Source organism: Aythya ferina, assembly GCF_964211825.1.
Source record: "Aythya ferina genome assembly, chromosome: W".
NCBI lineage: Eukaryota > Metazoa > Chordata > Aves > Anseriformes > Anatidae > Aythya > Aythya ferina.
This window is the reverse complement of record NC_140313.1, coordinates 1,247,670-1,531,892: the sequence shown is the minus strand read 5'-3', so window position 1 is coordinate 1,531,892 and position 284,223 is coordinate 1,247,670. Positions and strand designations below refer to the sequence as shown.

Here is a 284,223-nt window from a genome sequence, read left to right as displayed (position 1 = left end):
AAAAGGAAAGGAAAGCAACTAAGCGCCACACAGACACGACGCAATGTCCCTTCCCATTCCTGCTTTCTGCATCTCTTCAGAAAGGGCTTCAGAAGTCCGTATCCGGGATTCTGCTCCTGGATCCAGACTCATAGACTCATCAGACTCTGTCCCAGCAGGGTCCCCATAGCAGGGTGTCCAGCCCCAGGACCAGCCTGGAGATGTCCCCAAGGAGCCCCTAACCCCTCTCTGGGCAGCCTGGGCTGCCCCACACAGGAACGCGGCCTGGCAGGCAAGGGGAGCATGATAGTGCAGTATGCTGAGGGGATGAAGCTAAACTTCTTTCCCTGCAGCTCCTATTTATGTCACAGCTTATCTGTAACCTGGTTTTAAACGAGTGAACGAGGTGTGCTCTGGATCCTGAAGGGCACTACTAATGTTTGAGGTGCTCCCGTGCGGAGCAGGCCGCAGCCAGGGAGGTGGCAGGGGCAGCTGAAACAGGCGGTTTCTGAGAGGTAAGGACTAGAGAAAAGGAATATTTGTCATGAATGTGAAGAAAAATAACTTGCAAAGCAGTGAGGATCTTTCCCACCATCCTCTGCCCAAGTCACACATGAGAAAGAGGAAACAACACAGAAGTGAAGATGAGGTTTGGTTATAGCCCATTGCTCAAGCCCTGCTTTCTCTGACCTCTGTCACCCTTTACTACATCTATAATTCCCGTGAAAACCAACTGGAAGCAGCAATGTTCTTCAAGGAAAGAGGAGAAGGAGACTTGGGAAGTCTCACGGTAACCTTAATTAGGAATCAATCCACTTGGGTGCTGGTTATGTAATGTGCAATCCACGCTATTACTCTTCAGACACAAAAATTGCCAACCCCAGCAATATCTGGCATTCTTTCTTTCCTTTTGCGGACATTTCCATATCTTATTGTTTCCCCGGTCTTTTAAAAGGGATTATTTGGCATCGTCTTCCATCTTCGAGTGGTTCAACAGGAGCTTTGTGGCCATTTGTTTGCTTTCCAGCCCTCTCTCAGTGCTCTTACTTGGGCTTGAGGAGCTGTTCCAGTGCACCAGGCACGCTGAGGAGCACCAGGTGGGTCTTTTTAGCAACTCACTCAGCTCTATACCCAAAATAGTGTATTTTATCTGACCGACTTAGCCCTTTAAATCTGAGCATTTCTGCTGGGGAAGGATCTGTATGATTTTTACCTAAGGGGCCCGAGAGACACCCTCCAGGTTAATAGTACATTAAGAGAAGCAGGTACAGCCTGCACTCCCATGCCACCTTACTGCAGTAACCTGCATTCACACTGAGACTCGTGCACCTCTACTGCAGTTATAATTTTAGTATTATTATTATGAAAACGTTGGAACTGCAAAAAGGAGAGTATAAGAGGCTTCATAAAAAAAATATACAGAAAATCAGAGTTAAAGCTTAGAGAGGATCTGGTGCTCCAGTCATGGGCACAGGACCTCTGCCGGGCATTTTAACTCCCAATTGTGCACGCATGAAGCCAGCTGCACTTTTGGTGCCTTTTCAACCCTGAGATCACCTCCAGGAAGGTATTTTCCTCGGAGTAAGAGGGAGCTGGCTGCATTTGAGTGATTTGCAGGCACAGATCTCTCAGCACAAGGCAGCAAGGGAGCAGGAATTAACATTATTTAAAGTGGAATTTTTTAAAATATTCTGGAGATTTTGATTTTAATCTGAATCTTAATAGCCTAATTAATTTGAAATTATTGTGCCCTTTGCTTTATAAACTCTTAATCATGAGGCTCTCAGGCTGATATCGTCTAAGTAATCAGCATCAGTATACTCAGTAATTAAAGTGATAGCCAACTACAGGTGCTGCTAAGTGCTAATCAATTAAAGGCATTTGTAATTGAAAACCTGATTGAAGTATTGATAGTTGCTTTGATCCCTGGACCTGTAAAGTTCCAGTTGGTTTTCTTGCAGCTGACTGCAACCCTTTGCAAGTTTATGATGTTTAGCAGGTGTTGGGATGGAGGAAGATGAATTTACTGCAATATTCGCCATTCCTTGTGCTTAGCTGAAAAAAAATGCAACAGCTCCAAAGTGGTTTTATCAGCTGAGCCAATGTATGACAGCTTCTTGTAAATAACCGTGTCATCAGCACAAGAATGAGTTAAAAGAAATGTATTGCTACAGCTCTGAAAATATGCTAGATGGATTTTCCTATTGCAGTTTTTTTTTTTTTCTTCCTTAATGAAAGCCTAGCATTCTGACTCTGAATGAGAAGCCAAAGCTTTGAAAATCTTCACGAGTATAATGTTCTTTACAAATAAAGAGCATTTCAAGTAAGTGGCATCTCTTAGTGACTTCAGAGGGTTTTGTTTTCAAACAGAGGTACAAAGTTCTTACAAGCTGGTTTGAATTTTCAAATGAAATGTCTAAGAAGGCCTACAATGTCTAACAATGCCTTAAATAGGAAAAGTTATCACCCTTTACTGCTTAGTTAATGCAAGGAGAAACTGAAAGCCAGATTCGCCTGTCCTAATTTTGACTTCTAGAAGTGAGATGCTCACAGTTAGGCCAGCTCTCCTGTGCCATGGGGAGAAAATGAGCAATCCCCTGGCCAGGTACTGGTGTTGTTTGCTTTGGATGTTCCTTTTTCACCATCAACTGGTGGGTTAAGTCAATTAATTCTGCTACCTGAGAGGAATCTCACATTTTTTAAATACTGAAATTGTTTTAAAAGGGAAAGGTATTGGTCTCAGCACTTCCCATTAATGCAAAGAAAAATGCTGCCCTGTTTAGTGTTTAGAATCATGGAATGGGGTGGGTTGGAAGGGATCTTCAAGATCATGTAATTCTTCTCCCTGCCATGGTCAGGGACACATCCCACTAAACCAGGCTGCCCAAAGCCCCATCCAGCCTGGCCTTGAACACCTCCAGGGATGGGGCATCCACAACTTCTCTGGACAACCTGCTCCAGTGCTGCACAGCCCTCAGAGTAAAGAATTTCTTCCTAATATCTAACCTAAACCTCCCCTCTTTTAGTTTAAGCCCATTCCCCCTTGCCTTATCACTGCATCCCCTAACAAAAAGTCCCTCCCCAGCTTTCCTGCAGCCCCCTTGAGGTACTGGCAGGCTGCTGTAGGGTCTCTCCAGAGCCTTCTCCAGCCTGAACAACCCCATTTGGAACCCAAACCCAATTTGGCATTCCACATCACTCACATAAAAAGCACACGTTTGCACTGTACATGATTATTTTTAAATATATAGAACAAAATCTCAGAAGCCGCTTTGCCTTAGAAGTTTTCTACATTTGAAGAGAGAAAATTCTGATTTTTTTTTCCATTATTTGTTGTCAAAGCTCACCATTTTCTGTTTGTTTTGTTCCTTTGCCATCATAAGCCTCTGCCCAAGGTGTCTGATTTGTCTAAGCCTTGTATTTGGTTGTGTTTCATCCTCTTTTTCTTTTCAAGTTAGCGAAGACACCCAGAGGCATTTTTTATCCTTAATTTTCTTTCACCGGGATATCTTCTTTGCTATCACCTTTTTTCTTTCTTTCTTTTTTTTTTTTCTTTTTTTTTTTTTTTTTTTAAGAATGTGGCAATCAAGTGGTTTTAAGTATTTGATCATGCAGTTTTAATAAAATATCTGTTTGGAGACGTAGCTCAGAAGAGAAATACCTGGAGAAGACGATACTGGCTGGAAAGGTCTTCATACCTTAGCAGTCCTCCCATATTTTTTTTTCTCATTATCTTCTCTTGGGAATGAGAGTGGTTTTATGAAACACCATGGTTGGGAACTTTACAACTGCTCGTAGCCAAGGCAACCACCACCAGCTTCAGGGAGTATTTGTAAATTAATTTGCAGCTCCTGGCTTGGTTGAACGGTGAGAGCCCTCACCTGCGGGAGGTGGAGGAGCGAGGATGCCCAGGGTGCTGGGATGGATGCGGTGGGGTGGGAGAAACACAGCTCTCACCTTCAGCCCCTTCTCCTTCAGGGGAAGGGGATGTGTTGGAGACGGGGTCATTTCCAATCTCCTACCTACTCCCAGCAGCTCTTTCTGAGCCTGGCCAAGTCCAGGGCTGCACCCGAAGGCGTGGGATCAAAGGCGAGGATTCACGCTGCTGGGAAGTGGTGCAGCAAAGGACTTAAAAGAGCCGAACTGGTTGGAAATAAAAAAAAGGATCCAAGCCTCATCCTTTCTGCTCCTCGGCTTGCAAACCATCACGTGAAAAACCCTGTTGTCTTTGCCCACTGGTGCCTTCAGATGTTTCTAGCAGGACTTTGGGAGGTCACAGTGCATGCTGTGAAGGGCTCTCCTTCTTCTTTCCTTGCCCGCTGCCTCCTGTACGAATAAAAATAATGCCTTTCAAATCAAGACACCCTCATTTCATCATCATCATCTGGGATCTCCGTAGGCTCCATAGGTCTGACTCGTAAATGCTTTTGACTGTCCAGATAAAGATAATCAGCTCCTGTGCCGCGTGTGTGGTATATAACAAGCATTTCCCAGGAATTCGCCTGCTCTTTGAAGAGAGAGCTCACACCTAGCAAAGTGGCAGTACATTAAGCACCCTTTACTTCACCTCAGGATGCTTCGTTTCTTGCTGAAATCTATTATTTTGCAGTTATGCCAGGCTTAGCTTGTCTTATTGCACAAATGAGACATCGATTTCCATGTTTGCTCAAAGCCTGAAGCGCTAGCCTCGCTCGAAAGCACACCTGAGGATTTGCTGTGTGTTTTTTTTTTTTAAATCCAGTCTTTTTTTAAGTCCCTTCGTGAGACCTGTCTGTCTTTCAAAACATACCCGATTTGGGAGATAATGCTTGGTTTCCAAGCTCTCCAAAAAGAGGACACAACTGGCTCCCAACTCTGCCGCCTTGCTCAGGAAATTCATTTCAAATCCCAGCTCACGCATGGGTCACGTTTGGACTGAAAAATTTCTTGCTGCTAGCCATACGTGGAGACTAATAACCCGTTCTGTTGTTGCATGAAGTCATCGAGTTATTCCTTTTTGAACTTTTTCCAGCTTTTCACAGCAAGGTAAGTGTGTTCTGGATGCTTAATCCGCCTACGTTCACAGCAGCCCCTCTAATTCTTAACGAGCATTTACGTCCAGAGGTTCACGGACCAAGATAGACAAATGGTCTTTGCACATCCAGAAACGTTGATTTGATAAGATTAATGACGCTCCACATTTCTGATCGAGGTAGAGATAATTCTTCATTTTTTTTTTTATACTGGTTTGGCGTAAATAATCATGAAAACATGGCAAAAACGTGAAAACGTGGAAAAACGTTGCGCCAATATCTATTCTCTCTGAAAAGGTTCATCAGATACAGTTGATCGGGGAGGGATCGACCAAAAGCTGTGTGGTCTGCAGCCTGCAAAGCACCGCCTGCAAGGGGATCCCGATGGAATAGGAAGGAAATATTTCCTTTCTGTGAGTCGCCCCTTGGCTAAAGTGGGAAGGATTAGAGCTCTCGCCATTCCTGCTCTTTCCGAAGCAGAAGAAAGAACAAGGAGCCCGGCAGCACGTTACTCATCGATTTTCCCGGATCAAAGGGGCACGTGTTAAGCACTATTGATAAAAAGCATCGCCGTGGTGGCCATGGAGACCAAGTTGAGGTGAAGTGAACTGTTGCTGTTGCAGTGACAGCTTTGGGTGGGTCTGGAAAGAACCCCCCTTTTCCCCTAATCAGAAGAAAGATTTATTTTTCAATCTACAAATCCTTCCTGCAACCTGCGTGAGCCGTGTGGAAGGTCCCTGAAAGCATTTCTGCCCCTCCTCTTCTTGTTTCTTCTCCATACATACTTCTTATCATCTCCAGCTTTTCAGGATGCCCCAGGTCCAAGGGGAAATAACTTTAGGGTGGTTCTGCTTTCACTCTTCCACGCATTGCCGGTAGCAAACGAGTTACCCAACGGCGTCCTCGGAGCTGTCAGCAGAAATGTTTTAAAGGCGCTCTTGGCATGCTCGCATTCCCCCATAAACGTTTTATATGGGGGCAATTTCAATATGCAAAGCGACCAGATCTGTTTTTAAAACAATCACTCTCGCAATTGAAAAACGGAGTTTGCTCTGCCCTAATGGAAGAACCCCCGCGTTATTTCACTCGGCGCTGAAAACCCGAGGTATTGATTTTGAAATGTATAATTGATTGTAACCATAAATCACGGGGCAATATATGGGCAACATTGATTTTTTTCTATTGCAATAATTAATTCGGTATGTGCTATAACGTATTTATGCAGGGCCTAAGCAACTCAATAATGGTAATAAATTGTGTTTGGTCAAAAACTATCCACTGTGATGTGGTCAGCTTTTCTCTTTGTCTAAAAATGCATAATGAGGTGCTGTAAGAGCCCGTGCAGAGATAATTTCGAGGCCTTGCTCCATCAGAAACCCTTCACACCGTGAAGACCTTATATCCTGGTGGGTGAAACCCTCAAAGGACCGGAGACTTGCAGGGAAGTGCTGGTGCCCAGATTGTTTTAGGAGAAAAAAAGGTTGATGTACAATATCAGCTCTCTTATCAGTCCGGCCCGGTAAATCGAGTGCTTTTCCTGAGCAAACTGATAGAAGCTCTAATAAAGAAGAGAATGAAGAGACACACGGATGGACGTGATATGATGGAGAGGAATCAATACGGCTTTTGTGAAGTTAAGTCCTGCTTCGCTTCCCCATTAAAGTCCTTGAAGGAATCACGGAGCGCGTGGGCAGGGAGATCCGGTTGATATCATTCTCTGGGGTTTCCTAAAGGCTTTCGATAAGGTCCCTCAGCAAAGGCTCCTGAAGAAATGAAGTTGTTAGAGTAGGAGAAAGGCACCTTTGTGATGAGCAACTGATGCGGTAGAGGGTGAAGGGAAGAGAGGCGTTGGCATTCCTGAGCTGGTGCACGGCGTGTTGAGGAATGATCCCCCGTACAATCAAGACAAGCAAAGTTAGAACAAAATTAGTGATTGATCCTGATTAAAAGCTCTGATTCGGAGAAAATTCTCATACGAGTTGGGATCGGCGATAAGTTTTTGCCTAGGAGGTTTAACTGGCTTTACACGGATGTGGCGAGGGGGCAGTCGCATCTCCGTGGCCATCGGAGGGACTGAAATGGCACAAAACTCTTAGAAATGCTCAGGGTGATGAGTGCTACGGGCAAAAAGATGAGATTTTGGCACTTTGGGCTGGAAAGTGAAACGAGTCGCAGTGTCTGCTCGACCTTTATAGTACCATGGGTATTCTAGTGGCCTGTTGAAATGAAAATTTCCCAGAAAAGAAGAAAATGTAGCATATAAATCCATTATCTCTATAGCCATCCACTGCGGGCGAATGCATAGTTTTCTTCATGCCATCACTTGAATCTTTTCCGATTTGATTTTGTCTCCTCAAAAATAAAAACTTGAATGAAAGTCGATTTAAAAAAAAAAAAAAAAGCCATTTTCATTTCTTTTTCCTTACTTCATTCATTTCATCTGCTTTACTTTTGTCATTTCCTTGAAGAAAAAAAAAAAAATAAAATAAAATTCAGCAGTAATATCTCTTCTTTTTTACAGAGTATCAAAGTTAGCTGGTTGCCTCCACCACCAGGCACTCAAAATGGATTTATTACGGGCTATAAAATCCGACACAGAAAGACTACCCGCAGGGGTGAGATTGAAACACTGGAGCCAAACAACCTCTGGTACTTGTTCACAGGTCAGTGTTCACATGGTACAACCTTGCAAGGTTTTGATGAATTAAATGCTTTGGGAATAAAATATACTTTCACTTCAAGGGAACATTGATTTCTTTGCTGGCAGGTAGCATTTATTGTGTTGTACAAAGACAGTCTTTATATTATGTGTTTTTTTTTTACCCAATTTTTTCCTTATTTTTATTTTTTTTTTCATATATTTGTCTCCTGGATTTTATTATTATCATCAGTGAATTTGAGGCCAAATTCCTCGTGTCCAATAGCTTCAACCTCAGATATTTTTTTTACACCACTCCGTAAACATCCCCAATTTTCCTACGGGTGCAAAAATATCGATTTCCTCGGTTTCTATTTGAAGATTTTAGAGGGCAAATGCCTCCTCACAGAATAAAAAGTGCAACGGTGGATCATAACAAAACTGTAATTGCGATGAATGGAAGTAGCCAGGTGAGTGCTGTAGGGGTAACAGTCAATTCCAGGAGCTGAAAATGAATTTCACTTGCGTTCTTGCATTATGCCCAGACGTAAAAAGCAGCAAGGGAGAAAAATTAAACTTTGTCAAAGTCCGTGGCATCTTTATAACCGTGCCTTCACCTCAAATCACCTGTTTTATGTTTACTTTCACATATAAAGTGCAATCGGTGAGAATGAGAATTATTTCTGGATCGCATACTTCAGAATGGAAATGTTCACTTACCATTTTGGAAGGAAAAGCAGGATTTCATTTCAAGATCAAATAAAAAGCAAAAGCCGAACTTTTTATTTATTTATTTTGAATGAGGGAGACATTAAATATTGAACCCTCAACGTGGTTGTGTTACCTACGCTGCTGGCCCCGGTGCCTGCGGGATGATTTGTGGAGGCTGGTGACTAACAGCTGAACGAGAAACTCGTAGTTTCTGGGGAGAGATCGCATACCGAGGTCTTTAGCCAAGCTGGCAAGGAAAAATTTCCTGGCTAATAAAGCAGAAATAAAGTCCAAGTCCCAGAGCAAAGGCACAGACCTCTGACATTCTCCATCCCCAGGGCTGGCGAGGTGGAAAGGCAGCGGGAGGTCACGGCCGTTGTCTGCTGGGCTGGGAGCACAGCACATTAATCTCTGTTGTGGTAGATCCCCACACCTTGACCTCTTTCACATGAATTATTTTGGGTCTGGAGAGCTGCAGAGTCCCGTGGGACCACAGCCCCCAGCCCTCCCACCTACCCCATCCACCACTCACCTCTATGCAGTGGAAAACAAAGTGCTTTGCTTCCCAAAACGTGGCAATTTGGGCTTGGGAAGGCAGTTCAGAAATACATCCCGGCCTCATTATTACCTTCTGCATGCATATACTGTGATTGCCAGAGACGCGTGCCTCTTCTAAATGGGCCTTTTAAATATTAACACGGCCACGCTTTAGATCTTCGCTGCCATCCTGCTTGGTAGGCAGGTGCTTTGCGGGATAATAAGAACATCTGCAACAGCACAGGAGTTTCGAGTCACAATGCAGCCTCTCAAATAGCTGCTAGCAATTTCAGAGTCACGTCAGCTAAATGTTAAAGCGCTCGTTTTAATTACAAGCGTTCTTCTCTGGAGAACGTCTGCAATTAAATGGGGTGTTTCTTTTTTTTTTTTCCTGTGCATTTTTGTGGTCAGTATAGGCAAGGCAGAAAGGTAAACGTATATCCCCACCGTAGGGCCTTGGAGGTCCTGTGGCGCATCGAACCGTGCTGCAGCGATTGTTTTCTGATGGCTTTAACCACAAAGGAAAACATCTGTTTGGGAATTCATCCTTATTTCATAATATTGGAAAGATTTAGGGTTGTATTGTGTTTTTTTTTCCTGGACTGCATGCTCTGAAGTTAATCAGGAGCACCGGCAAGCAAAACGCTGTTCGGTTGCTAACCTAGCTCCTAGCCTGCAGATTTTATGCGTAAGGAGAGAGTTAGCTGGAGTTTTGTGCATTTGGGAAGCAGGGAGAGCTGTTTTTGTGAAATGTGCAATTAGTGGCTTCGCTGTGTAAAACAGTTCTTCAGTTTCCCACTAATTGGACTTTGTTCATTTTGTACCCATGAGCTCAATGGATGGGAATTAGAGCCCTGCCTAGTCACGGGCCAGTGCAGCTCGCATTTATTTTTTAAAACCTCTCCTTTTGGTCAAAATCCCTTTTTTTTCCTCAGCACCTTGCAGCGCCATCCCCAACCAGGCTGTCCCTGCATTGGCTAAAGTCACAAATGGTTTGGTTTTCATCTTCTTTCCTTACAATTTCATTTGTTTTGTTTGTTTGTTTGCCAGGACTGGAGAAAGGAAGCCAGTACAGTTTCCAGGTTGCTGCCATGACAGTGAACGGGACCGGGCCGCCCTCGGACTGGTACACGGCAGAAACACCCGAGAATGATCTCGATGGTAAATGCATCTCTTAAAAGCTCTTGTCTCCAAAAGCTTTCCAGCTGAGGGGTTTCACAGCCCTTGTCTTCTAGCACGAGGTTGGGGTGGCATTCCAGGGCCTCACCTGGAAGCATCCGCCCATAAATGTTTTCTTCTGCTCTCGGATCTCTCATGTCTTGTGCTGTGTTTCTCTGTTACCACCACGACCAAGGAGTCAGCAGCCTTTGGGATCGCAGTTCTGTGCCAGAATGTAGCTCCCGAGCATCGTGGCCACTTAAAATAACGCTGTGAAGTGGATCTGGAACTTCATAAACCATAAACGTAATCAAAGGACTGACGAAAACGATGCCAGCAATCCTAATAATTCTCCAAGCAAATATTGAGATATGTCGAATACTCTTTCTTAGCCTTTATCTGCAGATTTTAGAAACGCAGGCTGGCAGCAAAGCTGAATAATTAGTGAAAGCTGATGAGATGCAGATACCTGAAAACCGTGGGCTTTGTAAATCAGCGCAGATGCTGACACAAAAGGGAAGGAAAACACAGAAATGAAAGGGGTAGATAAAAATGATGGGGATATTTGAAGAAGTGGAGGAATAAAAGGAGAGTAATGAGAAAGTCTTACCTGAAAAATTAAGCAAAGTGCAAGACAAAATGGAACAAAGAAGCTGACAGATGGAAATCATGGCAAAACTACAATCCGCAAGAAGCAGAGATGCAGTAGAAAGGAGATGAAGAGAAAATGAAACTGGTGCAAATTGCTATGATTTTTAAAACAAAATAAGTCGCCTCGAAAGGATCAAAGGCAAGCAGGATGAAAGAATAAATAAATAATTAGTTTAAATGCACCGTTGCGCTCGATATCAGCTTTCTTTTGACTCGATGGGTTTCCTTACGATCTCAAAATCAACTCGAAGGATTCCTGCTTCGTGTCCTTTCCCCATGTCCAAATGCAAAAAAGTGCTAAACCTTGGAGATAAATCCACTTTTTGCAGGAGTTACGCAGAGTCCTGCAAGTGGCAGCTAAGAAGGGAAGTGCTGGAGCCCAGCTTGCTGTCTGCAAGTCCTTCTCAGCTGCTGTGGCTCCTGCAAGCTTCTCCTGCTTTCTCTGGAAGCCTGCTTGGCGTCAGCAGCACGAAGACGAGCAGCATCCTGGCGAACGGCGCCAGCTCCCGATGGATATTCGTTTTAATTAGTGTGTTTTGTTCAAGTGATTAGAAATCCAAACATCGCCGCTTCTTCAAGGTTCCCTAGAAAGCTCGCGTGCCTTTGCTGACAGCTGGGATGGTTTTAAATATTTATTTTCAGCCTCGCATTTCGTACTTTAAAAAGAAATAGGAGAAAGAAAAAAAAAAAAAATAGAAATTGAAAGCAATGTGTTCCCCAAAGGGTCGGATTTAAATAGCTGGAGCAAGGATGCAAGAGAATCTCTGATCAACTTTGTGAAGGTATCCTCCAGGAAAATGGGTTTATGATGCTTGGTTTCTGATTACTGCACCGAACAGATGGAAGCTGTTACACATATTAGATAAGCGATATAGTTTAGCTTCAGCTCTAAATTAGTGCTTTAAGAGCATGACAAGCCAGACTGCTCTCAGGCTGCAATTTGTACTGAAAAGGGATTGGGGAAACATCTGAACGAAACGGGACGGGGGAAAACTACCCGGACTCGGTAAAATACACATCCACGAAAGTCTGAGAAAATTTAGCTCCTTTGTGATTTAGGATGAAGAGCTCATTCGGCACTTGAAGGAGGAGAATGGGAGCTGAAAAACACTTCTCAGAAGTATTTCTTGAAGCCCAGAAGAACCAAAAGTAACTGCATTGACCTAGAACTGCAAGGAAATAGCCTCAAAAAGAAAGCAGGAATATAAAACGTGTTTCTATAGGATTTTTAATCCTGGGTATCCGAGTGCTGGTACACTGGATCAGCAGAGCACGCAGAGGCCGGGTGGTCCAGTTCCTGATGAACTGATGGATTAAGGTGCTTCCTGCATGTTATGTCTAACATAAGCCCTGATTATGGGGAAAAAAAAAGTTAATTCTGAATCAACTTTGGGTTGTTCTAAAGTTTGGAACTGTTTCAGAATGAGAAAATCGCCTCTTTTCCAGAAAAAAAGTTTAAAATAAAATTATTTAAAGTGTATTTAAAAGGATTTATGCAGAAATATTAAGCAAAGAAAAAAAAAAAGTGTTTTCAAAAAGTAGCTCTGTGTTTATGAAGCTTTAGTATTTGAAAAATGGTTCCAAAATGTTCGCTCCAGCTTCATTTCAGAGGCTTACGTCCCAAGAAGGGGATGAGAAGTGAAATGGCCTTTTGCTTTTGGAAAGCAGAGGTCGTGATTTTGCTCTGAAAAGCACAAATCGTGTATTTGAATCGCTTGAAATGAATAACATGGAATGTTTGAATGATGTGGTTTTAACCCCGTGGTTAGGTGGTGGTGTCTGTGCTGCGGTGAAAATCTCTGCACCGCGTCCGATGGAAAAAATATCATTTGTAGGTCCTTTGAATAATTTGATGTCCTTTGTTGCCTGGGAATTCGTACTTTCAGGATGCTTAAGGAATTGCAGTATTGCTACTTTATCTTAACTTTTCATTTCAAGAAAATTTTAATTCCTTAAATTAATATTTTTATCCTCGGGGCTCGTTTCCGTCGCTTGCTTTGCAACCAGCTCTGTTCAGTAACTTTTGGTTCTGCGCTGAAACAAAGTTTGGGAACGGACTTGGGGGGTAAATGGCATCTCTACCCGGCTCACAGGGACACTCTGGGCGCAGGCTGTTTCTTCTTTTTGTGAGTAGCTACGTTGCAGTGAGCTTTTCGTCAACCTTTAACCGAGATCCGTGCTTTGCAATGTTAAGAAGTTGAAGGCAAAGGCTTTCGAAAGGGACTGGGTTTTTCAGACTGGTAACGTACTAAAGGAGACCTCCTGAAGATCCACCAGGTTTTCAGGCTCCCCTAAAGCCTTCATCAGCAGTCATCTGAAGGCACATAAAGCGCCAAGGACGCACACACGTTATTGCAAAGTGTTAATTCTTCCTTTTTATTGCCTTTTCCAAGGTTTACAGTGGGAATGCTTCACAATCGGGAGGTGTCTTTTGTTGGAGTTTACGTCGTTTGATGGTTTTTGCTGTTTCCTCACCCCGTCCTTGTTGCCTACGAGCTTTTTGCTATTATATTGCAAGCCTTTTTATTGGGGGGAAAATAGTAACTTGTCTCTTTTCTGCTCTCAAAAAGACAAGCTACTGTGCAGCTCCTCTGAGGAGACTTGTGATATGGTAGCTGGGAGTAAACTCAAACAAAAGGCATTCACCTCACCTTTAATGTAAAATCAGGCTCAAAGAAGGCAACAGGCTGCCAAATAGGCTCCAAGTGATTAATTGCTACTTAAAGTAATGAATTTTACCCGAGAATACCTGCAAATAAAACATCTCAGTCCATTATTTCATGTCGGGAATGTCGATGTGTTGTTTAAAGTGGCTTCAAAGTAAGAGAGGCATGTCCAGGAGTTCAAATTCCCTGCTTGTTTTCATGGCAAAGAGATAGATTATTGCCAGAATATCCTAGCACGTCGCTAACAAAGTCAACCTTTTTGTTAAATGATGAGTGAGCACAGGAGGACTCGTGCAATGAGCTGTCAGGATCCTGCAAATAGACCAGGGAAGATAAAAGTTGTCCTATAGGAAGTTCTTGTGCAGGTCATCTTTTTTTTATCCTGTGTGCGTAGTTCCAAATCTCTCTTGTACATGTACATTTATATTAAAAGTGGAAAGCTCTAGGAGATTCTCTTAAAAATGGGCTCTTGGAAGGGAGGGATGTAGCTCAGAAATGAAGTTGCATGTAAGCTCTGCATGTAACCGAGGCATCTGGTCGTTTTGTGTGTGTGCGTGTGCCTGTTGTTTTCATTTCAATTACCATTTTGATTCATATTTTAACGTTTTAAACTCAACCCGCATGAATAGTAAAACTTGCTTAGAATGTTAATTCATTTCTTTGTGTTTGAATCCCAGAATCTCAGGTTCCTGACCAGCCAAGCTCTCTCCACGTCAGACCTTTGACCACGAGCATCGTCATGAGCTGGACTCCGCCGCTCAACCCCAACATTGTCGTCCGCGGGTACATCATCGGCTACGGCGTGGGCAGCCCATACGCTGAGACCGTGCGGGTGGACAATAAACAACGTTACTATTCCATTGAAAATTTGGGTAAGTAATCGTTTTCGTTCGTAGTAGCAGAAAAAAAAGAGCTTCCTCTGAGATTATGCTAGCTGGTAAGTTTATTTTCAGGCTGTCACTGGTGCTTCCTCCATATGGTGTTTTCTTAGGCTGGCTGTGCTCTGCAATTCGGGTTTGGTTTCGCCTTTAAACCGCTGGACACTCTCAAACATATCAAATTTCCTTGATCAAATGCTAACTTTATTCAAGTAGGTCGTGTCTCGTGCTCCTAATGCCGACTCCCACTCGCGCGGAGAGCTGGATCTGAAGATGTTTCTCCCCAGGCTGGTCCCCCATGTTTGAGTTGAATGGCAATCAGAAAACTCCTATTTTGTGTCTGTCAAAACGGTGGCAGGAGAGGGGCTTGTTCATTATTCATGGCACAGCCTCTGTGACAGCTCATCTGAATTCTGAGCGTGATACACAGGGACCTGGATCCTTCCACTGGTGATGGACCGTTCTCCTAGCGATGGAAAACAGTTCAAAGTTTAAAGGAAGGCTGAAAGTTTAATCGTTTCCTCGTTGTTGCTTCTTTAGCATTTTTATTTCAGGGAGAAGCGGTAAGTTTTCTGCTCCGTAATCCTGGGATGATCAGGTATTATGGGAATATTCATTAACTTGGTGCATTAGGGGTGCACAGTTATGTTTTTTATCTTAATTCTATAAGGCCAAAACTCTGGGGTCACTTCCCTTTGCTATTTGTACTTTATAGCACCATGAAACTGCATCAGCCAATGCTTCTGCTGTTTCCTTGGGGGAACTCGAGAAATAGACTGGAATAAAATGTTTTAATTGTTCCCCCGTGAAACACTTCCTCTATGTTCAGTGGTGTATTTTATGGTTAATGTATTTGCGGAGAGCCATAAACTGCCCCAAATATTCATCTACAGAAAAAAAAAAAAAAGAAAGAAATTATATGGAGAGAGCTACCCAGACCAATGTGCTTTGGCAAAGGTTGAGGAGATACCAACAGAGCCCAGCCTGCTGGAGCTCCTGATGGTCAACTCTCCCTGAAAGTATCCTGATTAACAGCTGGAGAAATGCCACGGGTTTTATGAAGCTTTGGAGTTTGGTTTTCTATACACAAATCTATTTGTGAATTTGTTTACTTCTTAGACCTCTGATAGCCGCTGCCATCAAGTGGAAGGTCTGCTAAGAAGCACTTGCAGATACAAGAGCCTTCTACTAGGCTAACAATACTCGGCACTGTGGAAAGCTCGTGGTATATTTCACTTATTAAAACTGTTTCTGTGGATTAAAAGTTTTCCAATATTCTTGGCTGCGCTGGCAGACAGAAGTACATAGAAAACCCAGCAGGGCAGGGAGGATATTTCAGTAATACACTTAGAGAAGTTGCACTCAGAGATCTAGCAAGTGTCAAGGAACTGTGTTGAGTGTAACAAACATTTACTTATAAATAATTTGGTTACCAAAATCGAGGTATTTTTTTCTTGTTGCTGTTGTTTTTGCCTTTTTTTTTTTTTGGCCAAAAATCTTCCAGCAGCCTGAAGTTTTACAAAAGGTATTCAAGTGGCAAGTACCTTTTCACTGTAGATTTTTTGGGGGTTGATTTAAATATTCAGCCTGTGAGCAGTGGAACTTGATTGCCATTGTCCAGACAAGTCACAGGCATCTGGTCCCTGACTGGCTGCGGACGCGAGCACTTTGGTCGCAAATCCCGACGTGCAAATTTTAAATTCAACTTCTCGGAGCGTTCACATGTACAACTTTGAAAATCAATTTCCATGAATAATTGCACTAATTAAATTCCATCATTTCAATATCCACAGAAAACGAACCCCAGAGGGATGTGACCAAGGGCCCAGAGAAAGCTTTTAAAAAATCAGAGCAGTTGCCAACACTTCCTGCATTATTCACCGGCTTTATTAGAAACCATTACAAAAAATTACATGAAATGATGAGAAGGGATTATTTTCCTAATAAAAATACTGTTTTCAATAAGGTTATGAATTAAGATGTTCTGCTGGCAGGTGGGGAGGAAAAATACTCCCTGGAGGTTTTGTTGGCTCCTCTCCCCAGTTACAGCTGTGACACCTATGCAGGAGAGGTAGGCGTTATCTTAAAAGTGATATGCAAAAGCAACAACAGAGTTAGATACCTAAATAAATGATGAACTTCATTGCGTTTTTCTCTCTCCACTGAAGACTTTTGATCCTCGTGGCTTTTAGTGTTTGCTTCCTCTTGGCTCTCCTTGGTCTTGTTAGACAGAGATGGGGGAGAGGATGCTCCACTTCAGCCGAATGATGCACGTCGCTGAAAAAACTGGGCCTTTGCATCTTCCCAAAGTTCACTGCAGCCCTTTTTATTTTTCTTCGGTATGCAATTTTGAAACGCTCTGCAAACTTATGTATCATTCATATGTTAGACTGGCAGGTACCTGCATTAAGGAGCAATCAGGTTTGTCTGCCATCAGCTCCCTTTCAGAAAGCCTGGCCGACTCGCATTCACAGTCACCGTTTTCACACACACATGCATAAACCAAATACCCCGTGTCCGTGCCAGGCATTAATTTCCTTCCATAAGCATCTCCCGTAGACCTGAGAGAAATGATGGGGAAGAACTCCCTGGTTAAAACTCACGCAGGGATGCAAAATGCCTCGCACCACGATATGGGCTCGTACATGTATCCCCGCTCTTTTTCCTGGCAACAGGCTTTGTGTGGGGTTTTGTTTGGTTTCCTCAGTGTTCAGCACTGCACAAAAGCACCACCTGGATATCTTCCTGAAGATCTTGCAGTTGAGAGATTGGCAAGTAGGATGTACACGGGTGCTGAAAGCTGAAGTTAGCAGCCCCCGTGGCACTGCCTCGTTGGCCCTATTCCCCTTCCAGCATTTGCAATGTGGTTGCCCTGGAAATTCTTGCCTTAGTGATCCCTCTTTGTCTGCCTCTTCCTGCCCTAGATTTGCGATATGGTTGCTGTAGCAATCCCTGCTCGTTCAATATATAATGCTGATATTTGTATGGGTTTTGTTCCCCCCTTCCCTAACTTGTTTGTGCAGCCGCGGGGCATTGTTGGCCACCTGCTTTTAGCAGTACAATTGCTAGAAATTTCTGGAAATACAGTAATTTGCTATAGTATGTATTCTTGTGCTAAATTCTGCGGTTATTTCCAATCCAAAATCACTTCCTAGTATCATACAGAGAGGTTGGGGCAGAATCAGAAACAAAATGTAGCCCATGCTTTAAGCCAAGGACTTATCATCTTCTCTGCAGTCAGCTGGTGGCTTTCCTTGTGGCCATGGCATGTCCACGTTCACTCCTGAGACCTTTGTGATCAAAGAGGACTAATGATAAACTCTCTGGCCTGCACTCTGAGTATTTATTTTACTCTACTTCAGGTGAGCCACATCATCCATGTTGCATCTCTAGTCCAGCAAGCATGAAAAGACGACACCAGGGGTGGTTCAGTCCACCCAAGAGCTCCATCTTCTCATCCTTTCTTCTCCCTGTTGGCAACTGCAGACGCCCATAGCTGTAACTTGGCCGTGGTGTGCGTGGTTATGCATCCATCCTGGAGCTAATTATGAAATGCCAAATATATTTGCACCTTCAATCTGCTGCTAATGATTGACAAAGAACGCTTAGTACTAGTTACGCCTAGTGCTCAGAGCTGTTGGATGGAAGACAGATATCAGTTCCTTTAGAAATCCTATTAGATACTTCACTGCACCTCCGTAATCCTAAATTTCAATTTTCATTTTAAATCTCTGCATGAAAGTACAGGGCTTGGATGCAACGGGAGACCTGCTTAAGTAGATCCCTCGTTAGGGAAGGATGGAGACCTACTCGCTTACAGAGTGGCCTGCTTCTTAATTCCTTCCCTCTTGATAATCATACTGATACGCACACTTCGTGTGGCAGCTTTGCATCATATTTGGGGTACTTAATTGATTACTTCCATCATGCAAAACTTTTCTAAGAACCGGCTCAGCCTGCACCCGGGCTGTTAGAGCAGTTGTCTGAGTAGCACACTTGAGCTGCTGAATAAATCACTTGAAAAACATGAAGAAAAGTGCTCAGCCTTTCATAATAGTGATTGAGAACTTTATTCTGTCTGATGATCATCTTGAATACGAGTATGTAGAGGTTACACTTTCTCCCTGGAATGAATTAAATAGGGTGATTTTCTCATGACTGAGTGGTCAGATTGCCTGGGAGACACACTCACCGCGGGCACAGAAGAATCGAAGAATACACAGAGACTTCGGCTTTGTCAGTGAAGGATTTGTTGTGTTTTCTTTCTGCAGCGTATGAAAGATATTTGATGTCGGTCTCATAAATTTCAGCAGCAAGCGTCCCCTGCTCTTACTCAACCTTTTCTGTGACAGAAAAATCAGTGCCCGACTGACTTTCAAATGAATAATTCTAACGAGGAGACGCATTTCTGGAGAACCACTTCATCCATTTATTTATTTATTACTTTTTTTTTTTGTTATTTGTTGCTTGCGATTTTAAATGGAAAGGTTATTGGCTGATTAATGGTTGTGTTTTAACGATATTGAAGAAGTCACGGGTGCCAATTCTGATCTTTTACACGGAAGAAGTAACGATTTCTGTGCTGATCCAACTCAGAAGACGGTACATGTAGCAATGAACCGGCAGGGCTCATCTCCATGGAGCTTTGTATTAAAGCTTGCACATGAAATAAATGCTTAAATGAAAAGGGAAGAGGCACGCCAAGGAGATTTCCATTTACCGATTCTGCAAACATAAAGCCCGGAGTATCTGAAACAAAACACCAGCTGTAATAATTTACATAAACCTTTTAGTAGGTCGTAAAGCTCTATTTTTAATTAATATATTGAAAAAATAAAGCACGGTAACTTTAGAATAGCATATTCCGATAGGCTGACAACGTTATTATATCATTCTGGGATGTTTTGATAACTCACTGTGGAATATTTTAATAAATGACAGCGATAATGGATAGAAGTAAGCAACCCTGGACCTCCTTGCACTGGGTGGCCTCTGCTTGTGCTGCCATCGCCGTGTTGTCCCAAGAGTAAAAATGCTTTGAAAAACCTTTGGATGGAAACAGGAGAGTTATCCTCTAGTTAGTAGCATCCTACTACTAACAGTAGGGTATCCATATGGCATCCATAACATTAGTCCATCTGTAAAATGCCCTAAACCTTTCCAAGAACAAGTGTACAAAAATGACTGTTTTACAGCTATTCCGATAAAATATGATGAGAAAGGAGCAAATTCACAAGTTTTCCAGAAACGTAGACTTTCCACCTTAGAGCACATCCCGTCCTTCCCCCCTTCAGTATGTGAGAATCATTTTATAAAGGGTTTTTAAGCACGGCTGCCTTTCTGTGACCTAAGAAAAAGTGCCATTGATCTCCCCGAGTGTGCAGGAATTCATATGCACCCTCTTGAAAGAGTTTGATTGGGAAGCTGGAGCGCGCGCATCTTGAAGTCTTATTTTCAGGGCCCTTTTAAACTTGAACCTTTGATCCTCCCGGCCCAGCAATGAAAGCAAAGTGCAGAATGTACAGCACGTCTAGCAAAGACTTTTTAAAAGTTCCTCCCTCTCCTCCCATAAAGCCCGGAGCTACGCACATCTGAAATTTTTAAGCTCCGAAGAGCAAATTTAATGGATGGGAGCAATTTCTGCTTAATTAGTAGTTTGGAGAATTAGAGCTGCCGTATAAATAATATGAACTTAATAAAAACTCATGCAGAGAAGTCGTTTTATAGTGCATTTTCCTATCTCTCATAGGCGTCGTTTCCCAGCCTGTGCCGGCACACTGGCTCCCAGCAGCTCCCCGATGATGGGATGTCCTCGTCACCCCATGTCCCATGGTGGTGGCAGCACGCAGGGACAAGGGTGGACATGCTGATATGCCCTTGTCCTCCAAGCCTAGGTCACATCGGATGCTGAGAATAAAACCATCACAATCCCTTCAGCCTGCCACATTCATCTAAACTACAAAAAAACCCAAACCCCACAACCCAACAATGACAAAGTACAAGAAATGAAAGCAAAGCTCTTAGATCTAAATTTTCTATTTTAACAAACGTATTGGTAGGGATACTAAGGATTCCGTCAAATCCACCTTCATTTTAAGTGCAGATCAGATTAAATTTGACCCTCATGCATAGGCAAGGCAACAAAAAAAAAGCAATTGGGTTTATTGGAAAGGGAAAGAAAGAAGGTTCTTCATTTTCTTTAATCTTTGCAGATGACAGTTGCAGATTATAACAAAGACATGAAAGGGAACAAAAAAGCTTTTTAATGTAGTTTGGGGTTGTTTTCTTCCCTTCGCATTTTTTAATACAAAATGGAGTGGTGAAAATCAAACAAAAATCTGTTAAATTTTGTGCATCTCACAGTTTCCCTCATAGCTTGCATTAAAACACAACACTAACAAGGAAAGGCACTTTGAGACTCCGGGGACTGTTCATTTTCTTTCTTGCCTTTCAAAACCGACTGTCATTTAAGGAATCCTGCCATTTGCCCAAATACTTCATGCATCAATTTTCTCTCATTCCTCCCTGACTTTGTTTTGCTTCGCCAGAAATTACTGGCGAGCAAAAGGGTCGCTTTGAGATCCATGCTCTATTTACATTACACGCAGATCTGACATAACTCCCCCAAATCACAAATTGTGTAGATTTTAAGAGCATCCTCAAGTTAATCCTCTGGGCACAAGTGAATTGCAGCCGTATATCTCCGTGTAGGAATCCACTCCTCTGCTTCGGCTGACTTTCCTCAAGGTATTTTGGTTTATTTACGCCGTCATCCTCCACTTATAATAAATAGCTAAACTGGCTTCCCTGACAAAATGTTTAGGGCCCATTAACAGTAGATGGGATGGAATATTCTGTATATAATAACGCTGGAATAAGCTCTCTATTTCTACTTATGGTAAAGAACGCAAAGCTTAAGAACAATTCTTCGTGCCAAATTGGAATAGAAATTATGCAAATAGCCAAAAATAACTTTTTGTTTATATTCATTTATCAACAGAAAAGAAAATAAAAAACCAAAATCTTTGTTACAATCTCAGTTTTCACGAACAAGGACAGATACAACGCTGAGCCTTGTCTTCTTGAGCATTACTGGTATCATCAGGGGATGCCAAGGAGAAGAAACCAGCCAAGTGACCCAGATTCATAGATCCACGTTTGCTTGGACTAAAGACTCATTTGTTGCAAGGGAAACAAACCTCTCCTCCCAGTACAACTTTCATTGTTATTTTTTTGTGTCTGGGTGCCTGAAGAAATCTTGCCCACCCTCTGGTTAACCCGACTGGTGCATTAATGGCATTTCTTCTGGTGTCAGAAGGCATCTGGAGTCATGGCCGTTCATTTTTTATTCATTTCTCCATATGTCTTACACTTCATTTTCTGCTACACTACTTCACTTTCCCCGAGTCCGCCTGCATTTGTAACGTCAATAACAAATGTCTGGGATACGCATTGGGATTTTTTTTGTTGTTCAGCATCCGCACCGACACTGAATGCACTGAGCTTGCAACGCACCGTGGGGGCTGTAAAGGTTCACATCTCCACAGGAGACAAGACCTATTTCTAAGCATGCTCAAATTACAGCCTTTGCTTTGAAAAACACCCTGCACACTTTGTTATAATGCACACAGGACAGCGCTCACAAGCGAAATCAGGAAGCGGGCATAATGTATGACTAGGTGACTTCTTAAAAACAACCATAAATATGGATTTGAGGCGCGTCTCCTGAACTGCATTCAAATAAAAGCACTTAACAGATTCTCATTATAAATTCTCCTTGCTCCATTAAACACTTTCCCTGGTGTTTTCGAAGTTAAATGTTTCCCGAATGAGCCCGAGCAATCTGTAAATGCCCAGGCTCCCCCAAAATAGTGGGGCTGCAGAAGGCTGGTGGGATGCTGTGGAGGTCGGTGCTCCCCAGGTCATCGTGGCACGGTGAGCTCCCACAGCTCTGCCTGGACTTGGGGTAGGTACACGTTGGCTTTGGGGACTGATTTATCGAGAATTGTTTGAAATTGAGATGTGTAAGACCCCCTCTGTCCCTCATCCCTCATCTCTGTGAAGCAGACGGGCAGAGCTCTGCTCCTCGGGGACAATTCCAAATTAACTCGATTTGATATTTTAACCATGTCAGAGTATTAATAGGTCTTCGTTATTTGTGCTACGGAAGTGCCCACAAGTTCAAGATGAGATCAGGGTTTAATTGTCTGCTTAATGTAGAAACATACTGCGAGCCTCTGCTTCATATAGCTCATAGGCAAAAGACTAAAGGAAATGTGCCAAATTTAAAAACTTATATTTTGTGCTTTCTATTCATAAAGAAGTTACAAGCCCCATTCTCTATCACCGTGGGAAGTGCATACTTGAATTTGACAGCATTTGGTGAATTTACTTGAAATGAACAAAGTTTTTTGCTATTTTTATGGATTGCTCAGTTTACCAGAAGACGAAAATCCAGGCCAATTCTGTTGTGCTATAAAGGAGATAACTCACTGGTAGGGCTCTTGTTTTATTGAAGGCAATACACAAGCTCTTTATTATCCATTTTAGCCTTTCTGATGGTAACTCCTTTCCAAATGACCTGACACAGTCCTCAAAGTAATATCGGAGGGGTAGCTCCTCATCCACCACTGAAATGAAGCTGATGCTGTCCTACAGAGTGCCTAGAAGGAATAAAACCAAACTATTTTGCTCTAGCAGACGACATAGAAGAGAGTCCTTTGGAGATCGTCACCATGAGAGTCTATTCTAGTGGAATACTTAAATTTATTAATACCATTAAAGACTGCTAAGATGATTTAAAGATTTCTTTTTTTTTAAAGGATGGATGTAATTTTCCTAGCTTGTGCTAAAATCTGCTCCCAAGCGTTGCTCTCAAGGGGAATTGTGTGTTGTCCAAGAAGTGGAATACATCTTCCTGACGGTTTCTTTTAATGGGATTTAATCTACTGGCCATTGGGTGCGTTAGAAACCCACGGATATTTGCAAAATGAGACTCAAGGCACCTCTCTCTTTTTCTGGAAGATGGTGTAATGCATTGCTTGAGGGTAGTTTCTGCACAGAAGAGGCCAAATATCTTTTGGGTTGAGGTTAGAGAAAAACAGCACTATCTCTGGCTGTGATGTTGGCAGCACTTTTCCCTCTCGGTTTCCTGGAATCCAATAGCCCCGGTGTGCAGAGTTTATACTTCAATTTGACATTTGTCCTATTGACAGATTACCTTTTCCTGGCAATAAGCGAGTGTTACCAGGTCTTGGAGCTGATACTGGTACTATTGATTACCGAGCGCGATGTTTTTGCAAACCCAGACAGGAGTAAATTAGGCTGATCTTCGCTTGCTTCTCGAGATAATTTGCAATGACTGCCCCTTAGAGGGTTGCTCAGCACCAGCGGCAGTGACATGACATGCAGGGCATAGATGTAATTCTCTTGAAGACCTTTTCTCTTTCAGAAGGGCAATTCCTGCAGGAGTTACTCTGCTTTCAACCTCATCTAGACCACCGCCTCACTTCTCAACAACCCTTATGTATATATATATATTTTCCCAATAACCTACAGGAATTCCTCTTGGTACAACCCCCTCCAAGTCCCTGTACTACAGGGTATTGTCAGACCCCCTCTGTTTGGACAAGATATCTTTGTTTCCACTTTGTCTACGGGGAGCCTACAGCTGTTTCTCATGAAGGATCCCTTCCTACTGGCTCAGCCATCTCAAGGGTAGCTTCCTATAGCCTACAGTTGAAACCAGCTTAGTAATGGAAGGAAAAAAAATAAAATAAAAAAGCAGAAGGTGGCGGTTTTCTTCTTAAGCAAGCTCTGGCACCATAAGGATGCTATTCTACTATATTCGTGGGTTCATCCTGATGCTCAAGCGGAGTAAAAGGGAGCAGATCTAAATGAATTGCTACTTCCCTTTGTGCCTCCCTCTCTGTATGGATCACGAAAGACGCTGACAAAGGTGTTGGGAGAAGATTATTGAACATCTAAGTAACCTTTATTGTTCTTTTATCGGCTCCATTAAATGAGAAGGACTTCAGCTGTTGTTCAGCGCAAGGCAGCAGCTCTAAGTGGTGTGATGGGATGAGCAACGTCTTCACGACGATCAGGAGACTCTGCCTGAGCTTCAGCTCTCCCAGGATACTAATCTGCAGAGCACTCTGCCGGTCCCTTGTGTCAGGTAATTGTTATAATAGGGAATGAGCAGAACCGAGAATGAATTTTTATTTGAGAGATAAAGGAGCCGATCTGGAAAAGCAGCCAAGTGCACTGCCCTCTTCACAACACCGTAGTTCAAGGCATGGTGTTTTCCTGGCAAAGAGTTCACGTCTGGTTATCAAACATTCACTTTATATTTGTAGTTTAAAGAGAAAATTAAATTCCACGTGAAAACATTTGTCAAAAGACCCCGTGTAATGGATGCAGAGATTTCGCGATTTTCTGTTCTTTAAGAAGAAAATAACGGCGGTATCTTCAGCAGGTTGCTATTCGTTGATTATGTTCTTTCCACTAGCAACATCCATCAGAAGAAATTGATTTTGTTCATGCTTAGTTTGGACTTCTTTTGCCTTTTTCTTTTTAAAGTTGAACTGCACAACGCAGCTTTATTTGCAGAGCATGTTCCGCACCAACATTGACATGATGGATCCTTTCCTGATGCTCTGATTAAAGCTGAATTCTTCGCTCTGTTCCTTCAAAGGCAAGAAGAGATTTCATGTGCTAGGAAAAAAAAAAATAAAAATGCATATAATTCTCTCTGTCTCCTGCTCCAGAATAGCTAATACAAATGGTAGTAGCATTGTTACTCGGTTGCATTCCCCACTGCAATGAATAAGAACCAGTTGAGAAAAAAATGCGAATTTATTCTGAGATTCGTGCAATTATCATCTCTAGAGCCCTTCTCTGTCATCGTTTCTTTGGTGTTGTAGCTGCCAGGAGTGCCAGCAGCCTTTCTGTTCCATTAGCTGCTGCTCTTGTTAGTAGGTTTATACTAAAAACCTTTCCTCATTTGAACTCCCATTCCAGTCAGGGGCACTTTTCCAGAGAGCATCAGAATGACCCCGTAAGTATGACAAATATATAATGCTGTTCAAAAAGCAACTTTCTATGTGATAATACTAATGCTTTTTCACTTTTTTTGTGGTTGTATTGGATTAAACAACAAACTCTAATACTGTGTTCAAACCCTGTGCCATAGCAAATTGCCTTTTTTTCCCTCTTATCTAAGAAGAGACTCGTGCAATTATTTATTGCTCCAGTTAACAGCAGCTCAAATTAGCCACCTGAATTTTTCATGTTTTTTAACAGAAAGCTGCAGATTGCATCCTCGTCCCAATCTGAGCTCATTTTTGCAGATGTAACCTTAGCCAACCTAGTTATAAACATATATCAAATGTCAGTCTGTTCCACTGATAACGTTTGATGGACTATATATTGTGCTGTTCAGGTAATTGTAATGAAGGATGTGCTATATGGTCTTTATTTTAAAATTTTCCAGGAATTTATCACAGTTTTCCACCCAGTTTGTCAATTTGCGTGAGTACATCTTTCATCATCAAATTAGCCATAAGTCACTCCTTTGGCTTCTTCATTATCGGGAATTCACGACGGATTTTGATTAAATGTGACAGTTACATGTTTTGGGGCTTTTGACAGTAATTTCTCGAATCAGGTTTCACGAGCAATTTTTCACGTTTAAACTATCGATGTTCAAGGTGACACGCTTTTCCGACTAATGGCTCATTATTTAAAATTTAAGCCAAATGAAGTCCAGATGTCTGTGCTCTCAACATAATCAGTGGAGATGTAAACCAACCCGTAGAGGCTGATTCATCCGATCTTACTGAAATTCTTGTCTTAGCGTTGTCCTTCAGAGGTGCTTGCCTCTTTGATTCCTATAGGAACAGCCCTAACGTGCCAAACTTGGAGAAAGCTGCAAAAAATAAGACTAATTCCATTGTCTTTTGTCATATGTACTCTTCAGAGAGCTGACGGCTTCCATAAAATTGGTATGAAAATAGGAAATGGATAGGACCGTGGTGAGGCACATTTATTATAAAGGTTACCAAGTATTTAGAAAAAAAAACTACGGTGCAAAATTTGCCTCGCTGTAGCAACTGTCAGCAAATACCTGGTACATCTCCAAATCCTAAAGCTTCATCTTTTGGCGTCCTTCCCTACATTCACCAAAGTATATGATAGTGAATGGTCCGTACGAACCACTTGTGAAACTCTGCCTGACAGCATTCAAAACTCCTAAAAAGCCACAGAAGTTGGGTCAGGGACAGAAGGAAGACTGGTAGTGACCACATCTGTCTAGACTGACCACGTGAAATGCTTTTTCTTAAGCAGAAACAACTGAATGTAACGTTATTAAACGCTCAGATAAATAATCTCGGCATGTCACAATAAATAAATCTGTGTGTGGAGCCTGGAGAGTTGCACCACTTAAATCAGAAATTAAAAGCAGGATGCTAATATGGAGTAGAAACCGTATGAAAATATATATACTCCGTCTCCGTGAATGCAAAATAATTTCCTCGTGACTAATGATATTGCAGGGGATACGAACTGAATTCATACCCATACGATACTTAGCGCAAGGATTTATTAATGCACCCGTCATTTGTTTGGCATTTTTTAAAGTTTAGCTCTTTCGTGACAGAAGCAAAGAAGCCGCCTGAATACTAAGTGAGTATGTCACTGTTTCTGCTGGCCATTAAATTAAGTACAAAATACGTGGGTGGGAAAGACATTAGTAACAATATGCAGTAAGTACTTAAAGATTATTTACTCATTTCAGGTGCGCTGTAATAATATTAATCACGCTGGGCTCGTTTGGCATTAATGCAGATGAAATATGTAATTCTGCAGCAGGGCTTTTGCAATGTCACATTAATAAATGCCTCCTCACGTAACAAACATTTCTTCTTTTCCAGTAGAGGACTTGGTGAAGGCAGGTGCCGTGTTTGGCAGGTGTTGGAGAGCCCGATGTGTTCAGGCTGATATCTTCCGTAATTGTCTTTTGCACAGCTAGAATTAACTTCTCTAGGAAAAAAAATAGAAAGGGGGATGAAGCAATTTGCATGGAAAAAGTCAGGAAAATAGATAGTCTCATTTTCCTTAGGAAATTGTATCCAGAAGCAACGCAGACCTGAGCTGCTCATTTCACAGCGCGCCCCAAAATTGATCCGTGTGTTAAACCCCTCCCGTCCACAGCATAGACTGGGGGGTTCCCAGTGAGATAAAAAGTGGTAAAATGGCAATTTCTGAGCTGTTTCTGACCGGCACACTCACTGCGGATCCCATCTTTCTCTTGCACAGACGTTGGCTTAACTTTGTTGTCTTTTTTTCTTCTTTTTCAGGAAAGCGCTCGTCCGTCCTGCCTGCCAGGCCTGACTTTAACAGCGTGTGTTTTGTTTTGCCTTATCTGTTTTCTCCTGCAGAGCCGAGCTCCCACTACGTGATTTCCTTGAAGGCCTTTAACAACGCCGGCGAAGGAGTGCCTCTGTACGAAAGTGCCACCACCAGGTCGATGACAGGTGAGTCGGGAAATGCTCTCGATCTCCTCCGCAGCAAATTCCGCCATAGGCAAAACGATTTGGGGCAAGGCAACGGGAAAAAAAAAGAGCTCTGCGACCTCCAAATCCCTGCTAGAATAAATCAGCTTCGTTTTCTTCTTTATCGTAATGACACGGACAGAATGAATAATTTACCCTTCCCAGAAATTGGCTTTATATTTTTAATGGGATGCTCACAAGTGTTTGCTCTTTGGTACGGTTTGGCCTGGGAGAAGCATGACTCCCAAAGCTTTTGGAAATGGAGAGATAGGGGTTGCTGTGCTGAATTCAGCCCAGATGGAATTGCTTTTGTTTCCTTTCTCCTTAAAGTAGTTCAAGTGAAAATGAATTAGTTAAAAAATAACGCAAAACAAGCACATTCCTATCATGCACGTTTACAGAAGCAGACAAAGGGGTTAGAAAAGGTGAAGATGCTGATTTACAGGACAGGACAAGGCTCACAGAAGGAATTTCCCAGCAGTAGCTGAGCAGAGTGCTTTTAGGCAGCTCTATTCACAATTATGATGTTGGGACAATAACAAAATTACAGGAGCAGAACTGTTTTGTACAACTTCTGGACTGCCTCGTGGGTTTTATCCACAGGGAAAAAAAAAATAATAATAATTAAAAGAACAGAATCGAGGAAAAAAAAAAAAAAGTGTTTTTCCTCTGGATTGACACCGTCATTTGGTGATTTTTTTTTTTTCTCGTGGCCCACCCACGGTGTTCAGAGCTGCCTGGAAGGGGAGCTGTGTCACTGAGAGCAACCCGGTCACTGACGTTGGCGTGGGTGTGCCGCGAGGAAGAAAGAACCCAAATGGCTGCTCGGTGGCTCTGCAAGGAAAAACAGCTTCCAGCATGCAGTTTTGTGAAGTATTCCCATAAGAAATCTTGGAAAGTCAGCAAGGAAAAAAAAAAAAAAAAGAGATTCATTATAAAATCGAGGGTAACCATAAAAATGACTTTGATATAGTAAGTGTCAGGGAGCTTCTGGCTCAAAATTATTAATTTCACTTCTTGTCTGGAATCTACAGAGGTCATTCTTGCTGAGCATGCCAACAACATGTGTCTTGTAACATCTTCTTTCCAGTGAGTTTGCCTCGGGGTCCACGGAGACTTTAATTTTTAAGTTTTCTCATTCCTTGTCTGACTCCATTTACAAACAACCCATCTGGCCTGTGGGGCTTGATTTCATGCGTGTGTGTAACTTCTTGTAAATTCAACGATATCCAGGTGTAAAAAAGGTAATTCAGGCTTGGGTTATCTGCGATGATCCTCTTTGAGGAGCTTTTCTCATCACTGGGCACATATCTGAGCCTCCTGCTGGGCAGATAAAACCCCTGGGAGCCTGGGCGACTTGTGGAAGAGCATCTCAAAAAGTTTTGCTTCCAGCAAAGCAGGAAAGCACAGGAGGGTGCAAGCAAGAACCAAGACCCCGTGTGTTTGCGTGGCCACTTAGCATGCGTGCACATACCTCGGGGTCTGCCCGACTTACGTAACGTGTAATATTCACAAATCAAATCTCCAAAGAGAGGGAGAAAAACTATTTTCCGTCCAGAGATTGCAATTTCCAAATGACAGATGTCCGTGCGTAAATACAAGCGAATGAAACTTCGGTGGAAAAGGGGGGAAGTATTTAGGGACCTATTTTCAGCCACCAGTGGATTACAGATATTTCCCTCCTCCTCAGGTCAGTGATGACATGTTTCAACAACCAAATTATTTTGATTGAGTCTGACCATTTATTTTGCTAAAGCCAGCCTCTTTTCATAATCTCCTCTACAACAGCCCTTAAGTTTTCAGTAGAGTGGAGAAAGGCAGTGCAGTATTTGCTAAAATAGGAACTCGGCACCAGTCACGTTAACTTCCATCATGAAAAAAAAAAAAAAAAAAAAAACACAACATGGGAACAAAAACTGCTCACCTTACAAAATTTACAGGCACTTCCTTTTGGAAAACTTCACTTCAGACAAAGAAACTCTTCACTTTCAACCTTAGAGAAGCTCAATTCACTGAGACTGGACCAAAAAATAATAAAATTTCTTTTAAAAAAAAGGTTCAGCTGCCCATTTCTGCCCTCGTGGAACATGGGCTTGGGGTTTGGATCACACAACACCAGATTGTTTCATTTCCTTCAGTGCCTGCTTCTTATCAAGAAGCTTTTGATGAAAGAAGCTACAAAAGCAGCAGGTTGAACTAATGGCTTATCATACATTTTAAACATCCTTGTCTCCTCTGTTTTTCCTTCCAAAGGCTGTGGCATCCCGAAGTTGTGAATAATAAATTACAAAATCATAAAACACAAGTGATCAAAGGGTGTCAGGAGCTGGAAACGCACATGGAGCAGACAAACTGTAGCAATTGTCAGGGAGGAAATACTAAGAGTCACTTATACTTTGATTAATTAATTAGCACATTATTTTTAGGGGAAAAAAAAAATACAGCCTTTTTTTTTTTTCTGTGTGCTGTGTTTTACCCACTGCCATTTGAAATGATATTTAGAAAAATCACGGCTGTTAAATAATGAAGCATACAGTTGAAAAAGAAAGGCCTGAAGTTGTCCACAGGTGCTTAAACCTGGCACTTGGACAAGGATGAACATGTTTAGGCTGAGGAGATGTGGTCTGTAGCTCCTGTGGGAGCCCCAAAAGAAAGATGTTGGCATTTTTACAGCGGTGACACTTGTTTGCATCAAGGGGCGATGCCATAAGCACAAGGAGGGAGGGTGCTGAGCTGCTGCTGTCTGTCCTCAATGGCTGGAGTATGGAGACAGCAGCTGAGGTGGATAAATAAATATTTTTCAAAGAAGACTCGTACTCACGTGTCTCATTGCTGAGATGAATTCTTCCTTCCTCCTGAAATGGAGCCCAGGTGAAGCCAGGAGCAGGAGCATCACTAGAGCCAAACCGAGGGCTGAACTTTTGGAAAGGAAATATGCAACAGCCTCTCTAATTTAATCATCCAGAATATGATAATCCATGTCACACTGTTAGGTCATGCCCAGGATGCTCACTCTCTTGCTCCTCAAAGGCCACCCAATCACAGATACAGGGAAGAAGAAGTCTACTTGAAGATAACCCACATACCCATACCTGGAAGCACACATTTTTATGCTGGCGGTATTAAACCAACAACTCCAAGCTCTTCGCTTCAGCAGTGGAATTAGGATGGTCCGTTTTGCCTAAGAAACGTTGAACCAACATAGACCACGTTCCCTTCCAGAGCCTAACACAACAAAAGAGCCTGAAAGAGGCAGCCAAGGAAGAAAAGCGTAGGTAACTCCTACGCACGTGAGATGAAGTCGTGTCTATAAATCAGGTTTGTAGACGACACTCCACTTTGGAGGTGTTTCCAAGAACGTATCGTAACATGATTCAATTTTTTAAGAAAAATGTAAATCAGTGGGCAAAAAAGAGGCTGCTCGTTGTCTTAATCTCATGTGAAGAAAACACAGCGTGCGTGGAAGTACTTAAACAAATGGTGAAAAATTGCTGTTGCCGCTGGTTTTGTGAGAGTAATGAAACTGAAACGTTGCTGCTGCGTTTTCATTTTGCTTTAATGCTTCTCTTTCTGTTCCCCTCATGTTCCTCCTCCTCATTAATGCCATGCATTTAACCCATTGTGCTGTGTGCCCCTTGGTGGCTTGTTCGTGTTTTGTTTCATTTTATTTTATTTTATTTTCCGTTTGACTTACCTATCCATTTATTTTGGAATGCTCATTTGGTGATGTATGGACCCAGACCCCATCGATCCATTAGAAGTTGATTTTTATCCTTTGCTTGATGATTTCCCCACGTCAGTCCCAGATATCTCCACCCCCATGCTCCCACCAGTAGGTGTGCAGGCTGTTGCGCTGACCCACGACGCGGTGAGGGTCATCTGGGCAGACAACTCTGTCCCGAAGAACCAAAAGACGACGGAGGTCCGCTTCTACACGGTCCGATGGAGAACCAGCTACTCTACAAATGCTAAATACAAGGTGAAGTTTCAGCACATTACGAATTCGGGAACTGTTTCATCCGTTCGCATTTTATTTGCAGAGCCTTGGAATTGGTTTTTTACGAGCTTTCCTCAACCAAGATTCCCCTTTCAATCAGCAGGAGATTTGCATGAGTAACTACTGCTTGCTCAAAACCCGCGGATTTAGGTGGATGAAAATAGCATACATTAATTCTACGTGCTAATTGATGAGAGTTATGATCTTGAATCTTTACCAACCAGGTATAAATTAGCCGTAGGTGTGATAGCACGGTGAATATGAAAAAATACCAATTGCGATACCTCCCACCCTGTATGGCAATTCCACCCATATCCCCAAACACCAAAACTGGAGATTTCTTTACAGGAAAACTTCTCAGTCTGAACGGATACGGCAGCAGCAGAGGTATGCTACTTTCTGTACGAGGATTTATTTCCCAGTCCTAATGAAAACACTACCAAAAGGGGTGCAGTTTAGCAAAGAGATACAGAGACACCGGGAATGGAAAGCAATAAGCACAGACTTTAGGTTGTTCTGTTTGCTCGCTTTTCCTTTCCACACACTATTGTCAGCTCATATATTGCACCTCGTATAACATCCACCTTCCCCATAACAAGCACGTCCTTCCTCCCATGCCCTACCGCAACGGTTATCTCCTCTTGCTTAGAGGATCATTTTGATCCATAGCGAGTTTACTACGAATATATTTTCATACTGCAAGTGGATGCCCCATTTTTTACTGCTGTGTCCTACCAAAAGCAACCACACGTAAGTTGTTTTTATTAGGACTGTAGAACGGGTGATGTTCTGTACAGCTCTGAGGCTCCTCCGATTATTGCCTGAATTATTTGTCCAAATACAGGCTGGCTTTTCCAAAATCCCAAGGATGGCTCTCTGCGTTGGTTCAGGGTACATACACAACTCGTGGACTCCAATCTCAAGATCTCTCTCGGATAACTTTTAGAAAAAGTAGGAATGATAGTAAAAAATAAAAATAAAAATACCTTCATACCTTCATACCTTCAATCCCTTTTCTGAGTGGGATTTCTGTTGGCTGAGGGAAAACTCAGGGCAGCTGTTTTCTCGCTGCAGGGACTGGCCTATGCAAAGCTTTTAAATCTTTGCAAGGCTTTTAAATCTTTGCAAGGCAAAGCTTTGTAAAATCTTTGCCCATCTTTGCAAGGATCTGCCCGTGCCATCGTGGTACATCTACTGCCATACTTCTGGCAACCTCAGATGCTGGCATAATGATGAGACCCGCTTATAACCATCATTTTGTGGTCGTAACAAATGATAAATTCAGGGCCAGGCTGACTCCCTTTTTCCAGTTCAATCACCCCCAAGCATAAACAATAAAAAATCTTGCAGAAGGTCTGCTCGCTCAGAAATAGCCACGTTTTTCAAGGAAACGAGATAAAGCCCATTATGTTCTTTGAAAACAGTGGGGAAACCTTCCATTTTTTTTTCAAAGGGCTTCAGATCAGGCTCACAAAAAGATCCCATTTGCCGATGTGTTGCTACTGAATATGCAATTCTTTTCAAACTTGCCCATTAAAAGCTTCCATCGCTTCAGAAATGTGTACCAAATGTAGTGTAAAGAAGGTTTTAACCTTTTCCATTGAAATTTATAAATTGTAACTTTGCCCCGCCAACTTTACTTTGTACAAACCATCCCAAAAAGGCAGAGCATGGAATTGCTAAGGCACTTTTTCCAGTTATGCTGCCTTCATCTCAATATGATATTAAGTTCAGAGGAGTACCGAAATGCTAATAGTTAGCACCGAGTGAAATATCCAAAGAAAAACTCTCAGCTGGAGACAAATAACTTTCTTTTCCCAAAAAAAGAACCCAACATGGCTGTGTTCCAGTAAAGATTATTTTGTCCAGCAATGGGTTCAACTCCTACAGTTTCCTCTGTGTGATTTTTTTCCTGGTCGTGTTTACTGTTAGAGCACTTTTATAGTGTTAGTTATCAGAATTAGTTACCCTCAGTGATGCTGAACAGCATTTTATGTCATAAATCGTTTCTTCCAAAATCTTCCCTGGAGGGGGAAATTATTCTTCCCTTTATTGCAATCCAGCTTTTAGTTGAAGAATAATTTTTGTAAAGTCTAGCAGCTCAATTTTGCCATCTTTGGCAAGTAGCTGAGTAGTTTGGCTAAGTAGTTTTTGATTGTATTAGTACAGTCTTTGCTTCAGCAGGTCTTGTAGAAGGGGATTCTCTGCTGGATTAAGCCCTTCCTCCGAAGAAGTTGCAAAACTGCTGATTTCCAAGGACTGGGGATTTTAATTGAGTATGACGATGATAAAATCTGGTATTGCAATTAGTCTTCCTATTAAGTAGCATACAAAACATCTGGCAGAGCACATGTGCTAAAACAGCCTGCCATGCAGGCATACGTAGGGCGTTCCTCAATGTCTCTGCAAAGTAAATTTTTTCCCTCTTTCCCCTTAAATATTAGTACTTTATTCTGCAGCACGCTGGAAACTCGACGCAGCATCGTTAGCGAAGGTCAATTTATTTTGGAAACATCCCATTTGGTGATTAGCAGCAGAATGCTGTTGCTGAGGTCTGCCAGCAAGATCAGCTGCTGCTCAGATGTGAGCAGCAAGGCGGTTTTCTGATGCAAAGGCATTCCTAGGTTGTCTTAATCAGTAAACTTGAGGTCCATAGGTGTATAAACATCTAAAAGCATGCACCTGTAACTCACTGTACTGTAAATTGTTGACGCTCGAGGACTGCACACCAGGCTCTGGAGCTTGAAAGACGTGGGAATTGATTTTCTTCAGTTGCCACCGTATGTCCTATAATATTCTCCTCACTTGTCTCCTTTGATACCGGTGCAGTTTGGCTCAAATTGGTCCTTACTGCATGCTGAGGGATAAAGCTAAATCGATCAGGTATAAATGAACAATATAATATTCACATCAACATCAATGTTTAGTTGTTCAGAACATATCACAGTGAGGCAGGCCAGACATATCTTTCAAATACAATCTAATGCATGAAAATACCATATCTAACCAAACAAAAGTGTGTTTTCTGAATGTAAAAATTAATCTTTATGCAAGGGTCCTCTTGATATTATAAATATGCGTTCCCCACGGTACCTGGGAACCCTTAGTCAAGTCCACTCAAGTGGTAAAAATGCTTTCTCAGCCTCCACTACAAATCAGCAGATATTAAAAAACTTTTTTTTCTTCTTTCTTTTTCGGAAGGAACACATCAAAGAGGCTGGAAACGAATGTTTAAGTCGTGGAAATGTTCCTATTTTTTTCCTCATATGGGCATAGATGAAGGACACTGCGTTAGCTTTCAATTTGCATTTGAAAAAAATAATGCATTGCAAATTGCTTTGTCTGGGAAAAGAAAGGGAGAAAGCATCACAATAATTTATTTAACTGCTTAAATTATAGGCAGAAAGTTTAGTATCATATTTATGGTCCTAAAAATACTCCCATTAAGGTATGCAGCAGCAACAGAGCTATTTTGCTTGGAAAAAAAAAAAAAATCCATTGTAATTTGTGTTTTGCTTAGCTACCAGCAATGAGAGTTGCTTTAAAGACGTCGTTTGCTCCGTCTCTTTGCAGTCAGCAGATACGACAGCCCTGAGTCACACCGTCATCGGCCTGAAGCCTAACACCATGTATGAGTTCTCTGTCATGGTCACCAAAGGGCGGCGGTCCAGCACCTGGAGCATGACTGCCCACGCCACCACCTATGAAGCAGGTATGGCAGGAGCTCCTGAAAGGGGTTTCAATTTTTTCCTTTCATTTATACGCCCTCAAAAGCCCTGTCCAAGTTCAGTGTACCTACAAAATTCACTGCATTTCCTCATTTTTTTTTTTCATGGGTAGCAAAGCAGAGCAGCCATTCCACTGCGTGACTCGGTGTCATTGCAAGAAGTTCAGATGATAGTACCTGTGTCTAATATTTTTCCCCATAATACAAAGATTATCTGTGACTTTTATGATTTAAAATAGTTTCCACTTTTCAAAGAAACCTAAGATCAGGTGAGAACAAGTTTGGAGCACTCTGTTATTCTTAGATAATAATTTTACCCCTTTAAAATTTTAATTTAGGAAGTTCTTCGTGACTTTGTCTCAAGTTTACGAGTTCCCACCTTGTCCTTTTAGTAAAAAGGGCTCAAAGACGGCTTCTATCTAACACAGGACCTTCTTGATTCAAGATCTAAATGGCTGTGTTATAACTAAGCAACCAGAGGGCCATTCAGAATGCAATTTTTTCCTTAGGTTGAGTAGTTGTCTTCAACAGACTCTAGGTACCCATATAAACCAGCTTCTACCAGCAGCCACCAAATGAAGTCTGCTGGTAAATATTGATCTGGTTTTTGGTTTTTGTTGGTTTTTTTTTTGTGTGTGTGTGTTTTCTTTTTTTTTAATGAAAACCACAGTACACGCCAGTTAATTAACAAAGGGAAAATCAGAGGGAATATATGTGTCCTTAGATTTTCCCATGTGATCGCAATGCAATTATCTGAGCTTGATGGAGCGGCTCTGTTAATTAAGGGCATCCTGCACTGCTGATCTTTATTGCCTATTTTGTACCCATGCCGCATGTTGAATTTCCTGTAATGATATTAAAGAATGTACATATCAGCATCGATACAGAATCCACTAGAGATTACTACCACAGGCTATAGAGAATTGCTATGCCCATAATTCAAAAGCAACTCTCAGAGCCAAGATCCATCCCCAGCTCTGCCTACACAAGTCTTGCTGATGCGAGGGGTGTTAATGAGTGCTAAGGGAAACATCTAAAGCTTTGATTTTTCTCATGATATCTTCTGTTCACAATCTGCTGAAAGCAGAGCTCAGCTTCAGCCACTCAAAGGGACTCACGTGGTGAAAACCAGAATGGAAAACCTATGCTACAGGAGGAGGCTTTAAGAACAAGCTTTACTAGTTTAACCTCCTAAATGACAAAAAGCCTGAAAAGGGAAAGAATTAGTCCATGAAAGCATGTCAAGGAAGTTAATATCAGAGAAAGGAAAACAGTATTTAAGAGAAAGACGTTGTTTCCACACAGGTTGATGGATGCATTTAGGGAGAAATAGAATCATTTATATGGAGAATATTGCAGAACAAACATAGCAAAAGTAAAGAGAAGGAAAATTTTGCTTTGAAAATCAAATGAGGCTAGTTTACAGAAAAGGTTGTTTCTTGCAAATTCCCTGGCATAGCGAGGTGGTCCAAGATGTTTCTTCTAGTCCTCTGTTTTTAAATTGCAGACCCCGTGTCCCTGTCTGCGAGCCAAATTCCCTTTAAATACAACACAACTCTCCTAGAACATAATAGTATTAATGATAGAAATCATAATATTAATAATAATTAATATTAGTAATAATAATCATGGTGACAATAATAATGCAGTCTTCTTTAGTGATGAGGGAGCTTGCATCATGCTGGGCATTGCATCGGTTTAAGAGACCTCTCTAAGAGCTGTGATCCAGATCTAAGATCTGTGGCTTGTCTACTTCATGGTGAGAAAGACTCTTCCAGCAAACAACAGGTGATCAGTCACCTGCTTAATAATTTATCAATGACAACATTTTTTTTTTCCAATGGATGTATTTCTTAGTTGTTTTTGGATCTCGTTTTTGAAAAAATCGACCGATGCAAACGTTGTGAGACCATCTGCTCAGTGTTCATTATTTTCATTCCATTGCTTTCATTTTTTTTTCATTCTTTTCAGCTCCAACCTCTGCACCCAAGGACTTGACAGTCATTACACGGGAAGGGAAGCCCCGAGCCGTCATTGTCAGCTGGCAGCCACCATTAGAAGCCAACGGGAAAATTACTGGTACACATTTGCATTACCCTCTACTCTCCTTTTTCTTTTACTGTTCTGATTGTATGTTGCTTTCACTCCCCTATTTTTAGTAGAAACATCTGTTTTTTTCCCAGAATCCTATCTGATCTGATATTATTTTCTCTTACTTTTATCAGCCAACTTGGTCTAGGAGTCGAGGCAAAGTTAGAGACACTGAAAGATCACTTGCAGGATGTAAATATTCATTTAAATGCTAAGAACAGTGATTTAAGTTAAAAATGCAGCCCTCTCAGCAAAGGTTTTGTGGTACATGCTGCTCAGTGATAATTAGAAATGACTAATAATAAGTACTTTGTTTGGCAATAATGTGATACATAATATACCTAATGGTAGGTTGCTTGTTTCAGCACACAATGGGAGAATTTATTGGTAGATATTTCACTTTACAATAACAATTTAAGGCGATGATGATCAGGAAAAAAAAAATTACTTAATATTGACTGACAAGAACTGAACTTAATGGATGCTTCGCAGTGACAGATTTTATTTTCCAAAATGTTGCGTATAACCTTAGTGCCTAATTAAGACATCCATTAGAAGCCTTTAACGTTCATTTAGGGTGAAAAATACAGTAGAGTTCTATCTGAGATTTTGCATTTAAATGATCACTTTAGGCTGTTAATAGACATCTCAGAGGCATATAATTATTGGGAGAAATATTGTTCAACTACAAAAATGTGCACATTATGGCCTCATTACCACAAACAATTGGTTTACACCAGCTCTAGAACGTATTTTCACGTGGAGGAAAGTGTGCGTTACTACCAATAACCCAGCTACACACTCCTGAAGCACTAAGAAATATAAATGTAAGAGCAAGAAGGCTTCGGCACGATGCCCTGTGCGAGCAATTAGATGTGAGGAGCACTGGGTCAGATTTTCACCAGTTGTAACTCAGCAGGGCTTCCTTGGCATCAGAGGAGGGTGAGTTACACCAGGGAAGCATCCCACTTTATATTACCAATAAAATCAGGATCTATTTCTCTTCGGACGTTGCCAAGCAATACGGATTCTCAGGTTAGACTCGCGTAGCTGTGTATAATTTCAGCCTCCATATTATGATTATTATCTTATAATTTCAGCCTCCATTATCCGAAGTTTATCGGCTGTGACCGTGTCTGAAGGGAGGATGTTTTGAGGAAATGGCTCTGTTTACATTAACCCAGTTCGGTCCTTAGAGAGGATAACTGATGATTCTGCTGGACAACACGCGAGTGCTAACGGTCCTGAATCCCCACTGGCTAAAAGACAAAGATAATAAATAAAGAAAAAGCTTTCCTGACTTTTAAATTGTGAAATGGTTTGGTGGTAGCAACTTTTGTGGAGTTTTTCCATCAAAAGCAGCGTTCAGACCTGAGAGTAGCTGGGGTCCCTCGACATCCAAGCACAAGTTTCTTTCTTGTAGTGTTTGGTTGAAGAACGACTCTCATAAAGATTTTTTACAGCATCTGTGCCTAAGTTTTTCGTAGACTTTTCAAGGAGAGGAAACAACTCCTTGCAGAGAGTAGAAATGTCTAACAGCCATGCCTTCATCCCTAGAAATGTTTGAGCTATATTTTTGCGTTAATTTGAGAAACTTGGCTATTATATCAAAGCAAATACCATGATCAGTGAAACTGCTTAGTAACCACAAACTACAAGTCTATAAATAATACCCCATGATGTAAACAAGCAAAGAAAAAAAATAGAAAAAAAAAAAAAACACAAAATATTATTGTTTCCATCCTGGTGCCATTTGTCCCTGACCAGCATAACCATTGCTGTGGGATGAGAGCTTCGAAAAGCATCTTTATTTCAGAAAAAATAAAATAGAGGAGTAGTGATGATAAACTTTACACCGTTTTTTAAGTAACTTTGGATCCCAAGCAACAAAATGAAGTCCAGAAGTCTCATCTGGGCTCTCTGCCTTCCAGAAGCTCACTCCTGTGGTGCTGATATATAAGACCAAAATCGGATCGTACCTTTTTGCATGCTACTAGAGTGCCATGGACAAAAGAGGGGAAAAGAAGGAAAAAAGAAAGAAAACAAAGATATTTATCTCCAGAATATCATTTGCCAAGAAGGTTCTTCCTACAAACTTCCGTTGTTTCCTAACACTGCTATTTCTACTCCCTAAATCCTAAAAATTTTAAGTTTTATTCAGTCCTAAGCAGTAATTGCAATGCCCCAGTTACCCAAAGTCTGAGATTGAGTTCTTCATTCTTTTCCCAAAAATACTTCCCCTAGATGTGCCAGGAAATATTACATGGCTTCCCGTGAGCACCCAGTACTTGATGTGCATCATTAAAGCCATTTCATTTTATTTCAGCACTGAAACCCTAAAGACTTACATTGTATGGTTTATGGCATTTATCAGACTGAATGGTGCACCTGTATTTGAGAAATGTGCTCATAACAGAGCCGTTTAGTGTGTGCTACCTATTTTTATATTTGTTCAACCCGTATCTCTTGCAGAGAATGCCGTAATTGTTGTTTTGGAGTAAAAATAGACAAATACGAATTAATTGTCACAGCCTCCTTTGAAGCTATTTTGATCAGACACCCACTGTTGCTGCTTTTAAAGAGAAAATAGTAGTTTTTAATCAATCTACATTTTCCACGGACGTTGCAGAGGAAGCACGTCGCTTGAAGCACTAACCAAGAGGCTGTTTTTTTTCAGCTTACATCCTCTTCTACACCCTGGACAAGAATGCTCCCATCGACGACTGGGTGATGGAGTCCATCAGCGGTGATCGGCTCACCCACCAGATCCTGGATCTCAGCCTGGACACCGTCTACTACTTCCGAATCCAAGCCCGCAACGCCAAGGGAGTGGGGCCCCTCTCTGATCCCGTTTTCTTCCGGACGCTGAAAGGTTTGGATCTATCTCATCCTGATATTAATGATAGCTCCAGTGTTCTTCTAGCTCCGTGGGAGCTTTGCAATTAATTCCACGGCAGCCAGAAGAACTCCTACTACTTGAAACTATTATTGAGAGATGAAAGCCAACCACTGCATATGGTAGTTGACAAGAGTAAACCACATAATGAGTCAGTAACTGTAGTTTTAAATTCAATCAGCTTGGGGAGAGCGCTCTGACACCACCTAACTTCCAGCCATCAGTGGTAGAGCTAATTGGATGTGCCTGGATTTCTCCAGAGACCTACCTTTTCTTTTGGGATCCTCAGGTGACTGTAGGAGCTGGCAATGACTCACTCCTATCAACAGAGCAGTCTCACACACAATTATAATTAAAAAATCTCAGCAAACTGAGATGCAATCTGACTTCACATGGGGAAAATTGTCCCAGATATTTTTCAGTGCCTGCTATTAACAACAGAAATTACTGCTGGATCTCTCCCCGTTAGTGACCGGCAAAGCAGGGGCACCCATTTTTTTGGCTGGTGCATGTTTTAACCAGGCCACTGTGTATATGAGAGCAAAGGACTCGTACCCAGCTCAATTTTTAATTAGCACAGTGAGATATTCCTCTTCTGTCCTCCCTGCTGCCTAGCTGTGAAGGCCTGACATCATCTCCCCAGAAATGATTCGATATGAAGGTGTAAGCAACATTGCTGTGAGGGGGGAGCGGGATGTTTGCAGCAGCTCTGCTCCTTCTATTTTAACTGTCACTCACTGATTTGCACAAAGGTATGAAATTACTGCTGAAAAGAGGTATAATTAATGAAAAAGTCGAATGGCATAAACAGCAAACCTGTTCCAGGAAAGAAGCGTGGCGTGTGAGAGAGCACTTCAGCGATCTATCTGCGGGAGGAAATCCAGGGGTTTGCACATAAAAATAACATCTTGGCAGAAGGGAATTGGAAGTGGATTTAGGCTGGACCTGCAAAGTCAGGGTTAGAGGGAAATTCAGAATGAAAGCTGTACACAAAAGCCTGGGAATTAGCATTCAAGTTCAAACCTCTTTTTAATCAGTTATAAGTGACTTCATTTAACGCAGACTGTATAAAAGCTAAGCGAAATGACCGAACAAAAGGGGTGACGTGCAATCCCTCCATCGCTCCTTTTATTTTTATTTTTATTTTCCTGTTGGGCAAGAGCTCATATTCGAGTTCATCTTTCAGCAGCCCTTTACGTGAACAGCAAACTGCCTTTTCCTGCCGCCCCTGATGGAAGGAGGAGGGGAACCTCCGTGTCCAGTGGGTGCCTGGCACTTCCCATGAAGGAGGGATTTGGATGAATGAGGCAGTGTCCTCGGCAGCCCTGGCAGAGAGCTTGCCCTTTCTGCTTCGCTGCTATCAGTGTCTATGAAGCGTGCTGCCGACCATTCAGGCCGGGAGTGAAAAGGCTCATACAACAGTTTTCATGAATTAGCACAAGTCAGAAAGAAGGAAAAAAAAAAAAAAAGAAAAAGAAAAAATTGTACCAATTTGTTCGGAGCTTATCGCAGCCAGCCCAGGTTTGCAGGACTTCCTTGTCCAAGTCGTGTTTCCCTTTGAATGAATTACGGGTAAGATCGTGATTATTCATTCTCCACTGCCATGAAATGTGAAGAGATAGCACTTTGTGGGTGCTTCATCTCCATCAGGCGGATGGTGCCAACTTAATTTCATGCTCACGATTTGTGCCAAGCAGAAGGCTGTTAGGCTGAGTCGAGGCATCAAAATATAATAACCACAGACTAATGAGATATCAAAAGATATAGAGACTCGGATATCTAAGTAAACTGAAAGATTAATGTACTAGATAGCCCCTACTTTGTAATGTTTACACAAAGTACCATAAAACTCATTTGGGAAATGAATTCTGGATCAGACAGCATCAACAGATACCAAAAAGATGAATTTATACATTTGTTACATCTCGTAATTGCCTACAAGGACTATGTCTAATACCCTGCCATGAATATTTAATGATAACCACCCTAAACATGTCATGTTCAATAATATTCAGCTGTTTATTTTTTTTTGACAAATATATCTCTGCACTTGAGGTGAAAAGACTTTCTGAAGTCTTGAGTGCGTTCTGATTTATGCAGAAACGTTGGTTTCCTGCCCTTAATGATTATTAACAGCAGAGGTGTAGGCGCCATATGGTAATGTGTGCTCTGATGGCAAATATATGTCCTGATCAGAGAAAGTTTTAAGCCGTGAAGAACGAAAAAAGCATCAAAGAGCCACTAAGTCACCCACCGTCTGATTTCCTGTATTATAACGTTCCTCCAAGGAAACCAGGCCATTGCCATGTAAGTATTTGTAGTGACTTCCCTTTACTAATGAAAACGTAGTGGGCTGTGAGAAATAGGTATGTTTAGTAGTAAATAACGCTCCCATGGAGCAATGAGTTTATGTTCTTCCACCTCGGCTCCACTGATGATAATACACAGGCAAATGGCAAATCCTTAGCATATGGAAATCGTCGTTACACCGTGAACTTCAATCAATCTGTGACAGTTTACATCACTCGAGGATCTGCTTTTTTATGCTCTGGCTGGCTAAATTTATCACTGCATGCATGAAGAGTCTGATGCAAACATTATAAGGAGCCTGGAAGATGGATAAAATGTGATGAAACACCCCACAGCTTTCTGACTAGGTGACTTGGGCCCAAACTTGAAGTCATTACTGGGATTTTTCTTACTCCTTTGTGAGAAAATACCTGGATAATTTCAATAAATATTATCCGCACATACACACGTCTGTGGCAGAGAACAGAGACTGTCTCGGTGTTACATTGCTTGATGGTGCATAAACGAATCATTTTCAGAAATTCACTAAGTAGAAATAAGCAAACACAACCCGAAATTTCTTTGCCACTGCCCAATGAGATGTGATAGCTGCAGGGGGAATGAATGAACCCGTGGCAGGCAGAGAGGAGGGAGGATTTCTTCGGTCTTTCAACTAATTTGTCAGTTGAGTGTTCTCCTCTGTTGCAGAAACAAGGAAATCTTAGAGGCGCGCTTGCTGAGTGTAGGTGTGCTTTCTTCTGCTGAGCTGCACCTCTTCTGGATTCCGGCCAGCATTTACAAACAGGCTGAGCTGCTTTAATTAAAGAAAATGAAACAGCATTCTGCTTATCGGAATCACACGCAGCGTTGCTCCGATCCGCGTCCGCTGGCCAAGCTGCCTGTCAGTGCACCAATAAAATAAAATAAAATAAAAGTGAATAAAAACCTCGGTCGGATGTGAAGGGACAAATGGAAAGGGGGAGAGAGGGAGAAGGGCACAGCCTGAACTTCAAACTCTCAGGCGATCCCTTCATGCTAAGGTCAGGCAGGAAAATTTGATTCTTCTGCAAGGCACCAGGTTAAGCCTTGCTGCTGTACCATGTGTGCCGGAGCCCCAAAACCTCAGGGGCTGCCCATGGGCCTGTGGGGCACCATTCCCAGCCCTGCAGTGCCCTCTAACGGGTTTGGGGGTCATTGAAGGAGCTCTTCCCCCTTCCATAGGCCTGGAGAATATGGATGTGGCCGTCTGGGGGACAGGTTGGGTGTAAACTGCTGCTAGTTCAGCACCTTCATCGTTCCCTAGCACAAAACCACGATCTAGCAGAGGTTTCATAGACATTTTTAGCAGCGAGGGGTTCAGCATGCCCTGCACCTGCAGGTGGTCATGATCAAACTTGCAGCTTCATGCACCAAATGACATTTTTTCCCCCAATTTCCTGCATTTCATCCTCGCATATTCATTAAGCAGAGGACCGGTTAATGCTTGCAGCTCTTCATGTATCCAAGGGAAGCTGAAACAGGAAGGCTTTTAATGTATCTATTGAAATGTGAAGTCTTGTCGAGCACACTTCAGATCACGCTATCTTTTATGGTTATTATGCAAAAACATGTAAATACTTTTAAAGTCTTTTGTAGAAGGCTGAAACAATGATAATATGCGTCAAGCTGAGCGTTCAGCTTGCAGGTGATTTGGCCATAATTATTCAAAGAACCAGAGTTTCTCTTCTCTGCCTTTTTCTCTCTCTCTTTCCCTTCTTGCTTAATTAAACTTCCCAGATCATGGTGGCATATCAAAGAACGAGAGAACGAGAAAATACCGGGGGCAACTTTTCACCTTTGTGAAAACTTTGTGCAAATATTTGACGTGGAGCATGGTGCGACCTGCGTTTGTCCGCTTTAGTTCCCCAGGGGCTCTTTGAGAAAAGGGAAGGCTAAAAAAACCTCCTTCCCCCCCTGCGCTGCCTGCTTGGGGATGCTTTACTCTGGGGTTTTCCCTTCGCCAGCGGCCCAGCTCTAACGACGTTGTCTCTTTCTTGCAGTTGAGCACCCCGACAAAATGGCCAATGACCAAGGTACGGTGCCCTCAATCTGTCGCCTTCATTCCCGGCATCCCCGCCGCGCCGCCGCCTTTCACCTGGGCTGCACACCTGAGGAGGCAGGCGCCGGCGCGCTAATTAATCTTGTTAATGAAGTTCTGCTCGGCTGAGGCTGCTGCTTTGATGGGGAAGATGTAAATTTTCGGGAGAGGAAATTGTTTTGTCTCTTTTCTGAAGGACCAATTAAAATGTCAAGCTGCTTTGTATGAAATAAATTTTTAGTCTCTCTGCTGCACTTCTGAATAATTCACGTTAAATATAATTAAGCTCGGCATAATTCCCCGGCTCTTCCTGCACCCTTTTGTGGGTTATAGATTAAAGTTCAGAAGGCTCACAGTGAGAAATCATAAATCATCTTTACCCTCAAAACAGCAGCTCTCGTTTAATAATCGCAAAGTTTAGTCAACTTTTCAAGGCATTATCATTATGTTTGCCAAATATGAATGTGTCTGATTAGTCACAGCTCCTCTGCTCCTATCCCCTTTTCAGTACTTGGAAAGTGTGTTGCTGGGATATTTTTCATTTTTTACTCTAGACCTGTTTATTCGTAAGTATTTATTTCAATTATACCCAGAAGATCATACGTTTCTGTGACATCTGCCCAAGGAAATGGTCACAGGGACTTTGGGAGAACTTGGAGGTGATGCTGGGAGGTGCGTTTGGTTTGAACTCTCACTTTAGGTTTGTGTCGAAGGCAAAGTGAGAGGTCAACCTCAAATCCTAGCTTTACTTACCAGCTGCCATCATACCCCGATTTAATGAATTACATTAATTTGAAACATGGAAATTCCTGGTGGAAACAAGAGCATTATTTAGGGCTTCAAGCAGAAACACCCATGGGAGTTACCCTATTTCTTCACGAGGGTTTCACCATGTACCAGGTACCACCTGCAGTACAAGAAGGCAGCACATCCCCGCAGGCGAGACCCACTCTCAGCCAATTTGGGAAATTTGATGTCTAATTTCAGCACATAATCTTCTCCGTAAAGGCAGAAAGAAGTATCTAAATTATAAAATTAAAAGCTGGTTTTGCTCGGTATGATTTATTGCACCACAGCACACACAAATTGAAAATGTCAGCTTTGAATAGATAAAAACTGCTTTTAAAAGGTAAATGTGTTAGGTTGCAAAGAAGCCTGAAAGTAAATTATCAATATATTTTTCTTGAATTTGCATTTAAAATATATTCAGGCAGGCTCAGAAAACTTAGGAGAGGCTTCAGCACAAAGTATCACCTGGTAAAGCAGGATTGAAAGAGCATCACGTTTTTATAAAATGGGGGAAAAAGGAAGGCTAGATGGAAAATTGAGTTTGTTGTGTTTGTTTTAGTTTTTCCCTCTTTCATCATATCTGTACTGCTGCTTGAGTGCTATTTAATGACCTTGTGGCACAACACATGGAGCATCTCCCATCGCAGCTGGTTGTGATTTCAAGAGGCAAAGCCTCGAAAAAGAGCCTCTGGCAGGCAGCCTCTGAGCTCCCAGCTCTGCCCTCGCTGTCACAGCACCATAGCTTTGTGCAGCTATTGTAGCACAGCCACTCTTATATCCATCTTCCATTATTTCTCTATACTTGCCCCAAATCCCATGAAACTGGTGTCAGTAGAAGCAGTGCCTCGCTTCTGACTTTCTGCTTGCTTCATTCCCTGTAATGCTGCAGAAAAGTCAGAGGTTTTCGGATGCTCAGCGTTCTGCTTGTGGGTAGAAAAATACAGAAAATGTGGCAAAGCATTTTTCTGTTCCACAGAAGTGTGATCTTACCTCCGCCATGGGGATTAACGAAATCAGATTCTCTGCAGAGACACCTGCCTGTCCCTTCGTGTGCTGCAGTGTAATTAATGGGGAGAAGTGAATAAGCATGACAGGTTAACTCTGCATATGGCAAGTGAGCACAAATTCCTCGAGTGACTGCAGAGAAGGAGTTCTGGGCCATTTCCCTTTTGTGCATCCTGCTCCTCTGGGGAAGCTGTGACCCTTGCTAAAGTCTCAAAGCCTGCAGAAGGGTGCAGCCTGCAGAAGCTCCAGTTCATTGCTTTAAACATTTGGGGGGAGCTCTTCCTCTCCCAGCCAGCTGCTCAGAGTCTCAGCCTGCATCGTGCTTAAAATACAACCGTGATTTGTTATTCACTTGAAAATAATAAATTACATGGTGTCACGGTGGTTAGATAAAGTAATGTTAAGACCTGTTTCTGCATTTTTTAAAGATCATTTCGAGATACAAAATGATACACAGCCTTCAGCGTGTAGGGTGGTTACTAAATGCATGCTGGATAGCTCATGGTTGATTACAATAGCAGAATAGCTGTTATCGTGCTTCTTATAGATACTGCACTTATAGATACCTATAGGTATGAAAGCTACAATGGCTTTCTATAATTGGGAAAGCAGTAGGATTAGTGGGGAGCAAAATTAAGGTGATAGAAACTGTGCCCTGGGTGCTCAACCCCATCTACCTCCAGTCACCCTGCCCTCTCCCTGCAGGAAAACCGCCTCCTGGCCATTTAAGTGACAAAAATTAAACCTTCTTGCTGGGTTTAGCAGATAGCAAGCATGCACAACATGAGTTAAACATGATCAGTCCCTCTTGGTGTTACCTGTACATAAATACTGCCTTTTGTCTGGGTAGGTGAAATAAACTTCATTGCAGTTCTTTAGGGCTGTAGTATAGAAGAAGGAATTCTCAGCCTTTTGTGGTTTGCTTCCTAGGCTTGTTGAAATCTAAATTCAGCTTCCACTTTTAAATGACCTCCGTGATGAATTCTTATAAGAGAAAGTCCGAGGCCCTCACTCGATCTGCAGGCAACTCTATTAAAGACGAGTCACCGGGGCCAGGTTTCACTGTAACTGTACTGCGAGCAGCGAGATAAACAAAGTCAAATTTCCTAAAAGCTCGTTTGCCTCAGAAATAATCAAAGCTAATTCTTTAATCATCCAGGGTCTGAAGCGACGCTCACTGAAGTCAGCGATAGCCTTTTAAATTACTCCATGCTTTGGACAAGGCCCTTGGGGGCCGTCTCTGCCACAAATGCAATTCGTATTGAGTGACACGAATTAACTCTGGTAGGTCATCCATCTCCGACACTGGCACGTGGCTGTGAAGTTCAGGGAGAAAAAGGCACTTCTGTGGCAGCAGAGCAGAGTTGGAGGCTGTGGGACAAGTGAGGGGTTTTGGGCAAAAACCCCGGGGTTTCAGGACATGAGGCAGTGCAGCCTTGAGGGGCTTGCATGAGGTAAAGGAGATGGGGCAGAGAGCACAATCTGGCGAGAACTTCAACAGTTTTTGGCCATCGTAAAGGCAGCAGAAGTGGTAATATGAAAGCAAGCATAAAATTACAGTTTCAGATGCTCAAGAGAGAATTTTTATCACAAATTTTATGTATGTAGGAGAAGGCCAGCTGCTTTCTTAGGAGCTATTGTCGAGGCTTCCTTAAGTCTTACAAACTCTGTTTATGATTTTGATCTGGAATTTAGAGGCAAACTGGGTGAAGAAGAGATTAATTCACTCTGTTTTATCTTGCCCCAGTTTTCATTTGATAAACCCATATTAAATTTAGTCCCAATTTTGTCAATATAGGACTTGTAAACAGTAATGTGTGGCCATCGGAATTAGATCTGTGAAAGAGCAAAAAGCTGATTTCTGCCTTTGGACTACAGCTGCTTCATAGCATCCCCTGGAAATTCTGATAAAAGGAAACATACCCAATTTCGAACAAATATTTTTTATTATCTTAGGAAATTTCAGTACATTTTGATTGTTCTATTGTTTTCCCAAAAAGCTATTTTCCATGAAATGGACCGTTATAAACTATCCAGATGAATTGTGTATGGAATGGAATGTATGTATGGAATATAGACATGAGTTTTTTATATATATGACGTTCCTCTTTATAACCATAAACTGGAGATTTAAGATTGAGCTTCAACACTTGCCGCCATGGTGAGGCCTACAGGAGGTCTCCAGCTCCCCATGCCTGGAGCAGGGCCTGTGACGATACCAAGCTCCACAAAAAGTCCACGGAGAAGATCATGACAGTCAGTTGTGTTTCCAAATCCCAAGAAAATCTACAAATCTACAGCTGTGTTTCCATATCCCAAGGAAAATGGAGGCCTGCATTGTCCTGCACCTGGCCTGAAGGCCCGTTGCAGGGTTCCCAGGCGGTGCGAGGACTTTGGGGGATTTGGCTCTCCCGAAGAGGGACCGAAGGCCAGTTGTGTGGTGGCACACCTGCAGTTTTACACCTCGGTGCTCTTCATCTCATGAGTAAACAGCACACTAATTGTTTCAGCTCTCAGAGCAAGGCAGTTTGAAGCGCAGTCCAGTCAAGCGTGGAATTTGGCTGTCTGTAGTTCAGTCTCCACCGTGCTGGACTTGGGCAGCCGTGTTGCTCTTCACCTGCTTGAAACCTTCCTGTGCTCGGTGGTGGTGGGCTGGAAACTCTTAATGTGCATTTTTCATGTGTCTTCCTGTGTGAAAACAGCTGCCAGTACATTTATAGCCTGATACCAGCCACCGAAAAGCCACGTTGTCTCACGCAGTGACAGCAGAAGGTGTTCAGTTTGCCTCTTTATTTCCTTTGACGGCCTCGGGCTTTTGGCTCTGAAGCTATTTTGCAAACTCTGGGAGTAGCATCAGTGAAAGGATGAGCTATTCAGATCTTTTTTCAAAGAGCTGCTTCCTAAACAAATAATGCAGCAGTCTGCAATGCTCTTTGCTACTAGGAGAAGCAATAAAAAGTATCCCATTTATCAGAAGAACCTCTTCTGAGGAAAGAAAGAAAGAAAAACAAAGCCAAAAACTTTCTTAAGGTCAAAAACATGGAAAGCATCTGCAAGGAGGGATCTCAGAAGACATGCTTGAAATTACAAGGAGGGTTATTCCTGCATAATGGTTGCGTTTCCTGCTATGCTGAGACATCGCTGAGACAGCTACCTCAGGAGGCAACTTGAAAAAGCAGAACTAGAAATTCAAGAGGAAATGTGGTATCTGTTCATCTAATCGTGCCTTTCTGCCCAAACCCCAGGGTCCTTCCCAGAAGTCTGCCAGCTTATACACACTGAAAAGCAAACTTAAAAATATTTCTGCCTTCTTCGAGCTTTTCAGCTCTCTCTAGCACAATGTGTTGTCTCCTTCATTACCTGGTGCTGGCTGTGGATGGGAAGACAAGAAGACACAAATCCTCGTGCTCTGAGTTGTTTAAATGATGACGGATGCAGAACTTCAGTGCTCAAAGCTGAATGTCTCGAGGTCTGCCACATAGTGTCATCAACGGGGGGAGACAGGGGCCTTCAAAAACAGGTTTTCCCAATGCCCACGCAGCATTGCACATCCCAGGCTGGCCTGATATCCTTCTTCAGGAATAAATTCTTCAAGGGATACCTGGGGAGGCAGGAAACATTGATTAGTCTCTGCTTTCTCATACGAGAACATTGCTCAGCTTATTTTCTCAGTATTTTTGGACTGTTTATGGCAAAATGCAAGAGGAAAAAGATTTATGCTATTATCCCAAAAGAATTTCTGACCCCTTTCCAGGTGCTGGAGACCTGGGAGGATGAAGATCTGTTGTGGTCACAGACGTCTTGATTTATTTTTTTTTTGCCTTGACATGATCAAGTTGAAATGGTTATTGAATATAATGGTAATGGAAAAAGCACTTGTTTTTTCAGAAGAAAAAACTCGAGTCACTGAAACATTTGAAAGACAGAAGTGAAATGGAGGAGTGAGAGATGAGAAAGAATATGTAGGATCAAATGGATTTAGGTTTTAGTACCTCAGAAAGCATGCTAAAACTCATTTAAAAAAAGTAGGAAAAGCAAGTTTGAAGATTGTTTAACCTCCAGTGAAAAGGCAGTTCTGGAAAAAGCAGCTCATTAGTTGAGATTTTAAATGTTTTTTTCCAAAAACCTGGAGTAACATGAAGGAAAAAAGCTCCACTGGAAAATGGTGGAAGTCAAAGAGTTAGTCCATGGTCTGACCAAAAAAAGAGAGATCTAGACATACCTGTTGATTTATTTTGACCTTATAAGTGTCTTTCTGGTTGGCATGGAGGGTTTACATCCGAATTCAGTGGAGCAGGAGTTTTGGACTTGTCTTCCAGCAGATGGGAAGCCCACTGGTGCCATGGAGAGTGACATCAACTCTAAGCACAGGGCATGTTATTCCAAAGCATGTTATTCCAAATAATGTCTTAGTAGCAGAACAAAGCTGAAATAACCTAAATTCAATCTTTAAAGAATTTTGGAAATGTTTCTAGCCCCCAAGCCCTCCTGGATATGCTCAGTGTAGCCTAGTTGAGAGGTTGCTGTGTCTCCATTGCTGGTCCCTTCACAGGGCAGGGTCTCGGACAGGGTGAGCTCTCCAGGACACCCATCACACCGAGTGCTGCTTTTCCCCAGGAACACAGTCCTTAAATTCAGAAAAAAACAGGAAAACTGATACGGGCAGCTGTTCACGCAAATATTTATACAATAAAAATGTGATGCATAATGCCTTGAAAAGTGCTCTTCTACTAATTCAAAAAGTACTGAACTTGGAGTCAGGCGTGCAGGTTAGTTGTTTTTTTTTTGAAGTTCCCAATATCCAGATTGAATTTTTGAATGTGTTAAGCTCCCTCTAAGATCTGTCAGTGTGGGCTAAGTAGCAAAAATAGCAATGTTTAGCAGCCTCCCGTTGAGATACCCAGGTTCCTAAGCACAATATAACCCCGGTGTCACAACGTATTCACAGGTAGCAGTGTACTACGGTGACTATGACTGCTGTAGAGTGTCATCGTGGTAAACAGAATTACTATATATCTTACATTTATCTCTATTTTGCCTGCTTTTACAGCTAAACATTTTGCAACCTTGTTTTCTCGGGATCAAGTTGTTGTAGCTGTGCAATTACGCTGATTGAAAAGATGATTACGCTGAAGTCTCTTCTGATGATAATCATCTTACATTTATTTAGGGCCATTCATCACAAAATACTTGCCAAATTGGTAGACAAAGTTATGCACATCAATTCCTTCACAGCCCACAGAAACACGAGTACCTCTGGAGGGGAATTATGGCAGTTGTTTAACGGTTCGCAGCAGCAACAAACAACTGCAGGAAAGTGAGAAAAAGTTGGTTTTTTGGGGGCTGAATGTCCCAAGAGATCGGATGGAGATGGTGGTCATTGGAAGGAGAAGGGACAAAATTAAGGAGGTGAAAAGACGAACACCTGAAATTTTACTCCGTTAATTTGGAGTGCAACTATTCCCTCAGCAGCCAAACCATTTTTAGAATAATAAACATATTCCTTCTTCTTCTTCTTTTTTTTTTTTTTTTTTTAATCTTAGGAGTTAGAAAATAGGCAATTTTGAGAAGCGGAAACAGTGCAACAGTTGTGGAGTTACATTTCCATCATTTTTTCCATCAACAGGTCGTCACGGCGATGGCTCCTACTGGTCGGTGGACACCAACCTGATTGACAGAAGCAGCCTGAACGGTAAATGCAGGCTCCCTCCGATGACATTTTACATTCTCACATTTCCATTTCATCTTTCTCTGGAAAACAGCATTTCTTTATTAATTAGTTCTGCCCTAAGATGGGAAGAAACAAGGGTAAACCCCGTGGATTAAGGCTAATTAACTGGACCTAATCATTGCCAGCTGGGGTGGAGGTGCACAATCAATGACTTTATATTCCCGAGCCCACCTCCAGTACCTAACAAAGCCTTGTCACCTCCCGTTATTGAATGAAACAACAGGCACAGTTCCCTGAAATGCGGTACCAAGTGAGGTTCCAAATACAAAATAATTACAAGGCACATAGCTGATTAACTCAGACTGATTATTTTCTTCAGCCAAGACAAGGAAGGAATGCTAAGTGTCCTTACCTTCTCCTGTCCTAGTTTGCTGTGGGTTTAGCTCCTGCTGTTCCTAATGTATATAAAATACAAAATACTTCATCATAATTACAGGAAAAATGACTTTTGAGATGTAAAGAGAACTTCCAGGACCTGCAGTAAAGGGTAGGGAAAGAAGATTTGTTGTTTTCCTTGATATTCACTGTACTGTTTTATGTGATGTCTTTTTTCAGTGCCTTTTAGTCAGCATGGAAATGAAAAAGAAAGCCAAATCTTTGGGATTTCTGTACTAGGCCATTGTAAAGCCAAAAAGATGCCACTTGCAGCTGCTTGTCATATTCAGTTGCCTGAAAAAAAGCCAGGAGAAAAGGCAAATTATTTCAATAACTTAACTGAAATAACTTAACGTAACTAAAGAAAGGACATTAGGGCAGAAAACAAACGACATTAGGGCAGAATATTGCAATTAAATTACATCTATCAATATCTAAAGCTGTTACTTGGAAAGATTTGCCTTTTTTTTTCCTGTCTCATTCAGTTGTGCTAAAGGCAAAATGAACCCCCCCACACACACATTGTTTGGTTCATACGTGGGAGGCTGCGGGGATGACGCCATCAGACAACTCCCGAGCTACTTTTCTTGTGAAATCCTTGACGTGCAGTGGCACGGCTCTTCTCTTTGCATCCCCTTGCACCGATCCTGGTGAAGATTTAGATTCTTTCAGCTGAAGTGGAGAGGGTTTGGGGGATTTGTGAGTTTGTAGGCTTATAGAGTGCCCATAATACCCCCTTAGCAGACAGAGCAAACGCATCCCTCGCTGTTCTGTGTGGGTGTCCGTAACAGATGACCCTGTCAATAGATACACAAAAATCCAAAATTATTATAAAAGCATAAAATGGGCTATTCCCTACGTAATGGGGAAAAATAGAAGTGAGGGAGCTGTGCTTGAAGTCAGTTTGACCGGGACTTGATGCTAGAAGTGGTGGCATCTTCAATCCCGGTCTTGCAGCTGCATTGAAACCAAAGGTTTTAAGACGACGTGGTGCCACCCAAAAGGCTTTCCATCTTGTTGTGTTTTACGGGCGGCTCCTAAAGAGGGAGAGGGATAAATCCACCGCTAACCAGCCGCCGTTGTCCTTGTTGTCCTTGCAGAGCCCCCCATCGGGCAGATGCACCCTCCCCACGGCAGCGTCACGCCCCAGAAGAACAGCAACCTCCTCGTCATCATCGTTGTCACCGTCGGCGTCATCACCGTGGTGGTGGTGGTGGTGGTGGCCGTCATCTGCACCAGGCGCTCCTCGGCACAGCAGAGAAAGTACGTTTGCAAATCTCAGGGCAGAAGGAGAAGGGAATTACACCCGTTATGCTTCGAAGTAGATGCAGGCAACGACCTTCGTATAGGAGAGAGGGGGATTTGGGGACCAAAGTGCATTTTGGGGATGGGTCTTTTGTAGTTTTTGGAGGTATGGGCTTGGGAAAGCTGGAGATCACTCAAGAGTGGTGAATATTCCCTGCCCCCAGCTTGCATGGTGAAAGAATAAGCACCCCTGCTGCGGTCAGCCTGGAGAAATCAGCCTGTCAGGCACATCTCTCTGTTGTTTACATTGCCAAGTATAATTCAGACACAGGAAAGAATCAATCCCATTGATTTAAAGGGGGAAAAAAAAGTGTTTGTCTGTGCCTGGCGATGCTATCAGACTTTCTGGCTCCGCAGCTCTGCACCTGCATGGCTGAGGACCACAGAGAGTCCTGCTCACTCGGTAACCTTTGGGAGGATGCTCTCCTCCCCAGACGGGCTGTCGCCAGAAGTCTTCCAGGAAAATGCAGTAACAATTCTTTCTCGAGATAATTCTTAAATACTTGGGAAAAAAAAAAAATAGAAAATTACAGAGAAAAATCTTTAGGATTCTTCTAAAATGTTAAAAAAGGGCAGCAGCGTAAAGCACAATAGTGTCTTTTTTTAGGTTTCCTGAGAAATTGGAGGTGGGGTGAGTGGCTTCGAAACAGAGCTGGGTTTGATACATTGAATTTATTGAAAAATACTCAGCAAAAAGGTTCATTATTCTACTCTCGTGAGATACTGGCAATGAGAAAGTGAAGTTTAAACATAGTTTAGCCACAAGAATGGTGTGTTGTTGTGTTTTTTCTCAAGAGCAAGACCAAATTTATGACATTGATTTGCGTGGATGCTTAAAGAAGGGTGATGCTATGAAAGGAGGGGGGGACAGGAGGGCTCCCACATATGCCAAAATTAGCCTCAAGCTGGCTGAGCACAGGCAGACGGCAGCTGGAGGTGTTTGACAGTCACTGGGCAAAGTGTTTTCTGTGAAGATGGATACTTGAGCATCGACTTTTTAACTAAGAAAACTCTCATGGAGGCAGAAAAATAAGGGCCCTTGCTTCTAGGAGGGCTCGGGTAGCTGAATGCTGAGCTGATTTTACAATTGGCTTCTGTTGTGAATTTTAACACCTGGAAATCAGGCCATCATTCGAAGGCAATGGAAATGCGTCCGTTGAGTGGTGTTCGCCGAATCCAGGCCAAAGCTCTCCTGGGTTTCTTAAAAGGAGGAGGGAATTGGCAAGAGGGACAAACAAATAGAGAGGTTCATCTGTCCAGCATCAAAACTTACGTACCCAGGTCTGAATTAATCAGCCTCGACCTCCTTGGTAGCTCCATGGGAGGAACAGGAGTGTTCAGAGATTTATCTTCTCCAAAGATATCAGAAGACTTCCAATTTGAAGGCATTTATTCCTCTCTTTTTAATTAAAAAATATGAAGGTGGCAAACTTGCATTTGCTGTGTAACTTCTGAGCATCTCCAGGGGTGGATCTGCCCCAAGTGACCCTACGCCAGCCATTCCTGACCCGAAAATGAGGAAAAAGGAGTGCAATAAACGTGAAACGACAGATCCGAACTTTCGAGCAGCAGGAAGAAAAAAAGAAAAAAAAAAAAAACAAGAAAAAAAAAAACTGAGCTTCTTCGGAACAGAGTTTGTTGGCGTGAATTTGTTTCTGACCTGCCTGGAGAGCTGCATCCTGTGACACCCAGAGTTTAGGCAGCAGCTTTTCTTGGCAGCTGGTTCTTATTATAAAATCACCGCTGAACAAAAGGAGTGCCGTGAGGGGAAAGGCCAAGTCCTGTTGGATAATGCAGTGCTTCCCCAGAGCGAAAACTTGCAGGTGATGGAATAATCTCCCGTAAGCCTTCGGTGGAAGAAAGTCGTATTTCTGCAGTTAATTAAAAGTTGGCTGAACAAAGCAAAATAAAGCATATTATAGAGAACAACTTGCGAACTGCCCTAGGTGGCTTAGCGTGTATTTTCTGTCTCTGGCACCGAGGGAAGAATGAAATATGCACAAACCCTGCGGCAGTTTGACACGGGGAAAAAAAACAAGGGCGGAAAAACCGGGTAAAGATCCAGGTGCAATAATTTAGTCGTGAGTAAGGGCTCCTGCAGTAACTGAGATTCATCCCTTCACCGTAATTACATCCTCCCCAGCACGTGTGTCTGCTGATGTGGTTATTTGGAGGGTGGGCAATGGGGTCACCCATCAGCCTGTCCCCAAATCCCCTCCTGGCCTGGGCAGGGCAGGTCACAGCTCGTGAATCCAGGTTGAATCTTAAAGGATGAAATCGCTTCATGCAATATGCTCTCAAACTGCAGTACCTGCTTCTCCCAGGAACATTTTCAAGGCTTTATGAGATGGGAAACTTGTCAAACACGTCACAACAATTAGCCCACGGACCGGTGCCATTAGGGTACGGCGTAGGAGAAAAGATGAGGGTGGACATCTTGTCTGAGCCTGGGCTGTAGGTTGTGGAGATTTAAACAATTAAACGTGAAATGCAGTCTTGAACAAGTGCCCAGCCAATTAGTATGGTGGGCAGGGAGCAACATAAAAAGAGATGACAAAAAACAAGCTAAGACTGCTTTGAGTCCCGTAGAATTATGCGTACAGGGTTGGGAGGACATTAAACAAAGTGTCACCACCCTGAAGTTAAATGGGATTGAGCTGGCAGCCCCTGTAGAGCCTCGGTTTGTTCCCCTGGGATGTGGGTCCTGCTCACAGCGGTGGCACGGGGTGGGATTTTAATGGGGACAGAGGGTGATGGAGCCGGGTGATGGGAGAGACTGGTCTGAGGTTTTCAGGCCACCTAGCAGGAAATAAAGAGGCCAAAATGAAATGATGTTCCACTCGAAGCAGCGAAAGAACAGTTTTGTATTCCCAATTTGTTGATGCGTTGTTTTTTTCTTTCTTTTTTTTAATAGGATTTTTACACCGGTTGACTTTCCTTCAATACGGCCCGAAAGGCAAAAGGCAGCCTTAGACTTAGAGCAGTTACAGCGCTAGCAGGGCAAACGAGGTGAATTGGAAAAGGCCTTGCTGGGCATCCTTTAGATGCATTTGTCTCTAGCTGCAGGGGGATGGAAACCCTGCCTACCACACGGCTCAGCACCCGGTCCTATAATTGGCCCGAATCAGACACTAAAAGCTGTTCGCCTGCAGGGGTCCAAACATCACATCCCATCCGAAGGGCTGATGCTAATGAGTTAGCGGCCGTGCTGCTGCTGCTGCTGGCTGGCCTCATCGGTTAAGCTTGGGTTTGGTTTGAGAACGGTTAATTTCAGCTTATTTCTGGATTTATTTTTTTCGGTTTATTTCTAAATAACAGTTTATTCCCGAGATATTCCCAGAGGGAAGGTCCTAAACCGTTAAAAAATTAAACTAAATGGAGTTGTTGTAAACTTAACTTCTTTCTCTGACATTAATCACAAAATGAAGAGCAATCTCACTCGGTATTACTGGCAAATCATCTTTTTTAATGTGTGTATTGTCACTTTTTAGCTGTGTGAGTGTGCTGTACGACAACTGAAGTCCCTGCCCAGGCATTGCTGTGCTGGAGCCTATGGAAACAGACAACTAGAAAGAGTTTTCCCTGCCGCGAGTTGATTTCTTTTGAAAGCAGAGCTTAAGTCCTGCTACCATCATTCAAAATTGCACGAGCACGGGCTATATTTTAAGGGCAGAACCGATCTCTATTTTTACATTTATCCTTAGGAGAGAAATACGTATCGTGGCATGCGAGCTGGGTGCGTTTCGCGTTGCGAAATAATTGAACAGCAAGAGAAACGCGGCCACCTGAGATCATGTTTTCGCTTCCAGACTCCTTGAAAATGGGTAACGGGCTAAATTTGAAGCCCGCTCTAAACCTTCAACTTCCAAAGCGCCGGTTTCTGGTGGTTTTCAGCCAGGGTTTGAAGGCGATGTGGATGCTTCCATCACTGCAAGGTTTCTGCCTCCCCCTGGGATCGGGGGGTAGACGCGTTTTCAGAGGAACCTCAACTTTCGCGTTGCACAAACAAAACCTTCCCAGGGATGATTTATTTTCATTTGTTATTGATGACCTTTTCATCTGCCTTCCTGGCTCCGCTTCAATTTGCTGCTCGTGGGCTGTCAGAGCATCAATAATTTGCCAGGAAAGAACAACAAAAAACACAACAAACAATGCAAGCCGAGCTAGATCACTGCATATATTTTTAAATGATATCATTGCCGTAGCAGTTTTGTAGCTATGCTTGGAATGACACATTCATTATAACCCCCCCTATTTACTGTTGTGCACCAAAATTAGTTTGGGGCTGAATTTTCCCTTGTCTAGCTCCAGCCTGGAGAAATGAATTATGTTCAATTGGAAGTGACAAAGAAATGGCTGTATCCCGAAGTGAAGAAAGCAGTTCTGTATATAGAAACAAAATTAAGGGCTTTTTTTCTTTTTTTTTTTTTTTTTCGAATGACATTGAAAGAACAAGTTTACTTTTTAATTTCGAGCTGGACGTACATTAAGCTTTGAGTGAAGACCGTCGTAATTATTCTTGCAGGTGTTTATCAGGATGCCACCGGGATCTGTCCAAGCGGGTATTAACGAGCTGTCCTTCTCCCCCGGGGGGCCAAAGTGCAACGTTCCCTCCTTGTTCGGCCCGACGCTGTCATTTTCAATAATTACCTTTTGGCAATTAGAAAATAGCAGGCCGAGCACGAAAAGCTAATTACGGCCGGAGACCGGGAGTCTGATTTCGTGGGGCTGTAAACAAAAAGCGCCTTGCTCCCAAGGACCCGAGCGAGGTCTGCTCCTCGGGGCGGCTGTTGAGGACTGAGATTTTTCTGCTGAAGCCAAAACATCGTCGCCAGGGGCTTCTGGTGATGGGGCAGGACTGCCCTTGGCCTCATTTACATCACAGGACGTGTTCAGCCCTCGTCTTGAAGGCAAAAACTTTTTTTTTTTAATTTAGGTGGTTGTTCCGCCTACCTTTTGCTTTCCAGATCGGGCTGAGACAGTCAAGCAAAGGATAGAAATTGATTCGTGAAGTCAAAAAGCTCCTCGAGCTTTTGTCCTGGTGGAATAATAGCTAGGGAGCCCAGGCTCTTCCCATGGAGAAAATTCCACTTTTTCCCTCTTTTTCACCCTCTTTCACCCCTCTGCTGAATACGTACTGTCCGTGAGCCCTTGGTGCCTCGTGCAGGGCACTTGGCGAGTGGCCACGTGGGGTCTTCCGTATCACCTACACCTTTGAAGGACACATCTAGAGGGCTTCTCTAGGAGATGCCCACAAGCAGAGGTCACTCAGGACCTGTCCTTGTGGTCTCACAAAGAGGAAACACGTCCTTAACGTGACCCTTTTCATTTTCCTTTGCTGCAGGAAACGTGCGACCCACAGCGCCAGCAAAAGGAAGGGCAGCCAGAAGGACCTGAGGCCCCCGGATCTGTGGATCCACCACGAGGAGATGGAAATGAAGAACATGGAGAAGCCGACGGGCTCCGACCCCGCGGGGAGGGACTCACCCATGCAGAGCTGCCAGGACATCACCCCCGTCAGCCACAGCCAGTCCGAAACGCAGCTGGGCACCAAGAGCACCCCACAGCCCGGTGAGGAGCACCCACACAAATACACTGATTTTCACTCACTTTCTAGATTTGGGGCATTTCTATTCCACATATTCCCATTTTTTTCTCCCTTTCTGGTGCTATAAATCATTTCACTGTTGCTTTAGTAGCTGAGGATGCTTTTGTAAGAAATCAGACAATGAGAAACCTGATAGAGGCTGTGAAAAATTCTTTTCACGGATGATGTTTGCGTAAAACCTGTCTTTTTTATATATTTCTACACATTTTCTTTTTTTTTAAATCCTGAAACTCAACTGGAAGCCAGCTGTAGTTCAGTTCGCATTCCAGGAAACACAGAGGGGGAAAAAAGTGAAGGAGAAAAAGAAATGAAAACTAAAGCAGAGGGAGAACACGATCACGGAGAAGGTCAGCAACAGCCCCAGGAGGAGAGCTTGGGGCAGCAAGGCTGAGAAAGCTTCCAGATGTGAGGAAGGACATTCTCGAAGAAATAAGCGGTTTCGGTGAAGTTTCCCCCTCCTGTTTTTTAACCTCAGCGCACACCCCACATCACAGATTTGGCTTCAGCTAATAACATTTCTTCCGCCGTAATAAATAGGAAGTCTGGGGAGAGGCAGGTGGTGCGTACAGGCAGGGGCGGAGGGCAAAGCACGGTAAGTTGGAAAACATCAACATATTTCTCTTGAGTTCATCGTGAACACATCGCTCGTGGGCGACGGAGCGCAATAATGCCACGGTATCTGTTGGGGCTGTAAATAATGAAGGTGACTTTTTCAGCTACTTCTGATGTTTTTCTCTTTTTTTTCTAGTCTGGAAAGGAAGGAAAAGTTTTAAAAAAAAAAAGAGTTTTCATGTTGCTTAATGGATCTAATTATTATTTTTTTTTTTTTTTTGACATTCTGCTCGGGGCTGATAGCTTTCTGTTTATCAAGATAATTGGGACGATGATTTGTATTGTTTTGAATGTAGAGGGCCTTGTTATGTCAGATGCTGTAAAAACATAACCAGAAGTTTCTCTCTGCCTAGCCAGACACTGCTGTTGATCAGGAGACCTGATCCAAGGCCCAGAAAGATCAATTTGAGAGCGCCGTTGACTTAAAATCGAGTGGTAGGAAGTCAGCACGGCGTATGAGCAAGTTAATGACAAAGGCCAGGCGAGATATTTTACGTGTGAACACCTTGGCCCATAAATAAACGTTTTTATGTCGCTTCCCAAAGTGTACCACACAGCTCAGCAATGCAGTCCCTGGCTTTTCACTAGCAATTAGGTCCCCTAATGGCCATGGAGAGCAGATTCAGCATTGCAGGCCTGAAATTTAGAGAAAAGTCATCAGGGAAAAAAAAAAATAATAATAATAATCTTTTTGTGCAGATCTTTTTTGTGTTTGTTTGTTTCTTTTTAGACGGGATGTGTTTTTACTTGGGAACATCAGCAGCGAGTAGTCGGAGCGGGTATTAAGCTTCCCGGCGTGACAGTAATAAATGGATTTCGCCCATGGTTTATTAAAATTGCAGAAGTGGAATCAGAGAATCACAGAACATTAAGTAACATTAATATGAGGCTCATGTGAGACAAGGTAGGAAGGGAGAAATGCAGCTTTTATTTCGCTGCAAATTACTCCTCTGAACATCCAGCTCCCAGCGCATTTTCCTCCTGACAAGTATATTCTCGAGAATCGTTGGGCGCCTCGAGTAGCCCGTATTAATGGGACTAAATTAGAGCATCCATATTTCAACGCGTAAACAGAGTGTCTGAGTGACACGGGCACGCTGAGCCGCCTCTGAATTAGATGAGACGTAGGCAGAGGTGCCCCACGAGGCAGCGTGTCTCAGCTCGCTGAGCGAGATAGATGCGCTGGCTGCTCCTGGATCACAGGCACAATATTCACCTCGTTTGCCCTGACAGCTCCGTGTCATCATCGCCTGGACTCCAGCAACCATGGCAAGGAAAAACTCTGCCTGGATCTTGCTGTGGGAGGAGAAATCGAGAGGCTGGAAGAGCCACCACACATCCCAGGGTCTGGAGTATGGGCGATCAGCACGTGGGGCTCGGTGGCACGTCACAGCAGACATCGTTTTCATCCTTTAGATGTGTTTCAAGGACCAATTCGTGGCCTCCTGGATTTGTACATCCCTGATTTATCGTATCCTACTTCTCTATTTCAGGTCTTGAGACTTGAATTTGAAGCTAAGTTTGTAACAGGGAAGTTGCAAGAAAAATACCGCGTTTTTTTTTTTTTTTTTTTTTATGAAGTGATCGTGGATAATTTCCAAAGCAAAAGAAAATTAAATCGTGGAGGGGCTGGGAAAGGAGAAACGATATCTTAATTCTTTGACAGCAAACTGCAACCAACAATTTTATTCAGAAAAAGGCAACCCAAATACTCCGCGTGGCTCTTTGCAGGTGGCGATATTTAACGATTGGCTGAAATAACAGAATCCTAAAAAAAAAAACATCCAGTGATCTCACTGCTGGGAAGGAGGTGAAGACATTCGTTTGTCAGATTTTCAACTAAGCTTTTGTGTGTGTGTTTTTTTTTTCTCCCAGCTGCTGAGACAGAAGATGTTGGCAGCAGCATGTCCACCTTAGAGCGCTCGCTCGCCGCCCGCAGAGCCACCCGTGCCAAGCTCATGATCCCGATGGATTCCCAACCCACCAACCCTCGTGAGTACCAGCACCTTCCCCTCACCCCTTTCCGCATGTTTGGGCCCTGCTCACCCATCCGAACATCTCCTGCGAGCTGCTGGCTGTGATCTAGCTACACCTCGCAAGTAAAATGGCAGTAACCACGTTTCCTCCATCCCCAAAAATAAAAATCTTGGCAAAACTCTGGAGGAAAGTCAGAAATCAGGCATCTGCTCGACTCAGCGCTGGCTAAGCCTGAAGAATCCTTGTTTCTATTTTTACCGTGTGGCTAGCGGTGGATAAATCCCTCTGCCTGCCTTGAAAAGAAATAGGAGCAAGAGTTCAAGCTGGCAGAGCAGAAGGCTTTGCAATGCACTGATGCAAAGTGTGATATTATTATCCGTACTTTGAAGCAGCTGGATATTAGCACGGTTGCTCTGATATTTCCTTTTGTCTCTCGGAGCTGGCCACAACACCATATGCTTTTTCTCACTCTCTTATAAAGCAGAATTTTTAATAGGCATTAACTTTTGGTGACCGCAGCATTGAATGAACTTCAGAGATAAAATTAATTTTTTTTTCAAAGCAACAAAGTACATGAGAGAGGCAGGAAGGCTGGAGAGCACCAGAAAGCTTGTCCCATCCTGCAGAACTTATTAAAATTTCCAAAGTGAAGTTTTTGCTTTACTTCTCTGGTGGCCGGTATCTCCCAGGTTTTAGCGAGAAGTTCTACCTTTGACCTCCGAAAAGACATCCAAATAAAAATATCTGGAAATTGGCGTATCTGGGTTAATAACTGGAGCTGGGAAAAATGACAACGTGTTGCCAGAAATCCATTTAATCACAAAATCTCTTTGTAGCTCCGATGGTTATATGTAAATGCCTAGCTGCAGGTGCTCAGGAAGAGCCCATCACAAATTATATGTAAAAAAAAAAATAAAAAACACAACAAGGAACACAATGAAGGAGAGGAGAGGGAATAACTTACAATGGCTTTGCTCAGTAAATTATTCAGGGGGAACTGGTAACAGTTCCTTTAATTTGTGTTCCTTATGGGTGTGATTCGGGTCATGCTGCTAAACCTGGGCCTTGCAGGCATAAATCCTAGGGGTCTGGGGAGAGATTGAATTCACTTCTTCACACCTTGAGCATGACATATTGCCAAATGGCAGCCTCTTTGGGGGGTGGAAGAAGGACTGCTGGGCTGGGGGAGAGAGCTCAGGCCCCCCTGGGAAATATTCCCATCTTGTAACCAGCCTAATTCCACAATTAGGCAATTTTCCCTTTTTTTTCTTCAGTGGGATTCCTCCTAACTTGACCTGGCGAGAAGGAGGTCAGCAGTCCAGGAATATGGGTGGACTTAGAGCAGTGCAAAATAAATCAGAACCACATCAGTCCTAATTACGATGGTCACAGTTAACCAAAAGTCAGGTCAACACCCTCCTACAGCATTCAGATAAAAGTCCTCTTAAATACATTTCCTTATTTTTTTTCACTCAAACGATGTTTTCTGAGGAACGTCAACGACAACGTCAGTCGAATCGGCGGCAACAAAATATTATGATTGTTTGCAAATAATTAAACGCCGCTTTCTGAAAGCCTTACTTGTGCATTTGTGCAGGCTGAGTTGTGCTGAATGTGTCTCCTTCCCCAGAAAACGAAACCGAGGCTTTGTCAGATTAGATGCTTTAATTAATTTCTCGCCGTTTGCCTGCCACTGAAAGAGATTGTCAGCAGCGAGCGATGAAGAAGATTGAGGAAGCGACGGTAAAAAATGGATCCTGTAAAACCTTAAATACCAAATCTGGAAGTATTCACCCTGGTTTTGATAATCACTATTTACAGTCTTTAAAAACAAATATCCTCCACAATGGGCCTTTGCTTACCAAGGTGGAAGGAGCCTAAAGCAGATAAATCTGTTGAGGCTTTGGTGATACCTTTGATGGGTGTAGAGCTGCTGAAATGCAGGCACAAACACCAAAGCTGGCGTGTGGAGAGGAAGAACATCAGGGGTGAGGAGCTCTCCAGGCTTCCCACCATCAGTCCTGCCCTGTTTAATGTTTAATTAAGCCCTGGCCAGCGCCGCATCGCTCTGCCGTGTTTTGGGGAGAGGATTCTCTTTCCCACCCTCCCTAAATCTGAAAAAAAAAACACAGTGATTCTTTTTTTTTTTTCCAAGGAAACATGAAAATGACGACTCCGTTGCTCTGGCAGCTTCTGGAGAGCTTGAGTGCAATTCTGAATTTCCTACTCTGTCGTTTCTGCAAGCTCGTCCTGGGTGCCATGTCTTTACATGACACAGTACACGGTGAATGTAAATGGTGTTGAGGGAGCTCCTTGATTTGGTCAGGGAAATTCTGTTTCTTATGCCCTAGTACAATCGATATGAAGTGTAACTCCAATTGCTGACAGGCTACGGCGGGACAGATTTGTTGTCAGATCGGCTCAAAATCGCACGGATTTATTGAAAATATTTGCTGTTACCTTTCCCCCAGGTTCTTTGCAATGGAGTGCAGCAAGGAATAGTAATCCTCTGTTATTTTAAAAAGGAAAGTCCTGGATGGAGCAAGAAGGAATTGCAATGCTGTTCTGAAAGCACTCATTTCATCTTCTTTCTCTTCTTCCCTTTCAGCTGTGGTCAGTGCCATCCCTGTGCCCACCCTGGAAAGCGCCCAGTACCCCGGGATCCTGCCGTCCCCCACCTGCGGATACCCACACCCCCAGTTCACCCTGCGGCCGGTGCCTTTCCCCACCCTGGCTGTGGACAGGACCTTTGGAGCAGGAAGAAGTGAGTTCATTTTGCTTTGTTATCACACTGCTCGGACATAGTTTCCTCTCTGGGTAGGATGGGTGAGGTCTAGGCAATGCAAATCCCACTGCTTCCCTTTTTGGGTTCATCGTGGGAGCTGGGATAATCTGTGGGCTGCCTCTTGTCCAGCAGCAGCTCCTGTTGCGACTTCAAATCTGTGCTGAACTCCAACTCCCTTTAAAATGAAACATCATTGCATCTCTGATCCGACCCTGTCCTCTCTGCAGGCCTGTTTCACTCTATTTTAATTGCCTTTGCTTTATTCATAACGGTATTCCCAGGCAAACTGAGGCTTCAAGAGCTCTTCTCCAACCCAGGGCAGATCCAGTAGCACCGTGCATTAAAATCATCCTCAGCAGCACTTACACGACCTCTCCACACAGTGTCTTCCCAGGCTTAGCTGCCCTCGCTGCCAGAAACGTTTTCATAATGTCTAACATCCTAAAACGTAAGGCAGCTGGTTCTTGTTTGGATCGTAGCTGGCACAGGGGGAAAAAAAAATAATTTTCTTCCTTTTGCAGCTACCTTTTATGCATTTGAATGCTGTTATCTCGCCTGACATCACTCGTTTCTTCCCGAGACTGAGCTGTATATTCAGATTTGCTCCTGTTTGTTCACATCCTGCCCCCGTGCAGGAATAGATTTGGGGCTTGGGTGTTCCCACATCCCCTTAGCGTGGTCTGGGACCCAGCCTCACCTCCACGAGCTCCTCGCAAGCCTCTCCCGCAGGTGGCAGCCAGCTGGTCTTTGTTCCAACCTCGGCGGCGTGCTCCGGCATACTAATTACAGCTGGAGGGCTCCTGTTCCCTTCTAATTCTCCCTCACCTCGACTGCATACCAAGCCCGAATTATTGACAGATTAATGTCAATCTGCTACGCGTCTTCTTTCGCATCGCAGAGAGTCCGCGCTGCCCGTCCGTGGGGGATTCATTTTGAAAGGACTGATTTCCCCTTCTGCTTGCCTGTTGCTTTCAGTCGGTTCAGACAGGTCCTCAGGGAACCGATGATTGAAATCCTAGGATTGTAGGTAAAAAGTGGGTTCAGGTGTCCTGCTCATCACCCCAACGTCGTTCCCTCTCTCTTCAATGGGCTTGCTGAGATCCCTTCAGAGCCGGTTGGCAATTTCCTCTGGAGGGCCTCACTGCTATAATCAGGTCTTGATTTGCTGCTTAAATCAGCACCAAATCCTCCAGAAATGCAGCGCACAGAAACAAAGGAGATTCAGTTCCTTGCATGATATACATTAGACATTGAAAAAAAAAAAACAAAAAACTACCTGTTGCTTGCCTAATCATGGAGATGGAAGGAAAAAAAAGGAAAAAAAAAATGATTTTTGGGGTCTGTTTCTGAAATGACTTGGAGAAAAATGCTGGAAGTGTGATACACAGCCAGAAAAAGAGCTAGGGAAATCTTACATGTCTCAGGGTAAGAAAACGCTGCCTGGGACGTGGCTGCTCGGGGATCAGCTGAGCACCCACTGTTTTTGCACAGCCCCAAAGCCACACGTGTCTGGTGCAGTCAGCTTCTGCCTGAGCCAGCCAGGAGCTTCACACGTCTAAATGAGGATTTTTCAAACCAGAAATGGACGAAATCCTGCCTGTTCTGCCTGGACACGCATAGGTTTGCCCAAGTCTTTGAGGTGCAGCGTGCCTGGGAGTTGACCAAAAGGTTGCTAATGCACAAAAGTTCAGGCAATTTCCCATTAAATAATTCAAAACTGCTGGACACACATCGCCTTGTTTGTCTAATGGCTGGTTTCAGCTGATCGAGGTCTGGGTAATCAGGCCTGCATGGTATTTTGAACATTATCAAAGCCCATTAAATGTAAAATGACAATCTGTTATAGCTGTTGCGGTCGTCCTGCTAGCAAAGGCCATTGACTTCCAGAGCTCTCCGATCACAGTGAGTGCCCCCAAATGAAATATTCGCTTCCCTCGCTATGCCTTACACCACAGCACAGCCATGAAGCAGAGGCACATGGAAAATCATGTTTGTTTTCCAGTGACACTACATTTTGGTTGTTTTAATATGATCAAGCGGGGTTTGGGGGGAGAAAATAGCAGTGAAAGAGACTTTTCCATATATTTTCAGAGAGCTTTTTCATTTGTTTTACCCCTCGGTGAAAAACTCGCTCGATGGTTGACCAATTGCATCTGTGTCAGAAAAAAAAAAAAAAAACAACAAAAAAACAAACACAAAACACACAAAACCCTCTGCAATAATTCCCTGCCTGTGGTCCTCCATGGCCAAGCACCCTATTGATCAAGACGTAGCACTTGCTGAATAAATCATGTGCAAGGCCATTAGCAGAGGTGTTGCTTTGCATCCTGCCATGCTTGAACACTCTTTTTTGGAAGGCTTTTTTCTGGTTTCGAAGGCTTCATCTCGTTGACCTGAAGATGCAAGTGCCGCAACTTATCTTCAGGATAAATTTTCTGCCGGAGAGGGAAGTAAATAAAACGAAAAGGAGAGTCAGGCCCCAGCCAGAGCCAGCCTTGAGTAATAGCTGGCTTGCCTGCTTGATGACAGCTGATGACAGTGCCAGCCATAACATGCAATTGCTAAATATAACATAAAAAATGGCTGAGCCATAATAAAGTGACTGTTGTCTGTTCAGCAGTCCTTCCCGTGGCTTGTCTTCTCCTCCAGACTCCTCCAGAGTTCTCTGCTTGCAATTTAAATAAATTATATATAAAAAAAAGTCTTCTCAAGCATGAAACACCTTCATTAGACCTCTTACCTTCAGTATTTAAGACCCAGCTCTAGCCTCTACTTTTAATAGAGTCCTCTCACCTTGGTCGTCAGTAATAGCTAGAGAATAGCATGAAATTTTTGTGTAGCAGGTTTTGTAGGTCTCCAGATTTTACAGCTAAATCTGTAGGATAAAATATACCCATCCAGTAAGCGGGATGTATACCAGAATAAATACCCAGGGAGGGTATTTGGTGGTGAGTAGCAGTAAGGATCTATTTTCCCTCGTCTCTTCAAGCAGGTCGAGAGCTTCCCCAAAGATCTGTTCTTAAAGGCTGCAGTGAAAAGTGCTGGGCTCCACGGGGTAGCTCAGACTTTGACAAACATCTGGAAGGACATTTTGAGGCTACGAACAACGACAAAAGGTTTTGTTTTCACTTCAGGCAAAGGATTTGCTCCAGAAAGTGTTGTGAGCTGGGGTGGATACCTCCGTGAGTCTCGCTTGCATCTTCCTTGAGTGGGAGAAGGGAGAGAAGAGCATCACGGCCATGGTAGCCTCAGCACCAGGACGTTTTGACGTCTTCTTGAATGTGTGGGCAGTGAGCAAGGGTGGAACGGGTTAAACCGACATTCCTGCCCTGCCCTGCTGCAAGTTATCCTTAAATCTCTGGCTGCTTTATGGGGAATGTTTGCCCTCCGAGAAGAAAACAGCGAGAGGTCTGCCGGGCAAGGAAGGAAAGCGAAGCAGAGCTAGGTAATGGCTTCATTATGCAAAAAGCCTTGAAGGTGGAAAGAAGGAAAATGAACCACCGTCGGCCAAACTTTCACAAAGTGTAGATGATTTTGACCTTGGTCTGATCCTGCAATCGGTTTGCTTTCTGTGGGGTTCGATATCGCCGGGGCTGTCTGCGCGATTGCCATAGGAACAGGCAGCAGGGCCGTGGAAAAAGAGGAAAAATCCTCATTTTCATTTCTCAAAACTGCTTTGCCACTTAGTAGGTAGTAATTACTTATATACTTTGACATTAATTATTATAAAACTGCCTCGAGATTTGACTTGGCTGTGTAATTGCATGTTATTTACACAACGAGCTCTGGTTGTTGCAGCAGGCTCTGAAAGAACCCCGATCCTCTGGAGTATTTCGGGTCCCGGTGTAATAACTAATTCGGCTATCTGTGAGTCAAGAAGGTTGTTTTCTTCGCAAAAAGGTTGAGCTTTTCTCAGATTCCTGTTTCCTGACACAAGCTGCAGGATTAAGTGGGGTGCTGTGAGCCATCCAGGTACTGTGGAGACGTCGGACAAAGCCACAACACGTTCAGATTAAACACGGTCCTGCTGTGATCGTGCTCTTCACTAAACAATTTGCTCCCTTCCCGTTCTGCTTGTAAATAATGGCAGGGCTTGCAGATGCTCTTGCCAACAGGAAACATTTTTTTCAGTCCTTCTCCTTGGGGTACAAGAAGGAGAGTGGGGTAAGAGCTTGGGAAGGGTCCGAAAAAGAGAAAATGAGAAAAGTTGAGGCTGAAAGCCTCTTTTCAGACACTCTGCAGAAAATCGGGAGGCTGGGCTTGATATTAGAAGGTCGACGTGGCACATTGAAACCTCTGAAGAATTGACTTTGAATCTAGGCTGATAAAACAGCAACCTGGGGCTTTGGCACACTAAACATTACAGCTGTCTCAAGGAAAAACAACGTTGGTTATGTGGAAATTAATTAAGTCCTTTCTTTGAGTCTATCTTCCCTCCACTATGACTGGAGCTGCACTGTCATGCTGAACGTAATGAGTCTCCACAGTCATAGCTTGTTTCCATCTCCACATGATAGATTTACGTTTTTATTGGTTTTTAATACTTAAAAGCGCATGGAGGGGAAAGGGAGAAGGAGATGAAAACACCACGCTTGTTGTTGGTTGTTTTTTTTTTTAAGGAAGATATATTTTGCTTTAAATGGCACCTGGCCGCTCTGAGGAACATCTGGTTTTTTAATTCAGCTGCCAATAACTTGGGATGAAAATGTTTACGCGTTCCTTGCCGCTTGGCGGAGGGCGGAGGGCGACGCCGTACCTTCTGCTGCAAATGACCGTAAAAGTAGGAAACGCTACCTAAAAAATACTTCAATAACCAATAACTGTTGTTTTTTTTTTTTGCTTTTTCTTAACCGATGCAGCTGTAAACGAAGGACCAGCCCCGCAGCAACCCTCCTTGCTACCACCGACGCAGCCTGAGCACTCCAGCAATGAGGACGCCCCGAGCAGGACCATCCCCACCGCCTGCGTGCGCCCCACGCACCCGCTCCGCAGCTTCGCCAACCCCTTGCTACCTCCGCCCATGAGTGCAATAGAACCGAAAGTCCCTTACACGCCGCTTCTGTCTCAAACAGGTAAGGGGCTGGGCTCTGCTCCCACTTGCTTTCAATTCAGGACCGAAAAAAACAAGCAGCACGAAGCTGTCCCATACCTGGAAGAAATGCTTACAGGGTGGAAAATGAATATATACACGTTTTTTATGATAATAATCCAATAACTCATTCTGACGATCTGGAATGAAAATTCAGGACGAGGCAATAGCTCAAAATCAGAGCTAACAAGCAAGTGATAAAAATGAATTAAATGAGATGCCAGATTAATCATTCGGTCTTGTTTCCAGTCTCCTGTTGTGCTACAGTGACTTGAACCAATGCCAACTGCTTGAGTTGTTCCGAGGCTCGCCTTTTTGATAATGAAAGGACTATTTATGTATGCTGGGAAGGGACTGACTGCAATCCTCTCCAGTGTGCAAACCACTCAAAAATTTAAAAAAAGAAAAAAAAAAAAACAAGCATGGAAGGAAGAGAAAGGAAATTATAATTAATAAATAAATAAAAAGCTACTAAAATATTGCCACTTTTGAGTGAAGTTTAGGAAAATAAAAAGGATTTTCAGACTGGCATCTCATTTTAACTGTTTACCCTCCTCCTTTACCTTGGATGATCTCCAGTTTGGCTCAGACGACCTCTGAGATTTCAGCTTCTCTTTTTTTCCATTCTGACAGTGCTTTCTGAGCGTGGCTTTCTTGCCACACAGCATATGGCAGTTCAGTGTTTGCAACAAGCAAGTTACCCCCCAAAAATCCCTACATTTTTACTGGAAGCACCTGCTATCCATCAGCGAGTAATCCAGTTTCTGACAGCAGGCAGAAGGAGATAAATCCTTACGTGTTGGAGAACTGCTTTTGCCAACTAGAACTGGGAATTATTTTTTATATATAATAGAGTCCATTCATTTTTATGTAGCATCTTCTCTACTTGTCTTACCCCAGCAAAGCACAGGTACCTCCAAAGGATCGTGTTGGACTGGGAGTCAACTGGAGTTTACCTTTGAATCCCGGGAGAGGTAAAAAAACAGATAAATGTGGGGCTTGTTGCTAATTTTCACAGAGCCCTGTCATCCTGAAAAAGAAAATTGCCTTGGTTTAGGTCAGTAATCACACGTAAGCAGATGCAGGACTTTGTTATTAGGCAAAATTAAGCGCTGAACGTGGCGACGCTTTGCCAGAAAGCCATGAAAAACAAATAGAGCAAATGCTAAAGCAGTGAAATATTCTGTTGTGCTGGCCTCCGTCATGCAGATGAAAACAAGTGGCTGGGTTATATATGGCATACAGACTATGGTATTCACTGTTAGATTAAAATCACAATTTCTAGCATTTAGATTTGTGTATAACTTTATTTCTGCTCTCCCCCCGGCTATTTTGTGGTGTCGGGGGCTATGTATTTTTCTCTCTGTGTGGCTTTTCTTGCTTTTCCCAATGCACTTGTCCTCATAATCATTAGCCAGACTGATGTTGGCTCCTTTAGCAACTCTTTTTAGAAAAGTTTGCTTGGTGAATGTTGACTTCTGCTGGTGCCCCCGGGCAGTGGGGTGTGCAGAAGTGATGCTGGTCCTCACTCACAACTGGGTACCCACTCCTGAATCCCACTGCTCTCAAACTCTTGCTTCTTTTCGCTTAAATTGGGAGGTCAGCCACCTTTTAAACTCAGCCGGACAACTGAAAGGAAGTGAAGAGAGAAAACATTAAAAAAAAGATGTCAAAAACCAACGTTTCATTTCACATTCTGTGTATTTGATGCTTCCATTAGCCCGATAGCTCGGCCATATAAATACCATGAAAGGGAAATTCTGCAGATGTTTTGTGACTTTCCAAAGCTCGTGATTAAAGGTTCTTAGCAATTTCCATGTTGGAATAACTCTGCCTTTCTCAACCTGATAGATAGAATTAATTACGTTCTCCCTGCGTTTTTCTTGGCCTCGAGACGTTTTAACACGTCCTGTGTAAATGAAGCAGTCGGGCCATAAGGAATGGATTCATCATGACTTAAATCTATTGAACTACTCTTTGCTTTGCTGTCCTATTTTTTAAATAAGTGTCAGTCAGGTGTCGTAGCCCTTCAGACAACACGGAACGAATGGAACAAGCCTGCAGAATTCAGAAGGGGAAACAGCAAGAGAGGGCTGCAGAGATTTCCAGCAAAGACTTCAGAAAGCAGGAACCTGAAGTTAAGCGGACCTTTCTCCATCAGCCATGGTGATCTTGGGTTTTGGAAGTGTGAGGCACGAATTTTTGACAGCTGTTGACTGACAAGGTTGAGGGAGGAATATTCAGACGACAGCCCTAGAGCTGGTATCTCTCACCGATCCTCGGGCAATATTAGAGTTGAAATTAGGTTTTGGATCTGGCCCAGGGAATAGATGAGCTCTTTCTTGGCTTTGATTGACCTGCTGCTAAAAGGGGGTATCGCCTCTGATATTTTATCTGTTCAGTATATCTCTGTATAATTAGCCGTTAAACTATATCATCTGGTTCATAAAAAAAAGACGTGCAGGCATCATTATTCAGTTCTGGGGGATTTGGCCACGAGGGTAGGAATAAATATTAAAAAGGCCGCGCTCCCGGTGTTGGGTCATGGCTTTAGCAAAATCTGAAGCTAAAATTTGCCATTTTTCTTCTTTTTTTCCCCCTAATTTTTTCCTTGATCCCCATCAATCTGAACTCTTTGCATTAAGCCCTTCCTATTGATATTTCATAGGAGATCTCACCTTTTCGTCACGGCTTGGTGAGCAGGCACTTGAGGTTCCTAACACTTATTCGGAAGGCGTGAGACTACGTCCGTGATCTTTCCAATCCCCACTGAGGCTGCTCTCACTCCTCGCTGCTAATCATGTGCACAGCCATCGAAGGGATTTGACTCAGTCCCCTTTCAGGTTAAATAGAAAATGTTTGATGGAGTGTCGAGCTCATTGCATTATAGATACGACATAAATCCCCCAAATGGACGGGAAAGATTTTTATTTTTTTTCCCCACTCACAAATGAAAATTCCTTTTAGGTCTTTCTGATCAGCTGCACTTTAAATGCGCCTGAATGAGGATGTCATTTTTCTTCCCCAGAAGCAAGTGATGGGAAACGCTGCCTCCGAAGTGGTGGTTTTGATATGGTGTCACCGTGCTGTAACTTCAACCTTTTCAAGCTCCTTTGCCTTTTGTGAGACTATAAAAGTGTTTTTTTTTTTTTCTATTGCTACTTCACAAAAAAAAAAATGCGTAGCTGGAAATCCAAATTCTCATCTTATCTCTTTGTCTTTGCTTCCTTGGGAAAAAAAGAATAAAAAATCTTGTGTTCTCAATGTCAGATGTCTGGGGAGGAAAAGTGAAGAGAGGGGGAAAGACGTGGCGGGCAACATGCCTGTGCAAAAAGCAGAAACTAAATATTGCCTGGACGGTCCTACAAATCCTTTCCGTGTGCGGGTGAGCAAACAAGATAAAACTGAAGATTTGCAAAGCCCGTTTGGCTAATATTAGGTAACAGTCAAGTAAGTGATGAAATCAAGAGGGAAAAAGGGTATATTTGTATACGAGCAGTGAATCCTGGGCCATGATAACCTCACAAAGCAAGTGTTTGGGGCCTCACAGATACTGAAGTTACAGTTATCCCTAGAAAAGTGAATATAGGAATAATGCTGATTCAAAATTCCAGATTCAAAAGCAAATCACTCTTTTATTCCTTCAGCCTTTACCTCCCACCCCTTCGATTCTCGAATGCTTTGTCCTCCGTGTTGTTTTCCATGAAAACAAGCTTTCTCCATTCAAGTGACAAAGAAGTGTCATAAAAGGGTCGGCCCTGTCTATTAGAGGAACCTGGCCCCGGTGCAGTGAAGTTTAATTAGCACAGGGATAACTCCAGCCACCTGAGTTGTCTCATTAAAATTGACAGGGCAACTGGAAGGTGTAAAGTGAAGTCAGGATGGAGGTGCTGGTCTGGGTAAGCGAACTGGTTCCCCTTTGGTAGAAATGACCCATTTCAATGGAACACAGCACTGAATTCCCTAAAAAAAAATAAAATAAATAAAAAAAATAATGTAAATCCTAAAAGAATACTTCTTCCAGCCAACAGGTCAGTTTTACCCTAAAAGTTACTTATCCTGTTATTATTTCTAGCAAATAGATTTAAAAAAAAACCACGAAGAGCGTTTGAGAAGACAAAAGAGCGTTATACCAAATCCCTGCCGTGTTTCCACGTATCCGAGCAGCCTGTGTTGGTTTTCTCTTGAAATGCCCTTTCCACAGTCACAGTTTGTGTACCTGTTTTGAAGCCCTGGCACGTAAAAAGGTGTGAAATTCATCAGTGCTACTTCAAAAACCTCCCCAGTAGGCAGTCCCCGTACTTGCTCGGTACTGTATTTTTGCGAGTGATTAAATGACTCCTTTCTCTTTCTGTGTTTTATTTCTCCTTTCGCTTTATTTCTCCGACTCTCAGAGATTCCTAAATTAAACTTTGTCTCTTTTTAGAACAATTTCCCTTGCGGAATGAGCCGAGCCTCTATTGATTATCACCTCAAAAGTCATTTGCCGAAACTCAATTTCACGATGAAAAATATATATTTTTTTTTCCCCAGCTATAATGTAAAACAGCGAAGGCTTCGTATTTTTCATATGGTTACATACTCTGTTCTCCTGAGAGGCGCTGTGTTACTTAAATGGGAGCACTCAGTCACGGAGAAACAAGCAAGCCCCGTTATATATATTGGTCTCATCTTTATGTTTCAACTTCTAAGTCATTTAAACTGACACTTTTTTATAGGTGGAAAGGTGCTGGTTAGAAAAAAAAAGTGGTAAAGGTATGAGACGTGGGAGCAAGAAAAGATTATCCTTATTTAATTACATGTCTGACCTTACCCTCCTGATTTCTGATTTTGGACTTTTATGGTCCCGTTGTACAGGACACGTCTTGGCACTCTTCGTTCTCCAAAAATCCTCAGTTTTTACGAAATTAAAGTTCTATCTGCACCCCAATATATATCCAGGATGGACAACAGCAGGGTAGAAAAAGACTATAACAGGATTTGGAGGTATTTGCAAAAGGTATTTAAGCAATCTGTTGAATAGCCCACTGAAAAGTGGCTCCTCCTTATAAATAAAAACGTGAGCAGGAGCAGAAAGTTTAGGCAGTCTGGAAACCCCTGGCGAAACATCCAGGTGGGGCTGGTGAGGCCAACTGCTAAACTGCAAATCTTATTAAAGAAGCTCAGAAAGCTTTCCGCCTAATAGAAAATTTCCGCTATGCTCAGGAGTCAGTTTTTGCACACACACACAAAATCCACACACTTTGGGATTTCCAGTAAGACTCAGAAACCTCAGCCACCTCTAGGATGCTCAGCCTCGTGGGGCTCCTCTTCTGGAAGATGGAGTTCATGTGTGCTGGCCGAGAGAGAAACAAAGGCTTGCTGTGATCAAGGGCTGAAAAAGAGATTTTCGTCTCTCCTTTCTTTTTGGCCACTTTGAAATCCCTGTTGTTGTGCTGGCGGCAGATAAGAGTTTTGGCATTTGGGATGGAAGACTCACGAGGACAAAGGGCATTAAGGATTGACAGGAGTGCAGAGCCACACAGAAAGGGGTCAGTGCGCAGAGAAAAATTGCCGTGAGATACCAAAAGAAATCTCTGCTACGCTCCATTTTCAGCTGCCTCTGCAGACCGAGTGATCTTCAGCTGCAGATCTCCAGATCTCAGGCAAAGACCTGGCCTGACCCAAAACACTGTTTGCTTTGCTGAAAAACCTAGAGCAATAAAAACAACCAGTTTGACAACACTTTGTAGGATGGCATTGCTATTTACCCTGTTTCTACCCAAATTTTCTTCTCTCACACCTCTGAAGATCACAGTTGGTTTCTCCGAGGCACTTGCAAGCTTGTGTTGAGAGGCGTGCAGGCTTTTCTCTTCCCTCATTTCCTGCGATCAGAGCCAGCAGAATTTGCAGCAAAGCTTCCCCATTCTTCTCTGTCAGAGAGATGACTCATTCTCAGATAATTTTAGGCTCCTAATGAATGGGTGGCTGCTCCGTGCCAGCCTTGGAAGCTCACTGTGCAGCCAAAAAAGAGCGAGAGGATCTTCCGAAAGACAATTCATCCAGGCCCCTTGCTGGGGAAGGTCACCAGAGCAGAAGCTTGGCAGAAAGGTCTGTGCAGTTCTCCTTGTGTTATTACAGCTCCAGCTGTATTTCTGACCTTCTATAGTAATAGATATCATAATCACACGCCCATTTTATGCACCAAAACTAAGTTTTGGTACATAAAATATACATAAAATGCATAAACAAGTTTTGCTCCTAAATGAAGATCTTGAGGAACCTCACCAGAAGTCATTTTGAACTCCATCATCTTGAGGAACTCTACCAGCACTCATCTTTAACTCCAACCCTTTTCCATCATGCCCAATTTCTTGCCATTTCTCCATAAAATAGCTCCTTTCGAGTTCTGCATTCATCTTCATTTTCTTAACCTCTCATTGAGGGAATGCCAAGCAGCCCTCCCAGGGTATCGCTGTCAAGAGGATGGATGCTCTCTTGGGATTATTTCATGTCCGTCATCGTACCCCTTGGCCTGACGTGCACAAATAAATAGGTTTAGCAAACCACCTCTTTTGGGCTGACTCTTCTAATTATGAATTAGAAACACTGCTGTAAAACACTTGCTGGAGAACTTGAACTACCCGGCTCCGCACAAGGCAAATCGTCCCTGCGTCATTTTAGTGACAAACAGCACGATTCACCTGTTGCTTTCGCGAGCTAAAGGGCAAAGAGACGCCCAAACTGAACGTATTCATCATTCTTATGGCTTCTCATTAGCAAGATCCAGGAGAGAACATCTGCCTTTGGTGCAGAAAAAGAGGGTCTTTAAGTCCAATTACTGCAAATAATGAGTCGCGTATGAGAAACGTGGCTTTTACCGCAGGATTTACAGGAGTACGATTGAAAGGCAGGCTGCGTTTCACTTGAGCTCCTCGCCGTCACAGCAAATATTTGCTTCTCCACGAGCCCATGAAAACCAAGCAGGCTGCGATGGGAAGCATCAGGAAAGCCTATTTATTTATTTATATGTATATAAAGATATATATATTGGAGGTAAGAGGGCATTAAGAGGACAAGGACGGGAGATGGATACCATACCTTGGAAATAAGCCTTTTTATTAAGAAATAGAGGTGAGAAACATTCCTTTAAAAAAACTGATTTGAATGTGCATCACTTAGGAGATTGAATCTCTGGGGATAGCTGCTTCTTCCCTGCTTACTCGGAGATAGAGAAGTTTGAAGGGCCAGCTATTACGTGTTTGTTTTTTTTTTTTTAGCGATTAAACTGGAGCTGGAAGAGGTGAGTGTATCTCGGTGGTGATCTCTTTTAGCTCATAATAAACTTTCACACTTCCCTAGCTCCAGCTATGAAATTATCGGAGATTCTCAGCCTGAAAGAAATGGTTTGTGAGTCCCTCCGTGTTCCTGCCCTTGTTTGCTGGGGCTCTCTCTTCATGAACATGCTGCCGGCAGCTCGATTTAGGGAGGCATTTGGCCCTCTCTTCTGCTCCACGGGGCTTTGGCTGCCTTAAACTAATTAAGAAAAGCACAATTATTTGAAACAGAGGCAGATTAATCTACAGCTCTTGTCTCCTGGCTACATACTTGGGCTGGAAGGAGCAGAAGGCTGTCACGGCCGCGGTGATTTGTTGGGATCTGGGGAGCCCAACGCCGCTCCATCCACAGCCTCCACCTGCTGGGGGAATTCTCCAGGTAGCTCCAGTCCTGGCTCAGAAGCTTTGCTTTAATGACCTGTTAACGATCTATAAGAAAACAGAGCTCATCAGGCAGGAGGAAGGGAAAAGGAACGGGTTTTTCAATTTGGGATTGAGGGGAAGGTGGTTCGGTGTTGTAAGGCGGCTGGGTGCTTCCAGAGCCAGCTGAACTGGCCACAGCAAGAGAAAAATGGCAATATTTCATAAATAAATTAAGGAAATATTCATTTACAAACAGAATACAACAGAAAAAGGGCAAAGAAATAGAACACAAGAGAGTTCAATAGAAAAAGGACAGGGAACTGGCTGAAGATCACGGTGGAGGAGATACTAAGAAAAAAGCTGTCCTATTAGGGTTTGTTATTTATGATTTTTTTGTTCCTTCTTTTAAGCCAGAACTTTAGGAGGAGCAGGCATGCTTGAAATGTCCCCGTATTCAGCCTTAAATCCACGATGTGTTGTTTGAATACCCCATCTCACTTGGGTTTTGCAAGGTGACTTGGGGAGTCCCTTCCCGTCAGTAATCTCTTTTGATTTTTCTTTTTCTCCTCCCGAGCTGGAATAAAAAGTCAGTAAAAAACTTTTTTTTTCAGGGAGAGATGAACTACATTTTTTTTCAGGCTTGCTCCGTGACCCGCCTGGAGGCCGGCGCTTGCCCCGAGGGATTTCGAAGCAAAAATTGTCCCCTTTTTCATAGAGATATCTTCTTAACGTGCCTTTTTTTTTTTCCTCCCTGCAGGGCCTAACCTTCCCAAGGCTCAGGTTAAAACAGCATCCCTCGGCTTGGCAGGGAAAGCGAGGTCCCCCCTGCTGCCCGTCTCGGTGCCCACGGCCCCGGAGGTGTCAGAGGAAGGCCACAAGCAGACGGAAGACTCCTCAAACGTAAGCAGCACCTTGGAGAGCCAGCCTGATGGCCAAGCTCATCACCATGTCTTCCCTAATCCCCTATCCACACGTTAATTTTTCACTGATAGTGAAAAATTCACCTCGGGCAGCAGGCTGCAGCGGAGAGCTATTAGGAGGGCTGTAAAAAGTTGTGGCGAGCCAGTAAAACTTTTTTTCGGGGGCTTTAATGGACTTTGGGCATGTGATAAAGGGGAGAAGCGCTTAAATTCCCTGCTAATAGCAGCCACGGGACAGCTCGCACAGCCTCTCCTGAGCTGCTGGAGATAGGAGAGGGAAGGGGGGGGAGAACGGCGATAAGGGGAGGAAATAATTTTGGCAGGAAGAAGGAGGATACAGTAATAGCGATAATGGAGAGAAAAAAATAACCCCGAAGAAGCAGATAAGTGAAACGGAAGAGATGGGGAAATTAGAATAAGCTTTTCGCTCCTATTAGGGCTCTCCGAGAGAAAGGTCTCGCGTGATCCAGGAGACGAAACGGTGCAAAAAAAAAGGAATAAGGGGGAAAAAAACCAACAATATTCTAAATATATGTTGTGTATCACTCCCGCTTATTTTTGTGTGTTTGTGCACCTGCAGGTTTACGAACAGGACGATCTGAGCGAACAGATGGCCAGTTTGGAGGGGCTGATGAAGCAGCTCAACGCTATCACAGGCTCAGCCTTCTAGGAGCTGGCGAGGGGACAGGTAACGATCCAGGAGCACTGCAGCATACCAGGATTTCACGCACACCACCCGCCTACATGACCCCATAACGTCGTCGCCTGCCCGGTTACCACTCCTTCAGCGCCAGGAAGGTTCCTGCAAAGTCCTCGGAGGAAAGATAAAAAGAAGAAGAAGAAGAAAAAATAAAAAATAAAAAAGGATAGTGATGGAAGTGTTACAGAACTGTAGAGCTGGCATCTTGACGTGATGAAAGCGTGGCAAGACGAACGAGGCCATCACCGCTGATGCCGCTGGATCGCTCGTTTTGATCTCCTAGTCTTTGTAGAGCCCAAGTTGTCCTGACTAACTCCTGTTTTACTCCGTAGAGGTCCGTAGCTTTTTCGTATAGCTCTAGTCTTACCTCACGCCAGTCTGGTTTGAAGCGTAGACCGTGCCATTAAGCAGGCAGCGTCGTAGGTCACTCATCTGTTTTTCCTGAGTAATTACTGACTCCAGAAAGACCCGCAGCAAATGACCACGCCACCACGCCAAAACCTCAGAGCTTTTCCCAACAGCACAAACGAGAAGGCAAAACGCTCATTTATTTTGTCACTGCAGCCCCTCGTCTCGCACGAGCTGCTGGAAAAATGCAGCCACTTTAGCAAGCCTTTGGAGATCGCCCGAGGAATTGGGAAGCTTTCCCCAAAACCACCTTTCCTGCTTGAGACGGGCTCCGGGAGCAAAGCAAGCGAGGAGCAGTGAGCAGCAGGCCACGGGGAAGTCTTCGGCGATCCTCTCTCCCTCTGGGCCCCGTGCTTCTCGAGCTGCTTATTGACAACGGGCTGAATGGAGTAAATTTTGTGTGCACACACATTTTCTTGCAAAATTTTCGGCTGCATTCAGAGCTAATCCCTGTTTATGCAGCTGAATCACCAGAAGGGAGCCGATTTGCATATTTATCAGTTAGGAGGCTGCAAAACCCAATAAGAGGGTTTCAGATGAATTATTCCATTCAGCTCTGCCTTTGATTTCAAGCTTGAGTGGGTCATAATTTTAAAAGAGCATGGAAAGGATAGGATCTTTACAACCTAATAGCTCCTTTTATTAGGTGGGTAATTAAATGTGAATCTCCGAATAAAATATTTTGAGTAAAATGGCACTGCAACAGAAGTAATAATTCAGATTATTTTCTACGGCCCCGTGCTGTAAAGGAAAATCAGATGTCAAGGAGGAATTCGAATGCTTCATTAGGAACTCCAGTTGTGTTTGTGACAAAAAGCTCCTTAAAAACGCCTTGTTATTCAATTTGCTAAGATTTTAAGGAAATCTTTCTGGGCAGTAGGGAAATCCCGTCCGTACGGGCAGCTGAGCTTTCCAGCTCTGAGATTTGTTGCCAAAAAGACTGGAGTGAAAAGAAACGGCACATATTTTCAGTGCTGAAAACCCAGCTCAGCTGTTGGGACCTACGAAACCACTACCTCCGTTTTTACTCAGAGAAAAGAGGGCTTCATGCGGCTTTTGAGTAGCTCCCCTTCGATATTTGCAGAGATTGACGTTGTCTGAAGTGGGAAGGTGAGGCCGGATCTGACTCTCCCTGATCCTTTAGAAAATACCTGTTACCCTGGGCTTGCAGCGGGCTATCTGGGAGCAGAAACAGCCCCCGGGACTTAAATTATGGGACATTAATCCCCAAGTTTGGTTGTTTTGGACACAACTCTTGCGGTGTCCAGGCGCTTTCTTTGAACGCTTTGGTATCGATCATCCTTTCTGTTTAGTTCAGGCATCGGCACCAAAGGCCCTCAAAGTCTGCAGGTTGATCTGGAGCTGCTGACGGTTCGAAGCATATCGATTTCCAGACTTGGCCCGTTTAAATCAATAAACTCCGTGCCAAAAGTGGTCTTTGTGTGCGCCGCCCCTGGGAAGGGACAACCCGCTCAGCTCAGCCTGAGCAAGGCTCAACAACTCCTCTCCCCTCATTTTTTTTTGAATAAATGAGCAAGAAATTTCAAATTAAGTTCCGCATATCTCGGTAAAACTAAATTATCGCATATACGAACATCGACTTTCAGAAATTGTGTTTTTCTTTTTCTTTGCCTGTTTCAGCAGAGCCCTTGACCTCCCCTGAGCTCCATGACCCTAAAGGTGGGTGGTAACCATCCCAAGGAGCCTTGGAGATGGTCCCAAGCATTTTTGAAGGTGATTTTTAGGATGATTTTCATAGGATGCCTAAGGGCTGAAAAGCTCATTAGCAAGCACCTCATCCTACATGTGAACTATGTTACTTGCCAGCCCCAAATGAGTGCTTTAACACAAAACTCTTGCGTTGTATTTTGCTGATGCTCTGTTTATTTGCGGTGAGCTCGGCTTTGGCTTTCGACACGTTCCTCAGCTGTCAGAATCCTTACAGCCCGGGACTGTCTCAGCTGTGGCCACTCCCGGAGCAATGCAATGAGAAATCTGGCAAGGCTTGACAGGCTCGTGAAGCTCAACGGGAGCAGGGGAGATCATTAGCTAATTAGTGCAATGGGGCTGCCGTGAACAGGTGAAAAACAAATGAGTTAGCAGGCAAAAATGATTTATTTTTTTTTATTATTTTGGTCCTCCTAGACCTAAAACTTGGAGCAATATCAATGGCTCCAAAGGCTCAGGGCTCCCCAGCTCCGTGTATTTGTCTGCCAACTGCTTCGGTGTTCACTTCTGGTTGAGAAGTTTTATTTTTTATTTTATGAGCTGTTTATTTTTTTGGCAGGGGAAGGCTGATTTCTGGCATGTCACATTGGTTATATCACGATTCGGGGCTGGCCATTGGGTGTCCCTTCTCAGGGACCAAGCGCACGGCTTGGGCTTTACCCCAGGGGCATTTAGAAGCACCCTTGGTACAAAAAGTGCAGGTGTTGGTAGGGTCAAATCCAGCAGCATCACCCAGTTGGGCATTAAATCCAGAAATAGGTGCAGGGAAGGGAAGAGCTCTGCAAGCAGGGCGAACGGCAAGCAGAAGGTGGCCGAGCTGCAACCCCTCGATCTCATTCCTGGAATGGATACCTTGGAAACTGGAGGAACCAAGCTTCTTTATTTATTTTTTCTCATTTTTAAGCAATCAAAGCCACTTCATTGGTGATCAGCGATCGCTTTTCCCTTCAGCTTTTCCCTTCATCTTCGTTTCCCCATTAGCTACTAAGTGTCCTGGTGTCGAACTGGATTCCCGGAGGTTCCACAACCTGTTTTTTTTTCAACTTCTCGGCAAAAAAAAAAAAAAAAAGCATCGAAAGCATCCTCATCCTGATCTTTGTTGGCTGGAGAACACGACACACAGCCCACACGTCGCGAGGTGGCACAAGCCCACGGGCTCCGCCGTATGCTGTAGACGTCCTCGGAGGCGCGAGGAAGCAAGGCCGGCAGAAGGAACAATGCTGTTTTTATTATTGTAAAATAGACCTGGCGATTCCTACATTTGCGAGTTGCCACCACGTTGGGGACGGGGCGGTTTGGGGCGGGGAGGGGGTGGGAGGGAGGGCGGACCTTTTTATAAGTAATATTTAATTTATTATTTCGAATGTTTGCTTTGGGATAATTTATGGGACGAGGGGTACCTGGCTGGAAAACCTAAAGCAGGCTGTTAAAGCTGCAGTGTGCCCACGGCCCCGCGTGCCGGGCTCTGGCACCGCGTCGCTCACCCCGAGCCGGAGCCATCAGGAGGGTTGAGCATCGTCACCGTGGCTGTCATGCACACCCGAACTCCTAAGTTAATTAGCTGGGAAGCCCAGCCTGCTAATTAAATGCTCTGACACTGGTGAAACTCGCCGTTTAAAGGGCTTCGCAAGGTAATTCAAAACTTCTTAGCAAACTAGTGATTTGTTTCTCTGATAGAAATGGGTAATACTACAGCTTTAACTAGCCTTAGTTTAAAAAAAAAAAAAAAAAAAAAAAAGAGAGAAGAAAAACTCTTGTTGTTACAAAAGGCCTAAAGATGGCATTTTGAGCCGATAAACAGTTTCTTTAAATTGTCAGACTCTAGCATTGTTAACCAAATTAGAATAGTGACTGCAATATTTAAGTGTAAATCTTGTTCTATGAGAAAGGGAACTTGCTTACGGTTTAAAAAAAACGACTGTTTCTACACACAATCTTGTATACTACTACATGAAGAAAAAGGGGGTTTTGTAATGCACTGTAGAACAGTCTCATAATTCATTTTTTATAGAAATGTTATTCCAATGGTGCATTTTTTTGTTTAATAAATAAAGTTTTGATACAATTTCCCTCTCTTGGTCTGGTCCATTGCCTAGCAAGCCCCGGGCATCAGTGCCCACACCGCAGGGCAATGCCATAGCCCCCTGCCTCTGCTGGATCCTTTCCTGCTTCATTGCTGCTTCCTGAGCCATGTGTAAATGCAGTTTGGAGCTTGGGGGCAATTTAAAGTGAATATTTGGGTACGTTCTGGATGCCACAGGGGTTGTGTCAGTGTGGGGAAGACACCACCAGAGAGGAAGTCTTCTTGCGCATAGAAAGACGTGGTACCACCATGCAAACAGCTCTGTAGGTAGGCACTTTCTCACTCTTAGGAACTGGCCCCATACTGGCTAGACAAAAAAACCTTCAGGCCTTGGCTTTTTACTGTCACCAGCATGCAGAGTGCTAAAGCAGCTGCAGTGGCAGCTCCGCACGACTGGGTGGGCTGCCCAGTGCTTTCCACGTCCCCGAGCTGCCTGTGATGGGCTTCCAAGACGCCCTTCCAGCTGGGTCATTTCACAAGCTATTTTCCAGCCGTAATGAGCAGCTGGGTTTGGGATTTGTTTCTGCACCCCCATCGCCCATCACACCCAGTTCCTGCTGCTGTTTCCCAGCTGGTTGCTCTACGCCAGAAGTGTCAGCACCAGCTATCCCCCGGTGCCCTGCCCCTCACAGGCATCGTGGCTTAGTATTAAAGTAATCACAGGACACAACCAGCCTTTAAAGCTATCCGAAATGCTGCTAGGTGACACCAAAAGGGACATGAACAACCTCAAAACACATCAGTTCTGAGCCCTAAGTCCTCAACAAGTGGATTTCCATGACTATTCTCACTCTGCTTCATATCCCTCGTGGGCCTGGAAAGATTGCAGCCAGCATCTGGTTGTTCGATGGCATTTAGAAACCTCCCAGCCTGGGCAGCAAGAGGCAGGGAGTGCTTCTCGCAAGCGTTTTGGGCTGGGTTTTATGGATGTGTCATTAGAGGGGCTCCTACTGACAAGTTAGAGTTTTATTACATAAGGTTTGCTGTCAAAGAGGCACCTCGAGAAGCAATTTAATCGCTTCCTGAGCAAGAAGTTAAACCTCGGAGGAAACCCACCACAGTAAACAGGCTTTTGTGTGGCAGGGGCATTGGTCTGCTGCTGCCAGCACAATGAGTTTCCCTGAATGAAAACTGGAAATGGGAAATTGGGTTTTTGTAAGGCAAATCGGACCGGCCCCAGCCAAAAGAGGCGCTGACCCAAAATGCTTCCCCGAGGCTGCGCCGTGAGCAGGCCTCGGTGAGGCCTAGCTGGCAAAGGACATTTTTATGTATTTTGTGCCAACAGCCCTCATTTGGGCACTAACAGGTGGCTTCTCCTTGATTAGTGGAAGCAGGGACAAGTCCCCGTTCTGAGGAAATTTTTTTATTTGCTTTGAACCCGATGCCCACCGCTCGCTGCAGGCCCTGCGTGCATCAGGAGCACTGCTTGTGTTCATGGCAAACTCCCTGGTGCACCCATATTTCTTCCTTCACACAAAGCTTTTCTTTCTAATTCTTTCCTTTCTTTTCTAATTTGCAGAATTAAAGGTAATGTGTGATATTTTGTGTCTGAGTGCCATCATTCTCAACTTTCAGGGCTGTATAACTAAACGAGACTCAGTGAAAGAAATTTCTCTTCTTCCGCTGCTCTTTGCACTTTCAAGGCCTTGTCCAAAGAAAACAAGCACGTTTTCTGGGGACACAGATTTCATGTTTATTTCTAAAATTTAATTCTTCTTTATGAACACTGAAGCCCTTTTTATGTTCTTGGCACAAGTATTTTTAATATGAAACTACATTTTTTTCTCAACTACAAGCAGTGGCAGGTAACAAATCATCACATCAACGAGTGGAGAGATTTTTGTGTCTGAAGACTAAGACATACAGAGAAATAAGAAATTATCCCATGTTATTATTACAAAATGGAGTTAGCTAGCAGTATTAATCCTGCTTTTGAAGCAGGTCAAAACCTGACAGTCTTTTGTATCTGCAAAGGACAGAGTGACAGAGGCGGGTGGGCCAAATTGAAAGCTAAGAAAACTGTTCAAAGGCCCCAGATGTAAACTTTGGGGACTTTTCTCCTTAAGGCACTTCCTAAATGTTCAGTTCTGCTCTGTAGGAAGGGAAAATGCCCCTCAAACACCTCATAAAAGAGACAAAGTTGACCCCTCAGTGGGCCTTGCCTCCTCCTCCCAGGCAAGCATGAGCTCCTGGGGCTCCCACTTGCTGCACCCCAATTTGAGCAAGGTGGGTCCTTGTCCCATGTGAGGATCCGGGAGGAAAATCTGAGGGATTATTTTTGTACCGAAGTCCTTGAGAAACTCTATTTGGGGTTGTCAGTGGGGATTAATGGGAGACCTTCATAGTATACCACGTTTAAGCACAGAGAAATATGGCTGTAGGGTAAACCAACACGTGATGAATTGCGTGCATTGAGGCTTAAGTTTGAATTTAAAATGGTGGCATTCGAATAAATTTATCACGGTTCGGTATTTTATTGGTCAGGTGGGAATATTTTGCTTCGTGCACAAAAAGATGCCAGCCCCTCTTGGGGCCAATAAATTACATCTATTTGAGCTTTTCATTTAACAAAATAATGTTAGCAGGGGGAATATAAATCAGCGGCAGGTTTAGAAGAAAGTGTTGTTAAATGTTTCACTTTAAGTCAAACTGACTGCCGTATCAATGGTGGTTTTGGCCTGAAAGCTGGTGTCTTTAGGGTTTTTCAGGAGTAATTTCCACATAGGGTGTGTGCTCCAGGGCTGTGTGGTCTTACCTGGGGCAGGCAGAGCTTTGTGGCCATGCCAGGCTCCTTTCTGCTAAAACCCTGAGCCACAGCTCGGTTTACAAAGCCCAGCATAAAATCAGTCTTTTATTTTCCTTTCGAACACCAGAAACTGTTGATTTGAGGACATCCCGGTATTTCACTGCAACATAATGCATTTTATGGAATATGGTCAGGAAATTATCACAATGTTTTATTGCAGTCTTGCTTCAATGTGGTGAAGTATTTGCCTGGGCTATAAATATTTTGACTTTTTTTTTGTGTATCCTGCTTTAAAGCTACATATGTTCCAGCTGATATTACAATGCAAAAGCCCAGGCGTAAAACTCAGAAGGAAATGTTCCGACTTTGCTGAAACATAATGTGAGTAAATCAAATACCTTCACAATATTTCCTTTTTGAGAAAGCTATGAATTTTTCATGTTTCACCCCAGCTTGGGAAGAAACCAGGTTTTTGGCTCCGTTGTGGAATTGCAATGCAGCCTGCCAGCAGCCTGAAATCAATATGCTCCGCTACGCCTGCCTGCGCTGCTGCCCCAGGCAGACGCTCCCTATTTAGCAACCGAGCTGAAATAAAGCAAACAGCCCCCGTTTTGTTGGGTTTTACTGCTTCACCTAACACTTCTGCTGATGCCTGGGCTTCGTCCTGAGCTGACCAGCCATCCCTTGGGGTTGAGGTGGTGGGCAGGGCTCAGCAGTGCTCTCCTCAGCATCCAGCTTGGGCCTCCATTGTGCCCCCAGAAGCCCAGGTAAACGGCTGGAGATGATACAGGATCCCTGATATCCCACACCCAAACCTGCTGGGACAGAGTGATCAAAACTATCTATGATTTCTTCATGGTCCTGTGAGGAAAAAAAAAATAATAATAAATAAAAAAATATATATACAATTCAGCTAGTAAATAGAAGCTAATAAAAGTTAAAGAAAATGAAAGAATGATTTAGGATTTTGCCTTACTTTTTCTCTCAGGTCTCCCGTTTCTTTTTCTGTATTTTTCCTTTTTTTCCCACTATTTTCTATAAATCTGGAGCGCGCAAGCGAACCCCCAGCTCCTCGACCTGTGTGCCGAAGCAAGGCCCCGTGTGTTTGCCTGCGCGAGGAAGGATGTTGCCCTACTGCTTTCCTGCCTTCCAGGACTTCGTTAGCGCTGAAAAACCTGGGAACAAGGCAACGGAGACGTCATTAAGCACTGCAGGAAGAAACCACGGCCTGACTTCAAAAATCACGGCACCGTGGGGAGGACCTGGGCGACCCCCAGGGCCAACCCACCCACAGCACAGCAGCTTGGAGGCAGCTTTTATCTCCCAAAAACACAAGGTGTTCTCCTTCACGGAGGCACTCTCCAGTCTTACAAGATATCTAGGGGGAAAAAGTGTACCCGAAAGGACTACATTTCCATGCCCTTTAATTCAAACCAAGTCTGTCTTGGTGCAGCACAACAAAACAAAAGAGGCCCAACACCTTCATTTGTTTTCCTTGCAGGTCATTTTTCAAACGAGAGGCCTAGAGAATGGTGAAGTCATCATCTGTTTCTCCAAAATATCTGCTCCTGAATAGTTTAAAACATGCCAACACTACATCAGCAACCAGCAGCGCAGCGGGAATCGATCACCCTCGTGCCCTGCAGCAGCACCGAGGGATGCTCGAGGTGCTCCATCTTCATCCGCGGGCTGACGTTGACTTTATGGAGACCCCTTTTTTTTTTGTCTCCTTTTGAAGCCTCGCTGCTGGGCATGGGGATGACTCTGCCACTGATTCGTGTGGCACTGGTGTGCCAAAAGCGATTTTCATCAGATAGATGGTGCTGGGGGTGATCGCTGGGCAAGGACAGAGGGCTGAGGTTCAACCTCAGACGTCCCTCGGCAGAGTTAAGGTCTCGAGTAGGGCTGTGCATTATGGTAATGCCTGAAATCCTATTAGCAGATATATTTGTGGAGGTGAGGGGGTAATAAAAGGAATGCAGAGTAGCTGCAGAACTGTCTCAGGTTGATATTAGGTCGAAATTAAGGAAAAATAATAAGCAATTGGAAAGAGCCGGGCTGTTATTTATTGCCCCTGCAGAGTTAAGCGAGGTAATGTCATCGCACTTATCTTAATGCCGCAATAGAGGACGTTTTTATGTTGGAAAAATCAGGAAATAAATATTCCAATGCTGAAATCAAGTAATTTGCGAAATGGCCTTACAAGAGGTGTCATCCACACTCCGACTGCGAGCAGCACCACTCAGACTTGGCAGGGGGCTCCTCGTGAGGAAGGGATGAGGAGAGCTGAGAGAAAAACGAGCAAAAGACTAATTTCATGGATTAAAATAATCAGAGCGGCAGCAGAGGCTTTGTCCTTTTCGACTGTCAGAGAAGCTTTGTGCGTGGAGGTGGCTTGAACCCCCGTCCCAAAGAGCAGTGAGCCCCACAAACCGTGATGCCAGTTAAAAAACTTGTTTTATCCACGGGGTTTCATGCAAAATGCACAAATGGTTCTCAGCTTGGCAAGCAGACTTTCTGCCCGCCGGCTTCAAATCCTGCTCTTTGACATCCTGAGTGAGTGATTTCACCCCCGAGTTTGTTTGTAGCGTCTGAAAAATAAAGATGTGAGCCCTGCTCTGGTTTGCAGAGAAAAGGCTGCCCTCAGGAAAGGGCTTGGAAGAGCTGGATTTGTTTCCCAGCTTCGACAAATGACGTGTCTGAGCTCCCGAAACGGCTGCATTAAAATTTCCCCAACCTTGGCAATGCCCATTAACCACGTCCTCTTTATGCAGGGTGATTTTTGTGGATGCTGCCGGGGTGGATCACGCTACATTTCGTCCTTACCCCGGGCACCAGATCAGCCAAGCAAGCCCCGTTTTCAGCATCGTATTAAATATTGTGACCAGGAGGATGGACTCTGGACTCTGTGCCCTATTTTGGGGCATGGCTGTCAGCAGCTCTGCTGCTTTTCTGGCCCATAGGGACAAAATTGGGGCCAGGGGTGGGCACCCAGGGCATTCACACGAGGCACTGGAGCCCAAGAAGCCAACAGCTCGCAGGGTCGGGGCATGAGACCGTCTCCAAAATTAGGTGCCTTTGATCAGTGTTTGTAAACACGGGCATTTAACTTTCCAGCTCACCAAGTTTCATTAAAAAAAAGAAAGCCTAAGTGGAAACAGCTTTTTGTAGCCACTAATGAAATTGGATGAAGATAATAGGGTCTTGCCTGAATCATTACACTTTTCCTCTGCGATTTTTTTTTTCCCCACAATTTCATTATTCAGAACTGTGCATATTTGCCGCGTTCATTAAAAAAGAGGGCAAGAGACAAAACCTTAGCACTGATGAGAAAAAAAAAAAGATAAAACTTGTTACGGAGAGAGTTATTTTTGCATTGTAAGAGCTTTTTCTCTTTGTCCTTGTTTTGGAGTCTTGAGGTACAGTTGGAAAAATGGATTTACTGGGGCTGGAAACATCGCTGTGTTATCTCTCACCATCCAAAGCAGCCACCAGTGAGACCCACGGTGATGTGAGGCTGCCCAAAACAGCCACCTGGCAATGCCGACAGTGTGCTACAGAGCCAGAAACACTAATTAAAAAGGTATTTCTGTGTATTCCACCGAAAGGTTGATGGAATGATTTATGTGATTTACATACAAGAAAATAAAGGATTTAAACACTGCCCCTCGGGCCGTCGTCCCCTTTCCTGTCAGCTGTCCCCATTTTCCTCAGATATCAAGCCGTTTTTCAATCAGACAAATATTAATATAGCTTTGATTAAATTCCCTTCTTCCAATTTACGACGTTTCATTCCATTTAATTAAATTAAAAAGCTACCAAAAAAAAAAAAAATTAAAATATTTTAAAAGCTTAATTCAATTCATTGCAACTATCGAAAACTTTCTGAAAGTGGGGGGAAAAAACATCAGTTCTTAAAGCCTGGGCTAATATTCAGCATAAGCACGGCAAAGGCTGAGCATGAGGGGCTTCTCTGAAACCACGATGAACTTTTTATTATCAATAACTAGAGTTATTGTGTTTTGTTTTTTTTTTGTGTTCAAAATTGGCTGTAGTAGCTGCAGTACATTAATGTCCGGCTAAAGGAATGCATAATGCAAGGCTGAATCTTGTAAAATATTTATAGCATCCATGTCTCGGCATGTCCTGTATTTATAGGCAAACCATTTAAATGAATATCTGATAAGGAAAAAAACTATTAAGTTGAGAAAAACCTTCCCTTCCCAGCAGGGCTACAACGAGTATTTGAGCAGCTAACTGAATAAATCTGCTTGGCACTAATATATCAATGCTGTATGTTCTATAAACTTTCCATGCAGCAGAATATAAATATCTGACAAAGAAATAATCCTATTAAAGAAGAAAATTGACTGCAACTCGGAGCCATATGGATAACAGGTCTTTGCAGTATTATCTGCTGGGTCTTTGATTCCCTGTCTTTAACTTTTTTCTTTCTTTTTTTTTTCTTTTTTTCCTCCAACCTCAGGGAAGCTTTCCCAAAGACATCTCCATTTAAAATAAAGTAGCCAGAAAATCTTTCACAGTTCTAGAAAGGGCTCTCCAGCCAAGGAGGGATTTGACGCCGCTTTAAGGGCTGAAGGGATTATTTTATACATGTACTTTGACTTTCTATATTGCACCGATCGCTGACTTATGCAGTGGTTCATGCATCACTTTTATTACCTGGCTGCGTTTCGGAGTAGCGAGACTAAATGCCTGCAAAGGGATGGATGTGTGCTTGTCGCCTCCCTCCGGGAGAGCAGCCAGGTCTGGATTTCAGCACAAACCTTGGCCAGGTTTGGGTACAGCCTCAGCGCTTCGGTGCCAATCCAGCACGGTTGTGCCTTTGCATCAAATGCAGGCATCCGCACTGCACCTGGCGCTTCAGATAGCCCAAATTTGCCAGGAACGTGTTTTGGACTAATCCGCTCGGTTTTAGTTACGAGGGGAAGATGAGGCTGTTCATGGTCTTTTGGGTTTTCATTTCATAACTCCCAGCGGGACTCGGGTGTGACGAGACGTGTAACACTTTCATAAGCCCCGTGAAACAAAGCCTTGTCTTCAGGCGAAACCCGATGGTTTCCCCTGCTAGACAAGCAGACAGCCCCTCTCCCTGCCAGGGTGCTAATGCGTGAGGCAGAGCAGGCCGAGGAAATTAGAAAACTCACCACACTGTTAAATAAAACCGGGATTTGCAAAGGCACCTGAGTGTAGTAACCAAATCTTAGAGGATTTAAGCAAGCTCGGTCTTTTCGGAGAAGCTGAGTGGAAAATAATGCCGCGTGCAGGCTCAGAAAGTTCCCTATTAATAAAAAGCCTCTGTTTTGGTGATAACAGACACAAATATTTTCGATTTTTGCTGGTATTTCTACTCCTCTTTTTTTTTTTTTGCATTCATTAGCCTTGCTTGGTATGCAGGGGAGCAGCACAGGACTTCAACAAGACCCGTAACAAGCACTCCAGCTTCTCTCCGGAAACTTTTTTTATTTCCCATCTGGAGTGCCATCCAAAAGAGGCTATCAAACAAGATCTTTTTTTTTTTAAAAAAATCACTCCTCAAAGCCAAAAGTAATAAAGGATATTGTTAATATGGATGCCTTTGTTCGCTCTTTGTTTTCAAACGCTGTACCAGGTTTTCTTCCTTGCCCGGCTCTTTCGTAACAGCCCTGAAAGATGTACGGTAGCAGCTATTTGCCAGAGGCCAAGGCAGACCTCAACTTGTCTTCCAACCCCAAACCACGCTCCCTGCCTCATGCTGTAGGGTCCCAGCAGCAGTTTTGAGCCCAGCTTTGCCATGCGAAGGAAAACGACGACTGCCATTACTCCAAAGACTCCAACACCTGCAGGTGTGTGAATCGAGTCCCTCATTTCTTTCGGTATTTCAGGAGTGCCTCGGATACGAAACAGATGGCTTCCCAGACCGTATTCACATTTTATTGTGATGAAAGCATTTTATTTCCTTTTTTTATTATTTTTTTTTTTAGCCTGTGAGAACTGTATTCATTTTGATCCAAACCCCAAATATTTTTTCCACACTTTCGGCGCCTGAACTGAAAAGCAAAAGAAACAAAGCAAAACAAAACCAAACGAGTGATCAGCTGTCGGCTCTGCTTCGGGGATGCTGAGTTGTCTCTCAGCCCAAGCTGCAAAGCTGTAACCAAGTCCTTGCTGCTCTTCTTTCTTTTATCTCACTGACAGTCCCCCTTCTCTCATCTGTGGCTCTGGCAGCAGCTCTTACAGTTGCTCCCATCACCTCTCTTATCCTGCACCAACTTTTTCCAACATAATTTCTCCTTCTGGCTTCGGATGTTTGCAGGCACGTGCTTTGGGTTACTGAGAGCACAACAACCCCGCTTTCCCATCCGTTTCCTTGCCAGGGCTTTCCCCGGAGGTGCTGGCGTGCCGAACACGCTGTGCCCAGCCACAGGTGTGTCCTTGTGCAGCTGATCGCTGGTAGCAGGCTGAGGAATGAGAATGAAGCAAACTGCACGAGGAGCAGCGCCGCAGCCATCTGTGATCTTCCGCCGAGAGCACGAGCACCTTCAAACGAAACCACAAAGGAATTTGCAAAAAAATCGCGTTTTGGAGCAGTGAGGTGTCAAACAAATGGGTTTGGAGGGGGAACTTTTTCTGCATGTAAATAGAGAAACAGCTGACGTGCGTTATTTTGCCTCCCGAGCACTTAACATCTGAGGCTACATTCATTGCACATGAGATGCTCAGCCTGTAGCTTTTCCCTGTGGTCTGTGTAAAATCAGGTTTTCATGCCCTTCTGTCCATCTGACAGGTCTCTCCCCCTCATTCTTCCACCCCACATCCCACAAGGACATCCCTGCTCCGGCAGAGCCTCCCTGTGCTTTGCCCATCTCCTCCAAGGGCACAGAGGTGACTTGACTGCAGCTTCTGAAGCTCATTCACTAGAAAAAGCAGCCAAATATGTTTGCTGGCAGTGAAAGACTTTGGAATTGCCCCTGGCCAGGGACACCCCGTGTTTCTTTTTGGAAGTGAAGGGGCTGAACGTGGCAGAAAGCTGAGTGAGGTCTGGGCAGGAGCTGGCTGCAGCTTCTTGCCAAGGTCTTCCACGAGGTCCATGCCTGAAATAACTCTCATAAATGCACGTTAAATTTTAATGACCGGTGCTGTGCTCCTAACAACAACTCATCATTTCGAAATGTGCCTTAAAATTAGGAACCGCATGCTTGATTGCACTGTGGATGATGATAAGTGCATGGTGAAAAAAATAAAAAAACACTCTCATAGCTTGACACACCAAAAATTATGACCTGGGTGTAGGTGTTTTGTAGAAGCAAAGAAGAAACTTTAAAGTGTGAGAACTCCACAATCAGACAGCGATTTTTAACTTTTACGTGAGCTGAGCATCTCGGCAGAGACTGAAATCTCCTGAATTCCCACTCCGGGCAGCTGATGGCTGAAGTACACACTTCAAGGAGGAAATCAAGTTCCTGTTTCAAGTCTTGGACCGAAAGTCTTGAGCCTTCTTCTGCTGAAGTTAGGATCGGCTTTGCCATTAACTTTGATTAGGAGAGACTGTGGTTCAGAGATCTTTCATGAGTACTTTGCAAAGGTAAATGAGGAGCGGCAGTAATTGTGAAAACGGGCAGACAGAGCGAGACAAGGTAAATGTAGGCCTTGATCCAGCAAACAGCCTGTTGCTGTGTTTAACTTTGAAGTGAACGGGTTTCTCCGGCATGCAAAATTAAATCTATGTATAAGTCACATCCTAGGATGAAAGCCGAGGTGAGAGACAACCCGGCCCTCAAGCACCAAAAAAAGGAATTTTTAAAATGAGCCGAGAGAAAGAGGCTGAGACAGCCAGGGGAGGAGCGTGACCGACATCGTCAATGCCTCCTTGGCTCCGTTTGAGCTCAGAGATGCACGGAAAGTTCTGCTTTTGTGAAGGTCGAGTAGAAGTTGCTCGTGCTCTGATTTAGTGAGGGGAAAAAAAAAAAAAAAAAAAAAAAAAAAGCCCGAAAGTATCACAAGGATGAAAGATGAAGCTGGTTTGATGTGGGAACGTGTGGGTCCAGCCACACAGAGACCTGACGGAAGGGAAGGGCCAGAAGGGCCTCTGTAAGTTGCAAAAAAAAGCTGTTCCAAGCCCAAAACCTCTGACCTGGCTCACTTTTGACTGCTCCATATGAAGCAGCACACATATGACAGATGAAGATATGACAGCCAGGATTCCCTCGGCCTTTTAGGAGTAGACTTGTGCTAACACTAACAAAGTACTGGGGGCACACAGTGCTCCTTTTCTCACAAATCGCCACAAACAATTAAAAATAACCCCTCTGAAACATATAAAAACAAACAATCTGGTCATGGTTGTAGGAAAAAAGGAAGCCTGGCCTTCTTCTGACGTGCCCCTGAGGCCTCCTGGGTGCCTTCATGGGGCCCTGCAGGCCCAGCTGTGGAGCTTTGAGGTGCTCAGGTGATAAAGGACATCCAGATAAAGATCATACGGTCCAATTTGTATTTCCAGGAAGCACGTGAATGATAGTTTGGTGTAAGTCGCACCAGTAAATACTTCAGGTACGTTTCCAGGATTCACCTTTTCGGCCTTTGCCATCGATGTAAATGTCAGCACCCATTGCTGACAGATAACAGCCAAGTATTCACCTTCCCTCCTCCTATGATTGCTGCTGCACGCATCCTGGAAACGTAAAGGGCATTTCAAGTTGAAGTAAATTATATTGCAAAGACACTACATTTCTTATGGGATAATTGAAGTGATCTAAGAACCCTTGTTTTACTCATTTAAAGCTTTTTTTTTCCCCCCTTACCTCATCTTAAGGAGAGCTTGTTTGTTTTGCTTAGACTATCATTTATTTTTTACTGTGATAGGACTTTAAGTGGTTTCCCTACAGAGACTGCTTAGGAGAAACCGATCTACCTCCATATTTGATGATTCATTTAATTTCATGTTTGCATTAAAGAGAAAAGCTAGAGTGGAGTCTTATCCCAATTCAGCATTTATTTAAACGTTTGTGTTAATGCCTTGCATCTTATTCCACTGCAATACACAAAGCAGCCCCCAAAACTCAATCAAATCTCCCGTTTGGTGGTGATTGATGATGACCTTAATTCCTTAACAGCTAATACAGGAAGAAGGACAGATGGAAGGAAGAGAGGACAAACACAAAACTCTGCAGAAGCAGGGTGAAAAATGGTTATGGCAAGTAGCAAATGCGAGTTTCAGCAAGTCTTTGGGAAGGAAAAGCAAGAGTTGTTAGATCCCACAGCATTACCATAGTAATCTGTATTGTATACGTTATTATTTATCATTTATAATGCAATTTATTCAGTTGCGTGGTACTCGTCACTAGTATTTGAGCCTTTTGCAAATTAATGTACTTATACTCTAAATGCAAATGCACCTAAGTTGGCTGATAACACTACAGCTAACGTTACACAATTTTTAAGCTTTTCTTTCTTTCTTTCTTTACCCAGATTTGCCTAAAACGCTTCCAAGAGTTAAACTCGGGACTGATCACTGAGTAGAAGCTGATTCTTGGGTCAGTTATTGAAAGCTTTTAAATGCTCTGAGAGAACTTCAGATCCCGACATGAGGCAGGTTCCCATGGTTTTAGGGGTGTCTTTTGTGCTGTGCTTACTCCAAAGCTGAGGGCAGCTCCTGAAGACTGCAAAGCTTTTTGGAAATTAATATTAATATATCACGCTATTCATAAATAATATTAATGATTTCACAACACCTGTTTTCCCAAGGACAAAAATGCAATTACACTTTTGAAACAGTCACCGGGGCATTCCTGGCACACACACATAGCCTGAATTGAGCACTCTGACAGGTATGAAGTTCAAGTGAATTAAACTCACACGAGTTTTGGGATAAAACACGAGGATTTAAACCTCATAGCAAAATATGTAGGTGCCTAACAGCCATTAAAATTGGTTCTTCCTTCCACAGGCAAGGTAACCCACGGTGGTAAGGAGTCAAAAATCATTGCTGCCAAATGGTTTTTCAGTAATGAGTATAAAATTAGTCTAAGGAACTAATCTTCATGCCTTTTTTTTTTTTTTTTGCTGGTGTTGCAAAAGGAAAAAGAAAAAAAAATAAAGGAAAAAAAAAGAAAAAAGAAAAAAAAAACAGGAAAAGAAAAGAAAGAAGAAAACAATCCTCAGGAAAAAAAGGGGTTGTGTTTCCACTCATACAAAATGCTTTGTGTTCTATAAATTAATTGTTTATTTGTTCCCTGTGAAATATATTTTTTGCTTGTTCGCTTGGATGTGAAGACAGGGTGGGACTGCAGGCCTCTGAAGGAACTTAGATTTAAATTTGCTCCAAGCCCAAGTAAATGATTAAGACAAGTTGTTGGCAAGCCTTCTGAATCATTTTTTAAACATAAATAAAATGATTTTGAAAACCTTGCAAGAATCATCCATCACGATTAATCTCTGGCACGGTCTTTAGTAAACATTAACATGGAAAAGATAAAACCTTGAAACTGAAAATCTCAATTAAATCAATATCCCTCGCAGCAGTTTTGCATCCTTCTTTCCTGAAGTTACCAGAAGTTGCAGAAGGAAGAAATGAAGGGAAAATAATAATAATAATAATAAAAATCAGACATTTTGTTTCTGGCCCTGTTCGTCAAACACCAGAGGAAAAATTCCTTTAGCATACCGATGGCATGATCTGTGCATTAGCTTTCGTGAAAGAAAAATATGGTTTTACCACATATTTGTCCCAGAATTTGTCCCAATTCTCCTAAGCCTGTTGGAGTAAAATTCTTTTGTAAGCCTTGATGTCATAGCCACTGCAGTCACTTTGTCTCTTTTGAATGACTTGAGAGCTTTCAGACCACGTTGTCAAATCTCTACCATCATGCCTGCAATTGCTTCATTTTTCCATTTCTCCATTTACATTTGATTCTCTGCATTTTCTTTATCTATTCACTGGTAGATTGGTAACAATATTCCCGGGCTGGAGTTTGGAACCAGATGAAGGTCACTTATGAAGTGTAACAACCCATTTCCCTGCCTCTTTTCTCTCTTTATTTTCCATAAATGACTTGACACTTGCAGCAGGAGATCATTACCAGCTACGACATTCATTTCCAATGACATTAGTACTTTGTTATTTCATTTTCATTAAAAAAAAGTTAGCTATTTGTCGTTGCTTGGCTGAAACGAGCCAGTCAATTAACTGATGGAGGACCTACCATCCCTAGAGGACTTTATTTTGCCTCTGCTGTATCCAAACACACCTTGTAAATGCGTAGATTCGCCTGAGTCAGCAGAGATCTGGCCCTACAATGCTTTTACCACTGCACAGCCTGACCACATTAACCCAGAAAATAAGTTTAGACCTTTGGCACGGCAGATTGCTCCTCGGGCATCAGCCCACTGCCACATCTCCCCTCTGTTTGGCCTGCGGGTAGTGCTAATCCTGGGGGAGATGCTCGTAAGCGCAGCACTGCTGGTACCTCTGCAGCTACTCCAAATTTATATATAGCGTTGAAAAGCTAAGTTCATTTATCACCAAGACATATGGAAGAAAAGCAATAATTTTTTTGATTTTTATTTTTTTTGGATCTATTGGAGATCTTTTTAGAGGGCTGGGAGGGCTCAAACCCCTCCTGAAGCCCTGGCTGTGGCAAATGAAGACGTCAAGCCTCTCCTCCCCATCCCAGTCTTTCCCACTCCCAGACAGACTCTTTTTTGTTACTACAGACCTTCTTCTTTTCATCTTCTTTCCCTTTTCTGTCCTCTCTTTCATCTTGAAATACCAATTCAGACGTAGGAAAGCAAGGCAGCCGGCAGCCCATGTGGCTAATACAAACGGGTCTGTGAAGAAATAGAGGTTTTGGTGATATATGGGGAGTCATAAATAAGAGACTATAAAACAGGATAAAATCCACGGAAGCTGTGATTTCTTTTAGCATCTTCCATTTTCCATCGCTCATGAAAGTAACTCAAACACAGCCCGATTTCCAGGGCTGAAACACGGAGGGAAAGTCAGCGGGGGAAGCAGATAAAGACGTAACCATTAATATTAACAGCCCAGAACCATTAACTTTCCCTGCCTCAGACCAGCAGCAGTCCCCAGCGCACAGGCTGGCCTGCCTCCTGCCAAATTGAGCTGGAGATTTATCCTTCGGTGTCCTTTGTGCGTTTTGCATTTTGATGGCAATACGGCGAGCAGGCAGCATTTGACCTGGGGAACGAGGCAAAGGGACAGAAAGCAAAGGTTCCCACGGCAGAGAGCCTTCCACCCCCTGAAATTCAAGCACCCAAATTCATAGCAGCTCGCTCTGCTGGGCCCTTACCTTCCCTTTTAAATCAATAGATAAATACATACAGGTAGCAAAAGCTAGTGTTGTAACTCCCACCCCGGTATCGGGTGTTTTAGTGGTGATATTAGTAACACACGTTATTAAAAATGAAGTCTTTATCATGCTTTTTTTTTTTTTTTTTAACAAGTGGAAACGACGAGGACAGCTGCTGTATGAAAATTAATAAATCCGCTCGCTCTTTAGACGCTAATCCAGCTAAACTGTTAAACTATCAAGTCAGGCAATTAGCTGCGAGCAGAGAAACATGAAATTATAAAAGTAATCTCATTGCCCGGCTACCTCTTCTTTTAGGCAGCTGAACAAGGCTGTCTCTGCCACGTTATTCGAGCTTCATTTTAAAAGCAGCTGAGCGTTTTCCCTCCCATTAATTTTATGGGAAGGCTGTTTGCTTTTTCATAGCTTGCAAAAGAAAGAAAGAAAGGTTTAATTTTGGTCTATAGTCATTCAAGGCCAATTGGCTTTTTACAGGGGACGTGAACTCCCATTTGAGGACAAACCTCTGGGTAGGACAGATACCCCTGTTATGTGGGTTATCCTCCAGCCTTCCTCTTTGCACTTGTTCCTCTTATATTGATCACTGGGGAAAGCAAAGCCCAAGCTGTCTGACTCCTAATCTGAGTCAATAAGAGTGAATAAAAGGCGGGATGGATGCGCCTTTGCCATCCACAGCCTGGGCTTAGGAGTGTAAAACCAAAACTGTGCTTGGCACGACTCAGAATTAGAAGAAGGGTGTTAGTTAGAGCTGTGCTCATTTAACAAATTAATTAAAATTTTAAAAATGCCTACTTAAATTTTCCTCTGAGCTTGCTCGGAGAAGATAGTGTACATGATCAGGCAATTACAACGCTGAGCATGAGAAATTAGAGAAATTAGAAAAAGACATGTGAGGTGCCTAGAACAAAGGGCTCCGAGTCCAACAAGATCCCGAAACCCAGAGGGAAGAAAAGAAATCCCAGGCAAATGAGCTCAGTGAATGAATTTTAATTGGCAAAGAAAGCCACCGAGAATGGTACAGGAAAGAGATTGACCAGGTTTCATAGGCAAGATGTTGGACGTAAGTTTGACATCCTTGGGCTCGACTATGATATCTTTATTCGGGCGATGGGCTCTGTCTGAACTATGGGATAGAAATAACAATAATAAAAGATTTTGATCCACACGTAAAATCAGCTGGGTAGGAAACAACCCTTGGAAAATCCAGATATCTATGTAACTAAAAGAAAACCACCATTTACCCAAATATGCACAACTGAGGAAGAAAACTTTCCTGACGACTGCTCGAGAAAGGCGACGCTTTTCACAGCGTTATCCCCGGAATTAATTTCATTTGCAGCATTCCCCTTATTTCTCCGTTGAAAAGATTTCCAGACGACTTGCAGCGATTTCTCGTTTGTCTGTGTGTCTCGTCAGCATCAGCCTTAATTACCTTCCCTTTCAATGTTTGAGAAACCAACCTGCCCTCCAGTCTCGCATGAAAGTTGTGTTGGCATGGTTACCCAACCCATTCCTTCACCAGTATCGATTGTAGTACTCGGACAGCTCGAAAGTCATCAATCCACTAATACTAGCAGATACATCGAGGGTTGGAATCGTAGCATAAGGAACAGCTTCTGACTCTGAAAATCCTGTCAAAAAATAAGTGGGAATCGGATAATATAATTTTTATAGTGGTTTTTGCAAGCTTTCTGTGTGAGAAAGAGAGGGAGGCGGTGCTGCCGGGCTAGCACGCAGACCTCACTCTTAGATGTCGATTGCTGGGCAATGTGCAAGGAAATCGTTTGAGTGTATTTAGGAAAATGAGAGGAAAGGAGCGGTCCTACAGAACCAGAGGAGAGCTAAAGGGGATGCTGCAGCTTCACGGTGGTGTTTCTTGCAGGGAAGGGCCAACCCTCGAGGCCTTCTGCTAAAAATCTGATCGAACGAGGGGCTTCCAGAAGGCTGATGTTCTCCCTGCACCACCACACGTCGGCTCACAGCAAGGTGCTAGGGCGGAATTAACCCTCTGGTAAGACACGGGAGCCTTCGCTGCATAATCATTCCTGATTGCTAGTTAGTGGCTGGAACAGAGAGCTGGTAATTAGGGCTCCCGGGGCCTATTTTCAGCTCTGTCAGTCACTCCCTCTGTGACCTTGGGCAAGCCGCTTATGCTGACTCTCTCTGTCTAGGCCTCATCTTACCTACCTGGAAGGTGGCAATGGCACATCCAAAAAGTTGGCAGGGACATTGGGAAACAGATCATAAAGGGCTCCCCGGCCCCTCCATCCAAGTATCTGCCACCCACGGCCATCCCCCATTTCCTCCTTCCCCACACCGCTCGCTCCATGCCCCCTGTGAAGTAAATCTATCATATTTTCTACATGTCCTTATATAAAGGCTTAAGCCGTTGAGATGCTGTGTTTTGTGGTGTTTTCTCTGTGGTTGTTTCGAATATTTATCCCTTTGGCAAGATGGAAATGCTGATGGATTGAGCTACATGCCAGAGCTCTTACCCCGTATCAGAAGCAGCCAGAGCACCGGATTCACCGAAATATTTCGATAAGGCGAGAGCTATTGCAGTGAAATTATAATGATTTAATACAAAACACCCAGTATATCGTAGTGACTAAGCTGCGGCAATTTGTTACATTGACAAATAATTTATTTTCCTTTAAAACTGTGAGAGGACTATTTTACAACATACTGCCCTGCTTTGTAGATCCCCCTTGACGTGCACTTTTTATGGGAAGGTTCTTGGGTAAAAATCCCTTAGAGTTTCATGACACAGCAATCTCCTTGGCTCCTCTGGGCTTCATCGAAGCCCATTTGTGGCAATCAGCAGTAAAAAGTTTCACGGGCGATTCCTCAGCCTGACATTCAGTCTCACCATCTGCTGCAACGCCCGGCCTCTGGGAGACGAGCTGATGGTTTGAGGTTTTACAAAGAGGCCATACAGTGATGCAGCAGCCTCTTGCAGTCCAAAGCTGAGGTAAATGTTAATGTATTTTAGATGAATTTTTATCAAGAAGCAGTAATTACACACCGTTCTCCTCATGGGAGTACCTGGGGAGTCTTGCTGATGTCCTGCTGATGGCATTGCCTGTGTCATTGCCTCCCTCACCTTCTCCTCAAGAGGGAATAAAGGGTAAAAAACTTTATTTAATTGAATATTCAGTGTCGGTGAGACTTGGTTTTGAACTGTAGACACCGGCTGGTGTTGGCATTATGGCAGGCAGGTCAAAGGAGTGGACTTGATGCTTGAAAAGAAAGGCCTGAAGAAAGGACAGAAGAAAAGAAAGACCCCAGAAGTTAGCTGATCATTCTCAGTCCTCACCTAGGAACTTCAGCAGATCCTTTAGCATCTTGAACCCAGACCATTATGGAAGTTGAAGATCAAGACTGAGGTCTTGCCCTTGCTTCAGAAGGCTTCAGAGAATTATTGAAGCACCCAGGCTGAGGTATTTTCTTATTGATGTCTAAGCACGTCCTTCTTAATCAGTTTATGAATGACTGGTAGCTCGAATGACGCATGGCTGAGGTTCAGAAAAGGGGTGAGAGGGGTAGGTACAAGGTGAGGTGGCATTTTTTGGCAAACAGAGAGGCCAGAAATTGTTTCAGGTTTTTAGCTGACACCTTGTGATCAGACAGAAAGATCAATTCTTGGGCTGAACTGACCTTTTTGATCAAGCTACCTTTCTACAGACCGGTATTGAACAGGACTGGGGAGAAAGTGACCTTCATGGGCTTCAGGGATGAGAGGCATAACGCCGGAGATATATTTTCCTAGGCCTGTCCTTTGTGGGTGTCCCTCGTGGAGGAACGACGGCCAACCCTAAAGCTTCGCTGGCACTCTTTCAAGTGGGAGGCAATATCTCACGGCTGACAATGTGAAGGGCTGCAGGGAGGTCTGAAATACTGGAAATGTTTACTAACAAGAGGAGACCATCCGTCATCGCCACTCGAGCTGCTCAAGTCTTAATTCCAGCTGGAATCCAGAGTGTGCCAAGTGCTAGACGTCAGGTTTGGGGAGATGAATTTATGATTAATCCTCGGACAGAGTCTGCGTGGACCTTGCACGGAAATGGCAGGTGTGACTCTGCAGAAACTCCAGCAAAGAGCCGATGGATCAAGGTTAATTCCTTCAGCAGCGGCCGTGCAGGAAAAAGGAAATAAAAGGTTATTTTCCTAAATGAGCCACTGCATTTTTTATTTTATTTTATTTTATTTTTGATCAAGAGCAGCAGCTGCTCGTGATTCTCTGCATCAGCTGGGAAAAGCAGGGTATTAATCACACGTGTTGGGTCAGGAATCCTTTGGGATGGCCAGGGCTTTCCGATGCTTTCTGGCCTCAGAAAACCTGGCTGTTTTGTAAGGTGCTGTGGGCACAGTCGGGGCTAAAACATTTTGCCAAACACTTAGGAGAGGAACAAGGAGACAGCTACCGTGTTGTTCTGAGGAACAAATCATGTCAAACAAATCTAATTTCCTTCCCTGACAGGGTCATGGCCCTGGCGGTGAGGAAGAAGCAGAAGATGCCTACCAAAGCACTTCGAAAGGCTTTTAGCACCGTCTCACCTGCCGTTCTTAGGAGAAAGGCGAGCAGGAGAGCATCGCCTGGGCTCTGCCTCATCTCTGCTCCAGACGTGGGCCAGGCTCTCCCGTGTCATGATAGCAGAGATGCATCCCCTTCTAATGTGCTCTTGAGAAGGGTAATAGCAGGCAGAGCACTCCTGCCCTCAGTTGTACTCTCCTGTGTAGTTAACACTTTGGTAAAATACCCCTCACCTGCCTGGAAAGGACCTTATTTTTTCTGGGGCTATAAAGTTGGGTTTATTTCTCGGGCTGGTGGCACGCACAGTTCACAGGGTTTGATGTAGCCCTCTGTTAAGTGTTTTGTGCTCTGAACCAGCTAACGCATTTATTTTTTTTTAGGGGAAAAAGGAAAAGTTAACAGTTCGGAAAGATTCACCTTAGGATGATCTTCTTGTGTAATGACGACTTTGCTTCAAAAATTTCAAATAATCCACGGAAACGTTTGCCTACCAACCCAAGGCCTTCAGCAAGGTGAGTGTCTTTTCCTCAGATATACAAATTTATGCCTCTTTAATGGACACAAGCAATTCCCCTGCTTGAAAATGAAGGGTGTGGGGCAGACAGAGCCCTTCTTTCGTGATGTAACATTCACCAGCCAGCCTCACGTACCCTCAGAGCAGTGAGCCTTCCTAGCTTTCAAGACTGATAACGTTCAAAGCTCCAGCTAGGCAAACACAATCAGCTCGTTAAGCTGATAACAACAACACAAATAACCGCGAGGGCCCTTCCGAGGGACTCGGACTCAAAAACGAGTGCTCCGAGGTGATTATTTCCCACTTGGCTTAATAAACAAGCCAGAAAAAAAGGCTTTTTGATATTTCCAAACGTGATTTTAATAGAAAAAAAATATAAATACACTTGCGTTTGTTTCACCGGGACATCCCAAGTGCAGCACACAAATTGTTTTATTTATGCTCTTGGCCCTGACAAAATCATCTTATTCTGAAGAACAGGAGAGAGATACGTTTATGCTAAACCCATAGGTGAGATAACCAAGCGTGAGCAAAAATAACTCTTCAACTACCTATCACAGCTGACCCTAGACCTGAATTTATTTCCTCTAGGTAAGCAAATAGGCATTTAATGGAGTTAGAAGCTTGTTTGCTCTGTATTACGTGTGTAGTTAAAAGAGATAAAGAGAGATTTTTCTTCCTGGCCATGAGTTTAGAGCTAGCAGTGACTGAAGTTACTGCATAAAGATCTTGTCATTGGCAGCAGTGGATTGGGATGGGTCAGACCCAGGCTTCAGTTCCACCTGGAATTGACAGTATTGACTGAGAATCATCTACGTTGGTCAAAAATCATTTTAGTTATATTTATTTCTTTACATCTCTTTACATCTTTTACATCTTTACATCTAGAATCAAGGATCATTTTAAGAGAAAAAGAAAATTCAAGCTGATAGTCTCAGGCAAACACATGTTTATCTCACGTCCTGCACCAGAGGAAATGTTCAAGAGCAGCTCGTGTTTCTCTCTAGATTGCCTTTTGGAATAACACACCCCCAAGAGAAAACTGCCTGCGGGCAAGCTTCAATGAACTCCTGATTTTTAACTTTTTTTTTTTTTTCCTTCTTAATTTGAATTTCTTTTTCCATTTAATCTTTCAGTAGGCTAATTTGAGACCACTCTCCTCCTTTCCCAAATGCTCCACTCCGTTTAAAAACCTGGGCACATCCTCTGGTAGGGGCTTATATTTCAGTGCCCCCTCAAAAAAAAAAAAAAAACTAGAGGTGATTTGAGTTTGAAATGAGCTCACGGAACTGTTTTCTATCAGTCACCCATTCAAACAAAAGCAAAACTAAATGTGCACGAGAATTAGGCATCACCTCCCTCAAACTGCCTTTATACTTTAATTGGACATTGCAGATAAATCCTTTTAAAAAGCTGGAAAACGACGTTTTCAGCAGCCTGGAGCAGCTCGTGTTTTGTTCCAAGGAGCTGAACAAAATGGGACGGGTTGGGGCGTCTGCTGCCGATCCCGAACCTCTCTTCAGAGCCTCCCTGCTCTCCTGTGCCTCTCCAGGCATTGAGCAGAAGGACTTACCCTCCAGATCTTTTTTTAAAATAATAATGAGTTTTGTTCCTTGTATTTAGCCCTCTTGATTTTTAAGCAGCTACAGCACCTGCATCTGCATTGGTTCTAGGTGTTCTGCAAGGGCACGAAAATCCCAGTGCTAGAAACGCCTGTTTTTCTCAAAATAAGAGGTACTCAGGCTTCCTATATGAATTCCTATATGAATTACATGTCAGCACAAGAGCTACAGACTAACCAGCAAAACGAATAGAAAATCACATCAGTTATTCAGTAGGGAATATCTGCAGCTCCTTACACACGTGAGCTTCTTCTTCAAAATGTTCTTGTGGTTAAAAACCTAGTCTCTCCCATTGGAAAAGGACTTTAAAAAGAGATTAGACGGAGAGTTTTTAAGTGGCCCTGACTAGAAAAATAATAACTCTGTTTTCAGAGAGATGTGCTGCACTTCTGCGCTTTATTTTTTTTTATTTTTTTCCAAAGGTGAAATAAGATTGTCATAATGCAGATTGCAAACCGCCCGAATTCAGAGCACTGCAACGACAGAATGAAAATTAGGTTTTTCTGTGAAATCAACATACTCATTTTTACAAGGTCAGTGTGGTAACAAAACAGAAGTCGGAATGGAAAACAGAACGAGAAAGTCAAATGTAACCATTTCCTTTCAGTTTTGCCTATTTATTTATTTCTTCCTCCAAACATATGTGTTCACATGGAACATTTCAACTTTACAAACAACATTTCTTTACCCTTTTTCTGGACCAGCCATATTTATATATGGGCAGGCAGATTAAATGACCCAGGAAGGGTTTTTTTTGATATCTGACTTTGATAACCCCGTGAGTGATGGCTCCGTCAATTCAGCAGGCAGAGGGTTATCCTTCCACGATGTCAGTCTCTTCAACCCCTCACTTTCCATCAAATGATCAATAACTCATTAGCCGGCACCTATTTAACTCCAGCGCAGCAAGGAATTGATGTCACCCATAAGGAAGCACGTAAGCACGTTCGGTAATGGTTGCAGACCTACAAACAAACAAACAAATAAATGTAAAGACATTGAATTTTAATTTTATATAAAAATTTCTGCTGTTTTGCTGCTGTACCACCTACTTAACAAAGACCAGGCTTTTCTTCAGTGCATTGTAATGCATAAAACACCTCTCTGTGACACCTGAAAGTCTCAAAAGCTGGTGCTAAGATGTCTTCTTACCGGTGACACTTACTTGTTTATCCCATCCAAATCTTTTTATCCCCTTTTTACACCTTTTTTGGGGCATTTCTCATTGATGCACTTAGATTTCTCTTCTCTTTTTGTAACTGCAGAAGTGAACTTGATTTACTTAGAGGACATAGTCTGCTTTTTTCTCTCTTTTTTCTTTTCCTTTTCCTTTTCCTTTTCCTTTTTCTTTTCCTTTTCCTTTTCCTTTTTCTTCTTCTTTTCTTTTTCCTTTTCCTTTTCCTTTTCCTTTTCTTTTCCTCTTCTTTTTCATTTTCCCTCTTTTTCTTTTTCTTTTCCTTTTTCCTCTTTTTCTTTTTCTTTTCCTGGCTATCTCATGGTACTCCATCTGCAAGAAGTCACATTTTCAGGCTACTGCATTACTGTAGTTCAGGATATTGAGCACCACTACCACTGCCTTTAAAGAAATCACTCTAACAACTTCTGTGCTGCTGCACAGATCTACTCTTTAGCTCCAGTGCCGCAAGATGCCTGTCGCTTCTTTCTGAAGAGCTGAGCACACAAGCAGACCTAGTTTCTGAAAAACGGAGCCAGCAATTCCCCAGGCACTCCCAGGCACTGCTCTAGATGGTACGGGATATTTGAGAATTAAATGGACCATTTCAGAATGCCTCCCAGAAGATTTGCTCACATTTCTGATGGCAGTCGCAGCAAACCATCCCCATTCCAGCAGATATCTTAACAATTCAGCTTTGATGCACAGCAGCACCTTTGGTTCAAAGGGTTTGCAGGTTGTTTTACAGGAAAGTATCTAATGAATCTCAGCATGGCCACGCAGAGCTGGTATAGCCACCTCAGGTACTGCCAGGAGATGTTCTCTCTCTCAATGTGTATCATTTCCATCAGCAAATAAAATCTAAAAAATCAAAAATCAAAAAATGTAAAGGCCCAAGCCAACTTTTTCATTCAAGAGCAATCAGGAAGCAAAACTCTGCCTCAATTGCTTCGATCAAAGTCATGAGAATTACGTATTCTTCTCCAGAACTTGAAACTTTCTCTTTGGAGGCTTTCTGCAAGCTCATCCTGTTTAACCCTATGCGTTTCCTGAGCCAAACACCAGCCAAGGTCCTCTTCCTGGGGAGAAACACTTGGCACGGAGCTATTTTTTTTTGCCAGAAGTGCTCCTCCTGACACTCAGCAGCAGTAGTGCCCTTGAATCATCTCGAAGCTGCCTGAGTGCTTGAGAGATGAGGTTTGTGGCTAATTAGATTTTGCTGCCTAAACTGTGAACTTTCTCATCACTTTCCCCTACCAGCTTGGCAAAGTTTGCAAAGATCCTCGTTTCCTTCTCCCTCGGGAGGTGGCAATGCAGAGAGTGCCTTGCTCAGCATTAATCTATGATGGCTTTTCTTCTGACCAAGGGTACAGCCCGTGTTGTGCTACTGAAACTGTACGCTGTTGTAAAAACCCCTGATTAAAGCCTTAATGATCAATTTAATTCGACTTGTAGCTGTCTGTCTTTGGAAGTTGCGATTTTGCTGCTCTGAAAGTATTTCCTTTCAGTGAGCACTATTTCTCTGCAGGTGTGGCAAACCCACAGAAGCACACTTAGCATGAAAAATAGGAATATAACTCTCTGCAACAAACACATGATGTTTTCAAAACCAGATGTTGCATGGCTGGTAAAATGCATGAAGCTTTCTGAAAGGTGAATATAATAATGCCGTATTGTTTGACATTGGTTTTGGGGAGAGAAATAGCTTGCTAAGCCATCCCCATATCTTTTCTGCCCATCAGCTGACCTATCTGATTGTGACAAGAACTCTTTTTTTTCCCATTAATCAACAGGACAGCTTGCTTAATAATTTCCTGGCTCTCGGTCCTGTAATTTAGGTCATTTAAGGGTTTTTTTTTTCCTATCCTAAGCCTAACGGGCGCATTCGGGATCCTGATGAAGAGCGGAGCTCCTGACGAATGGCAGCTCTCTTGTGAACTTTAAAGAGTGAGTTTGCAACAGTGATGAACAACGAGGTGCAGCTCTATTTAAATCAAACGGAGGCAGACAGTTTCCGAAAGAAACTGAGCTTCCAGCAAGTGCTGGAAAATTTGCCAAGGACCGAGCACCAAGTAGAGTGGTAAGATAGAGATAACTACTTCAAAATTACACGGTATGTGTCGAAATGCATTTTTGAGGCTTTTCTTTTGACATTTGCTACATTCATACCCGCTCATTTCTTCTGTGAAGCTCGTAACCCAGAACTTCCAGCACACAACCTGCTGAAAAGGAGCATCCTCCGGTGAAACGTGTGTTAGTACAGGTACAGGTGATGCCAGCAAAACTGCAGCCTGAAATATAGAGAAATGCAGAAGAAAGGCTGAATTTTCCACCTCTCAAGGCTTTAGGAGGCTACGATCCTTAAACACAGCACCCATCCCAACAAAGGCAGCTGGCTGTCAAGAAAACCTGCTTGCATTTGAGTGCCAACAGACACAACTTTTTTCACAACACGTTCCCTAGGCTGGCTGGGAGCAAGCTGGCTCTACTTCTTCCTTCCTCTTTTGTTTGTGGGTTTTCTATTAAAGAAAAAAATAATGACATTCAGGTATTTCTTTATGTTCAAATGAATGAGAACATTCCGTTGAAGTCGCACTTACTAATTTCCTAATTCAAGCTCTAAGTGAATTTTACCATAAATCTCACTGGAGCCCCTTCTTACAAGGTTTGCCATCCCAAGAACCCAGATGATTAATAACCGCAATCAGTATCGGTACTATTGTTATTCCAGTTTTCACACACACACACAAAAAATGAGGGTCAGAGAGGTGAAATTACTTAGCCAATAGCACTTGGCAAAGCAGGGATAGGAGCAGAAATCAAACCCGGATCTCCCGAGAGCAGTGCTTCATCTGGGAAGGGAGCCAACCCCATACCCACTAGTACAGGAGCCCAGAAGAGTCTATATTTCGATTACAAGGTCGCTAAGGAAAAGTCATCTCTTCTGCACTTTCCCAGTCAGCATTTGCAGGAGTTAACCATGAATTTCATGTGCTAAACTCATAATTTCACATCTTTGACAGTTTGGCTATCTTGTTAATTGGCAATTCAATGTAAATGCCTTAAATTATTGACACAATTATAACAATAATCTGGTAATCATGCTGGGTAAGTCCTAGTTAGTTTAGGAAATCAGTAAATTTTTAGTAGGAAAAGATACCTCTGCATAAGAACCGCATTCACTGGGCTGTAATTCAAAGTTTAATGACTTGCCTTCGCGTTTACCTGGCTTTGGATCAAGTGGTACCGATGCAAATTGCTCCTGTAAAGACCTCGCGTCCTTGCATTTCCTCCTGGGTTCACGCAGATCCTATTTCTACCACTGTCCCAGGACGACCTGGAATTATATACGAGTTTAGTCTCAGTTCTAGGATTTATCCTTTGCATTGATTTTGATTTTACGATTGAAATTGAGTAGTAATCTGTTTAAATAATATTAAAGCTTCTCTGCTAAATCTTTTAGACTTAAACTAGGCATAACCATCAAGAATAATATTTGGAGGAATATAAGGGAATGGATAAAAGCCCTTAATGTGTTCTGCTGCAAAATACGATGGGGAACGGAGGGTTTTCATACAATATTAAACACCCTGCAAGAACAGCATCCCCTGGTAACCCTCCTCGCTGTCCTGGTTGTTTGCTGTGCGTGTGTGCAGTGGGACACGAAAGGAAGCAGGAGCTTTACTGCAGAGAACAGTTTGTTCACCTATTATCTCCCCGGATTTTCGGCTGCAAAGCCGTCAGGGCCAGGAACGATCAAAATCTTTTGAATAACTTCCAAAGGCTTGGGCCCCCGGAGTGGAAACCCAAGCTTGCGGCAGGCAGCCGAGCTCCTGCACGATATGCAGGGAAAGATGGAAGCCCCTGAGCTGTAAAGCAGCTCCAGCCTGCTCTGGGAGGCATCTCCTGGATCTCATCTCTAAAGCCAGAACCATAGAAAGGGAAAAAATTAAATTCCCGAGCCTGCCAGAAAGCATGAAGTAAAATACGCTGGGCTTCCAGCCCTGATTTGGCTGAGGTGAGTCCATGCCGTTCTTCAGGGACTGCCCTCCAGCAAACATAAACATGAAGGATGAAGCCAGAAGGCAAGGATGCTTTTTTTTGTGGTGTTTTAACCACGAGGCAATGAGTTATAATCCTTTTGTTACCTCACGCTGGAGCGGACTCCTGCTCTGTGGTGCCTCGCTTCAGCGCAAGAGCAGGGCCTCGAGGCCTACTCCCACCCCCATAGCAACGGGTATGTTCCTGTAGCCTGATGCTCTGAATTCTTCCTATATCTATAAAAAAAGGTGAATTGGGATCTGAATATCTTTCTTCCCCATCTCCTGTGACGGTTTTCGAAGCCTCTATAAAGTGTTTTCACGTGGGGGGTCACGACTGGGCATAATGCGAGGAGCCTAACGCGCTGCAGGCCTCTGGGCACTCAGGATGAAGCCCGTTTATTTTCCAGTTCATCAGATTCAGCCCAATTTTCATTTTGTGCAGAGAGCTTCACCACCAGGCCATCCTTTCACCTGAGAAGAACGGAGAAATTTTCTTTCCAAAAGAAAAGATCCTCTCCATTCATGGCTGTGGTTAGCACCTGAACCAGCTGGGTTTCTATTTACAAAGTCAAAGTTTTGTTTTTTTTTACTAAGCTGGTTTCAAATCAAATCAACCGCAGGCGAATCAAAATTTAATTTTAAACAGAAAATGCATCCGGGATGGAAATAGAATATCAATCTCTAAACCTCCGTACTATGTCAATAATCCTTCTGTTTGCTAAGCTTGTGTTGGTTGTAAGAAATGTGATTTTTACCACATTATTTTTTATTACTTCCTTCCCAGTTCACCTCTTGCAATAACTTTTTTCCCCATATAAATCCTCACTAATTTGAGCCTAAAAAGAGGTCGGTTCTACCAAAATGAGGTTTTAAAGGACACATTCTGCTGTTTTCCTGCAAAAATTAGGTGCCATCCCTTGTAGGAACCTCACAGGTAACTAAGTTGTTGCCATCAAGCACAAACCGAGGCGACAATTTCCTCCTAAGCACTCTCATTCAGCAGTTGTAACTTTCTAAAAATCATCTTTTAGGCCAAAATTCCTCACGTCTTGAAACCTTCAGTCAATAATTTAGAATACCTGAGCAGGACAGCACTCCCAACCAGGTTACGCTCACCAGCATCTTCATGGGGCCATTTTGTGATTATGCTGGTAATGCCCTGGCAAAAATCCCAGTCAGGCACGCTATTTCACATCTTTCTTTCTTTCTTTATCATTTTATTTATTTCTAAGGGCTGTGCAGTGCAACCACACGGCCTGAACCTGAGCAGACACTGCAGTCTGTTGACAGCGGGGCTGCATTACAGTGCAGAGTGCACGCAGCTGTGTGTAAGATCCTCACCTCGTGGCAGCGTTATGTCACTCAGGATGCTTTCTGCAAGAGAATCTGGAGTGAGGGAGAAAAAAAAAAATGATGTAAAAGGAAAAGAAAATAAATCTGTAGCACTCAGCTCTGTGAAAATGTGAATAAAGACTGACTTCATGGCTCTAGAAAAAATAAAATAAAATAATAATAAATAGCCACTGGGTCACTGTGGCTACGGATTAAGCCAGCTGCACAAAAGGGCTTTAAATACCTGCTGTGTGAGCTGCTGAATTTAACAGAGTTCATAGGTAAAGGTGTCCAGTAAGAAGGGTTAATGAGAAAATCTGGCCTGGGTGAGCCATTGCAGGGAAATTCACAGTTTCCTACTCCACCTCCCAGCACCTTGTCGGATGGCACAAGCAGGCCACTTGGCTCTGGTGCGGGACATATTCTGTGCCAACTCCAACAAAGCCACAAAGACAGAAGAGTTCAGGGTTTTTTTTTTCAAGTTTTTGTTCTCTTTTTAAATTCCTGGGCCATCTACAAGCACCTTGTTCATGCCTTCAAGCTGCCACAGGTTTTTCATTAGCAGTCTCGTGATCAAGACCAACCTACTCAGTGGAAAGGAGAGGAGAAAATAAACATTTAGTTAGGAGGCAAGGGCAGTACATATTTTATATAGTGCAAACCACAGTTCTTTGGTTAATCCACGTTTCGGTATTTTGAAAGACAAGTTATCCATGACTTGACTAGCCATGATTTAGCCTTTTAAGTTAATTGTCTTCACATCACCTACCGTAATCCCTGTAAAGTGGCAGAGCCCCAGACATCTCCGATTTGCTCTATCATGGGGGAGGGAAGGGGACACAACCATTTCGTGCTAGTCCATCCCTTCCCGGATCATAAAGGACACAGTGCCACTCAAAGCAGCTACTCCACGCTACTTCATTTCCACTTCCTCGTCACACAGAGCCCAGCACCACATCCATTTATTGTCCCTCTAAACGCTACACCGAAGACAATATCACCTCTTCATTTCCATGCAGCCCCTCCTTCCGGAGATACATCATCCTCCACTTCCACTGTTTAGACACCATTTAATCAAGCTCCCACGCGGATATTTATCTTCTGGTGCACTTGGCTCGTAAATAACCAGCTCATCCATTCATCATTTTTGGTGCCGTCCTGTGGATTTGCTGTAATGGGTTTGCCCAAGAAGCGCAGCCTGACAATCGCACGCATCACTCAAGCACCCAGCTGCATTTTTCGGTGTCCACACAGCTCTGGAAGGTGCGGAACTACTGCGGGTGGCATTTGGAAGGAAAACATGTCATCTCTATCGACATGCTTCGGCGGAGAGTTTCTTCCACATCATAAATTCAGAAGATGCAATCAGAAGATCATTCATCACCCCTATTAACTTTGTTCCTGGCGATGGGCTGTTATTGCTCTTAAATGCCTCTTATTGAGCAGTAACGAAGGGCACAACTGAAAAATGGCTTTAGAGTACAATGCATGCTCAGATGATCCAAACTATAAATTCCTCGTGACAGCACCATCGTTTCCCCGTGTACTCAACGTGATGGAGAATTAATCCACGGTCCCAGTCAAGCTTCGAGACTCGACCAACATAGAAGTTGTTAATAACAAGAAGCAGTTAATTAATTTCCTAAGCGACGGTGGAGTTACTCTAACTTTTTGGTAGGCTCTGGAAATATTGATAGGTGAAGGTGATGGGCAAGGCAAAGAATTTCTGGTGATGCAGGAGGTGAGGCCTTTTTTTGAATAACCACCACCACGATAATCCACACAGTGGAGGGGTAGCCTCAGGGTTGCTATCCGTGTCTCAGAAATAACAAGAAACCCCATCTCCTATAACTTCTTCCAATAGTTTGGGATGGAAATGCTCGTGGACTTCTGAAACACAGCCTGAGCAGGCCAAAGGACAAAGCAAGGACAAAAGCGAGTCACAGGGATGAGCACAGTAAGAAGCAAGAAGTCGCTTTTTCCCTTTCCATCACAGCATGCTCGCCCCTCGAATACAAGATTTTTGGCAAGATGCTTATTAAACAGGGCTCTAAATTATTGCAAAAATTATCTTTCTTGCTCATCCCTGCCTGGAGATTTGCAATTTGTCATTTCTTTGAGGTTTCCAGCCTTGAGACACCAACAGGACCATTTCTGTTACCTAAAAGGAGAAGAATCATCATAATTTCAAGGGGAGGTTCTTGTTAGGCGTCAGATACTACAGCACTTTGTTTCCTATTCTGAACGCCCTTGTTATATCCCTTCTTTTCTTTTTTATAAGTGATTCTTGATTCAGAAATGAATCAGAGAGGCGGTAGATCACTTTTTTGGGCAAGATGAGACGGTGATGAAGCTACGTGGTGAATAATAGCAGACGCATAACCCAAGTAGATACAGAAGTCATTTTTTTTCCCGTTTCAACACTGTGTGGCATCGTTTTTCTTCAGAGCCCTTACGGTTTTCAGAAGAGAAAGGAACATTAAAAGAAACCTCTCACATTAAAATCCATGTTTTTTGGCAAAAAGCTCCCCTGGCACCAGCACCAGCACCTCCCAGCAAAGCAAGACCTTGAGCATCACAGGACACGGGGGACACCAGACAGGAAAGCTCAATCCACAGTCACTAAACGGTGCTGGGATCCTTCTAAAGGAGAGTTTCAGACTGCTATCAGAGGGAAAAAATTTGCTTTCTGAGTTTATCCCACTTCCAGAAGCAGGCTGAAAGGCAGGGCTGAGGATGCTGATTGCATTAGGGATTCCGGACGGTGCCGGCAGGTCTCTCTGGGTAAACCTCTTCTGGAAAGAATGAGCCAGGCTCTTCACACATTGTTCCTCCTCATCCATATGCCGACGAGCAAGCTGTGAAGTATTGCTGTTAAGTTTTCGGCTGATTTTGTATTTTAGCATTTTTTACCTCCCTTTAAGGCCTTTGTATGCGATCGTTTCCAAAGATGTCATTCCTAAGACAAAAATAAGTTTTAAAGTAAAGGTGATCATGCCTCAAAAGTGGCGTGATTTTGCCCGATGCATTTTAATGCTGGAATAACCACCTGGTTTGACATTCTTGCTCCAAATGAATTTTCAGGACCCTGAAATCACGCAAAATTGGGGAAAAAAAAGCACAGCAAGTGTGATCGAACGAAGACGTGGCCGATATTACGGCGACGTGCTGCCAACCCAGACCCTAGGAAATACTTCAGAGAGGTTTGACAGATAGTCAGATATTTCTCCATCCCATTTCACAAGCACCACGCATACTTACAGAGCCCTAAAATCATTCCCAAAAGGCTCAGCCTCTGTAAAAGTTTGTAGCAGCAGCGAAAATGGGGATAAATTAAAGACCCCAGCTGGCATTTAAGATGCTCCTTCTCCTCCTTTGCCTCCACGTCCACGTCTCTGCCAGGGAGAGGAAGAGCAGCCCCTTTATTTATTTATTTTGATAGGCAGCATTTTCCCCTAATCAAGGCTTACATTTGAAGCGGGCGGCTTTCTGAAGCATGAAATGGGTACATAAATACAATTCCATGACCTGTAACATCCAATTTCAGCATCTTTCATCGCGCAGCGGCTATCGAGCAGGAAACTAAAGGTTCTCATTCCTTGGGAAGTTAAACGGAAATATTCAAAAGTATTAATCATGCAAAGTGAATTCCGGAGCCTTACATTTATTTCTGATGTTGTGGTTTATTTGAATAAATCCCAAATGCGATGTGTGTGTTTTTTTTTCAAAGCCTGGGCGTGTGTAGCAAATTGCTTTTTCACCCCTTTTCTCCCGGGCAGATGTTAAGGGATCAAAGACACTGAGGGGAGAGGAACTTAAAATCTTGTTGTTTGAGAAAGGAAGGGAGGGATCCAGGCTAAAATTCAACGTGGTGCTCTAGACCCACACCACATCACACAGCGAGCTCTCTCCACAGATCTCATCTCTTGGTCTTGCAGAAAAAAAAACAAGCAAGGGGCTGGGACCTGTCCTCCCAGGGCTATTTGCAGGGGAAAGAAGTCAGGGAGAGATGGAGCTGCCTGCAATAGCAAAATTATGTCGAAATGACAGGAAAAACATCTTTGGTAATTCAAATTTGACGAATGAACTGAACCTCAGGACTCCGAACAGCAAACGAGGGAGCCCAGAAGTGCTCCTTCCTCGATCAGCTCCACTTGTCCAGACTGGATGGCAAAAACAATTCCTCTGAAGATCCTACCCCTTATCCTGCAGCGCTAATAAAACCATCTCGGCAAAGCAAACAGCACAGTCACCGGGCTCTTTGAAATTCAAGTCACAGCCTAGTCAAGGAGCTGTTGATGGAGAAAAATGTTAGTGCAGGCTAACAGGCTACGAGGAGCCACTCCAGCCCTCGATATTATCCACAAGCCGTCTGATAAAAGCTTCCACCCCAAGAAGGTGGAAGACGGGGTAGCCCGGGATGGACATTTGGTGATGCCAGCAGCTTGTGGAAAAGAGCCAGGCGGCTTTAATTTCAACAGAGATTTTGGAAAAATAGTCAGGAAGGAACAAACACCACCTGGTAGCACCCGGAGTGAAGAGGCGATTCAGATTTCCCTCTCAGATTTGGGCTGAATTCCCTCTGTAATGTTCCAGGAGCTCCTAGGTGATGTTCTGTGGCTCCTTCGGTGACAGCCTGTGAAAGCCAACGCTCTCCCACAACAGCTCTGACCTTTTTTGTGCTCGCTGATTTGATTAGGTGACTGGTCAAGTCCTGCTCTTTGCCAGCCTTGAAGGCCTCTTCGAGAGAGAAAAGGGGAGAGGCAGGAAGGCACAGCACGGACAGGGGTTGATTTCAGACCCAGCTCTTGGCAACTAACTCGCAACTGGTCAATCTTCCTCTAAACCTGCTCTTCCAGCCAAGACTTTTTCCCCTTTTCCAAGGAGTGGCAACAGTAATTGCTGCTTTATTGCACTTTAATCAGGGCAGGGTTCGCCTTCCCTGAATGCATCCAAACGCCTTTAAGATTTCTCATATATTCCATGTGTACGTGGGCATAATTTGGGTCCAGTCTTGCCATTTACTTGGATGGAAAGCACCCTGCACTAAATTCTGCAGACAGCCTGCCATGCGAAATCTCTCCCTGCCGATAAAATATCATTAATACAGTCACCGGTGATGTATCGCTAGGAAAGGTCACACGAGTTACAAGGCGTTTGTTAGAAGAATCCGGGGTGAGACTGTACAGAGAAAGTGTTAAAATAATCATGCAGTAGCCATACGGAGAAAGCTGTTAGCAAAATTAAAGGGTTATCTCAAGGGGCAGTTCCCACTGAAGCTGGTTCGCTCAGGAAGGATCTACCTGCAAGGTGTGGGTGTCTTGGAGTGAGGGAGAGCAGAGCTGCTCTAAAAGCAGCCAGTTCCCCCAGGCTCCTGCCTGGGAATCAGGGAAATTTCCATCGAAACTGCTCTATTTTCAGCAAAACGCTTCAATTTCAATGAATCAGCGTTCGCTGATGAAGTCGGGTCAAGGAAGTCGAGTTCACATCCCGTCTTCACAGTCCCGTTTAAGAGGATTATTTTCAAAGGTCAGATCCACCTCCTTCGTAGGTCTTCTAGATTAGCAAATAATTGAGAGTTGGAGCAACATGTGCACGGAGCCAGGCTAAAAGCTGACAGCTGAGCATGCCTTTTAGCTCTCGAATCTCAGCTCGTGGACGGGTTGCTTGAAGAAATCAGATGGAAGGAAAATCCCTGCAATATGATGTGACGTGGCACCTAATGCTTACCTGCTATATGTCCATCAAGCATTAAATTCATCTGCAAAAACTTAATACCAACAAGGATTTTACCTGTGGGTGTGCAAGGAATACAGACCTTGGGCTTACCATAGGAGCATTAACGGGGCTTAGGCTCCTGAATTTAGCACGCCACCAGCAGACAAGTTCCAAAATACAGAAGAATCTGAAGCTATAGCTTTTATTGGGTGGACTTAGACTCTAAGCAGATGGATAAAAGCTTTTCACAAGACTTATTCTTGCAGCAAACCTTCAGCATTAGTTACCCAACGAGCTCGTGTCCTGCCTCTCTCCTCAACACAAGCAGATTCCAGTTAAAACTAAAGATATTTTTTTTCTCTAGGTAGCTAATTGACTGTGAATGCCAATTCAGTACAATAAAGCTGGTGACATTGTTTAAAGGAATGTCATTTTTTTTTTAATTATTAAGAATACTCACCCATTTTTTTCTTCGGATCGGGTGAAGTGGGCTGCTGAGGAAGCGATCGGGCTGCTTCATGGTTGAGACAGCTCCCTTTCCTCCAAATTTTCTGCAAAACAGATAGAGCGTGAGATGATGAGTAAGCAACTGTTGAGGACTTCAAGAGATTGCCTAGGAAAATGGCAAATTATCCAGCATTAGAAGCGTTAAGAGCAGAACTAAACCACTACATGTTAGATGGGGGACAACAGCTGATGGTGTCAAACAATGAGAATATAGTGATGGGAGTTAGTTATAATAACTGTAATGTGATCATTTGGCTGGCTGAAAGTGGAAAATCGGCGTTCAACCATCATTTATGTTGCTGTCACAAAGCATTACGGTGTGCACGTGGCACTGAGACCTGCCCTTGCTCGGGGAATTCAGTTCCAGCAGCACAGTTTGACCACTCATCTTCGTTCTTCACATTTAAATTTATTATAGATGCCCACCAAAACCAAAATTGTGAATCACTGACGTTTTTGCCAAGTTTCTCTTCTATTTCAGTGCTGTTGTTTAAAGAAAAGCACAAAATTTCTTGTTCTTCTCCTGCTTTCCTAAAGCTGTCTTTATGTGGCACTGAGCCAAACGCTTTAATAAATTAAATATAGAATAATAATAGATTAATAAACATTATTAATAAATTAATGAAAAAATTAATAACTCAGTTTTTACTGACAGCAAATCTGCTGTTTCTTTTCCAGATTCTCTGTCCCAGAAAAGCTACACTGCATTTTTCAAAGCCCTCTTATCCACTTGTCTTCCTATGTTCATTTATTTTCCAATATTTGCTCAGCAGCATCGCATACTATTACGGTTTAATGGACCTGTCCCCATAATAATGGAGCACGTCATTTTTTGTCCTTTTTCTCGATGTAGATAACCTGTCTGATGCTCCTTGCTCACACAGTCCTCCTCTTGCCTTGATTAAATATTAGGTTGAACAAAATCTACTACTGTTATCCTCCTGATACACCTTTCTATCAAATCATCCCCAGGGGTTTGGGTATGTTTGTCCTCAAAAAGTCCCTCTCTTTTCCACTGGATGTGCATTTGTAACATTTATTTATTTATTTATTTATTTTTGGTCCCATTTAGCTTCCAGATCTTATAATTGAGCAGAAAGCACAATGAAAGCATCGCGCATTTTATGTGGCCTCTTGCCTAAGCTGCACACTTGAGCTGGTTTAGTTCGGTAAATTCATTTTAGTCCATTTAGATACTCATCAGGTTGTGCTCTTTTTATTTCCTCATCAAACTGGATGGATTTTTTTTTTCTTAGTTCAGCGGATTTGGAACGTGGTTAGATCAACAAAGCAATCGCCAACCTTTGTCACTTTCTACAACTCATTTATCACCATCAAACCAAATGAATATTCCAGTCGTCCCGAAATGACACGTATTAGAGATAATGCCCTTCATAAAATGAGGCATGTAACTAAAGCGTTATCGCTGAGTGTACAAGAACTTTGTTTTTCTTCCCAAGACAAACAAGAGCTGCTCCTCCAGGGGTTTGCTAATAAGATTCTGCAGCAGAAGGAGTTGGTTAGGCACAAAGAGGGAGCTCAGCTCTCAGTTCCTCTCTGTGTTGCTAAAGGGACTTTGTAATGAAATATTCACTTGAGTAGCAACAGTATAAAAAGCTCTGAGATTAATATTTAGGGACGGAAGGGTAGGTTAGGATAAAACAATACCAATAAAAGTTAATCATCTCCAAACCTCTTCGTGAAGCAGAAATTTCAGAGGACATTTGTTTGTACCAAAGTCCAAGGTAGAGTGGATAAGCTTTTAGATCTGGGTGCAGACGAGACTCGATTTGGAGTAAATCAATTCAGTTTTTTAAAACTCACCCACTGCTGCATGTATGTCCCATTAAAATGTCACAGGCAGACTTTTTCCTCTTGAAATCTCTGATAAATTCTGTTCGGTGCCATGTTCCTTCCTGCCACTGATGGGTTCCTCCTGCAATAAAAGTTGGAAAGCTGCTTCGGAGGGGGAAATGGTGAAAGCCTTTCTGATTAAAAAGGAGCTGAATTAATCCATTAACAAGTTGAATTAAACCTGTATCACCCATTTGGCTCCAATAACCATCTTCATCTGGTGCTTTTGGTGTTCACGTGTAAATGAAATGATGAGGATTGTTTTAATCTCATTTTTTATTTCCAAATGTCTACATAAAATAAAATAAAAAGACACCTGCCCCTTGGTAACTGGTGCTTTATGTACTTATAAATGCAATTATTGGTAATTAGTACTTTATGTTCTTAGGTCCTGAAAGCTTTAGGTGCTAAAAAATGACTCAAAATCAGGTGATTTACCCAGGTAAAAAAACAAAATACTAATTCTACGTATTCAAAAAGCTGCAGTCTGTTTTTGTTAGTTTCTTTCTCTTCTAAATTAAACTTCTCTAACTGTCATGGCTCACCAGGGAAAGCCTTAAATATCCGTGTGGATGCTTATTAGTTTTTATTATATTGTCTAGGTACTATGCAAAGGAGGAAGGGATTTCAAGATCTGCAGAGCAAGATGCAGACCAAAATGAAAGAAAAAAAAACATGAAGAGTTACAGGGTCTTTTATAGGTGAAAAAAATGAGAACAAAGCCCAAAGCATCTCTTCTCCCTTGGCTAACATTTAGCTGTAATTTAGTGTAAAGCTGGAACAAGTCCTCCTGATTATTCTGAAATCATGACAGAAATACAGAATCTGGCCCAGGTAAAAAACAAACAAGAAAACAAACTCATGAGAAAATAGAAGCAAATAAAGGATTTTCAGGTTAATACCAACTGAAGAACTGAAGCTGGTACAAGAAAAGGGGGAAAAAAAAAATATATATATATATATATATATATAAATTAAATATTGAAAAGACTTTAAACAAGGCTATTTTTGTACTTGTTGAAAGCCAGACGTCTGATTTGGTTCCCTTCCAGTCATGATATTTAAAAAAAAATTGTTCTGCATTTTGCTACAGTCCCCTGACCACCGAGGTACCAACCTCCTGCGAGTGCGCCGCTGAATCTTTGTTCAGGACGTAAAAAAGCCTCTGTAATCTCCGGGGTTTTTCTGTGATCCCAGCCTCCTTTTGAATATATACAATATGTCCTCTGCCAATATAAACTGTGACCTTCTGGGGTGGCACACGGAGGAGGATTGAATGAATTTAGGTCAAGAAACCAGCGGTAGCCTTGCACTGGGGAATTCTTTTAGCTGGCGCTGTTGGGGATGGGAAGCAGAGGTTGCTTGGCATGCCAGTCAGGTCTGGAGACACCGAATTGGCTTGGACAAGGGAAGAATGAAATATGGATCCATGAAACATGGATCTCTGCTCACTTTGCTGCTGCAAAAGCAGGGCTGACACAGAAGCAGAAGGGTTGGTGTTTGGTTGAGTTGAAAATCCAGGCTTCCTCTTAGCGCCCTGAATTTGCATCTCGGCCAGGTATGATGACAGCTACTACTGGCTAAAATAAATGAAGGTACACAGGAACACAAGGTAAAGCTAAGGCAAATCAACTAAGGATTGATTCCTTAATGCAGTTAATCCGCCGTCCATAAATGAAGCTGCTTTTATGCAAGAACCGACCGTCATTATTCAGTGAAATTTAATTTCCCTTTAACCTCCTTTAAATTATGTCATAGAATTAATGGCATCTGATCTTTCAGAAGCACAGGCTCCTAAATGTGATTTATTAGACTAAAAAGCATGTTCAGACCGCCGTCAGCATCCCTCTTGCTCACACGTGGGCCAGGTCCTGTCACTTTATCCCTGTTGGCCTCCAAGAAGAGCTTTTTGGGCGGTGCTGTGGGCTCGAAGACACCTGTGGATCCCTTCCACACGTGTAATATTGAGACATATCACATCATATAGCATCTGTGCAGAGTGTATATGTGTGTATGGTTTGTGTGTGTTCGAATAGTACACTACACTAGCTGCTTTAATGAAAAGCAGCCCCTTCCCCTACATACCCGCAATTTATGTGCAGAGATTCCTCAAGTTTAGCTGCTTTGCTTCAGGTTATATTTCCAAATCTTCCAGTGGTCCAGCTGTCCTGAAAACGCAGTTCTTAAATGTTGATGGTTTACAGGCAATTAGCTGTGTATGAAAAAAAAAAAAAAAAAAGGAATCTGTTGAGCTTGAAATTGCATTCTCATTTAAACAAAATCCCTGGCTTTCGGTTTGCATCCACACGCCTTTTTTTTTTTTTCTAAGGCACAAAAAAAAAAGATAAAATGTCATTGATAAAAGGTAAATGATGATGGATAAATAATGATAGATAAATCACAAATCAACCAATTCAGCTCCACAACAAATTCCATCCCTACAGGATATCCAGAAAGGGTGATTTGGCCAGGAATGCCTGCTGAACTTAGACACACGATGCTCTACCTCCCTATGCATATCCCAGGCATATTCAAGACAGGTTTCTGATGGCTATATATTATTGATGTCCATTAGCTGATTACAAAATGCTAGCATGGCATCTGTGGTTTTTCTCTGCTGCTGCTGAGCACAAACACAATAGGAAATGTATGCCTGGAACCCTGACAGGCTATTTTTGTTTCATCTTGCAGCCTTCGTTCAGTGGCAGATAATAGCTGGTTCATCTGCCTCCAGCTATTTGCTAAATGAGGATGTTGAAAATGTTTCAACAACGTTCCCATTCCGTTCTGGATGTACATTAAGAAAAATGTCACCGCAGACAGGAGCTTGTCACCTTACATACTGATGTCTGAGGTTGTTCCGTGCTGCTGTGTCATACAAGATCAGAGAATTATTTAGGTTGGAAAAGACCCATAAGATCATCAGATGGATTTGGTGTTCTACTGCCATGTGACAAAATGGCATGGACATAATATCCGTATTTTCTGCAAGAACATATTTTCACTTAATAGCCTCAAGTGCCCCCAAACTTCTCTAATTTAGCACAAATAGGCCAACCAAAGTGAAGAACCACAAAAAAATCAGTGAATCAGCAAGAATCGAGTGTCACCAATAAGAAATCTCAGTATTATTTACGATGTCCTTGGATTACTGACCTTATCCATATTTATGGCTGTGGACAGCAGGGAAATAATTGTCAGAGAAATAGCTGTGAGTGAACAGTTCAGGATTTCCAAGCTGGCTGGAGGAGGCCTTTCCAATTTAATAGGTATTTCTTCATCACACTCACTTAAACGCAGACCAATGTCTGGTTTTGGTGAGCAAAGGAATAGAGAAATGTCGTTTTTTTCCACCAAAACTTCTGGAGCCACCCTTTAGGGTTCCCAGTGGGAAATAACAGGTTCTTTTTGGTATCTGCCGTTCAGGAGTGATAGGGAGAAGCTCACAGCAATTTTTTTCTTTCCATGAATCTTCCTTAGGGTTATTTTTTCAAGGGGCCACGATTATTCCAGTGAAGACCTAAGATGAGAAGAGGAGAGAGAGCTTTAATCAATATCCAAGGTGACCTTCGGGCAACTTGGCCAAGAAAATTCCACAGTAAGAAGATTTTTTTTTTCTGCTGAATCGGTTGAAAATGTGAGCGCTGCCCCAGAATTAAAGTCTGGGACGGTAAAGCAGATAGCATGCATCATTAAGAAGCACAATATTCCCAGAAATGACATGTGCTAAAGGCAATCAGAGCCAGAAAGTTGAACGAGCCATTTCACTAAGTTCTCCCCTTTATAAATCCAAATTTGAAACCGTGGTTCTGAAACAATGAACACTTTTTACGTTTTAATTATTTATCAAAGGAACCGTGTAGGGCAGTTTTAAAAAACAATTATTTAAGCTGAGATTTTCAAAATAATACAGATAAAAATTCTGATGGGATTCTGTGTGTTTTAGGATCCTAACTTTTAGGTTTCTTTGAAAATCTTCGTCTACAAATATTGTGGCTGGAATGAAGTTAAAATCAAACGTACATTGTTTTGCCAGCAGCAGCAAAGTCTGAACTCCTAATGATGTCAGTCTTGTTCAGCTGTAAGGATGCGCCTTAATTCCCACATTTCAGTCATAGCAACCGAAGAATGAATCCAGGAGCCTTGGGGAAAATCTGGATTTTGCCCCTGAAAAAAAAATAAAAATAAAAATGAATTATATATATATACATTTATATATAGTTTTGAGCACATAAACCACTTTTCCTCATGCAGAAATCCACTGACAAGCTCCAGTGCCTGGTCAAGACCTACCAAGTATTATCAGTTAAGAACTAAAATTGATCAGGATTTTTAAAAAACGTGCCCTGGAGCATTACAGTTTAAATCTGATGCCCAAATATTTTATCAAACAGAAGTGTGGCACTCCAGCTCTTTGATGTACAGCGTAATCTGATTTGCTATTCATGAAAATGTTTCTTCTTGTTGAGAATCTTAAATTAAATTATATATTATTATGCAGTATTTTATATAAAATTTTCTGTTGGAAGGACCTCTGAAGATCACCTAGTGTCAGATCACACACTCCAAGCAGGGGCAACTCTAAAGTTAGATGGGGTTGCTTAAGGAAAATCATTCTGAGTATGTCCAAGGATGGAAATTGAAAAGAAAAAGGAAAGAAAATAAATTTTTATTTATAAAACCAGACATGGTTGCAACTTTCCACATGAATAAAGGAAGAAAGGACAGTGGAAATGACTGGTAAACCCTCACATAGTAGGAAAATTATTAAATAAAACACCAATCTTGGGCATGGGCCATGTCCAGTGCTTCAGCAAATGGCAGAAAAATGTGTGCTGTGATTTGCAGGCTGCTCCTTTCTGCCCCCACACCAAGGAATTGGTTGCACCTGCAGCGAGGAGATAAATCAGCCAGGAGCTGTAGTGCATCCTGACTTACCTGCTGGCTCTGGGCATGACTGCTCTCTGCTACATTCCAGGAAAACTCCCTTCCCTCCTCATTTTTCCCATTTCACAGGTTAAGGAAGGAAAAATACCAAGAGCTTTGATGGTTCAGGTGATGGAGAGGGAAAATGTTCTTTGTAAGGGGCCTGAATAAAGGCAGGGTGCTTCAGTAATCGAGATGCAGGATGAAGATGGCTTGAATGAGGATCCAGAAGGTGTTCTGCAGAAATAACTGGCAGGATTTGGGCATGTCCTGGGTGTGAGGAGCTGCAGATCACAAAGAAGATGTTCCTGGCCTGAGCGACGAGCAATCCTGGGCTGCAAACAAGACTGAAAAAGGATAATGGTATTAATAATGCGAATAGTTATGGCCCCAGCTTTGGGGTTTAGTCCAGGTGGCACTTTGCTGGGATGTTTCCAACCTTCTCTAGCCTTATATTTATCACCTTTCCTTCCTCTTTGTCTTTGCACGCACACACTGGTCAGTTGAAGCTCTGAATGGGTGGTTTCTTTTTATTTTGGAGCAGTTGAACAAAGAAAAATGATTTCAGCAGTTGTCATATCTTCATTAATTACTTCTGCAAATAATATTTCCATAACATTTCAGATAATAGAGCAGTTGTGGGGTTTTTCTCTGCATCATTTGTCTTCATTTTATAGGTGCCTGACAAGTCGAGCGGTTTTCAGTTGATTTTAAATGACTTTTAATATCTGACTAAAGATGGCAAATGATTTTTATTAGGATGTGAGCCCACGTAAGGGAAAAAAATAAAATGGTAGCCTCATAAGATACAATTAATCCATTCTGAATATCCTGGATATATTTATTTTTGACATGTAATGTGGGGAATGTGCAGTGCCAGAGGAAGACTTCTCTGAAAGTAAATAAATTTGCTTTCTAACTTGACATAATTCCTGTTCTTAGATATAATAACGTATGCAAATTGACAAATAGAGCTGGTTTAATTAAACGAAATTTAAAATGAAATGACAAAACCCTTGATGAAACACAAAAAAGAAATACGTTGCTAGCTGAGGGAAGAAAGCCTGGTTATTACAGAAGTGAACTACGTGATTTTATAATTAAAACAGTCCCACGAAGGACTGAAAAGGGTAAATTACAGAAATCTGATCCAAATCAGAACACCTGCATTTAAAAGGTGGGAAATACCTTTCAGATCAGCTGAAGACTAGATAGCTCCAAAACCCTTTGCTTTACTTGGAACATGAGAAAAGTTCCAGCATTTCTCTAAGATCCCATTTTCTCCTCTTTTACCTTCACTTCTTTTCTCCTGACATTTTGACAATTTTCTTTTTACTCCCCAAATATTCGCCTGCTCAGATAGTAAATTAAATGTACTTTATAGCCCTTAATGTTTAGGTTTTTATATATGATATATATTATGCAGAGATAGTATTTGTAGGGGGTTATATGCACACATAAATAATGAAAGCAGCTGTGATTTGTAAAAGACTTTATCTATACACAAATCCCAGTAAAATTCCAGCTGCAGTGGCTTGGGTGCATTTTATTTGAACTAAATTTCTTCACCCATCTCCAAACCACAATCTTAGCGTTGAAAAAAAATAGAAAATTTACAACATATTTACTCTGTTTCCTTTCTAACCCATCATTTATACTGATTTCAGGGTTTTCCTGGGCTTGGGCTAGGGAGATATGTTACCTCTTCCCTTATCATGAGCTTCCAGGCAGCGGCAGTGTGTCTGCAAAGTTTTCAGCACTCTATCTACTTACAGAAAATTTGTTGGTGAAGTTTTCAGGCCTGTGTTTTCTAAACAGGTAGGCTAGGAACTGATGTGGTTCTTGCAAGCCTTCAAATCTGTAAATAAGGTGTTGAATAGAAGATATTTATTTAAGAGGACTTCATACACACACACGCACTCCAGGATACAGCTAGATCCATTTCCACTGTAATTAAAATACACAGAGAGGAACCTTTCTAGAGATGTTGGAAGAAAAGCGTGTATTTTCTGAATATCGAGCTAGGAACAAAATTAACCTGACATTTGTATTTGACAAGTAAGTTAATGCTGCACTAATCCCCTTCGGGATGCTGCAATTTTCACCTGTCAGAGATGTTTTAGCCCAAAGGGGGTAGCAGTCCCATCCCTTTCTGTTCTACTTCAGCTGGAGAAGAGAAAAAGAAAAAAAAAAAAAGGAATAAATGAATAAAAGAAGAAAAAAGAAAAAAGGAAAAAAGAATAAAGGGAAAAAAAAAAAAGAAGCCACATGTAACAGGCTGTCTGTCATTATGTTCTTACCATCCCTCATTTAGGATACCCATTTCTTGGGGAAAAAGGGCCGTGGAAGGCTTTGCACATCCCTGTGGATACCTTGGAAGGAGAAATATCTGAGAAGGTGAAAATCTGCAGGAGCTGCATCCTGCCAAGCAGCAGGCTGAGAAGTTTCCCTCTCCCAAACTAAGCAGGTGGGGGGCTGGGGTATTTTATTTTATTTTTTTTAAACACAGATATAAATAAGTTTCACTTGAGACTTAATTGTTAATTAGTCCACTTTAAAACCAGATATGTTAAATTCATTACGGCGCTAACCCAGTTTGAGATGCATTAGTATTCATCTTCCCTGCTTAATCACTCCAGTATTCATTTAAAATTCTCTCAGTAATCTAGTCTGCAAATTTTCAAGTTGATGGAAATGTCAAAAGCAAAAGGGAGAAATGTCTAATTAGCTGAGTACCTTGCTTGTTGCAATTCCTTGGCAAATAATAAGGGGACTTATGTAATGCTCGCTGCAAGAGGGTGCAGTAGTTGATAGGAGCCTTTGAATGAAACAAAGAATAGCTCGTGATGACTGATTGTCTGGGCCACAGTGAGTGCATTACTCCTGTCTGTGGTATCGAAACATAAAATCTGAGTGGTTCTAAGATTCAAAAAAGAAAAAAAATGAAAAAAGAGGAAAAAAAAAACAGTTTTCCTATTTCAGATTCCTAAAAAAAATAAAGCGTGCATTGACTAAAGGGAAATAGTTTTTATTTATTTTTTTAAATGAAAGTGGTTTTTTTTTGTTGTTTATATTAGGGTTGTATACAAATTGATGGTGGCAATACCCAAGTCAGGCTGTGTAACTGTTATTTTCGCATCTTGTGGCTAGCTTTAAATGAAGGTGTAAATTAAATCCGTCTTTGAGTGCCTAAGATCTTCAGGCAGGAAATGCTGGATTTGTTTGGGGAGGCACAAATTATTTATAAGTACTAATCAGCGCTAGCCACTAATGAATTCTGCTTTTTTTTCCCTCTCTCTCGTTGCCAGATGTTAGTCAAAGTCTGAAGTTCCTTTATTTTCCTTTAATGAAATTACTAAGCAAACATTTTGGAGAAGGAAAATTCACGACCTCATTAAGCAGGAGCCACGGCCCTTCGCCGTTTCCATTTCTGTTCTGTCTGGAATTCGGCTGCCTGCCGTTAAAATGCCAAAATTCATCACGAATTAAATCACCAAAGACTGCAAGATGCTGCAGTTATTTCCTTCTCTTCACCTAAGAAGTGTTGAGATGGCTTAGACACCAATGTAAAGGATTTTTAATAGTGATGCACCAGGGTAATGTCAAATATCTACCAGCAGTGACATAACACGAGCAAGGGTAGGAAAAAATGTGTCATTTCACATCCCGACAAGCACAAAAAAGTTTGAAGAGCTGATTTCCCACTGCAATCAGCTAGGTTCCTGTCCTAGGGAAAGGCTAAAGACTGAGTAAAAGATGTTGGAGTAGAAAATGATGAACAGAAAGAAAGTTAAAAAAAAGAGAACGGATGAGAAAAGGGTGAAGGGTAATGAGAAGTGAAGCAGGAAACATGGATCAGCCAAGAGATAGCAGTGATTTTAGTTAGTGACCTTGAGATAGTTCACCTGGGACCTGTTTTTCAGAGACTGGAGGGAATCTTTTGACTTTCAGAGATGCTCAGGAAGCCAGATTGCAGCCCAGAATTACCAGGCACTTTTGTAAAGAGCTTCTTTACTAGCCCGGAAAGTGCATCTGTGGGTGGAAAATGTCCTTCCATGCCCCATTTCCATTGCATCTCGATGGATCCCTGGAGCTGCCTCCTGCTTTTCCAGTCCTTTTGTATCTCCTGGTTCTCCTTGTGTTATGATCTCACTTTAGTACCTGAACTTGCGATGAAATTCATGAGGAAAATTCCCTGATGGCTTGGTCATCTCCTGCTGTAGTCTTAGGGCCTTAGTTTGAAACCTATTAAGGATCCTGTGTACACCAAAGGTGAAAAGGTTTTGTATTGGAACAAAATTCCTTAGGAAATGTTCCAAAAAAAAGCAAAAGAAGAACCAAGAAAGCATGATAACAGCTTACAGTAAGAGAGGAAACAGTAAGTAGTCATTTTCTATTATAAGAAATAGACTTTTCAATTAATTTCTTCTTTAGAAAAAGCTGAATCATTCACGATATTTAAATAAATGTGTCCTGTTTAGCCACTGAAAGACCATCTCTGACATCCCAAGTGTATTTATTGTTTATTCCTACGGTAATAGCTTGACAGAAGATCTGCATCGCTGTTATTGCTTCTTACAGGAGGACTAAGCCCAAGAAAAACAGGCTGTTGGGTCTGACCTGCTGATTAATGAGTGATAACAAAGCATTATTACAATCTGCGTGCATCTGAATGTCAGCTGGGAGGAAGAAAGGAAGAATCAGCTGGGAAAAATAACTAAGATGCAATGAAGAGTACACACATCTTTTTAAAAATGACATAAAATTGAAATTGAAAGCAAAATATGGCTAAAGCTAGAGGTCTAAAAAAGGGAACGATGTGAGATGAAACAATATTTTTTAGGCTTTTTCTCGAAAGAACAGGAAATTGTGGTGTTAGCCCAGTGGTTTGATTTTTACCTTAAACGCTCGCTTTATATCCTTTTGTGCCCTGAAAGACTCTGCTTCTCATACAAAAAGGTAGGGCAGCGTGCCAGAAAGTCAGGTTCAATCTCTTTGGAGAAGTCGTCAGCCGCAGCTCATGGGCTCCAGCCTCTCTTCTGCCTTGGTGTTACGTGGCAGCAGTTACAGAAAAAGCTTTAGGGCAGGATAAATGTGAAACGCTTCCATTTGGGGCCGTAAATATTTTTCAGAAGTGAAAAATAGACACAATAGTAGGAAAGAATAGGACAGAATGCTTCCTAAATCCTTCAGGTCTATAGAAGAAAATCCTCACCTGCTATCCCAAATCATTTCCATCAACTTCAGGGTGACTCCCTCAGTGTATGGCCACTTTCTTTCTCAGAAAGTCTGAGGAGGACATATAAATCCACTTAATACTGGAAAACAAGACAGCAAGAGAAATGCTAACAACTTATTTAAACATTGAATGAATGAAACAAGCCACTAAAGTAAAATAATGCTGCTCAGGCTACTGGTGTGTTGAGCTCAGCAGTGTTTGTGTTGTCTCGTGCTTTCCTTGTGATTTCCTGACTGCCTCTCTCCATCTGCTGGCTCCTATATTTAGGCTGCAAACATTTGTTTGGGTGTTCAGAGGGCTCGGACCTTTTGGTCCCGATCCATGACCGATGCTCCGAGATGCTGCTGCCACGTTAATTGTAGGTATGGTACAGAATATCGCAGCGTAAACAAATTTAACCCAGCTGAACTATCGCTGGAGAATTAAAATAGCCATCTGTCGTAACAGCGCAAAGCTAAAATCTTTCCAAAACAGAAAAAAAAATGTCATTGTACTTGTATTTCAGCAGTATTTTAACTGTTGCTGGTATTAGAAGCTAATCAGTGCTGAGCACACAACATCAAAACGGCCCTGTTATTGAGCAGAAAGGCCATTCCCTTATTTCTCCTGCCCAGTAGCCTGAGCTAACGACCAAATATTTCTGCGAGTCACTAAACGTTGCCCCCAAAATTACCCCGGTGACCCTCCCAAGCTCGGAATGGCCCTGCTTCCAAATAATGTTACACTTCAGTGATTCAGTAACCTCGTAATTTGTTCTCTGTGTGCAGAAGGGAGTTCCTTGGTGTTTATGTGAATGAAAGAAATAATTGTGTTCTGGTTGTTGTTTCTAACCCTGTGATTTTTAATTTTTTTGGTCCTGTTTTTCCAGTGTAGGAGGCACTTACTCCACTCTTTCCTTTACGTGATGCGTTGGATGCAGCGTGCTGAGACTAGAGACGTTTCAGAACATGTTGGTGTCGAGTGCCCAGGGATAGCTTTGTTGTGCCAGGTGCTAAATAAACACAATTTGGTTGTTCCTTTTCCACGGGCTGCTGGAGGCTGCTATGTGGAGCACTTTCCTTCAAAAATCAGCTCGTCTGAAGGCTCTTTTCGAGCTAATTGTCTCTGAGAGCTGGGAGAAATACAGTCAGGAGGAAAAGTTCGTTAAACAGACGCAGCCCCTAATGGTATTCATTAAATTTCCACCTTAGTATGCATAACCTCTTCCCCCACACCTTCTTCCCTCTCCTGGTGTTATCTGTGAGTTACAACGGGCCGTTAATATTCTGAAATGAGTCGATGTAGAAACCAAATCACGCCACAGAAAAAAAATAATAATAATAAAGCCTTGCTTACTCATTATAGACACCATTCTTTCTGCTTAGACCCTGTTTGGCATTCCTGAAAAGACAGTGAGAAACGGAATCCTAAACCACTCCAGAAAGAAAGGAGGCTGATGAGTTAGAAGACTAGAGGCAGGAATTTACAGCCTCATGAATCCTTTCTGTACCAGAACTTTGGAAGAATTGCCTTTTTGCTTCCAACATTACCTGCGAGGATAAAATAAATGCAAAACTGATGTAGAGATTGGTTCTTCTTTGGGCTGCTGCTGTTCTTAAATTAATTTTTCCAGATTCTGCTTCCTTTTTTTTTCTTTTTTTTCCTCTGGCAATCTGAGAACAATGGCATCATGAAACAGCCCAGTTCACAACACTGTATAAAAAGGCTCATTAAAATGCAGCCTCGTTAATTACTTTTGAAATTAAGTTATACCGGCTATCACTACCTCGGCGCTTCAGATTCTTCAGGCATGCATAAAGGAAAAGTTATTATCTCACCTCCAGAAAGCATTTAAATAATACTAACAGCGGGAGGCTGGCACCAAACCCTATAAGAGATATAGGGGGAAGGAGAATCGGTACATACACTCCTTAAATAGGCACTACTTCATCTGCCAGCCCGTGCTTTTATCCCATTTATCCCTTTACCAGCTCACGAGGCAGCTCCCTGCGTGTTATCTGTATGAAAAGGATCATAATCAAGACCTGGCTGGGGTCAGAAAGCCCTGAGCACCTCGGGTTGAGTCCAGCGTTGACCCTGCTTGGAGGAGGAGGTTGGATGGAGACCCCCCGAGGTCCTTTCCACCTGCTGGGCTCTGCAGTTGAGGCCTTGCAGCTCTTTTCAGTGCAAGCATTTAGCGTGGCACACTTATATAATTTAATAGTTGTTGAGACTTATCATTTGACATAACGAAAATCAATATGTCCTAAAGGTTGTACCTAGAACCGTTACCAAAAATACCTCTGGAAATTATCTGGAAATGCATTATCTGGAAATGTCTGGCCTCGTGACACTGAGAGAGGAGCACGCCCATTAAAAACAAAGTGCTTTCCAACTCCTTGACATACCAAAGTGGCTGCATGAGCATCCCCCAGGAACATCTCATGCCTGCTGTGGATGTGGCAGATGCTGAGTTGTAACTAATGCTTCCACCTAGGATTTCATCAGGACACTTCACATCATACATACCTTCCATTTTCCAACCACATTCTTATACCTTTATGCTGAAATACATCGCTGGAGTGCTGGTACTTGGAAATGCACGTCTTTTTGTGTCTTTTCTCTGCTGTATTGTGCTCACACTCTGCTGTCTGGTGTCTTACACGAGCTCCACATTCGTCTGTGCCAAGGAAAATCATAACTAAGTCATAATTAAAAAAAATAACAGGTTATTTAGAAACACCGCATGGACTTAAGACATGCCTACGAGAGATAAAGGTGTTAGGAAGCCTCGCTGACCTCTGAAAAAAATATTAGATTTCTGGTTTTATTGGAAGAAGCTGTGCTGGCAGGAGGATGCAGGAATTCAGCCAAAGCTTTTAAAATGTATCAGCGTTGGGCTACTTCTGAGCAACGGCAGAGTAGCTTGCAGTCTTATCTCTGTCTCCCTCATGTAAATTTACATCGGCGCACACGCCACGCTAATTATTTGTTTCTTCTTGGTAAGCCCCCAGCATTTTTAGTATTTCGTCTGCTAAAACTTCCGAAGGCACAGCTCCCAACCCGTGTGGATGTTGGTGTTATGCTGTCGCTGGTGTTTCAGCTGAGTCTCAATAAAACAAAGATTAAAATCCCAACTCAGCCTTTTGGCAGCTTTGTGGGTTGTTTCCACAAAGCCCATAGCAGACCAACCTGTGAAGTGAGACAAAAGTTCCCAGTTTCTTCTGGGTTTTGTCAGTTTTGCCTACTGAGAATCTGATCTGGAGACAGAAATCTTCACTGCACTGCATGGTGGGCTACAAGCACTGCTACTTCTTGGACTCCTGAGGATCTAGGAAGAAATATTTTGCCTTTCAGAACCTGGAAGAGAGTTCATTTGTTAATTTGCAACAAGCAGGGGAGCTGCCCAGAGCTAGAGATCACCAACATCCAGCCAGGGCAAGCTACAAGAAAAGAGGGATATCCCCTGGTCTTTTTTGTAAAGCAGTTTTACTTATAATGAGCAACACGAGTAGTGTTTCCTTAAATTATCTTAGAGAAGTGCAGAATTGTTTCCACTAAATGTGTTCAGGCATATCATAATAAACTCCTTTTAAAAAAACTCCTTTTAAAAAAAACAGTTCTCTTTGGAATTAAATACTCCAAAAGCTCTGACTTTAAAGATGTATGAACCTAAGAATAACATCTCTGACTTCCTGGCTTGAGTCCTACAAGTACATTTTCCTTTTTTATGTAACTTGCTCGTTGACTTGGCCTATTGTAGGCTCTAGAAAATGGCAGAAGAATGGTATACAAATCAGAAAGGTTGCCATTTATGTGCAAATAGTTGAGGAAAAGGTGTAAATATGTACACGTGGCACTGCTGCTGAATTTTACTGGATCAATAGAGCTATCATGTACTGCCGAGGGCTTCTTTCTAGCAGCTCCAGGCAGGAGGGACTGTTAAGGTATTGTCTAACACTGAAAGAAATTGATGTTTCCTCTGGCATTTCCCGAGCTTCTTATGAGAGGCAGTAGGAACCATGCTGCTGCAGGTCTCGAAAGGTTTTGAAGGCAGGATGCTCTTGCACAATTGTGGACATGTCTTTAAGATGCTTAAATATCAGAGAAATGGGCATGGTAAACATGTTATTCAGGCACACTGGTTCGTATTTCTCTTGGTTAGTCTTTTGAACGCTCTTCTGCTCTTTTATTTGCCATTTGTGAGCCTGCATATTAATGAAACTTTGAGAGTGCTGCTGCTGCTGAGTGGACCACACCAGCACTAATTCCCATGCAAACCGAGGCATTCAGAGAATTTGTTATTATTCATCAATCGTTGTTCAGCGTCTACCTTCTTGTTTCAAAACGTTTACCGTGTTCAGAGAGAAGGAAAAAGAAATAATGCAAAAGGTGACGCCTCGTAAAACAGCAACAGAGAACGGATCTACGAAGCACCTCGGGCAGAAAATGGAGCTTTTGTAGATCTGCAACACATCCACACGCAGCTGAAGATGGCTTTGGTTTGTTCTTAAATGCCTTGCACAGGGGATAAATCCAGGAGCAGGTTTTATATAAAATAATTTTTCCAGTCCCCTGCTAAACCCGGGCATCACAAAAGGAAGGCTTCCCCAGTAGTCACAGCTTTCACCTAAAAATACTGAAACATACTGTTAATACTTTTCCGAATAATCAACTAGCAAGAAGCCAGGTTTCAAGCATCACTGAAAGAAATTCAGCAAGAGAATTATGAAATTCAGTAAAAATCACTGCTGATAAAGAAGATGCTAGCTGGGCTTTTCACTGTGAGGGTTTACTGCTGTTGTTGGGTTTGTTTGGCTTTGTTTTTTTTAATTTATTATTATTTTTTTTCATCTAATCTGAAATTGCAGCCCAGTACAATGTCAAGAATCAGGAACCTGGTGAAAAAAAACGTGGAACTACAAACATTTCTGAAATCTTTTCCTTTTTAATTCTCATTATGAGATTGAGTCGGTAGAAGGTTGTAGTGCAACGTGACGTTAAAGCTCTGTGGGTAACAAAATCCCAGAACAAAGCCAGAGATTCCCTAAAAGTCGCTGTAAAATAGCAATGGGGTGAGGAAAATGTTTGCTTTCTTAGTTCAGCACAGCTTGTACCCAGGGAGTGCTTGTCACCTGCAGAGATCTCATCTGCAGGAGGAACCACACAACCACAGAAGGTAAAATCTTAAAAGGATGCCAGGTCACCTAATCTCCCACCTAAAATGAAATCATTTTCTTGAGGAGGAGTTGTTGATGTTTCATCCTCCATACCTTTGCTAGGATTTTTTTAATCCTTTATATTAGGATTTTGACCGTTTATTTTACGACTGTTTCCCAGACTCATCTTGCCATAGGCAATTTTCACTCTGTCTCGTGCCAATGCAGAAGCTGAAGGCTGACTTCCCCATGTGATGACAAGTCTAATAAACTTAATTTATGCCTTCATTTATCGCTTGTAAAGCCACACATCTGTCTCTCCTGGATATCAAACATGACAGCGGTGCCACAGAGGAAAGGAGAAGGGAGTCCCGTTGGCGTGACGACGCAGGGAGGTAAGGTTCTCGCTGTGATGCTGGCATACAAAACGTGTTATGGGATATTCTGATACAGAAAAATCATGCTGGAAAAAAAAATCAGCAGGAAAAACCCTGAAGGAAAAGGAAAATCCTACAAAGAAGCCTCCTGTGCTGGGGAACGTGATCCTGAGATCCTGGGTTATGGGTTATGGGCAGAGCCTGGACTGCTGCCACCTGATGGAGGAAAATGCCTCCTTGGTACCTAAGGAGAAACTTTCAGAACACGTTTACTCTCAGCTAAAAACCTCTGAGTCATCTTTGCAGGCAATTTGTGTGGATTGCTATTATTTACAAAGAAAATTACATGCAAATTTTCTGCAGACCAATTGCAACTGTATTAAAAAAAGCTTTGGATTTTTATTTACATCTAGCAGAAAATATCCCTAGCCATAAACCACTCGTTCTTAGGTACTGGCAACATCATCAATCCATCTGTAGGAATTTAAATAATCATTGTCTAATACATTAATGGGAAGGTAGCTTAAAAAAATCCAAAAGGAATTTGAAAACCTCACTGAAAGCATAAAATCAAAAAGCAAATATTTAACTCGCGCTGGAAATGGTTTTTCTGCCTTCTTCCAGATTTGAATATTGTTCTTACGTCTCTGGAGAAAGAGTAATTGAACGTCAGGCCAAATGTCAGAACTAAGTGTAAGTTGTACAGCTTAGGGATATGGTTTAGTGGAGGGCTGTTAGCGTTAGGTTGGAGGTTGGACTCGATGACCTTGAGGTCTCTTCCAACCTAGAAAATTCTGTGATTCTGTGATTCTGTGATTCTGCTTGTATTAAAATCACTGGGAAGAAATGTGTGCTGCCAGAGGGCAAAGCGAGTGGACATCTCCAGCTGCTCCATCCTCTTTATGTGCCTGTTTCTTCAGCCTGACCGTGAAACAATGAGTGTGATGAGACAAAATTTAAACACCCAATATGCCCGAAGTCAGATTAAACGAGCTCAATCGTAAATCTTAAAAAGTTATCCAGCATGTTTTTGCAATATTCTGCAGTTCACGGGAGTCTCTTGCTTTTTTATTTCACTTTTCTGCAGTACACAGGATTTTCTTGCTTTTACAATGCTGCTCTTGCCACTTGCCACTACTACAATTTCTTAATAGCCACTGTGTTGAGGCTGCACAGAAAAGCCCATTTCTGATTCTGTCTCTCCAGCAAAACCCACTTGTTAAGAGCAGGCAATGTGCATTTTGGTGGGTTATGCTTGCAAAACGTTCCAGAGAGAGAAAAAAAAAGGTTAGGATTGGTAAATCAGGATCATAAATACAAAGCTCTGTTCCTTCACTGCTTACACCTTTCCCCCCAGTTACCTGGGACTTGATATGGTGTAAAAAAAGAAAAAAAGAGTGAAGATAAAGAGAGCCATGGGCTGCTTGTAATTCTGTGGGCATCCCCCTGCAATTCAGTGCAGAGAACAGCAGATGGACACAACAATTCCAGAGGCTCACTACCATGTATAAATTCCCGCTGAAAAAAAAAAGTTTGAACAGTATTTTCCAGGCATTCCCGTGTCTAAATGTATAACAAGGCAGTCTGTGCACAAAGCTGAAGTGTAGTGCCTTCTGGTTACTTACCATAATCACTTTATTTTCCTGGGTAAGCTAGGTAGATACATACCAAATTCACTACTAAATTTCCATTTTTTTTTGCTTTCTTCCCCCGTGGGAGACTCGGCGGTGACAAGCAATGAACACAGCCCCTGCTTTAAAATACCTTTCAATTCCCATCAAAGGAAAAAGCAGAACCATCCTAATTCTTCTACATTTTTGCCTAAACAGCTATTACCTCACGTAGCTGCCCAAGCAAACTTTTCATGCCGTGTCTGAGCTTTCTGTATGAAGATGCAAGATTAAATATTTCAGGTATTAATCAAAATTAAAATAATAAAATACAATCCTTCCCGAAAAAGGACATTGCTTCCATTTCAGTGGACGAAAAGCCACTGAAACGTGTGGTCGTCTAAGCACAACTGATTTCATCTTAGTAGGCTTTTATTTGTACATATTTTATATAACTCTATAAATTCCATGCCCAGAAGTGTATATATATTTGGAGCACTGACCTATAAAAGTAGAAAATAAAATTTTATTTCCATTATCAGCAGTGCCTCTGCAAAATTGTGCAAACAAGCATCTGTACTTCGGGATAATTAGCAACGTTTCCCAGCCCTTTTTACAGCCCTGCATGCTCACAGAGGGTTACTGGGATCTGGAACCACTGAACTCCCTGCGCCTGTGCCTGTTCCAGGAAATTAAATGTCTCCAGGCACAGGAATTGAATCGCCCATATGGTTAAGTCTTGGCACGGTCCCTGGCTCAGCTCTGCCAACTAGCAGTTTTTCCCCCCAAATTTCCAGGCGAGGCGGGCAGTTAGCACCAGCCAAGGACGTTTCCCAACATCCAGCTTGCATGAAGTCGGCCTGTTTTGGAGGCCAAAGTTTCACAGCATAGGAGCACGCTGCTCCACACCACTTGCCAAAGACCGGAGTGTTTTTGAGCACTCTTAGCTTCCTGGTGCATGTGTAAAGGGGAATTGGGGCAATTTAGCTTTTTAATTGAGTTCTGTAGATTGGGGTGAGACGTGGACTCCTCACCTCAACTGCTGTGTGCAGTTTGGGGTGCCACGATTCAATAAGGACATGAAAAATCTGACTCTGGACTGCGTATTTTAATTTCTGAGACCTTCAGTACCATCAGCATGGTCTGAAACTCATCATTATGCCACAAAAGTAGTCATCACTAGCATAACACATAAGCGAACTGATGATTTACCTGCCTAGAACAACCTCTCGCCTCTTTTTCCACAAAAAACTTTTCCAAGCCTTTGACCTCTCTTCAAAAAGTGAGCTCCAATACGCGTTATTAATTTAAACGATGTTCCTCGAACTAAATGGCTATCTGGATGCTAACGATAATGTTCCTCGGCTAATGGGAAGGAGGAATCCCTCTGAAAATAAGAGGGGTAATGTTTTGGAACAGACACTTTGAAAAAGTTAGGATCGCGAATATGTTCTACTGGGACCTGTACTGTCATTCTGTCCTCGTAAGAAGATCTACCTCAAAATCTCCACTTTTAGTTTATTCCCTTCAGTATCTCCAACAATAATGTTGCGTTTATTCTCAGATGAAACCTCAAGGCTCTTTAAATCACTGGAAATTATCTTTTCAAAACCTGGCGAAAAAGCTATTGACTGTACTCCTCTACTACAGAGAGAGAAGCTGACGTGAATACAAGTCATTACCTAAATTTTTAAAACTGACAAGTAATAAGAAGCTCCTCTGTTTTTCTTTATTTACTGTGGAAAACACCAAACAGAAGAGAGAAATGTCGTTTCCCATTTTGGACGAGGCAGGAAAGGAAACCATCTTCAGCTGAAACTGCCAAACTTACTTAGGGAGGCAGTCAAAACTGAACCACTCCGTAGCAGGGATTTCTGAAAATGTTGAGCAATCATCCGGGTGAGGTTGATTGCATGTGTGTGTATTAAAAAAAAAATGCCTAAAATCTGTAACTGGTTTGTTTTTCAAAGGTGAAAAAGAAGTTTAATCAGCAAAATAAAGGAAAAAAGAAGGCATGAGAAAGGAAGGGCCTCCATGCAAAGAGGATTTATGCCTTGCTGTTTCATGTCTTGATTCTACACAGTGTAGATACAGCCTGAGGGATTCAAGCTCGAACTTACTGGCTCGTGTGTTTGTTGATCTGGGCTTTGAATCTAGGGAATGTCTACGCTGGTTTGAAGTTTAGATTCCGAGTCGCCCCGTGCTTTGAAGTCAGTCAAACTGCTGGATCGCAGCCTGGGTCATCTGATGTTTGTTTTGGTCACCTCCTTTCTCTCCCTGAATCTAGTTAAAACGTTAGAAGTGCAACAAAGCAGCTGACTCGTTACCACTCCAAATCGCATTCTTTCCAAATAATAAATCCTGCTTCGGGATTGTGCAGTACGTTTGAGAAAGTAAAATGCAATCAGGAGAGGCAGAATAATGTTCCCCACTCATCTTTAGGCAATATCACTCAAAGGATCAGAGCATTTAAATAACACACATTTGTTCTTTACATCCTCTGCCTGTCACACAAGGTAAGTAAAGGAGAAAATAAAAGCATGACGTTAGCACAGATCTGCTAACGTGCTCGTGGGACCTGGAACCAAATTGGGAACATTCCTTGGCACCCAGGTAGGATTCAGATCACAATAAATCACGGCCTGCTTCCGCAGCTGGTTAGCACAGGGATCAACAAGGGAGAATGATGAATTTCTATTCATAAGCCTCCTTCCAAAATCCTCCCTGTTGGGAGATGCTAGGAAAGGATCCTGGTTCTTTTTTGATATGATTCACAGGTTGAAATTTGGTTTGGGTCCTAAAAGAAGATTAAACTGGGAGTTGGGTATCTGAGCATCAGCTCAGGCGAGGTATCTTCAAAAAAATACCAGCCTTTTAAAGAGCACCATCCTGATGAAAAATAGAAATTACAGAGCTAAGGAATTATCTAGAAGCACTTTATCCCTCCTAACAAACGGAAAACTGTGGAGCTTTTGTTTCCACATCTAAATAATCTTGAAATTTGTGTCTGGACTTGAGCAATTAGGTTTCAGAGCACCTCCTCTACATCTGTGGATTTTATTAAATAAACTGGAAATGTTTTACCAAGTGTGTTTGTCATTCTTAGTTACTTTGGATATGCTGTTAATTACTGTCTTGCAATTCCCCTTGTTGTTATTCCCAGATAATTAAACCCTTATGTCTTTGTTCCACCCAGCTCATCTACCCCAAAGTTAGCAGGGAGTACACGGCTGCAAAACAAATGTGGAAGAAGAGCCTGATATTTGCAGAAGGGCCTTCCAGTTGTTCCTTTCCTCCCAGCAGTGAGTTCAAATGAACTCCTGACGGTGCGTGAGTGTTTGTTTTTCAAATTCTGCAGGTTTTGTTCTGCAAAGACCTGTGATGTAGCAGGTCAGGCCGAGCAGAGAAGTCCCAGCAGTGGCTCTGCGAGCATGAGAGACTGATGTTTGTGGCCAGAACGAAAGCTCGGTTTTATTTTAGTTCATCTCTTCAAAATAAAGCCCCCAGCACCCGTTTCCCAGATTATATTTCCCATGGATAAAAGCCAAAGCAGGTAACAATTCCAGCTCTAATCTAAAGATTTTCGTCTGAGAATAACTGAGGCAAAGAGCAAGGCTCTTGGTATGGTCAGTTAGGACGCAAGTGAACACAAAAATGCCCTCGCTGCTTGAAACCCACATAAAAGTCACAATCAATACTAATAATTCTAGTGTCGAAGTGAGCTAGGAAAACGGTAACATTTTGTGCTGTGAAGCATAAGCAACCTGCAAAATTTTAACTCATTAAACTCTTCGAGAACCTGCTTATTTTAAAGAAACTCTGGTATCAGGCAAGAGCATGACAACATTTGTTACACACAGATCAGGACAAACAATCTTTTCTAATTTACCTGACTGTTCCCCAGCAGATCCTCTTGGAAAATCCTCCTCCGGGTCTGTCGTGTGAGACGATGGAGTGCCAGATCAATTCTTGCTGCCAGAGCCAGGACAGAGGAGAACATCTTGGAGTTTCGGCCTCTCCGAAGTGCTGGTTTAGTTCTAACACAGATTTCAGCATTTTTTTTAAATCTCCCTGGGTGATTTCGACGAAATACCTTTGACAGAGGGTTCATTTTGCAGTCGCCTTCAAACGTTGAGATGAACCAAAGGACACCCATCATATGGGCAACACCACTTCGTGCCTCCACGCCTGTGTTCCCAGGCTGAAACGCATCCAGCTGGGAGTTTTCATCACCCTGAAGATTGGTTTCAATTCTCTATGTCTGATTAGAAAGATTTTTTTTATATATTTTTATATATTTTTATATTTTTTTATATTTTTTATATTTTTTAGAATATTATCTTCAATATCAAAAAGGGAAATACCATCATGGCTTTGCACAACCCACATAGGAAGCACAAAACTGTCCAAAGCCTTTTTTTTCGTTCTGTGACCACCCTAGAAGAGGATTAGCATAATTAGCAATGGGAGCTAATTATTTTCTTTATCAAAATAGCCCTGTTTACTTGCTGCAGAGCGGGCTGGAGCTGCGAAATTAGAACTGGCAGAGAAAAATTGCTTTGGAGGAGGGCGCATCTGCAGCCAAAATGAGAGAATGCTCTCGGTGTGGGGCAGGGCAGCGTTCTACTTTTTATCGATAAAAAAGACCTGGAAATTTAAATCATTAAGCGTGATGGGATAAAGAACCCCGAGACATGAAAAATGAGGATTTTTTTGAGCTCTGAGCTCTTGAGCTCGGCTCCTCTCGTGGTTTACGGCATGCGCAGAACCACTCGAGGGAATTAATAACCCGTCTGGAGCGAGCAATCTCCTTTAATCCAGCTGAAAACCCCATCCGCCCATCTCTCCTTTCCTCCTCTTCCAGCCCTTTTCCTTCGGAGTGGCTGAGGAGGGGAGAGATGAAGGTTTGGGGATTTTTTTTTGGTTGTTTTTTTCTTTTTTTTTTTGGTTTTAATCAAGAGAAATAGTTCTGTATACAACATATACAGGTTTTATACCTGTATATATGTATACAGATATATAGGTGATCAAATTTGGGTTAAACATACGTAAATAAGTTAAAAACAAATAAGATAAACTCCTAACTCAAATAAAAAACACGTGCTGCAAATTGTTCTCAGGTTGCTGCATCCTCTTTGGAAGTGAAGCGTTTCCTGGAAACTGGAAACGGTATCATTTGCAGCAGAAAAAAATAAGTTTTTAAAGTATTTTCTGTGTTTTAACAATCGGGTTGTCCAAGTCCATTCCTCCACAACATTCCTCCTGTATTTATGGTATCAAGCAAGGAGGATTTCCCATATTTTTCCCTCCCCTTCCATCCCCTCCTGGCTTTTTCTTCCTCCCCCTTCCCTCACTTTTACCCTCAAACTCTCTCCCAACCTCCCTCAAGCAGAGCCCACCCACACCCACCTCCACCCACGGAGTTTTTGAGATCCCAGCAGCGGCGGAGCCCACCCTGCTGGGATCCCAGAATTATCAGCACCCACCCTCTGCCCTCCCACCTCCCCTGCCCAGATCCCACAAATTGCTTGGCCCCTCTTTCCTCCCACCACCCCACCAGATCCCTTAATTCCAGACCCTTCTGGAAGCAGCTCGAACCCAGAAGCCCACCTCCCTGCCCAGACACCCCTCAGGTAGCAGCAGGGACCCCCTGCCCTCCCAGCACCCCTTACCAGATCCCATAAAGGCACAGAGCCACCCTGCCCACCCAGCACCCCTTACCAGATCCCATAAAGGAGCAGAGCCCCCCTGCCCTCCCAGCACCCCTTACCAGATCCCATAAAGGAACAGAGCACCCCCCACCCACCCAGAACCCCTACTGGGACCCCTTAAATAACAGCACGGACCCTCTGCCCTCCCGCCTTCCCTTCCCCAACCCCTCAAATAGGGTTCAGTCGTTCTTTCCACCCAGCTAGGATCCTTTCATTAGCTGGAGACCCCTCTCTTCCCCTAATGCCCCTGCTGGTGTCTCTTAATTAGGGGCACAGACACTCTCCCCCCACCCAGGACCCCCACCCAGAAGCGGCACGGACCCTCTGCCCACCCAGTACCCCACCCAGACCCCTCACGTTCCAGTAAGTTACTGGGAACAGCCAGACTGGGCTCCCACCCCTCTCTCCCTCCCGTTCTTCTGACACTAAAAAGGCCTTTGAGGAACAGCAGCAGCCGCCCTCCTTCTACAAAACCCTGAGTTACTTGCAGCCTGCCTGTGCTGTTAAGGGCACAGAGACAGCAACTGCTGCAGAATGCGGCTTGCACAGTTTATTCACTGTGGAAAAAGTGGCTTTAGAGCTGCCCAGCGTCTGCTGGCAGGGGTGTAAGGCTTCTAGGAGAGCCCTCAGCCCCAATTCTTAACGTTGACCCTCATCCATGGGGAATATTTGCTCCTTCTTCCCTTTATGGAGAATTTGGGCCATCCGTTCGTAGGCTCTATCTCTGCTGGCTGCTCTATCTCACTGGCTGCTTGGCGTTGGGAGGAACTCTGTGTCCACTGGATCCATGCCCTGCCCCAGCAGGGTGCCCAGCTTCACGTCCATGCGGCTCTTGGAGACCTCCCCGAGGAGCCCCAGGGCTCTGCCTCTGTGCCTGGCACAGGCACCAGCAAGACCCCTGCTCTGTGCTCCCTGTAGGTATTTATGGGCACTGATGTGGCTCCCTCAAGCCTTCAGGCCAGGATGTCCAAGCTCTCAGCCTTTTGTCACAAGGAGTGACCTTGTCAATGCCAAGGAGGCAAAACCTGCTCATAAGGTTAAGAGCATCTGGTGTTTGCTCCAGCATTAGGACGAATGCAGTCGCTTCCACATCATCCCCTTCTCCCAGATCATCTCAATTATGATCATGAGAGGCTTCAGGAGAATACAGATCCAGCCTTTGCTCTCCTGCCCATTTGCACACAGCAGCCCTTCTTCCTTCAGCAGGGTCTGCCTGAGCAGAGCATTGCATGGCGGCATCTTTGCGCATATACGTTCAGCAGCTGAGACATGGGGCAGCAGTGCCTTTGATACGGAACCATGCTCACTTTCAAGCTGCATACGCTGCGCTTCAGAGCTCTTATTGCCACCTGTAGCTGTTCCTCTCTCCTGACTTTTCATTGCTGCTCACAGCCACATTAAACGGCACAGGCATATGTTTTTCCTTTCCCTTTCATCGTTTGGATTTCTATATCGGCGCGGGGCCCGTAGCGGCTGGGCCCCGCGGTACAGCGGAGCGCAGAAACCCAGGTCCGTCCCCGCCGCCGTCCGGCGGCGACTGAAGCGCTGAGGGGCGGGAGGGGCGGAGCGCGGCCGGGCGCGCGCCGAGCCGCAGCCAATCAGAGGGCGCGAGCCTCCCGCCTCCGCCAGCGGCCAATCGCGCGCTGTTGCTATGGGGCAGGCGACGTGCGCGACGTGACCGCCGCCCGCACCGCAATGGCGGCCCGGGGGGGGGGTGACCTTTTGGCCGGGTCGCCACCCGGCTGTGTGGGTTTCCATGGGCCATACACACCTGCCGAATGTGTTTCCAGTTTATAAAAAGCACGAGGAGGCCTTTGGGCTTTATATTATGTCCGCTTTTCCCTCAGTCTGCATAAAAACAGCCACCAATGTTCATAAAATCAACATCTTTGCCACACACATTTGGTGTAATGTCAGTCTTTCACACCATCCACCACAACGCTTATAATACCTCATGTTTTCCTGGATAAATGTACTATTGCCTTTTTCTCACCTTTTTATGCCCAGCTGTGGCAGATCTGGGGAAGGTGGTTGGGTGGTTGACCAGAAGAATTGTTATTTCATAGCTTGATAGACCATGGTTGCAATGAAGACACCGCTTAGCAAGTAATGAGTGACAGGAGATTGTAAAATTGAACATCGGCCTTCAACGTCACCACTGACCCCAGAAAATCGCAGAGATGCTGAATGATTGAGGTTAGAAGGGACCTGTACAGGAGCAAGGCCACCTAGGACCATGACCAGGTGGTTTTTGGAGATGATCCATGGAGGGGAAACCCAAACCTCTCCGGGCAACCCGTTCCAGTGCTCAGTCACCCACACGGTGACAAGGCAGACCTCTGAGGGGTGCTGAGTTAAGTCTCCATCCCATAAGGAGATCAGATCCTTCTGGTGGGATCCTCCCTGAAGATCCTTCAGCTCCAGAACCTCTGAAGGAGGACCAGGATGTTTCTTCGGGCTCTGCCTGAGGCCAGGAGCTCCCAGTATGACCACAAAATCATGGCCTAGCACTGGTGTCAATGTAGAATCTAAGATCCTAATAGTCCTCATCAGAGCTAACAACGTCTTCTCTAATCTGTAACCTCCACGAGTGATCCCAGCTCATGGAGCTAGGCTTACTTTAATTACAACCAAAATGAGCTGAGCCGGGGATAAAAAACTGTATTTTTGTAGTCTTAATTTCCTCTCTTTTGTAGGATTAGTTGAAATCTGTAATTTTGGTCGAGTGTAGATTTTATGGGTTAATGTCTTAGTGCTTTTGTACTAGGTAAAAGAAAAAAAAAAAAAAAAGAAAAGAAAAAAAAAGCTTGTGTGCATGAAAATCGACATAATAAACCGTTATTGCTGCACAAGGGACATTATGGTCTCTCTTGGAATAGCAAGAATACATTAAAAATGTATTTAGATGCATTTAAACATGCATATTATTTCACAGATGAGTGTAATGGTTTCTTAGGACCTATTAGGTTTTAGTATGCAAAAAAATATATAAATGTTTATTCGTACGGCTTTAAAGAAAATTATTTACCAAAAATGACAGTGAGAGGTCCTTTAAGGTTTCATTCCATAAATCTTAATTCAGCCATTTGGATTATTAATCCAGGGAAGTGCCACGGACCTAAATGACTCATTACACACATTTTTCATGTCAGTTTATTCATAAACTCATATATAGCCTATCGTTATTAATTGGATTTTTCTGAAACAGCCAGAAATGCAATATAAACATGGCAAGGTGTGAGCTAGGATCATCGCAACTAAATGGAAGAGAGGCTTCTAGCAATAATAAACAGTGATCCACAGAAAATTTTATGGTGCCTGAAAATTTTACAGGGCCTGGTGCTGAAGTCCATAGGTGGTGACGTCTTTGCTTGTGTTTCCTTTCTCTTGGCATGGTAACTGTTGAGGCAGTTTAATAAAATTTAATAAAAAGAAATAGGAAAAAAAAATCCCGCCTGGATTTTTTATGTCTGAATGTAAACTTCTCAAAACAGATGCGTATCGTGCAATCTTCTTCCCATAAAACAGGGCCAGCCTGACTCCTCTGTAAAATACAGGGAGAGGAAAGAAAAACAGAGGTTTCAGAAACAGGGGAAGTTGGATTTCTCTTTCAACTGATGCATTTTGACAGCTCTCACCTCACCATCCACACGCACACAGGCGCCAAAAATGTCAGCTGTAAGAGGCTGTCACATCAAGAGTTTGTTTAAATAAACAGCGAGGCTGAGGCTGCCTGTGTCACATCCAGAGCCGGTTTGGGATCAGGGCTACGTTGTCTCCAAAAAGCCTGCCCCGTCAGGGTTGTTCTCAACAGGTTACGACGAGAGAATGCCGTTAATGAAAGTCATTTATTTGCAATTTCACTCGCTGAGACCTTTCCATGAAGGAAGAACAAGGGAACAGCAAGCCACGGCTGCATTGGGTGACTGAAGAGGCTGTAATCAGGAGCCGTAATGACAGCCTCCTGTAACCCCATTTGAAGCTGCTTGGGAGCTGTGCAAATTCAGGTGGCCTGAATTTTTTTTCACTTTTCTTCCATAAAGCCTTTACTGCTCGGCTCTCCGAAGGGAAAGTTCTTCTTTTCCTCTTCCTTGTTTAATTTTATTCCCCTGACACGCCACCTTTCCGGTGTCAATTAACTCGCACCCCGCATCCAGGCAGTAGGATATTGGCTGCAGTAAAAAAGCAGCAGCAACGATAAACTAAACACCGAAGTGCTCGCAGAATAGTGGATGAGCCTGCAGTAAGCTGCATCTGAGCACCATCGCCGTTATTTATGTACCAACTGGAGGTGCTCCCAGCCTCATTTCTTTCGGCCTGACAGAAGACATTAATTCAGATTCCTTAAAACAAAAGCAACAACTTCTGAGCAGGAGAAAATACAGCCTGCTGGACCTTATATCTAAGCATCGAGAGACTTCGTTTTCCCAGCTCTGTTAGTTTTTTGGCTCAGTTGAGTCAGGCTGGTTGTCTGAATTGCTGTTTTCTGCTTTGTCTCTGTCGTGTTTTGGGGTTAGGTGTGAGCATTGTGCTCAAAACACTTGAAATTTAAAGCATCCTAGAAACAGAACTGCTAGGTACAGGGCAACTGTTCAAAACATCACGAATTCTGTTGACTGCAGCATTAAGGGACGTGGAGAGATGGACACTGCTGAAGTTTACAATCCAGCTTTCTGTTGGATCAGGCCAGAATCAGAGTTTGACTTTCATTCGGATCCCACTGACTCCTTGCCTACTGCACACTTATTATACAATATATTCTGCTGATTATGTGCGTTTTGAATCCAGTATTTGCTTTAGATTCACAACCCGTTCTCTGTCGTTTTCTTAAAAAAAAATGATAGTTCCGAGCTTCTCCACAGCAGAAAAGCTTGTAATCGTCTAGCCTAAATCCAGCAGTAGCATTAAAAATTTAAAAATTTAAAAAAAAAAAAAAAAGAAAAGAAAAAAAAAGAAAAGAAAAGCAATTGCCCATTTCAATTTGAGCTTCCTAAGCCAGACGTGGCTTTGCAAAACATGTTCAGACACAACCAAAATGCAACGCAGCTTCCCAGTACATCATGTTTTGCGCTTGCCCTCCTTGTTTTATCCTTCTTCGTGCCACACCGGACACCGTGCTCTGATCTGTAACAATTGCTGCCCCGGCTGACAAATCAATACGTTGTTTTTCGTGTTGCCTTGTACACCCTCAGCAGCATCTTCTGCAAATTAGATCTCTCCCCCAGCCTTTTTGCTTGGCTGCCTGGTATTTTCTCCCTGACTGACACCTGTCCTCGTGATGTCCCCTTCCAGTTCTCCTCCTCGGCAGCCTTTGCTCACATCGAGCTGTTCCTCAAGACTGCTTTCCAGCCCTGATGGGTTAAAATAGAAATAAATGAATGAATGAATGAATGAATAAAAGGGAGGGGGTGGATTTCAGAAAGGATGCAAAAAAAGCTGCTTCTTAATTTTAAGAGAAGATACCAGTGCTCGTGCTCAAGCAGAAAAGGGTGAACTGAAGCTGGGTAAATAGGGTTGTTCACAGGCCCTAAATGTCTGTTTCCATTTTTTCCTATTTTTATTCATGGATCTCACGGAGGCAAAAAAAAAAAAAAAAAAAAAAAAAAAAAATGCAAAAGCCATGCAAAATTCAGCAAAGACACTTCTAGCCCATAAGCTTTCCTTAGGGCATGGGAACTGCATAATTTATGAATAGCCCTTGTAGAGACAAGCCAAAAATAACCTAGGGAAAAGTAAAACAGACAAAAAAAAAAACAACCTGCCAACCTCTTGTTAGGTGAGGAAGTTCTGATTCAGGCACATTTGATCGACCCCAAACCTTGGCTATTACCTGAAAAACTTTCCTTTTAATGAAATAGGGGCACAAGAACTTTCTGCTTCTCCCAGCTTTCCCTTACCTGCGTTATTTTTATTTTCTGACCGCTTTCATCTCCAGTTGGCACCCCTCCTGCAGTACCTGGCTGTGCTTTGTGGGATGCTCGATGCAAGCGGGGAGCAGATTTTCCTCCTGCAGGTTTTAAAACCACCTCTGGCTCTGGAAAACCCCAGGAAGGAAGCTCAAAGAAGATGACTGCAATTGAACGAGGCCAGATGAACACGGTCCTGTTTTCTCCCAAACATTAATGTCACACCGAGACCCTCAAGGACCAGTATAAAATTCTCCCTATTAATATTTTACCGCGTCCTCATCCCCACAGCTCTGGCAGAAGCCCCATTTTTCACCATTTACGGCCAAAACCTTATTTCTGATTTGAAATAATGTAACTTTCGAGTCCATTTATTTTCCGTGATTTATTAAGAAAGTACATCAGTATCACCAAGCTAATTATCATAGGCAAATGACTTGTCATAAAATTAATGTACCTAGTGAGAAAGTTAATAGTTATTATTTAAATTCATTGATTCCTCTCCTTTGTCTGTAATTACTTCCAGATATGTGAATGGATACAATTAATAAGGAAAAGTGAAAAGGGAAGGAACTTGTTTCAGACTTTTTCCTACACAACAGCCCTTGTTCCTCCAACCTTTACTCGAAGCGAAAGGGCAGCAGGAGATCCGATTTTTATAATTAACTATTTCTTTTTCTTGTGTAGAAGGCCATTTAGAAATCAAACCCCAAACCTCACAAAGTACTCTGTCCTTTAATTACTAATAAAGCTGCTTGGGAAAAAGTCCTTTAACCAAAGAACTTTAATGGAGTGAATGTTTTAAATATTGTGGTGAGTAAATACGTCGAAAATGTTGGGGTCTATTAGTTTCCTGGCAAGCTGCTCTCGAAACCATAGTTAAAGAGAATTACTGTCCAAGCTCATAAAATAAACTAGACAAATAGCTAGCAATATATTTTCCCCCTATTTTTTTTTCTGCCTTACTCTGCATTTTCTCCAAGCCCATCATTCTCTCCTTTATAACCCAAATTCAACTTTCCACTTTGATCAAGTTTAAAGCTCCATCTCTTTTTCTTGCTCTTCTTTCGGCTCCATTTTTGGGAGCCAGGCTTATCCTCCTGAAATGAGATAACAGAACAATGCTCCGTGACCTGGAGTGTCCGAGCAGAGCAGCTTTAATCATCTGCTTAGCAGACCGCATGCAAACTGATTTCTGGAGCCTTGACCTCAAGAATTAATAGTAGAAAGGAGGGGGATCAACTTTTGGACACTATTTGCAGAAGGACAACTTACTTTGTATCATGCCACGTATTTCCAACATGAATGACACTTAATTTTCCATCAAATTGTGGGGTGGGATAATCCTCTGTAGCAGTTATTTTGGAGAAAATTGCTGCATCTTTGCATACAGTTTGCAAACAGAAAAAAAAAAAAAACGTTCTCCTTAAAGAACATCTGTGCCACAAATGATGTACTCAGCTGCACGGTGATGCAGCAGGAGGAGAAACTAGTTCCTAGCAGGGAAAGATGCGAACCACGATGCTCTGCTTGGACCATCGATGTGCATAAAATATTTATATGTTGACGGCCGTGAATGCATACCTGGTGCTTCTTCAGAATTGCCCGAACGCGGGTCAAATATTAGATGTCTTCCCAACTAAATCTCCCAGGGGGAATCTGACTGCATGCATTAACTCACGTACAGCCAACCTGGAAATCTGCCTCCGAATCCGGGCACAACATTCTCAGCAAGGCAGTAATAAAGCATGCCTGGTTTATAGAGCTGCCTGCGTCTTCTGAGTTACCCGTTATGATATTTACAGCATTATCATCGGCTGCGTCCTGTAAATAAGAAGCAAATCACTCTAAAATATTGTTCTAGTTAAAAAAAAAAAAAAAACAACAAGGAAAGCCGGCAGCCCAGCACGACTTCGCTGCGAGGCTGTGCTCAAGAATTTGAGCGCCCAAAAGTCAATGTTGTTTACTCAAGTGGCCAGGGTGATATAGATATGATCTACAGCGTTATCCGTGGAAGAAATGTATTATTGCTACAACAAATTGATGACCAGTTACGTCATCTGGTGAATTAGTCTGACAGCAATAATCATTTGCCTAAACCAAATTCAGACATACCTGAGGCTTTTGAGCTGTGAGGTTATCGTACCCTGCAGCTGCTACAGGTGATTTTGCGCAAGAAGAGCCAAAGTTTTCCATTTCTCAACACCATGGGCCAAAGACAGAGGATAACGAATATCCTGATGTGTTTTATACCAGTCTCAAATGCCTTATGATGCCAGGGAGGCGGCTGTATCAGTGTTTTCTTCTCTATAATCATTTGTCTTTGTAAGTGACTCATGATTTGGCACCCATGAAAATCAGTAACATCTTTTTTGGGTTTGGCAAGCAATGAATTCTGGTTCCAGCGCATAATGACAACAAATGAACAAAGCTGTGAATGCTTTCTGTGTGTTAAAGATAAGTGCATTGATTATTAAAATGAATGACTAAGAGAGGTACAATGGCTTAATTAGTCATCATGCTTCTTTGCTTTGAAAACTCCTATTGTCCTTGATTTAATTTGGTTCTTCAGTTAGCACGAGTCGCTTGCACTAGCAAATAAAGGCAGGCAAAAGTGCAAAGTGACTGTAACCTCTGTTTTACCCATTTGTACAGCTACATGAGCATACCAGGTGTGGAGGAATGCCTCTGGAGACTAAAATTGTGAGCACAAAGCACACAGAAGCCCTTGTTTGTATTCATTCGCTTGGCGTAATGCACCCTAATGGTTATGTTTCATCACTATTTCTTGCTAGCACTATTATGAGTAAATTTCTGACAATAGAAGTGAATAATAATTCGAAGCTGATTTCAATTTACGGATGAAGACGCCTAAATACCTACCTATGTGGCAGTGAGGTATCCAAACTTTCACAGTCCTCAATGGGGACTGAGTTCACTGGAGCCTGGGGAGCTGTTTCGGCTCAGTTTCATGCCAGTTCCTGGCAGCAGAAGAGCTGATGGTGTTTGCTCCGTTTCGATTTTTGATCTGTGTTTGTTCAGCTGCTCTTCTGGTGGTAATTTTTGCTGTTTGGTGTGCTCTGGTGTATTAGAGACGCCCAAAATGGAGGTAGGCATGACACAAGGCCGAAGGGATCCCCGTAGCTGTCTGTGGTAACAGCTAGAAGACCAGATTCTGCAGAATGGCTAAAAAGGCACAAAGTACCTTAATCTGTAACCTAAATGTGGCATAGATAACTTCAGGCTAGGTGATGTGACTGCTAGAAGTCACCAGGGCATGTGCTGAGGAGGCAGGACTCCCCGTGACGGTTATACAGCTGAAAATAGATTAACAAAGAACAGGCCTGACTGAAGTTCCGAAAAATTCCTCTGTTTTTCAGCTGATCTGGTGAAAAATTTGGCTCCCCAAACCTGTGTGTGGTATATTTGGCATATATGAATTCATAATTAATATATTTATCCGCTTCAAGGCTACTGGCATCTTACTTTGTTCCAGACTGTGATCTTTGAGGGTGTTTTTGTTCTCTGTGAAGAGAGCTGTGGGTTCTTCAGGTAATTCAGCTCAAAACGTGGATTAAAATTCAGGTCAAAAATACCTCGTGCTGGGACAAGCAAGCAATGAAAAGGCAAATCCAGAGGAGTTTAAGTCCAGTCAGCAGTAAATGTGGAGCAAACCCCCTGGAGGTTGGAGCTGAGGCGAAGGTAAGCTCGGGGCCTGCTTACCTCAGATGGCGTCCTCCAGAAAACGCATTTCAAATCCGTTCTTCTAACCAGAACGACTTCATTACTCATTTATCCCACTCTATTTTTTGATAGAGTGGGATTGTAGTAGACCCACTCTTAACCGAAAGGCAATTTAAATGTCTACTTGAAAGAAACTCAGGTAAAATTCCCTGTGGTCGCGCTGTGAGATCGCTGTGGTGTCTCAGGCAGGGGGCTGGGGATCAGATCACACCACCACGGTGATACAGTTGTTAATAACAGATTTTCAGACATTTATACATTTGTTAATAATGTATACTTTCTGGTGCATTAGGAAAAAAAAAAAAAATCCACGTCTTCATTTCTCTCCACGGCAAAATCCCTTGCCTTAATATAGCTAATGCTGACATTATTATTCCCCATCAATAATTCACATCAAGTTGATTATAGCGAATTTCCTCGTGCCATTTTTTGCTGCTGCTCTTTGCTCATTTTTTCCTGCAGTCAACCCGTGGTGGCTGGCTTTCTGACGTGGGCTAAAAGCACTAATTTGGAGAACTTGCTCATTATGAAATACTCTACTCCTCTGTGCTAAAGAGACTTTGCTATTCAATACCAGAACAATTAAGAAGCCTTGAGGAAGCCACAAAACACATGGGATACGAAGTGAATTACTGCGACTCTGTCTTGTGCCTTTCATTTATTGTTTAGGGTTGTCTTTACAGAAAATTTATTGAAAATATCATCTACTTAGGATCCGGCCCTGGTTCTTACTTGCCCCGTAGTTCTGTAATCCCAGAGCATCCTCATGAAGTCGCGTACCTTAATGAAGGAAAGTTTCTGGAGTATTTAACCCATGTGCTAAGCTCCCGCTGTCTTTGTGGGATTGAACAAATGTAATTAAACTGAATATTCCCTGTCTTCCCCCCAAGCCCCTCAGATGCTCCCCTGTGATCATTATTGAATATTCTTTCACCAGCTCGGTACGTAACCCTGCTGAGAACAACTGCGTTCACTTAGAAAGGATAAAATCAGATGTGTGATATATGAAACCAGTTCGAGGCTACTGTTAAATGGCTTCCAAGTCATTCTTTTGAACAATAACATAAAAACAAATTAGCTTTTCCTTCAGATACAGCGCCTGTGTTCGTTCTGTTCTTTTCTGTCTTCAGCCTGTCTTCGTCTTTCAGTCAAGATAATCACTGTTGACTTAATGTTTAGGAACAATATCAAGAAATCATTTGTGTCCAGATGAGTCCTGGTCCTACTGAAACGGGAGTAAATTACAGATATTTTAAATACATGCATCATTCAGCTGGACAGAAAAGCCTGAAAGGACAGCACAGATGGTGAAAACGTCATCTCGAGGAAGTCCCCCTCATCTTTATAGGACTTAACCACCCAAATGTCTTTTGGGAGGGCAACCCAGTGAGATGCAAGGAATCCAGGAGGGTTTTTATTTATTTATTTATTTGTTATTTATTTATTTTTATTTATCTATTGCTATTTTCTTTGGCATTTAAGTCTGGTGTTGTCGTCTGTGACTGCTAGGAGAAAACAGAGGCACTAACAGAGACATCAGAGGATGAAATGAGCGCCGCATGGACAAGGGCTGCACTCCTTCAGCCGGTGTCTTTGATGACAGAAGCACAATAAAGAAGAAGGAACAATTAGGAAGGATGGCAAAACCCCGAGAAATAACCTCAGGTACAGAGGAGCTGCTCTGGCAGAGATGAATGGGTACCAATCGTGTCGCTGCGTGCCGTTTAATAGCACTGCGAAGGTACAAGATGCAAGACACGGTTTTCACATTGTGATACCGGTTGGCCTATAAATACCGCGAATAGACTGATGAGTTTGGATAGACAGCGTCCTAATTATGAAAATGTGAACGCATTACATAAATAGGAACGAACTAGTAATAGCTTTTGGCACAAAGCATTCAGCGGTATAATAAGTTAATGGAGCAGCCTTAAGTCCCCAAGCTGTGCAAACCAGGGACTAGGCAGGCTTCCCATTATGTGCTCCTAGTCCAGACCCGTGATACACAACATTTGCTCTCACTCCTGTCCACTAGCATAAAAATCAGCCCCCGCGGGAGGCTGAACTTGCAGCGTAATCAAGTGTGCGACAGAGAAAGGGGTATTCTGCCAGAGGAGATAATGAATGTCCTTGCCAATCCAGAAAATAGTGTAAGGGGCCCTTATTGTTTAAGGGAGCTGAAAGGAATAGCAAGTAGAGGAGAGAGCAAATTACGCTGTTTTAAACACAAATGTACCTATTTGTGACTCTTCCCTGGTGAGATCCTTTGCTGTTGCCTGCAGAATTTATCCCAGTTCTGTTTGTAAACACCTCTACGTGCTGTAAAAGCGATGGGTGCTAGTCTCAGTCTTCCAGATCAGACGATCAATTCCACGAGGTACTAACTCAGTGGGACCCACTGGGTCCCCAGCGCTCCACCGCTGACATTTATTGGCTTTTTAAACTTCTTTTTGGCTGCACACCTTGGCCACTGACACTTTTATATCAATACCAAGACTTGGCCACAGGAGTCAGATCCCTGGTGTCAAATCCAGACCAGCAGTAACGATGTAGTTGCTTTTTCTCATGGATATTGTTTTGAGGTACACGAAATGAGAGAGGTTACCCCTCGTCTTCAGCTGACGCACCTCCGCCTTCGTGACACTTCAGCAACCTCGCCCCCTTCTCCTGAATTAACTGCTCAACATCAGCAGGGGGTTGGTAAGAAACCCGCAAGGTCACCCAGTGCCTTAATTTCGGGGGTTTCGACATAAATGAAGCAGAAAGCACACAGACACCTAGAGGAGGGACACGATGCCGTTCGGTACCACTCCCCACGATCCCCTCCTCGCTCGTTCTCACAGCTGGCTCAGAATAAATTCACATTTATTCAGAGCGGGCACTTGAGGACGAGCGCTAGCCAAAAGCTCAAAACTGCGAGCAGTTATTTCAGATTTGTAGCGTTCAGCAGTCTTTATCTGCCCCCGTACAATCCAAATTCCAGCAGCTATGCCAAACACCTTGTTAAAACTTTCACAACTGCCACGAAAACTGTCAGGGGAGATAAGCAATCTTTAAATCAGAAAATAGCTTCTTGCCTGCTATCTTATCAGCCAGTACCACCTACTTAGAGGAACGCGTGCCTGCTGAACTGCTGCTGATGGGAAGACGTTTGCAGAAGACGGGGAGCTCTGAGACTTGATTCGAGTAAGAGTCAGCTCCTCTTTTTTTTTTTTCAGATTTACAGCCTCTGTGCGAGACTGACAGGAGCCTGTGCCTAAACTGATCGTTGTAGCTTTCAAAGCCAGCCAGTCACCAGCAGGGGCCTGTGCAGGTCTCTGCCTTTCGCTGCCTACATGAAAATTGCTTTGTGCTTCCAGGTGCTTCTAAACCTTACGTACAAGCTTCTGCTTTTGTTTACTCTGTTGTTTTTTTTCTATCTTTTATTTTTGTTTTCTGGTAAGGCTGCTCATGTGAAAAAAAGTTCCCTTATAATCCTTTAGTTCCTTCTCCCAGTGCTGGCTTTCTAGGGAAAAAAAAAAAGCCTCTTTCTTCCTCTTACTGCAAGTTGTGACACTCATCATTTTGTAAATCCTGATTCAGGCTGTCTTTTGAAAGCAGCAGCTTGGTTGTCCATCAAGATAGCATCCGAGCCCGGGAGCTGCTGCATAAACCGTTCCTCGCTGGTAGGAGGAATGTTTCAAACCCAGCCAGACAAATAACGAGAACAAATGTATGCAAATAAATCATTCAAAGCAAGATTTTATTCCGTTGCTGGTAGTAGTGAATGTTAACAGATAGAGATGCTCATTTTGAGCATCCGACGAATGGTATTTCGGCCAGACAAACACACTGCAATCGAATTGCACAGATTCTCAGGAAAAAAATAGCTTCAGACTGTTTGGAGCAAAAGTTAAAGCCTGTGCTTGAAAAAAAAGTAGTCGCTGAACCCCTGCACCTCGGTTCCTGTTTCACCGAGAAATGAATAGCCCTGATCTTCCTCCTAGCGGTGGGTTTCGAAAGCACAAATCCAGGGAGAGAAATTGAAAAATAAAATAAAATAAAATAAAATAAAAAAACATAAAACATTGACATGACTTCAGGAAACTCAGTAGTTCAGCCCTTGACGACTCAATCCCATGACATAAGAAGGATGAGCCGATGGACTGCCATCTCAAAGGGCTTTTCATGACAAAAGAATTAAATATTCAGCTGGCCAACGTGCAAGATACTGTGGTAGGAGCAGAATCTTCACAGTCAAACCAGAAGAGACAGGGACTGATCTTGTTCCCATTACAGACGACACCTTCTCTTTTTTTTTCCCTCTCTTTTCTTTTTTCTCTTTAAACAGTAGAGACATGCCCAGCTCTTCAGTTACATGTCTCTGCAGAGAAATTTTTTGCATTCTCCTTCTTTTATGCAACAGTAAAACTTTTGGAGAAGTTCTAAAGCACTTTGAAGTCTGTAACCTTATAAAGTTGTACGGTTCTCCTGTCCCTAAGCTACGCTGTAAAATAAGCCCACTGCACAAGCTCGTTTCGTTTTTAATAATTCAATAGTTATTGCCCCATAACTTTCCCGGTCGTGAACTCCAGGTGTAAAAATGAACAAGAAATCGGAGGGCTCATTAATAAAATGCTCTCACGCAGTTTCTTTGCTCTCACTCATTTCGGGGACAGGTTCATCCCTCGGATGTATGCAGACAGATCCTGCCAGCGAGTGGCTCCGTGGACATGGCAGCCGAATTTAACCTCAGAAAACCCAAGGTGAGACGTAATTGTGGAAAAGTGTGCTCTCTGGTGTCGGTTTTAATAGGACAAAAGACAGCAAACGCATCGCATCCACACGGAGGTCCAGGCTGGAAAATGCACTGAAGGATAAAATCAGGCTGTGAATGCTGAAGGAAGGAGACAGGGTCAGAAAAATAAATAAATAAATCGAAAAAGAACACTTTGTGTAGCTTTAAATAGAGACAAGCCTATATGATCCAGTGCTGGAATTCAAACTGTCACGCAGAATTACGGTCTCTACCAAACCACGCAGTGAAAACAGTTGCGGGGACAACAGCCCTGCAGATTTTTCAATGCCTGACTTGTTTCGGGCCCCTCGGGGATGCAAAGCTCCTGCATCAGGACGGGGGTGTCCGGCTGGGACCCACGGCCAGGGTACTGCCAGAGCACTTCTTCGGAGGCTCTGCGTTGGTGACAGTAAATCTGTGACATTCGAGCTTTATTTTTGAAGTTCCAGAAGCTTGCAACAGCTTAAAATGGAAGGGTTTAAGTCCTCTGCTAAACACTGAATTTGGGGTTTAAAAAACTGCCTGCTAAAGACATCCCTGAATGGCTTCCAGGGTTTGAATTGAAAAAAATATTTTTGGGCGTACATAAAGTGTCGTTTTAAAAAATTATGTTTTACAGCACGGCATTACAAAAACTGCAGTCACATTTATTGATTAAACCCCTATAAAACCGTTTATAGATTATAAAAATTCTACGGGATTTTTCCCTGCAAATAAACGCTTCCCATTAATCTGTGCCGGGAACAAAGAGTTTCCGATGGCATGAGCTTAACTGCGAGTACTGAACAAACATCAGGTTCGGCGCAAAACATTTTATTATATTCATTACATCTTGCTTGAGACTCACAGAATGAGAGATATTGGAAATTGTTTTTTTTTTCTTGGAAATGCAAAGCACTGACACCGTGTTTATAAATGTGGTGATAAAAATTCTCCCCAGGAACCTGTCCTGCTTCCTTTTGTATTTTTTTTTCCTTATATTTGTCATGTTCTCATTTTAATCTGTTCATTGTAACTTCATTCTTCTATTAAGGGAAAAAAAAATATATAGATTTGTGTTTGTTTTGTCCCTCCAAAATGTGGTGTCCAGCTGTCCCCGGGAGGCTCCGTGTGCTCTGCGCTCACCCGGGTACCACTCGCGCTCCCCGTGCCGTGCTGCTCTGGGAAATTTCCCAAAATAGATGTGTCGGAATAATTGTTCCCTACGAGTTATTTTGGTATCTACCCCTGCGTGAACTCTCTCGATCTGAAATCATTAATTTTTCCCCATCTGGAGGCGGACTGAGCTAAATTTGAAAAAAAAATAATAATAATAATAAAAAAAAATAATCATTACAATCTGGAACACATTTCCACAGGGGGCTTGCAGCGGAATAACTTTTTTGGGAAATAATTAGTCTATTGCCAGTCTGTTGGCAAACTTCCCGGCGTGGTGAAGCCCTTGCAGGGTGCTGCTTCATTCGTTCGCCAAGCGCCGCGCAGCGCCGGGACCAAATGTGGACGGCGGTGCCCACGGAGAGCCCTGCAGTGGGGCCGGGAGGTGGAGCTGAGCTCTCAGGTGGGTGTAAAGCCAGTGTTTAGAGCACCACAGTGCCAACCTGCTGTCCTAAGAATACCTAGGTAGGTCAGAAGACAAGTTGTAGGGCTTTTCTTCGCTTCCTGACCTTGCTCGGCACCCAAGTGCTTCATTTTCTCCGGTAGCTGCAGATGTGAGCTGTGTTAAGGATGGAAGTTATCACTAGTGATTTTAATCGTAACGGCCAAACGCTGCTCCTTCTGGACCCCCAGCACAGTAATCTCTCCATTAAATACTTAATAGGTTATTTTGATTTCTCCTCTTTGGCAGAAAGCAGCGCGTGCCAGCAGCGCAGACGGGAAGGAGGCTGCTGGAGCTGGAGGGACCCAGCGTGGTGGCAAAGTGCCCGGGAACGGGCAGCACACCCAATTTCGTCTGCGATCCCAACCTCACAGCGGCATTTTGAGGACTGAGAGACCTCTACCCTCGTTATTACTCGTTCAGAGGTGACAGGATGGGTGGGAATATGACACAGCACCCCACCTCCTCACCCCCAGCGGCGATTTCGGCGTCAGGTGCTGAGCCAGCCTGCCACCTCTCCTTGCACAACCTCCAGCAAGGTGCTTTGGCTGGAGGCCAACAAGGTTGCAAGCTTTCTCTCCATAAAATGACTAAATTACCAGGAATGACAGATGTGGGCCACTGCAGTGGTTGGAGATGGATTAAGAGGATGCCGGGAAGCAAGAAGGCATCGTAAAACTAGTTCTTGCTAAACTGGCAACTCTTTGACGTTTAACAGGGGCTGACAGAGCTTCAGGATTGAAATAAGCAGGATTGAGGGCCATAAAACTGCCAGTGATTTGGGATCCTTCGTGAAAATAGAGCCATGCTAAATGGCCTGCTGAACTGCTGATCTCGGGATTTGAGGATGCGAATCTGAGGGCCTTTTCTTCGATGGAAACCTTGGAGAAGAAGTCATTGTTGATGGGGAGAAGCTTGGGCTTACTTTTTACTATGAATTTTCCCCAGAGACAAATGTGAATGTAATTATTCAGAGACTAAAATGAGTCCTGGGCCAGGAATCGATGCTTCTGTTTTAAGCTGCAGTCATAAGGAATGAGTACAGGCTAAAATCATCCATAAGGGTTTCCCGAGGCTCTGTCCTGGCTGTAGCTTCCCAGGTGAGTGCTCACACCCTTTGCCCTTACCTGGGCTGATCTTTCCCCTCTGTCCTTAGGACGAAACTTTCCTGAATGCGTTTTGCCACCTAGCCGGGGAAAAGCGGCAGAGGAAACAGAATGGGAATCACTCCTCATTCAGCCTCATGCTAATGCAATTTCCCTTTTTGTTACTTTCCGCCTTTCCAGGTTCAAATTCAGCTGCAGGAGCTCTTATTAACATGGTAAAAATATCAGAAATATTTTAGGGGCAGCGTTCCCACTTTGTAGGCCAGGACTTAGCACCTCAGAAGAAAGCCACCAGTTTGCAGCCGAAGGTCAGACCCCAGGGGCAGAGCTCTGACAGGCTTTCTGTCTGTCCCCCAAACAGAAAGGGTTAATAAACAGAAAAATATCCCTAAATGTTTATCAGGCAGGAGTCTTTGGCAAAATTTTAGGACAAACTGCCCCCAGGTGAGGAGCTGAAAGCCACACGGGTACCGAAAAACACCTGGCAGAGTGTTTCACGTGCAAGTTTAGGGTAACTGCATCTGCTTGTGAATTTGGTTAGAACTGGTTAAATGACACAGGGCTGAGGAGAAATTTGGAAGCACTGCATCGTTCACTTTGCTATTTTTACCAAAATAGGAAAACCCTTGCTCAGGAGAGATTGATCTTTTCATTTAGCGTGCTTAAACTTGGCAAAGAGCAAACCCGCTCGGGAGGGAGATGCTTTGGGTCAGCGTGTTTACTTTTCAAAGAAAAAAAAGTAGGTTTTTGTGGTGAACGATGTCCCCTCGGATCGGTGACACCTCAGCGCCGGCCCCGCCTGAGGGGAGCCCGCTCCCGCCATGGCGGCGCCGAGCCTGAAGCGGCAGCGGCCCCTGGGGGCGGCCTCGGGCCTCAGCACAGCCCTTCAGAGCGTTTCCATTCCGCTTTTCTTCAACACCCTGACCTAAACTGCTGGTGTCACGTTGGGTATGGGGTTTTCATCAAGAAACCTTCAAATATTTACCTCACAAAGCAGTCCTCCGTCAGGGAGGGCTGGGGAGAAGCAGGAACCCAAGCGGTGGCTGAAGGGAACTGACGCATCCTTTAAAGAACTGTAGCAACTACATAATATATACATGCTCTAAATCATATTTATTACCGAAAAGTTCAGTATAAACCAGCACAGGAACAGGTCCTGCTGGAGGGAAAATCGGAGGGGAATATTGTGATAAATGTCACCATGAGCGGCACCGATTTAATGGCAGCAGCTCGTCAAGAGAGACAAATTTGTCTCTCGCTGCCCTACTTCACATAAACCCAGAGCTGAGCCCGTCCCAGACACTGGCAGCACGGGTGAGAAGAGCAAATCGTGGCATTTAAGCCGTCTTTTGGGTGCTCTTGTTCTAAAGAAACTGAAAGTAGAGGAAAAATGGGTTTTAAAACAGTTGTCTGGTTCTGAAAGAGGCCACCAGAGCTGTTCAGGGGCACAGGTGTCCACAACGGACTGCGTTTCAGAGCCCTGAGTGCTGTGAACTTTCTGAGTTCTCCAAATAAGCCCCTTAAACAGCAACTGAATCATTCCTGCTTTCTTGTTTTGACAACTGCTTTTAACATGAAGTGCTCGCAGTTTTACACACCAGCAGCTTATATCACTTGTCAAATCTATCTGTGACAGGATAAAGCTAAAAAGTAAGAGGACTAAACCGTCAGCCATTTTCTCCCTGAAGGGCTTTCCAACTACCTCTGGCAGCGGTGTTGCTCACCCAAACAAGTGACAAGGCATAATAAGGACAAGGAAACTACAAGGCATGGTTAAACCACTACTTTTGGGAGCAACTCTCCTCAAAGAGTTGGGTCTGCTTTTTGCTCTGACATGAAACATTTTAGCTGGGAAGAGCCTCTAAAGCCACTTCTGGGCCAGTTTTATTGGACTTCAGTCACCTAAGTGTAACGTCCTGGTATTTTCATCCCTAAAATGAGACTGCATTGTACGGCTACACGGGAGAAGCCACTCACATCCTCATCCAGGAGCTTTTGATCAGTAATTACACAAAACAACTCTGGAACTAGCACAGAGTATATATAAGCTTTTTTTTTTTTTTTTCAATCCAACTAATTATCTGTGGCAATATATATTTACTAGCCTTCCCCACAGTTCTACCTTCTGAAATGTACCCATCAAGCCCTTACCTTGTGTTCTGAAACGTTACTAGGCACTGCAGCACGGATGCATTTCCCCCAGAAAGGGCCAGCCCAGTGTCCTGCTGCTCTGTCTCAGCAGACAGAAACAAAAACGAGTTTCAGCACCTGCTGCATTCTGCACCGAAGCCACTTTCTTCCCAGTTTCACTTCAACTTCAGAGCAGAACTCTGTAAAGTCATGCCGGCTACTTATTTTTAGCACTCCTCTTGCTCAGGGGGAATGCAATTGTACTTCAGCTCAAGTGAAAAATCCACAACTGCTCCCGAGATCAGACAGCTTTCCCGAGGCAGTGCTCTGGGCAAAGACAGAACTTTTTGACATCCGCCCTTCCCAGCCTACCCAGCACCTGGCCAAGCAAACCAAATACGAGCAGGGACTGTTTTCACTTACTCTATCCACAACACGACAAGTTTTCAACTGATTGGAATATAATCTTTTATTTCTCTTTACAGTGATGACGGAAGAATGTACGGGTGTTTTCACCCATAGGTATAAAAATCTGTTTATATACAGAGTCACAATAATCTTTAATTGGGAAATCACTCTGTGCTCCTGATCCATCCTTACTAAAGACCACAGGAAAAAAAAAAAAAAAAAAAAACAACCAACAAATATTTAATACAGGCAATATAATTCCAGTAGGTTTGCAACCTGGCATCAAAAGCTCAGCTTTAGATTAAGGGTAATGTTTGATACTTAAAAAAGGACTTTAAGTCATAGGACACAAAATAAAGTTGCTTTTCAAATAAGATATATACATCAAAAATAGGAGTCTAAAAAAGGCATTGGTTTTAATGCTATTAGAAAGCTATATAAATGTGCATGGGTCCGTTTCTTCTTATAACGAAAGACCGAAGGAAAAAGTGCCTCTGGCTTTTGGGAATTTCCTCCTGGGACAAGTCAGTTAAAAGTACCTGCAAGAGAGAAAGAAAGAAGCCCTTTTGGAAAAGCAAAGGCAGGTGGTTGCATCAATTAGAGCGACTTTGTTTGAACAGTTACAGCTGTGCTTTAGCTCCGTATGAAGAGCACATTATAAATTGTTCCTAGTGAGTAATAAAAAAAATTAACACCACATAAGTAGCTGCTCAGTTGTTAAGACTCCTGCAAGCGCCTAGTTATTTTTTTTATTAAGCACAACCACAACACGACATGGTTTAAAGGTTCAACCTCTTCCACCACACACCCTCCTGCATTCCGGGGTGTTTCATTACAACCTAAAATCACTTTCTGGATTCTCATTTTTAAACACAGAATAATTAGTACATAAAAAGTTTCTTAATATCAACGGATCAGACTGGAAAATTAGTCTGGGAATTATTAGGGAAAAAAATTAGTAGGGAAAAGACTCATCTTTCAAGCTGCTTTACTAATCCACTTAAAACTCTTGTTAAAATTTATAATGATAGCCATTAGGACAGAAAGCAGGGGTTTTAGAGAATACAGCCAACACACTAAGTACAGGTAAATAGGTAAGGAGAGGATGAAAATCAAGGTCTGCTGATCCAACTGATTTCTACCGAGAACCGCAGCATCGGTGCAAAAATAACCACTTCTGTGACTCCATTACAGAGTAATTATTTCACGCTAAATTAAGGAGTTCAGATTGACAATTTGAGTCGAAAATGGCAAAGGTTCGAAATTTCACACCTTAAATCAGCGTTCTTGCCTGACTTCCTTTAATGTTACCCATAATTAGGCTTTTAGAGGAGAAATATTCAGGGATTAAGAGTCTGACAGTAAATATCTAGAACTTCAAGTAATTAGAAGGAAGGTTACTGGCCTGTTAACTGGGCTAAACAACACTGCCAAATAGCTCTCGTACACGACATAAAGAGCAAATTTACGTTGCACTCATTCCATAAGTAATAAAAATGTGCATTAGAAACATGAATTAACGAATACGTTAATTAATATTCGTAAGTATTATCCATTTAAAAATAAATAGAAAAGTTTTGGGAATTAAATTAAATTCGGAAGAGCAGCAGGACATTTACTTTGATCGCTTTACCCCTTTTTTCAGCACCTACTAAGCATTAAAAGATTCACCTGCAACGGTTTCCAGAGACTGGGCTTTTACCCTAAAGGATGAAAACCACTTTCTTCCTCCCCCAGCGATCTGCGTAGCATTCGGTGTGAAAATATTCATTTCTAAATATGCAAAACTGCCCCTGCTGATGCAGTGCACTAACAAACGTGCTGGGAGAACGTGGGGCTGCTGCTGCGTGATACTGGCGGATGCTGCTGCTGCTGGCGGATGAGATGGGGAAATCTGAGCGTGCCCCTCCTGGAGATCTGACTCACCTGATTTCTTTTTATGCTTCATCTCCGTTATCCATTTCTACCTCTAGATCTTTTGTCGTATCAGCCGCCCGTGACAGAATGTCTGCCATTAGTGCTTCCTCCAGTTTCTTACGCACTTGTTGCACCCGCTCTTCTTGTTTCCTGAAAGCAGAGAAGGGGCAGAATTGTCAATCCTTCAAGCATAATATCATCCTTGGAGCATGCTACATGGATAAACAATGTCTCAGGATTGTTTTTTTAACCCATACTGATTAGTTCTTTAATATATTACCTTCACATTCAAGTATTATCTACCAGACACTGATGCATTTTGGGCAGCAGCAACAAATGGTTGTTTCCCTGCTGAGCTATTTCAAACATCTTCCCTCAGATGTCTCCAACAATTTAAGGCATTTTGAGTCAATGTTTAGCTTGGAAGGTAAAATTTACCTTTCCTGTGTTACCTGAAAGCAAGGAGTCCTCTTTTGAAGTTTTCCCAAGAGAACACAACTTTTGCAAAAGAACATTTATTTTTTTTTTAAACTCGAAAATACACCTGTTCTATCAAGCTATGTTTTCTAAAAAATAAAAAAATATATATATATGCTTAAAAATGACCAGAACTCATCAGAAACAGGCACAGGCAGCACAGGAAAACATTTGTTTGAGTGCTGCAAACACCCTGCAGCTATTTAGGATGTCAGGACAGATAGGAAGAATATCAAATCTTCGAAGAGCAGGAGTGATATCTAGCGTGCTGCACAAGCCAGAAGCCTCTCAGGAGCACCAGCCTCTAAAGCTGTTCAGTTTTACCGCTGCAGCTACTGCCAGCACTTCGGAGGAGGCTGTCTGCTCACAGAGATAGCAAAAGAAGTGCAGAACAAACCAGCAGCTCGGTACAGAAATTGTTTTCTGTCTTCCAGCTGTTTCCTGTCGTTGTTTGCTGTCCTCCACGGACAGCTCGCTGTCTCCCAGAGCTGTTAAGTGTCAGTGCCCAGTGATCTTTCAGACCCCTGGGCAGAGAACTGAACCGAAAATGCCTTATAACCTGTTTTATTTCTCCTTCGTCACACAGAATAGCAACTTTGGTATTTGTTAATTGAATGAAAGCGATCCCAAGACCGCAAATAAGATGAAATATAACCAAAACAAGCCAAAAAGTTTCCTTCCTACCACCTCAAACCCAATATCCGTGGTATTTAACTCCCACAAGACACAGAAGTGCCAGCCAACGTCACGTATATTGGACCAGCTCCTGTTATTAAGGGCTGTTAAGGTTCCTGTTAGCAGGGCATGCGGCCTCCTCGTGAGATTCTTCTTCCTCACCTCCCAAGGTCAGGTGAAGACAGAGCTTTCCCAAGTTAGCTCATTCCCAAATCGTCAGGCAGCCAGTTAATCTCCCTGGCAGCAATAACCATAAAACAGCTCGCGGCACTTCCAGGCCTGAGCAGGCTGCTCTGCTAGCAAATGGATTTAAGCATTAAAAACCCAGCTCTGTTTATACAAGCAGTATTACTTTTAAAGCACGGGGAGCTGCCGAGAGCAAATATTTAAGAACCAACAGCAAAAAAAAAAAGCGTGCTACTAAGAAGTGCTCATCTTTAAGTAAAACGCTAAGGCTCAGACTATCTCCACTGAGCAGCTCCGCAGCCACATGCTCTTTTCAGCCTTCCTCCTGCCAAGACGCACTCCTCATCCTATAGTATTTATGCTATTGTCTTCAAAAGCAAGCGAGCGTTGAAGAGATGCTCCCCCTAACGCAGAAATTCATTCAAATTCCGACCATATTTTCACGGGAAAGCTGCTTCATGCAGCAGGACTGCGCATAAACGTCGCATTCAGGCGATTTCCTTAGTGCTCAGAATTAAATTCAGGTTTAGGGCCATCCGCTGACTCCCCACACACACAACTCTCCCAAACGTCATCTCACAAAGATCTTCTCTCCTCCCCTCTCAGCAGAAATTAACCACTGCTGGCACAGCAAATCTAAACAGCAATGACATATTCTCAGCTGCCTACTTTGCTGACATGCTCCCTATCAAACTCATCATTAGAAAACGGGGTCAGAAAGTTGATGCCATTGCTTATTTAGGTTTTTACCTCTCTGCAACGCAGAAGGGTGTGATCATTTTACCTTACAAGTTTCTTAATCATGAGGAGAGCTCAGGCTGCAACAGCATCCTCTCATTTCCTCCCTTTGGCACTTTGTAGTTCTCGTGGCTTTGGTCTGCCACACAGAGCAAGATTTGTGCAGGGCACTGAGGAATATCGTGAGCTACCAAGCTCCAGCTGACTAGCTTGGATCGAGGTTCAAATAGCTGAAGACGACGGCATGCTTAGCTCCAAGCTAAGCCGACTTGGAGAGCCCTAAATTTGAATTACTCTCCATCCCTGTCTGATGTTAAATGCCACTTGGCTTTTGGACAGATTAAGAGGTAATTTTTCTTACCCACTACCGCGCAGAGCGTGACGCTGCCAGACATACTTCATTTATCGCTATGCTCTGGTGAATTTAGCAGGTTACGGCTGCTTACAAGGAAAAGCAGAAGTCCTATTAACATGCAATTTCAACAGGCCATTTGTCAAGAAACCTGAGAAATCTCAGGAACAACACCTAATGGGCAACAGCGATCGTTCAGCAAAGAACCTAGCCTGAGCAAGAGAAAGGGCTCTTGAAAACCAAAAGGTAGGATTTTCAGAAACTAGGAGAGCAATCCCTCTGTTCCTTTCAGAGGATGCCATTCCCCGATCCACCCCAGAAGAGGAAAACTAGTTAAAGCTTTTTATCTAATAGAGACTCAAGGATGTCACCCCGAGCCTTTTACAGAAACGGAGATAACTCAATAGTGCGGTTACAAAAAGAAGATAACGATGTGCAGGTCAGGAAAAAAAAAAGCTACGAACAAGCTGTGAATCAGCAATCTCAAGATAAATGATCTCGGACTCGTATGGGAGAAGCCAGTTTACAGGGAATACCAGAAGCTTGCCTAAAGAGACCAAGATTGACACGTAAACACCCCTGGGAACAACACCATGCTCATTTTACACCCTTACCTTGCACAGGACTAGCATTTAGAAGCCGTATCCCACAACTGAAAAATGTTAAGTGCTTATCCCTGCTGATATGGAAGCGTGGTTAATTCTTAATCATGCATTTAGAGGAGGAGATTTAAAATGTTTGCTGAACTGAAAGATGAAATTTTGTATTTTACTCTGCTTACGAAATAGATTTATCATCATTACATGACCATGAATACTTCAAATTAAACGTGATTCAAGCTGGCAGCTATTTTCAGAGAATCCAAATGTTCCTTGGGCTCCAGCAGCCTCCCCTTTTCTTGAAGACTCGATAAAAGCTCACCTAATGTCATCGTCTGTGACTATGAAAGCTTTGCAGAGGGGTTGAGATGTGTTGAGCCAGACGGCTGGGTTCTTCTCCACCGCTGCGGAGAGCTGGCCCGTGATGGGTGCCGAACTGGTGTGCAAAGCGCTGGCAACAGCCGACAACAAGGTATCGTCGTTGTTACCTGGGCCAACTCCTAAAATAAGGATAAATTCTATAAAAAACAGCTTTGCAGTAACATTTCACAAGGCAGCTCACCGCCAGAATTGGCTGGATTTTTTTATTTATTTTTTTACTTGCAATAGCAATTACAGCATCATGATTTTTTTAATAAAGCTGATCACATCGTCGATTTATCAGTCACGTCCTCAAACAGTTCATCTGCAACTTCACCATGTTAACCCACACCAGCAGTCTCTGCTTGAATCCTACAAGGTGTTAAGTTTGAAAAACGCCCAGTGAAGATTTTTACAGCCCTCAAGTTCCTGCGAAAGTCTCCTAGGCAGCGGAACAACGTTATTAATTCTGACCAGCGATTTGATCATATTTTAGATCAACTTTCACCAGCGAGAGTACAGTTCTGCAGTGTGGTTTATATTAACTGCTAAAAATAAAGAGAGTTTTGGAGGTTGAGGTATTTTGTCAGCAAGCACATTTACAATTTGAAGTTTACTAAATCTGATGGGAAACTGAAACGCTCGTTCAGAGCATCTAAAAGTCTGTCCCTGTTAAGCCCAAGCTGCTTTGTGAATCTGAAGTGTGAGCACAGTACCTTGAAGACCCTTGGGGAGCTCCATGGATTTTATGATTTGTTCGCTGACATCCGACGCGCTGAGGCCTTGTAGCCTCTTCTCCCAGAAAAGCTGCAGAAGAAAACGAGATCCCCGTTAGAATACGAAATAAATCAGCTCATGGAAATAAACTGTGCTCAGAATCAAAGGAACATCGGAACAATATACAACACGCAGCTTGCAAAGGTATGGAAAAGTGAATATCCTATCTGCTGCTGGAAATCTGTGTGATGCTGCAGGTTACAGCAGCACAGATCACCAAATGAAGCTGCCCAGCAGCTGTACCCCCTCAAACCTGCACTGGCTCCACGACCTGGACCTTTCCATTGCTGTGTAGGTAAATCCTGACTTTTCTAGGAACAGGATCAAATCTTTTCACTTTTAGGAAGGTAACACAAACTAAATTCACATTCTCTTTCTGTTGTTTAGTGTATTAGCTGGGAACACGCTTCACATTTCTCATTTCTTGATTTAAGGGAGGTTTTTTTAGTGATACAGATTTCCTTCTTCGCTCCTACCTTATATGTCCGAAGATAAATCCTGAAGTTCTGGGCTGCAGATTGACCGTGACTATTATTTTAAAAAGACCTTTTTTTATCTAGCAAGACAGCGATGGAAGCTGGTTAAAAAGGGATTAGCTTCCCATCTTGAAGCCTGTAGGACTTCAGAAAGCTTTTGCCACTTCACGTACAAGATGCAGACGCAATATTCAGCCACAGAAGCGCGCGTTCACGCGACCGAAAAAGATCCTGCGAGGCTTGAGGCACGGAGCATCTGCCTCTTCAGTTACAGCCCTAAAAATAGCTTACATTATTTAACCTGCACCTCTCTCAGCGTTACGGAGCCGGGGAAAAGAAGAGGAAAGAAACCTCCAATTCACCCCGGGGAGCACCACGAGGAGGATCCGCTCCTCTCCTTGGCTGCCTGCTGAGGCTGCACCAGCGCAGCCAGAAAAGCCAGATCCACGCCTCCGGGAGAGAGGCATTAGCAAACATGCCCCTGGTAGGCAGTGATGAGAATCCTGATGGGAGCAGGAGGAGGAAGGAATGAGAAAAGGACCGCATTTCAAGATTCATCATTCTTACGGCGCGATATTTCATCACTAATGCAGAACGAATAACCCTTCCGAGCATCCATCCGTCAGTCAGGGGCATTGGTCCTGTTGCAGGATGAAAAACGGCCCCATTGCAATTTCTCCCGAAGCCTGGGCGTTAGGAAACACACGCGGCAAAGAGCCTAAAACCCAGGCAGTGCTTGAGCGGGCTGGGTTCAGACCCAGCCAGCAGCCAAGTGCCCCATTTCCTGGGAAATTAGTCAGCGTGCGTCATGCCAGAAGTGACCCCTTACGCAAGAACATCCTGCAGAGGGAGAACTGCATCCCTCAGCACCCAAACTTACTCTCTGGAGGGCAACCCGGTGTTCTTCTGATATGGGAACGCCGTGCCAAGGTCCCCAGGGTGGAGCAGCCTTTTCTTTTCACTTCCTTGTTCTTCTGCGGCCCGATAATGGTAGCCCTGAGCTGCAGATGTGCTGCTGGAGTCCTTTGTTTGGAGAACGGTAAAATATTGCTTCCTCCACCATTGGTTCTTTTTATCATTTATCATTTGGGAACTGCTCATCTCAATGCTGTTGCAAGCGATTCGTGAGGAAATACGATTATAAAGTGGGCTTTTCAAAACGTCCGTGGAAGATTTTTAAATGGATGAGAATTCCTCCAAAAAGCTGGAAAACTTTTCATCTTTTTACAGCCTGTGAGTTGCTCAGCTCTCCTACACCCATCATTGCCAAACAAAACGTCAGAGCTTCTCGACGGGCTTGGGAGGTGGAACTTCACCTCCTCAGCTTCCTTCCATCCCTCTTTTTTGATAATTCTAACAGCCATCAACCAACAAGCTTCAGTTTTCCAACCCAACCTGATTTTGGATCCTAATCTTTTAAGTTCATCCGCAGGAAATAAAATTGCGTCTATTCGACATCCGGCCATTTTTCGGGTAAATTAGGCTTTTGAGACTGCACCTATCTTATGCAAAAAGTGACTGTGGTCGCATTTAGCTTGTGATCTATCGTCTTATTCAATAATTCATCGCAATACAATCCACGGCAAGTATCTATAAAGTCTGCTAAGGATAAGATAGACTTTCAAATCAATTGCGAAGAGAACTTTTGGCCTGAAGACAGATTATTTTATAGGCAAATCTAACAGGTTTATCCTCAGGTGGTTTTATAAAGTGAATACCGGCAGGTTTATCCTCAGGTGGTTTTTTGAAAGGTGGCTATCTGCCATAGCACTAGAGGAATCAGATCACACAGTATTAACTGATTACTTGCTCTTCTTGAAGGAAGCTTCAAAGAGGAGGCTGGATGCGTTTTAAACAGTTGATCCATGCTCACGGATTTATTTTTTTTTTAGCCAAATGTATCAGGAAGATAGAGCTGAACCTTTTGCAAATTCGGTTTTATAATCACCACTTAAGTTAGTTTATTTTACTAGCGTGGTTTCAAGCTCTCTCTATCACCATAAGCAACATTATACAGCAGAATTAACAGGTGATTAATCAAGTCCTTGGCAGTCTGAGGTCCTTTAACTCAATACCTCAGGTATGCTACACATCTGGGGAGTGAACTTGGTGAAAAAACTTCTGAAAAAGGCCAGTAAGCGTGGAACAATGTGAACCAAGGAGCTCGAAAACATGAAGAAGATGTTAAGTGCTCTACATAAGACACAGACCTATGGCCTGCGAAAAAAAGTCTGATTTCAAGAAGAAATCTGATTTTCAGCACCGCTCCATTCGATCTGATTAGGTACAGAATGCTTGATGTTCAGTTTCAGCAAAGGCAACCTGACTTTTTAAAATCCAAACCATTACTCTGAAATTTATCAAGAATATATCATTAGGAGGCTAAACTTTTTTATTCATTTATTTTTTCCTTTGCAGGACCCACTAAAAATCTGACAGGGTTCTTCTTCTTATACTGGCTTATTTGTGGACGCTGCAAAGAAAAAAATAACCACAGAAATAGTAAGGAAACCTATGCTAAGTAAGCTTATGGAAAACTAAAATACGTTTGAACAGGATGATGCTTCAAAAAGAGATGTGAAAGCACTTGGAAGAAAATTGCAGTGAAGGCTCCTAGATTTTCTACTTAGGAATTTAACAGATTTTCTGATTAGATGCAAAAAATCTGAGAAATCTGCTGGATTGATTGGTACTGGTGTTGGAACAGAGGCCTCTTAGGGGAAGACGACTTAGAGAAGTCTTGTGCGTATCAGAAGACCCTTTACGAAATGCACGCACACACAACTCGAGTACTTCCAGAATTCTCCAGAGCATTGCTACTCCTTCTTGGATGAAGTTCTCCGCTCTGATGATCAGTAATCTATGAAAGTCTAAAAATCTGAAAGCCTTTAAGATGCTGTCTCGCAGAGCAGTTGCTTGAAAAAGTCTTAGACAAGCTTGTGACGCTATTTGTGTGCAACTAAACATCGCGCTGAATACGTGGAACCAGCAGTTGCTTTAATTGACAGCTTTACCTCCACCCAGATCCCAGGCAAGCTGTTATCTTTCCAGGAACTACCACAGGGTTTAGTGCTTAAAGAAGAGCTGCTGCCAAACGCCTTCCCTGCCAACACTAATAACCACGTCTGTTCGCTCCCAGGTCACGAGAAAACTCCTGACTGCCAAAGGAACTCCAATGCTCGGTTCTTTTCAGCTCTACCTAAGGAGGAAGGCCAAAGAGAATCTGCAGGGAACTCTGGTGAGGCTGTCTTTTCAAAAGGGAGGTATAACAGGTACGAGTGAAGCGAGGCTTTTGGAGATGTGTATCTAGAAATACAGAAGGAAGAACCCCGTCAGGGATTTGGGGCCAAGAATTGAAGAAACGGGGAGGAATGACACTGGAAATGGTAACTGAGTAAGCTTTACATACACAAAGGCAATAGTCAGTGCTTCAGCAGTTGATTATCCAACACTGATTTAACGTCTACATATTGGGAGGTTTACATGTCTGAGTATAAGAGGAGGAGGATGCACGTAGGGATCATTTATATGAGGAGAAATAGAGTTTAACTGGAAGAGAACTCAAGGCTGCACTTGTCTGACAATTGTATCTCAAGTGCTCCAAGGTGTCGGTTTTATTCCTTCCGATTTCTTTTTTATTTCTGTTTCCTTTTTATTTCTTGTATTTTTTTATTCTTTTTACAAAGAATAAAATTTTCCAGCAACTTCACTCCTCGCCCTGGTTTTTCTATTTTATCTCAACTGATCGCACCAAAAAAAAGAATCCTTGCTTTTTGAAAACCAAGCAAAAGACCACATCCATTAATATTTACAATCCAGATAGTAAGTAGAGCATCCGAGTGAACTTGATGCTTTCAAACAAGATGTGCATGTCTGTGTATTTACATACCTTCAGTTACCAATGCCTAAAGAAATACTGATAAATGTGTGATGGAAATCTGTGTGTGAAGAAACCAGATCACTGGAAATTGTTTATGGAATCTGGCAATTCGCTTAAGATTCTCCAGGAATTGACGGCGTATCTACACTAAACTGCTTTGTTCCAGATTTTTTACTGGAAGTTTAATTCAGAACTCATTGAAGCTTTACGTAAAAGGCAACTGTGACCAACTATTCTCTCCCTTCTCCACGTTTCCCACCTGCGTCAGTCACCATGACAAACATAAGATCTCAAAGCAGCATTTTAGGTTGGGGAAAGGCAAAAGAGTAAGACATTTCAAGGTTTCCTTTAATATTAGACATAAACTATTCTCTATTCAGTGCAAGTAGAGTTCGCATTTCTTCAAATGAAGCAAGACATTATAGAATAAAAATAACATTTTAAGTGTCCTCTTCTGAAGATGTACTCTTGCGAGCAAAGGGAAAGGATGCTGATCAAACCCAAATGCTGACGCAGTGATCAGCAGACATGGATTTCTTGAAGATCTTGCTATAGCTTCACCTGCTAGAACTTAAAGAAGCAAAGATTTAACTTGGGTGGGTTTGAAAACTGACTATTCCTCAAGTCTTTCCTGGAGAGTCGTTCTCAAAAGACAAGGGATGCATTCCAGATGGTTTCAGTTCACTACGTATTTCAAGCAAAGATTCTGGAAGAAAGAAAACTGGGAGGAAACAGGCAAGCACAAGAGGATTTGAAATCCATCAAGATACGGATCGCCAAACATCCACGTCTCTTGCCACAAAGGTGCCGTAACTTTCTTACCCTTCAGTGATTACTACTGGTTCAGCAGACATCCTAACACACCAAGTGCAGTGGTTTAAAAGGAAAACCCAAAGAACGTGAAGAGAATCAATAGACACATGCAATTATGCATCTTTAGGATCTGAACGTGATACACTTACATGGCCCCTGTTGAACTTCACGGGACCAACAGTGAGGTTAGCTGAGGCCTTCAAATCTTGCTAAAAGACATCTCAACAAGATGATCCCATACGGCTCGATATTTCTTCCTTCTCTTTCTCACCTGAATTTAGAGGATGCAGAGTCTAAATTCCTTATGTTATTTCTAACGAGAACAGCATTCAAGAGGTTTGAAAGTTCAATATTAGAGACAGCCTGAGTTTCAAAGGAAACGTTGTTAAAAGTTAGCGACATACCAACGTACAAAAACGTGAACATGCCTCTGCATTTTCTTCTCATCCCAGAATAAGATGTTTCAGTTTGATGAGAGCAATGCTATGACTCCAAAAATACACATCAGACTTACAAAGTAACACCTAAATCCTATAAACACTGTTATGTAGCTGATTATTCCTTCCACTAAATTTCCTTTTCTTCTCTGCTCTTCTCCCCATAAAAAACAAAACTGAAAAAGCATCGTGTGAAGAGGTGATGTCATTGATATAGAGAAAAGCAGCTAAAAAAAAAACTTGTGTAAGGTGAGTTTAAGTCACTGTGCTTTGCATTTGTAGTAGTATTATACTGAAAAAGAGGGATTTCAGATAATTTTAAAATTGATTTTGCACAAAGCTCTTCTATATAAAAGCGATAATAGCTCTTGATGACAACTGTATGTTTTATAGAGACTTCAATTAAGAAGCTGCACATGAAAAAAGTTTTGTATTTGAGGTCCAATTGTGACAACACAGCACATATCTGCAATTCAAGAGGAATTTTTCTGTCAAATCTGAATGAAGTTTTGGATTAAGCAAAAATAATCTCCATAAGAACTGACTTATTTCTGGATTTTAATTGTGTTTATTACAGCATATTTCCGTAAGTAACCATGGAAAGCTGCGATTGAAGCGCAGCTGAAAATACTTTGATTTTCAGCTTGGAAATCACAATATTTTGATTTTCAGCTTGTCTCAAATGTTGCACAGTAACGACGGAAAGAGATGAATTCTTACCTGCCGTGGCTGTTCCGTCACTCGCTGCGGATCGGATCTCACTTTGTTACTAGGATGGTTGGTGACTTTGGTGACGGGCTGCTTGAAAATCGATGCAGTTTGTCTGATGGGCAAAGTCGTATTCAAGTCTGGTTTTCCCTGTGTAAAAAAAAAATTTAAAAAAAAAGGTGAATTAACAAGAGATAACACATAAAATTCCTACAAATTAACGTTGGATAAACCATCCTGTACTGACGAGCAAAAGAAAGCAGCTTTTTCTGGAGTAAAGATTTCCCTGAAATGCTGTACTTAACTAACCTTTGCGGCCACCCAACTTTTAAAAAAAAATGTACCACTTAAGCAGCTCCCCACGTTCTCACCTTCTCTGGAAGAAGCACACTGCTTCAAGAGTCCACCTTTTCTTTTAGTAAATGATAAATGTCATTTGTGCAAGCGACTTACATGCTGAAAACAGACAGCTTCGTGAAAATACGCTTGTAGTGAATAGTTTAGAGAGTCCCACATCTTAAAGGACAGCAACTTGCTAGTTAATTCATCACAGATTTCCTAAGCGATTCCTCCATAATACAATTTTTAATCCAGTGCAGTAATTCGTTCTGGAAAGAAACTAAAACTATATAAACTTCAGCAAAGCCTTTTGGCAAAGCTAGTTTTTATCAGGTTTGTTAACAGATGGTTCCCTTGCACCAGATAGAACAGTTCCCCAGTAAGAGCTTGGCACATACAGAACCCTCAGACCCTTGGAGATACTACAGAAAGGCATTTAGACATCGGTACTAACACCACCAGATGAATCATTTGGGATGGGGAAGTCCCTCCTAGACCCCAAGACTGCTGAAGACAAAAGCACATTAACCTACACACCATTCAGAGTCTCTGAATGGATCTATCCAAGAGCTACCTGCAAGTTTGAAGTGCCATGCCAGCAGAACCATCCCCTAAAGCTTTATTTTTTTTGTAATCTCATTTCCCAGAAGTCCTGAAGACCAGTCAGACCTCTCTGCTTCTGCATTTTGCCTTGTTTTCCCTGAAATAATCCCCGTTTTTCCTGGGGTGTCACTGGCAAGACACGTTCTTACATCCACATAAGACACTGAAAATAAATATCCTATAATACATAAGTCCCAATTAACACGTACCAAAAAGCACCTTCATGTTTTGTGAGACTGTCTTACAGATAGATCTATTTTTTGACACACAAAAATGGTTTTGTTTTCTTAAAAAATACTACTATTTGCTCAAAAGGAAGAAAAGTTCTTGCCCGGTATTTCAGACCTTAGAAGAAAGTTTTATAATTGGCTTTGAGCTCACTGGATAAAAATTGCACGGTGAACGTTGATAGTGGACTACAGCCAAAGATCACATTAAAATGATTTAAAATTAAAATGATTTAAAATTATTTCTACCAAGAATCTCCTAGCTCTGTGTCATCCTGGAGAGGTTGCAGAAAGAGGTTTCCCCACTTGCCTCTCCCCACACCCAACAGATGAGTCAAAAAGTTGAAAAAACAGCCAATGTAATAATCATCGTGGCTTGTGAGGACATACGGCATTAAGTGCCTTGCCTGCGGGAAGGTTTTCACGTTGAAAATTACTTTCTGCACACTTTCTGTGCAAAGATATTCTTTTGATGGCTGGTTTATAGGTGTTACGCTGCACACATACAGAAAGAAGGACTTCACACGCTCCCTCTCAAGGACAGAAGCGTGCTAAAATGCTGGGCATGTTGATGATGGAGGATCCACCCCGTCAGACTGACCTAGCAAAGCGCTGAAAGAGGGAAACTCTTAAAAGAAAAAGTTAGAAATAAGGAGGATATTTTTAAAATAAGAATTTAAATTGAGACAGGTGTAGTGAAAAGACTTACTGGTTACTAATATGTTAATAAACCTGAGTCTCTAACAGTTTTAAATTCATTTTTATACAGATCATTACAGAATAGCCACAGTGAGTATCTAGCTGTCATCTGGACGTGTGTTTAGCTTAGAAACTTAATGATTTTTAAGAACCAGAGAGCACACTCTTGTTTAACAGTGTCTTTTATGAAGTCATCTCGTCCAAATTGCGTAATCTAAATACTGAGGGTTTGAAGACTGAGATTTAATTCCCGTTTCTAAGCCCAAGAAATTGCTTTTTTTATCATAAAGTTCTTTCCAGGAGAAAAACAAGGAATTCCTCCACCTAATGTTAAGGAATGCAATTGATAGGAAAGAGAAACAGAGAAATGCTTCATATTTATCTCAGTATTACCTAAATGAAGGGATGGTTGCAGTACTTCAGGCCTGATTTTTTCTCCAGATGGCAAAGAAGGTGATTTAGCAAGAGTACCACACACGTTCCTAGCTATTTAGCATTATGACTCAATTCACACACTCATTTTTAAGCTCTCTCTGTAGCATTTGGAGAATCTTTGCTTAATATCGATTCACTCAGCCTCTGAGGAAAGCCAAAACAATTTTCCAGAGCAGCAGAAGTATGCTAGAACACAGAACTGAATCCTGAAAGAGTTCTAGAAATAGATTATTTTCAACTGAAGTCTTTCTGCTTCTATTCCTACCACTCCTTGAAAAACACCTTGCAGTTTTATAGGTCCCCTTTCTTCATTTCCAGCTAGAGCAGTCAATTTGTTTAGATATAATACGGCTAAAAGCACAAATTCCCATGGAAGTCATCCTCAGAAATCCAGGTATCTGTTGTTTCTCATTCATAAACTCACAGCTAGAAGCCAGTCCCCATGTTTTGTAATATTATTCCTGCTTTTAGCAGGAATATGTCCCTCCTATCAAACATGGGGCCCATGGTGAACCCTCTGACAGAATCTCTGATTGATGTCTAATGAAATCTAATGTTAGACTTCTTCCATATATATATATTTTTTTTATATTTAAAGCAGCTCTGATGAGCACAGAACCACCAAGCAGAGCCAGACCAGAACCTTGACAGACTTTATTTCTCCTCCCAGCTTCGCCTTCCCTGATCTTGTGACATCGAGTTCAAAGCCATCCGTGAAGCTTTGAAGTCCATGCCTCCAGGACATTCTCTGCAGCAGCATCAGTAGTCGTGGTAAAACAGCTATTAAAGCTCACAAACACAATAATATGACAGAGCCACCCACAACATGGGGGGTAAATCTGGTTTAGCTGACACTTCTGGAGCAGAGGCCTTGGTTTCAAGTTCCTGGAAAAAAAACCACAGGTTCCTTTTGTCCTGTAATATGACTTAAAGGGGAATTTTTAAATTATACCCATTAAACTAACTTTAAAAAAAATTAAAAAATTAAATTCCTTCAGGCAGTGTGAGAACTTAAGTTCAGCTACATTAATGATCTAGCCCCGAGAATTAAAGCAACACCCTGATGAGTAATGAACTATCCAGGAAATGCCATTTGAAGGACTAGATGTCCAATCTACTCTTTAATCAGAGCAACGTACTCGAAAGTGGCCATTAGGATAAATTGTTTAAACTAAGAACAGATCAAATCCCAAGTAGTATAATTGTACTCGTTACTGTCTTACTTTGTTTCCCCTCTCATCACACTCACATCTGGGCTTGCTGGTCTCCTAACCAAGCGGTCACTGGGAGTGCTGAACAACAAATAAACTCCTTAGGACAGAAACTCGCTAAGCTCATCTATCTCCAGCACCTGCAGATGGTCAGAGTTAGAGGGAAAAACCGTAAGTTAACAGGAAAGGACGGATGTTCAGAGAAACTCTTTTTTTCACAACAAACCATAAACGAGATTTGTTCCTGACACGGGAAGAGCTTCCAATCCGTCTTAAAGAAGGCAGTGGCAGCAAACATCCCTTGATGTACAGCCAACACCTCTCCTAAAGCACAGAGGACTCTTCTGAGCCTTCTGGCCAAAAGACTTTACACATTTCAAGTGCTCAGACACAGGTTCACCACCTGAAGTTCGCCACGTTGAGCTTTAAGCACCCCTACAAAACTTCAGCATCCAGAAACCCAAACCTGTGGGAGTTACATCACTTGCTCACTAACAAAAATCTTCTGCTCTAGGAACGATAGCAATACATTAAACAGCAGAAACATCGGTGTCCCCTGTTCGTTTTTATCCATTAGGAGCATCTTATTTATTCTCCAGTAACAGTTTCCAAAGAATTCCAGTCCTCTACCTTTTTGAAGACCTATTTCCAGAAGCATCAACACGCTCCCATCATGAAAACATTTTAAAAACTCGATATATTTCCTGGCCTTTCATATCCTAAGAAGCCATCTATCATCGGATAGCATGTTAAATAGTAGCCTCTATCATGGCGTACGTGAATGTCAAAAGTGAAAAGCATTTATTAGCATCTATTACCCTCGGTTCCAATTCGAACCAGGAGAGGTTCCCCTGTCAGTTCTGACATTGAGCTCTAAGCTGCTTAAGATGAGAATCTCCCGAGTTAGAGGTAGGGCAAGACAGCGTTTCCATCCACCAGATGCATCAATCTAACCGTCTAGACACGTCGCAGAAAGAAGGCCAGAGTCTTATTTTGATATTCGTTCTTGGAACAGAAGGGGAGCCAAGGAGTTTAGAAACGTTCGTGGCGAGTTGTTTGTCCAAAAACAAACAAGCCATAAAACATGAGCAAGTTTATACACAAACATGCCTACGCACGGCTCGCCTTTATGGTCCCTCCAGCAGCACAGCTGCACGGCGGACTACAAGACGACCACAACCAATGTTTTGCACTGTCTGGTGGAAGGAAGAAAGCATAAACTTCAGGATTAAGCTGAGGTCCCCTTTTTAACTATCGCGGAGGCTGCAGAAATTCTTGAAAGCTCATGAGCCACACAGTCATCCACTTTCAAATAATAAGTGTTATTTACCTAAAAAAGAGAAAGCGTTAATTTATTCTAATCTGATAGTTAAAGAGTTACTGCGAACGACACCCAAAATCACAGCAATACAAAGTTAGCACAGTCTCGTCTGGATTTTATATACCAAATTTTGCAATTTCTGCCCCTGCAGACTGCCCACCCAAAACGTTTCCTTGGAGTAGCCCCAATAGCTGTCTTAATTTGAAAGCCTCCCGTCTGCGGGAAGGAAATGAAAGAATCTGAAGGCATGACTTAAATAAAAAGCAATCAGCATGAAATGTTTGGGTCACAAATTACAAGCGGCAGATGACCAAAAATGACAGTGCATGAGACACAGCTAAAACTCGTTAGGTATTTTCAGACACTACTGCAAATTAGGAAACCTCAGAGAAATAAAGCTCTTTCAAAAGAAAAACGTTGTTACCGAAATCCTTGTGAACTTGTGAGAACTGTTGTACAAGAAATCTATATTTTGTTTAGGAATAGAGTATCTGAGGGTCTGATAAGTTTATGTCCTGTCCTTACATGCTACAGCCGTTATTTTACTGCTCTATGCTTCAGACTTTCATTTTTAATCTACCTTACCCATTCTCTTCAGTACTCAAAAGGGCGTGTTTGTCCAAAGAGAACTAAGACAAGAAGAGAACAATCAGATCAATTGACAAAGGCCCAATCAAGCAGAGAAATATCTGGCCTTGTTTGGCTCCAGACATTCAGATTTGTACAGATAAGCTGCCTCAGAAAACAAGCTTCCTGGCACATACTCAAAATGTGAACTTTTTCGTCTCAGAACAGGAAGATGAACATAGAATTTAGGAATTTTGAAGCCTTGCACAGAAGAAACCGACGTCAACAATCCTAACTGTTACCGTTTAGAAGAACATTACTCAGGCAGATGACTAAAACTTCGAGCTCTTTATAGCCTTTAGCCAACTTCTGGCTTACTCAGACCTTTGTTTCATACTTAACATCACCTTGGTATTTTCTGGTAGTAGCAGAGCATTCCCTCTATTTAAAAAATTTGCATCTCTACCACTACGAAAAATTAAACATACACGTACATCTTAGAAGCAGGCTGCTTTAAAGCAGAAAAGAAATTGCTAAATGAACTACAGGAAAGGAAATTCTTAGGATATCCTTAAACACAGTATTTTACTAACAAACCTTATTTTGATTGAGAGAATCATTCCTTAGTCTCTGTTTGTTCTTCTGCAATTTACTGGGCATCATCTTTCCCGTTCTGAAGTCAAAACTGCTGAGATCAACAGTGTTTCCCAGGTATCTTGCCAACTGAGGCTTGCTTCTGAACTTCTTACCACTTGGACTAAAAAGAAGAAAACACTTTAGTATGTTTTGTTGTACAAGAGGACACAACCTTGACTTCTTACAACAGCTTTTACGCCTGGTTAAAGATCCAAAAAGTTTCCATTAGCTTTATTCCACGTGGCACGGTCATTGGTGTGGGGGTTAGCGATGGCACAACTGCCCGATCCCTGCATACATCCAATCCCCTCCTTGGCACGGGTTTTAATTTACGTGTCAGGCTAAACCTTGGCAAGTCAGGCTGCGTCCAAGGGCTGGAACTTCTCCGCACAAACCGTAAAGATCCTGTGCAAGGTCTAAATTGATTGCTAAGGTCAGCCTAGACTCAACAGCAACCCTTTTCGGCTAGCAAACAGCAAGGGATTGAAGCCACGGGCACAACTAAGACTCGAGGTGACATCTCTGGGCTCTGCAGTCGCTTACACTGGTGAGCAGAGGCAGCGAGGTACCTGAGCAACAAGCAAGCAAGCAGCAAGCGAGATGGTGCGGAACATGAAGCAGGTCCCAGGCTGCAAATGTATTTATGGCAGATCCCATCATCACAAATTCAAATCGTACAGAAGTTATTTAAATCGGACTCGTTTGAAATTACGGCATTGCTGTTACCCCAAATTCCCAGCTAAAGGTCTGAATAAGCGAGATACTTTTAGGTTTTCCTAAGGAAGGGCTATTTCACCCAGGATGGTGATGCACATACCACACACACACACACTGCCTGCTCTGAATTACACATTTCATCCCTGACACATTTCATCTCTGCAGATTTTCACCGAGCTCAGTGAGGCTTCCCGTGCACAGACTCATCAGTGGGTCAACCAGGACTTTAAGGGACATTAAGGGACAATGGTGCTGCCCCCAGACTCAAAAGCTGGGGGAAAAGCTGCTGGCAGGAACTGCTACACGAAGCTCAAACTGCACCCCTGGTTGGAGGTGGCTTCTCAGTACATGGTTGTAGAAACAGCTACATACCTATCGCATCAAGTCAACAGCCATTTGATGGTCTACTGCAAATCTCTCTGCAGTGAAATGACCCCAAAAAGGTCAAAAAAGGACCTGAAAAAGTGTCAAAACCTTCCTTACGCAAGAGGTTAACCGATCTCAGGGTGTTTTCCACAACACTTTGTGCAAAAAATTACTGAAGATTTCTGTCTACGCTTTTCCTCCGAAGCGTTGTGTGCTTTTTTTTTTCTTCCCCACCTCAAAAAGCCCTCGAGGCAAGAACTTCCACACAAAAGAATACGTACTGAATTCTGGGAAAACCAGCTCATTAAGCCAAACGTTTAAAAAAAAAAAAAAAAAAACATATTTAAATGAATCCAGAAATATGGAAAGATATAATTAACGAGAGGTAAAGGGTGGGAGAAAAAGACTTGAAACAGATCGCAATCTGAAAGCTAACCTCCTCGAGGATGGGTGTGGGAGGGAAAAAAAAAAAGCAACACATACACACACACACGCTCCCCACAAAAAAAAAAAAAACTCCTTTCTGTTTCTTGCAAGCCAAGAACTGAAGCTTTCCTGGAAGCCAAACTCAACCCAGCGCGTTTGAGTTGTATTTCGGATGGTGGAGATGAATGCCCTGGCTTGCTGAGAGCAGGAGAAATTCTACACTGCAGGTCAGACAGTGAGCAAATCCCTCATGGGGCAACTGAGTTCCCTGCTAAAATAACCTGATCTATGGTCTTTCAGGCTTCTTCAGAAACCTGCGAGAGAAATTCAAGATAAAACCTCGTCTAGAAGTGCCGGCTGCCTAGCCAAGTGGCCCTGCTTGCTCCGACTTCACCGAATAAAGCCTCCTGGTAAGAGCTGCCGCCCCATCCTTCATAAAATCCTGAATGAAAAGGGGAAAACAACGACTATAAGCAAATTGTGAAGTCGATGATTACGTTTTCTGTTTCAAAACCTTTCTTTTTTTGAATTAAAACCCTTATACACACTGTCATTTTAACCCACACCTAAGTCACTACTGAAAAGATGGAGAAATTGGAATTCGTAACACCTTCTTCCATTATATCCTAATTTTTGCACCAAGGAAGAATCGTTTTATCGTTCATTATTCCCCCATCACCACCTTTTTTGTTCTGTAATAAGCTACCAGACTGCCACGAAGACAGCACTGTGTCTACTAGCCTTCCTCTTCAGCCTCCTTGGAGAGAAACGCTTCACCTGCACCTCGAAGGAAGCCAAAATTGCAGCAGCGAGCAGCCACCAGCCTAACTCCACGAAAAATTCTTCCTGGAGAGCTCTGCAAACACATTTCACATTTATAAGCTAAATTTATAAACGCACCCAACACTCTTAAATTCTATTTTTTACATATTTAATATCGCGGGGGGCTCTTCTGTTTGTTTTGTTCAGTAACGCAAGAGCAAACGCTCCAATATTCTGTATCAGCATCAGCATGGATCATTGGCAGGGATTTATTATTAAAAACTATTTGGATCCGTGGCACAAATTCCACCACTTTACACTGAAACTATTAGCAGGGAGAAACCGCGATACGCTAACCAAATCCCTCCTTTCACCTTTAATTAAGTGTTAAGAAAGAAACGCGCGCTTGGGCTGAGATTAAAAGCTAAAAGTTAAAAAATACAACTTTAAAAAATCATCCGAAACGAAGAGACTTTGGAAGAAGTCTTGCAAAATGGCAAGAAATATAAAAAATATGGATTTTTAAACTGAAAGTGTCAAAGCACTGAAGTAACGCCTTCATTCCTGAATCGCTCCCAGATTACCTCTCCCCTGCTCCTGCTGCCAAGTTGCCTCACTTCTCCTACCTGCAAAGAAAGCTCCACGAGGCAGACGTCAAGCAGAAGGCCCATTTGCAGCAGCTTTATCTGCACATCTATTAAGTAATTGCCATGCACTAACGATAACGAGAGGGGTTACAGAATCTGTCTGGGCTAATGCAGCTGCACACAAGCCTGCTACTCACGCATCTGGGCTGAAACTACGAAGAGGTATTTTCTTTTCCTTTATTTTCTTTAAACCAAACTAAGTTCAAACTTTGTTTTCGCTAGAAAAGAAAGGTGGAAGGAGGGCTGTGAAGCTTTCTTCTCCCAGAGAGGCCCCTCTGGATGATGCTCTGGAGGCACCTCAGAAGTCAGGCTGCAAGGGATGCTGTAGAAAGCTGAAGGAAGCGCAGACTTCAAAGCCACGCTTTGCTCAGAAGTTTTTTAAAACGCGTCGGTCTGAGTTCACACGGCCTAGAATTTAAACCGCTACAAGAGTCAAAAAATGGATCCCTGCACGATTTCAAAGACAAATTGCCCAGATGTGGAGGAAATCGGTGCAATTTGCCCTCATCCAAGCGTCCTGAAGATTATTTTTACACTTCTTTCATGCAACGAGGAGCAAGTGCAAGAGCTCTTTCAGGGTGCTGAGCCACAGGGGAGCCTCTGCTCTGCCCAAATTGCTGCATAACCCAACACCGAGACAGCTTAGAGTCGCAAGATGAACGTGGAGATGCACGTGAGCATCTCCAAAACCAATTTCAAAAAAATGGATGGGTTTAGGACTGTTATTCTTGCAAACATGACCTAAAAGTTACAAATACGTAGTCTCACCTCAGGACAATTAACTTTCCGGAGCTTTTTTAATAACTTGTCAACCTCAATTCGAAGTTTCTCAGTTTTTTTCCAAATGGAAAACTTATTTTCTATATTATTTCCAAATAGAAAAATTATTTCAAATCTTATTTAGTGTACCTGTGAGACTTGGGTCTATCATAGCTGAAAAGCATCCCAGCATCTGCTCTTTGTTCTTTCAAAGTCAAATCTGGGGATGTTTTTCAGCCTCATCAGTTAAGGACTAACAGCACATCTCCCGAGCGCCTACAAACTGCTCCTTCGGTGACGTTATCAGGGCTCGGATCACTCCGTACGAGATGAAACGAAGCACACTACACCTCACCTACAGCTATGCGCTTGTGCAAATTTACATGCCAGACAAATTGAAGCTCTTCGCGGGCTGAAGGCGATTAACTTCGACGATGAGCTTGCAGGGAACTTTATTAAAAAAAAAAAAAGAGAGAGAGACACTTTACAGATGTTTCCTGGGAAGCAGCAGAACAAGTTAATTAGCATACAGGGAAGTTACCTTGGGTTTTATGGCACTGCAAAGCCTACTTGATGCTCCTCTCCCCGGCCACCCCCACAGTTCAAAAACATAGCAGCGGTGCATATTAAAAACAATAACCTTCAGCTTGGCAGACACTTCTGGTTTTGGCTGCTTTCAAAAAAAAAAAATTGGCAATCTTCCTCAATTATTTATTTATTTTTACATGCTGGTCCTCCCCATCCAAGAGATTTGAGAGGAAAATTTCCACCGGAGCAAGCTCGATGCTCCAACAGCAGATGGTAACGGGGAAAACACGTCGTCTTTTTGGGGTTTAAAGTGCCTAGTTTTTTTGGAGCTACCCCAAGCAGCCATAAATTAAAGGGCTCCTGTTTTTAAGGATCCACTCTGGCATCCTGCAGTCCGACCCGGAGGAGCACGGAGCGGCCGGCCACCAAAGGAGAGGAAGAAAAACACCAAACTAGTTTTGAAAGGCGATTCAGATTAATGATGTTTTAATTTGGCCACCTAACAGAGGTGAAGCAAAGCGAAGCGTTTCTCCCAATCACCCCTTGTGGGTTGGGAACGAAGCCCAAGGAAAAGAAGGAGACTGGGAATAAATCCGAGCGTTTCACGGGGTATTAGTAAATAAGACCACAGAAATCCCTCGTTTGATCTTACATTCAAGGGAACCTAATATTGGAGAGCTGCTCCTTAAAGCTCCTAGGCAGCTGACCTCTGCAGGGAACGTGAAAGATTTGTTCCACCAGCGTATAAAAACTGCTCTGGGATCCTTGGAAGATCCTTCCCTTGATGATTTGAGTGCAAATGCTCAAACACACGCTCCTAGACATTCAAGGATCGGGTAAAGAAGTCACCATACGGATGGGGAAGCAAAACATTCTCACGCCTGCAGGGAATTCAAAACTTAGGATCTAATTTTCCTTGCAAGAAAACACCTTTTTTTGATTTTAAACACACACTTCATATTGCCACGCTAAACCACCAACAGCAGCCGATGCCGACAAGCTTTGAGAGGTTATTTTCTAGAGGGCTGCTCAGTTTTCTAGTTCTGAAAACATTTTGCCTTCGTTTTTCAGACTCCCTTCCTACGTTTCCTGCACGACTTGACCAGCTGCTTCGCCGAGGCCTGACTCATCGTGCCCTCGTAAAACGAAGGCAGTTACCACGATGGCTTGGTAATAACCACCGGTATTGTTCGGTTTTACACGCTAAGACCCTCCTTTTAGTATTATGAGCAGTGATGGAGGAAAGATGCAGAGCTTCCAAAGAGGTTAGAAGAACAAGAAGGCAACTTCAAGGTCATCCCACGAAGGGGGTGCTCTGCGGGGAGAAGATGAAACAGGAAAAACACTGAGAAATTAATAAACTGCTAATTCCAACAACTTTTTGCTTGCACGGAAGGCAAAGCACGTTCCCAAGATTTAGCCCTCACTATTAGGACTTGTTCTGTGTCTTACCTACCTCTGGAAGCAGCAAAATAATTAAAAAAAAAATCAGTAAACCTACACATAACATAAGCATAATTCAGCATCCGAGAGCAGCATCGCTCAGGAAGTTACGCCGTGCTCGCTTTTAAAGATAAAGGTCTGCCCTCCGAAAACCGGCACCGAATTAAACTAATCCTGCTGTCACTGGAAACTCTCCGCCGTTTATCTTCCTGTCAAACCACAAAACAAAACTTCAAAGGGATGTCTGTTTGCCCCACGGGTACACCTAGGCTGGAAAAGCTTTTGTAGTTCAACGTCAGAGCCTGTTAGAACCCACTGAGAGCCGTGTCGAACTACTCGGCGTTTTTAATCTCAATTTAAAAAAAAATAATAATAATAAAAAAAAAAAAAAGAAGGGCAGCTCGTTCGCTTTTTTCCCACGAAGAACAAATGCACCAAAACGGAATATTAACTGGCTGGAGCTGTGAAAGAAGTCGTTTCATGCCAGGTTTAAGAAACATCTTTCAGCAGGTAAACGCCCGAGGGGGTTACACACGCTAAGGAGACAGCGCCAGCAGAAAGAAAGGGGTGATAAAGCAGAAGCTGAGAAACCCTCGTTCAAAATTCCCACTTTTGCAGGGCTCTGGAAGCAACTCTGAGTATTTAACAGGACAGCAGCACCCCCTACCTCACGGCACACTGAATAAATAATTCGAAAAAATCGTGGTGCTGATTTCAATTCGGTACTAGGACCTGGAGAAGCGAGGAGCGTCGAAGTGAGCTCGATTTAAAAGGGAAGAAAAAATCTGATGGGGAGCCTTCAAGGCAATATCCTGTCTGCAGGCACAGTGAGAGCACGGGCAGGATGTCAAAAATGACACAGAGGTGAGCTGCTCAGAGAGAGGATCCTCATCCTGAGGATGAAGGAGCAAAACTACCTTCCAGCTCGCCTCTGCTGATAGCTGATGGGTCGCTATCACACGGACAAGATGGGCAGGAGGAGAACCTTCTTCCTCCCTCCTTCCAAGTAGATGGAAGCCTAACGGGAGCATTTATTCTGAGCAAGCGTGCTGTTTGCATTTGCCCTACATTCAGCGCCGCGCTTTTTAATGCGGCATCGCCCAGATCAAATAAGTTTGCAGGGCTAAATATAGAAGCTCCCCCTCGCGCTCAGCTCCGGCGGAATTAGGTTTTTGCTGCCTCGCCGTCAGCAGGGCGAGGATTCCCCAAGCCAGCTCGGTCAGCCGTGCGAGCCTCCTGGGGAGAAACACACAGAAATTCACCCGGCACACACAGAAATTCACCCGGCACACACAGAAATCTGACAGTCTGCGTACAATGAAGCAACTGGACGTTTGCTCAGATCACGCCGCCGCCCTTCAAACGCAACGTGGATTTCCACCGCTTCCTATGACTGCCAAAAAAAGTGGAATATTAAACTTCAAGAGGCCGTGCCAAGTGCTGGCTGCCCAGGCTTTTAGGGAATATTGGCCTCTCTGAGGCACGCCAAGCAAAGCCCGCTCTGTACCCACCTACGTATTTCAGCACCGCCGTGTTTATTAACCTCCCCTTATTATTATTATTATTTTTACAAAGGGGTGACACAGCTCTTCTGAACCCATTTGGCCTGCTCTGCTTTTGCTGGATCAAAACAGATTTCCATTTGTTTGAAACACAGCGCTGCTGAAATCTGCCTCAAAGCCATAAACAGAAAAAAAAAAAAAAAAATAAAGAGATAAATTTCCTATGCCAGTCCCGCCTGCAGCCATAAAAAACATTTTTTTTTATTTGTTTCGCTTTGGTTGAGCAGCAGTAGGCCCGCTGCTGAACAGAAGTTATTTCTCCAGACATAAATGACTACTTCTTCTTCCAAACCTGTAATCTGTAGCGAAATCAACAAACTCTGAGCTATGAGCTGCCTGGTGAGTTTTTAGTTTCAATTTTGCGGTTGTTTGGCAGAAGATCTGCATCACTGCTAACCATGCTGGAAGGCGGCCTGAAATGGGAGGCATTTATTCCTCCCGCTTTCCCACATGAAAAAAAAAAAAAGAATTCCGGAGTCGGCGATGAGCAGATTACAGCCCTGCATCTTAAACCGGAGCGTGCTAAGGAGCTCCTCCTCAGCAGGATTTTCGGCAGCAGCAGAGTCTGGAGGCTCGGATCATCACAGAAGGGGCTAACCCTAAAAGCCACGGTTTGATCTCGCGCGGTGCTTGTAAGGTATTTCCACCACACCCCTCCTGGAATAGCTTTTTGATGATAATCGAGGTCGCTCAGCCTCAAGGTTGAACGCGAACGGGGGGCGAAAACCGTCCCAGCAGAACCGCCTGCAAGCGTTTCGGTCCGGCCGAGCAACTGATTCACCTCTCCCGAACGCGTGGCAGCTTCAAGCACCATAAAGCAGCCCCGAAACAAGCCAGTTTCGAAATGCAAATCAGGTAGATTGCAACATGCATTAGCCTTGCAAGAGCTGTTCTTAATTACTGCCATTATTTAGAGCATCGCCGTAAATGAAGCTTCGTCCAATCCCTTTTTATTGGGCCTTCTTTTTTTTTTTTTCCTCTAGCCTTAAGAAGTCATAAACCCATAAACCTCAGGTTTTTAGTCAGCTAACTAGTTCTAAGCAGCTAATATTAGTGCCTTAATGAACTTAATGAGGTTCCATTATCATTCTTCGCGAAGCAAGAGCTAAAACCTGGAGCTTGCTAGGACGTACCGCGTCCTCCCCGTATTTTGGTCAAGAATTTGGGATGTATAAAACTCTGACATCCCTGCGCTGTAGCGGGATGGACGCAGGGCTAGGGTTAAGTGTTTTTCCAACAGTCCATTTTGAGGAAATAACTGAAGTTACGTGGGCTTTCTACATTAAATGTGCTGTGACAGAGTTAGCAGCGAGTGTCTAGCCTGAGAAAAGCCGAAAAGCCTGGCGTTTAGCTCTGGAAAAAGAAGCCCTACGCAGCAAGTTGAGGTCAACGGGCTGCAGGAAGCCAGGAGCCCTCCAGAAAACAGGACTGACGCGGCAGGACTCGAGTTCAACCTCCGAGCCAGGCTTCCCGAAGGCAGGCCAAGCAGATGCGGAGAGGCAGGCAGCGAGGCCAGGAGGCAGAGGCACAGCAAGACGGCAGAATCGGCTTTGAGGAGTCGTCGAGGAGAAGCGCCATCCCTCCTCTGCACGCAGGGCCACCGATGTCAGAGATTTCACGTTGCTTCGCAGCGACGGGTCAAGCGATGCCACCCCGGGGTGCTGGCAGGAGCAAGGCTGCCCGCTCGCTCCTCCAGCTGGCCGGAGGAAGGCTCGAGTCCCTCGGCTGCAACAAAAGGAGGCTGCTGAGGCTGCTCGCACAGCAGCACAGCCTTCACCAGAGGTTTCAGGTGGGGCCCGTCAGATGCTGGGCGAGCTATAAATAGAGGAGCTGCGGCCAGCAGGCCGGCCTGTGCACTGGGTGGTTTCCTCTGCAGCGGGCTGGACCTACTCGAGCCCGGCCTAAGAGCACGTTTGGAGGCTCGATCCTTTTATCAGCCTGGAGAAAAGGAGTTATTCCCATAACATTTCTAAAAGCAGGAGGGAGGGGGGAGGAAACGGAGGGTGCCGGAGCTTTTCTTGCTTCTCCGACAAGGCGTGCTGGCAGCGGGGAGGCTGGCAGCCCTTGCTTGTGTCGAACTTTTATTAAAAATTACAGCTCCTGCTCCCCGAGGCGCTGAGGGAGGCTCCCCCCCGCCTCACCTCACCTCAGGGCAGCTCCGGCTCTGAGGGGCCGCTCCTGTCACTGAGGGGACAGCGGGCCCGGGGGGTGCCCACAACCCCCCAAAACCCCCGGGGGTGCCCCAAAAACACCCAGGGGTGCCCCAAAAAAACCACAAAGGTGCCCCAAACCCCCGGGGGTGGCTGCTTTGAGGGGAACCCCGCCGCTCCGAGCCCGGTCAGGGGCTGCCCCCCCCCGGGTCCCGCTCCCTGAGGGGCTTCTCCCCGGCAGGTGGCGGGGCCGGGGGGGGGCTCCGCTCGCTCCCGGCTCCTACCTGAAGTAGTAGACATCGCTCTTGCCGGCGCTGAGGCCCGATTTGCGGATCACCTCCTCCTTCTTCCAGCCGGGGGGCAGCGCGGGGCAGTCCATCCTGCCCTGCCGCTCCATGCACCGGCGCCGCGGCCCCGGCCCCGGCCGAGAGGGGACGGGACTGGGCGGGCGCTGCTGGGAGCTCGAAGCCGGGCGACGAACCGGCAACGGGGAGGGGGGAAGGGGAACCGGGGGGGAACCGGGCAGGCACCGGGGACCCCCCTGGCGATGGCGGCGGCGGCTGCTGGGCGCCAGGAGCGCGGTCGCTGCGCGCGCAGCCGGCGGGGCGCTCGCCCGGCGCCCGCTTCCGCGGCCGAGGCCCCGCGGGCGGTGGGAGCGGCCCCGCGGGCGGGGCGCGGCCTCGGAGCCCCGCTCCCGGAGCCGCCCTCACTCGGGCACAGCCGGGAGAGAACCGGGAGCCGAGCCCGAGCCGCTGTCGGCGCTCTTAGGGCTGCGTTTCGGCCCGCAGCGGCTCCCCAGCGCGCCGTTGAGCCCCGTGCTAGGGCTTGCGTGGAGCCGCCGGGCCATGGCGCAGCCCCGGGGCGGGCAGGATGAGGAGGAAGAGGAGGAGGAGGAGGAAGAGGAGGAGGAGGAAGGGTGGTGGTGGCCGCAGCCGGGCCCTGAGGCCGCTCCGCCCGCCCCGAGTGAGCGCGGGCTCGGGGCGGAGGGTGGGGGGGCTGCTGTGAGGCGGAGTGAGGCGCTAGCGTGGCCTCCGCGACTATTGACTGATTAATTGATTAATTGGTTGACTAAATGGCTGACTGATTGATTAATTGACTACCTGATTCATTAATTGACTATCTGATTGATTAATGGGTTGATGGGCCGACTGACAGACCCATTAACCCGGCAGCTTTGGGCTTGCTGCCTGGCAGGTGGAGATCTTGCCTTCCCCCCCGGCGAGGTTTCAGTGTCCCAGTCCCACAAGCTTCTCAGGAACAGCTCGTTTAGCCTCAAATTGAAGCTGAAATGGTGTGAAATCGGCAAAGGTTCACTCCATGTTTAACCTGAAGTGGTGTGAAACCGGTGAAGGGTTGACTCCGCAAGAGGTGGAGGTCCTTGCTGCTGTGTTTCTGTTAGAGCTGAGTTAAAAACAGAAAACTTGACAGAAATATACCAAAAAACCGTCAATATTCCACCAAGAACAGGTACTGCAGCACCTAAACAATATTCTAATATGGCCCAGTGAAAAAGAAATCCAAGTGGCCTCCTGAAAACGGGAAGATGCCAAGCAGTAAGCTGAGCCGCTGTGGGTGACTTACCCTCCTTACTGATCCTAGAATTAACACGGTGCTAAAATGAATATAAATCTCATCGGTTTTATATTCTCGTAATATGTTTGGTAGTATAAACTGATTTAAAAACGAACCTTTCATTGCGTTGAAGGCGGCTAGTAATGTTTAATCTGTTTGTTTGCTTTCCTTGCAGCAGGCCACAGCAAGTCGGTGCCAGCCAGAAACGCGGCGGGCAGAGTAATTGTGCACGTGGACTTGGACTGCTTTTATGCCCAAGTAGAAATGGTCCGTAATCCCGAGCTAAGAGACAAGCCTCTAGGTAGGAGTTGCTTTGCTGCTGATTAATCTGGGGAATGTCTGGTTCAGGCCGGAGAAACCGAGGAGGTAGGGCTGCACGGTGACACGCAGGCAGTCACCCGGCAGCTGTAACCACATCCGCAGTGAGCAAGGTGCAGGCTCGGCTCCGCGCAGCTGGGTGACTGCAGGATTCATAAATCCTCCGGAGCACAAGCGTGGGCACTCGCCAACACGTCCCAACAGTTCTGGGGATTGAGGCTGGTTTGTAACGCATGTGGGCACGGAGAGGGAAGAGCTCCACGGGCAAGCCGTTTGACACAGTCATGCTCAAAGCACGCTTTATTCCATCCCGAAGCTGAGCCTGAATGCAAGGCAGTCAGTAATAGCTGCAATCTGTGGAGGATGTACATCTGAAATTAACTAACACATAAAGGTCACTTTCATGGGTAAAACTGCCTGAAAAGGGTCAAGCGTAAGAGCAAAACGTGAGGTTTTAAAATGTTCTTCCAGCTGCTAATCTAAACCAACAAATCTGTCTTTCTTGTAGTCTTGTGAAGTTAAGACTTTGGGGATTATTTGTTTGTTCTACGATGTCATGTTCTGATCAAATTTTATGCTTTGGAGTCTTCGCAGTGGCATGAAAGCACTCTGGCCTTCTCTGAAGTACCAAGAAACACAGACTTTTAAAAACTTTAAACCCTTATTTTTAGGTGTGCAGCAGAAATCCATAGTAGTAACCTCAAACTATGAAGCCAGAAAACTCGGAGTTAAGAAGCTGATGTCTGTGAAAGATGCTAAAGAGAAGTGTCCTCAGCTGGTACTGGTTAACGGAGAAGATCTAACTCCATACAGGGAAATGTCATACAAGGTTACAGGTACAAAATTAACAATTTTTCAGTACAGGACAAAGAAATCCAGTTAAATTCTGTGTGCACATTCACACGTATGCAATATTACTGCTGTATGCTGCTCTAAAAGTTCTTGAGCCTCCTACTATGGTGATAATTATGGTCATCAATGTCAATATTTAATGAAATAAGATACTAAACTTGGTTGCAGTCTGGGTCAGGCATTATATCGTTCCGATGTTTTATGGGATCTGTATGCTGTATTAGGTTTATTAGCCATGTAGTTCTTGAGGAACATTTTTTCTTCCTTAAATACTGATTTCATTAACATATTTCTAAGTGTAAAATGATGGAGAACAGAACCCTGAAGCCTTCAAGTGGGTAAACTTCTTTAGTATCTCTTAATTACATGGTATGTCTGTGTTGTCACTTATTACTGCTTTTTATTACTAGCAGCTGTAACGGGTGAAATGGTGATAAATGTGAAAGCCAGGCTGACTAAGAGGCAGGTTTCCTTTGGAAAAGGCACTGCAGAGGTTAAGAGCTATTATTTTGTAGAGAAATAAGGAAAGAAGTTTGAGAAGAAAAGCAAATGATAGAGTGTTGTGGGATGGAGAAATATTTTTCTTTACATGTTCTTCATTTATTCAGTAAATATATAAATAAAATAAACGTATATTCAGTGTCTTATCATCCAGAAGAGAATAGGATCTCTGTTTTTGAAAGCATCCTGTTGGAGTTCATGGGAAATCTGCTGTGAAACCCCAGGTTATTGGTTGTGTGTATGTTATATTTGGGTATCTCTTCCTCCTAGGATTGTTGGAAGAATTTTGTCCTCTAGTGGAAAGGCTCGGGTTTGATGAAAACTTTGTAGATATCTCAGAGATTGTAGAAAAAAGGCTAAACCAGCTACAACAAAGTGGATGTTCCAGAGTGTGTGTGTCTGGCCACGTGTACAACAACCAAGGTGAGTATAATGTTCTTCATCCTGAAAAATACAACATTTGGGACATTTAGGAAAAATACATATCTTCTAAGTATTGTTCAATGCTGAACAGGTGGAAAACTGTGTTGCTCTGTGCTTTGTATTTGAGAGTTCACATATCACAAGTGTGAATGGCTGTTCCTATTAGACTGTACATAAAATAAATCTCCGTGGCTGATTATAGAGAACTGATTTTCCTTATTTTTTTTTTAATTATTATTTTCTTATTCTTGAAGATAGCCTTACCAAAGGCAGGGCAGCCCTCTAAATCAAAGACTCTGAAATCTCTCATTTCATTACGTTGATGCAAGAATCTGCAACGCTTAAGACCTTGACGGCTATTAATATATTATATTTAATATTTTAAATGCTCCCTAAGCATTGTGTATCCTTGACAGTATGCTCCTGGTTCAGACAGTGGCAGTGTCTTTTGCTGGGACTCTGGGGAGAAGGAGCGTGGTTAAACTTGGATGCTGAAGTCATAATGATACCACGTGTAACAGAATGTAAAAAATGCCCAAATTTAATTAGAGAACCAGCTAAGGGACCGTTTAGGTGCTGAACACTGCTTGTTTGCTCTTTGCAGCTATCAATTTACATGATACAATGCACGTAAGGCTGGTTATCGGATCTCAAATCGCAGAGGAGTTCAGGGAAGCCATGCACACTCGACTCGGCCTCACAGGCTGTGCAGGAGTGGCCTGTAACAAGTTGCTCTCTAAGCTGGTATCTGGGACCTTTAAACCAAACCAACAAACGCTTCTGCTGCCTGAAAGCTGTCAAGATCTGATGCGCAGCCTTGATCACATCCAAAAAGTGCCTGGTAAGTGTGGTGCTATAAGCATAGATGGCAAGCATGGTGACAGCCCTTAAAATAATAAAAAAAAAAAGTACTGCAAAGATTATAACCGGAATAATTTTAAATCTAGTTCCTGTAAGTGGTGCTTTTTTGCTTCTTTTTTTAATCTGTTTTATTAAGCAGAAGGAACGAAATGAATTTGGTTTTCTTTTCTTTTGGTTCTCTTTGGTTACCGATACTAGGTTTTATATGGAAAAGGTTCTTTGGTTGTGTTTCTTCGTTTATTCTTAATTTTCTGTCTGGAAACCTATTGAGAGTTATTTAACCAGTCTGTTGGAGCTCGATCAAGTATTCTGGGGAAGACCTTTGCCTAATTATTCTACGCAGCTGCTACGTTGTTGGCCAGGAAGCATTGTTGCAGGCTACAGAGACAGCAGGACCTTTGTTTTGTCCCAGTGTGGCTTTTCTAATGACAGATTCTCCGATTGGAATGGGAACTCATGGAATCATAGAATGGTTGGGCTTGGAAGGGACCTTAAAGATTGCTCCAAGCCCCGTCCAGCCTGGCTTTGAACACTTCCAGGGACGGGCGTCCCGAACTTCTCACCAAAAATGTTGCTGAGAAGCCTTCATTGCATTAATGAAAATAACTGTCAGCACTGATTTCTACATGGGTGGGCAATATTTTTATTACGTATGTACAAACATTCACAGAAACGTGATAGCGTGTGCATACGTGTGTCTATTTTTTGATTTTCATTCTTTCTATATATTTTTTATATGCATTTTTACTTAGGCATTGGCTACAAAACTGCCAAACGTCTCGAAACGCTGGGTGTGAGGAGTGTGTGTGATCTCCAAGCGTTTCCATCCCCCGTGTTAGAGAAGGAGCTAGGGGCTTCCGTTGCTCAGCGCATCCAAAAACTCAGCTATGGAGAAGACGACTCCCCCGTGACTCCATCAGGCCGCCCTCAGGTACAAGAATTGTTCTGAGATACTTAGTAGAGAGCAAAAAAAAAACTGCTTTGAGTTTTATACAGCTCAGCTGGACTAACTGAAATCATTTCAATTATTTTGCTAACTTTATTTAACAATTCCTGCATTTTTGTATGCATTCCCTAGCATAACTCATAATAAAGTATTATGATGGTTTTTATTTCCCCTTCAGAATTTTGAAATGAATATAAAATTGAAGGGATTAATGTGTTTTTTTTTTCAGTCCTTTAGCGATGAAGATTCCTTTAAAAAATGTTCCTCAGAAGCGGAAGTGAAAGAGAAAATGGAAGAACTGCTTCGGAGCCTCTTAGACAGGTGACTGCCTTCAGTAGCTCTTTGTGATGACTGAATTTGTGACCTGAAGGGACTTGGAGTAGGCGTTAGGTTTGTCTCACACTCAACATTTCTCCTCCGAGCAAAATGCAGCTCTAGGAACAGCACTCGCCTTTCCAAATTCTCTCTTCTTTTTTTTCTTAATTCATGAATTCCACTTGCTGATCGTTCTCTGTTGCTGTGGTTGTGCCTTGCAGTTCTGACTGCATCTTCGCTAATATCTCTCATTTCCTGTGAAGATCCCTGGTTTTTCTTTCATTTTCCGTAGGTGAGTGGCTGTCTCTGCTTTCAGACCCTTGGTTATCACTTTTTACGTTTGTCTCCTACTCCACAACTTTTTCTTCTCTATGCTGAAAGAATATTTTCACTTCTTCCACCTTGCCTCACAAATCCAGGCAACATCCAAACCCAAAATACTTGAAAAGGTAAAAACAGCATAGCAGGTGGATTCCATTACTCATTTCTTAACTACTGTCACTTTCCTATCCTCCCTTTCTATCCTGTGGCTCTGTTTAAAACCAGTTAATAAGGATAAATAGCCTCACAACACTGGATTGTTTCTCTTCTGCTATGTTTCAATTTCTTCTGACTTTTAAAGCCCTTCACGTCCAGCATTTGTTCTTGATATTTATTCTTGAGAAATATTTTTTCTGCTCTCTGCAGGCTTCTCTAAGCCTTAAAATAATCTACAAGTCATAAAGGCTTTTTTTTTCCCTACATCTATGCAAGTCTCACAACAGACACAGCCAATTTAGTTACATTAACATTCTGGACAGGGAATCTTTTATCTGCATCTTAGGTGTTTCTCAGAACAATCTCTCTCTTCAGATTTTTGTTTACTATGCCCTATCATGTTATCTTTTTATTTATTTATTTAGTAGGGAAAAAACCTCCATAGCTTTTGCTTTTGGAGGGGGAAATGAGTACGTCATACTTTGTTTCTTCCCTTTCTTCCAAAAGTTAGCTAATTTTTTTTTTTTTTTTGCTCTGACTTGGGGAAGTTTTCTTGAAAAGCTAAAAACTAGAAGCTGAGGATTATGTAGTGTGTAACCAAACACTATGCTAAATGGATTAAATGCTGAAATGTGGCAGTGTTGCAGACTAACCCATTTAATTTTCACATCTTTTGAGTCTTTAAAAGACTCGTAGAGACAGTAGTCACATGGTTTTGGAATCCTAAATTAGGAGTCATCAAGAGAAGCAGGTAGGACTGAAGTTCCCCATAAAATCCATGGAGGAAAATCGGGAGTTGGGAGAGCCGTAGTGCTTAATTTAGCGACTTTTTAACCTAAACTAGGTGGTGTGACAGCTTCCAGGGACTCCCTGAAAAATACTCGTAGTAACATTCATCACTTTGCACACGTTCGTGTTCCACAGGGTATCCAAAGACGGAAGACAGCCGCACACCGTGAGGTTGACTATCCGCCAGTTCTCTGCGACCGATAGGTGGTTCAATCGGGAAAGCCGTCAGTGCGCTCTTCCACCTCATCTTGTTCAGAAATTTGGAAAAGGTACGCGTAGGATTTTTGCAAATGGTCACACTTAGCATTTTTGAAAACGATAGTAGCACAAAATTGGTCCTTAGCTTCTCTGAGCACTGCATGTTGTCAAAAGATACTAAATGAAAATAATTTTCAGTTCAAGGCATACCTGAGAGGGCAGAACAAACATCTTAATGACCATACTGATGATTAATTTTGGAAGCCTATAGCAGTGTTTAGAGCCTGACGCTTCAGGAATTCATCTTTTGAGATAAAAAAAGGTTTTCTTAGTGGATTTATGGAGTTATATACTAGGAATAGCAGTGCATTTAAAACTTTTTTTAGGTTATCATTGATGTCTGTACATGTAAAATGTTGAAAGTTCACAATATAAAGTTAGAAGTGCCTCACACATTGCCTTGTACTTTGCTATTTAAATCAATCCTCAGTCATCTACTTTTGATTGTACACATAACTTTTTCTTTCAATTACTGTTTGTTTCAGAAAGCAGCAACATTATATCTCCACTGATTGATATACTCCTGAAACTCTTTCGAAAGATGGTAAATGTGAACTTACCATTTCATCTTACCCTCTTGAACGTTTGCTTCTCTAATCTCAAAGATGTTCCTAGCAGCAAGAAAGGATCAATAGGTTTTTATCTCAAGCAGATGCCACCACCACCATCACCACCAACGTCAGGCTCTGGTAAAAGTGTCCAGGTAAGCTGAAAGATGCTGAAAATTATCTTTGCAGATAAGGAAGTTCTGAGATACTTCTGTCTTTATTATTACAGATTTAAACTTAAACTGTTTGGAAGTTTTTTGGATCATAAATTTTATTCATAAAATGAAGATTTCTTTGGAATCTTCAGAGCAGGTGCTACTTGGTTGCTTTCTTTATTAGATTGCTTAAAACAAATTTCATGCTATCTGTTTTGAGTGGAACAGCCAGGTAGGTTATCAGCCCTCTGGACTTGAAGAGAACAGAATTCACTAAGGGAAAAATCCAGAGGTACATCTTCTGAAAATAATTCCTGACTTTTGCTTTTAATTTCAGTAAGAGGTGGAAATAATCTCGGCTTGATTTAAAGATAAAGCCAGGGATAGAACTTGGAACTTTTACCTTAGATTAAAATCTCCTTGAAGTTGCTGATCATTTACCTTGTTGCTCTTATTAAGACGCTTTCACAGCGATTATTTAACTTAGTATGCATTCTTAAGCCTCCCTGTTCAGACTAGAAATTAAACAAAGATGCAATTCTGTGTTGGCCACTAGCATCACATTCTAGGCTGTGCAGACTCTGTGGAAGCACTGCTAAGTAATTCCAGGAGATGTTTTCCACACATAACAGAAACAGTGACTTCAAAATGACATCGTGCACTGATTCTGTCTTGACATCTTGATTTTGCATATCGGTAACTCACATGTTTCTTGACTGCTCAGGAATAAAGCAATAAAATACAGCTTCAGGGTATTTGCTCCTTTAAAGGAAGAAAAGGATTCCCTGTTTAGATCTGTGTTTGAAAATAAGATTTAAAAAATAAAAGCATTACTGATCAGGAGGAAAGAAGCAGTGTCTATTAAGGAATAATTTGAAGAAGTTGCTGTTAGTAAAATGGTGCTCAGTGATTAGCAGGCTTGTGGTTTTATGTATGTCTTATGCCACAGGAGATGGAAGATGGCTCACAAGGTGAAGGAAGTGCTTCTTGGAACCAGAACTGGAGCAGAACCGGCACTACAAAAACGAAGAGACCTTCAGAGGAAAAGGAAAGCGATACAAAGAAAGCAAGAATTCCTGCCTTCCCCTGTCATTTGTCTCCTGGTGGTATTGACCAGGCAGTCTTCAGGGAACTTCCAGAGGATATTAAAAAGGAAATCATGTCTGAAAAAGCAGGAGAACTGATCTCTGCTGAGGCTGTTTTGGGTCAGCCACCAGTATGTTTTGCAGAGGAGGTACAGAGCTTTTCCCCAAATTCTAAGGGTGATGAGAACTCTGCAGGGTACAGTGCACACCTCACACCAGCTCGTGAATCAGCATCGGCTTGGACACGCAGCTCCAGCACCAGTTGTTCTGCTGAGTATCCTAAAAGTGTGTTAACAGGCATGGAAGAAAACCCTCCTGACTCTCGCAGCTTCTGGGATTTATCAGTTGAAGCTGGTGCCAGCCAAACTGCTCTGCGTGTCCCTGCCTTGGATAAAGTTGAGCAGGATTCTGAAATAACTTCCGAGGATAAAAACGACAGCAGGAAAGTGGGAATTGTACTTCCTCCTAGTGTCGATCCAAAGACTTTTTATGAACTACCCACAGATGTGCAGGAAGAACTCCTAGCCGAATGGAAGAATCGGGAACCCGCATCCAAAACCTGTATAGAGAAACCCCCAGACAGGCCTAAAACAAATAGAGGAAGAAAGAACACAGCGTTGAGTTCCTCACAGTCTAACAGTTTGCTGAGGTATTTTAAACCACGGTGAAACATTTTTCATAACAGTAACGCTGCAGGATTCAGCACTGGAAGGCACTTTAGGTTAGTTACTGTGAAGATTAAAAATGTATTTTGACATAAAACCTGCTGCTGACTGCTTAGTAATTAGTCTTATTTTTCTTCTCTGATCATTTATACGATGAATCTCAAATTGTCCTCAAAAATTACTTTTAAGCTAACTTATTTTAATATTCACTATCAATACCTTAACACGCTGACCAGAGGAAGAAATTTTGAATTTAATTTCTCAGTGATTTATATTATGCACGCTATTAATTTTTTTCTAACAACTCAGGAGGAGACCAGGCAGTGAAGATGAAAGCCGCGTTCGCTCTCTTCTTTTAATTTGCACCGCTGCTTCTGTGATTTTGTAAAAGAAATTGCTCTTGTCCTAGCTGCCACCCTTTCCTGCCATTTAAGCTTATCTAGAAGTACTGGAAAATCTACAGGAGCAATAGGAAATGCTACTTCCAAAGAAACCAGCTCATTCCCGGACTTCAGGCAGCGTACAAAAACTCACGGTGGGTTTTGGAGCTCAGGATTCAGAAGACGACAGACAATCTGAGTGAGTATAAAGAGCAGCTTTTAATGAGATGCTGTATAATCATATTCACCAGTCTTTCCTTCAAATATTTAATTGCAAACCAGTGATATAGTTTCTAATTACACTCACACACTTAATAAACATGTTTAAAGTCTCTAGTACACGAGATCTTCGCTTGTTTCAGTCAGGAGTGCATAATTGAGGTAAGAACTTATCAAAGTGTTTTAAAGCTATAGCAAAATATTTGACTACTGCATTTTAACATTTATAATTTGCATCACCGAGTCCTCATGTGACCGCATACATAGTGCAAAAATATTACAAGACATCACCTGATAACAGTGAAAGCTACATCCTGTGCTTTGAGGGCACTTCGGGGTAGGTTCTTGCATCATTCCCCAAAAGCATTCACTACGTTAACAGAGAAGTCGAGCTTTACACATTTCCACATACACCATTAAAATAAACTTCCTCTTCCATTTTAAATATGAATCGAAGTAAAAAACGCACGTGACTTAAGCCCATATTATTTTCCACTTATGTTTAATTACGGTCTTTAAAGCTTTTCAGTCCAGCCCTTGTTTCAGTGATTAAGTTTACGAGAGTCGTAGGTAACGCTGTCTCCACCACGGAGCAGGGAAGCATTCCTCCGAGTTCTGGCTGAATAAATACAACTAGCTTAGAGTGCTCTGGATTCCTGCGATGAAAGGAGCAAAATCCTTCAGTTAACAGTTGTTACTGCTGCTTTGAAACTTACTGAGCTGTGCAAATGATTACAAGTGTTCACAATCTCTGCTGAAATTACTCATATATAAAATGAAGGGTATACAAATGGTCCTAGAAGATTAAATTCAGCTGTTGAGTCTAACAAGGTTCCCTCAGTTGTTTCAGAAGATTGATCTGCACAAAAATCTAAAAGTTTGCCCTAAATAAAACTGTCTAAATAATAATAAGCTGTTTGAGTTCAGCAGATTTAAGCTTGGTATAGAGAGGACAAGTGAGTAACTGAAGAGGCCACTGAAATACTTACTCAGGCAAGGGAGAACACACGTACCCACAGGGATTGTTACGGCCTCGGACACAAGAGGGAGTCGGAGGGCAGCTGGAATATTCCACGCTGATGGCTACAAGTTGCCACACACACAAAAAAAAAAAAAAAGGTGAAATTAACCTATTTTTATACATGTGAATCATAAAACTCAAAAATAACTTTTGAAAACAACAACTCCAACCTGTGTGGGATAGTAAAAGATCTCACAATATGCTCCCTGATGTGTTCAATCATTTTATTCTATAAGCGAGATATCTAAAGGACATCAAATATTTCAACATAAACCGAAATCTCTGTGGATGTTTGGGCAAGCATACCCAGCAGTTTTTTATCCTCGGGACGTGATTACACATCCTGAAGTGTTGAATTGTGGTTTAGTTCAGGACAAAGCAGTCAGTTTGGTAGCAGCTGTCTCTCATTAGTTAATGCAGTCGCAAAGAAGACGAGGAAACTGTTTGCTGCGTACATGGACAGTAGTAATTGGGAGGGGTGGTTTTGTTTAGAGCAGTAGTTAGGAGGGGTTGTTTTGTTTAGCTCCCCATTAATTTTGCGTAATAAAGTGTTGTGACATGGCTTGAAAAATAGTGGTAGGTCGGTAAAGATCTAAGGTGAATAAGGGCATTTTCTGCCATGTCCTAAGACCCCCGCAAAGGAAAAACCCCGCGCAGAAATAGCAGTGAGCTAATTTCCTTGTTTATCATGTGAAATTAATCATCTTACATTTTGTGTATGTATACAATCAACTACAGACCAAATTAGCAAAGTTCACTCCGAGAAGTCCCTAGTAGAAGCCCAGGAAGACCCCAAAGTATAAAGAAGAGTTTATTTAACAAAAAATGACCTTCTATATTGAAATAAATTCTAAATTTCTTGTTAGTGCTACTGTTTATTATTATTTTTTTTTAGGGCATGAGGGCAACAGAGACAGTGAAAGGACTAGAGGGCATGTGAGGAGGAGTTGGGAGGAGCAGCTGAGGTGGTCTCATCACCAGCCACAGCTTCCTCGTGAGCGGGGAGCAGAGAGGGTGGTGCTGAGCTCTCCGGTGACCGCAAGGAAACAGCTGAAAGCTGCACCAGGGGAAATCCAGACTGGACTTCCAGATCAGGAAACAGCTCCTCGCTGAGAGGGTGCTCAGGTGCTCAACACCCTTAGCTATATGCTAAATGGTTTAACTCTGTGCAGAGTCAGAAGGTGGACTTGGATGATCCTCGTGGGTCTATTCCAGCTCTGGATGTTCTACGAACGATAGTTTCAGTGTTAAAGAAACAGTTTTGGAACAAACCAGAGGGAACTGTTATCAATCAGACCACATGCAAGGAGTCTATATCCTCTGATTAGACTGCAGAACTGATCCTAAAGAAATTCACGAGGTTTTCCAAAATAAATAAGCACGCAGTAATTACACAGAACTCACAGTTAGTTGTAAGGATGCCACCAGGATAAGCTTTGACATGCAGCAGGTCGACAAAATCTCGCGAGGAAATCAGGCCCATGCCATAGCTGTGCGTTACGCTGTGGTAGATACCAGTGTCCTACAAGTGAGTACAGGGAATTTTGTGTGGATTAGTGTGTAAAAAGCTAAGCTTTATTTGATGGACAAGCATCACATGAATAATGAGAGGGTGGCAAAAATGTATTTCTATGTGTTAGGGTAAGTTCTGTCTGGTTAATGCTGAACTAACACCACAGCCACAAAAGGGATCAGCCAGGAAGAAGGGGTGAGGATGTGCTGCCAGTCCTTGAGGCTTGGATCTGAGCAGTAAAATTGCTGCGTGAGAAACTCAGAACATGCACGTTTAGTATCTGGAGCTAGAATACCTAGTACAGCATCACTTACGCCTTCATTCTGTCCTTGTCTCGTGTGCCCACATGAGCGCAGCACCCAGTCAAATCCAAGAAACGTCTTGTGATAATTTCCATATTATTAAGGCTTTGATTTGCAGATTCCCTGGTGTGATTTCGTTCATCCTTCCTCTAGCAGCATGCAAGCAACTGTAACCTTCCTTTTAAAACCCCCATTTTACACCCCTTCCCAAGATGAAGAGCTTTCTTCATCCCAGCAGAGATCTCTTTAGTCACCACAATTCAGGCAAAAATAGTTAAAAACCGTATTTTAAACAATTGCATTACCTGGTCAACGCTTTCTAACAGACTGTAAGATTTTAGTGCTTTGTCCCATTTGTTTCGATATTCAGGAAGATACATGAAAGGGATAATTTTACTAGGGACTTCCTCAATTATCCCTTCTCCACGGTATCTACATTTTGTAAAAACAAACAAAAACAGAACAAAACCAGATTTTTAAATTCACATTTATTAAGAAAATAAGTTACACAGTAAGAAACAGCTAGAAGGTGGGAACACCAGCCTATAATGAGGGGAAAGACAACAAACGTGATTGCACTTGATGGCTTAAAATGCAAGCAGTAATAAAAATTATGATTTTGTGGCTGATTTTTGAGACCATCACATTCTTAATGTCACACATCTTAAATGAATCATTTATTGTCAGCTATTAGATAAAAATGTGTTAATTTATATCTATGTAATTTACCTATTAATTCATATTTTTCTTTCAAACCGTTTTGATACTGCAAATCTCACTACTTACGAACCAGTACGCTGGTGTTTCTCCAGCTTTTGTTCCTAATACTCTGGGAAATCCAAGGGAAAGTTCAGAGCAGGGAAGAGCGGCCTCTTACAAGGAAATAGGAAACTCCTCTCATGCTGGGAAACGCTCACTAGCACGGGCAGTTCACACACCTGGTTTCTGGGAAACTGAATCACTGCACTAATCACTTACAGCAATCGAACACAAAGGTTAAGGATGCTGCACAAACGAGCTGAAAGGATTCTGCTCACAAAGAGGTTAAGAAACGCGGTATCAGATTTGCAGCCCCTAACAATACAGGACTGGAAGAGAAAAAGAGCAAACAGCTATTTCATCACCACTTGGTGAAGTGGCAGCGTGGGTGTGAGGGACTGCTGCAGGAACTTGCCTCTCTGCTAACTACAACAGCTCTGAGGGTGGTGGAAAACATTTTAATGTCTGCTCAAAAACAGGGAATGTAAACCATGGCAGGGCCAGTTAAAATCATATTAATATTTGAATACACCCTTTATTTCCGTAGCTGCCATGGATTTATGTTTCCCAGCATCCTAAGCAACTCTCACCTGCATCCTGTAAAGTTTTCTGTCCTAAACTCTGTAGTTGTTAATCTAACAACCACAAAGTTTGCTTAGAAGACAAAACATCAAGAGAGACCCCATGCTACCCTGAACTCTGCTGGAAATATTTCACCCACGTGAAGCAAGAATCTGTGTTTTCTCTACCAGCTTTGATGCTGCCTTCTCTTGGCAAGTAAAGCAAACTCTTCCTACTCCTGCCACTTAGAAAAGGAACTGGCATTTGTGATACGTGGTTAATAAATGTGGAATGTCACACTGGAAAGGGGAACAGCTATATTTTTGCTTCTAGAAACAGCTGATATTCCTTCTCCTTCCTAAAAGATGCCAGGGATCGATGCAGCTCGTTAACATGACAAAGATATTTGCTTCTCCTGACTGCCTACGTGCCTGATGAGGACTGCAGGATGCCTTTTTCACCCAAAAGACACAAGTCAGGCGCATCCTTATGAGTTCCCAAGCTACCATATTCTAAGTCCTTCACACCCACCTGCACGGGAATAAGATCTGAAACACGAGAACAATGCCGCATCCGCGCTATTCAAATTCTTATTAAGATAATAATACTCTGAACGTATTCTAATGGCATATTACTTTCCATTATAATACTATAATGGAATTCTTTTGTAGTATCATTAATACAGCGTCGCATGCTCTAGTGAATACCTTCCGTGCTTCAGAAGGAATCAGAAAACCAAGCACGATTTTTGGATTTGGAGTGCCACTCATCAGAAACATCTCATCTTACTGAGAATTTACAAATTTAAATAATCAGATGCGTATTGTCTCTACTGCTTCTTTGTCTAGACTGACATTTAATATAATTTAATACCTATTAGGCATTAAAAAAAAAAAAGCTAAGGAAACACCGTAAGTGTCCTTTTACTCCCCTTTCGCATCCTTCTCTTCAGTGAGATTTCTTTTCTCCCTGTTTCAGTGATCTGTCTCAGCCACCAGTTGAGTGCCACAGCCAGCATAAATGAGAAGGACTGCAGAGCTTGGAGAGGGGCAAGGAAGCAGAAAGGATGAACGTAAAAAAGAACAGTCAGCGTCAGCAAGTTATATGATCAGGTTACTACTCTACCTCCCCTAATTCCACCCTCTGGGCAAAATCCAGCTCAACAACAGCACAGAATTCATAGCTCAAAAGAAGAGTGGACAGATGCTGCTGCTGCTTCAGAGACTAAAAGATAATCTTCTTCCCACTACAGCAAATTCAGTTTCAAGTGCCAGGAAGAAAAAGGCACGGGTAAAGTAGAGTGAGAGCTTCAGTGTGTTTACATGTGTAAGTATCAGTCATTTCGCAAGTGTGAAGATGTGAAAAGGGAACTCCTGTTGACAGCTGTAATGGCATGAACAGGATATTCAACCAGGAACAGCTTCCAACTTCAGGCTAAAAGGTATCTACTTACTCCATATTAATAACTTACATAGAATGTTTAATTTTCATAGCACATTTAAAATTGTTTGGGAAATGCACCTCTTCTATTCCAGAACTATTGCTGACTTGGGGCAGCTATAGTGCAAAATCCCTGCAGTTAACAAGACCAAACACGATTACTTTTTCCATTTAGATCTTGGGTGTCACCGCTCGGGACAGATGTTGGCGTTCGTTACAACGACAAACAAAACGCAAATACTTACATATTTCCCGCATACTCTTTGGAAGGCTTGGAAGAAACTGTAACATTTTTCTCAAAATGAGAAAAAGAAAATAAAAAGTTAGTGCACTACCTTTCACCAGTCGCTAGTTTTTAAAGCAAAACAACGTTTTAAACGCTTTCTGCAACAAGATGTACTTAATACGGATAACTTCATTAGAAGTATTAACTGGTATTCACTTACCGAAACTTTTATCACCCTCCATCCTGAAGTATCCTGGCTGTACGATAAGATTTTTTCTGAGATTTCATCCGTGATTTTCTTATAGTCCATTTAGCTGTAAAAACGTAAAAGCAATTTGTTGGCATGCAATAGGAGCATCCCCTGAAGGGCAGCAAGGCACAGGGCTCACTTCTCTATTATTTCTGAAGGCTTTAATAAACCTTGAGCATTTCTATCACGTCTTCTTGGTCGTCATGTTCCAATTCAGAAACAAAGCCAGGCATTTATTAAAACAACATTACACCGACCGTTCCCCAGCCCGGACGCCTGATGACCAGGACCTGGGGTGGGAGTTTCTCATCAATTCCAGCGCCCAGCTTGCACCTCACTGCCACCAAACCCCAAAATGGGTGCAAACCGGGTGTCCCCCTCCTCACAGGGCTCACCACACGGGGATCCGGAGCCGCCAGGACGCCCCACAGCCCCCACAACCTCTCCTCCTTTCCTCCTCACACCCGTCCCCCTCAGGCTCTCCTCACCCGCCTCACGGCCGCGCTCAGCCCCGCCCCGGGGCATGCCGGGAGTTGTAGTCCCAGCTCGCCCCGCCCCGCTGCGCCTCCAGCCCGCCTCGGACTACAACTCCCATGAGGCCGCGCGTGCCCGCCGCCATTTTGTGTGGGGGTGCGGGCTCGGGGAGCGCTGAGGGGGCTCAGGGGGCCTTGCGGGGTGTGAGGGGCTCTGCTCGTCCCGGCTCCTTGTCCCGGGCTAGGCGGGGGGCACCGGCGGTATTTTGGGGTCAAAGAGACCCAGGAGGCTTCCAGCAGCCCTGCTGTAGGGCCCCGCTCCTCCTTTCCGTGTAAATCGTGGTGATCCGCGTCTGCGTGTGGTGCTCTGCGTAATAAAGTTACTAATTCCTGTGCCTCGTTGCAGCGTCTGCTTCTTTCTAACACACTAACGTGCTTCTCAAATGGGCTTTTGCTTGCAGGAATTATAATTACAAGGAGATTCTGATCTTGCTTGCAGGATTTGGAGCCATTCTGCCCTTCAGTCCATGGTTTGGGGGGGTTACGAAGTCAGCTTGGAAAGCGTTGGCCAAATTGTGTAAATTGGATAAATCTTAAGTGCTCCGATGCTAAATCAGTTCTTGTTGTGACCTGTAAAATAATACTGATGTGTGTACACATCTGGCCATATAAAAGAACCTACAGGAGTAATACGTTTCTACTTCAGTTACATTCAATATTTTTTTTTTATTTATACTAAGCTACTTCTGTCATTTTCTATGAGAACCCCCATTGTGCAGGCTCTGAAATAAAAGATAATGATATGCCTGCATTTCTTTGCTGAATGTCAGCAACATGAAGCACAGTTACTGGAAAAGCTGAGGATCCTTGGGAATTAGTGAGGAGCTGGATTTCTTTGCCATCCTCTCAGCTCTGTGCTCTGCTAAAGCTTCGGTATACAAGAAGTTTCCCCTATTGAGATACATATTTTATATATATATATATTTTTTTTTTTTTTTTTCTCCCTGAGGCTTTATTTTCTCTCTTTTACTTTTCTAGGCGTGACGCCTATGGATGACTAAGTTACTTGAAAAGCAGGAAGTCGAATAGCTAAATATTATTTTCCTCTAGATTACTGACATTTTACATAACTAAAAAAAGAAAATCATAGATACATTACAGTTTGAGAACCAACTGTATTTATATTAAACTGTATTTAAGTTATTTCAGTGCAGGTGATGACTTGGACTTTCTTTTTCCATTTAGATACCTTAAAAAATGAGTGAAGATCCAAACAGAAATCTGGATAAACACCACGACCAGCTTAATAAAAAAAGCAGTGTCTCCTCTCCTGATTCAACAGTATCTGTTCTTCTAACCAGCATTGGCAGCAGCAATTCGTGCTCCTGCAGTTTGATTCAATACAAGGACAAGCTTTACAGCTCTGCATCTGAGGCGCTGCAAGCTTATATCGAAGATTTTGATCTAAGTCTCACGTCTTCAGAAATAACCACTGGGAAGATCTGCCTGTGTCAAAGTACTCCCAAACCAGCGGAGTTTTCAAAGCATCACGTCAAAGGAAAACACTGTGTGTTTTCTGCAAGTACGTCTTTTAACAAGTTTTGATGTTTTCTGGTTGTTTTTTTTTGTTTGTTTCCCTCCACTGCCGATGGTTTTGCAATTCCTTGTCTCATGTCAGCTGTTTTGGTGGAGTATTCCCTGTATGACTGCCTGCAAGTCTTCGTGGTATAATAAATGATGCTTGATCATGGCTAGCAATATTTGTCATTCTCTGTGGTGCAAATATTGCATTCAGAAAATATTCCAGACTGTAAATGTGTATTCCAAAAGGTGACGTAACTTTTAATTGCTGTTTTTTTTATCAAGATCCCAATTCTTGCAAGAACTATAATGCAGTACCCCTTGGTTAATAATATACCCAGCTTTAATTTATTACTCCACGTTAGATCTTACAAGTGTGTCATTCTGGTATGCCTGAAGTTATGCGATTCATGTAAACTGTCTTTGTTTTTCAGCGTTGGATGACTGTAATGAGCACGTCGGATTAAGTTCTCTTGCTTCACCCTGTAGAGGGGAGATGGAATGTGACCCAGACTCGATTAGTCTTGCGACAGATGATCTGTTAGCTTTTCCAGCAGATGGATCGCTGCCCTGCGTCCTGAGCAGGCCTTTTAAATCAAGACAAAATAGTGAGTGGAGCAGATGGCCACTTAAAAAATCTGTCTGCCCTTCCCACACCGTGTCCCTCGATACTGAAAGGGGCTCCTGTCTTCAGGAGAACAGCAAAGCTGATGCTAATCAGAATGTACACAAAGCCTTCAATAAAAGGAAATATGATGTGTTTACACCTAACAAGTACTCTATCTCCTCGAAAGGAAGTTCCAGACCCTTATCTGTTGAGAACTCTGCCACTCTTCCTGCTAAGAATTACCCAAGGTGGCTTACCAGTCAGAAGGCTGACTTAAGTGTATCAGGGATAAGCAGTATTCCCAGTTCTCACTACCCAGTCTGGCTGAAGAGTCATAACCTTTTCTCTGCTGCGACTAAAGAAAGTGATGGACGCAATTTTAACACCCAAAGCAAAGCTTCCTCTTCGCAGATTTCTGAGATGCTGAAAAACCAGTGCTCCGTAGATGAGGACGGTGCTGATTTTCTTAAAAAAAGTGGTTGCCTGGATCTGACAGGTGATAACGAAGTAGCAGAAAGTTGCAAGTATGACAGCACAGATGCACTCCTCCAATCTGATACCTCCTTTTCAAAGCACACCAACCAGTCATTCGGAGGTAACTAGAGTTCACAATTGTTTCTGAATTTTGAGGGCGAGCTAATGAATTTCATTTTCAAACAAAAGCTCTCGTTATGTTAGTCTGCATTGTACAGCAGATTTATTTACCTCCATCTTTGACAAGTGATTCAAAGCATTTATTAGTTAGATGACCAAGCTGAATAGCTTTTATACTGTAAATTTTCATATATTGGTGAGTATTTAAGCATTCCTTTTACAGCAGAGAATATTTATCACAGTGGCATATCTTACAGCAAGATAACAACAGTAATTCTATAAATATTCGAATAGAATTTCAAGCTTTACATTAAATGATATGATGTCTATTCTTTTTCTTCATTATGCAAAGCACAAATATTGATCTCTTCTTTCTTCCAAGAGGTTAGGTGCGAAAGCTAAGTTAAAATGTTGTGAATTCAAAGTCACAAAATGCCAGATAACACAAATGTCTGCAAACACCTTTTCAATATGTATGCATGATGGACTTCAGATGCATGCATATATCGTTTTTTTTTTCCCAAACAGAATTTTTCTATCAATCATGAAAAGGGTGGGTATAAAAATAGCTGAGAATGTCTCTGTCGTGATTAGTGCTTGTCTCAACTTACTCTAAAATGTGAGTTTTGTGTGATTGTATATGTGATACTCATGTATACGTTTGTGTTTCTTCTCCCACATGTCTTTAAAAAAAGCTGTTAGAAGAACCCATACAAATAAGAAAACTAACTTAATTTTTGCAGGATTAATAAATAATATTTGTTTGGTGAATTCATTACATTTCTACAGAAAATTTAATTAGATTTTCTACAGCATGAAAGCATATAATCATTAAATAATCTTGAATGCAGCACTTGTTTTACGTAGGAAGAGAAACACTTGATTACTTTAAACATTCTCCCAGCTAGAAACATCTTTTTGGTACTGCTGATTCACATTTTTCATTGCCATACCAACATAAGCAAAGGTGTTGTGCTGTGGCTACACAATCTGTAAAATATTTCCAGTGCTAATTCATCTGTAGTAATTTTGAGTATTACATAAAATTAAAAATAGTGCGGAAATAACGTGTCCAATTGTCTTCAAGGGCTTTCTGTCCTTGCTTTTTAGAAGACCAACTTGAGCTGCTCACCTTGAAGGCTGACAGAGATCTGGAGAGTTCAAATGAAGGTTTGTCAAGCGCTCTGGAAGGTGATGGCAGTCCTTCTACAACAGATGTACTCGGGGCAGAAAGACCCTGGGAAAATGTTCTGGGTGCTTTGTAAGTAAATAAACACAGATTACGAAATCCTTTGTTAAGAAAAATGCATTATGTATTTAATTCCTTTTGTGTAGAGTTTATAAATATTGGTAATATGGCATGTGCATAAAGGATTTATTGTTAGATTTCCTGCCTAGTGCTAAATATTTGATATTCTGAGGTCAGATTAGTGCACTACTTTCCCTTTTCCACTGTTTTGCAAAGAGTGCTATCAATATTATTGTTGTCTTTTAATAATATATTTTACATATCATTGATACACAAAGGTATTTACTTCAAGAGAACCATTATTCGGTGGAATTTAAATTGATAAATTTAACAGTATATGAAAAATGAAATAATTTAATTATATTTAACAGGCGAGCAAAAGTCCCAACCTGCAGCATTCCTATTACTAAAAATATTATTAAAATAACTGTTTTTCTTTGGGTGTTGAATATATAATTGCAGATGTAAGAAAAACACTTCTGTATGCTGTATTATAGCTAAAAATTAGTTGTCTTTAATTTATTATTATTATTATTAGTTAGTTAGTTGCTTTTTATGGCTACTCAGGGTTTGATTTAACTGGCAAAACTGGAAAAAAGTAGTAGTGTGGTTCTCTCATAGTCAGTTTTCATCAGAAAGACTGTTGAATTCTTTCAGATTATCAACCTGTTGTTCTTCTCCATTGCATGTTTAATGTCGCTGCAGCAAATCACCAGTGGCTGCATGCTGGGAGGACAGAAACAATCCTCTGCCATTCCCCAAGGCAGACATCATCGATAAATTCTTGGAAGACTGTTTAGATGACAAAAACAAGGTCAGTAAAATTGAGGGTTTACTGCTTAGAGTGCCCAAAATGAGTAAGGCTGGTAAATATCAGAAGGGGAGATACCTCCAAATTGCTTTCCTTCTCCTAAAATGTACAAAGTAGAAAGTCAAACTGCTGTAATTTAGTCGTATTTCAGCATGATGAGTTCTTAAAGTTATTAAATCCCATGAGCTAACACTTAGTTTTACTTTTACATTCCATATTTAGTTTAAACAGTAATTTTCCTGCCTCGAGTAAAAGAAAAAAATGTTTTATTATAGATGTATTAAATGCTTCCTATTTAAGAGCCTTGCTGGTGTCGTGCTGGGTATGAGTCAAGTTCAAGGGGTAAATTAATATATTATTATTCACGCTGTCGCACTGGAATTGGGTTTTGGATTGAATTGACTCTCTTTAGATTATTCATTATTTTAATCCCATTCTTACATGTTAATCGCCTTCTTGGCAGTCTTAGTATTGTTCAGTCTTTCATTTTAATTATATGAACCCTTTCCATTTCTATTACCCTTTCCTCAGCTAGGGAGATGAGCCCCGAGCCCAGTGTTCTAGTCCAAAGGCATAACGTTCATTTCTGTCGTGGTATGTTGCTTTTCCTTTCTGCCCTCTGTCCTTGAATCTTAACCACTCTAACATTCTCTTTTCCCATCCTGCAGAAAAGCAAAGCATTATCCTTTAAGTTAGTCCACAGTGGCACACGTTTCTGTTCCCCTACAGAGTTGCTTGACACAGAACCTAACAATCTGCATGAGTAATTTAAATGATTCTCTCTAATGAATTTGGCATCATTTCTAGAAAAGAGTTTTTCTTGATGACCCACAAAGTTTGGCACCTTGAATTATTTTGCTTGCTTGTTTTGTGTTTTATTATTGAATGAGCAGCTATCACAAAGGTGCTAATTATATGAATGAATCTATGCTTATCATTAATGTTGCTTACTTGTTCTGTTAGTTATAAGACGTTAAAAGATGTTCCAGCATTGCTGCCATAACATTAAAAGGACTTGACGCTGACAGCCATAATATTCTTGAATGATTTTACACAAGCCAAGGCTGAGACCTTCCTGTGTTGCTTCAGAACATACAAGCACAAGACAAAACAAAAATGCATGGATTTACAGTGACTTCTCTAACTCTACAGTGGCATAAATTAAGATGATCCAGAGTAGCATGATTTATGTGCAATTTATCAATAGACTTGCAAAGAGCAGGTAGAGAGAAACACTCACAAATTTGCCTTTCAGCTGTTTGAGGGAAACTTCAAAACTTCCTCAAATTTTTATGTGTACTGATCAAGAAATGTTGCTGTTATGTGCACAATCAACACATTCTTTTGGATTTTGGTTTAGGAAAACATCTTTTCTGGAGATCATAAGCACAGACCCCTGGAAGCCTTGAAGCTAATGTTGTTTAAGCTTCAAGCAATTCAGGGAAGATTAAACCCGAACGACACGGCTGAGCAAAAGGAAGAGTTTGAAAAAGTAAGTAGTCAGTTTCCTTGTACTCTCCTGTCAGTATCGATGTGCTGTTTACATTCTTTTATGGCTGAGCTTTCCAGTCAGCTTCAAAACAACACTGCCAGCAGATTCCATCCAGGTTGCATCAAGATCCAAATGGCTGTGCCCTAAAGCCCCGTGTCTTTCTGCTGTTCCTGCTGCCGTTGTGAATCAGTCTCTGTGCAGAAAGCGCTGCTTATCCAGAAGGTGGCGACATTCCAGAGAATCCTGCCCAAACAGAGCACATCACGCTCCCCTGCTGCTCGAGCACCAGCTACAGCAGCCACTTGATGTGTTCTGGACAAGCTGCCTCCTGATTATATCCCAATTAATATCAGGCTTTCAGGGGCATTTGAGAATCGCATTTTTAAAAAGTCACTCTCAAGTGTTTTATCCTCGCCTGCTTTAGCATCAGTGATTCAGTATTTTGTGTCCCCTATGTTTCAAAATTCACAGATTAATTTCTTTATAAAGTTTTCATAATGCTTCCTATATACAGCTCTTAAAGTTTATGTCCTATGCTCAGTAGTGAATGAATTCTCCATGCATATGGATAAGGAATGGGCCAGAGGGAGCAACCTTCTGCAACATCATAGCTGCACAGGAACTTGGATTAAACCCCTCCTGAATTATTCTGTGTTTCCGTAAAGCTTTTGGTAATCTTTTCCAATGAAATGTGCTATATTTATTTTTTTTTCTGTCACATTCAGGTGTGTTCCTCAGTTTGCAATTTATTTATTTTTTAGCTTTTTGAAAAAGGAGATGCTGAATTAAAACTCTGTGACAGCGAGATAATCCCTCTTACCAATTCTATTCAGAAGTAAGTGACTGTCGATTTTCTGATTTTTCACTGTTTTCAGAAAGTAAAGAGAAAGAATGATTAGCTGAGAGATGTTGTGGGATCTGAAAAATGTTAAGAATAAGCAAATTGTGAATAATTAACAACAATCCTACTGGAAAGTCGTAAGTAACTAAAGAAATAATAACTTTGAGAAAAGGCAGAGTGGAAAACAGGTTTTGATTACGCAGAGCATTTGTTTCAACAAAAGTATAATACTGTGATGTGAAATTAAAAGGTTTGTGTAAAAATACAGTAATTTTTAGAGTGATATGCTCTTTGATAACATGATTTAACACGTTTATCACCGTGTTAAATACCTTTTCCATAATAATTTAATAATTTAATAATTTAATAATTTAATAATTTGCATGAGTGCCCATATTTGAGAAGATGTGTTTAGAATTTCAGTTCCCCACAATATTTTATCTTTTTCTAAAAGAAAACCTTAATTTGTTTTATAATCTCTAAAACAGAACGAGTGGACAGTTAGACAAGATGATGGGAACTGTTTCTAATACAATTCAAAGTGATAAACTGTTAGTACGTAAACTGTTAGTAAGTAAACTGCTAGTAAAACATAATTTTGTGTTGATTGTAACTACTTAGACACTGTTATTAAAGTCTTCATAATTCCTAATTTAGGGCTTTACACCATGTGTCACATCTTAAGAGTCTTCCTGAAGATACCAATATGAAAAAAGAACAAAGTGACAATCATCAAGAAGATAAAGAAGAAAAAAGCTGATATCAACGAAGTTTAATACTGTGTAATTTAAATAATTTGTCAGCTTGTACATTGTTCAATTTTTTTTTGAAAGGTGGACCAGTGCCTGCTCTGAAAAAAATATTTTATTCATTATTTCTGTACCTGTTCATTACTTTCACGAGTTATCTCAAACCTTGAGTTATTAGTGCTTCCAGTAGGGTATTACAACATGTGAGGAGACACCACTTTTCGAAGAACATGGAATTAAACCAAAATTAACATTTCATGGAAAAAGCCCTGTGTATTTATATTTTTCATAAAAATAATAAAATAAATAAACTAAACTGTTTGTCCAGTTCTGGGTATCATAGTTGCACAGCCTATTAGATTTTTTCTTATTTTCTTATCAGAATTTTATCAGCAATGAAGAGTATTTTAAAGAGGGCTTTGATTGCCTATATATCAACGGAAAAGTAACTTTTAGGATACATACACGAGGCACTTCTTGTAGTTATAGCTGGAATTTTGTTTTCTTGTCAGTAAAAGTGAATTTACCACTCAGGAGCAATAAATGAGTATGTAAGTCAAGGACCAAACAGCAATAATTGCCATTTCCAACTTGTCAGTGGTGTTCGTTTCCTGGAGGCTAGATCAGGGAAAAGGCATTTTATTGAGCTATAATCTTTGTTTCGATAGTGACGGGGTGGGGAAGGGAGGCAGAAAGCCCGAGTCCGGCGCTTGGAGGAAATAATAAATTAGCAGGAGTTGTCAGAAGGAATGTCACCGTTTCTCAGCAAGTTACAAGAAGTGTTTGCTGAGGATGTACAGAAGTGTCCGTGATCGTATGTATTTGCATACACAGGAAATCTTTTCTGCAGAAAGAACTTCCTGAATTGCAGTGTGTATATAAATGAGTAAAACCGAGCTGGGACAGTTAAGGCTTTGATGAGGACAAGCCTTGTGCTCTCAGACCTTGCGAAGATCCCAGCGGGGGTAAGACAGAGGGTTGGCACGGTGGGAGGAAGACGGATGGGAATTTTTTCTCTGGGATTTCTGTCCTTCCGAGGGGAAGACCCTTTGTGATGCTGGGCTTTAAATGGGATAGCTGTGTGCTGCCATGGTATTTGCCTCTGGAAATTTGCATCAGGGCATCTCTCAGCATCAGTTCACACCGATTTGAAAAGAGGCTGGTATAAGAAAACTTATTTTCAGGGTTCAGATATCACGAAGACTGCCAGCTGAGGGGTAGTCTGGTTCATTTATACCCCTTTTAGCCTGAAAAGAAGGATCTGAAAAACTGCAAGCCCTGTAGTCACTCATTATCAATAGCATAATAATAGTTGTCACTATTAATTCTTTTCCTGTGTAACGAGGTGAACTCCTACACTGTCAAACATTTGTATTTGTTTGTCAAAATATGTTTGTGGAAGCTCACACATATATACAGACCTGGAGCTGTGAAACCCTTGAAAATCACGGTTTTCTTTCTTGTTGATCATTGATTCATTAATCTACCACGTTTTTTCATTTTTCTTTCCTTACTTAAAATATTCGGTTGCGTTTACAGTCAGAAAATCTGTGCGGAGAGAGTTGCTGTTTGGAGAGAAAGGAGAACAGCTTTTGATTACATTTCTCTGTGAATTTTTACCTTTGCGTCAAAGTTTAGAGAATAAAAGGAGAGAATCTGCTGGAAGTCTCCTGGTGGCAATAAAGGGAGAAAAAAGCCCGAGTGCTATTACGTTGAGATCCTGCCATTAAGTCCACCAAACCACAAAAAGATGAGATGGGAAAAAAAAACATTGTAAAAAATATAATTGAATAATTTGCCCCAAGGAGATGTTATTTGGCCAAATATCTGTTGGGAAAAAAATCAATTGAACAGAGTAGATCCAGGATATTTTTAGGCTATGAGGATATCAGGTTTTGATCAGAGTGTGAAGTACAGGATTTAAAAGATTTAAAGGTTTTTAGAAGGAAAAAGCGACTTCACTAAATTCAGATCTGTTTGCAAAATCCTGGGAAAATAGCCTAGAAAAAAAGACGCTCAGGAATTTGGATGTTCATCAGGATAGAGGGATCTGAAAAATAATTGTAGGACATCGTTACATGGAACTATGAAAATCAATATAATTTGGCATGTAGTCTTCAAGGGTCTCCAAGAAGAAAGCACCAAAGAATTGGGTGGAATTGCACTTAACCATAGTCACCTTTGACTTTTGTGCTTTTTGGAAGAGCATAAAGAGGAGAGACAAGGAGGAAGAATGGTCAAAGCTAATAAAAGGGCACCAACGTCCCTCATTGTTTACTATAGTCCCTTACTGACAGAAAGGAAGACCTGGGAAAACCCTGGTCCATGAGTTTCCTGCAGAGATTAATAAATTAGGCCTGTGAAGATACGATGTTTACTTAAATCATCAGCAGCAATCAAGCAGGTAGCAATACCGTGGAGGGAAGGTGAATAAAGTCCAGATTAGAAAAGAGAAAGCGTGACGGAGAGGGCTGACGCAAGTTACCTGTGGTCAGTGGACTGTCCCGTTTGGCATTAATGCCAAGCTCCTGCTGGAAAGAAGAAAAGAAAAAGGAAAGGAAAGGAAAGGAAAGGAAAGGAAAGGAAAGGAAAGGAAAGGAAAGGAAAGGAAAGGAAAGGAAAGGAAAGGAAAGGAAAGGAAAGGAAAGGAAAGGAAAGGAAAGGAAAGGAAAGGAAAGGAAAGGAAAGGAAAGGAAAGGAAAGGAAAGGAAAGGAAAGGAAAGGAAAGGAAAGGAAAGGAAAGGAAAGGAAAGGAAAGGAAAGGAAAAGAAAAGAAAAGAAAAGAAAAGAAAAGAAAAGAAAAGAAAAGAAAAGAAAAGAAAAGAAAAGAAAAGAAAAGAAAAGAAAAGAAAAGAAAAGAAAAGAAAAGAAAAGAAAAGAAAAGAAAAGAAAAGAAAAAAGAAAATGAGGAGAGGAGAGGAGAGGAGAGGAGAGGAGAGGAGAGGAGAGGAGAGGAGAGGAGAGGAGAGGAGAGGAGAGGAGAGGAGAGGAGAGGAGAGGAGAGGAGAGGAGAGGAGAGGAGAGGAGAGGAGAGGAGAAGGAAAAAAAGAAGAAAAAAAACAAAAGAAAAAAAAAAGAAAGAGTATTTATAAACACTATGTATCACACAAACCTAGTTTCCTTTTATGACAGGGTAACAGCGTTTAACACTTCTGTGTCTCAAAACGAAGAATCATGGTCCATTTGAAATTATTTTTAAGGAATCATTGGGATGGTTGGAGAACAGCACTTGGGGTTAACAAGGTTTGTCTAGTGCTTTCCATGATTTTCATTAATGGGGTGCAGTTGGAGAAGATCAGGAGGAGAGAGGCTGAAATGATGAAGGAGAGGGAAGTGTGATTTTATTGATTTATTTATTTTTCCCTTACCTAGCAAGCAGCCTGTCTGTTAAGTCAGGGGATGTAAACGGGGTCAGGAAAGACTTGGATTTTCACAGAATGAAGCAGAGGAAGGAAGGCATCTTCCTCTTTGGAGGAAGATTTCGGAGCTGGATGCGCTGCTGCGCGGTCATGTCGATGGTGGGAGGGTAACCCTAACGGGCTGCAATTGCAGCAAGAGTGGCTTAGCCTTGTGAAAAACTTCTCCATGATAAGGATATGTAAGCAGCAAAGTGTGTTGCCAAAGGAGTTTGGGAACCTCGACCGTTTTGCTTGTTGCAAAAGCAGGTTGTGTAACCCAAAGCTATAACTTCACCGCGGTAGGTCCTTCTGGGAGGGGACCAGATGACCTCTGATGATTCCCTTTTTTTAATTTTTCCCAGTATTTGGTGGTTCAGCCTCATCTCGTTGCCATGTGTCAGCCCTTTCTGCCATAGCTCGGAGTTTCTCTATTGCTGCCCATCGCTGCACAAGGGCGCTGCGCTCGGTGCCGCTGCCGTGCAAAGGCGATGAGTCACTTCCCCGGCCTTAATGCAACATAAATGAGCACACGTCGCAATTAACAGCCTCTTCTGTCAACGTTTCTCTTGTCTTTTGCAGGTTCATCTATACTAAATGGATAACCAGGCCTTTGAAATGCACGGGGAGAAAATACAAAGCTCTTCCAAAGGAAAAGAGTGGCCCAAGAAAGAGGTACCAGCCAGTTTCTTTTAGTCTTCTCAAAATATTATTAATAGATATAGTTAAGATTAAGCCCTTACTTCATATTAGTTCACCATATGACCCCATCCTATACCATTAAGAAGGTCCTGAGGAAAACAAAACTCCCAAGGGCTTCTGCTGCCAAGGTTTTATGACATCCTATCTCACGTGCATATGCCGGGAGCTGGACAGCGAGACACAATTCCCTGGCCTCGCTGAAGTTAAGAGCTAAATTCTTTATCCCATGACAAAATAATTATCTTTGGAGGATTCCCCCTTGATTTTAACCAAAACAGCTACTTAAAAGCCCATTTTGTTGTCGTGTTTAGCATCTCTTCTGAGTTACACATTTGAGTACTATTTCATTTTTTTTCTTTATTTTTTTTTTCTTGCCCTTGAGAAAATCCACTATCTGTACTTTTCTCCTTAAAGTTTTTGCTCCTTGGGATTTTGAAGGAACTTCGTGGAGAAGGAGCTGGCGTAGTGCTCCTAGGGCCCTGCGTATGTCTGCAGCCTGCCCCTTGGCCGTAAACACGGCAAAACCAGCAATTTCCTCAATATAATAAAATAATCGATTGAATCGGCGCCACTGCTGTGAAAATGCTGTAAATTAAAGGTCATTGCAGCTTAGAAAATGAGGATTTTGAACACATTTAGGTCTAACGCCTTGTTCTCTGATGAGACTCTGTGGTCTGTGTACTGCTGTTGTAATATTTAATTGAATGCAAGCTTGAAAAAAGGGGTAATTTAAACTGAGGAAAGGATTATTACTGAGTAAAATACATTGGTATTTCGAGCACTTTTCCACTGGTAAGGGAAATTTATTAGCAAAGAGCTTTTGTCAAAGAGATTCATGAAAGAGGTCATTTTGTTAAAATCCGAGGGCAACCTGCAGATATTTCACTTCTGATTGTCCAGCTGAAGGGATCAGCTTTCATAGCTCATTTTCAGGCGCTCGGCACCTGAAAATCAATCTTTTAAAGGTAGATCAAGCTGTGCACCTCAGAATCACCGGAGGTTAAAAATCTGGGTCGGGGAATATGGTTTTGATTCATCTGAATCGGCAGCTTGTAAGAAAAACTGGTAAGGGGCAGGAAAACTGAAAATCCTCATCGAGGAGATGTTTTCTGCTGCCAGAATACCTACAGTAGGCTTCAGGTGCTTGTAAAACCCCAGGCTGATGAAGATGTGTTTTCAGTCAGTGAAACAAGGAAAGGACAGAAGGAAACAGCCCTATAACATGTGCTATAAGGTTTCCCTACAATGGGCTATAATTGTGTTTCTGCAAGGGTAATGATTCTGGTATGATAACAAAGGAATTATCACAAACCTTTTCCTGCGTGTTCAACCTAATAGAGCTCCTTGCTTTGTTTCGCTGGGCTTTTTCCTAATGCCAGGAAAGAAAAGGCAACTGGTCGCTGATGAAAATCTTCCTGGTTTGTCTGCTGGCCTGTGTTATCACCACCGCCATCGGAGTGCTGGTCTTGGCCTTGGTCTACACAACCACCACCCACATCGTGAAAGAGGTCAGCGTTACAGACGATGGGACAACCTCCACGAAACCAGAGGAAAAGAGCGTGGATGTCAAGTTCCAGTTCCTCAATCATCTGACAAAATCCAAGGTAAACTGTTCAACGATATTCTAGCATCGTGTATAGAAGTTGAATGGATTAATGTCACCTACTTTTACTTATTTAAGTAATAGCTGACCAGTCTAGAATCTAGAAACATTAACTTCCTATTCTTAAGACTGGATTCAAACAAATTCTTATGAATTCTTAAGAAAAACGAATCTTATGGCCTTGTTTCAGTGAGCTAACACATTAATTTACAATGTCACAAAGCTGCAGGAATTATGCAGGTTTTTTTGCAAGTCTATTTTGATTTTTATAGAAATTTCCCCTTTGAGCAATCTCTAAAGACAAGATCCATCTCATATTGTTATTAAAAATAATTTCTGATTGATTAAAATTTGAATTCATTTAAATTTAAAACTTACATTTAATTTTGCTCAGCAAAGAGCGAAAAGGATAAATTAGATAGCTGGACACTTTAAACTCCTACACATTATACTTAACTATGTAATATATTTGCAAATAAAAATGTGTTTAGGAATGCAAACAAAAAGACAAACAATGTGTATTAAGAGCAGAGCAACCCTTTTGATATGCCCTTCCCCTCTGCAAGATCCCCAGCTGATAAAACTATCCACTTTGATTCACTTTCCAGGTGTATAATTTCCCCGGTGGTGAAATTCAGTGGGCACGATTCAGGAATGACGTAAACGAGTATGAAAACGACGAAGAAATGGAATTTGGGAAAAGTATCAACAACCACCGCTCTTCGATGACTTTTGGCACCTTGAGGATCAAAGGCAAAGGGCTCCGGGTCCCCCACTGGCACTTCAATGCCAATGAACACGGCTACCTGCAGCAGGTATTCCTGCTTGTTTCTAAATCTTTGAAATCTTTGAAAAATTTTGCTCTACTTCACCTTAGTGACAAATATCATATCTGTAAAAATAAATTTAAAAAAATAAAAAAGATAAATAGAAACAGTGAGAAAAAAATCAAGATACAAAATTAATTTGAACACAAAATCATCTTTCCTTGGAAGTATATGTATTTTTATATATATATATATATCAATTATTCATTGTATTTCTAAGAATGATTACTCTTAGTTAATGCTAATAGCACATAACTGGGATTTAAGATCTCCAGCCCAACCCCTTCTGTGATCCTATGATTTAATTTAACTAAAGCTTGCAGGAGGGTGCATCAAGATCCGTTTTCTCCTAAGAGCCTATCCGAATTTGGGATCATATAGATGAAATGAGCAAGTTTTCACTGCTATTGTTAAATTCCGATCGTGTTACAGGGCACTGCCTGGATTGGAGTCATTGGGGCAGACGGCAGCGGGGTCACCACGTACAATGTCACGGCTGGCCAGGTGATCTTCTTCCCCAGAAACACCGTGCACTGGATAAAGAATGTAGGCACAGAGGACTGCGTGTTCTTGCTGTTTTTCACGACACACGAAGAGCTTCAGACCTTGGATGTCGATGATGCATTCTTCTCTACCCCAGAGGATATAGCAGCAAGAGCATTAAAGGTATGCTAGGATAACCAGCCTCTGCCTAATCTTCTTGACGTTACCATGGCAGTCCTTTTTTTGGGGGAGAATTCCCCTTATCTCAGCTCATCTCCTCAATTCCCCCAGTGTGGAGGGATGTACACCTACCCTACACTGTGCCACCCCCTGTGCTCCTTTATACACGAGGAGGAATAAACTTTTTGGGTCTTCACAGCTCATGGGGGAGCCTCCACAATTCCAAAGATGGAAGGGAAAATGATGTACTGAAGCCCAAAGCTCATCTCCCAACAACCCCTTGATGAATCTTGTGGTAAAATAATGTCTCAAGAAACTATAGATAAATCCACCTCCTTGTTAAAATGCAGCTAATCTGAGCTAACTAGTTGGCAGTGTTCCTTCATCAAGGCTCAGAAATTCTGCTGAGTCTGAGGAATCTGCACAAAACTGTGATAAATCTCCCCACCCTGAAAGAATTTGATGGGAGAGGGCAAAGCAAAGCCTTGACAGGACGAGGCAGCTAAGGAGATGAAGAAATGTCTGAAGAAATACAATCTGAATCCCTCAGTTTGCTTTTGCGCATCTGTCAACTTGCTCCGCGTTTTGTGTCCCGCAGCCACAAGGTGGAGTCAACTTCATCAGGACCTTCAAGAAACAAGTGGAAGATCAAGCAGTCAACCTCCCTCCAAACCTGGACGAGCTCGTAAAAAGTGCCGACTACGTGCAGTCCCCAGACCACCAGGTGTGGCAGTACTTCTACAACCTCAAAGGTACGCATCTGAGGACCTGGGATGGAAGAGCTCTCGGTGCTTGTCGAGGGGGATCTGGAAACATTTCACTGAAACGTGACTTCAAAGTAGAGAGAGTAATGATAATTTAAGGGGATTGGAAGAACGGGGAGTTATAATGATTTGTTTAGCATCCCTCTGTGCAGCCTGGGTGTGGTGATTACCAGGGAGCACCTAATGAACACAGACGGCAAAACTTAGTGCCAAGTAGCACGGTCTGTTCAAGAAGGCCTAAAAAAATACACTCAAAGCTATGTGTGTTGGTCTTGACAGCAATTTGGGGTGGAAAAGTTCCAGTCTGAGGTTTCCGTTGTGGTGATCTAACCACTCAAACATCCAACAAAGGAGATGGCATAGCGCCTAGTGGTTAAGCCAAATGGGCTTTCTTTTTTGTTCTGGAGGCTCACAAGATTCAAGGCTTCAAGTTTAGCATGTAGTAATTCCCCAAAGTTCATTAACAACGTTCACAAAAGCTTGCTGTAAGTGCTCATTTAGCTATGTCTTTGGTTGAAGGGTCCAGAGAATATCGTTTCCCGGGAGGCATCTTCCAGTGGGCTCGCTACCACAGAAATAGCACCGGGCTGAATGAAACCGAGAAAATCTTCAGTGAGTCACTGAACAAGGTAAGTGCTTGCTTTTGAATAGCTACCTAAAAATAAGGCATTGAATAAGGTATTTATAAATAGGGCGTTTAGCTCCCTAAAAATAAGGCATCGAATGCATTTTGTGTAGGTTCGTCACCGCGATGTGATGTACAACAGGGACGTAACAAACTCTGAACATTTTTGTTGTTTTTCAGCATGAAAATGCCCTGACCTTAGCAACTCTCAGGATATTCAACAATCAGCTGGGACAGCCTCATTTCCACTTCAATGCTAATGAGATGGGTTACGTCATTAGCGGCTGCGGACAGGTAATTCCCTACCTCAGTAAGGGGCAAGCCAGTGGAGTTCTGGCTGGATAATAATCACAGATCTATTAACGAATCCTCATCCCTGATTATTAATCACACTTCAATTAGTATTATTACAAAACTTTTGGTGTCCACACATTCCTTCATTCCTTTTCAATATGAATTTTGATCTCAGTTGCATTTGTGGAAGCCTGTCTGGTCAAAGTGGGCTTGTATAAAGAGCAGAATTTGTCTTTCTTGCTCAGTTGTTCAGAGAAATCACACATGCTCTTGAAAAGAATTCAGACTGAATAGTAGGAAAAGAAGGTAACAGTAAAATAAAACAAAACAGTACTTTTAAATTAGATCCTGCTGCTTTCCTTGCAACAGGCTGGAGTTATCACCTCCTCTGGAGCCACCAGCAGCTTCAACATTGGCATCGGAGATGTCATATTTTTCCCCGTTGGGACCCAGCATTACCTTAAAAGCATATGTGATGAAGACTTGCTTCTGATTCTAGCCTACAGCACAGGCGACCAGGTGAGAAAACTTCACAGGAGGAGGCAGAAAAGCCCAACTGTACATAATCTTATGCTTTAAGCAGCTCTGCATCTGAGGAGCCAGAAAAAGGCTGTATTTTTCTAACCTAAGCATCCAGTGATATCAAGAGCTCCGTGTAAGGCTTATTGTTAGCTGTATACCTTTATAGTCATTCATTTTCACTTCAATTTGAGATGCACTTCAATATTTCGTATCATTAATGCTGTAAAAATAGCCAGGAAGCTATGATTATTCTCTCTAAAATACTGTGTCTTTTCCTTACAGCTGGAAACTCTTCGCATGAACGACTACTTCCACGCAACAGCAGACCATATCCTTGCTCAGATTTTTTTCAAGGAACAGGACGAGTTCAAGAAGTTCCCAAGGTCTAAAAAATAGACTGCCGATAAGTGGTCTCAGCAGTTCATGGCTCCAAGGAGATTTTGTACAAGTGCTGTGTTTCTGGCAGCACCTTCTGATGCCTTTCTCGCTGTTTATCCAGAAGAGATGTTCAGAAAATAGGATTTATGGTTACTAATTTTATTTTTTTTTCCCTGTTTGTATTTTTTTATCATGTATTATTTATAGTGCAATGTATTTTGAGTGTATATTAAATTAACTTCTACCTCTGCAATTGCCTTTGGTTGTGTATATAACCCATTATCCCGCTTTATCTCTTTCCTCACATTACCGAGGTTTACATTGATTTTCTGTCACGGCGACAGCACTTTATCTACCAGCATCTGCACAAACACAGCACATTCACCAAACTCTGTCTGCCCTGACACCAGGCATTGCTGTAAGCCCTGCCTCGAGGAGTGGCTGCAGGAACGAGCTCATCGTGCATTCGCCTCAAATTCACTCTCGCTGCAGCCCCCTCAGCTTAGTTCTTGCAAGTTCATACTTGCTTAGTTCTTGGAGCTTAAATCAAATCAGGATCAAGGTGGTTTACTAAGTTATTATTGCAGACATTGCCACCCTTTCCCCAAGATGGGGCCTCAAACACTCTGAGTTACCTTGCACCCAAGGAGAAGAGGGCCTGGCTTATTATTAGAGCATTAACTGATTTCAGGTATGAAGAGAGCGACAGGCTCTGCTCGTTACGAAAATGTCATTCAGGTGCCACCAATCAATCTGCCCAGGGCTCTGGTTTAAAGCAATTCAGCTGAAAAGGAGAAGGTTTAGATGCTGGATGCTTGTTTCTTTGTTGAGTTGCTCCTCAGGATGTTCTTCGTGTCCTCAGCAGGTAGGGGAGATGCTCTGCTTGGCAGATGGGGAAGTGTAACCGGATAATGAACAGGGATGTGGCTCTTGTCCTGCTGTTGTTGTCTTCCTTTGCTGTGCTGATAACAACAGGCTGAAAGCTGAGGTCTCTTATCATGATTGCTGTGGCGTCTTCTGCCCACACAAGCCTTGCAGTCCCAACATGTAGAGTTTGTATGCTGCTTACAGGCACCCACTAATTATTTCAGTGCCTGGTTTCTGTCTGTCTCTTCAGCTACATGCTCCTTGGGCTGGCTTTGACCTGTTGTTGGAGTGGTTTGGCTTGCCTGTTGGTGTTATTCCACGTCGTGCTTAAGCTGCTCCTTAAAATACTATTTGGATGGGAACCTCCTACTCCATCTCCCTTACTTTCGTGCCAGTCTGCTCGAAACGCCACGCTCAGCAGTGCAGTGAATGCTCTCTGGAGAATCTCTTGGAAGGGCCACGAAGGGAAATGCATGGCTGTCGTTTATCATGCCGTAATGAAATGATCATTGCTTTGCATGTCCAAATTCATCAGGTTAACAGCCTGTGAAATGCGTTTTCCAGCGGTGATTACTGCCCAGTCAGCTGCTGTAGCAGTGCCCTTGTGCTTCGTAGGCAGGCTAGCATTGAGGAATGCTACAGTTTTGTTTGGTTTACTAAGTAATTAGCATGTTTTCAGCCTTATTTTCAATTCTGATGAAGTTTTGGTCTGCTAATTGTAGACCAGACCTCCAGCACGACGAAGTGGATTTCTCTGTAAGTGTGTATGCGGGTGGACTAACTTCACTAGTTGTCTTACTGATGGACTGGTTTTAATTATTCATTAATTTTTACAAATACTCATAACTCAATTGCTGTCTCCATAGCTTCTTTTGATATCGGTCAGTCAACCTTTAGGTTGACATCAAGCCATTTTTCAGCTGGCTATGGTGGAGTCAATGCGATGTTAAATTACGCTTCTTGTCTTTCCTATGGGAGTCAGAATCCAAAGAAATGGTCAGAGCAGAAGTGTCAGATCCCCGTTTTGTGTTAATCTGCCTAAACCAGGGACACTGTGGAGTGCTGGCCAGCTCCATCATTCTTGTTATCGTTCCTGGCTGTTAATATCACAGCTCTGCAGGTAATGCTGGGATAGAGTGATGTATTCAGTGGGTGACAGGATATCCTCTCCTCTTCTGCTTTCTCTTTGACTAGTGAATTATCTAGATTCCCCCCCCAAATACTAGAGGCTTGAGATGATTTAACCAAAAGGTCATGAGGTCTGGCTCCTAAATGTGAGACTTGCCTCAAAACTCTCCTTCATCTCTTCCAAATCTTTTTCCTGTTTACCCAGAGGACAATAGGCTAGATGTTCAAAAAAATCTCCAAGTTGCGTCAGTGAGAGGTTCTTGAATCAATGTGGTAGAGCTGGGTTTGAAATGCAGCTAACCACCTGTGATGAGCTTTGTCAGAAGAGATTAGAACCAAGCTTCTTGGTTCAGCTCTGAAGACAAAAAAGGCTGAAAGCAATAGGAGTTGGAGATGTTCACAAGACTGTGGCACAGGGAGCTTCTCGCTGTTGGTTCTGGTTTCTGATAGCTCTAACTCCTGTTTGCCTGAGGGCTTTGCTTGAATCAACAGCTCTGGCTTTCTCAGAACATTCCTGCAGTGATTCACTTGAAATCAGAGGTGCTGTTCAGGTGTGATAAGCCCATCCTTACGTGTCCTCTGAAAATAATGGGTAAAGCATTGATTGGAACAGCACTACCTAAAGAATAAAGTCTGTGTTATCCCGCCCCCATGAAAAATATGAATTATGGCAAATATTTCTTATATAGAAATTAGCTAGGGACATGAAATAGAATAGGTTTTGTTGTGTTGTAGTGGTTATAATCAGAAGCACTATTACAATGGGTGTGACACTTGAGCGGTTGGCGGCGTGTGAGTGAAATTCATGAGGAGTAAGTCATCCTGTGGCTCACTTCAGACAAATCATCATGTGGTAACCTGCTGTAAGCGCTAAGGACAGGGTCCAGGGAAGCCTTTTCGTGCAGAGAAGAGGTGCTGTGGTTTGGACATGACAGGGAGAGCCTTGCACTGGGGACAACTGATGTGATATATGGAGGCATGGGCAGCCCGAGGATGCTCTCAGGAGCTGGAGACCAGGGCAGGGTTGGGACAGCAGGACTGCACTGTCCAGCCACTTGATGCTCTTGATATGAAAGCTTAAAATCTGCCAGGAGGTGACAACACTGATTCCCTGACTCAGGGCCTTGTGGCGCTGGGCTCCCAGCAGAAGCCTGATTCACATCCTTATTTCAGGGCTGTCTGCTCTGCCCCGTGCACAAAACACAGCCCAGGGCAGCTGGGTTCCCTTCCAGTTTCCCCAAACACAACCACCTTCCTCAATCTGCTTTCTTTTTGAGGTTTTCTGACTGGCTTTAGACCTCCCCGGTGGAGGGTGCGGTGCTGCCGGAGGTGACAGCAGTCCCTGGCATGGCTGGGACATCCGCTGAGCCAGCACGGGGATGGGGGTCTGGAGGATTTGGCATCCGGGCTACCCCTTTTGGGGAAATCCCCTCTCCTTCTGTTTTCCTCCTGAGCCATCCTGCTGAGGCTGGCTGGGTTTTACAGCCATGGGTGCAATGGTGTTGCTGCAGCCCATGGTCATAAACCACCTGCTGCTTCATGGAGCACATGAAATACATCATTTTTTAAAAAAAAATAATAATCCTCTGAGCAAGTTTCAGAGTTGGTGTGTATTCACACAAGTGCTGTAGCCCCACTTCTGTGCTTGTTTCCTGATGTTTAGCACCTTAATAGTCTCCTCTTACCAATATTGCATTTATAACGAGTGACCTGAGCTATTTCTGTGAGCCCACACAAACACATCCAAATGTCTGCAACGTTTCTGTTGAGATCCCATCAGCTAAAATGCCTCGGCAGCCTGGTGGGGTCTCGAGAGGCCTCGACACGTGATGGTTTAATAACTTCCTGCACCCTCCTCGTGGTGTTTCTTTTAAGGATGTGTGTAAAACATCCAGATTTGGTGTCAATGTTTTCTTCTCAGCTGAAATCCTGACAGAGGGCCATCATAAAAACCACACTGAGCTTGCTCTAGGTGAGGTCATCTTTGGTGTCACCCGCTGCTTTCCTGGGGAAGCAGGCAGGGGATGTGACCCTGGGGTGCTGGTAGGGGGTGTGCTGCTGCGGTGGCCCCAAACCCTTTCCCCTTCCCCTTCTGGCACTTCCACCCCTCCAGGAAGGAAGGGTGAGTCAAGAGCAGGAGCCCCGGGGGTGGCAACAGCACCCAAATACGAGGAAAAACCTGCCTATGGATACTCATGTGAGCGTACATCACAGAAATGCCACTACTAAGGCAGGATGTTGAAATTAGCCCATCTCTGAGGTAGGCAAGTTGAAAGTTCAGGGGTTTTATTCACTCTAGATCAAATTAAATGGTGAAATAGTAGATTTCTCCACAGAAATACATTATTGCCTGTATTTTGGGAAAGGGAGCTTGCTGCAGGGACAACCCAATTGCCTGCCTGCTAGAAAAGACCTTACAATAATTTACTTTTTACTAACACATCAGTTTCTAGGGCAAAATCTTTCTTTGGAGTTGTTTTTTTCCTTTGATTATAAATGCACTGAAATATTTTGACTGTATATAGTAAATCCAATTGGCTCATTCTCCTGGACACCATCAGTATTTACCCTTTTTTTGTTTGTATTTAGTTCCAACACAAATATATAATTCCTACTTTTGAGCAGAAAGTCAGTGAGATCGGGACAAACAGACTGGAGAATTTATGGCTTTTCTGGTATACTTTAACCCCCGATTAAACACAGTGAATGAGTTTCCACACGACTTAATTTAATGGCAAGGTGAAATTTAGATTACAGTGTGTTACTTGGTAATAAAAATTCATGAGACAATACTTTGTGCAGAGAGGGTACGGTGAGAGCGGAATGATTTCCCTGGTGCTGTGGGGATGTAATAATGCAAAATCCTCTTCAGTCTCTCAGTCCCACGAGTTTGGCCTTTCCTTGCTGATGAATTGAATTCAGAGATTGGTCTTAAAAAAAAAAAATAAAAAATCAAAATATTCAATATTTAATGCCTTTAGGTTTGATGTTTATTTGCTGAAGTTATTGTTTTTGTACTCCTGGCTCTGTGCAAACCTCTGGGAGAGATGACATGGGGGGAGGGTTTCAAAGAGGGGATTCTTGTTTTGAGGATAATGGCTTAGTTTTGTGAATGATGAGAGAATCACAGGACAGGGGAGGGCACTGGGGACTCTGCTTTCTCTGTGAGGGGTGCATATTTTTTGCCTAAACCAGCTTTGTCATGCCCCTGGGCAGAGCCCTGCACTCCAGTGTTATTCTAGGCTGTGAGCTCTGTGCAGCTGCAGGGAGCGTTTGGATGGGTGCTGCTTTGGCCACATCCAGCACACAGCCTGGGCAGCTCGTTCCCTGTTCAGTGTGGTGAACAAGGTCCCTTCTGAGGATCAAACTTCTTCACAAAGCCCATTTTTCTATTAATTTGTCCGTCAGTCCCAAGTGCTGCGAGTTATCCTCAGCAGCTCTCCATTCTCCTCCTCAGCTGTGCTCACATAGCGGTGCACAAAAGAAAGTAATTTTGCTGCTGATGGCTGTTGAATTGGCTGAATTTCCCTTTCTCCCTCCTCTCCCCACCTTTTTGCTCTCAGCAGGCATAAAACTAACCATAAAGCTCCCTGGAGGGGCAGATTGAGAAAACGAGCAGCAGACGCCGTGTGCTGCCACGTATCCCCTAGGTATACAGCAAAAGATGTATTAGACACCAGATTCTTTTTTTTGGTCCATTTTTTTACAGCATCCATTGTCCGTGTTGTGTGGGGGAACTAGGGACAAGAATCCACCACCTGACAACAGGCACTGGCTGTGGTTTTGCCTGCAAGCAGCTCACGGCGCCTTTGATGTGGCTGGAGGAGAGCAGCGCTTGAAGCCGCGCGGCCCAAAATAGCACACGGCATTCATCCGTCCAAACCCTCTCTTTGATCGCGTCCATGCAGGGTTTGAAACTGGATGTAGCAGTTTCCTTGTGCCTCTTTTTATGCTGCTAATTAGCTGGACGTTAATTGCCGCTGCCACCCACGAGGAGCCTCCGGGTCCTCAGGGGCTGGTGCTGTGGCCCTGCTGCAGGGCCTGAGGGACAGGACCCAAAACCTACAAGATAAGGGCTTCTCTCAACTAATTATTGATAAACTGTGCACCTGTTGGTTTTTTCCTCATCACTTCCCAGGCCCAGATTCTCATTTTTGTGGAAAATTTGTATTTTTAGTTGTTTGGGAGACTCAGGCTTGGAGCTGATGGAGCTCTGCGCCAGGCTCGGCTGGTTTAGGGGAGGTGGCGATGGCTGTGGGGGAAGCTGCAGGAAAAATGCTCTGCTGAGCCCTTGTGGCCCTTCCAGCACCCACAAGGCACAACCTTTGGGGTTACAACACTGCCTGGAGCCCTCGTTCTGCCACAAATCCTTTACACGCAGCAGCAGAAAGGGGAGGGAAGCAAGATTGTGGGCTCCTCTCTCATCGAGCAGGCTGTAAATGCTGCTTTTGAGCTTTGGATCGGGTCCTGCATTATTTTTTTTTCCTGAAAAAAAGCCAGTCACAGCAAGATAAGAGCAACCTTGAGGAGCAATCTGTGTTTGCCCTAGCGCGGGGAAGGCGCTTCACGTCTTGGCAGAGCAGAAAACGAGCGGGGTTGTGCGCAGGCTGCGGGTTCCTCGCAGGGAATGGGGCTGCAAATGGGACCTGGGACCCCACAGCCAGCATTCAGCCCCCATATTCCAAGGGACCATTCAGCATCCCTCTGCCCTGGTGTTGAAATAAACAATATAAATGGATGTCCTCGCACCAGAGGAGGAAAAAACGTGAAAAATGTTAACATTTCTCAGAGTAACATCTCTCTCCTTGCAGTTACCAACACCATAGCATCGTGCCCAATCTTTTTTTCCCCCCACATATTGATGGCAAGACAGCCACAAAGGTGGGTGAGTGATTTCTTTTGGGTGCATTACTTCAGAATATCCTTAGGGCTATGGACATTTGTCCTCCTGGCCACCAAAACCTGCCTGAACCCAGCCAGAGGCGATGGTTGCTGCCGTAATATGGGCTGCATCCTGCAAACCTGGATGGAAATTGGGGCCCTTTACTTTAAGTATGGGTCCTGGGGCCCCTCCTGTGGCCAGGCATGGCCTTGGGTATGTGCCCTTGGTGTTGCCTCTGGAAGTTTTTCTGTGATCATCCTTTGGGACCCGACGCGCAGGAGCGGTTTGAAATGCCCTTGCTGGCATTTTGCTGTGTTTTAATTGACTCGGGCGATGTAGGGCAGGGAGTAAATGGCAGGCGTTAAATAATTAAGGCGCTGCTAATCCTCAAGAAATGTCAGAAAGTCCCTAAGAGATGTCACGTGCCGTCCTCGTCCTTGTGCAGGGGCTAATTAAAGGGATCCTTTGGCTGGGTGATGCTGTCAGCCTCGGCATGGGGAAAGGAGGGCAGTTTGGGAGGGCACGCTGCGATGTAGCCCCCTGATTTACTGGGTAAAGGTGTTTGGCTATAAATCAGGACTATTTTGTCGTGATGCAGAGGGCTAGCGGGGGATCTTGGTGCTGAAGAGGAAGGTGGTGCCTCGGGATGGATGCCAGGAGGGCTCCAAAGCTGCTGGCGAGCCGCAGGTGAGTGGCAAGCTGTGCCAGCGGGCTGGTGGCCAAGTGCAGGGGGCTATCGAGGAGCTGCAGGGACCCACATCTGGTCCCTGCTGAGCTCTGGCAGCAGCCCCATGCAGCAGGGCTGGGCCCTACATGGTCCCAGACGTGCTGGGAGATGTGAGGGCTTAGGAATGGGGCAATGCTGCATGAGCTGGCTTTGCTGTTTTATATAGTCATAATAAATTATTGCTCAGAGCTTGGAAAAACAGCAGAAGGCAGCAGAAAACCTGAGCTTTAGCCGCATCTCTGCGAAGCGTATTTTGCTTCCTGAAGGAATGCTTTGATATGATTTGATCAGCTGGGATTAATATGAAGTTTCTCATCTGAGGAAGATAGGAGGGGGGAAAAAAATCGATTCATCGCCGCACGGTGTTTAACCCGTGCTTCTGTTCTGCCCTGTGGAAGGTGATTTTAAATGGGGTTTTCTTACTTAGGAGATGCTCTGCTTCATGAGACACAGAGGAATGGGTGTTTGGGGAAATAGGGTGGCGGGCTGAGGGGTGCTGGGGACTTTTTGACAGGGACCTTTGGAGGAGCGTGCCCTTTGGGTCTGTTTGCACATCTCTCCCCATCAAATGTGATCCCAAATCCGGATTTTGGCACGGATCTCTGAAGTTACTTGAAGTCCCAGATCCTGAAATCACTCGAGCGTGAGGAACTAGGCTTTTTTTCCTTAAAATGTTTCTGGATGTTGAACCAGCCTCAGCCCTACGAGCACAGAGATACCCAGCAGGGGGCAATAGAAGATGGGGCAGAGGCTGGATGGGGTTTGGGAACCCGCTCTAGCGGGATGGGGTTGGACCTGGGTGGGCTTTAGGGTCCCTTCTGACCCAAACCCTTCTGCGATGGTGCAGCGGTACCAATAATTTGATAAGAAACCATTTAATAAGCAGGTAAATCCTCACTATCAGCAAGCACGATGAGGCTGTCGGGTGTTTTTTGGGGGGTTTAATGCATTTTGTTTGATGCCCATCTGTGAGTTACGTTCATGAATGTAAACGTTACTCAGGAAACCGCTCGTTTGGGGACAAAACTCCACTGTAAAGGCTAAAAATGGATAAAGCTCATTAATTCAGAGGAATTAAAGTCAGTCGAGGAGGACGACTGGGTTTATTTGGAACTCAAGCCACCAAATGCAGTGCGGGTGGATCTCCACGAGGTTGCTTTTCAGTAGTGTTTGAACTTAATTAAAATGAAGAAATGGGGGAGACAGTTCTGAAACCTCTCTTTCTCAGGCCATCATCGCTAAATTTATCATTACGGAGCCTTGTATTGTAGCACAACCCCTGGGATTTGGCACTTAACCAAGTTTCAAAACGTGCCCGGGAAATGCAGCCCTGGTTCCTAGATATTTTTGGGGCTCTGCATCCCTTTCTTAGGCTGATCTGGGTCCGGTCACCATCACCAGAGCCTCCTGCAGGGGGCTGGGGTCACGCCAAGCTGTGCGTGGTGGCCAAAATAATTGGGGTATGCATTTCAGGGGAGCTCAGGCTCAGTGTTTGTGGCCCAGCGAAGGTAACCTGCATGTAAACACAGCAGCAGCCTCCTCCTGGGCACGAGCAGGCTGGTAATTTGTTGCTAAGGCAACATTTTCCCCCAAAAGCCTGGGGTTTTACGCATGGTTTTGCAGCGTGGCTCCGTTAATAGCGGATATTTTACTAATTCCATCTGACCTGGGAGCAGACCACCGCTGAGGAGCCCCTCGGTCACCTCCCCGTGCTGAAGCAGAGGATTTTTAGAAGTGCTCAGTGCTGGTTATGGAGCTCTCCCGGGCTCTGTTCCCATACAGAAGATGGGAAGGACCATCCCCAGGGCCTTATTGATGAATGGGAACCTTTGGGTATGGCTCCACCATCCTTTACCTGTTCCCACATGTTTTTTGTTTTTTTTTTTTTTCACCCATTTCCCACTGCAGGAGAGTGGGGGGAGCCCTACAACGGGGACCTTGGCCCCGGTTTGGGTTCCCGTGGGAGAAGTGAGCGGGATGACAGACAGCAAATAAACTTTTCTCATCCCGGCAAATTTATAGGAGGGGGTTGGATGGGTAAAACGATTGTCTGGGGTAACGTAGGCAGACACACTGCGTGTCAGAAAGCGAAATGGTAGCTAAATGCTCATTTATCTTACGGGATTGCTCCGATCGGGCTCTGTTTTCAAGCGCTTTTTCCCTAATAACTTCCTCCCCAGTGCTTCCCAGACAGAAACTGGGGGAAAGCAATAAAGGGATCTGTCTGGGGCCATCCATCCTGCTCCGTGGGCACCCGCTTGTCACTCGGGTGGGAGGGAGGAATTACTTATGCTGCAAACAGATGCTTATATTTCTGGATAACGAATGCGCACTTGGTTTGGAGATCAATCACCGAGTTTTCTGCTGCTCAGACTGTCACATCTGGCTTTTTGTTGCGTGCTGAACTGCTCTTCGTTTCCTCCATGCCAATGAAAGGCTCCTCTGTTTAAAGCTGGGCTGCAAATCGAGGTCTTTTAAAAGTCACCTGCGTTGGGGTCAGCACCAGCGTGCCATCAGGCTGCTCTTCGTGCTGGGGCTGTGAAGTTATTTGGGTGTGCGTGCATAAAAACAGGCAGCGAGGGATCTGTACACCTTGAAAAACAGCCCCTGTCCTGCAGGGAGGACACGGGGGGTCTTCATATCCAAGGTATGTGAAAAAATTGAGAATATCTTTCTCTAATTTCTCACCTTGACTTGAAGATACTTGTTGCAGCTCCCTCCTAAAGGTGCTGCCCCTGTGGGACTTTGTTGCCTCTTTATGGGTCTGAAATGAGACAATTGTGCTGGAAACAGCCCATAATTGTGCCCAAACTGCCAAGTTTAGGTTACGAGGAGGAGCCCCTAATGCGAAACGCGAAGCACATCCCTGGCTTTTCATGGGAACGAGGAGGAGCAGATCCCTGGGAAAGCGTCAGTAGGGCCAAGACGGCGTGAAACCTGTTGTGTTTCGGTGCAGTTCAATCCCTCGTTCTCACACATACGACATTTAAAAATAATTCAGGCAGTTCAGCAGGCTACAGACGACCTGCTGAACACCGAAACAAAGCCAACTTTCATCTCCAGCACCTGGAAGCAGATGAATAGCAACGGGGCCGGGCGGTGGAACTGGAAAACTTGGTTTGAGACGATCACTTCTTCGTTTAGACAGCGCTATTATATACGTTCCCTATTACACAGCCTTTAATTTAATTAGCTCCCGTATTCTCTTGGACGCAAACGCCCAGCCCTGTTTGCATCCTCGCCCTATTACCCCCCTGTTTAGACAAGATTTTAATATTAGTAGCATGTAACTGTATGATGGCAATATGTAGGCTGTTATTTAGGCTGATTTGCGGTGAGGAAGCCCAAGTCACATCCCAGCTCCATGCATTATGTCCCTGAAACCTTCACTGAATTTGCAAACTATTTGCTTTCCACATCTCCATCATTTTAGTGTCATCAGTGAAATACCTTCCCCTTTTCAGTGAAGAAATCATATTTTTTCCTACTTTACCATCTTTTCTTTAATTACATTGTACAATAAGGTGGCACTGAACATCTTTGTAAGCGATATGAGTAACTTCAGAATAATTTGGTGTTTTTAATAACCCCACAGCCTGCTCTGTTTGTTTTCAGTCTGCTTTGAGGCTCAGGTGACGAGGGCGGGAGGAGATGTGTGGCTCCCCTGACTGGGTGAATGCAGTCTGTTCAGCCCAGGCTTTCCTTGGGGAACAGATCGCTTCATTACCCTCCGTTTCCTTCCACTAGACTGGTTTTTGAGTTACCCTTTGTGGTCCCCCTAGAAATAGTCCTTGGTCTCCCAGGAGGTCAGCGGGTACAGATGGAAAACCAGCGCAGAGCTGCACTGAGGATGTAGGATGCAGACAAGTCTGATGACCTTGAGGCTGAGGGTTTCCCTCTGCTCACAAGTCATAAAACTTTCCCAAATCCCAAAGAATACCCCCAAAAATTACAGAGGAGCTCCTCACTGGTGGTCCCTTCAAAAGGGATTTGAAGCATGCGTACAGCACAACGCTGAGAATTAGATCCCCTAAGCAGAGGAGCAACAAAAAGAAATGTCTACGGTTAAAAACAGCATGTGCCAAGCTCTGAGGACATCGGAGACGAAAGAAAATTGTGTGTCTGCTGCTAAAAGTCCTCACAGAGGAGGCTTGAGCTGTGCCACGAGCCTTGAATGCTGTTTGCGCTCCAGGTGCCGGCAGCGTGAACACTGGGGCACGAAACCTGCAGGTAGAAAACAGAAAGAAAAGAACAGAGCGAGGGGAAATAATCACTAATAAAAGGCTGGGACAGCTGCTGAAGGGTTATAAAATGGATTTCACGAGGCAGCAGCATAGGTAGAGGTGCCTGCTGCTCTCGCTGTGGGCTACGAGCCTCTGTGTGCTCCGTGCGGTGACGCAGAGGGAACACCAGTGATATTTGCAGGCTGGAGGGGATTGGTTTTTTACACCCCAAAAAAAAGCTTTCACTCCTCTTTCTCAGCACTCTGCGCTATTTTGCAGTGCCTGGCAAATTAGATTTGCTCAGTGCATTAAGCAGCACTCAGCTGCTGGGTTTTTTTAGAGATTAATTTAATTTGGAGCTCTCCAGCCCTTTCCATGCTGCATGTAACGAGGGGAGGAGAGCCTTTGGTGCGAAGAAAGTTTGTATGTGATAGTGTATGATCATACAGCTGTTATAAATCAGTGCAAACGAAGTTAATGATAATGATAACGAGGCAGTTCTGTCCAGCTCAGAGCCTTTTTCCCTTATCTCAACTGCCCCGGGTACTGGAAAGGAACACGAGGCACCTCAGACCGGTCAGCACGTAGAGATTGCTGCTTCTGCAGCAAGTGGAAGGTGAAATCCAAGTCCAAGGCCTGAGGAAATCCAGCACAAGCCGTGTTATTTTATGGCTTTTCTCAGCACCAATGCATCAGTGCAGATGCAGAATTATTTAGGTGCTGATACCCGGTGTTTGCAACATCAAAGTGATCTTGGCTTGTTTCTAAATGAAACGTGAATGTATTTAAAATATATATTTAAAATATTGTTACACAGGGAATTAATGCATGCATTTTAAAGTTAAAGATCTGATTATTTAAAAAAAAAAGTGATGCAGACTGAGTCCATTGCAGGTTGGTAGAAATCCAAGTGTTCACCTGCTGGCCTTAATAACGCTATGGGAAAATAAAAATGTTCTGGGTCTGAAAAAAATATGGGGCGACTTTCCAGGTGAAAAATGAATCTTAATCCAAAACCTTTGTAGCAAAAAATAATAATAATAAAAAAATAAAATACTTGGGACTTTTCTTTCTAACACTATTTCAAGCAGAAGGGGATTTCTGACCAGCCTTGCTCTTTCCTCTTACTCTGAACTAATTAATCCCTGGCCACATATTCAGGGGACGGAAAATACGAGCATATCCTGCTGATTTATACTTTCAGCAAGTGGATCTAGGGGATTAAATGTGTGGTTAGGGTAAAATACTCGAGTTCAGAGGGGCTTGGAAGAGTCAGAGGCAGGGACGGGGCACAACCGGGAGGGGACGTGGGTGGCAGGGCGATGGGGGAGGAAGCAGGATATGCAGGACTTAGTCATTAAATAAATCTGCCCTGTATGCCTTATCTAATTAACTTGGTGCCTTTGTGTTGGTAAGTCAACTCTTTGCTCCAGATTCGCCTTGGTCGTGTATCTCGGTTCTCCGTTGTCATTAAATGGTCCCAGGGCCTCCGTCCTTACAGCCCCATGCGAGGGGGCTGAGCGAGAATAAAGCAGGCTGAGGGCATTTGCATGAGAAGCTCGTAGCAGCTTAATTAGGTCGAGTGTACATGAATGTAGCTTGCAAAAGGAAAAATGCTGCTGCTACTCTGTGAAAAACCACAACTGAGCCGCAAGAACTGGTTTCAGACAGCCTACTTCAAGGCATGCACCGGTTTTGTTAGTTAAAATGATTTTATTACATTATTTTTTTTCCCAAAGCAGTGCAGGCCTTGAAGAAAAAATTTGAATGAGTAATAACTTTGCGGGATAATTAAAGAAAAAATTGGGGGGGGAGAGAGAGAGTTGGCTGCAGCCTTTTCCTTATTCCTGGAGCACACGGAGGCTATGCAGGGCTGCTGCTCGTTCCCTCCGTGGGCACAGGGAGAACAGGTGAGCTAACATATTTGCTTTCTTTGTGGTGTAATACAGCAGCGAAGGCAAACACGCTTGTCACGGCGAGCCTACAGACCACATCCTGCTGCTGTTTCCAAAGGAGACCCAGCCCTCTTTCAGAAGAGGCTGGTTCGGGAAATGCCACCGCTTCGGTATGAATTTTGTCGGGTTTATTCGACGAGCTCGAAGCTGCCGTTTCACATGACATTTCTCTATCTAGGAAGAGCAGAATCGAGGCACGTTTCCTGTCCTTGCGAGCCGTGCTGAGTTTTAATTGTTAGAAGAACGAGCAGGAAGCTGAGGTTACCGAGTAAGACGCCTTTAATTTCAGGAACCCAAGAGAAACGCAACCAAAAATCCTTTGGCTTGCCATTCAGCAGCCTGGGAGAGTTGAATAGAAAACCTATTTAGAAATGGCAAGTGTTTCGGTGAAATGCTTCTGTCCGAAACCTGTCACAGCAAAATGTTTCCAGTGACATAAAGCGAGCTACCGCTGATCGCAGGCCAGGCGTGGGGGCGATGCGAGGCCTCAAGAAAGTGCTGGCCAGCGCTTTCTGTCCGTGCCATCGGTAAGATGGGTTATTTGTTAGCTATCGAGCCCAAAGAACAAAGCTGCCCAGAAAACCTCTTTTTTTTCTTGGTACTGACAATGCTATTTTTGAGATATTGCCAGTAACGAATCCCAGCAAATGGCAGCGGCCATTTAAAGAGATTTGTGAGCGGCTGCGAGTGCTGGAAACTGCTCCGGGGTGCAGGGCACTGCAGCTGGAACATCCTCCTGGCATCAGGAAAGGTTACAGGCAGCCACCCAGGTTCTGCAGCAACCTCTGAAAAGATAAAAATATAAAAAAGATAAAAAAAAAAGATAAAAATTTCAGAATAGAAAGATAATGGCGGAGCATCCCTATGTATCCGAGCAGGAGGAGAACCTCAAATTCCAGTTTCCAAGAAGTTTTTGGTCTGTATTACAGCGTCTGCCCTTCCGAAGAGCAGCACCATCGCTTCTGAAGGACCTTGAACCCTGCAGAAATCCCCTACCTCCCTGGAACAACACCAATCTCAGCCCTGGCAGGGTTTTAAAGGGGGATTTTCCTCCTGGGAGAGCTCCTGCGTGGCTCTGCCCATGGGGGCAGCACCCAGGCTGTGGATTATTGGGATGGGCACCAGGAGCATCGCTGGTGGCAGCAGTGCGAAGCTGATGAGCCCAGCTGGGAGACCTGTTTGCCTCTCCCACCTGTTGTGTTTCTGGTTTTAAGGCAGATATTTGAGAGCTAAAATATGCTCGTAGTGGGCACCAGTGTCTTAGGGGCAGGTGGGTGTCCAGCCCCAAGGAAACCCCTTGGGGCCTTGCCATGCGCCAGTAGCCACAAGCCCGCAGCAGGGCTGATGATAACCCTGCTGTTTGGCTGTCAGCTCGCTGAAATTATTTATTTTTATCCTTGCTGTGTGAAAATGCTTCGGAAGGAGCCGCACTCGAGTTCCCAAGCACCGTTTCATCTCAGGAGCGTGGGGTGATGGGGTTAGCACCCGATGGGCTCCCGCAGCTCGGGGCTGGAAGCACAGCCTGAGCAGCAGGTTTTGGGGAACAGGGGCAAGGACTAAAGCCCGAGGGGGTGAGGTGAAGCCCTTTAATTTTCTCAATCAGGGCTCAGAAGGGGGACGAGCAGCGAGGCACCGAGCGGTGCCCGGCGCTCTGCGCCGGAGCGCGCAACCGGGGCGCACGGGGGCGAGGAGAAAACCCCCTCCCGAGCCCCCGGGCGAGTGGGGCCGGCCGGGGCTGAGCCCTAAAGCTCGGGGGAGGCCCCGGCAGCGCCTCCCCGGCTCCAGCCCCGCAGAGGGAGGCGCTCGGCGCCCGGCCCCTCCGCCGCCGCCAGCAGGAAGCAGCGCAGGCGGCGAGCCGCTCCCCGCAGCAGGTCGGTGCCGGAGGGGGGGAGCGGGTCGGGGGGCGGCTGGGCAGCACCGGGACCCCCCCCGGGTCCTCGTTTTGGGTCCCCGACATCGCGGTTGGGGAGCTGAGATGGAACCCGGGCGGCCGCCGGCACGGCCTTGCGCTGCGCCATGGGGATGGGGATGGAGATGGGGATGGGGAGGTGGTCCCAGACCCGGTCCCGGCCCCCGTCCCTGTCCCTGGTGGGGGGCTGAGGGCTCCTGCAGCCCCACAAGGTCCGTGAGATGCCCACCCGCCAGCCCCTGAGGTTTGTCCCTGCCAGCATCTGGGGGTTTCTCCTTTCGCTTCATGCTTTTTGGGGTGCCCGCAGCGGCTTTGTTGCGCCCTCGTGCCCCACGTTGCCCCGAAATAGCTCCTGCGTGGCTGCCGGCGCCCGCACCTCCGCCGCCGTGCTGCGGGGATGAGTGCATAAAAATAGGAGGTGAAGCATAGAAAAAGATATGTGCAGACACGCACGGAATAGCCTTGGTGGTTGGAAACCCGCCTGGCTCGTGGGTACCGGGGTCCTGGCACACCCCACAGGGGTAACCCATGGGTTTAGGAGCCCGGCTTCTGCAGGGTTCACCCGGAGCGGCTGTGGGAGCAGCAGGGAAATAGCTCTTCTCCAAACTCTGGCTAAACAGCCCTTAAAGTAAGCCTAAAATACAGGCTGGGGGTGGAGGAGAGTGCTGGAGGTGAAAGGGATTGCACGCTTGCAGGCATAGGGGGGGAAAAGGCCAAGAGCTGGAGTCGTGCGAATCCCCTCTGGTGAAAGCAAGTGTGCCTCTGCATCCCAGCCCTTAATCCGGCACAGGAGGAACGCTTTTCCCCTGCTGAGAAACCCTCCTCAGCAAACCTGGTGGGTCTCGGTGGTCTGTGAGGTTCTCAGGACGGGGTGTGACGGACGAGGGAAGGCGCAGGAAGGCGGCGTTGGAAAGCTGAGCCCAAAGCTGGTGCCGGGGAGGTTTGGACAGCTGCGGAGGAAAGCGATGGCTCTCACGGCACGGGGCTGGTTGGTGCCTTGAGAGGAACAGCACCGCGGGGCAGGAGGGCTCCCTTAACGCGTGCCTAGGAATTGCCACGGCTCGCACGGCACAGCCCGGTCAGTACCGAAGTGCCTGCTGCTGCACTTCAGAAACTGGCATAATAACACCTGGAAAAATATATTTCCCTTCGGAAGGTGCCCCAAAATGCAGTTGGGTGCTGCTTACCGAGATACCCGCGAGTCCAGCCGGCCAAAAGTCCAGATTTGCACTCGAGCAAGCTGCGCAGCTTCTTTTTCTGCAGGCTGCTGGATGCTATTTCTCCTCCCTGTGCACGCATCGCAGCCTCCAACCTCGGAGCCGATTTTCCTGCGAGCGAAGGTATCCTGGAAGATCCCAGAAAGTCCACGTTTCGCACGCTGTGTGTTGAAAGCCGGCACGGTGAGGCAATGTCTGTTGTGGAGCAGAGCAGGGCAGGACTGGATTTGAGTCGGGAGGTGCTGGGGCAAGGCAGGGCCGAGCGATCTGCCCTTCCCTGCCACCTCGGTGGAGTTATCTTGGTGTGACAGTGGAAATCCAAGTGCAACCTGGGATATTCCTCCTCTGTTCTCAGCAGTGCAGCCCCACAAAATGACCGGGCAGCGTGGAAACAGCTTCGGTGATCTAAAACCCAGCGGGCTTATCAGGCACTGAGGAACTCTCTGCAGTGGCTGATTGAGCCTGGACGATGTAATCTTCAAATATCGTAGCGGAAAAGATGCTTGGGGATCTCTGTTTCCTTTTAACTCTTTAAAACCTGCGAATTCCTATAGCTGAGGGTGATAAAACTCCCTGCTAACCTCGCTCGTGGCAGCGTTTTGGGTCGGGGCAGCACCACAGCCTTGAATTCCCAAACCTTTGGTGTAATAATCAGATTGCTTCAGGTAAGATTATTGCACGGCTTGTTTAAATGAGCTCTCAGAGCATCAGGAGCTTTTCGAGCCCGTCCTCAGCAACAGGGAATGAAACCCATTAATTTCCAGTTATACAAAAAATCCCTGCTCCTGTGCCGGGCAGGGCTGGCTGAATATCTCAGTCGTGTTTTATAACCTCCGGGGATGGGGATCCATCTCTAGAGGATGAAAAATTAGAAGCTTTTTATTAAAAAATATATCTATATTAAAATTAGGAGGATGAAAAGCAAAGCTTTTTGTTTTCCTCCATTTCAGAAGTTTCTGTAAAGAGGATGGGTTTGATTTGGGGATCGGTTATGGGGTTAAAGATGCAATCAGCAGGTTTGGAGTCTTCACCAGTTTATCAGGGCTCCTGAATTTAAGCGGAGATCTGGCAAAAACCAGCCCGAGAGTCACGCGTGTGGTTGCAAGGGCTGGCTTTTGTCAAAGGAGCTTTGCAAAAGATTTGTGATGAGGTCTGGATCCGAAACAAGAAGTTGATAAGGTCAGGGACAGATGAGGCATGGATGATGATATCGTGTTCCTGCAGTTAAAAGGGAAGCCTAACCCACTTCATGCCTGTCCGATGACCCTATTAACTCTGAAATTTTCATAGAATTTATTTTTTTTTTTCCTGACAGATATTTAACGTAATGATGCTACTACTTGCTGATAACACCCTTTTAAATTTAATTTAAATCCTCTGTCTGCATCCCGCCTCGTGCTGCAGACTTCCCTGGAGGGGCTTTCTGCTAGGGAAGAGGTGTCTGATGAGTTGGATGCTCAGGATTTGATCAGCGAGGGAACGTCCCTTGGGGTATGCTGTCCCACCCCAAGACGAACAGGCTGTAGGTATTTGAGGTGGGATTAGGATTTAGCTTTTCATAAAGCTTCGAGAGGCCTCAGGGCTGGAGAACAAGACAAAAAGAAGCCAGAAAACCAAGGGGGGCGGATTCTCTCTTCAAGGTATGGTTCAAACCCCTCTCACTTGGGATGAAACTGGTCTGGCTGGCACAATATGTGCACTGCGATTTTACATCCTGCACCTCCTAGAGCTAACGCTATTTACCCAACATTTTATTTGTTGGACTTTAACTAATAACATGTCAAGGGAAAAAAAATCTCACTTTCTGGAACCGACTTCTCCCTCGTTGTAGGCGTAGCTTTTCCTGAATGATATTCCCATGAGTAGAAAGAGGTCCTCTGTTAAACAACAAGTAGAAAAGGGGTTATCAGGAGGGTCAGCACGCAGTTTATTTCAACAAAAATCCTTTCAGAATGTAAGAATCTGTCATTTGAAATTTAAAAGTTTGAAGGTATTTCCTAAAATAATCTCCTCCAGTTCTGAGAAGGTAAAAATATGGCTTGAACGGGCTGTGTTTGTAGGTTAGGTTTGTGTGGGTTTTAGCCCGCTGGATTTGTTTTTTTGCTCTACATCTAAATACTTTGAGATCAGGAAGTTTCCGAGTTTGTTTTTCTGCAGTTTGTGCCCTGCCAAAATTAATGTTTTTTTCAAAACCAGCTTAGATTTCAGTTCAGACTTGTAGTTTTTTAGGAGTGAATGGAAGAAAGGATGCGGCGTGCGGTCAGTCCGGAGCAGCCGTGCCGTCTCTGGCGTGTTAGGAAACTTCGAGAAAAGAACGGGGAAAATCCACAGAGGAAAGGGTGAGGCTGTCAGGAAGCAAAACAGGATACGTTTCGCAGCTTCGGCTGATACCAGGCTGAAATATGCTGATACTGGCAGATGTGCTTGGAGCTCCTTTTGTCCCCGCGGTAGGAGATGCCGGAGGGTCATGGTGCTGTGCTTGAGATGCTCCTCCAAGTGTGCAGTAAGAGCCAAAATTTGCTTCTTCCGAATTCCCCATCGGGTGCAGAACTGCAGTGTGGTGTCCGAGGAGTAGATTTGCCTCTCCCATAGGCTTACAACTAAAATGTCTTCAGGTTAGGCTGATTTATTTGAAGCCTTGGCTCTCTATTGAGAAAATGCTCGCTGGAGCATCTGCTGACAAGTGCCAGCTTTTCAATGATCTCTTGCCCTGTAGTTAGAGAGCATTAAATAGGGCTGGGAGAAAATGATCAATCAAGACAGAGGAGGCTGCTTCTGGTCGAGACGGGAATCTCGTCTGCCAAGAAAGCAGGGAAGCGTTGTTAAAATCAGGCGCTGTCTCGAGGCGCAGCCCGGGAGAAGAGCAGCAAAACGACACATTTATCATCCTCTGGCTGTCGGCCACGTGGCCAGAAAGGCTGGGGAGGGACGGCTGGGAGCCCTGCTTGGGTTCTGGGTGATAAAACGCCACCAGGGCGAGAGCTTGGAGGTGGAAAGAGAGGTTGGTGGTGGTGGTTTGGGCTGTTTTGGGTTTCTTTGGATGCCTTTGTGGAAAACCCTGAATTAAGTTGTGTTGTTTTAACTACGTGAGATTTGTACGTCACAGCCCATGGGTGTTCCTTTTTGGGAGCGCAATTTATCGAGCCATTTAAAATTAGAGATGTATTAGAGATGTAATTAGAAAGTATATTGCACTTTTCTTAAAAAGGCCTTGTTCGTTTCTTAGGGGAAAATTTGGAAGTGTTTTTTTCAGATTTTCGCAAAAAGAAAAACCCTTGAAGAAAGGGCTTTTTTTGCTATGAACCTCAGATATTATAGTTTGATTTTTTATACTTTATTGTAGATACTACTTAAGTTGACATTTGACATGGAACAAATTGAAACATTCAGACTTTTTAAACCCTGTTAAACCACACAGTTAAAAGCAAGCGTAGATGTTTACTTAATAATAGTTATTAGAAATCAGAAATTCATTTTTTTCCTGTTTCTTTGAATGAATTACCCAAAGAAAAGTTCCCATGCTGACCAGAAATAGGTTGATTTTGATCATCCTTAACCATCTGGGCAGAAAGCAGGCTTGCCCTGGTGGAAAACCTGAGATATCGGGGGAAAAGATGAAAGGTATTGGATTAATTTTGGTGACGGTGCTGCGTTGGTGCTCTTACCTCCGAGGAGCACAGGACAGAGGCAGAGCCAGGCAGAGCAAAGCAGGCAGGTGAGAGCTTTTTCCTCAGATTTCTTTAAGCCCTTGTCATCTTGCAGGTGGATTTCTCCCGAGCTTGTCCTGCCTCTCTGGGTGGCTCTGTGTCTGTCAGAGGTAGAAGGCTCGTACAATGAGACGGCTTGGTGCGCAGCCAGCTCTTTTCTCCTGAAAGCTGTTGAAATCCAGGGGAGTCAAAACGGGCTGAGATCTCTATTTCAGTCGAAACAGGTCGGTGCTTGCTAATTTAAGTGCTCGAGAACGTAGGTTTTATCTGGGTGGAAATTAAGGGCTTGCACTGAAAGGAGGAGGAGGTTTTATGAATGGAGCGTGACCCAGGGTCTCCCGCGCTGGCAGCGCAGTAATTAATCTCGGCATAACGAGCTGAATGGAACGGATGTGTTCATCTGGGCTCAGGATTAACAAAACGGTGGAAAAAGCGAGAGGCTTAAATCACCTTGAGAGCAAGCGAAGAGGATGCAAACCAGCTTGTGTTTGGCATAATTCCAGCTTTCTCCTCATCGGGGCGTTTCAAGCAGGTGAATAAATATTTTACAGGCCTATTTCTTACGTACGTCATCCCCTTTTCTTCCTCTGCAGAGCAAAAATTGGCGAAGCCAATGCAATAATGGGATTTTCCCTCCCATATATACCATGCTTGACTCAACAGGTTGGGAAAACTCAGCGCGTGCGGTGTGGGGCCGTGAAAATCTCCCGGGAATCCTTTCGGTGGCATCCATTTAGCTCCGGGAGCTCTGCCTGGGCTGGGAGGCAGCCTGGCAAAGAGAAGGGAGATTTTTTCCCCTTCCTGGGAAATTTGCCTTGTGATTTCCCGATGCGTTTTGTTTTGCAAGTACCCAATAAGGCAGGCTCTGCTGGTCTCGTTGGCGAAACCGGGAGCTGTTTGTGGTTTCCTCGGGACATGGCCTAACCCGAAACGCTTCCCCCCCCGGCCCGCAGGAAATAAATCAACCTGCAGGCAAAAAAGCAACTCGGCTGTGGCGGAGCTGAGCCCACGCTGTGGGTTTTCCATCTGTTTGGCTTTCTTCTCCACTCCAATTAGTACCGGCAGCATTTGATTAGGGGGCGGGTTTCGCCGAGCAAGGCAGATGTGTGTGCCTCTGGTCGCGCCGGTGAAAAAACCGTGTGTGTGAGAGCCCTGCCTTTATCCCCCATGACCCCGGGATGATTGCTTACTCTGCTTTTTAATTAGTTCTGTCTAAAAAACCCACGTTTCTATCAAGATAAAAACGCGCAGCCCTTATAACTTCATGCAATGCTGTTATCAGCCCGAGCCCTCCAAGTCTCGTCACCCAAGGCAAGTCTCTGCAAGTCGTCTTCCATCAAGGAGGGGGTCATTTTGTTTTTTAAACATTTTTTTTTCTTCTTCTTCTTCCGTAGGTTCCTAAAAATTAGCACTATGACTGATGGAGACTACGATTATCTGATCAAACTCCTGGCCCTTGGAGACTCTGGGGTTGGCAAAACCACCTTCCTCTACAGATACACCGACAACAAATTCAATCCCAAATTCATCACGACAGTAGGGATAGATTTTCGGGAAAAACGAGTGGTAAGTGGTCTCGGCTGAACGATAGCAGCTTCCTTTTTATCTGTCCTCGTTGCTGCTGAGAACAAATTTGACGTAGATGTGCGCTGCTGCTCTTGCTGTGGGACATAACGTGTTGATAACGCTTTTCCTGCTCCAGCTCTTGGCTTAAACAAATCATAATTAGGAACTGGATAAAGGAGAAAAACGCCATTATCTTTATCCCGATGTGGGACTGGCAAGTGGTTTATTTCCAAGCGCAGGTTTCCATAGTGCTGGTGAATGAGGTGTGCTTGCTGATGCCTAGAAATAGCTCCAGCCCCAAAACATAAAAATTTAAACAGAAAAGGTGGAAACTTTCAGAAATGCAGAAGTTTCAACTCGCTTCCAGTAACCTAGCGAACGAGCTTGCTGCTTCCCTGCTCCCCCGTCAGCAGCAAGGCTGAAAAATGAGTGCAAGGACTCTGTTATCAGCAGTCCTTGTAGGATTGATGGAGCTCCTAACGCAGGGCGTGCAGCCTGCTCCGCAATGCACTCATTTCTTCATCCTAAATAGAAGATGAGAGGCTCTTTTCAGGAATAAGAGAGCATGCTTGCTCCGTTTTAATTTCACATGACTAATCTATCTGCTCGTACATCCTGATACCAGAGACAAGCTAAATATAGGGGACAAAGGCAACTTTCTAATAGGAATCGTTCCAGCTTGCTTGAAGAGCAAAACCATGATAAATACAAGATATTAGGCCCTGGAGGATGATTTTAGTTAGTTATTTGATAAAACAGATGTAAACACTTGCCCAGTATGGAGATATGGAGACCTCTTTAAATCTGCATTTTTTTAAATTTAAATACTTGAAGGATTTTGCATGAGAAGTCCTTGGAAGTCTTGACAATGCAGAGATGCTAAAGGGGCAGACCCGGGCAGCTTTTCCTTTTTAATAACTTTTTTTAATAACTTTTTTTAATGGCTGAGAGCATTTGTGGCTGTGGTGTTGAGTTCGGTGGTGCCATCGTGAAGGGTACGTGCCAGCCCCACTGAAGAGATGGCCCCGTATGGGTTTTAGGGCTAAATCATACATTTCTTGGTCCCCTGCCCTGTATGGGTTTTAGGGGTAAATCACACATTTCTCAGTCCCTTGCTTGAGCCATAGGAGCCCATGGGTTTATGGTGTGGTCAGGACACGCTAGGTGTATTCAGGTCCGTGGGGAACCAGGCAATTAGTAGGCAACTCTTGTAAATCAGCAGCACTAGAGAATTAATCATTAGGCCTGAGGTAGAATAAAATGGATTACATCTTAAATTAGCCCTAATCAGGGCTCCAGCAGTTCAGACCGGTTAAACACGACGCACGGGTCGGAGGGGAAGCCGGATCCTCCACCGCACCGCTGGGTTCCCCTGGTGGAGAGAGAGGAAAATATGAAAAGCAGTTTTATTGCAAGGAGACGTCTGAACACGCAGCTCGCTGGCGTGCTCGTTCCCTGCCTCATCGAGACACTCGTTAGCGTGTTTTGAAGACGGGTGCTGGCTTCCTTCCAGGGGGCTGAACTTTTCTGCTAAGGGTTGCAGGCGGATTTCTTCTGTAATTTTCCACTGCTGTACGTTTTGGGGGTGAGATCGCTGATAAGGGTGGACGAAACTACGCCTTACGTGCAATTACAAGCTTTAAAACATCTGGAAGGTCTGTCTGAATAAGATGGCCTTTTAAGAAGGAGCTCCAAAAGGTTCAATGTGTGTTCTTCTGTTGTGTGGAAGTCATATTAAAAAAAACGAGCCCGTGAAATTCCCTGTTTCTAGCACTGGGTATTGCAGGAACATGCTTCAGTGAGCCTATTTAATTCACAAAGCGTGGTGTGTGGTTGATCTGCTGGTTCTTCTCGGCTTTTCAGAGCTGTTGAAATCCACAAAGGAAAGAAAAAGGTGTTCAGGTTAGAAGCTACGCGTTGAAATCGCAACAGATGAAATAAATCCACAGGATCACAGAATAATCTGGGTCGTAATGGGCCTCCCGAGGTCATTTAGTCCAACCCCCAATTAATATTAACTGGGCTGAGCAGGAAAGCTGAACGCTGTGTTTGACAGCCCAGGGAGGGCAGCTGAAGAAGTATTCCTCGAATAAGGTCAGTGGAGCATCTGGATAAAGACACGTCCAAAAAGTCCATATCCTCCTGCTGTAAATTCATTTACAGGCAACATTTCCCTGCTTTTAAAATTGCTAAGAGTCTGCTGAGCAAGTTCAGAGAGCAAAAATGGTTCCTATTTGTGTTTTTTTTTTTTTTTTTCCTTCTGTCTTTTACTGTAACAGTTCGTGTACACGTTGCTTTTGTTCAATAAGGAATTGAACAGAAAAAAGGTCACGGTGCTTTGAGTGCCACAAGGTTACGGTTGCAGTTGGTCAGGAAGTCGTTAATGTCTAACAGGAGTTAACGAATCAAAAAAAAAATTAGTAATAGTGGCTAACGCTGTCAGCCAGCTGCAAATCTTGCAAGGACAGCAATGAAACAGCGCAGAAAGCTTGCTCAGCACAGTGCTGAATCAAGTTTTATTGAATTGGTATCTAATTTGAAGTACTGAACATGACCAAATAATCTTCCAAAGGAGGGTTTTGTGTGATTCATGCGTTTACTGATTGCACTCTCTCGTTAGGTGTATAATAGCAGAGGACCAAATGGATCTCCAGGAAAAGCCTTCAAGGTGCATCTCCAGCTTTGGGACACCGCTGGACAGGAAAGGTGAGAGTCCAGTCTGAGTTTTTCCACGTCTGTGGGTAAGCCATTAGTCCCTTCACGTGAAGAATCTCAGAAATCCTCCTAATTTGGGACAAGAACGGCATTTTCCAGGAACGAAGCTTTTTCTGACACTTTATTTAGGGTGGAGAGTCCTAGCTCAAGTCTTACCCATGCTGACTAGTATGGAAGAAACCTCTGCTTTCATGGTTTTGTGTGCGAGGTTTTGCAGCTATCATCTGTTGACAAGGGAAGAAGCAGAGGAAGCCGAGTGTAGTGATGAGGCAGATTTCAGGTTTCTAAATAAGCGGTGCCAGCACTGTGTGGGAGGGGTTACTGCCATGTGAAAAGCAGAAAACAGCCGAAATTTTGGTTGTATCTCTCCTGCTTACCCCCATACACCATTTATGTAGTAAAAGTTAAACATTTCGAGGCTAATTTTTTGCTGAAAAGGAAGACTATGAACGCGTCAGGGCATCTGATGTATTTTTTTTGTTTTAATTTGCATGGGTGTGTGCCACGAAATACCAATTTCTGTTCCTGACACGTAGGTTTTGCAGGATTACGTAGTGCTGTTTTGGGATGGGATCGATCCCCCGCCACGTACAAACTCTGGCACGTGTAATATCGTTTGGATTGTCTTCACCTTTTTGATTTGAGCAGAGTTGTGACCTTTGGGTGACAAACAGCTGTAGTTTCGTGGTTGGTACTTTCATCCAGCTTTGCAGGCCAGCTCTTCTCCCTCTCCATCTCTGTCCCGGGTTAAATCAGACAGAATTGGAGCTGATACATTAGTCACTGACAGTGTTTATTTCTCACGAATAAGCTTCCCCTGGCCCGTTACTAACACACTGATTAATATGTGTTGACTGACGTGATGTATCATAGCTAAAATGAAAATCACATTATTTTTTTTTTTCCACTTCCAAGGGGAATGTACATCCTCTAAATCATGCAGACTCTTCTGACTGGGATTTTTTTTTAAGAGCTTTTCACAAGTGATTTGGAAAACCTTTCATTTACTTCACCTTTTTCTCCTTACCCAGTTCAGTTTTGCCAGAAATGTGCTTACCTCGAATCGTAGAGCTCACTTTGTAACAGAGCTGTGCTCTCTTTTTTTTTTTTTCTTTTTTTTTCTTCCTCCTTCAGATTTCGAAGCCTCACCACAGCGTTTTTCAGAGATGCTATGGGCTTTTTACTGATGTTTGATCTCACCAGTCAACAGAGCTTCTTAAATGTCAGAAATTGGATGAGTAAGTAGAAACATACACTTTGCATTTACTGGGTGACTTGAAGCTTTCCTGCGCATTTGTTATGCTTCCAGGCTTTATGTGCTTGTGAACTGGAAAAATTTCAGAGGTTTTTATGTCTAAAGCAGCCATATGTGAGGTGCTCACAACCCGTGTGCTCTAAAGCACCTCTGCTCCAGATCATGGTTTGAGATGCGCATGAGATGAGTTGTAGTGATGCATGCAAGGATGACAACTGAAGGTCTGCCAGAGGCAGGAGGACGTGGATTGTGGTCCTGTGGAGCGTGGCACCCTGTTGTGACTTAATTTGGGGCCACACTGACTTGCCTCGAGCAGGATATGCTCCTTGATTTGGGGTGAAAGCTTCATCAGATGTGAAAGATGCATGCTCTTCTTTATTTTTTATTTTTTATTTTTTGCATGGTAGACTTCTGAACACATACTTGATAATCTCGTTTGGATTTGGCACAATCCAAACAAATCTGTCGCCTCTTGAAAATTTCTGGTGTTTGACACTTCTTTGGCCAGTCTCCTTATTTGAGATGATACAAAGGAGCTCGGAAAACGCTGTTTAGTTTAATGGTGTGATTTGTATTAGCAAAACAGAACGAGATTCCTTCCTGGCTTTGAGGTTTTGATTCAAATTGGTCTTTGAAGCTCATGTTTGAAAGCAGATAGTACTAGAGAATTGAACAGCTGAATGTATTCTGGCCCTTAACAGGGTCAGAAAAAAAACTACCTACAGCTGTAGGTAGTTTTTGTTAGGACAACCACCTGACTAACAGGGAAAGAAAGGTTAAATCCTTAAAGTTTGTTGTTAATTGAGGGTATTCAGAGTCCTGGAAGGATGGAGGCTGCTGCTTTTCCAGCTGGTAGCTTTCCAGCCAGGGAGCTGAAGTGGGGATAACGCAAGAATCCAGACAGTTTTGTGAAAACAGCTCCAGATTTTATATACTAGCTGAATTTCTTCTTCAGGGATTCATTCCTCCCACTAAAAGGTTGGTGTCATCGCAATCTTCCACTGCTTACCAAGTTGAGTCCCGACTTTCTTCTGTGTCGCAGGCCTTTTGAATTGTTTTGTCAGCTGCCTGAGTCTCTAAAGCACTTCCAGCATTCCCTTAATTCTCCTGTTTATTTTTCCTTCTAGGTCAGCTGCAAGCCAATGCGTATTGTGAGAACCCAGATATCGTGTTAATTGGTAATAAAGCGGATTTATCCGACCAGCGGGAGGTAAATGAAAGGCAAGCAAAAGATCTGGCGGACAAATACGGGTAAGTGCATTGTGGCAGAAGCCAAATTTAGTGGTCCAATTTTTGGAAGCACAGCTAATGGCTGGCTGGAGACACCTGCAAGGAAGAGATGCTCTGAGGTGTGCAGACAGAGCAGTATCACACGCCTGTAGTGAAGCTCGTCGTGCTTTCAGATCAAACTGTTTGAATAGGAAATAGCAAGAAACCCACAAAAAATAAAACATCTAGATCACGGTGATGTGATACAGGTGTTGTCTTTACAGGAAAAAAATAGATGGTACTTTAAAGTAGTGGACATCGAAGTGTCTGTTGCCTACGTGGGCTTTTCAAATTGTGTTTTGGAAGAGGTTTTGTGTAGGAAGCAGCCCTCGGAGAGAGAAGGGAGGTGCTGGAGATGGGTGGGTGCTCACCTATGGAAAAGGAGCACAGGTTTGGGGCGTTTTCAGAACAGGGAAACGCCTGCATTTGCAGTAGATCGATCACAACCCGAGGTGTGAGTCAGATTTGCAGGAAGCGTGGCGTGTAGGAGGCATGGCTTCGCTCAGACACGTGGCTGGGTGCTGGCTGAGCTGGTGCTGGGGCCTGGCTGTGTTTTAGCTCTGTGCCCGAGCCAGCACTCAGTGGGTTTAATGCTCAGGTTGGAAGGGATAAGGACCAGGACAGAAGTGGCAGTAATGGGACATCTCTGTGGGACTGTGTCAGTTCAGCATCCAGAGAGCATATGAGAAAGGTGTAGAAACTGTACTCACCTCGGTATTAAAATAAGCAGGCCTCAGTTTTAAATCTGTTAAAGTAACTTGCCTATAGAAATTGTTCTCAAAAGAAGCAAAAATTAACTACATTTTTGATGTTTTCTTCAATGCCTGGAGGAAAAAAAAGACAACTCCAACTTGAATGTGGGAAAGATCTCTCCCTGTTCTCAATTGAGAAACAGTTTTGCCTTATCCACCCAATGTGGGTCAGGAATTTCTTAACAACTGAAAGATGTACAGTCACTTTTTCTAAATGTTTTGATAAGTAAGCCTGGTAGAGGAACCACACAGCCTGCAGTGATATGGTCCCTGAGGCTTTCTGTGATGCAGACCAAGGTTTCTCCTTAAAGCTGATGTTCTGGTGACCTGAAGGACTTTCAGCCGAGGTTTGCGTTGACGTTCTTACTCTTTGAAGTCAAAATATCAGGACAGATTTATTTCTTTTTTAATTAGTTTGTCTGTTTTGTGTGCATATCAACACACCACCACGTGCTAGGAACAGGAGTTTGGGTTCTGGTGAGCTGGGAAATAGAGTCCCAACAACCCAAAAACCTCTCACACGGTTTTCATTAACTCTAAACCCACCACCGATAGCTGTGCCAAGGGTTTTATGAAGAGTTCAGTCTCCTTTGCCTTAAAAGCCTCTCCAGTAAACCCTTTTCTTTTCACTGTAGCATCCCCTACTTCGAAACAAGTGCTGCTACCGGCCAGAACGTGGAGAAGGCCGTGGACACGCTGCTGGACTTGATAATGAAACGGATGGAGCAGTGCGTGGACAAGACGCAGGTCTCCGACACGGCCAACGGGGGAAGCTCGGGGAAGCTGGATTCAGCAAAACCGGAGGAGAAGAAGTGTGCCTGCTAAAGCTCGCCCCGAAACTGTGAGGACCGGTGCCGATAGCGCACCCCAACGTGGCTGACCCACCACCAAATCCAATCCCGCTCCGTCGAGCCGTGCACAGCAGCTCCATCGTGTTAGTGGGATCGTGCTTTTATTTTCTTTTCCCTCCCGAGGACTGGTTGAAAAACCTCCGACCTGTGTTGCGGTGAGGCTCTTGTGCTGAAATCGTTATTCCCGAGTACGGTGTCATCGTCCTGAGTGATTCTCCCACCTGCTCTTCCCCGCTCCCGTTCCCTCAGCCCCTCGTCTTTCTTTGTCGGGATGCTGAACGGAGGAAAGTAGCTCTACCCAAAATATATATATTTAAAAAAAAAAAGGGGAGGGGTAAGAATATATTGTCTACATCAGCTGGATATTGGAATTTTAATGGAGGTGGGTGCTTTTCTAGGTCTGTGCCATTTTTCCACGGATTTTTTTTTTCTTTATGGTTCTTAATCTGCAGCAGGGAGCGCGTGTTTTGTAAAACAGAGAGATGAAAGGTTGTGTGTGGCCTCTGAAGAAAAACTTTGTCGCTTGCACAGAGTGAAGCTGCTTGGGGGTGGTGTCTGTGTGTGTGTGTTTTGGGCTTTTGGGCAGGAAGAAGGGCATTTAATTTAAAAAAAAAATAATTATAATTATCAGGGAATTGTGCAGCATTGCTGATGTTGCCAATAATCCAAGCAGGGATTGGAGCGTGGCAGGAAAAAATAATGCATTGAGAGGGATTCTGGCACGGCAGGGACAGTTTGTAAAGATGAGAATGTAACGCATGGGAACAGATTAATTATATTTTAGGAAGCATCTTTTGAATCTGGCAGTGGGCAGAGGTTATTCTGCTGGCAGTGCTGCAGCAGTGGGGTGGATGGCAAAGATTTCTACGGGTGAAAACCACTTTCAGTGAAATATCACGCTGCTTATCACGAGCAAAGATAAATACAGGACAAAGTAAAGAAAAATACTATATTTGTAAGCAAAGAGATTGTTTTCTAAATCAGGTTACAGCATAGAGTTTATCCCGTCCTTTTTTTTTTTTATAGGATAACGGTTTGGGTTTTATACAGCTGGCAGTTAAAGGTCTATTCGTGGTTATTGTGCTTTCAGCTACTTAAAAATCATTCAGGGATCCACTCAAGGGATCCACATAGGAATAAAAGGGAAATGACTCCAGCAAAAGTTTTGTTCCTTGCTAATACAGGAAGCTAATTATTATGTGTTTTGTTTTTTTTTTTTTTAAAAAAGGAAGCCAATGAAACTATTATTCCAAAAGGATTTTGCTATCAAAACTGTACAGGAAAAGGGAGAGAAATGGCAGTTTCTCCTCCTGGTAGGTGCTGCAGGTAGGTTTTATAGGGAAGCTCTCAGGTATTAAAGCGAGGAAAGAGGAACATAATAAATGTTCCTAAATGCCTGCCAACAGCTTTGTTGCTTATTAGGTTAATCCTCCTTGCAAAAAAAATAGGACAGGGTTTTAAGTAAGTCTGTTACCTGTTACCTCTCCGTTTCCATTTGACTCTTGCTCCCTTTTTTTCCCCTGCTGAGCAGCTGCAGCCCTGCAGGGATGCCTCAGAGCCACTCCTTGGGGCGGGAGCAGCTCAAACTGAAAGTGAGAGCAGCGTTCAAAGTTCCCAGGTTGTACGTAATGTCCTGGAGACAATGGGAACCGCAGCACAGAAAGGCCACATCTGAGTCATCCCTGTGGTGGAAGCCTATTGTGGAGGGATTAAAGCCCAGCAGGTTGGCACAGCACTTTATTTACTGCTTCTGCCTCTTCTGATTGCACTCTGGACTCCTGAATGTATCCCCCCCAGGTGCCAAATCCTATTATTTTCACCCTTTTTGCACTCCCCTTGGGTGAAGTGTTTTGCTTTTACCGTGTGGTGCCCTAGAAGTGGCTCTGGGACAGTGGCCTTGGAAATGAATTAGCTTTCACTTAATCCCTCTGCTTGGATATGGCCTTACCCCACCCCAGCAGATCTTGAATTCGAATCCTGCTGTTGCAGAACTTCCTTGTAGGTGTTTGAATTTGGGAGTATTCACTTTTGAGCACGTTTGCAAGCCTGCCAGGCATCCCACGTGAGGCTTGGAGAGGGAGAGGAGGTCCAGCGTGGGAAACCAGCAGAGGGGGCTTAAATAACTCTCATCTTCTTTATTGCCTTTGCTTTCAGTGGCTTTCTTGGAATGTTTGCAAGAGGAACGGTAGCTAAAATACAGTGTTGGGTGCTTGAAAGATGCTCTTTTTAAAAGCAGAAGGGACGGATGGGGAATTTGCTGCTGCTCCTGGAGCTGCAAGTGGCTTCAGGAGGCTGCGATGTAGGGAAGGATGGAGCTGAGAGCAGCAGCTGGCTTGGTAACTTTATAAAAAAAAAAACAATTGCCTTAAACTGTTTTCTGAAGGCTAAGCATTCCTTTTTCTGACTGCGTAAAGGGTTGTCACACATCCATTTACATTTTAGAGGATTGGATCCTGTAGGAAACTTTATTAAAAGTTGTACCTGATGTGACTTTTGATACCTGCTCCCTAGCAACTCCTTGGGCTTATTTCAAGGTAAGAGGTTTTTATCTCCTAGATCTATTTCAAGGCCTGGATGGAACTAGGGTGGTGGTTTTTTTTCAGCCTAAACGTAAAACAAAATGAAAAAAAAATTGAGCTGTTATTTTAAAATCTGTATTCCCGTCACTATAACCCTAGAAAAGTAGGAGGTGTAAAAAAATAACCTCAAGTGACTGCTATTTTTACGCGTGCGAATGCTGTGGGCGTTTCAGACCACGCTCTGATATTGCACAAAGAAAAGGAAAGGGGAAAAAAAATCAACTTCTTGTAACTGATGTGAAAATGTTAAAATGAGTAGGTTTTGTTTTTGTTTTTTTACCTGACTGCTGTGAGACCTGGCTTGAGACTAGTTTAAAGAGAGCCAAATTTTCACAGCTTTTCTGTCTTGCGTAATTCTTTTACTTTAAACACAAAACACTCCAACACCTCTCCCCCCGAAAGAAAACCAGAAGTGCACCCCCTATATAGGATGAATTGTCTTGTTTTTGTGTTTTTCCCCCCCCAGAGGCTGCTATCTGGCTTAGAATTATGCTCTTAGATGCTGGGCAGAGCTGTTTCTAATTTCTTATTTCTGTCTAAACCGGTTAAAGACAACAGAGGAGGTGATTCTTGGCTTTGTGCTTTTCCAGTTACCTAGTGAACACATAACTTTAGAAAATAAACCCTAAACTCGTCCATCCTCATTGTGCAATAGGGCTTTAATGGACAAACTGTGTATTACAAAAAAAAAAGCCTCTTGTGTCTTACCAACCTACTTCTGGACGTTGAATTGTTCTTTGGCTTCGGCGAGGCACCTTTCCTCGTCCAGATACGAACACTACGGAGCCTGTAGCAGTTCCTCCCCGGGTGTTTTCTTCTGTTGTGCTCTGGTAAGCATGTTTTACGTTCGTCTCCAGCAGATCCCTGTGACGCCTAGTGACATGAGTGCGGTTGACACTATAGCTCGAACACAAACGGTGTTTTTTTAGCATTAGATGCCCCTCGCTGGGACCACGGCGCTTGCTTAACAAATTTCTTGTCACTTTTTTTTTGTACCAAAGCACCTGGGGCTTCAAGCCGTGCTGGCGGGTGAGCCCCCGGTGCGTGGGTCTGTGTAACACAGCTGAGGAATGTACGCCCGTGATCCGGTTTCTGCACTGTTATTTTCACAATAAAAGTACATTTTTAAGCGGCTGGCTCACCTCTTTGGGGGGAAAGCGGTTATTTTTTTTTTAATCCTGACCTGCAGTTGAGCTCAGTTTCTCCTGAAAGGATAAACCCACCTTCTGAAGCGAGCTAAGAAAAGGAACAGACAAGTTTGGTACGTTCAAGTCTTATTTAAGGATCAACACGGTTGTTTTTCCCAAAATACTGCCGTCTGTGACAACAGGTGAGAAAACAAACTTTATACAAGGCTTTGGCTTTCTTTTCCCTTCAGAGGTGAAGGTGCACGTGCAAATAGTGTCACTCACGTGGGGGATACGAGTCACACCACAAGGTGACATCTCAAAATGAGGGACAAACGGTGCCCAGAACACTTTGGTGTGACAGCAGAGGGACCAGCCTGTCCTGGGCACGGGGCTGGACGGATGAGATGTTACCTGCACCGGGACAGTCAGGGCTAGGCAGCAGGAGCTGTTCATCACCCTTTCACGATTTTGGATCAAAATGAGGACGTAAATGCCAGAAAGCATCCAGGAAACAAGTCCAATCCCATGCAAACGGGATTTCGGGTGAAGGGAAGGAGAGGCTAAACGTGGAGCTTCGTCCTCGCACCGACTGGAGCACAAAACTCACCGTGGAAAGTGTTCAGGAAAACAAAAGCTGGTTGAACACCGAGAGGAATCTGCTCAATCCTTGTCTGAGGACGGTGCAGTGCCATGCCCAGGGTGCTGAATGCCACGGGGACGGCCCCGTATGGGTTACCGTGAACAGCTCCTGCTCCCGGTGGGTATGGAACTGATGCCCCTGGGCTCTCTCTTCACCTCGTGCCTTGGTTCCAGGTTTATTCTCCCAAAAGCAGCTCCGCGGCACCTCTTCTGCACCACGTCTCAGAAAAAGCAAGTGTTGAAGACGTGTTGCAACACAAGAAGTCCTTCTGCTAAAGGCAGGAGAAGCACGCCCTCGTTTCATTAAGTTCATTTAGCAGTCCTGCTTCTTCATCCTGGTCAGCAGCAGGTAAGGGGACGCTCTGTAGTCCCGCAGGGGGCTGTGGAGTGAAGCAGAGAAAAGCAGGGATCGCTCAGAAACCTTCCCACACCTCTTTTTCTAAAAAAAACATCACAAATCCACCCCTCTCTATACACTCAACACCACCAGTGAGGTGTAACTGCTGCCCTGCACGTGGGCAGCAGGCTCCCACCTCCCTTTCCTGCATCAGGAAGGGATCCTCTGCAGGCTGCGATCCGATTCCTTCCCCCAAGGCCTGGCTCAGCTCTCCCAAACCTCCCCGGGCAGAGGCACTCACTCTGTCAGGACGGCTTTTGAAACTTTCGTCTTGGGCTGGCCGGACCAGAACGCCACTTTGTCTTTTAGTTCTTTATTCTGCAGGGGGAAAAAAAAACAAAAAAAAAACACAAGATGTAATGCAAATAAATCACAGCCAGGCACTGCCCCCAGCTCAGCAGCCTCCAGGGCCATCCCTGCTTTTTGCTGCCCTCTCTCCTGATGTTTCCCCACCTGAGAAACAAGAGGATTTCACGGGACCACTGCTGATCTCTCAGCTTAATGCCCCTTCCTCCTTCCTGACCTTACCTGAGTCTCAAGCGCCGTCACCTTTTCGGTCAGGTCTTCTATTTTCTTGTCCTGGATTTTGAGTTCTTCGTTCAATTCCTCCGCCTAGGAGTTAAGAAAGGAAGGCTGTAAGATTTTTCCAAAACACGAAAAACGAGTAAAACCACAGCATTAAGCGTCCTGCCACACCAGGGAACTTGCAGGCACTTCTTTCACCAAATAAAAACCGAAGCTAATTGATTGCCCAACGTATAAGACAATTTCCGTGTCGTGTTTTCCTTATTTTGCCTCGTGTTGGTGAGGGCTGTTCATGACAGCATGTTTACAGCCCGAGCTCGCCCCATCCACCACAATAACCCCATTTTGGGGGCGATGGAGGCCTCTGCATCCCCCATCCTGGGCCTCACCTCCTGGATGACGCGGCGCAGGCTCTGGTGCTGCGCCCCGATCAGGCGCTGCAGGTGGCCGATCTGCTCCCGCAGCGTGGCAATGTCCTGCTGCACCGCCAGGCACCTGGGGACAGGAGCAAGGAGGGGAGCACAAGTTTATAAAAGCTCCTGGGCTGAGCAGAGCAAATAACCCCATAAAATAAAGCCCTAAAATAAGCCAGACTGCGTGTGGCAGGCCCCCCCCCAACCCGAATCCCTGTTGAGCGCGAAACTCATCGATAACTCCACGGGCTGATTTGCAAACGAGTTCATAAGCAATAAAACATTAGCTGATATTAAAAAAAAAGAGTAAGGGGGGGCTGCAGAGGCTCTGGGAGCCCCACGGGGTGGGTAGGGAGCGACACCCTCCACCAAGTCACCCCCAGAAACAAGGGGAGCGCTGCACCCTGTGCGTTTAGTCACCGTTTGCTGTCCTCGTTCCTCGACATCATCTGCAGAAGCATCTTTTCATAGGACGTTTTCTTTTCCATCAGCGTTTTCTTCTCCTAAGGAAATAAAAACAGTTTTCTGAGAACGGTATTACACACCTTGTCGTTTCTTTACATAGAGACATTCAGCTTTAGGTCCGATTGCTAGCCAGCCTCCAAAAATTCAGTGCTAGCCGCCTACAGCAACCTCAACTCCAGGTGTAGGTACAGAAATCTGACCTCTTTAAACCAACCCAGAAAGAGATAGCAGCGTACTGACCTACCACGAGAAAATTCACTCTTAAAATAACAGGTTTTGCCTTTATTTAATCAGCAAAAACCTCAGGTCTTCTGAGTGGCCACGCTCAGCCACCAGAGGGTACCACAAAAGTGCTACATCCGACTCTATTTACAGGATGTTTTTCTACCAGAAGGCCACAAATCCTTCAAAAATACTTTTTCCACCACTTGCCAAACCTCGTGGTTTTGCCTCCCACCTCCTCCATCCTGCGCACGCGCTGCTCCATGGCCGCGATGTGGGCGCACCTCTCCTCCACGGCGCCGGTGAGCTGCGTGGCCTTCTCCTCCTGCTGCTGCAGCTTTCCCTCCTGCTCCCGACTGCGGGCCTGAAAATGAGGAGGGCACAGGACCCCGCTGAGATTTTGGGGGCTCAGAATACCTTCCTGGACCAGCTCGGTAGCTGAGCAGGACCGTCGTGCCCCCTCCCAGGGAGATCCGTACCTGTATTTGCTGCTTCTCCTTCTCCTGAGTTTTGCAAAGTTCTTCGGAGCGAGCCTGGTAGCTCTCGTAGAGTTTTTGGGAGGCAGCCCGGAGAGCCTGCACACCCGCTTCTCTTGTGGCTTCCAGCTAGAAAGGGGGAATTTCACAATAATTATATACGATAGAATCAATTTTCACTATTTTCCCTTGTCAAAAAAGCAGGTTTAATATGAATTTCATCGTCTGCTAGAACAGAGCAGCTCACACCAGCCAGAGAAGCGAGGCAGCTCTGCCTCTTCCCCCCCAAAAACTGTTGTCCCCTGTGCCACAGGGCACAGGAGAAACCTTGGGAAGCCCCCAGCACGTACCTTGATCTGCAGCAGCTGGTTCTCCCTGCTGACCAGCAGCAGCTGCTGCTCCGTTTCCCTCATCTTCGCCGCCACGGGGCTGCAGCTCGAGCTCCAGCCGCTGCTCCTGGGCTCCGCGCTCCTGCCCGGCACCGGAGGGTGCTGCTAAAAGGGAACAAACGGGGAAAGAATGGTTAAGGGATCGGAAAAACAGATGACTGAGCCCCTAAAACAGGCTGTTTTTTTTTTTTTTTTTTGTAATCACCCCTTTCCTTTTCCCGGGAGCCAGCGTTGCAGAGCAGCCAGCTCTACCCAATGCCAGCAGAGCAGTGCAGCTCCCCAGGGCTTCATATTTTAAAGCCTCAGCACATCAGTCCTAATAAACAGCTGCCTTCTGCTCCCCCCATTGTTACTCTGCAAGAATAATTCGCTTTTAGATGATCAGCTAGGGCAGGTGAGGCCGCATACACACACGTTAGCAACTGCTGTCCACCTCTCCGCTCTGAGACCCGGTTTGTGCAGGAAACACGACCCGCAGCTGCTCAGATTTCTGCCAGAACTCGCTGGCATTTTGCACGGCCTTTCTTCCTTTCCTCCCAGTTCGCTTGTTAAAAATAAACCCCTAAAAACAAAGGGCTGCCTGGGCATTTCAGAGAGCTCAAACACCATAAATCACTTTCTGTTCACCTCTTTTCTTCCACCTCCTTCCTCACCTGAGCAGAAAAAGGGATAAGCGTTTTAAAGAACTTGTTGTGATCAATTATTTCTTAATGAACAGAGTTTTGGCCCACCCCTTCACACACCCTTCCTGAGTTAATGTCACCACCACAGAATATATCCTTTTTTGCAGTGAGGCTGGATCCTTTTATCCTTTCATTTTCATCATTTTATCCTTTTATTTTCATCAGCTCCCACCTTGTTCTGCTGCTGTCACCTGTGAAGCACAAGGCACCCATCCTAAACACCTCCTTATCACAAAGTGTCCCCAGCTCTGCCTCGTGAGAGCCCTGAATTTGGGTGGGGACAGCACATCAACGCCTCTTGCAACAACCCTAAATGAGGGGTGGAAAACCCTCGGTTTCAGAGTGGTTGACCAAAGACAGCGCGTACTATAATTAAAGCAGCGCTGTGGAGAAAATCATATTTGTAGTAAATAGCCACGCGCGGTCGGGATCTTCTCTTTCGGCAGCTATCACGATTGCTCACCGTGCTGCCAAGCGAAGGAGGGAACAAAACAAGGCTTCACAAATACCTTTTTCACATATTCAGCTTCTTCGGTGAGCTCGGCGCAGGAGGAGCCATACAGGACGTAGCTCCCCTCCGAGCCCCGGTCTTCCCGCATTACTTCTTCAGTGAGCAGCAGGGTGGTGGTCACGATGCGTGCGTTCCTCTGACCTGTAGAAGGGCGAGAAGAGGGGCTTGGCTCCTTAATTCAATGCAGCGAGGCCATTTCTCCACCTCATTTAATTCCATTTCGGCTTTAGGGGTGTGCTGGAGCCAAGCAGGCGTTGCAAGCTTAAAGAAACAAAGACTGAGAACCACTTATAAAAAGAGAGCCACATAAAAATAAAATGTAGGCACTTCCTTTTCTTTTTATAGATGGGAAAATAAATGAATTCGCACATTATTCTCATTGAGGATCTCACCGACTTCTTGCTAGCAACCTAAACCTCAATCCTACATCGTTTCAGAAAACTCTTGGCCGGAGTCTCCGGGCAGAAAACGTGCCAATGCCTCGCACACGCCTGCAATTTGACATGGGGCAAAACAAAACTTTTGCCACTCGTCTGAGAAGTTTATCCACCAAAAGCAATTACAGCCAGCAGAGCGGTCCCACCGCCAATTAGAGCAAGTCCCGGGGACTGATAACCTGTCCTGCTCAGATGCGAGGAGCAGCACAAAGCAGGAACAACATCATAACACTCGGGAGAGGGGTGGGAGCAAAACTACCTACGGGAACGGATGGGAGACAGCAGATAAAGCTTCTTCTTCCCGTGTCACGCACCAAGAGGAAGGTCCCAGCCACCTCGGTTCTGCTTCTCTTGTACAATGGTGACATCCAGTGTCAGCTGCTTTCCTCTGAAAGGAGCCTGCATTGCTCCAGCTCCCTGTTTCCAGCCTGTCCCAGCAAGCTTACAGGTGCCCATCAGGCAAGCTGGTTTTTAAACGAGCCCCTTGGAAGCATCTGGAACTAATTAAAGCTCGCACAGGAGATTAATCAAACCACTCAGCGTGGTGGTGGACAGGCTCAAAACAAAAAGTGGTTGGGTTTTACAAACCTTGCAGATCATTTACAATAAAAGTTCACTGAAAAATACATTTATTTAAAGACACTGCAGTTCAAGGTCTTAGCTCCTGCGGGTTAAGTCGGTGAGAGCCATCCCCGCATGGTTTGCTGCAGGCAAACCCTCGTGTTCATTGAGTCATCCCAGCACAGAGTGTTGCAGCACTACCAGGAAGCTCACTCAGGCTAGTCCATTTCTTAATTAACCCGTTTTCTAGTAAAATATAATTAGGCAACTCGAAATATTTATTGCTGCGGTGGAGGAGGAATTGTGTTCCCACAAGGAGCTACTTGCACAACTGCCCCGCTGCAGACCTTCCCCTCCTTCTGTTAACCTGTGTCCCAGCCGGACAATACAGAAAACTAAATCATAAATCAGCCATAAATAAGCATTAAAAAAAAAAAAAAAAAAATGATGTTAAACGAAGAGCTCCCTTTCTGGCTGTAATTTTCATGGGACTGGCAAGGAGGAGCTGGAGATCCAGACACAACCCTCAGGGCTTTGACCTCAAGCGAGCACACGGAAGAGGTTTCCATAGCTCCAGAGGATGGTTCCCTGCTGACACAAAGTCATTTCTCACTCTGGGGCTGCTGTTTTCCTCCTGGCTGCCAGCTCACCCCACACAGGGGCACCCCACACCAGTCTCCCTCCAGCCTGGGGGGTTCAGCCTGAAGCCTCCGGGTCCTGTCCCCTGGGAGTGAGTGGGGTGGAAATGCCTTTTAGCCCTGAAGAAGCAGAGGCAGGAGAAATAAAGAGTGGGCAAAGCCCCGCAAGGTGACCTGAAGGTCCCCAGCACAGTCCCGGTCAGTTGGGGACTTGGGGCAGGTCTGTGCCATAAACCCCAAATCTGGGTCTTTGCCCCGAGCGCCTTTCCAGGCGGGGCAACGGGACCAGCAACAAAACGAAGGCAGGGCTGGAGCCCTTCTGATCAGAATTAACACATTTCATTGCAACTAGTGGGGATATTCGGGTAAAAAAACCCCATGCCAGCCTCCGACAGAGCCCCGTACCCCAACACCCGGTCTCTCCCTGCCCATGCTCCCCAGGAGCTGCCAGGTAAACAACCACGGCGCTCATCCCAGAGCTGAACAGGGATTTAGCCACCATTCCTCCCCCTTTTCATGCCTGTGCCTGCAGGAGCTGCTTGCTGTGGCTGCTCCCAGCGCTGTTTAACAACCCCTTGCTAGAAAATACACCGAAACACGAAACAAAAACACCTTTGGGTGCTCCCCCCGGGGCTTGGGCAGGCTGCGGTGCCCCCAGCACCCACCCAGCGGGTCCCCCACTCTTCCTCCTCCTCCTTCTCTTCCTCCTTCTCCTCTTCCTCAGCCTCCTGCCCCCCCAAACCCTTCTCCCCCCATTCCCTCAGCCTCACCTGCGGACATGGCTCGGCCCCAGCCGCCGGGGAGCCCCGAGCACGGCCCCGAGCCCCGCCCGGCCCCGCCTCAGCCCGGCCCGGTTTGGGTCGGAGCCTCCAGCCCCACAGCCCTCACAGCCCTCCCCCTATAACGTTCCCCCTCTGGAGCTGCACGGGTAGAGGGTAAAATGGGAACGGAGGGAGAAAAACGTGTCATAAAAGTGCTACAAACACAGCAGCCCTGTCAGCAGGTCTGCCCCACAGCAAGCCCTCCGCGCCCGTAACCCCAAAATCCACCGTTTTGCACCCAGTTTTCTCGTCCCGGCAGCGTCTTGAAGCTGAGGCTGTGTGGTGCAGCTGCTGGGCACCCACCCACCACCATAGTGTCCCCACATGATGCTGTCCCCTCGTGGTGTCCCCTCATGGTGTCCCCCTGCACTGTTGGGACCCCAGCGTTGTCCCGGGCTGAGGGCCAGGAGCTGCTGGCCCCAGCGAGCTGTCTGTTCTCTGGGAGGGCAAGGGGGTTGTCTTATTAATTATAATCAGAAATAATAAGAATAATAAAGCATGACTCCTCTTTTCTTCTGCCTGGGATGTGCTGCTTCTTTCTCGCCTTCGGGTGTGAGGTGTGGGACAAAGTCAGGCTGGTCCCAGCCCCATTTGGAGAGCAAACAGTGGCGAGGCAGCGCCCAGCTCCAAAGTCTCCTCTCCCCAGCAAGGTGAGAGGCTGAGCACACCCCAAAACCACCCCGAGCCCAGTTAGCACCCAGCACATCCCCCAGGACTGCTCCTTCCTCAGCTCTGGAAACTCAAATCTCTAAAACGGGGGCACAAGAGGAGGTTTTTCGTCTCCTACCCACCCACTGGTGGTTAATCTTTAGTCCCCTGTGAGCCTTGGAGCTGGCTCCAGCTGCGTTTAGCAGCCCAGGAAGGCAGAGTCCAGGTGATTTCATTTCCCTTCACTGCTTACGGCAGGGGAGGCAAAATGCAGCTTGGCGTGGCCTTGAGGCTGCGTCTCAAATGGTTTGCAAACACCGCTGTGCTTTCCCCCAGGAAGTCTCTGAGGGTGTAAGATTTGCTAAATCATTTGCTAGCGTTGACACGGGGTGATGCCTGAAGACCTTTATTAATGGGGAGACGTTTCGAGGTGACTTACGGGGTACTGCAGGAGCTGCCAGCCCAGCTATCAGCACGCTGCAGTGCTCCACGCAGCCTTGTGTAAGCTTCACGTGTAGCACCCACATGGCAGGGGAGGCCGATGAGCCACGGGAATTTAGGTTAGCAATTCGGACTTGCCCTGGGATTCATCATTCCTCCCCGCCGCATCCTGTTTTGATTCAGCCACAGGTTCGTATGGGATGTGCAGGGAGCTGAGCCTGTGACGGGAAGGTCTCCCAGCCCCTGGAGCTTGTTCAGTTACTCATCCTCGTACTGTCATTATTCAAATATCTCCGTTTCACCTCCACAAAAGCACAGTTATATCCACAAACTCGTTCAAAAGAGAACGGAGAAAATTATTATGTCACTATGGGTTTTCCCACCAAACTTCCATTGTGGGCTTTGCTGAGTAAAGCATTTAGATCATTTGCAAATTTTGAGGTCTGGAGCAAAGCCTGTTGAATAATATGGAAAGAAACTTTATATATATCCCTGAAGAAGGATTGCTTATTTTTATTTCTCTATTGAAAACATAAGCAGTAATGCAGCTGCATCACTCATACTCTGGAAGCACGATGGCTCTTTCATTCTGTGCTTCGCTTCTGCATTTTCAGGAGCTTTCAGGCAGGAGAGAGCCAGAAAGGAGCACCAAATATCCAAATCCTGTGCAGAAATGCCATTTCGTGGAGCTGGCTCCTGAGCTGCCCGCGGAAATGCCATCCTCTCCTCGTCCCAGCTCCGGCCGCTCCTGCCCATGAGCCCCGTGGGTGTAACCGCAGGTTTGCCAGCAGACACCGTGAGCATTCAGTCAGCAATTTCCCTGATGGGAGGATCGCTGATTAGCGAGGCAAAGTGCATTCCTCGCTGGAAACCCGTCCGATCCCACTCAGGTTTTTCCAGTCACAGCACACGGCCGGCGGTCCCCGTGCTGCCCCCACTGATGCTCGGCCCCATAGCTTGCCTTGCCCTTGGCTGCTCGCAGCTCCCGCACCGCCTGCTCCCCAAATCCCTTACCCGAAGCCAGCCTTCATGCCAGAGCCGAGGAAGATTAAAGATGAGGATTTAGAAATTTTAATAAAGACCCAAAGTTCCTTCAAGCCGAGCTCACCCTACAAAACCAGCCTTTTATTGATGGCTTTTGAGCCACTCTCCACAGACAAACACGGCAAGGAGTTACTCAAACAAAGCTTTAACGTTGGGATTTCTAGATAAGAAGCGCAGATTATGTCCTGGCTCTGCCAGGCCCAGAGGCTCAACGAGAGCCGTGAGTCATCTGTCTGCTGCCTGCCGGGAAGCACGCAGCCAAGGTGTGTTCGAGCCATCTCGACGTGATGGCAAACTCAATAAATGTCCCAGCACACTGTCCACGTGTCCCTTCATGCTGTCCGTGTGTCCCTTCATGCTGTCCGTGTGTCCCTTTATGCTGTCCTTGTGTCCTGGCAGAGGTATCGAGCACCCAGGCTGCGCCCCAAGGAGGGAGCTGTGAGCGAGGCTGGCTCGAGATCACCCCAAATCACCCCAAAATTCAGGGTGTGTTGCAGGACGTCACGGCCAGCGGGTTGCAAACCTGTTGGTAACACTCCGCCAGCAGCCCACGTGCCTACAGGTGGGAAGGGAAAGTGCCCTCACTTAGGCACTGAAGCTAGTGTTCGAACCCAACAGCAATAATCCTGCAAGAAGGAGCAAAAGACAGCTCTTTTGCCTCAAGTGCTTAACAGTCACCAGGGAAGCCTGGTAATTAATTTATTGCTTTAATTATACAGTGCGTTAACTGTTCCTGTCAATGTCTTTTTAAGATAAGAGTTTTGTTGCATGAGTAGTTTGGGCAAGAAGAAAAAAAAGGGTTCTTCTTATCGCGCCTGGGCTGAAAACATAACATTAGCAGGCAAATGAAGCCCTCACTCTTCCCCCGGTTTATAGAGACATTTTAAGAGCGTCTAACCAAGACTAGGCAACGCCTGCTTACCCCCGACTAAATAGGTCCCCTCGCAATATTTAGTATTTGCAAAGGGAAGGAATATTTGCGCCTGGTCTAGCCAGCCGCTAATTGGAATTAATTAAATAGGAACGAAAGCTTGAAACGTGTTCCTTCCATTTCACGCGTACGGAAGAGCTTGTGAACCAAAGAGCTTGTTTATTTATTTATTTTTATTTTTTTCCTAAATAAATCATTTGCTCTAAAAAATCTTTCCTTATAAAACCCACTCCAGTGGTGTTGTAATTAGGGGCGGCACTCGCCTCCACCCTGATCCCTGTGCCACGCAGTTCCTGAAGTAGGTCGTGTGGATGTAGCCCTCAGAGACTATTTTTCATCCTGATCTGCACTGCCAGAGGTTGGCATTAACAGGGTTTGGGCTTCCCCATGTACAGGACGGGACAGCAGCCCTCTGGTGAGTGAAATGTGGGCACAGAGGGGGAGAAACCCCAATATGTTGAAGCCAACACTAGATTATGGAGAGAATGGTTACTGCACACACCTTAAGCCATTAATACTGCTTTTGGTCAAAAGTTAAAGCCCTAACCCTTCCCCATGTCAGTACGGACCCTTTTTTTTTAGAAAATACAATTATTTCCACAGGCTGGTGCTGAGGAAGGCTATCCAAGACGCGTTTTCTTGCCTACGTGAAGAAGAAAAGTGACCCAGTGGTATTCCCTCGGCTGCGCTTCTCAAAGCACAGCAGGTCCAGACCCCATAAACCTTCCTTGTCCACGACAGGTTGGCTGAAATCCACATTTGGAGAACTCGTGTCTTTAAACACCGTCACTGATGTTATTTCTAGCGGGGCGGTTCGCCTGTCACCATCCTTGTGCTGCTCGGCACTGATTTGCCTTTCATACCTTGGCATTACGTTCTGGGCTCCCATGCCAGGAAAAACCGTGCCAAGCAAATGTCAGATGGCAAACGAGAGCGCTGCTCAAAAACCGTGCAAAGCGCAGCGAAAAGCTGTTCAAAAATACGGTTTCTGGTTGTTTTTACCGTACCTCCATTTATTTTGATAGGGTTGCGGTAGCGAGTGGAAGCGCCATGTGTACGAACACGTCAGCTTGACACCTCTGAAGCCATCTAGACACGAGTGTGAGAAGCAAATCCCCAAATGGGAAACCTCAGCGTTTCTCCGTGCAGTGCCTTTGGCTCCTGGCATGGGGTTAATGGCACTTTCTGGGGTCCCATGGGGTGTGGGGTCCCGTGGGGGGTGATGCTGCAGGTCTGCACATGGGGTGCTGGTGCTGGGGTGCTGGTGCCTGCCATGATGCCACGGCCCCATCCCCAGTCTCAGCGGGCGCTTTGCTGCTGGTGTTAATGGGGTGGGAGCTTTGCTGGCGATTTAGGACCACGAGCACCAGCCCAGGGTCTGCGGCATCGCTCACACAAGCCACACCAGAGGTGTTTAATGCTCGGCCCCATCCATCACCTCACGTCCCAGGAAACTGCAAAGAGATTGATTATTTATTTGTTTTTTTCTTGTTTAGGGGATGCAGTGGATGCAAGGGATGCAGGAGGTGCGGGTGGAGCAGTGGGAAGGCAGTGCCACCTAGTGCTGCCACCCAGCTCTGCCACCAGCTCTGTCACCCAGCTCTGCCACCCAGCTGCCACCCAGCGCTGCCTGAGCTGAGCTTTGCTTTGCAGATTCTCACCAAATAAAAAAAAAATAAATAAAATAAAAAGTTAATTTCTCATTCCTTCACTGTGGTTATTTATTTATTTGTCATTATTTTTTATTTTTTTTTAAGAGGAACTCCAGAACAATTGCCCTTCCTCAAAGACAAGATAACGTGATAGGCAACAGCCTCTTTCCACATATTGCTCAGCTGAAGCAAGAGACTCCAAAATGTGCCAAGAGAAGCCGAAAGCAGCACCGGCAAGGCTGCGGCATGAGGGTGCGAGCCCCGAAACACGTCGCCGGGGGGGGCATTCCTCTCTGCAATGCACACCTCTCATTCCAGCTGCCCTAATTGCATTCAGTAACTTGCACAGGATCAGTGCAGGTCATTTATTTGATGGTGAAAGCTTACGGGGCTGATAAAAGCTCACAGCATCACTCAGGGCGCAGAGGAGTTGCTGCAGGTGTCGTAGGGCACGAGCACGCAGAGCTCTGCTACGCACCCTGCGTTTATTCTGCGCTTGTGGAAGCTCAATACGATGAACGCAGGCAATCTGATCTCGGATTAATTTTTATTGGTGCACTTCTGGAGTAAACGGATTGATTTCGATAAACTTCGCGGGTCTTTGAATCGTTGCCATCAGGAAACGGGGTCGAGTTTTGCAGCGGGGATCAGCCAGTCCTGCTGTGCTGGGAAGGGGAAGGTGCCTGCCCTCCTGCATTAGTCCCCATCTGAAAGCATCCCACTTTGATTACTGCCTCTTTTTTTTTTTGTTTCCTTTTTTCCCCCTCTTTTCAACTTAATGATACCGCAAGTGTCTTCATTAGTAAAATCTCGGAGGGCAGACGGTCTTTTCTTTGTTCTACATCGCGACACCTCAAAGGCAGCGCTCTCCTTTCTAATGCATCGGGAACTGTATTTATAACAGATGAGAGATTAGTAAAGTAGCCTTGAAACAGACCTAAATAAAGCAGGGAAGAGTAATAATGCTGCTCCTTTCCACCCCGGATTTCGGCAAATGTTCCTTCCCTCCTCAGAACAAATCTTGTGTGTGTGCCTGCCAGAACTCCTAGGGAAGACAACGCTACCTTAATACGGGAAGAGAAGCTGGAGCCTCAGCAGGGGTAAATGAGTTTCCTGCAGGTTTAGAAAGATTTCTCTGATCCAAAGTGGGGTGCTTGAACAGTTCCGATAATGAAATGAAATGAATTTTCAACTGCTATAGAAATGCTGTGCAGTGGACCCAAACCCAGATCACAATTGCCGCTTGCTGAGCAAAATGAGCCTGAGCACAGCTGCTCATTTCGTAGCAGCGTCCCATCCCTTTGAGTTTTAAGGAGCGTGTGCTCCACGAGCCCCCCGTGAGCGTGCTGGCATCCCCGAGGCCCGGACCCGACCCCGCTGAGCTCCAGGGGGAATTTGGCAGGCAGGGAGGGTAACTCCCTGCTTTCCAGCTCAACCATTTTCCAGCAGCTAAAAGCTAAGGACACCCGGGTGAGACCTCCTCTTTCCAAGCAGAGATGCTCCATCACCACCCAGGTGGCTCCTTTCCGAGGAGACACACTGAACTTTGTTGGGAAGCGAGCCCTCCAAGCAACAATGCCTTTCTCCCTCAAGAAACACAGCATATTAGCACTTATTATTATTATGATTCTTCTTTTTTTTCCTTTTTTTTTTCCTAATCAAAAAGGAGCTAATAGGTTCTGTGTGCGGGAGGCACGCTTGATGGAGAAGAAAAACCCAGACGCAAACAATAAGCACTTCCCTTCGAGGACTGGCCCAGATTGTCCATTAATTGTTTTAATTTGTCTCATGTGGATTCGCATCAAATCTCGATTGGAATCACTTAAAGGTAATTGAGGATAATGGACTTCATCGCTCAGTCGCCGCGGAGGCCGCTCGCCGAGGTGCGGCGGTGCTGCCCCCCATGGTGACACCCCAACCAAGGGCACCCCAGGACCTTGCACACACTGGGACAGCCTTGCCCGAGCCCAAGGAGCACATTTTGGGGCCAATTTGGCTTTCCCAAGCATTACTGCTTAAAATGCAATGATCCAAAGTGTTGTCTTGTTCAGAAGTTGCATTCAATTAAGATTACGTGCAAATAGATATTTTTTTTCTCAGCGAAACAACTACGCTCATATAGATAAAGTTTCTATATTATTTCATGAAATAATTATCGTAATTAGCCTCACAATTTGAATTTAGAAACCATTTCCTTCCCCCAACCCTCCTTTATTTTGTTTCTTTGTCCTTTTGAAAAAAAAAAAAACTGAATTAATTCCTTGGGAAACTGATGAGGAATTTTCAAACTAGAAGTAAATGTCTGCAATAAATCAAGAGATAAGGGAACACACAGAGATTAGTCTGCAATTAAAGTTTACAGAATTAATTCCGCTTGCAATCCGTGGAGTTTAACGCGATAAAGTCCACGTCTTCCATCTTCTTTTTGGAAAGGATCATGGAAATCTGGGAGGAAGGAGAGCCCAGTGGAGGCCGAAAGAGCAATCGCGACTCCTCCGGCCACCAACAGCCCAAGAGGTTTCGGCATTTCTTGCCCATTTTGCCATTCGAAAATCTAAATAAACATACGGCACAGCTAAACGTGGGCAAATTGATTGGAAATTTGGCCAGGTGATTGGAAGTCGAATGTGAATATTTGTTTTTTACCCCAATGAATGTAAATTTCATTAGCTGATAATTAAAAGGAAATTATACAGACATTACAATTACTGCCAATGGCATAAATTATGAAGCTATATGGCAAAACAATTTAGGAATTCACATTGCAGTTCTTATTGTCAATTTGGTTACCAAAGAAACCAAGAATAAATAATATACTCAGTGACTATGCAAATGAAGCCTTGATGTGTTGCTAGGCTGTTAAAGCTAATGTCATTGTATAAAACAATAATGTTAAACATTATTAGTTTTTTAATTATGTCAGTTAATTAGAATTGTTCCTGTTAATTGCCTATGATTCATCTCTAGAAGAAAAATGTACAGCTAACAGCTTTGGGGGGTTTTTCCTCAACGTATCACCTCGAAAAAAAGAAGCAGAGGTTTGCAATATCGCACCAGAAAATGGCAGTATCCCGTATTCAGCCTCGGTTGGCAGTGTGGCAGTAAAGGGATGTCAATGGAAAGTGAAGGAGGGACGGTGACAGTGTGGGGACACCCGTCAACAAGCAGTGACCCTCAGATACAACCATTTGCTCGTCTCGTGTGGAGGGACAGGAGGAGATGCTGGGGACACCTGCCCAGGAGGAGCTTGACCTCAAGGCCCTCAGCCCCCAGGGCCTGAAGGCGTTGCTCTGAGGGCAGTGTGACTGCTGAAACTTGGCTCTGACCCTATTTTGGCATCATGTGTGACCCTGCAGCCCCGTGTGGCAGCTCCCCGGGTGCAGGAGGTGTCCCCAGGCCAGCCCAAAAAGGGTTTTTAGGCCCAGGAGAAGCGTGGCCTTGCTCTCCGCCCTCACCCCATGCTGCCACCTCAGGCCCCACTTGCTGCATGAAGCCCTTCAAGGAAACGGGAGAGGTGAAACCTCTGTCATGACACTTCCATGACACTTCAGGCAGTCAGGTTCCTGCTGGTAGCAGGCCTTGGAAGCAGGCAGCCAACGTATCTGCAAAATCAGCTGAACTCTGTGAGCTTTATCGCCACCGCCATTGCCCGGGCATCTAAGGGAAATGGTACAAAGCACCTACTCGGAGGGAGCAGGGGCTATTCAAAAAATAAATCCTTGTTGCTCTCCTTCTCCATCTAGAAAGATGAAGCCATGGCCTCCAGTGGATGAAGGGAGCTCTGGCCTCGTGGGTTAGGGCCATAAATCTGCTGTGCTCCCCTCCGGGCAGGCAGGGAGAGCCGTGCCTGTCCCCTTCCCTTGCCTCATCCCTCCTTCCCCATCAGGAGAGGATCCCAACAGCTTCAAGTGTATGCCCTCATAAACAAAGCCGTCTTTCATCTGAGTTAAAATCATCAATAAAGAGGAAGCTTTAACAAACAAAATCGTCAGTAATTGATATCACTTGCATTTGGGTTTTGATTTTAAGATTGCTATCAGAGTCTGCATCCCTCAGAGAGAAGTTCTCATGATCTCTGTCTGTGTACGTGAAAATGAATGGATATTTTTAGACTCTGGTCTCCTCCTTTCATTACTGTTTTTTAGGACAATTCCTTTTTCTTTTACTCATTGTTGTTTTTATCTTCTGGAACCATTCCGGTAAGCATGCCTCATCCTGCCTCCGTCACCACCACCTTCAGTTTCCCGCTTTGCTTCCATCCATTGTCACAATCCCTGGAAAAAATTGGAATAAATGAGTGATTTACTTTGCTCTACGTGATGGAAAACATTGACATCTCTTCTCCCCAGTTCTGGGCTCTAGAACCGTCACACGGATGGCAATCTCCAGTTGTCATGCTGAAGTTGCAAATGCATCGTGGTTGTTTAAACAAAGTTAATGCACATAAACGCATTGTATGGAAACAGAATGCAATTAGGATCTCACATTTACAGAAGACTACGACACAGCTTTCTTAACGCCAGAAACGAAGGGCTTAATAAGTCTATCAAATTATAGCACCATCTTTCTGCTTTGTAATGCTGGATCTGGCTTGTTAATATTCCATTCCCCCTCTGACAGCCCCGTTTCCAAATGTTGGATCTGCAATTTCTCTCTTTTTTTCTCCCCGTCTTTATACCTTTCAGCCTAAATACAAACAGCAACAAAGATCCTAATTATGATCCACAATCATTATTCTCTGAAGAAGTTCCCAGTAATTAAATTTTAAAGAAAAATATATTTAACGAGCTTTTTACAGTTTCATCCAAGCGATACGTATTCAAGTAGATAGTGATTAGAATGAAACAGCTCTAATTTGAATGACTTGATAAAAGCTCCTACTTCACTCCTATGTTTTTAATAATTGTGTAATTACATAGAGAAGTATTCCTGTAAATAGCACTTGTTTTGTACAGAATGGGTGACAGAGAAATGTGAGAGGGTTATCTAAATCTTCACTACTTTGAAATGGCATTTTCCTGTGTCAGCTAAAAAGTTAATGTGGGTATCTCAGCCGTAAAAATATAGTGTAGAAGCCTACATGTATATATATTTTTTGTTTGTTCGTTCAGAATTTCAAAAAATATTAAGTTCCAGTTTTATTTTGATTTAGAAATTCTAGTCCCGAGGTGTGGAGGTGGGATGCTCCCCATTTCTTGGAGCCATCACGCCTCACTTCTGGGGAGGGCAGCCTGTCCCATGGGCTCACCATGGGGAAATCTAAGCAGAGGACTCGTTAATGGCATTATTTAGGGCTGAAATCCCCCAAATCCCCCATTAGACCCCCAACAGGGGCTGCCCAGCAGGAGCACACCCCACTCTCCCCCTGCCCAAGCTGCGTTTCCCATGGCACGGGGTCCTCCCGCACTAGGGTCAGCATCCTGAAATACTAAACCCGAAATACTCCAGCAGAAGAGATTTAGTAGAAAAAGCCTCAGTCGTGTTAATCTGGGATGCTTTATTTTTGAAGATGACTGAGAAGTAGACATGAAGAAGGTGTGAGATACAGAAAGCTGTGAAGCATCAGAGGAGTTTGCAATTAAGAGGAGGTTGAAGAGCCCACGGTACATCGAGTTATCGAGCTCGATGCTACGGTTCACCTTGTGAATGAGACATTAGCGGATGAAAACGAAAGCAGGAAGCCTTAAGGTGAAAGATTTGTCAAGGGCTGATGATAGACGGCGCAGCTGTAATTTTAATTGCATTTTGGAAATACAAAAAAAAAATAAAAATAAAAATAAAAGAGAAATAAAAAAATTTGGTTGGAGCATAAAACGAGTGATTCAAAAATACAGAATGAAATAAATGTGTAGCTCAGCCCACAGCTGCACCAAAATTAAGACCTTGGTGAGCCCTCTCTTGTACTAAGCTGATGCTGTGCCAAGGGCTGCTGCAGGGCTGGAACCAAGCTGGTATATATATATATATATACACACGTATAAAATGACTTGTTAAACTTTGGAGAAGAATTTTTATATTTTCCATAATGTGTTCTTCACGCTCTCTGACACATGCTTTGATTTTTGGGTGGTCCTTTGGGGACCCACGAGTTGGACTTGATGGGTCTCCTCCAGCCGGGGATATTCTGCGATTCCAATCCCTCGGGGAAAATCAGAGGGACAAGAAAAGGGCCAATTTCTATCATTCAGGTGGCAGTCCCACAGAAAAGAGCCCGTGAACCCCGTGCAAGTGCTCCATGGATTTCCATTTACCTCTGTTCCCACCAGGGCGTCAGGGCTCCCCCGGGCTGAAGCCTGCATGATATTTTCCAAGTTTTCCCCGCTTTGAGGAGCAATGCTAAATGGAAAAGCGATTTCCCAAGCGGGGTTAATTTGGATTCACGCATCCTACATTTATCTACATCATAAAGATACTTCAGCTCATTTGAAAAAAAAAACCAAAGCACCACCTCTCCAGTTCGGTTCCTAGCACGTGCTAAGCCTCAAAGTGGTAGTTTGCGCTGATTGAGTTTCCTAAGTAGGTTTTAATAATGGTGGCACAACTAATTTGCTCAGATATGAAACTCAATCGAAGCGATATTATCCCAGCGATAATGAAATAGGAAAAAAAAAAAATAAAATTTAATGTAACTCGGCTTTTTCAATCAAGGCTGCAGGTGACTCCCTAAACATCTCTTTCTCCCACTGCGTGGTTATCGTGGTTAGCAACTCCCTCGCCAGGCAGGCTCCCCAGCAGGTGCCTTGGTTTTTACTGCGCTTGGGGGACAGCCCTGGGGATGCTCAGGGTCCCCGGCAGCTGAAAGGGACCTCAGTGTCCCCAACTGCTCCCGAGGGGACGCAGGATGGCTCCTGGAAGCCCAGTGCCCTGCAGCAGCGCCGCGGCCACCTCCGGGCTGGGGACGCGAGGCACGAGAGCTCGGCGCTGAGCTCAAACCCAAAGCAGATTTTTTATTTTTTTTAAGCTAATTCGAAACAAAACCAAACCAGATTTCGAAATGGGCTAAAAATACATTTCCTCTCTTTTCTCAGTCACTTGTGATGTTTTTTTTTTTTCTTTTTTTTTTTTTTTTTTTCTCTGCTTTCCAGGGCCTTAGTGCTCGGATTTCTCTTTGCCCCAGGCGGAGAAGGCTGTTGAGCTGATACCCAGGGAACTGGTTCCAGCTTTTCCCCAGCCCCCTTCCCTTCTCGCCTTATTTTTTTTAATCTTCCTGGTCCCTTCTGACAAGGTGTCCCGGGATCTGCTGTTCCAGGAGACTTCTGTGCCGCAAAGGGGGGGGGCTTTAAGCGAACGGCGCTGGCACGGGCTGAGTTAATGGGGGGATCAGGGGGAGAATAAAACCTTTGCAACCTGCTGAGCGAACCCAAACTTGCTGAACTGCTGGAACATTAGCGAGCGCGAGATCTTAATTAAATTCTTTGTAATTAGCTCTCCCAGGAGTGAAGAAAAAAAAAAGAAAAAAGAAAAACGCCGAACTGGTGACTGCAAACTACCTGTGGCGCTCACCCAGGGCGCGCTCCTCCCGCAGACCCTGCTCCTGGATGCGGGGAGGGCTCAGGGTGGGCTCGAAGCCTTCAGGTTGCTTTTAGGGCCACGTCTCTGTCCTGCTGCCACCGGGGTGGGCCGGGGGACTTGGGGATCTCTGGGCAGGCTGATGGCTTGCTGGAGGCTGCACCCTCCCTCGCCCCGGCCGGGAGGAAGGAAGCTCTCCCCTTGCCTGAAGGGCGCCCTTTGATATTCTTATTTTTGTCCTTTCCAACATATTTGGGGGCGCGTTCTTGTTCTCCTCCCCCGTTTCCTTCCTCGTGGGTGTCACAAGCCTTTTCTTCGGTCGTTTTTGTGGTTTTGCTTTCCACAGCTCGTCGGCTCATCCCTCTTGGTTTCGCTGGCTGCTCCGGGATGCCCGGCACAGCCCCAGGACGCTGCCGACCTGCACCACCACCCCGCAGCCACCCCAGCCCTACAGGCCGCCCTTTTACCCCAGAAACCTCATCCTCCTGCAGCCCAGATCCTTAATTAGTGGGGTCCCTTCTCGCTACCTTGCAGCCTCCATCCATACAATGCAGAGGGAGGTGAGGGGTGCTCAGTGCGAGGACGAGCACACGGCCCTGAGAGCGCCGCGGGGAAGGTTTCGTTTCGGCAGGCAGCGTTTTTTTTAACGAAATAATGTGTTCCCACCGCCTCCTGAGCTGTCTCGGGCAGTTCCTTTCTAAGAGAAATCCCATTTTTCATTCCAGATGTTCAAAGCTGGATGTCACAATACCTTTCAAGTTAATCCAAAGCAGCTTTTGCAATTAGCTCCCCGCATCAGACAGGGACGGGACACCCTTTCGAACCAGGTTCTGATAATAAAACCATTAGGCGGGCTCTGTTTCCAGTAACGAGGATGGCCTGCAATTAATTCCCCACCTAACAGAAACAAGGTGAGCAGATGGCTCGACCCCAAAATAGAAGCACTATTTTTTTTTTTGCACAAGAGGAGAGCGAAACAGGCACCCTGGGCCGGGCTGCCAGGCACGGTTAGGGCGCAAACACGTTTTCCTATACCTAACCCACTGGAGAGAGGCTCTCCGGGGCTTTTTTAGGGGATGGAGTTCCCAAACGGAGCATTTTGTATGGGGACGGGCCCTGCCCATGTGATTCCAACCCCTCCTGCCTCTGTGGTCCCGTTTTTGGGGCATCACACCCAGGTGCAGCAGCGAGGAAACATTCCCAGCTCTCCATCCTGTGCTTTCGGTGCAGCAGGGGGAGCTGGGGAACCTGAAAGCAAACCCAAACGCAGCACAGGAGGCGCCTGCAGCAGGATTGCAAGTCCTCATTCCTCACCTGCTCCCCGAACAGCCATCCGTGCGCATCCCCAACCCCCAAACTTAAAATACGGCCGCGTATCAGCGGGCAGTGCCCAGCGGGGAAAGGAAAAACAGCGGCTGCGGGTTAAAACACACCCAGTTCCACTTGAATTCTTTGTATTTTTTATTTTTTTTCTATTTGTCTGTCTGAGCCCTGGCAAAGGCTGCGGAGCTTCCGTCCCCGGAGGCGCCCAGGGCTGCCTGGCCGCGGTGCTGGGCAGCCGGCTCTGGTTTTAGCCCCGGGAGCAGCAGGGTTGGACGCGGCGACCCCAAAGGTGCCAGCCCCGGTGACTCTGTCTCTCTGCAGCCTACATTCGGACATACATGCATTAAAAGGACTGCGTGTGTCCGTGTGATGAAGAAACTGGCTGGTGGCCGCGGCCAGAGCCGACTAGAGGTGGCCAGAGGGTTTTTTTTTCGCCGTTCTCTGAAGCTTCTGCGCATGGTGTTATCGCTGCGCACAGCAGCAGCAGCTGCAGCCCCCCAGGTCCGGGGCCGGGCCCTGCCAGCTCCCAAAAAATGGGCTTTGGGGCAGCCCTTCTCCTCCTGCTGGTTGAATTCTGCCCCTGTAAGCTCCAGGAAAGTCAGGAGGGATTCGGCCCTCTGCGTGGCCACCCCAGCGAGCCGGTGCAGGACAGGCACGCCGCTATTCGCAGCGTCCCCCCTGCCTCCCAAATCCCTCCATTAATCCCTTTTAGAAGTGCCTTTGAGCTCGTTCTGGGGTCGGGCGTAATGAAGGTAATTACGGACGGCTTCGGAGTCCTGACATAAAACAAAAACCCACCGGCAAGTAATCTGCCGATTACGCCGTCCCAGTTCCACCCTTTTTTTTGCCACGTACCCCCCCCGTGCTAACCCGGTTATCAGAAGCCGAGGCCGGCGGATTCAAGCGCGGCCAAAGCAAACAGGCCAAGAATTTGGCGAAGTCATTCATCTTAATCCAACAATCGGGTGATAATCCAATTTATTGGCCTCGAATGCTTTGAATTTTGTCAGCTAAGCGGGCCCTGCGAGGCGGCGCGGCGCTGCCGCGGCGCCAGCTGGAGCCCAGCGGGCAGCAAGCGCCACCCAGACCCCCCCCGGCCCTGTGCTTTTTGGGGTGGCAGCAGCTTTCCTATCAATAGGGCTGACCCCATAGCACCCTGCGCCCCAAATGTCCCCCAGGATGGGTGCAGGTTAGCATCGCTCGTGTGCGTGCATCCCCCACGTGGCGGGGTCCCCCACGGGGTGAAGCGGCCGAGCCTGTAGGGTGGAATCGGGCTCGGGGGTGACCTGGATGTCTTGGGATCTCTGCCCCATTAGCCTCCACCCCACTGCAGCCCGTCGGGAAGGAAAACTTCACCGGCAGGCTGCGGCAGCTGAGGAAGCGGTAGGTGAAGCGCTCCCCCCCCAGTACCCGAGCTGAGGCTGTAGTAATTAGCGGAGAAGTGCAGGGTAATAAGCACAGCAGGGCGTCCCTCAAGGTACTTTGGGCTCCCACTGCGTTTATTTGCCACGATCGGTATGGAAATGTCTGCCTGACTACCTTTATGGCAGCTCGGAGAACTGCAACGCCCCGGAGAGGTGGCGGAGACCCCAAAGAGGTGGCAGAGACCCCAAAGAGGTGACTGAGACCCCAAAGAGGTGGCGGAGACCCCAAAGAGATGATGGAGACCCCAAAGAGGTGACTGAGACCCCAAAGAAGTGGCAGAGACCCCAAAGAAGTGGCAGAGACCCCAAAGAGGTGGTGAAGACCCCAAATTGGTGGCGGAGACCCCACAGAAGTGGCAGCCCCTCTGGCTGGCAGCTCTCCTCCGGCCGTGCCGCGCTAGGTGGCACTGTGGCCCGCTGGCTGTCCCCGCTCCGTGCGGAGCCGTGCGGCTGCTGGCGGCTGGCCCCAGCAGGATTCGGCCCCTCGCGGCCCTGCTTCGTGTGCTGCGGGGTTTTTCCCTATCTCCTCCAAAAGGCTCGGGCCCCGCAAGCCCAGCTGCCACTTCCCGGGGCGCCCCGAGAGCCTTGGAGCATCCTCGGGGATGGGATCCCCGGGAAGATGCCGTGAGGAGAAGGCAAAAAGTGGCAAGAAGGAAGGAAAAAGCTGCTAATAGGGTCAACACGAGGCCGGGCCACATGTGTGTGTAGGATTTCAGTGAAAGCCCAGCACGAGAACTTTGTTTCATGGGACGAGGACGCGGGGTGTGAGGGTCCCCAGCCTGCTGCCCGTGCTCAGCCCCTGCCCCCGTTTTTGGGGCCGGGGGACCTGTGCCCCCCTCCCGGCCCTCGCCTCCCACATGGCTCCTGGGAGCTCGGCCCCAGGCCCCGCAGCAGGCCCCTAATTGCTCCCAGGTCGTAAATCAAGGCCGTAATAACGCGCTCGGGGAGGGGAAGGAGCGTGGCGGTGGGGCTGCAGGCAGGAGCGCCGTTTCCACAGGCAACGGCAACAACAAATACAAGCGAAAAGCAGAAGGAAGGCCGCCGGGGCCGGCGACCCATCCGGAATTGCTTTCTCATTGGGTTTGAGACGGTCAAAAAAAAAAAAGGATCAATCGCTCCATGCACTTAAAACCTTTTATTTGTTGTTTGTTTTTTTTTTTGGGGGGGGAGACGGATCCGCGCGAGGAGGGAATGCAGAAGTTTGCCCCGCGCTGAACGCAGCAGGACAAACGCACTTCCCCTGCTTCTCTCCTAATTTCATTTGGGGCCGCCTATCTGCCGTGGGAAGTCTGCCCGAAGCCCAAATGATTTTAGCTGCTCGAGCCGCCAGCTTCTTCTGCAACCAGGCTCTGCGAGTCCCCCAATAATTGCAGTTAATCTGCCCAGCGCCAGCCCGTTCTGCGGGCAGCCTATGCAAATCCAGAGAGCCATCAGCTAAATTAGGTCAGGGCGTTTTAATGAGCCGAGGTCAGGCTCTGCTCCGGCTCCCGGCGCAGCGGCAGCGCCTCTGCCCCCGCACGTCCCAAGGGCTGCGGCAATTTTCTGGGGCAGTCTGGCCGTATTTTGCTATTTTGCCTTTCTTTCCTGCGCGCCTGGACGTGGGCTAGCACGGGAGGATGCTGCCTGGGGGTGATTTTTGTGGCTGCTGGCCCCCGTGGCGTGACTTTGTGCCCACAAATGGAGGTAGCCAGGTCTTGCGCACACCATCCCGAGAGGATATAAGGCCAGGATGATTCTGGGAAAACAATGCAGGAATTGTTATTTTTTCAGAAATCTCACCTGAGTATTTATGCTCAGGAAATCTGGAAGTTCCTGGGCCCCACAGACACTGATTATCCGGGTGCAAACATCTCATTGTGCCTTGAAAAGCCCTTTAACAGGTGACAACCTTTTCTTCCCCGTGCATCGAGATGTTGTAGGAAAAGACGTGTTTCTCTGCCCAAACCCACCTTCTGGGCTAGCAAAGAGCCTGGAAGAGATGGAGTGGGGACTCCGAAATGGGGCTGCGTGCCGAAAAGGGGCTGCGGGCGCAGGCAGGAGGGAGCAGGAGGGCAGGGGCTGGCTCCAAGGCCAGGCAGATGAGGGAGGGCAGCGAGCCAAGGCCTGGAGCAGGAAGGAAGTGGGAGGAGGGAAGCAGAATATTAGGAAGCATAACTGGAGCAGGCAGGGAAATGAAGGGTGAACGAGTTCAGCAGAGTCACATAAGGTTGAACCTGGCCCAACATAAATTAAGACGGAGCTTCACTCCAGCTGCTACAAGCTCCAAACCTTGTATTTCCAGAGCTGTTAAATGAAAATACATAAAAACACTACTGGAGTCACTCTGTCCATAAATTATGAGTGTAATTCAAAAGCGATCTAAGGTGACTAGGATTTCCATTACAAAACCAAACCACAAGGCTCTTCTGGGAGCGCTGTCACAGCAAATTCAGCCAGGCCTTCTCGGGAAACATTTTATAAGGTCCGAAATCTTTTGTTGCAACTGGAAGGAAAAGTGTTTGCCTTTTCCTGACCCGGAGCGAGCTTTTCAAGCCCAAACCTCGGCGATTTCATCCGAGGCTCGCTGCAAAACTCTCTGTTAATTTTAATGCTGTTACAAATCTCCCCGAATGCACCATCCCGTGGGTGTCCACGTGCCGTATGAGGCTAAGCCACCAATCTCACGAATAAAGGACGAAGGCTGTGGCTCGTTCCGATGAGGAAAGCATTCTGCTTTTTAAAATTGTATTTGGAGGGCGGGCAGGGTCCCTCTCTGCTCTAATTTCCATTGAAATAAGGGCTGGGGGGAGCCCGGCCAGCACTGCCCCTGCATCCCCACACTGCTCCCCCTTCAGTTTGGCCCTAATTTGTCCCCATCCCCACTGTCCGTGCCTCCTGACCCTCAGGACATCGCCTTCCTCTTCTTTTCCTCATCTCTTCTCCCATCCACGCACCCCAGGGCCGTGTCTCGCGGCACCAAGCCGTCGCCTCACCTATTTATTTGTTTATTCCTCCCCGGGGCTTCGACGCGGCCTCCCCTCCATATCTATAAGGAATTATCAAATAAAACGCACTTCACATGAAATCAAAGGAACATTTCAACGGCCAGATTTAATAACATGAAATAAAGGCTTGTGGAAACCCACACACAGCTGCGGAAACCCCAAAATAAATCAATTTTCAAGTGGCTGTACGGGAGCCAGGGAGCAATTTTTTCAAATTGCCTTTTTTTTTTTCTTATTTTTTTTTCTAATATAACAAACTCCTGCCCAAGGTTGTGCTGCAAATGGGAAAAGAACGTGCTCATTTTCTTATCAATACACTATTGTACAAAAAGAATAATCAGCCACTCCAACATCGCTATCAGGGTTTTTACATCTATTCTTCTGCTTCCCCGAAGTAGAAGGCGAGTGGAAGAATTAATTAACGCGAGATTGAATTAGGGCACATTGATTTACAATGGAGTTCAGACAAGTATGTGTGATCGGAGAAGGAGAACGTATAATAAATAAAAGTAGGGATGTGTCATTAAGGCATCTGATTTTCTTCCGAAGCTTCCCGTGTTAACCCTGAGTAGGCTCTGCAGGCACAGCGAGCCGTGTCCGAGGGCCATGAAATTATTTCATATGAAAATCTTCGCTGTTGGATCCCTGGGGTAGGAGCACCGTGCACCAGGTCTGTTGTGGCTCCCTGACACCTTCAATCGTAAGGGACCGGCCAGGAGGACGGGCTGGGATGTCCTGGGTTCCCCGGAGTGCCAGCACACATCTTGTTCGGTCCCTCCAAGAATTGGAGTCGTAAGAACTGGAGGCGTCCCAAAAGTCTAGGAAATGGAAAACAGGGTTTCTAGCCCTAAAATAGACAAAAAGGAAAAGAAGGGAAAAAAAGAAGAAGAAGCAGAAGAAGACCAGAGATGCTACGGAGCTGTCAGCTTAGCATCAAGCCCCAGAAAAGTACTGGAGCAATTAATCAAAGAATTTTTAAGTATATGGAACAAGGAGATGAGTAACAACTAATATGGCTTTGTCGGGAATAAATCATGTCAAACCAATCTAATTTCATACTACAGCAGGGCAACAGGCCTTGTGCGTGTAGGAGAGGCTGTGGATGTCATATGGCTGAGCTCTGGCAAGGTTTCTGATTGAAGCATCCAAGCCTGGACGAGAATGCTACGCGGTAAACAAAGCCAGAGCTGGGAGCCCGTACCCCAGGAGGATTTCCAACGTTGACCTGTTGGGATGGGAGCGTGTGTTCAGCAGGGGACT

At 44.0% G+C, this 284,223-nt stretch overlaps 8 protein-coding genes and 3 long non-coding RNA genes across 28 annotated transcripts in view; 6 read left to right on the top strand and 5 right to left on the bottom strand.

Annotated features, from left to right (window-relative positions):
• LOC311426563 (netrin receptor DCC-like) overlaps positions 1-79,855 on the top strand; it is a 357,945-nt gene extending 278,090 nt beyond the window's left edge. The window contains exons 13-29 of the mRNA XM_084502992.1: positions 7,513-7,654; positions 9,928-10,038; positions 14,030-14,224; positions 27,673-27,768; positions 31,527-31,765; positions 35,357-35,495; positions 37,482-37,589; positions 40,279-40,473; positions 44,826-44,858; positions 52,284-52,349; positions 53,864-54,026; positions 59,413-59,639; positions 62,164-62,280; positions 64,874-65,029; positions 69,910-70,122; positions 78,576-78,718; positions 79,319-79,855. Coding sequence (XP_084359118.1) covers positions 7,513-7,654; positions 9,928-10,038; positions 14,030-14,224; positions 27,673-27,768; positions 31,527-31,765; positions 35,357-35,495; positions 37,482-37,589; positions 40,279-40,473; positions 44,826-44,858; positions 52,284-52,349; positions 53,864-54,026; positions 59,413-59,639; positions 62,164-62,280; positions 64,874-65,029; positions 69,910-70,122; positions 78,576-78,718; positions 79,319-79,408 — 2,433 coding nt within the window. The 3' untranslated portion in view covers positions 79,409-79,855. The remainder of the gene's footprint in view (positions 1-7,512; positions 7,655-9,927; positions 10,039-14,029; positions 14,225-27,672; positions 27,769-31,526; positions 31,766-35,356; positions 35,496-37,481; positions 37,590-40,278; positions 40,474-44,825; positions 44,859-52,283; positions 52,350-53,863; positions 54,027-59,412; positions 59,640-62,163; positions 62,281-64,873; positions 65,030-69,909; positions 70,123-78,575; positions 78,719-79,318) is intronic.
• A 28,918-nt stretch (positions 79,856-108,773) lies between these two features.
• Positions 108,774-124,191, bottom strand: LOC311426529. The gene is made up of 8 exons (XR_014686799.1): positions 124,054-124,191; positions 123,187-123,550; positions 122,116-122,242; positions 120,001-120,112; positions 118,130-118,220; positions 111,961-112,005; positions 109,802-109,913; positions 108,774-108,867 (listed from the first exon to the last, which is right to left on the bottom strand). It is a non-coding gene; the product is annotated as an uncharacterized lncRNA (long non-coding RNA).
• A 785-nt stretch (positions 124,192-124,976) lies between these two features.
• LOC311426528 lies at positions 124,977-131,020 on the top strand. 2 transcript variants are annotated; one of them, XR_014686797.1, is made up of 3 exons: positions 124,977-125,319; positions 127,271-127,423; positions 130,463-131,020. It is a non-coding gene; the product is annotated as an uncharacterized lncRNA (long non-coding RNA). The 2 variants fall into 2 exon arrangements; XR_014686798.1 differs by lacking the exon at positions 130,463-131,020 and adding an exon at positions 129,538-129,942.
• Positions 131,021-162,933: 31,913 nt separating this feature from the next.
• Positions 162,934-190,910, bottom strand: LOC311426526 (methyl-CpG-binding domain protein 2). The gene is made up of 7 exons (XM_084502941.1): positions 190,777-190,910; positions 181,094-181,253; positions 175,107-175,244; positions 168,720-168,810; positions 167,966-168,143; positions 164,626-164,766; positions 162,934-163,238 (listed from the first exon to the last, which is right to left on the bottom strand). The coding sequence occupies exons 1-6, from the start codon at positions 190,887-190,889 to the stop codon at positions 164,637-164,639; spliced, it is 810 nt and encodes a 269-aa protein (XP_084359067.1). The 5' UTR covers positions 190,890-190,910; the 3' UTR covers positions 162,934-163,238; positions 164,626-164,636.
• On the top strand, positions 190,888-200,785 carry LOC311426525 (DNA polymerase iota-like; the record flags this gene model as incomplete). Of its 5 annotated transcripts, none has more annotated exons than XM_084502937.1 (11): positions 190,888-191,455; positions 192,243-192,365; positions 193,054-193,218; positions 194,006-194,158; positions 194,763-194,999; positions 195,772-195,950; positions 196,195-196,286; positions 197,682-197,815; positions 198,290-198,507; positions 199,457-200,241; positions 200,567-200,785. In XM_084502937.1, 11 exons carry the CDS (start codon positions 190,888-190,890, stop codon positions 200,643-200,645), a joined length of 2,733 nt encoding a protein of 910 aa, XP_084359063.1. In that variant the 3' UTR covers positions 200,646-200,785. The 5 variants fall into 5 exon arrangements, with proteins under 5 accessions (XP_084359063.1, XP_084359062.1, XP_084359064.1 ...); XM_084502936.1 differs by having other exon boundaries at positions 192,240-192,365; XM_084502939.1 differs by lacking the exon at positions 190,888-191,455 and adding an exon at positions 191,829-191,959 and having other exon boundaries at positions 192,240-192,365.
• Positions 200,786-200,837: 52 nt separating this feature from the next.
• LOC311426527 (stAR-related lipid transfer protein 6-like) lies at positions 200,838-207,465 on the bottom strand. 3 transcript variants are annotated; one of them, XM_084502943.1, is made up of 7 exons: positions 207,417-207,465; positions 206,899-206,992; positions 206,698-206,747; positions 203,998-204,124; positions 203,282-203,399; positions 201,846-201,939; positions 200,838-201,512 (listed from the first exon to the last, which is right to left on the bottom strand). In XM_084502943.1, exons 2-7 carry the CDS (start codon positions 206,986-206,988, stop codon positions 201,359-201,361), a joined length of 633 nt encoding a protein of 210 aa, XP_084359069.1. In that variant the 5' UTR covers positions 206,989-206,992; positions 207,417-207,465; the 3' UTR covers positions 200,838-201,358. The 3 variants fall into 3 exon arrangements, with proteins under 3 accessions (XP_084359069.1, XP_084359068.1, XP_084359070.1); XM_084502942.1 differs by having other exon boundaries at positions 207,324-207,437; XM_084502944.1 differs by having other exon boundaries at positions 207,315-207,423.
• A 56-nt stretch (positions 207,466-207,521) lies between these two features.
• Positions 207,522-215,641, top strand: LOC311426511 (lung adenoma susceptibility protein 2-like). 3 transcript variants are annotated; one of them, XM_084502873.1, is made up of 8 exons: positions 207,522-207,733; positions 208,647-208,983; positions 209,417-210,184; positions 211,294-211,444; positions 212,138-212,246; positions 213,604-213,735; positions 214,497-214,570; positions 215,234-215,641. In XM_084502873.1, the coding sequence occupies exons 2-8, from the start codon at positions 208,659-208,661 to the stop codon at positions 215,334-215,336; spliced, it is 1,662 nt and encodes a 553-aa protein (XP_084358999.1). In that variant the 5' UTR covers positions 207,522-207,733; positions 208,647-208,658; the 3' UTR covers positions 215,337-215,641. The 3 variants fall into 3 exon arrangements, with proteins under 3 accessions (XP_084358999.1, XP_084359001.1, XP_084359000.1); XM_084502875.1 differs by having other exon boundaries at positions 207,583-207,708; XM_084502874.1 differs by having other exon boundaries at positions 207,591-207,772.
• A 553-nt stretch (positions 215,642-216,194) lies between these two features.
• LOC311426504 (uncharacterized protein) lies at positions 216,195-225,351 on the top strand. Its single transcript, XM_084502868.1, has 10 exons — positions 216,195-216,290; positions 219,303-219,395; positions 220,802-221,026; positions 221,634-221,840; positions 222,285-222,518; positions 223,114-223,267; positions 223,799-223,908; positions 224,085-224,198; positions 224,568-224,717; positions 225,003-225,351. The coding sequence occupies exons 2-10, from the start codon at positions 219,318-219,320 to the stop codon at positions 225,114-225,116; spliced, it is 1,386 nt and encodes a 461-aa protein (XP_084358994.1). The 5' UTR covers positions 216,195-216,290; positions 219,303-219,317; the 3' UTR covers positions 225,117-225,351.
• A 542-nt stretch (positions 225,352-225,893) lies between these two features.
• Positions 225,894-257,830, top strand: LOC311426522 (ras-related protein Rab-27B). Of its 3 annotated transcripts, none has more exons than XM_084502928.1 (6): positions 225,894-225,963; positions 247,108-247,279; positions 249,900-249,985; positions 251,129-251,232; positions 252,377-252,500; positions 253,906-257,830. In XM_084502928.1, the coding sequence occupies exons 2-6, from the start codon at positions 247,127-247,129 to the stop codon at positions 254,093-254,095; spliced, it is 657 nt and encodes a 218-aa protein (XP_084359054.1). In that variant the 5' UTR covers positions 225,894-225,963; positions 247,108-247,126; the 3' UTR covers positions 254,096-257,830. The 3 variants fall into 3 exon arrangements, with proteins under 3 accessions (XP_084359054.1, XP_084359053.1, XP_084359052.1); XM_084502927.1 differs by lacking the exon at positions 225,894-225,963 and adding an exon at positions 240,628-240,751; XM_084502926.1 differs by lacking the exon at positions 225,894-225,963 and adding an exon at positions 241,194-241,417.
• On the bottom strand, positions 239,142-241,810 carry LOC311426524. Its single transcript, XR_014686796.1, has 2 exons — positions 241,622-241,810; positions 239,142-239,665 (listed from the first exon to the last, which is right to left on the bottom strand). It is a non-coding gene; the product is annotated as an uncharacterized lncRNA (long non-coding RNA).
• Positions 257,831-257,962: 132 nt separating the features above from the next.
• LOC311426521 (coiled-coil domain-containing protein 68-like) lies at positions 257,963-265,063 on the bottom strand. Of its 7 annotated transcripts, none has more exons than XM_084502922.1 (10): positions 264,957-265,063; positions 262,549-262,691; positions 261,318-261,461; positions 260,971-261,096; positions 260,727-260,855; positions 260,225-260,307; positions 259,781-259,886; positions 259,395-259,478; positions 259,108-259,184; positions 257,963-258,849 (listed from the first exon to the last, which is right to left on the bottom strand). In XM_084502922.1, the coding sequence occupies exons 1-10, from the start codon at positions 264,964-264,966 to the stop codon at positions 258,783-258,785; spliced, it is 969 nt and encodes a 322-aa protein (XP_084359048.1). In that variant the 5' UTR covers positions 264,967-265,063; the 3' UTR covers positions 257,963-258,782. The 7 variants fall into 7 exon arrangements, with proteins under 7 accessions (XP_084359048.1, XP_084359049.1, XP_084359045.1 ...); XM_084502923.1 differs by having other exon boundaries at positions 261,318-261,458; XM_084502919.1 differs by lacking the exon at positions 264,957-265,063 and adding an exon at positions 263,247-263,432.
• Positions 265,064-284,223: the final 19,160 nt, after the last annotated feature.

Coding starts and splice junctions, on each gene's coding strand:
- LOC311426526 (XM_084502941.1), bottom strand. CDS start 190,889: ATGGAGCGGCAGGGCAGGATGGACTGCCCCGCGCTGCCCCCCGGCTGG. Junction 175,245..181,093: donor ATTCTCTCAATCAAAATAAG/GTTTGTTAGTAA, acceptor TTTTTTACACAG/GGAAAACCAGACTTGAATAC. Junction 168,144..168,719: donor GCTCCCCAAGGGTCTTCAAG/GTACTGTGCTCA, acceptor TCCTTATTTTAG/GAGTTGGCCCAGGTAACAAC.
- LOC311426527 (XM_084502943.1), bottom strand. CDS start 206,988: ATGGACTATAAGAAAATCACGGATGAAATCTCAGAAAAAATCTTATCG. Junction 203,400..203,997: donor TGTTAGAAAGCGTTGACCAG/GTAATGCAATTG, acceptor ACTCACTTGTAG/GACACTGGTATCTACCACAG. Junction 201,940..203,281: donor TGGCATCCTTACAACTAACT/GTGAGTTCTGTG, acceptor GGCAACTTGTAG/CCATCAGCGTGGAATATTCC.
- LOC311426511 (XM_084502873.1), top strand. CDS start 208,659: ATGAGTGAAGATCCAAACAGAAATCTGGATAAACACCACGACCAGCTT. Junction 213,736..214,496: donor AAAAGGAAGAGTTTGAAAAA/GTAAGTAGTCAG, acceptor TTTATTTTTTAG/CTTTTTGAAAAAGGAGATGC. Junction 214,571..215,233: donor CTTACCAATTCTATTCAGAA/GTAAGTGACTGT, acceptor TTCCTAATTTAG/GGCTTTACACCATGTGTCAC.
- LOC311426504 (XM_084502868.1), top strand. CDS start 219,318: ATGGATAACCAGGCCTTTGAAATGCACGGGGAGAAAATACAAAGCTCT. Junction 221,841..222,284: donor AACACGGCTACCTGCAGCAG/GTATTCCTGCTT, acceptor ATCGTGTTACAG/GGCACTGCCTGGATTGGAGT. Junction 222,519..223,113: donor TAGCAGCAAGAGCATTAAAG/GTATGCTAGGAT, acceptor TGTGTCCCGCAG/CCACAAGGTGGAGTCAACTT.
- LOC311426522 (XM_084502926.1), top strand. CDS start 241,227: ATGTGCAGACACGCACGGAATAGCCTTGGTGGTTGGAAACCCGCCTGG. Junction 241,418..247,107: donor CTGGCTAAACAGCCCTTAAA/GTAAGCCTAAAA, acceptor CTTCTTCCGTAG/GTTCCTAAAAATTAGCACTA. Junction 249,986..251,128: donor GACACCGCTGGACAGGAAAG/GTGAGAGTCCAG, acceptor TTCCTCCTTCAG/ATTTCGAAGCCTCACCACAG.
- LOC311426521 (XM_084502919.1), bottom strand. CDS start 263,355: ATGTCACCATTGTACAAGAGAAGCAGAACCGAGGTGGCTGGGACCTTC. Junction 262,692..263,246: donor TCTCCCATCCGTTCCCGTAG/GTAGTTTTGCTC, acceptor GCCCTTCTACAG/GTCAGAGGAACGCACGCATC. Junction 260,856..260,970: donor AGGAGAAGCAGCAAATACAG/GTACGGATCTCC, acceptor CCTCATTTTCAG/GCCCGCAGTCGGGAGCAGGA.